General features: G+C 49.0%; 4 protein-coding genes across 6 annotated transcripts; 3 read left to right on the top strand and 1 right to left on the bottom strand.

Annotated features, from left to right (window-relative positions):
- Window positions 1-12,956: 12,956 nt before the first annotated feature.
- LOC102447528 (peroxidasin homolog) lies at window positions 12,957-99,081 on the top strand. 2 transcript variants are annotated; one of them, XM_075901031.2, is made up of 23 exons: window positions 12,966-13,389; window positions 33,217-33,288; window positions 51,843-51,914; window positions 52,850-52,921; window positions 56,999-57,070; window positions 59,694-59,765; window positions 63,155-63,324; window positions 69,142-69,259; window positions 71,700-71,869; window positions 72,797-73,069; window positions 73,216-73,332; window positions 74,713-74,871; window positions 75,609-75,721; window positions 82,536-82,692; window positions 84,340-84,448; window positions 85,198-85,355; window positions 86,657-88,160; window positions 88,834-88,968; window positions 91,165-91,373; window positions 91,892-92,006; window positions 93,374-93,467; window positions 94,000-94,116; window positions 95,048-99,081. In XM_075901031.2, exons 1-22 carry the CDS (start codon window positions 13,226-13,228, stop codon window positions 94,093-94,095), a joined length of 4,221 nt encoding a protein of 1,406 aa, XP_075757146.2. In that variant the 5' UTR covers window positions 12,966-13,225; the 3' UTR covers window positions 94,096-94,116; window positions 95,048-99,081. The 2 variants fall into 2 exon arrangements, with proteins under 2 accessions (XP_075757145.2, XP_075757146.2); XM_075901030.2 differs by lacking the exon at window positions 95,048-99,081 and having other exon boundaries at window positions 12,957-13,389; window positions 93,893-94,023.
- A 1,299-nt stretch (window positions 99,082-100,380) lies between these two features.
- On the top strand, window positions 100,381-124,479 carry SRMS (src-related kinase lacking C-terminal regulatory tyrosine and N-terminal myristylation sites). Of its 2 annotated transcripts, XM_075901032.2 has the most exons (9): window positions 100,381-101,059; window positions 102,209-102,481; window positions 112,047-112,168; window positions 114,179-114,345; window positions 116,419-116,560; window positions 117,819-117,977; window positions 120,203-120,384; window positions 121,366-121,522; window positions 122,410-124,479. In XM_075901032.2, exons 1-9 carry the CDS (start codon window positions 100,917-100,919, stop codon window positions 122,601-122,603), a joined length of 1,539 nt encoding a protein of 512 aa, XP_075757147.2. In that variant the 5' UTR covers window positions 100,381-100,916; the 3' UTR covers window positions 122,604-124,479. The 2 variants fall into 2 exon arrangements, with proteins under 2 accessions (XP_075757147.2, XP_006132549.1); XM_006132487.5 differs by lacking the exon at window positions 100,381-101,059 and having other exon boundaries at window positions 101,079-102,481.
- Window positions 124,480-127,719: 3,240 nt separating this feature from the next.
- On the top strand, window positions 127,720-149,401 carry PTK6 (protein tyrosine kinase 6). The gene is made up of 8 exons (XM_006132488.5): window positions 127,720-128,656; window positions 129,618-129,739; window positions 133,367-133,530; window positions 142,340-142,493; window positions 143,458-143,619; window positions 145,778-145,959; window positions 147,372-147,525; window positions 148,923-149,401. The coding sequence occupies exons 1-8, from the start codon at window positions 128,358-128,360 to the stop codon at window positions 149,108-149,110; spliced, it is 1,425 nt and encodes a 474-aa protein (XP_006132550.4). The 5' UTR covers window positions 127,720-128,357; the 3' UTR covers window positions 149,111-149,401.
- A 25,796-nt stretch (window positions 149,402-175,197) lies between these two features.
- Window positions 175,198-186,927, bottom strand: PPDPF (pancreatic progenitor cell differentiation and proliferation factor). Its single transcript, XM_006132489.4, has 5 exons — window positions 186,760-186,927; window positions 179,051-179,140; window positions 176,820-176,897; window positions 176,382-176,478; window positions 175,198-175,587 (listed from the first exon to the last, which is right to left on the bottom strand). Exons 2-5 carry the CDS (start codon window positions 179,103-179,105, stop codon window positions 175,473-175,475), a joined length of 345 nt encoding a protein of 114 aa, XP_006132551.1. The 5' UTR covers window positions 179,106-179,140; window positions 186,760-186,927; the 3' UTR covers window positions 175,198-175,472.
- Window positions 186,928-213,939: the final 27,012 nt, after the last annotated feature.

The following is a 213,939-nucleotide window of genomic DNA, read 5'->3' as shown; positions in this document are numbered from 1 at the left end:
AGTCACTAATGGAATAGTGGAAGGAGGATGCATGCGGGGGGGGGGGGGGGCGGGCGAGCAGGATTGACCCTCCCCCTGCCAAGGATCCCTTAACCCATTCATTTACTACTTGGCTTGTACTGGCCATGCTGGCATGGAGTGAGCATGCTTAGGAACACTGCTGAAGCCAGCTGCCCTCATTCCCTCCCTCACCACCATGGGCAGGCATTAGTCGCCAGAGTTAACTGGCAAGCCGGTTCCCTTAGCTAGATCTTTAAAATGGGAACTTAATAGTTGCCATTCAGGTCTTCTGTCTCACTAGTGCTGTGAATAGTCCATTTCACCTTCAGCTGTAATTGGAAGCAAATCTTAATACAGCCAGGGAAGAGAGAATCCCAGTCAGTATTCTTCATTGGCAATAGATGTATTTGTTGACTCTTGTCCTACAATATGGTGATAGATAGATTAGGGGTGTTTGCTAATTGCTTATTTGAATAGTCAATTCGCCGCATGAATTCTTAGTGGTTAGTCGACTATTCTATAGTCCCCGGGGATGGGGTAGCACATAGTACAATCCAGCCCCACTCCCGAGGGGCCCTCTGCCACCATGCGCTGCTGCCGCTCTGTCAGAGGCAGCAGCGTGGGGTGCCAGGCGGGAGCCGGTCTGCGAGGGAGCCAGTTTAAAAACCAGCTTCCCTCGCGGACCTGCTGTCTGCTGCCCCACAATGCTGCCTCTGATTCAGGGGTGGGGGAAGCTGCCCCAAAGCAGCCTCTGTCAGTGCCGCAGACAGAGGCTGCTTTGCAGCAGCAGCCCCACACCTGATAGAGGCAGTAGCGTGGGGGTGGGGGACAGGCAGCACCATGGAGCCAGTGCTCAAAGGGAACTGGCTTTTAAGCCGTCTCTCCCTAGCATCAGCTCCTGCTCCCCTCCTCTTCCCCCCATTCCCCTCCCACCTCTGCTGCCTCTGATACAGAGCTAGCAAGGGAATGGGGAGAAATGCGAGTAGTTGACTAAATTAACCTAGGCTTATTGGTTAATCGACTAGTTGACTACTTGTTCACATCCTTAGTATAGATTTTCATTTGTATTACCTCTAGGTTAGTCTAGACGAATGTGTGTATGGTGCTAACTCATCTGTCTCCCAATTCGAACAGTAGAATAATATATTAACATACAACTAAACCCTTCCATTTCCATTCACTGCTTCCTACAAATACTTTTACCGCTTTGAGAGGGGATGAATATGCCACATTTTATCTAGGGAGAATTATTTGTGTATTTATTATTATTTGGGTCACGGAATTCAATTAAAAAAGAAAGTTGTACTGTTGTAAAAGACTGTCGTTAGCAAGCCGCGTTTATGACAAGCACCTGCTGGTTTCAAGTAACTTGTATTTGCTACGTAGCCTACTCTGTGTGTGTTAACTTTAAAACTAGCTATCCGTAAGAGTATTGCATTTACAATACATCCCAAATTTACATTTGATCAAAGCCCATGAGAAATATTCCAAAGGGTGTTGGAGGGAAGTCTTTGACAACTTGCAACTTTAGCGCTCTTCTTTATTATGTAATGTTGTTATCCAGATAAAATGAAAGCTAGACTCCACTCAAGGGCTATGTCTATGCTCGCAGCTTCTTGCGTCAGAAGTATGCAAATGAGGCTAAGTGTGAGTATTGCTGAGCCTCATTTGCATACCTAATGAGCCGCCATTTTGCAGAAGAGGCTCTTGCACCAGGAGGAGCTGTCTCCACTGCCCCTTCTTGCACAAGAAAACCCCTCTTACGCAATGCCGATTATTTTCAAGAATAACGGCATTGCGCAGAAAGGGGCAGTGTAGACAGCTCCTTCTGGCTCAAGAACCTCTTCTGCAAAAATGGTGGCTGGTTATGTATGCAAATGAGGCTCGGCGATATTCCACGCTTAGCCTCATTTGCCTGCTTCAGACGCAAGAAGCCATGAGTGTAGACATAGCCAAGGTGTTTTTAGTAAGGAGGGGGTTTTGTTCCCTTCTGTTGAGTGAAATAGTCTCTTGTTTAAAAATGCTCTCCCCCCGCCCCCAAAAAAACTGTAGTGGATGACAGTTGGTTGTCTGTGTATTTGTGGATATTTATCTGCACATAATGTCCAGAAAATGTTTCTTTTTGTGGTATCAGAGGGGTAGCTGTGTTAGTCTGAATCTGCAAAAGCGATGAGGAGTCCTGTGGCACCTTATAGTTATTGGAGCATAAGCTTTTGTGGGCAAAGACGCATGTAGTGGAAATTCCAGATGCATGTAGTGGAAATTCCAGAGGCAGGTATTAATATACAGTCATAAGGAAAGAGTACCAATCGAGAGTAAGGCTAGAGATAACGAGGTCAATTCAGTGAGGGAGCATGAGGCCCACTTCTAGCAGCTGATGTGGAGGTGTGAACACCAAGAGAAAAGCCAAAACCGCTTTTGTAGTTGGCTAGCCATTCACAGTCTTTGTTTAATCCTAAACTGATGGTGTCAGATTTGCAGATGAACTGTAGCTCAGCAGTTTCTCTTTGAAGTCTGTTCTTGAAGTGTTTTTGTTGCAGGATGGCTACCTTTAAATCTGCTATTGTATGTCCAGGGAGATTGAAGTATTCTCTTACAGGTTTTTGTATATTACCATTCCTGATAGCTAATTTGTGTCCATTTATTCTTTTACGTAGGGATTGTCCAGTTTGGCCGATGTGTATAGCAGAGGGGCATTGCTGGCACATGATGGTGTATTTTACATTGGTAGATGTGCAGGTGAATGAACCCGTGATGGTGTGGCTGATCTGGTTAGGTCCTGTGATGGTGTCGCTGGTGTAGATATGTGGGCAGAGTTGGCCCCGAGGTTTGTTACAGGGATTGGTTCCTGAGTTAGACTTACTGTGGTGCGGTGTATAGTTGCTGGTGAGAATTTGCTTTAGGTTGGTGGGCGAGGACTGGCCTGCCTCCCAAGGCCTGTGAAAGTGAGAGAACATTGTCCAGGATGGATTGTAGATCACTGATGATCAGGGCTTGACAAACGGCGATGCGTTGGACAGGTTTTAGCTGAGGTATGTAGGTAATGGCCAGTGGTGGTCTGTTGGTTTCTTCGTTGGGCTTGTCTTATAGTTGGAGGCTTCTGGGTACATGCTGGGCTCTGTTAATCTGTTTCCTCACTTCCTCAGACAGGTATTGTAGTTTCAAGAATGCTTGGTGAAGATCTTGTTGGTGTTTGTCTCTGTCTGAGGGGTTGGAGCAGATGCAGTTGTATGTGAGTGCTTGGCTGTAGACAATGGATCGTGTGGTGTTTCCGGGATGGAAGCTGGAGGCATGAAGGTAGACATAGCAGTCGGTAGGTTTTCGGTATAGGGTGGTGTTTGTGACCATCACTTATTTGCACCGTAGTGTCCAGGAAGTGGATCTCTTATGTAGACTGGTCCAGGCTGAGTTTGATGGTGGTGTGGAAATTGTTGAAATCTCGGTTGAATTCTTCCAAAGCCTCCTTACCATGGGTCCAGATGATGATGTCATCAATGTAGTGTAAGAAGAGAAGGAGCACTAGTGGACGAGAGCTGAGGAAGCGTTGTTCCAGGTCAGCCATAAAAATGTTGGCATATTGTGGGGCCATGCGAGTGCCCATAGCGGTGCAACTGGTTTGGAGGTATATATTGTCACCAAATCTGAAATAGTTGTGTGTGAGGATAAAGTCACAGAGCTCAGCCACCAGTTGTGCTGTGGCATCATCAGGGATACTGTTCCATCTATTCCATCTATGTGTGGGATGTTGGTGTAGAGAACCTCTACATCCATGGTGGCTAGGATGGTGTTTCCTGGAAGATCACCAATGCATTGTAGTTTTCGCAGGACATCAGTGGTGTCTGGGAGATAGCTGGGAGTGCTGGTGGCGTAGGGTCTCAGTAGAGAGTCCACATATCCAGACAGTCCTGCAGTGAGAGTGCCAATGCCCGAGATGATGGGGCGTCCAGGATTTCCAGGTTTATGGATCTTGGGTAGTAGATAGAATAACCCCGGTCGGGGCTCTCAGGGTGTGTTTGTGTAGATTTGTTCCTGTGCTTGTATAGGGAATGTCTTGAGCAGATGGTGCAGTTTCTTAGTTTATTCCTCAGTAGGATCAGCGGATAGTGGCCTGTAGAATGTAGTATTGGAGAGTTGTCTGGCAGCCTCCTTTTGGTAGTCAGACCTGTTCATGATGACAACAGCACCTCCTTTATTAGCTACTTTGATTATAATGTCAATTGTTTCTGAGGGTGTGGATGGCATTATGTTCCACACGGCTGAGGTTATGAGGCAAACGATACAGTTTTTCCACAATTTCTGCCTGTGCATGTCGGCGGAAGCATTCTATGTATAGGTCCAGTCTGTCATTTCGACCCTCAGGAGAAGTCCATGTGGAGTAGTTCTTCTTGTGCTGTCGGTGGGAGGGTATCTGTGTGTCAGTGCCCTGTTTAGTGTTGTGTTGAAAGTATTCCTTGAGTCAGAGACAGCAAAAGTAGGCTTCCAGATCACCGCAGAACTGTATCATGTCTGTGGAGGTGATGGCGAAAAAGAGAGTCCCCTGAGATAGGACAGACTCTTCTGCCGGGCTGAGTGTGTAGTTGGATAGATTGATGATATTGTGGGTGAGTTAAGCGTACCACTATTGTGGCCTCATGTGGCAGGTAGAAGTTTAGACAGCTTACTGTCTTTTTTCCTCTGTAGAAAGGTGAAGTGTGTAATGTAAATCTCCCATTTTGATACTAAGGCTCGTCTGAGCTAAGGTCAGAATGCTTTAGGCTCACCCTTAGACTTTTTATTTCCTTTGAGACATTGCGGAAACCCCTTAATATAATTTGAACATACTTTTTGTGGCTTCAATTCTTGTCCTATGGTACCGGATCATTAAATACATGAGAGGGGAGGGGCCTTTTTCCAAGGGCTCGGTATGACTTACTGTTTTGTCTGTGATATGAGTTACAGTGTACCCTTTAAATGAACATTAATAATAGTATGTCTGCATGCCGTGGATTTACATGAGCCAGTGTTGCAGTAATTATAGTTATGAGAACTAAATGCACATGCACAGTAGCTGCTCCCTTAAAAGGCTTTTTATAACTCTGCGTAGAGGATTATATATACTGAGGCTAGTTCACATTTTCAGACTGATAGGACTGTAAACATTTGTAATTAACAAAAAGAAGTCTTTTATCTAAGCGAAGGAAGGGGGTTGAATTCTCTCAAAATAAGACCTCTGTGAAAACTTGATCTTCGTGAAATTATTGGGTGCTAATATAATAAATAATAGTTGACAAACAAAAGGGTAATGTTGTTGTTCTTAAACTTGCTTCCCTCTTCAGATTTTGATTTTATTGTGTTAAAACAGGAGTAAGCTATTGTCATATCTTGACAGTGAGATGAGCCTAGCTTTCTTTGTTTAAAGATGCTACTCCCTTTATTGATATAAAAACACACAGATGGATTGCTTTTGTATTCTCAAAGTTCTTGTTTTTGCATTCCGTATTCTTTCTGAGACAGTATAGAATTATACAGTGACTTATAATCACAAGAGGAAGGCTTAATAATGCTTGATTTCTTCTTGTCATGCCACCAGAATAATATTCATTGTTTACAAGAAGTAATAATAATAGAAAATAATAATTTGGAAACAGGTCGTTACTGCAGAATGTACTTAACACAGACTAGTAGATGCCAAATGTTATTTTTCCCCATAACCTCTCCTACTTTGCTCTTTGTAGATCAAATCATTTTATGAATTACCTATCAGTTTTTGACATTTACATAATTTTTCCATTGTTTTGATTCCCCCTTATAATTTTATTTAAAAAAGCAAAAGATATTTTATGGCTAATTAGCAGGTAACATTTTTATGCAATGAATATTGCTTATGAAAGTAATTTCATGGTTGGGTACATACAGTAACAATCGTACATTGAGTCAAGACTATGAAGGGGAGCTCAGAGAGACATGAAAGGCTGCATTTTTTGTTCAGGTATATTGTGGCTTATATTGCTTGTACATTTAGGACCTTATTCTGCAAACACAGTCAATAAGAGACAAGGACACGTGAGTAGAATGATTGCAATATTTTAGGCATTTTCAGGATCAACCTCTACTATCTCCCCCCCCCCCCTCATTTTATGTGTACTAGATGTCCTCTGGTCTGGTAATTGGATATCCAACTGCCCAGTTATCCTGTTCTGCTAGCAAAAGTGGTGATTCAGAACCTGCATTCTTGGAATTGAATTTCCAAAAGGTGAGTGAAAAGGTGTCCACACTACTTCTAGAGGTCTTTTGTTTTGTTTTGTTGTGTTTGGGTGTGTCTAGACTACAGGGTTTTGTCGACAAAAGTGGACTTTTGTCGACAAAACTATACCTGTGTCTACACTGTCGCTGAGTTCTGTCGACATAATGTCGACAGAACTCCGCAGTTTTGTCGACGGCTGTAAACCTCATTTTACGAGGAATAATGCCTTTTGTCGACAGTTCTGTCGACAGAAGGCTTTATTGCATCTACACCGTCCTTTGCATCTACACTGTCATGTCGACAAAGCGGCTTGCTTTGTCGACAGAACTGGATGTAGTCTAGACGCTCTTTGTCGACAGAAGCTTTGTCGACAGTATCTGTCGACAAAACTTCTGTTGACAAAAGCCTGTAGTCTAGACGTACCCTTTGTGTGGAGCATGCAGAAGCCAGTGTTTGCGTGCCCTTTGTCAGTAGATCTTTGCAATTGTCATCCATTCAGATTGTTCCAATGCGAAGTTTAACGTCTTGTGGGAGAAGAGAGAGTCCTCAGTCTAAACACAGTAAAGTGTGTGTATGTGTGTGTAATATATGTATATTTATATCACTGATGTCAAAATCTTGTTTTATGGAAGAGGGATGGGGTTTGGACATCATTGACATGAAGTACAAGTATGTGCATTAACTCTCTCCTGCCACTCCCAACAGCTGTTATATTTCAAACCTTATTTTCAGGACTGCACATTTCTTTTGAATATCATTTGATGCTGATGGGTAAACAGGTACATTACATACATAAACAAAATGGAGCTATGATAACCAGTGTTCTCCCATAATAAAGACCTCTACAGCAACCTGTTTTCCAAACAGAAAAGACAAAATGAGTAGGAGACATTAATTTCAAACATCAGCTTCTGTTTCAATGGAAGGCTGACTTTTTTTTTAAGGAAGTGCATGAATTGCATCTTCTTACTCAGAACTATTTGTATAGTCATTGTTATATCTGCTGACTTTATTAATGGTCTGGCTCCGCAACTGGATAGACTGGTACATTTGCGTATTATCCATTGCAGGATCAGGGCCCAAAATATGTTGTCACCCCAGCCAAGAGAAGCTATAGGAAATTATACCGACTTTTACTCTGACTTTCACATTAGCAATGGAATTAATTAAACTTGCAATGTCTTTGATAGATATGAGAGCCAGGAAAATTGTTCATAAGTCATCTGGAAAAAGCAGTAGTGACTTGGCAAAGTTTGCAGATGATCCCAAATTACTTAAGAGAGTTAATGCCAAAATTCACTTGAAGAGGTACAAAGAGAGCTCACAAAACTGAGTGATTGGTCAATAAACTGGCAGATAAATGTCAGTGTTGATAAATGGAAATTAATGCCCGGAAAACATTATCCCAACTATACCAACAAAGTGACTGGGTCTAAATAAGCTGTTACCATTCATGAAAGAGATCTGGGATCCATCTTGGGTATTTGACAAGCTGGTCTCAATGTACAGTGGCAGTCAAAAAAGCTAACAATGTTAGGAACCATTAGGAAAGGGGTAGATCATAAAATAGAAAATAGCATAATGCCACTTTATAAATTCACGGTATGCCCTCGCCTTGAAGACGGCATGCAGTTCCGGTTGGCCCATCTCAAAAAGAGATGTTAGAATTGGAGAAGGTACAGAGAAGAGCAACAGAAATGATTAGGGGTGTGGAACAACTTCCATATGAGGGGAGATTTAAAGGACTAGGACTGTTCATCTTAGAAGAGATGACCGAACCGGGGTAAGGGTTTTGGATAGAGATAAAATTCTGAATGGTGTGGAGAAAGCAGAGTAGGAGAAAGCAGGTCTTTTACCCCTTCTTGTAACTCAAGAACCAGGGGTTGCACAAAGGGTGCATCTACACTGCAGGGGTTAACTCGAAATAAGCTATGCAAATTGAGCTATGTCAATTGTGTAACTTATTTTGAAATTGGGAGAGTCTGCACAGCACTCATTTTGGAATAGAGCACTCTTCCTCCGACTTGCCTTACTCCTCGCACAATGAGAGATACAGGAGTCGGAGTAAGTAGTCCTCCAGCTTGACGTTATTTCAACATTATTTTGACTTAACTGCTGGCTGTGTAGTCGCGGACTATGTTAGTTTGAAATAAAGTTGCTCTGTAGATGTACCCAAAGAAATTAATAATCAGCTGGATTAAAACAAACATAAGGAAGACGCACTTCATAAAATGCAGTCAACTTGTAGAACTAATTAATAGGGGATGTTGTGAAGGCCAAAAGCATAAATGGGTTTGGAAAGAATTGGGTAAGTTCATGGCGGATAGGTCCATTAATGGCTATTGGCCATAGTGTTCATGACTGCAACCCGAAGCTCTGGGTGGCCCTAAACTCGTGACTGCCAGAAGTGGGGACTGTACAACGAAGAATTAATCACTCAATAATTGCCTGTTCTGTCCATTCCCTCTGAAGCATGTGGTGCTGGCCACTGTCCGATGACAGGATGGCTAGATGGGACCACTGGTCAGACTGGGTCAAAACATTCTTTTTTTCTCATTAAAAAAAATCCAGTTCGGTTCCAATCTCAGAACTGATGGTTAGAAAAACATACAGGGCGTCCCTGCTGTAGGTCGCCCCGGTATGCATCTGTTCTGCTCGAAAGTCGTTGATGCTTATAGGAACTGATGCGTGATAAGTTCTCCCATTCCCCGCTCTTCTGTTGCACACACACAAAAAATCAATTTGCGCTAATGGAAATCAGCCACAGGAAAAAAATGTCCTTGCTTTAAGTTGTTTCGCAATAAGTCCAAGTGTTTTGGAACGAATCTTGGACTTAGAGCGAGGATGGCCTGTGTTGCATTAACAAACTGAACAAACTTGATCTGGAAGACACAAATGGGGGACATTTCAGGGCCTTTTTACAGTAATTTTTCAGAGCCGAACTTCACCTAAATTGGTTATAATGCTCCAACAGATTTCAGCTGGATTGGAAAGAGTAGAGGTGTGGTGCCATCACTGAGAGCCAGAAGGATACATGCCGGTCAGGGCTGCGAAATGTCAATCCAAAGCTTGTGGCCCTAGTTCAAGACTACTCGACTTTGGAAAGCCCGGGGGCCACAATGATATTCACAGCACATGCCGAGGGCTGCAATTTAATTGTGGTTGCATATACATGCAAATAGCTTCTTTCACACTGATGGGCATGAATACAAAGATTAAGCCTTAAGCCACGGTGCCGGACCTAAACATGGCTGCCCACAAGGCTAAGTAGCCATCACTTCCCACAAGGCCACAGCGTTTCCGGCACCACCTCCCTGGGGGCTAGAAATGCCAACACCCTGTACCAATCTGTTCCAGCCCGCCCGTCCGCTTGCGTCTTTCAGTGCTCACCCCGTCTGGGTGACGCCTGGCTGTTGTGAAGCGTGTTCCCAGTGGAGGCCGTGTTCAAAGGATCCCACCCGTGGTCCATATGTTGAGCCCCATGTAAACCCAAACCGCCCCGTGAGCCGCAAACAAATGGGCTGCATGTTGAGTAGCCCTGCCCTAGTTTATAAATTCCCATAGAGGAAGGCACTGAATTGTATTAATTTAAAGTCGAACCTCAAGCTGACATTCATCTGAGGCTGCCTGCCCTGTCTATGCCAGCTGCTTGAATTACAAGAAAGCTTCAGGGGGGTAGCCAAGTTAGGCTGTGACTGGAAAAACTTTAAAAAAAAACAACCAATAGTTTAGCAGCACCTTAAAGACTAACATGGGTGTTATTTGGCTTTTCACAGTGGCTGTGTCTAGACTGGCCAGTTTTTCCAGAAAATCATCCGCTTTTCCAGAAAAACTTCCCAGCTGTCTACACTGGCCACTTGAATTTCTGAAAAAGCACTGACAATCTCATGTAAGATTGTCAGTGTTCTTGTGGAAATACGATGCTGCTCCCGTTTGGGCAAAAGTCTTTTTGCGCAAAACTTTTGCGCAAAAGGGCCAGTGTAGACAGCACAGATTTGTTTTCCGCAAAAAAGCCCCGATCGCGAAAATGGTGATCGGGGTTTTTTTGTGGAAAAGCGCGTCTAGATTGGCACGGACGCTTTTCCGCAAAAAGTGCTTTTGAGGAAAAGCGTCCGTGCCAATCTAGACGCTCTGTTCCAAAAATGCTTTTAACGGAAAACTTTTCTGTTAAAAGCATTTCCGGAAAATCATGCCAGTCTAGACGTAGTCTCTATGTAATCACAGGGGGAATTTCCAAAAGCTTCCAAGGGGTAGCTGAGTTAGTCTGTAACTGGAAAAACTTCATCATCATCATCATCATCAACTAGTCTAGCAGCACCTTAAAGACTAACAAAGCATGTTGATGGTACCATGAGCTTTCGTGGGTACAACCCATTTCTAGTCTTTAAGCTGCTGCTAGACTAGTTGTTATTTAAGAGGGCTTTTGTTGGCCACTAGAGGTCACTCTGTTCATAGAGTCTACAGAGAAAATGTGGAAGTCTTCCAGCAAATTAGCCTCGTTTTCAAACTAGTGCCAATGTAAACGGACAGAAAATTGCTCAAGGGTGAGATGAGAAACCTGGTGTATAATGTCTCCTTTTTCTGGCTGGGAAGTGAATAACTTTTTACCGTCCACTATAAAATTACCACCCCAAAGCTTCAAGTGATCAGATATGATGCAGCAGCCACCAACTATTATTGAACCGTTAGTTCATTGTGGCTCTCCAAAAAGAATTACAAAGAGGGTATATGTGTGTGTGGGGGGGGGGGAGGGATTGGTTTTGGTACAATATTCTGGAATGTATTGTCTAAACCCTGGTTTGCAAGGTCATTAAGAATGGGAAAATGGCTTTTTTTAAAAAAAGCAAGCCAGCAAAAAACTCAAAACTTTAAATGCTCAGATAATAAAAATGGCTTGGGGACAGAGGAAACCACAGAAAGTGAGGAAATGCAGGATGAAGGCTAAAACTCCATTAACTCATTCTGGCATGCTTACAATCTGTAATACCTATGGCTGTAGCCTAATGTTGAAATAATCTGTTATGGGTGGAACTCCGTCCTCAGTTCCTAGGTTCCTGGGTTTTGACGGTTTAAATCCGACTTTTGTTAATTAGACTGTTGTCATTGTAATTGTATTTTACAGTTTACAAGAGAGAGAAAATTACTGACTTAAAAAGAGCTTCGAGTTGATCCCACAGAAGCCTGAAAATTTGCCATGTGCAGTGGTCCTGTAATAGCCCTACCCACTAATGAACTTTCATGCTTTATACACATATTAAAATGGCACATCACTTTTAAAAATAATTATTAAACTTCCAGACCGTAAGGGTTTTTTTTTAAATTAAAAGGCAAGATGTCCAGTATGAAGAACCGTTAAGTCTTCCCTTCACTTCTGAATTTTCTCATACATTGCAAAACATGGGTGGAGGTGGGTTGAATTTCCATAATTTGGATAATTAGTTTCACTATTTTCAGTCCTTGGTTCATATTGTGTATATATATACAGTAAATAAAAGGCAATTTTAAATGCCTTCTCCATAGTCCTGGATATTTTTCTACAATGTAGGCCAAGGCAGACCATCCACAAAGCCTTTTTATTCGTTGATCAAATTAATCCATATTGCAACAATCAAAATCCTTGCAATAAGAGATGGGACTTACTAGTTGGGTCATCTAGTCCATTTCACTCCCGTCTGTGCTGGATTGTTCGTTATACAGGTTGAAACTGTCTAGTCCAGCACACTCTGATCCAGCAACATCCAAGGTCCCGCAGGATTTTAATTAGCCAGATGTCCCCTTATCATGGGTGTAGCCAAGTTTCCCGTGGTCCTGTAAAGTTTGTTTACCACCACCAGTCCTGGTTATCTGTCTTTTGTGCTGTTGTTTAACTCTAAATGACCCTAAATGTCTTCTAAGAACCCAGCAAGCAGTGGAAATGTTCAGGGCTGGATTAAGGCGGGGGGGCTAGCCGGGCAGCTGCCCGGGGTGCCAACCTATGGGGGGCGCCTGATGGCAGATGCATGGAGCACCGTGCACCCGGCCACATGGCACCCCTTAGAGCTGCAATCAGGCACCAAACGCCCGATCACAGCTGTAAGGTGCACAGCACGCCGGGGGGCCGGGCCACACATGCGCTGTGCGCCTGGGGGCAGAGCCGCGTATGCGTCACACGCCCACTGCCCGGGGCGCAGGAATAGCTCGAGCTGGCCCTGGAAGTGTTGGTAATGCTGGTAGACAATCTAGACCTCCTATGATTTGGCAAATTCTCAGGTTTGGCACCAGTCAGGTCTCAAGGATGCTGAACTAGAGAGGTTCAACCTGTGGTACTGTTTACCTACCAGTGATTTATCTCAATTAGGCACTAATTATAAGGAACAAACCCACCCCTGTCTTTAGCTAAGTATTGATGACTTAGTTTGCTCTTTGCCTCATCATATGAGATTAGGGACCCGTTGCGATGCATTTATGGTGCTGGGGCTACATTTTTTTTTTTAGCTCAGTCAGAGCTAGTGCAGCCTCCTCCAAGTGGAATTTACATCTCCATCTTGAGGAGAGTAAGATTACGAAGGGATATTCCCCAAGGTCGGGTAGAATTAGTTAAACCCAACCTGCCTGAGTCCTTGGCCAGTGCTTTAACCACCAAGCCATTTTTTCTTTGGCCTCGACACAGCTGACTTTTCCAATGTCAATGGACTGTTGTTTGTACTCTTAAGCAAATGTAGAAATGTGCCAGAGAGAAACGTGAGGAGTTAATTTACTATTCCAGCTGGGAGCCAAGGCGGGAATAGGTCATAATCAATTGAAAGTGGCTATGTACAAATGTCTTAAATGAGAGTGGGGGAGCAGTTTGATCTCAAACAATGGACATTATTGCAGAGGGGGTGGGAGGTTACACTGTCAAACTGCCTTAATTTAATGGAAAACACATGCTGATGAGTCCCCTCCTCCTGGACCTCAAGGCTGGGAAACTTTTGCCAGCTCCCTGCAGTTCAGAATCAGGGAAAGTACACTCCAGCAAACACAATGCTGGTCAAAGCTGCAGTTGTACACCGCTTCTTTCTTTTTCTCCTCTTGCCCGGTTTCGCCTGCTCCTGTCCTAGCCGCTGCCTGTGTTTTAGGACTACAGTACGATGCATGCATCTGATGCTGGAAAACATCCCTGAAGTTCCACCCCAGACAAACATACTGTAAGTAGCAGATTTCATTTTGCATGCATGATCCATCTTTGAGGAGAGAAAAGAAAACCTTTGGTTTCTACACCTTGCTTTTCCTGCAGGAATGCCTGTATTGCAAAAAGCCGTACATCTTCAGAGACTCTCTTGCTTAGCCTCAGTTAATAATGTTTAATGGTCACCTAGGGGAAACTAACGAGCAAATAAGATCACAAAAAAGGATGATTTTTCAGTCTCCAAAGTTGAAAGGAAGATGATAGATCAACTTTTTTTTACTGGAGAGAAAGCTTTGGGCAAACAGGAGGCGTGGGGCACACTGGGTGTTCTACTTTTCTGTATGCAAAGAGGTTGTGTCTTTATTTTTGTTTTGGTTCTTGCCTATAAATGCAACTCCATTCCTGTATCTACTCTCTTTCCTTTAGTTTCTCACTTTCCAGACTCAAATGGGGGAGGGGAGAGGAGAGGAAGTGAAAGTTTATTTGGGGTGCCAAATAATAATGGCAAACCTTATGCATTCTTAAAAATTGCTGGTTTGTTGGTACTTTTTTTTAAGGGGGTGGGGACTACAGTGGGCAAGACTATTTTGTTGGCTGTGTCTATTTCAATGGAAGATCAGAGTAACAAAAGGAGGGGGTGCACAGAGCATTTTGAGGCCAATCTGGGGCTTCTAAAGAACTTTTGGTAATAGACGTGGGAGAGCAAACTTCCTATGCTTTTAAGGAATGGTAAATTCTAAAACTCCAGAATGGCTTGAAGGCATATCTGGCCACAGCAGATAATGATTTCTTAGTCTGGAGAATTGGGTAGTATCAAAAGTGGACAGGAAATTGTTAAAGGTGTATGTTTTGTTCTCAGTTCGGTTGCTGTTGATTGTGGAACTTGTTCAAAATTAACTACCCGAGGATTAACTACCATGTGACCAAATTCTGATCTCACCTAGGGTGTCGATCTTAGTTGTTTCACTCTAAAATTTCCCTCTGTTAAAAGTGTAGCCTTACTATTGGCAACAATGCATGACTGTGCAGACGGTATGTCACTGGCATTTAAATCGCAATGGCATATTCTTGTTCTGAGAGCGGCTTAACAACACAGGGGGCCACATGCAAGCAGTTCCCATGCCAGCTCTGCCTGGTGCCACGGGTACTTTGTGCATGTCTAAAAGTTTAGAAAATCTAGTTATTTGGTTTGTGACAGGTAAAGGTAAGACGCTACCCAGAGCTGAACAGGGTTATGCAGGGTTGGGCTCAGATGTCAAATTAAATAAGAGCCATCCCTTCTTGATATAAATCCCTGGACCAGGTTTTAATATTTCCAGACACTTTCTGTGGCTCAGTCTAACGTGGTCCAAATTAAAAGCTGAACTCATACTGATAAATCTTTATGGAACACCCGAGCCAAGTTAAATAGTCTGTTATTCATAGGTCACGGCAAAGATATACAAATAAAAATACACCAGGTCTCTAGCTGTCCTGAGGATCTTATAGTCTCATTGAAATAAATTGTGCTGCAAAGCGGCTTTCTGTTTGATCCATTATAAAAGTGTTTAGTCATTCATATGCTGTTTAAAAGTTGCCAGCTATCAAAAGGTGCTTCTTGAAAACCCCCAGCTGTTCCAGATTTTTATGATGCCATCATACATCTTCCTCCTGGGAAAAGGCATTCTGCATCGGTGTGAGCCTCCAGAGACGTGGCCAAATGAATAGCCAGATCACGGGGCTCCTATCTGGAATAAAAAAAGATGGAATTACGATCCTAGCTCATCTGAGTCACAGTGTGATATGGGCGGAACGTACTGGTATGAGACACAAATACAAACATCCAGATCCTGGGCCCCAGTTCTGTCTGTGCCTCTATAAAATCGAAAGCAGCTGCACGTCTTCAGGTGGGTATTCCTCTGGTGGGTGGAGTGATAGATGGTGCAGATCCAATGTAGCTGGCCCAGTTCCACTCTCCCTCCAGCACCCAGGCTGCGTCTAGACTGGCATGATTTTCCAGAAATGCTTTTAACGGAAAAGTTTTCCGTTAAAAGAATTTTCGGAACAGAGCGTCTAGTTTGGCATGGACACTTTTCCGTAAAAGCACTTTTTGCGGAAAAGCGTCCATGCCAATCTAGACGCACTTTTCCGCAAAAAAGCCCTGATCGCTATTTTCGCGATCGGGGTTTTTTGCAGAAAACAAATCTGAGCTGTCTACACTGGCCCTTTTGCGCAAAAGGACTTTTGCCCGAATGGGAGCAGCATAGTATTTCCGCAAGAACACTGACAATCTTACGTGAGATCGTCAGTGCTTTTGCAGAAATTCAAGCGGCCAGTGTAGACAGCTGGCAAGTTTTTCTGGAAAAGTGAATGCTCTCCTCCGAGAGCATGGCCCTGGGGGGGTGGGGGGGCCTTTAGCCAGCAGGTGTAACTTAGAGCAGCCCTTAGCCTGATCTAGGTGGTCCCAGGACTGGTTTAGAACCATCCCCACAGTTAATTCACTGCTCCTGGCTCCTTTTGGTTCTCATCCCCTGCAGCTGGGTGCAGAGGAGGAGCTGGCCTAGGATCTGGTTTTAGCAATGGAATATTTATCCTTGGTAATGAAGTTGGGAGGATGGAACATGATGGCAGTAATGGCTACATGTGTACTGATAAGTAAGCTATAAAAATGGATGACGGATAACTGCAAATGTACTTTGGCTGTCGTTCATCCCGCTGAAGCAGGGCTAGCTAGATGTGATTTGTTGGTTACCACTGGGACGAAGGCAGCTCTTTTAGCCAACAACCCAAAGAAGGCAACAGCTGGGAAACATACACTCTGAAAATTTCAATAGGCCTTTAACCTTCTGAGCCATTTGCTTTATAGCATGACATTTCCAACCGTAAACTATGAAACATGTTGGTATGAGGAAGAGGCCAAGTAGGAAGAATTTCCCTGTAGCTAGAAGCGAATGGATTCCAGTCACATTATTCATGGATTATTCTCCTTTTTGTTCGATGTAGATCTGATTCGGAGTTGTGTTCTCACTAAACTTAATTCAGGCTACAAGAAAAAAACATGCAGCATCTGTGACCTGAACTCATTGCTGGCTAACTCAGTCAGTCCATCTCCTTTTACGTAACGGGGCACTCATGACGTGTTTTCTGCAGCTGTCCAAGCTGACGCATTTTGCCTTCCCTCCCTGATTTGCAGCATGCTGTGTCAGCTGCTGATCTTCTCCCCAGAGGTGGCTGCCCGTTAGTGGTGACTGGTGTACGTGTGTAGTTTGGGAGACCCTTTGGAGTCATGGGCGATCAACGTTCGGATATAGAACTTCAGTGCGCTGGCCTCAAGAAATCATATTGAGCAAAAGCGTTCTTGTTGGAAGGGCTGCTCCCTTCACGTTGCTTCTACCCTCCAGCTCAAAATTTCTACTGCATGGGTGGATGGGGGAGAAGGTGGGGGAACTGAGCAGTAATTCCCTCTCTGTGTTCAACATATATGTCTACACACACACTGGCTGTCCCGAGTGTAATCTCTTTCCAATTAATCCTCTTTATTCAGGCTATGTAAATAATCTCCGGAACTAAACTCTTTGGTGTTGGCCAGAATTTTTTCTCTGAAAACCTCAGTTTACAAGAAGGAAAATGGGCATAATTATTCAATAATCACCGTTTTTCCCTCTTTGGGGAGCGTGCCTGCATCCTTCATGCAAGATAGAAAATCTCATGGTGACTTAGACCCCAAAATGCCTTTCCTAAGGACAGTGGTTACAACCATGGACAGATTCTAACTAGAGCCCTCATATTCTTTCTGATTAACGGTCCTCCTTGTCCCTGCAGTTTCAGCAGAATCTTTCTGTCCTGGACTGAAGCATAGAATTTTTGTGGGCTGTTGAAACAGCTGCTGCATTTTCTCAAAGAGGTGGCTGTGCTACAGTAATGGGTGGACAGGGGGGGAGAGCGAGCGAAGTAACTCCATCTTTTCTAAACAAGTACCTCTATTTGTTTGTGTGTGCACATGCCGAGGCTTGAAACAAGCTGGAACAGATGCAACTAGTAAATCAATATAAAGGCAAAAACAGCAAAGGAGTTCTGTTGGGACTAACAGAAGACTGGAAAAGGGCAAAAATAGTGCCCATCTATAAAAAGGAAAATAAGAACAATCCAGGAAACTACAGACCAGTTAGTTTAACTTCTGTGCCAGGGAAGATAATAGAGCAAGTAATTAAGGAAATCATCTGCAAACACTTGGAAGGTGGTAAGGTGATAGGGAACAGCCAGCATGGGTTTGTAAAGAATAAATCATGTCAAACCAATCTGATAGCTTTCTTTGGTAGGATAATGAGTCTTATGGATAAGGGAGAAGTGGTGGATGTCATATACCTAGACTTTAGTAAGGCATTTGATACGGTCTCGCATGATATTCTTATCAATAAACTAGGCAAATACAACTTAGATGGGGTTACTATAAGGTGGGTGCATAATGGCTGGATAACCATACTCAGAGGCTGTGTCTACATTGGCACCCTTTTCCGGAAAAGGGATGCTGAGACCAGTCGGAATTGCAAATGCCACGGCGGATTTAAATATCCCTCGCGGCATTTGCATGAACATGTCTGCCACTTTTTTCCAGCTCGGGGCTTTGCCGGAGAAAAGCGCCAGTCTAGACGGGATCTTTCGGAAAATAAAGCCTTTTCCAGAAGATCCCTTATTCCTCTTAAAATCAGGAATAAGGGATCTTCTGGAAAAGGCTTTATTTTCTGAAAGATCCTGTCTAGACTGGCGCTTTTCTCCGGCAAAGCCCCGAGCTGGAAAAAAGTGGCAGCCATGTTCATGCAAATGCCGCAGGGGATATTTAAATCCCCCGCAGCATTTGCAATTCCGACTGGTCTCATTAGCATCCCTTTTCCGGAAAAGGGTGCCAATGTAGACACAGCCAGAGAGTAGTTATTAATGGTTCTCAATCCTGCTGGAAAGGTATAACAAGTGGGGTTCCTCAGGGGTCTGTTTTGGGACCGGCTCTATTCAATATCTTCATCAACTATTTAGATATTGGCATAGAAAGTACACTTATTAAATTTGTAGATGATACCAAGCTGGGAGGGGTTGCAACTGCTTTGGAGGATAGGGTCATAATTCAAAATGATTTGGACAAATTGGAGAAATGGTCTGAGGTAAACAGGATGAAGTTTAATAAAGACAAATGCAAAATGCCACACTTAGGAAGGAACAATCAGTTTCATACATACAGAATGGGAAGTGACTGTCTAGGATGGAGTATGGAAGAAAGGGATCTAGGGGATATAGTAGACTATGAGCTAAATATGTCAACAGTGTGATGCTGTTGCAAAAAAAGCAAACATAATTCTAGGATGCATTAACAGGTGTGTTGTGAGCAAGACATGAGAAGTCATTCTTCCGCTCTACTCTGCGCTGGTTAGGCCTCAATTGTAGTATTGTGTCAAATTCTGGGCACCGAATTTCAAGAAAGATGTGGAGAAATTGGAGAGGGTCCAGAGAAGAGCAACAAGAATGTTTAAAGGTCTAGAGAACATGACCTATGAAGGAAGGTTGAAAGAATTGGGTTTGTTTAGTTTGGAAAAGAGAAGATTGAAGGGGGACATGATAGCAGTTTTCAATTATCTGAATGGTGTCACAAGGAGGAGGGAGAAAACTTGTTCATTCTGACCTCTGAGGATAGAACAAGAAGCAATGGGCTTAAACTGCAGCAAGAGAGGTTTAGGTTGGATGTTAGGAAAAAGTTCTTAACTGTGAGAGTGGTTAAACACTGGAATAAATTGCCCAGGGAGGCTGTGGAATCTCCATCTGTGGAGATATTTAAGAGTAGGTTAGATAATGTCTATCAGGGATGGTCTAGACAGTACTGGGTCCTGCCATGAGGGCAGGAGACTGGACTCGATGACCTCTCGAGGTCCCTTCCAGTCCTAGTATTCTATGATTCTATGTTTTATTAGGGCATAAGTTTTCATGGATTAAACCCAGTTCATCAGATGAAAAGGAGTGGAAGCTACAGAAGCAGGGGTCTGTATAAAGAAGAAGTTGCTTGTGGTTATGAAACTAATCAAGTCAGGGTGGAAGTGGGTCGGTCACACAGCATTTGGTGGGGAGATGTGAATATACAGAGAGGGGAAATGACCTTTGTAATGCGTTAACCAGTTGAGATCCTTATTCATTCTTAAGTTGATTGTGTAGAATTTTCAAATGAACACCAGTTCAGCTGTCTCTGTGTGTAACTAGTTTTTTATATTCTTTTGTAGAGTATCCTTCTTATGCCCTAATAAATCTGTTAGTCTCTAAGGGTACGTCTTCACAGCACAGTTATTTCAAAATGTTTTATGTGGCTACAATTCAGAGCTCGATGCAGGCAATTTCATCTGCTGTCCCTAGAGACAGGCCAGAACTGTAACCCCCAAATCTGATCACACTGACGGGCTCTGGCAATTTCAAATGTGGGTCTACGCCTCGTTCTTCAGCCATGTCTCGACTTACCACATTATGGGGCGGTATCACTCGATTAGGTCTGACATGCTCTAAATCACGTCAGAGCCCTGATCTAATTCCCATCAGCAAAAACCCAACTGAAGTTGTTGTGCTGTAGCGATGTAGCATGTTTCACAGCTCAATAGCACGTCTGCTAATTAAAAGGCACTGGAAAATGTAGGCTTCTTCCTACCCACATCTTCTGAGTGTTCCTGAGTAGTGGCCTCCACTCTTAAATACTCCTATAATGTCAAGTGTATCCTGTGATGCTAGAAAAAAAAAAGTGTTTCCAGGAGACAGGTTTCTGTTCAAATAGCTGGATCCTTAAATGGTGTAAATTAATCTGGTCCATTGACATCAATGGATCAGACTGAATCACACCATCTAAAGATCCAGCTATTTGAATCCTGTCTCCTGGAAATACAGCTTAAAATCTGGGCCCTGATGCATATGGCATCCTAAGAAAAAGCTCCATACTGGAGATTTTTCTAGTAACAGTGTTCACACCAGACTAACACGGCGGTGAATAGCTTTGTAGTTCTCTCGGGAAGGGTAGGGGGAATAGTGCTATGGTAACACTATGCTTTTATGCAGGCTCATTATAAATCACTGAAGTATGATGTAATTAAAAACATCAAATTGTCTTTATTCAGATGAAGACAAGAGCCCTTCCTTTATCCAATGCTAGCTCTCTCGCATTGCTTTCAGGGGCATTGGCCATGATGGGATGCGGAAGACAAAGGCAAGCCAAAGTGTTAGTGGTAGGAAAGGAAAGTGAAAATACATTCTTAGTTGCTGCCTAACTTGTTCGTAGAAATTCTGTGTGCTCAGGGTTCGTTTGTACCAGGTTAATGGGATGTGCATGGAATGTGATTGTTTCCTATCCACCGGAAAGGGAGGGGTGTGATGGCAGAGAGGGTTGTACTCACACATGACCACAAGAGGGCAGCAAGCACAGGGACAGGAATGACAACGGCGGGGGGGAGCACCCCAGTGAGCAGTCTCTGGCCAGCAGCACCTGCCACCCGGCTTGCCTTGGGGAGCAGCTGCCAGCCACGGCATGGCCCCTGCTGCCCTGGGCTGGTTCTGGGGAGCACCGATGGCCCCCCTGCTCCCAGGCTGGTGTTACAGAAATAAAATCTGCTATATATGTGAGAGGGTTTGTCTGTGAGTGAGTGAGTGAGTCTGCCTGCTCATCTGTTTGTTCCAGAACTTCTGCTAAACAGTAAGAGCTAGGGCCGCCAAATTCAGTAGGCAGCTTCCTCTCATCATATCTTAAAGCAAAGTTGGGGTTTGGTTGTGCCAGGACAACAGGATGTGCCTGGAATGCGATTGTTTCTCATACCATGGAAAGGGAGGGTTTTGCTAGCAGGGACAGTTATACTGTATAATGACCACAGGAGGGCAGCAAGCAGCGTGGGGCAGCTATAATCCCCTTGGGGCAGCAGGGGGCAGGGGTAGAGAAAGGAACAGCTATCTACTATATATTTGAAAGAGTTTGTCTGTGTGTCCATGTGTCTTTTCCCCCCAGCCGGGGGACATGCACCCCTCTACCGGCTGTGCCCACAGCCATGGAGAGGTGCTTCACACCTGGCCCCAAGCTGCTGCGGTGAGAGAGGGCTGGGGTTCCCTGGTGCAGCCTGCATACTGAATTCCCCCACCTCCATCCTTGAGCAATGATGTAAATGAAGCCTGGACATTTTCATTTTATTCCCCCCCCCCTCCCAAAACAACTCCAAAAAACAAAATTAAGTTAAGGACCTGAGCCACGCCAGGTAAATCTTCTAGTTAAAAATATTTCCCCTTGTCTCACAGGCCTGGTCTACACAACAAAGTTGCACCTGCCTAACTTCCCTCTTGTTTTGTTTTGTTAACAAATTGAGAGAAACTGGTGCAAGCCCCAGCATGGACACTTAAGGTACGTCTAGACAGTGGGGCTATTTCAGGATACCAGAAATATTTTTCGAAATAACAGGTGCGCTATTTCAGCATCCCTGTAACTCGTGTTCCACAAGGATTAAGGGATGTGTCGAAATAGCGCGTTATTTTGAAATACAATCGAAATGCAGGGCGCAACAAATGGCGGCGAAATCCACTCACCAGCCCCCGCACTGCGCATGTGCCAGATCTGCACTGTGCATGCACGCACCACCAGTGAACAGGGCGATCGGCTGAAATCTACTTGCCACGGGTGAGTAGATAAACAAATTTGTCGAATAAGATTATTTTGAGTTTAGAGCACCATATAGATGCCGCCTTATTTTGATGGGAAGGCCTTACTCTGGTTTGGCATAATCAGATTCCCAGCTGATTTAAACTAAACCGCATGAATCCCATTTGAAGCCAAACTGAGCACCCATTTTACTAAACAGGTTAGCATTTACAGCATTAGCTAACCCAGAGTAACGCAGCCAGGCCTTGGCTCCCTAGGGTGTCGCTGCAGCTGTGCACAGGAGAGCCGGCTCGAGCGTAGCCAGCTGGAATCCAGCTGAGAGCGCGCAGCCTGTAGCGTGGGTTAGCATGCCAGCTATGTCCCCAAGAGTCATGCGAGGCTTGTTCCACCTGCGCTAGGCTGTCTCCACTGACACCATCGCGCAAGCGAGCAGGACTCAGGCTGGCTGTGCTTGCTGTTCACCCTGCAGCGGCAGCCTTGTGTTACCCTTGGAGAAGCAGAACTAGCAGACTCTTGTTTGGGGGATGAGGCAATAAGCCGCGTTTAATGTCAAGGCAGAATGCGTTGCTGCAGAGCTGGCTGGCAGGGGGAAAGCTGTGAGCTTAGTCTCAGCGACCAAAATGTGCTTGTTAGTTTAAGGCAGGGCTGCTCCACTTTGGACACCCTCGGGGGCCACAGGGATACTCACAGCACATGCCAAGGGCTGCAACTTAAGCGTGGTTGCATATACATGCAAATATATGCAAATAGCTTCTTTCACACTGACGGGAATGAATACAAAGATTAAGGCAAGACGACACGACACGCAGGCCCCATTTAAGTCGGTTCTGCTGATATTCCTAAAATGCAATCGTGACCCAATTTCCACCCATATCACAGCACTTTTAACGAGCAATGAGAAGTCCAGGAAAGTAACTACTAAAACTCATAGCAACAGACGATCAATATATTGACTCCTTTTTTGTTTTGGCTCCCTCACAGGCCGCCTGTTGAGTAGCCCTGCGTAAACCCAAACCACAACACAGGTCCCAAACAGATGGATTGGTGGCCCACGGGCTGCATGTTGCCTCGCCCTGGTTTAAGGAAATGCTATATTTTCAATGAGAGGTCTCTGGGGATGGGGAAGGAGGGGAGGATGAAGTTCCGGAGAAGGGCGAAAAGCAGACTTGTGCATCTGCAGGCCAGGAATTTCCCAGACAAGTCTCGCATCTCGTTCCTTTGCCAGCTACCGGTGGGCTCTGAGACTATGCGCACTTGAATGGATCCAGAACCCATAAAAGCAGTTTATGGGGCCGTGCTTGGGATTTATGGGGCTCCATGCCGTCCTAGTAAACTGGTGCCCCTAGGCCGGATGGCAGCCTGGAGGTGGTTTTTTTAAAGATGTGGTTCAATAATCTTCAGCAGCACACTCATGAAAGAATATTTCAAATTTTAAACTCAGGTCCTGTGGACTAACATTGTAAATTCAGACGCTGACAGCATATACCTGGGGGGATGGCAAATGCCTCTTCGGTGGCTTCATTATCCCTGGAGTGGCTCTTTCACAGGGTCAGGGTTCTGCTCATACGCTGGCAGGCGTTGTCACTTTGAACGCCTGATCCTCTCCGGAGGAAGCAGGGCCACTGAACAGAGATAGGAAGAAGCGGATGGGTGGACTTTAAGACCCAGTGGCATCCCAAAATTTCAGGTGCGTATTCTGCATATGGATCAGGGTGGCCCTGACAGTTTAGGAGAAGTAGAAGAGGAAGAGAAATCGGTAGGAGGTAGAGGTAGGAGAGTGCTCGTTTAGACTGCAAGGGATCATAGAACACTAGGACTGGAAGGGCTCTTGAGAGGTCATCAAGTCCAGTCCCCTGCCCTCACAGCAGGACCAAGCATGATCTTGATCATCCCTGATAGATGTCTGTCCAACCTGCTCTTAAATATCTCCAGTGAAGGAGATTGCACAACCTCCCTAGGCAATTTATTCCAGGGTTTAACCACCCTGACAGGAAGTTTTTCCTAATGTCCAACTTAAACCTCCCTTGCTGCAATTTAAGCCCATTGCTTCCTGTTCTAACATTCTAAGAACAATTTTTCTCCCTCCTCCTTGTAATGTTCTTTTAGATACTTGAAAACAGCGACCATGTCCCCTCTCAGTCTTCTCTTTTCTAAACTAAACAAGCCCAGTTCTTTCAGCCTTCCTTCATAGCTCATGTTCTCTAGACCTTTCATCATTCTTGTTGCTCTTCTCTGGACCTTCTCCCATTTCTGCACATCTTTCCTGAAATGTTGTGCCCAGAACTGGACACAATACTCCAAGTGAGGCCTAATCAGCACAGAGTAGAGCAGAAGCATGACTTCCCGTGTCTTGCTCACAACACTCCTGTTAATGCCTCCCAGAATTATGTTTGCTTTTTTTGCAACAGTATGACGCTGTTGAGTCATTTGTAGCTTGTGGTCCTCTATGACCCCCTAGATCAATGTTTTTCAATGAGTGGTACGAGTATCCTGAAGGGTACTCAAGAGAAGTCTGGGGGTTACGTCAGTACAACTGAAATTCGGCGAAAACTGAATTTTTGTTTTAAGTTTTACAGCGCTTTATTATTTTTGTACTTTTTACACCCAAAAATTTCATCGCCTGCCCAGCTACGATTAAGTTGTTTAAACAAATGTGATGCAACGGTAGAAAAAAAATGTGTGTGTCTGAAAACTATAGGTACTGGGGTACTTTTTTTTAAAGGGGTATTTTATAAAAAAAAAAAAAAAAAAAAAGTTGAGAAATGCCCTAGGTCATGCCTCCTTGTCTGTCTGTACATCTCTTGGCACGCTGCAGCATTATACACATCATAATAATATAGACATGGGCACATTGTGGAGAGAGAAGCCAGGCTGCTGTTTTCAAAGGTGCCTACGGGAATGAAGTGCCCACCTCTCACTGAATCTGGGAGTTGAAGACCCAATTCACTGCCCCTCCTTTGAAAACCCCAGCTCAGCCAAAGACGAGTCCGGGATTGGTAAGAATCCCAGCACTCCAGTCACATGGGAATAGGTGGCTTGGTTGCCAGAGGTCTTTTGCCTGGCAACTAATGGGAGCTGCTTTGCACCAGAACTCTCATGCTTACTTTGCAACGGCAGTAAATGGGGCAAATAGAGCCTCTCTGTGATTCTCTGGTGACTGGGGCCTGGTCGAGGAACCATGTTCGGAATGCAAGGGTTCTGTTCCTGATGCAGTCGCATTCTTGCTGGATTGCGCCGGTGGAGTTGGGAGCTTTGACAGTAGGGAAAACCCCCAGCAAAAGAATGCAGCTTTGCATTGGGAGTCCTACACAATAAGCATGTACCCTCCCGTGCTGCTGTTTCCATAGCATCATTTTCTGAGTGGACCAACACTTTAACCTTGCCAAAAAAAAAAGAGTCCTAGAGAAACAGAGGCTGCATTTATGGGGTTGTAGTTTCTAGCTGCATTTTCTGTGCTTTTGCATTTATTTTTTGTTCAGGAGGAGCTGTGTGTGTGTGTGTGTGTGTGTGTGTGTGTGTGTGTGTGTGTGTGTGTGTGTGTGTGTGTGTATACACTCAGCTGCTGGGGCATGAAACATAACAGAAGAAGGAGGTGTCACTAAATGAAATGAATAAGTTGCAGGTTTAAAACAAACAAAAGGAAGTTTTTCTTCACACAGCACGCAGTCAATCTGTGGAACTCCTTGCCAGAGGATCTTGTGAAGGTCAGGACTTCAACAGTATTCAAAAAAAGAATTAGATACATTCATGGAGGTTTGGTCCATTCATAGTTGTTAGCCAGGATGGGTAGGAATGGTGTCCCTAGACTCTGTCTGTCAGAGGCTGGGAATGGATGACAGGGGAGGGATCAGTTGATGATTACCTGTACTGTTCACTCCCTCTGGGGCATCTGGCATTGGCCACTGTCCAAAAGACAGGATCCTGGGCTAGATGGACCTTTGGTCTGACCTGGTATGGCCGTTCTTATGTTCTTATGAAAGATTTTAGTCTTTTCTGTTCACCAATACAGACTGATTTTCACCTCCAGTCTGTGGCCCTTTTACTCTTTACTACCTGCTTCCTATTTGGTTGCAACATGCTCACAACAAGCTCCGTCCCAGCCCTTTTACCTTTCTTTCATTCCTTTCCGTTACAGTTCCCATTACCTGTAGCCAGCTGCCTGTATTAATGGCACAGTTCTTTACAGCCCGCCAGGCTGCGCGGGGGGTTGCGTGTCTGGGTTAGAATGTACAATTCAAACATGCATTTCTTCAGTTCTTTTCACGTCCAGTCTTCCATCGTATGCTGTTAACAACACAGCAGAGAATGGCATATGAGTTGCCACGTCACTTTTTCCATACTTGATTGTGTGCAGCTTTATAGTTGTTGCCCTTCCCCTGAAAAATGAGCATGTCACTCGTTCTCCATCTCATCCAGTTTCCTGTTATCAGGATAGTAGAGCGTACATGGAATCTCGCACCAACCATCTAAGGTCAGTGAACTTGCCTTTCGGACAACACAATCATGAATCATTAAAGCACGTCAGGAGAGGCGGTCAAAAAGAGCAAAACAGCTTTGTGATACAATTTGATACTTCAGAGTCGTTTCCATTTTGCAGGGTTTGCAATGGGCCTCTTCTTAGTTTGTCTTTACATTTGTGGAATATTTATGGAACAAATGCAGCATTTTCAATTTTCATGTTTCCTTTCTCCCCTTCTCTTGCTTCCTTTCTCAGTCTCTCCCCCTTTTGGCACACGTTGCAGTACAATGAATTATGATCAGAGTTTGGAGGGGAAGGAGAAGCCGGTTTCCCCCCGCCCCCTCACCACCACCTTTTTCCCTTTAACTTTTCCAAAATTGGAGACATTTTGAAAATTTACGGAGTGCAAAAATAAATTAATTAAAGAAAGTGGGAGGATGGGGCCCTTTGCTGTCCTCTAATTTATAGCATTAAGAGGCAAAAAAGGGGGGGTGGGCAATAATGGGAAATGTTAGGAAACTTCAGTTTTAAACCAAACATTGTTTTGTTGTTTCAAAACTTCCTCTTAAAAGTTTAGTTTAAAAAAAAAACTTTGCCTGTGGCAGGAGGAGGGGGCAATCATTTTTTATTACAGGAAAATTTCAACCAGACTCTACAGTCAGTTGGGGAAACATCAACACCCATAGTAAACATCCAAACATCATAACGTGCACCCATGTTCACAAACGTCTCTGCTCCCACATCAAAGTCTCTTGCCATTTCGCTCTGGAATGCACGCGAATCAATCACAGAATCGTAGAACACTGGAACTGGAAGGAACATGGATGGGTCATTTAGTGCAGTCTCCTAGCCTCACAGCAGGACCAAACGTGGTCTAGATCATCCCTGATAGGTGTATGTCTAACCTGCTCCTCAATATCTCCAGTGATGGAGACTCCACAGTCTCCCTAGGCAATTTATTCCAGCGTTTAACCACCCTGACTGGAAGCTTTTCTTAATCTCCATCCCAGGGGTCCCAAACTCCTGGCCCACAGGCCATCCCTGGCCCTACGCAATCTGGTTTGGGACTCCCAGCGGGCCATGGAGAGTGAGGGGGCTGCCATTACAGGCCTCCAAACCCCACCCTTTCCCCCTATCACCCCACCCTCTGCCCCGCATGGTACCCTGTCTGAGGACGTGGCTTCAGGGATCACTTAGGGGGCACTGGTGTGATACAGCAACAGAGGCTGTGTCACCTTCCCCTCACCCGCACTCCCTGTGGTGACAGGAATCATGGGGAAGCAGAGTGCAGTGGCGTCAGTGCACTTGACCCATGTGCCTCCACCACATGAGCTAAAAACCAGCTGGCTCTCAGCTAAGGCGGTAGAGCAGACTTTGCTCTCCCTTGTCAGAGTTCCAGTACCTCTGGATTACACTATCCTCAGAGGTCAAGGAGAACAAGTTTTCTTCCTCTTCCTTGTAAGAACCTTTTAGGTACTTGCAAGCGGTTACCATGTCCCCTCTCCATCTTCACAACCCCAGTTCTTTCAAGCTTCCCTCGTAGGGCATGCTTTCCAGACCTTTAACTATCTTGTGTAGCTCTTCGTTGGACCGTCTCCAATTTAATCCGCACCATTCCTGAAATGTGGTGCCTAGCACTGGACACCGTTATCCAGTCAAGGCCTAATGAGCACAGAGTAGAGCGGAAGAATGACTTCTCATGTCTTGCTCACAAAACTCCTGTTAAACATCCCTCTGGGGATGCAGTGCTTTTTTTTTGCAACAGTGTCACGCTGTTGACTTATACCTAAGTTGTGGTCCACTATGACCCCTAAATCCCTTTCTGCAGTACTCCTTCCTAGACAATTGCTTCCCATTCTGTATGTGTGAAACGGATTTTGTTTTCTTCCTAATGGAGTACTTTGCATTTGTCCTTACTGAATTTCATCCTATTTACCTCAAACCATTTTTCAAGTTTGTTCAGATCATTTTGAATTATTCCCTTATTTGCCAAAGCACTTGCAACCCCTCCCAGCTTAGTCTCCTCTGCAAACTTTATAAGCATAATCTCTATGTCATTATCTAAACCGTGGATGAAGATATTGAACAGAACGGGTTCCAAAACTGATCCCTGCAGAGCCCCACTAGTTATGCCCTTCCAGCATGACTGAATCATTGATAACTGCTGTCTTGGAATGGTTATCCAACTGGTTATGCACCCACCGGATGGTAGTCCCATCTAGGTTGTAGTTATCCAGGTTATAAGGTCATGTGAGACTATATCAAATACTTTACTATTACCAGCTCTACTGCTTGCCCCTTAGCCACAAAGCCCTGGTCTACACTAGGGAGTTATTTTGAAAAAACTCCCTTTATTTCAAAATAACAAGCAGAGCATTCACACCCCCAAGACAGTTATTTTGAAATAATGAGCTGGTCATTTTGAAAAAATAACTCCTGCTTTGCATGAGGAATAACACTTATTTCAAAACAGTTATTTCGAAATAGCATAGTGTGGGCGCACCTCTGCTGCTATTTTGAAATAACTACTCCCCAGAAGTTTCAGAGGGATAGCCGGGTTAGTCTGCAACAGGAAAAACTTTAAAACAGCAAATAGTCTGGTAGCACTTTAAGGACTAACAAAAAATGTAGATGGTACCATGACTCCCCAGAGACATTCAAAGTAATTATTCCCCAGTGCTTCCTGGGGCTCTAAGTTGAGGTAGCGCGTCCACATTACGGGAGCCTGCTTTGGGCTAATTTTGAGGCTTCCCTGTAATGTGGACGCACTATTTTGAAATAAGTTATTTTGAAATAATTTCCTAGTGTAGACATGCCAAAGAAAGCTGTCAGGTTGGTTTGACACAATTTGTTCTTGACAAATCCATGCTAACTGTTACTTATCACCTTATTATCTTCCAGATGTTTCCAAATGGATTCCTTAATTATTTGCTCCAATATCTTCCCTAGCACAGATGTTAATAGCTGACTGGTCTGTAGTTTCCTGGGTTGTCCTTATTTCCCTTTTCATAGATGGGCACTAGATTTGCCCTTTTTAAGTCTTCTGGAATCTCTCCTGTCTTCCATGACTTTTCAAAGATTTAGAGGGGTAGCCGAGTTAGTCTATAACTGGAAAAACTTAAAAAACAACAAAGAAGTGAGTTTTGCCCACAAAAGCTCATGATACCATCTACATGTTTTCTTAGGGTATGTCTACGCTACAGCATTATTTCGAAATATCTAATTTTGAAATAACGCATCTACACACAAAATGCATTTCAAAATAGCTTTTTGCTATTTCGAAATAGCACATCCACACTGATTGGACACTGAATTGCATTTAAGGCCAGCCAGAACTGGTTCCAGCAGGGCATCAGGTCAGAAGTTACTTTGTGGCCAGGGCAGCCAGCAGGGCACCCTGGGAAGGGCTGGAGGCTCCCTATTTTGCAATAAGCATCTACACAGCCCTGATTTTGAAATAGCAATTTCAAAATTGGCGCTATTCCTCGTGGAATGAGGTTTACCATTTTCAAAATAAGCCCTCCGCTATTTCGAATTTATTTCGAAATAGCAGTTGGCTTGTGTAGACTCTAGGAAAGTTATTTCGAAATAACGGCTGTTATTTTAGACATACCCTTAGTCTTTTTGTTAGACTATTCATTGTTTTTAAGTTTTTCAAAGATGATAGCTAAAAGCTCAGATACCTCCTCGATCAGTTCCTCGAGTACTTAGGATGCATTTTACCCCACCCTGGTGACTTGAAGACAACTAACTTGTCTAAGTAAATTTTAACATTCTTTTCCTATTTTAACTTCTGAACCTACCTAATTTTGTCCAGCATTCATTATGCTAGGCATCCAATCACCACCAACCTTCTTCATAAAAACCCAAACAAAGCCATTAAGCCGCTCTGCCATTTCCACATTTTCTGTTATTGGTTTTTCCCTCTTTATTGAGTAATGGTTAAGCTAGAGTGGTCTCTTGCAATAGTGCCTATCTTTTCAAAGCAGGGGAATAATTTGCTCTTACTCCCTGAATAATGTCCCTTTGAAAAACTGACAACTGTCTTCAGTTGTTTTTCCTCTTAGTCTTGCTTCCCATGGGACTTTACCTATCAATACCCTGAGTTTGCAAAAGTCTGCCTTCTTGAAATCCATCATCTTTATTTTGCTGTTCTCCCTCCTACCATTTCTTAGAAACATACCTTCTACTTTCAAATTCTCAAACAATTCCTCTCTATTTGTTAAAATCAACTCTAGAACAGCCTCCTTCCAGTGGCTTTCTCCACTCTCTGAAATTAAAAAAAAGGTCTCCAATACATTCCAAATTCAATGCAACTTTTATTTATAAAGCAACTGGAGTGTTTCCATAATTTATTATTCAAATAGAATAAAATCAAAATCTTCACCTTCATCTGCTTCAGACAGAAAGTTAAAAAAACCCTGCCAATTTCACATAGTGTAAACAAATCTTTAAGACCTTCCTTTTTGCAACAGTAAAAAAAAAATTGCTATAGTACATTGTATAATGAAGGGAGAATTGTTTCTTCTTGTTTACTTAGCTCTTACTCTGCATTTGTGATTGCTTATTAGATAATAATGTCTTAGAGTCCAAGTCAGTGCAGGTACAGAGAGAGCCCTTGAAGTTTGCCGGAACAGACTTTGACACCTGTAAATGAAAAGGCACTAACAGAAAATGCAGAATGGGAGAAGACTCTGAGTCCTGCAGCATTTTGGAGCAAATTTGAAACGCTGACTATATAAGGCTATTGAGCAGGATTTGGCTATTTTAGGGCCAAAATTTTGAGTGTGAGCTTTTGTAAAAGTGTCCATAAACTCTGTGGGTACCTGCATACAGCAGCATGTGCAGCTCCATTTCAGGCAGTGTAACTCACATACATCCTGGCTGTGGTTGGCTGCCCCATGGAGTGGAACGTAGACCACTTACAGAAACAGAAGAATAAGTGTGCTCTGCAGCCTTAGCTAAGAGGCTCACTTTTAGCTCACGGCTAATGCACTAAGCTTCAGAGGGCCCAGGTTCAATTCCGCCTCTTGGCATTACATTTGCAAAGAAAGTTCATGCACCAATGCAGACATCTACATGCCTATATAGGATTTCATGTGTGTGCCTCTGTGCACCTGCAGCTGGAAACTGGGCCTCAATGCCCATTTGGAAATACTGAATCCTTGTTATCGGTCTATAAAAATACAGACCTACCTGCATTCTGGCTACTAAGTAGGGATGTCAAATATCGGTTAACTGAATAGTCAGTTAACCTCATGAATTCTTATCAGTTACTCAACTGTGCTAATGGCATATAGGGTATATTAGGAAATGCATTGCCAGCAGATCCAGAGAAGTGACTATTCACCTTTATTCGACACTGGAGTATTGCATCCACTTCTGAGCCCCCCACTATAGAAAGGATGTGGATGCATTCGAGAGGGTCTAGTGGAGGGCAACCAAATGATGAGGGGGCTGGAGCACATGACCTATGAGGAGAGGCTGAGGGATTTGGGTTTGTTTAGTCTGCAGAAGAGAAGAGCGAGGGGGGATTTGAGAGCAGCCTTCAACTTCCTGAAGGGAGGTTCCAAAGAGGATGGAGAGAGGCTGTTCTCAGTGGTGACAGAGGGCAGAACAAGGAGCAATGGTCTCAAGTTACAGTGGGGGAGGTCTAGGTTGGATATTAGGAAAAACTATTTCCCAAGGAGGGTGGGGAAGCACTGGGATGGGTTCCCTAGGGAGGGGGTGGAATCTCCATCCCTAGAGGTGTTTAAGTCCTGGCTTGACAAAGCCCTGACTGGGATGATTGAGTTGGGGTTCTCCTGCTTTGAGCAGGGGGTTGGACTCGATGACTCCTGAGGTCTCTTCCAGCCCTAGGATTCTAAGTTTTGTGCATGCAAGTTTGGTAATTGTGAAACATTATCCACTCACGATCAATCACAAGAATTGTCTTGCAACCCAGTGCAATGGATCACCCGATTCCTTTCAAAAAGTGGCAACCATGTGTCCGTTTCTAAAGAAATGAAGGTGGAACTCCTCAATCTGGAGTATTGTGTCCAGTTCTGGGCCCCCCACTATAGAAAGGATGTGGATGCATTGGAGAGGGTCCAGCGGAGAGCAATCAAAATGATGAGGGGGCTGGAACATATGACCTACACGGAGAGACTGAGGGAGCTGGGTCTGTTTAGACTGCAGAAGAGTGAGGGGGGATTTGATAGCAGCCTTCAACTTCCTGAAGGGAGGTTCCAAGAAGCTGGAGAAAGGCTGTTCTCAGTAGTGACAGATGGCAGAACAAGGAACAATGGTCTCAAGTTGTGGTGGGAGAGGTCTAGGTTGGATATTAGGAAAAATGTATTTCACTAGGAGATTGGTGAAGCACTGGAATGGGTTACCTAGGGATGTAGTGGAGTCTCCATCCCTAGAGATTTTTAAGTCTCGGCATGACAAAGCCCTGGCTGGGTTGATTTAGTTGGGATCGGTCCTGCCTAAGGCAGGGGGCTGGACTTGATGACCTTCTAAGGTCTCTTCCAGTTCTATGATTCTGTGAATCTAGGGCCATGCACTGGATGCTGGTTGGCTAAGACTGTCTCAGCAAACAGCAGTAGCCACCCTATCATCCCAGAAAGGATTCTTCAGCTGGCATAATTTGCCAAGCTCCTTTCAGCCTGAAGCTTCTGAGGTCTAAAGCACCAGGAGAGCGGATGAGGTTTGTTGCTCATAGATAATCTCGCTCTCAGATGTGCACTGACTGATACTCGTCTTCCTTTCAGGGACTTACGCTTCAATCACATCCAAGAGATTCAGCCTGGAGCCTTCAGGAGACTGAAGAACCTCAACACACTGTAAGTGGTCCCCATTTTAAAAGGCGCCCCGTTGTAGTGTGGGTCATGGTACAGAGAATGGAAGGGATTAGAAACATGAGACCCTTTGGGTTTGGCAATGTGGTACTCGCTCATAGAAATCAAAGGATGTATTGGACACTGCAGCTAACGATTCCAGCATGTGCCTTCGTGGCTTGTTTTCCTCCTACCCCCATGAACCAAGACAACGACATAATACCAAAAATGAATAACTTAGTACAGGCAGTCCCCGGGTTACGTACAAGATAGGGACTGTAGGTTTGTTCTTAAGTTGAATCTGTATGTAAGTCAGAACTGGCGTCCAGATTCAGCAGCACCCAAGCTGCTCTGCCCCAGGCGTTCTGATTCAGCCGCTGCTGAAACTGACCAGCAGTGGCTGAATCAGGACGCCTGGGGCAGAGCAGCTGGGGCGCTGCCGGTTGGTCCTGTAGCGCCGCTCTGGGCTGTCAGCTGCCCGCATGTTCCGCCACTTTGCTCCCCGTCCTTCTGGTCTGCAGACCAGGAGGACGGGGAGCAAAGCAGAGCAAAGCGACGGAACACGCAGGCAGCGGACAGCCCAGACACGTCTCGGCTGTCCACTGCCCGCATGCTCTGCCGCTTTGCTTCCTCTCCCTGGTCTGCTGGAGACCAGGGAGAGGGCCCCGTTCATAACTGCGGATCCGACATAAGTCGGATCCGCGTAACTCGAGGACTGCCTGTATGAATATAAAGATGCAGCCCTGCCTATTGGTGGAGGTGATTGTGATGGGCACCAGAACCATAGTTCAGTGCCAACGAGGTAGGCGTCAGTCTCTGGGCTGGTGGGGGGGGGCTTAGCTATATAATGGATTAAAGAAGTTTGTGCTAGAGTATGCACCATAAGTCTAACTGCTGTCTGAATGCATTGGCCTCCCCCTCTAATGGCTTAGCGAAGATACCAGCCCTTTGGGTTCATTCATCTGTGCCCAGAGCAGCGAAATTCTCTGCATAAAATCCCCCCCCCCACACACACACACACTCCAACCCAGGCAGCATTTCTTGCCATTTTCAGTAAAACCTGCAGTGCAATGACTTCCCTTTGAGCAAGGAAACTGTTTTTTTCTTGTGATGAGTCCTGCCAGCTGCATGGATGCTAACAACCTGTCGAGCGTAGAGGTGCCCCTAAGGGCAGTGTTGGCCTTGGATGACCCAGGAGCAGAGGAACAGAGCAGTGGTTTGAAGCTATATTTTTTCCCTTGCCCATCTCAGCCACACAACTCTAAACTAAGACACCCCCCGCCTGTACCCCTTTTGGGGAGTTACCCTCTGGTTACTGTTCTGCAACCCCAGTGTGAAACAAAGAAGCAATACCCCCATGCTCTCTTTGCCTTTATGAGCTGCCATAAAGCAAGTGGTTTCAACCAAACATCTGGGCTGTGTCTAGACTGGCCAGTTTTTCCGGAAAATCAGCCGCTTTTCCGGAAAAACTTGCCAGCTGTCTACACTGGCCGCTGGAATTTCCACAAGAACACTGACTTCCTACTGTCTGAAATCAGTGCTTCTTGCGGAAATACTATGCTGCTCCCGTTCGGGCAAAAGTTCTTTTGCGCAAAAGCGCCAGTGTAGACAGCTGAAAACTTTTTTGCACAAAAGCACGTCTAGATTGGCACGGATGCTTTTCCGCAAAAAGTGCTTTTGCGGAAAAGCGTCCATGCCAATCTAGATGCTCTTTTCCGTTAAAAACTTTTCCGTTAAAAGCATTTGTGGAAAATCATGCCAGTCTAGATGTAGCCCTGGTGCAACTCTAGCATCCCCCTTTGTTCCTCCTAGTGCCAGTGGGAATTCAAACAGACCACCAGCCCTTCACTATGTTTTTATCTTGGGGAAGGGATAGCTCGGTGGTTTGAGCATTGGCCTGCTAAACCCAGGATTGTGAGTTCAATCCTTGAGGGGGCTGTTTAGGGATCTGGGGCAAATCTGCCAGGGATGGTACTTAGTTCTGCCATGAGGGCAGGGGACTAGACTGGACTGGACTTGATGATCTCCAAGGTCCTTTCCAGTTCTATGAGATAGGTGTATCTCCATACAACAGCATTCCCTGTAAGTTGAGCACTTGGGTAGCTGCCCAGGAGAGATTCAAATACTGCCCCAGGTGATGAGCAGAGCACCCACAGGCAGCAGCATGTGGTTCTGCTGGTGGTGCACATCTGCTTGTGCCTCGGTGCACATAGTAAAATTTATTCTGTAAATGGTTGGACACAGTTTGAGAGCACAGTGCCTCTGAGCCAGAATAGCCCTGTCCAGTGAGTAGGAATAACCTCAGTGTAGTTTGGGGGAGGGGAGGCTAGGCTTTATTGTAACTACACATGTTTTGCATTGGCGAGATCTCTGGTTCCTATTAATATCTGACCTTTTGTACTTGAAGCCTCATTCTGGGGCTTGCTAGTTTATAACATCCAGGAACGGGGACTCCATCTTCTTTGGCCTTTGACAATGCCCTTTGGGGGTTTTTTAGAACCCCAGCAAGACGTGCTACTGATCCACTAACCACCCCCCTTGTAGGAAGCAATGCAAGCCTTTGTTGTAGTTGTAATGAATACCAGGAGGGAAGCTCCAAGGGCATTTCTCAGAGTGACTTTGGAGCCAGGTTTTTGTGTTCCTGGACCTAACCTTAGAAAGAAAACCCCAATCAGTGTCCCAGACCTGTCTCTAGCAAACCCTCGTGCCATGGTTCTCAAATGTGGCCACCAGGGACTTTTCTTGCATCCACAGCCTCTCCCCCAAGGAGCAAAGCATGGTCCCTGCCCTACGGCTTCCAGCCAGGGTTGGGCCCTATGCCCTTCGGAAGCCATAAGCGAGGGGCAGTGGGGCTCAGGCTTTTGATTTCAACCCTTCGGCAGGCAGGGTATAGAGCCCAGCCACAGGGCTTCAGCCCTGGACTCACTGCCCCCATCGCCCTAGTCCCTGCTGCCACTCCCAGCCCCTAACCCCGCTGCTCCCAATCCACATCCCCATCCAGGGCCATACCTGGAGGGGAGTGCAGGGCCTGGGGAACTCCCCCCCCCCCCCCATGTATGGGGGTCAGGACAAACCCCCCACCACAGTCTCTGGCCCAGCCTTGCCTCTGCTCCATCCCACCCACACTCCACCTCTTACCCCAAGCCTGGTTCCTTCCCACCCCTGCTCCACCCACTTGCTTCCTCCCCCCAGGAACACAAGCTGGGGGATTATGGGGCCTGACACAGGACAGAAGACGATACACAAAAAGTGGAAAAAGATACGCAAATTGCGGTTTGTAATTTGCGTATCTTTTTCCCAATAGAACTCTGCAGTCTAGACAGCCTGGGTCAGATTAACGGTCGATCTAGCCCAGTACCCTGTCTTCCAACAGTGGCCAATGCCATGTGCCCCAAAGGGAGTGAACAGAACAGGTAAACATCAAGGCTACGTCTACGCTGCAGGCTTCCTGTGCAAGAACTGTTTTGTGCAACAGCTCTTGCATAAGAGCGAGTCCACGCTGCCATGTGCTTTTGCGCAAGAGCGTCCATGGCAGCGTGAATGCTCTCTTGCTCAAGAAAGCTCTGATGGCCATTTTAGCTGTAGAGGTTTCTTGCACAAGAAACCCTTGTTGCCCATCCACACTGCCTTCTTCCGCAAGAGCTCTCATTCCTCATGGGGAGAGGAATAACTTTTGCGCCAGAAGCCTTCTGTTCCGACACTCTACTGTATATTTACTTGTGCAAGAACGCGCGTGCAGTGTAGACGCTCTGCAAGCTTTTTGAGCAGGAACAATTGTTCTTGCACAAAAAGCCTGCAGTGTAGACGTAGCCCAAGTGATCCCTCTCCTGTCACCCATTTCCAGCTTCTGACAGAGGCTAGGGACACCGTTCCTGCCCGTCCTAATAGCCATGGATGGACCTATCCTCCATGAATTTATCTAGTTCTTTTTTTAACCCTGTTAAAATCCTGGTCTTCACAACATCCTCTGGCAAGGAGTTCCACAGGTTGACTGTGCACTGCATGAAGAGCAACGTCCTTTTCTTTGTTTTAAACCTGCTACCTATTAATTTCATTTGGTGTCCCCTAGTTCCTATGTTATGAGAACAAGCAAATAAAGTCCTAGCCACTGGACCACAGAACTCAGTTCACTAGGGGGTGACATGGATTTCAGTGGAGCCAAGGTTTCACTCTTAATCTCTCTCTGCCTCAATACCTAGCTTGAAAAAAAGGGATAATCTGGCTTCCTTTCTCCCATCCTTCGTCTTGGCTATACATACGCTAAACTTTTGGCACCAACATCTGCACCGCAGTTAGCACAATGGGGCCCCGATCTTGGTTGGAGTCTGTAGGCACTGCTGTACAAATGCAAAGTAATCATGGGAGGAATAACAACTGACAGTGTGCCCAGTTGCTCCGTGCAAAGCAAGAGAATTCCTTCATTCTTGTCCCAGTTCCTCTGCAATGTATTGTCTCGAGGCCGCTTTCACTGAATTGAGCCATCATGTTTCTACCTTCGCATCAGATCTCCTGTTACGTAGCCCAGCCAAGAGGCCTGCTGTACCTGGGATGAGGGAGATCCTGGCACAATAAGACGGCATTACATAGTTGTGTGTTTGCCTCCCTCAGAAAAACAAGAGCTGCTTGCCACATGCTTCCCCCTTTGTGGCGCAGGGTGAGCTCGGATGTTTGGATTTAGCACGATGCAATAATGAAATGTTTATAGATCCTAGGGCCCTTATCCAAAGCCTCATGAGGCCAATGGATAGACTCTTGTTTACCAAAGTGGGTTCAGACCGGGCTCCTAGACTAGCCATATATCGTGGGTGAGTGGAAAGGGCATAGGAGCGCCTTGTATATGGAGCAGGAGTAGCTCTGACTGCACAGGGAGAGGGAAGGGGCCGTACGGGTGCCATGTGGCTATTGTTCCTAAGGGGAGCTGGGCCGCAGTAGGTCACTCAGGCCTCTGGGCCCTTCCTAGTCCTGGTTGGGTGGATCAATGGTGTGAATGTCAGGGCTGGAGGAAGACAGCGTTGTTCTCCACAGCCAAAAGCAGTGCAAGGTCATGTCCCACCTCTGTAGACCTGACTTCTGACCTGCACTGGTCCCATCCATTGCCTGGAGCTAGCTCTACAAGTTCTGCCTGAGGATCTGTGAGGGGGCACTGGCTACTTGTGAGATCCTCCCCAAGAGGTCTCAATGCTGGACTGTTCTTCAGAGCAGCTAGAAGCCTCAATATCTGGGCTTTGGAGAGACACCTAATGAAATGTCAGTCCTTGAATCATAGGTTTTGACCAGGAGCTGCTTGTCACCATGAGCAGACCCCACTCCAGCCCGCGTGTCCACATCCTGAATCTAGTTAGATGGGACAACCTTGTTAATACACCAAGGCTGCGTCTAGACTGGCAAGTTTTTCCGCAAAAGCAAGTGCTTTTGCGGAAAAACTTGCCAGCTATCTACACTGGCCGCTTGAATTTGCGGAAGAACACTGACGATCTCATGTAAGATTGTCAGTGTTCTTCTGCAAATACTATGCTGCTCCCGTTCGGGAAAAAACCCTCTTGCACAAATGTATTTGCACAAGAGGGCCAGTGTAGACAGCTAAAAACTGTTTTGTGCGAAAAAGCCCCCATGGCGAAAATGGCGATTGGGGTTTTCTTGCGCAAAACCGCGTCTAGATTGGCACGGACGCTTTTCTGCAAAAAGTGCTTTTGTGCAAAAGCGTCCGTGCCAATCTAGATGCTCTTTTCAGCAAATGCTTTTAACGGAAACATTTTTCCGTTAAAAGCATTTGTGGAAAATCATGCCAGTCTAGAGGTAGCCCAATTGTATTTCCTTTATCTCTGCTGCTCACATGCCGACTCCCCATAGGCAGCAATTTGCACCCTCCCTCATAGAATCCTAGAACACTAGAACTGGGAGGGCCCTTGAGAGGTCATCAAGTCCAGTCCCCTGCCCTCATGGCAGGACCAAGCACTGTCTAGACCCTGACAGATGTCTGTGCAACCTCCTCTCGGATATGTCCAGTGATAGAGATTCTACAACCTCCTTTGGCAACTTATTCCTGGTCCAAAACGCTTATAGCCTGGCAAAAGACAACTGCTGGTGACAGCAAACAGGTGTGGGAAGGACAAGGTGGCAGAGGGGCCATTATGACTAGAGTAATAAATGTGATCTCGGGAGGTTTATGGGGGACATGTGCTTTGCTGCAATAACTTGTCCAGATGGGCTGGGAAGGGAGTTTTGCAAGCCACTCCTCAGCGTGGGAATTGTGGGGACCGTGGTAAAATAAGTCAGCGGCTTCACCACAGCAGGAAGAGTTCTCAGGAAGATACGGTTGTAGCCCCGTGTCATCCCTGGTCCTGCAGGCACAGGCTGTGCAAAGCCGACACAGTCAGTCCGCTGTGCGTTTGACCCTAGCAGCAGAGCGGATACAGGTTGAGTCCAATGGCCTGGAAGGGAACTTGTGTTGTAGATGACTCTGTTGTTCCAGCACATTCTACAGTTCAGCAACTCCGTCTGTTCTGCTCGCAGGCCAGCTAAAACTGTGAACCTCCAGGCCTCGCTATAGGGCATCCTCTCTCCCCACCTTCTTTCCCAGCTTTACACTGACATTGTAACTGAGTGTATCCTCCTGGAAGCCAGAGACTCATCATGCTAGCTAGCAGTCAGGCAGCATGTGGCAGGTGCTCATTGGCTGAGGTACGGATGTTACCTAGCACCTTGCAGAAGGTCTAACACAATGTGCTTGCAGATATGTTTTCCACACTGCTGAAACTCAGCTACATCTGTGCTGGTGGCGGGCTGCTGTGATAGCAGGCCAGCAATGGAGCAATTAAAAGGACAGGAAACAAAGAGGCAGGGTCTATCCAATTCAAGTGACTTGTAAATTAAGAAACAATGAATAGTCCTGACGCTCCTTAGGGTGCATCTACACAGCACCCGGAACTCGAAATAAGAAACACAATTTGCACTGCAGAAATTGTGTATCTTATTTCGATTCCAATTCGAAATAGGTTACTTTGAAATTTGGCGTGTCTACACAGTGCCAAATTTTGAAGTAACGTGCTATTTCGAGACATCCCTTAGCCCTTGTGGAATGAGGGTTACAGGGATGCCGAAATAGTGCACCCATTATTTTGAAAAATATTTCGAAATAACAGGCAGCTTGTTAAGACTAAGGCTAGCTATTTTGGGATCACTCCAGAATCCCAAAATAGCCAGGCAGTGTAGACATACCCTTAAAGACTAATAAAAATATATGTATTTTGTATCCTGAGCTTTTATGGGCAAAACCCACTTCCTGAAATAAGAATAAAGCTCAGGATACAAAATATACATATTTTTGTTAGTCTGTAAGGTGCCACAGGACTACTCATTTTTTAAAGTTGCCGACTAACACGGCAACCCCTCTGAGACTTACAAATTAAGATGGGGGAACTATAATTGCTGAAGTTTATTACTTGTTTAGAACATCAGCACCCATATTCCTAATCTTGCAAATAACAGCCAAGAGCAATCAGGAGAAAAGGCCAATGTAGATCTCTATGGTGGATCTGTGTCAATCTAGATGTGGTGAGAAGTGAGGCCTTAAGGCCTTAATGCCAGATCCAGGGACCTTAGACAGGTGTACATCTTCTCACAAACCCATGCAGACGCAACCCTGTGGCGATGCCTCAGTCTAGCACCGATAAGTTCCCTGTTCTTTCAGCCCTGGAGCTGTCCTGAGTAAAGCTGAAGAAAGCTCGTTCATTCCAAATTAGGTCATGGTTTTGCGATGTGGACAGATGTTTGGCAGGAAGCAAAATGAGACAGCCAGGCGACTTTCAGAGGGGAAATCTGCAGGCCAGCAGGCCTAACACATTGGAATTGCGCACCTCACCTTTATTTTACTAGGCTTGCATGTAGATGTGTTCCACCTGCCTGACTAGGGACTCATGAAAGGTACAAGAGCTCTGCTGTCCCACTCCCTGATTCTTTGAGTTTGTGTAAGGCTCCAATCAATGGCACTGTGTGGCCCAGACCAGATGGAGAGATGGTCCTCTTATTATGTTGATTGGTTGCAGCCTCTCATCTACTTCCTACCGAGAAAAGGTTGGTTAGTGGCGGGGAAAACGTGCTTTCCAAGTACATTAGTGAGAAAATATCAGGCATGAATTGAAAGTGCTGCTGGGTGGTCTCCCACATTTTCCTGGGCTTTGTGAAAGAAGCTAACAATCTCCCTAGGCTCTGTGTGACTGCGTACGTATGTACAGGCACCCGGGGGTTGTATGGGGGTGCCCACAGAACTGGTTCCTAGAGTTGGGCAAAGCTACTGTAACTTGAAAGAAAGGTGAACAAGCCCTGGAGCTGCGCATGCAAGTTTCTCTCTAGGACAACCTCAGCCTCCAGGCAGCACAAGGGGGGAAAGGACTCAGAGGGGAAAAATAAATCCAGGCCAGCAGCAAATTCAATGACTTGCTGAGAAAGGAGCCTATTCATGTTTCAACTTCTAGCAGGGCCTCATCTGTCTATCCAATCGTTTGGAACAAGTTACAAGCTAAAAAAGGGCCTTGATTTTACCTGGCTGAAGTGCCTCCTGGGATAAATATGTCTTGAATCCAACGGCTGATGTTTAGGTTATGCACATAATACGGGAGCATAGTGTATCATGTCCCCCTCTAGTGGCTGGTCCACCGGAGAGATTTAAGAGTCTATTTTTGCTACAGAAGACAGGTGATATTCCTTTAGTTCAAGTAGTAGAGCTCCCGTAGGGGTCTGCTGATCCTAGACTACATTACACTACAGCTAGGATTGATGCTCTGAGATCAATGCATCGGCGGTCAATTTAGCAGGTCTAGTGCAGACCCATCAAATCAGCTGCAGATCGCTCTCCAGTCGACCCCAAGTCCTCTATCCCTGGCAAAAAGAATAAATCAACAGGAGAATTTCTCCCATCAACCCACCGTGGTGTAGGTCCCACAGTAATTCACACTAAGGTACGTTAATTTCAGCTACATTATTCATGGAACTAACATTACATACCTTAGATTGACCAGTGATAGTGTAGACCTACCAGCAGGTTCAGAGTCTGCTGCAGGTGCTGAGCAGTGACTGACTTTGCAGACTGACAAGACCCTTTTACCAAACAACCCCTGACATGGCGGCTTTCCCAACAAGCTGCAACAGCCAGACTTTCCTCTGGTTGCAACAGAATTTCCTAGTTTTATATAATATGCCAGTTGGAAACACACTTCTTAAAACAAACAAAACAGCCCACTACCACTCTACAAAAATGCACATATAGTCCTGCTTTCAGGGCTTCTGTGAAATCCCTCCCTTCCTGAATAACCCAAGGAAAAATCAGTGTTGGATGGTTAGCAGATCAGAGCTCTGTTACCTAGGGATTGTTACAAAAATGAGGGTAGTCTACACTGCCGTAGTAAGTCAACCCGAGTTATGCAACTTCAGCTACGTGAATAGTGTAGCTGTGTCTTAACGATATACAGCAACATTTAACGGGAGGTTTCCAGGAAAGCATTTAAGCACATGCTTCACTCCAATTGAAGTTCCGTGCTGGGGCTTTAAGCAGGAAAAATGGCATACCTGCCACAAAATCAAAGGTTAGTAACTAGGTTGTTGATTCAAATATTGTGTCCTAGGACTGTGGAATAAGAATTCTGGGGGAGGCTTTTATAGGCACACAGGGCTGTGAAAACTAATGGAAACTGGGTGATTAACTCCTGTTTCTGCCTTTGATAATCTTTCCCTTTGAGACATCAGAGTATTTTGGGGTTGCCACCATTCCAAACTGGTATGCCCGGGCCTGGTGTTTAACCATAATTCGTCCCACTCTAGGACTAGCCCGACAGCAAAGCAGAGTGAGGATATCTTTTAAAGGGTGATGTTAAACGAGGACTAGGTGCAATCTTTCATATAAAACTTTTTAGGGCGGAGGGCAGACTGCAGATTTGGTAACTCCGAAACATTTCATGTATTTGTGTCCGTTTCACTGAAATGTTTCATCTGGAAAAAATGTGGACTGAAAATTGCAAAAAGAATTGAAGAGAGTTCTAACGTTTTTGAAACGGAACATTTTGACTTTTCAGATTATTTCAACGCATCATTTTCCTTCAATCCTCTTTTTTTTTTTAATTAAAAATGTAAAAGGGTCAGAATCCAAACAAATTGCTTTCGTTTTGGTTGAATTGAAACATTTCATTCAACCCGACATACAAGAAATGGATCTCCTGTTTGATTTTTTTTTCTCAGAATTGGTGAACTGAAAAATCAAGGATTTGCCCAGTTCTAATTGTAACATTCTGTGGTGGCGGCCACATTGCAACATGTGACTGGGAAGGGGAGATGGGGCGCCTTGATGTTTTGGGGGGTTGTCATTTATTTAGGTTCCTGCAGTGAAACTGAAAGAAGCTGTGGACTTTACTGAGGGTTTGTTACAGGCCAAAGTTTTGCCCTGGGCATCTTTGTGCGCTTTGAAGTCACAAAGAAAATGACTTTGAAAAAATCCTCCCCCTCTAAGATTTGTTCTGGATTTTTATTTCTTGTGTTTGAGGCAAACTTCTCAAAGCTGGGAGAAACAGTCAGGGCCCTTAGAGGCAATGGGAGCTGGAGAATTAAATGCTGTTCACCCCTCCCTTCCACCGTCAAAAAAATACATAAAAACAGCCTTCCTGGAGCCTGGCAGAGAAATGGCAGCAGATAGGGTGGCGAGAGCTCTGCTCTTCGTCTTTTTCCAGACAGGGTGGCTGTGGAATATCTGAGCTGACATTTGTAAACCTTCCCTACTAAGGAAACCTTTGTACTCTGAATAGAACAGAGCATGAGGCAAGGAGGTGACTTTGAAACGGCTGTGAGCGGAGCATACTGCAAACATACTGAGGGTCTCTTGGGGCTTCTGAACAGCCTGGGTTGGGGTAAGATTTCCCTGCTGGCTCCAGCCCCTTGCTTTCTTTCCCTGAAGCAGGGGGGTTGATAAATCGCAGTGCTTCAAAAGAAACCAATCCGAGTTAGACTAGTCAAAGTCTGCACACCCAGATAGCTTCCTAGAGAGGGGTTTTGACCCCCTCGAGGTTCCCAGTACGGTCCTGCAGCGGCAATGGAAAATGATCCTGAGTTTTCCACCTGGGTGAGTTTTTAGGTCCATGGGCTGCCTGTCCCACTCCCGGCTGGTCTGATCCCTGCTGCATGGCCCACGCTGCTTGTTAATGAACTTGGGTACAAACAGAACCATTCAAACTCAGGAGCCCTGCCTTGTGGTTATGACTGGCTCCTCCTTAATGCAGTTTTCCAGGGCCAATGTCAGCAGCAGGGAGAGAGGGACTGCAGGTCCAACCCACCCGTGCTAGCCTTTCGCCGCCCCTCTGGGACTGCATCGCAGCTACGCTAAAAGTGATGAGAGTTTGAGCCTGGATTAGCTCGGAGGCTCCAGAATAGCTCGCTCATATTTGTCCCCTTCCCGCCTGGAGAAGCCACAACGTGCCCCATCCAGATGCCTCTGAAACCAAAGGGTTGGGCTTCTTCACACAGACCTGCATTGGCTCTACTGTTCTCCCTCCCGCTCTTGCCACCCGCCCCTCCCCAGCCAGCTGGCACGCCGCCCCTGTGGGGTGTGTGGCCGACTCACAGCTGCAGCTCCTCCCTCTGGCCAAGGCAGCCCCAGCTGCTAGACAGATGCTGTGCCGGGACTTCCTGCACACTCAGGCCTCCTCAGTGCTCTGCCTGCCTCTCCAAAAAGGCTCTTGGAAAAGCCTTGTGCCCTTTGGATATGAGGCCCTAAGCCCAAGCCTCCTCATCCTGCGGGTTACTATGGTTACGACTGGACAGCCTCAGGAGAGACCAGAAGTGGCATCCTAGCTAGGTCTGCAGCCCCAGGCTGAGGTGCAATGGCAAGGAAGCTGAAGGGAGGCCATAGAGAGGGGTATTAGAGCAATTCCAACAGGCCATATCCCTAGGGATGCCCAGCCCCACCAACAGGGGGGTCAAAAGGGGCAATCGCCCAGGGGACTGGTGATTCAAAGGGGCACAGGGCTCCTAGCCACCACACTGGCTCCTGGTGGCACTGAGGGCTGGCTGCCCCAGCTCCGCCCCTTTCACTCAGGGCTCCGCTCCTTCCAGGAGCGTAATGCCAGCCCCCTGCAGAGGCTGTCAGCCCTCCTGGGTTTCTCTTCACTTGGGGGTTAGCCCACGTGATCAGCCCCCCAGGTCTGAGCCACTTGAGTTAGCCTAGCCCAGGTGCGAGCAGCCGCCCTGCAAGGCACTACCCAAGTTATTGTGTCCTCCTAGGTGCTGCGCTCATTTGTGGGTGTATCCGGGATCTCCAGGCACAGGCATGTCCCAGGGTTCTTTGCATTGCAAAGGAACTGAGCTCTGCATCTGTCCCAATGACAGGACAAGAAGCAATGGGCTTAAACTGCAGCAATAGGCTGGACATTAGGAAAAACTTCCTACCTGTCGGGGTGGTGAAACACTGGAATAAGTTGCCTAGGGCGGTTGTGGAATCTCCATCACTGGAGATATTGAAGAGCAGGTTGGATAGACATCTAGCGGGGATGATCTAGATGGTGCTTGGTCCTGCTGTGAGGGCAGGGGACTGGACTCGATGATCTCTCGGGGTCCCTTCCAGTTCTTGTGTCCTATGAGTCTATGAAATGGGTGAGCACTTGCCTGTTCTTCTAGGTGCCTGTGGGTCTGGGGGAAGGCACTGGAGGATGATCAGCACTTGAGAGGTTTAGCCTGCACCTCACTGTGAAGTCGGTGGGTGACTAGCCATAGTGAAAGCAGTCCTGGGGTCTAACCCACGCCCTGGCCAGGCCTCCAGGCCCATATTGAAAGCACCTCCAAACATGCATGAGCACTCTGAGCGTCCCTTCATAGCACTCGATTCTGTGAGCAGCTCCTGTCTCGGACAAAAGCTCGTGTCTCAGGCTCTCTTCCTATTCCAATGGGAATTCCATGCTCCGCTCCTATTGACAGTCGGTGGAAATTGGGTGTCTTAGTCAAAGCCACAATCTCCCTCTGTGTTCTCAGTGCCCCAGCCATCTAGCTAACCTTTGCTGCTAGGCTTCTGGTCCATTCAATTAACTAATTGTGATGCGCCAGACATGCCACTCTCCACCCATTAATCCCAGCCCGCGGGTGTGTGCCAGTTCTGCCGTGCTTTACTGTCTAAGGTTACACTCAGTGAGCTAACCCTCCCTGCTCTCCTAGTTCATATTAGAGCGGCATGCTCTGAGCTCTCAATGAGAAATCAAAAACAGGGGCGTGTCATGTGCTCCAGTACGGTTGGTCCTGTCATCTCTCCGTGATATGGCCAGAGGGATAAGCATCTATCAGGGATGGTCTAGGACTGGCCTTGATGACTTGAAGACCTCTGGACTTGAAAACCCTTGTACGCCCATAACTTGAATATTGTGTACAGATGCGGTCACCTCATCTCAAAAAAGATATATTGGCATTGGAAAAGGTTCAGAGAAGGACAACAACAATGATTAGAGGTTTGGAATGGGTCCCATATGAAGAGAGATTAAAAAGACTTGGACTTTTCATCTTAGAAAAGAGGAGACTAAGGGTGGATGTGATAGAGGTCTATAAAATCATGACTGGTGTGGAAAAAGTGAATAAGGAAAAGTGAGTTACTTATTCCCATAATATAAGAACTAGGGGTCACCAAATGAAATTAATAGGCTGCAGGCTTTGAAACAAACAAAAGGAAGTTTTTCTTCACTCAGTGCACAGTCAACCTGTGGAACTCCTTGCCAGAGGATGTTTTGAAGACTAGGACTTTGACAGGGTTCAAAAAAAGAGCTAGACAGATTCATGTAGGTTAGGTTCATCAATGGCTATTAGCTAGGATGGGTAGGAATGGTGTCCCTGTTTGTCTGGAGATGGGTGACAGGAGAAGGATCACACAAGGATTGCCTGTTGTGTTCCCTCCCTCTGGAGTGTCTGGTATTGCACGTTGTGGGCAGACAGGATACAGGGCTGGATGGACCTTTGGTCTGACCCAGAATGGTCGTTCTTATGTGATGTTCTCTCGAGGTGCCTTACAGTTCTAGGGTTCTGTTCTATGACGCACTTCCCCCTGGGATGCGAGATGACTCAGGTTGTGTTTAGCTGTTTCCCATTAAGGAGCCACAAGGTTGGCAGCAAAATCTTACATCATGGAATGCCATTGCCAATGCAGCTTTATTCCTGGGAGTTGGGGAGGGGGAGAAAACATAATTCACAGTTTCATCCACAAAATACAATCAATTCCTTGGGAGTTCCTGGGAGGGGAAATCACCATAGTCAGCCGGAGACCTACCGCAGCATGAGGTCACAAGAGGCCACAGGACCCTCCGTGGTAGTTTGGAGATGAACAAGTCCCAAGCATTTAGGAGGCCCGGAGGAAAGTCTCTCTTTGCACATTGGAGAGCTTCACGTCCCTGCTTTGGCGTCTGTGGATCCTGTTTGTAAAGTCTGTGTCACAGCCCTGGCTGAGTCTCTCCTAGACGATGGTCCCCAGCTGGTTGTATTGGACTCAACCTTGAGATCTCCCTGTTTTCAACACAACTGGGTCTGAGCAGTGACCAGACACTGTCTCTAGTTCTAGCCTCTCTGGCACATTCCTGGGGTGTAAACTTCCTGTCTGGCTCTCCTCCCTGGGAAGTGGGGCCATCGGTCCAAAGGCCTTTTGGCCCCAAACCACGGCTGAGTGGTCCAAGCTGTGCATGAAGCGGATGTGCGCTCTCCCCTGGGTTCACACCGTGGACACTCTGTATGATAGGCTAACGCACTGGAGACTGTGTGACAGCCTTACTTGCACAGTAGCAGGCATTTGGGGGTGGGGCATGGACTCCACTGCTTTAAAATAAGCATTTGCCAGAGAAATACGATTCCAGCATGTTTCCCAGGGAGGTGGCATGGTCCAGAGCCAGGCAAGGCATCAGGCATTACGGGTTCTATTCCCGGTTCTGTCGATGGCACCCAGTTTGACTTTGGTGCACCCCCTTTGTGCCTCAGTTTCCCCCATCTGAAAAATGGGGCGATGTTCTTTGTCTTTCCTTGGAAAAAGGCTTTGACACAAAGCACGAGATAAAAGCAAACCGCTATTATGGAGAGCTCTGTGGCCTTCCTTCGGATATCAGAATAAGAGGTGCTTGGGAGATGGGTTAGAGAGGAACAGGCAGGCTCTGTCTTGAATTACCTAGCTACTTGTGGTACTTCATAGTGCTGTTCCTGTAATCAAAGGATGCTGGTCTACTGAGAATTGATTACCTCAATCCCCAGAATGTTTCTTTCTCGTCTACATTCCAGACCCTTTTATCAGCAAGAGGGAATTTTTGGCTGCACATTGAAATAACATTTATATGCAGTTGTAACTTCTCCAACTTTCTCACAAGTACTGTTCTGGGGCTGAGGCCGTTCTGCGGTGATGCTTTTTATATCATTATTTTACATTGATTTCCCCCTTCCACTATGCCCACAGCTGACTTGTTGTAAAGGAGAGGGGGTAAAAAAGAATTAAAAAGGCAAGTAATAGTGAATGTAAGCCCAGGGCTTGCTGAATGGGAAGAGAGAAGTACCCCCATGAAATCCAGATACTCTCTTTTCCCATCATGGAATAGCAATTATATTGGAAATTCTACAAAACAGAAAGAAAAGAATCATTGCACATAACTTTTCAGCTGTGCTGGGCAACTGGGAGCAAAGTTTTAGGTGCAAGTGTAAAGTACATGTGATTGTTAATAATCGTGTTAACAGAGACAGGTCTGATTGGGTGTGGAGCCTTGTGCACCCAAACCAATTTTCCAGGAATAGGACCTATGACACTAAAGATACAATTGAGATATTTTGGGCAGATCGTTAGCTGGTGCAAACTGGTATCACCCCACTCAGGATCTGGCCCTTTCTCAATAAGGTATCAAAGAAACAAATGCACTTTCCCATACGTTTTATTTCCTTTCCACACAGGGTCACTGGGACACACCATGTTAATTCCTTTCCCTTTATCCAATCCTGTCTCCTCCAGCACATTTGCTCACATGTTCATCTGCAGGCTTTGGCTTCAGCTTGTTCCTACGAGATTGCTGCTCCTAAGGAAATAGGTGGGAGTTTGGGAGTTTTGTCATTGTGTTCAGTGGGGATCCAGATCTTGCAAGTTGTTCTGCCAGGACAGGTTCCCACAGGGGTCTGTCCATAGGGAACAACGTGTAGAATCGGGATCTAAAATCTTGGCAGGATCCTGAGTCACTGTCCTGTCTACTGCTTTCCATGAAAGTATCTTTCTTGGTTAGGAGGTCCACTGCCTCGCAGCATGCTGGCCTGCTTAAGCCATGTCTGTACTGTGGTGGTTGATCATCCAGAGTTTGATTTAGCATGTCTAGTTAAGACCTTCTAAATCAAACTCAGTGCACACATCCATCAGTACTCCTGTTCTTGTGAGGAGTAAGGGAAGCCAATGGGAGTGTTTGCTCCCATCAGCCTCTTGCTGTGAGGGTGGCAGGGAAATGCAAATCAAAAGTACGTTGACTCCAGCTATGTTAATTATGTAGCTGAAGTTGGGTAGCTTGACTCGACCTGCCCCTTTAGTGTAGACCTGGCCTTAGAAACCACAGCATCCTGTGGATCTGAAATTAACAAAACCAAACCAAAAATCCTGGCATTTCACCACCTGGGTTGTGTTTTCAGTGTAATGTGTAACCAACTAAGGACCAATAGAATGGTTGTTGTTTTTGTTCCCTGTCTCTAATGAGCTTGGGTCAGCATTGGCTACTCAAAAGATTATCTACTTTATAAATTGTCTGCAACCCCCCCCCCAAAAAAAAAACCCTGAGTACATTCCAGGACTCATTGGAAGTGTCAGTTGGGGTCAGGCCCCTCTGTGTGTTAGGGAGGCCGGTGGCAGGTGTTAGCTATTTCTGCTTCTAATTGCTTTTTAAGCTCTCCGCGGATTTGGGGGCATTAAGCAATGAGGTGAGAGGCACACAAAGCCATTGGTGCTGTGTGTAGAGTTTGTCTTTACAGAGGGGCCTGTTTTGCTTGGATTGCGGGAAAGGACGGGTTCAGCAGAGCCAGCCCAAGAGCTGTCTGGCTGAAACGGGGCAGGCTGAGATTGGAAAGAGCAGCCGTGTTTGGAACTAGAGGACTCCACTGTGAACTCAGCTGCTGAAACCGTTCCAACTCCAAACACGTTATTACATCCGTGTCTAGAGACCGCAACCGAGATCCAGGCCCCATTCGTGCGAGGGCTGTATAAACCACTGCAGGAGACAGCCCCTCCCCCCAGCTGCCCTAGGGGTTACCTGGCAGCCTGCATGAAATGACCTGTGGATGGCAGTCGCATTGGACAGCTGTCCACCTCCCTAGCAATGACCTCACAGCTGGGGCCTGCTGGCAACCTGCCTGGCATTCTCTGAACGGAAGCCAAAGCGTGAATAGCCGTTGGGGCCCACCGGAGCTGATCCCCCCTGCTGGCAGGGAAAGGCGGGGAAGCTGCACAGCTGTTGGCCTGTGCTGTACTTATTCTGGGGGTCAATAGACAATGTTATTTGCTTGGGCTGCATGGACGCCTCGGGCCAGTACTCCGGAGTTCAATCACCAGGGAAGGTAATCGCTCTGTACATAGGAGCTGGCTGGCTGTTGCAGCAGGGTAGGCTGGCCGGAGGATTTCACAGCGCTCTGCATCCTGGTGGGGAAAAGCAGGCTGTGCCGTGGAGCCCATGTGCACTGACTAGGGATGTTAAGTCCCATGTAATGGGTTAAACCCCATTGGGCCAGCAGGGAGAAGGAGCGGAGAAAGAGACAGCTATATCTTTCAGAGAGTTTGCCTATCTGTCTGTGTGTGTGTCTGTCCCACACGGGGGGACATATACTCCTCCCCCAGCTACGCCTGCAAGATCACCCAGTGGTCCCCAACGCAGTGCCCACAGGTGCCATGGCACCCGCCGGGGCATTTATGTGTGCCCACTGAAACATCTGGGCTGGCCCCGCCCCCAGTGCATGGCACATGCGTGGTGCCGGTCCCGGGCACGTGGCGCATGGGCGGCCCCTGCCCCGGGCATGCGGCACATGCGCAGTGTTGGCCCTGGGCTCGGAGCGTGGGCGGCCCCCACCCCCGGGCATGTGGCGCACACGTGGCCCCACCCCCAGAAGCGCAGTGTGTGAGTGGCCCCGCCCCCGGATGCCCGGCACGTGAGCGGCCCCACCCCTGGGCACCCGGCAGCCACGAAAGGTTGGGGACCACTGACCCAGAGAGAAGCACTTCTCACCTGCCCGAAGCTGCAGCAATGAAAAAGGGCTGGGTTAGTGCTCTCTCCTCAGGCCAGCCTGCCTCCTGACCCCCTCAGCCCCAGCCCCAGCCTGGAGCAATGATTCAAATGAAACAAACCAAAATGTGTTTGCATTAAGGACCTGAGCAACACCGGGTAAATCTCCTAGTGCAGGTATAACTACGTTCTACTCCAGACCGGGCCTTAGTTACTACATTTTACAGCTCCGACTTTTCAACAGGTGTCTGTGCTACAGTCTGATATTTTGCAAGTCTCAGGTATATTGCATCAACACGTGTGTGATTTTTTTTTCCCCCTTCTGGTTTCGAACAGGCTGCTGAACAATAACTTGATCAAACAAATCGCAAGAAGGTCCTTTGAAGCTCTGCCGAACTTGAAATATCTGTGAGTTGGCACCTCTACATCCTATCAAATCAAATAGCGTCTGTAGCCCTGCCGGTCTAGGGCAGGCGTTATGTGGCCAGATCGTCTCGATGGCATTGACCTAAGTATGTCGCAGTGAATATCAAATGAGACCCCTCCAGCTGGGTCTAAATTGGTGGTTGTTTTTGTCCTGTTTTGAAGACAGCAATGTTGCATTAGCCTAAGGAGCATGGCGGAAAGGGATCTAGGGGTCATAGTGGACCACAAGTTGAATATGAGCCAACAGTGTGATGCTGTTGCAAAAAAAGCAAATATGATTCTAGGTTGTATCAACAGGTGTGTTGTAAGCAAAACTCGTGAAGTCATTCTGCCTCTCTACTCTGCACTAGTTAGGCCTCAGCTGGAGTACTGTGTCCAGTTCTGGGCGCCACATTTCAAGAAAGATGTGGAGAAATTGGAAAGGGTACAGAGAAGAGCGACAAGAATGATTAAAGGTCTAGAGAACATGACCTATGAAGCCAGGCTTCATGAACTGGGCTTGTTTAGTTTGGAAAAAAGAAGATTAAGGGGGGACATGATAGCAGTTTTCAAATATCTAAAAGGGTGTCACAAGGAGGAAGGAGAAAATTTGTTCCTCTTGGTTTCTGAGGACAGGACAAGGAGTAATGGGCTTAAAGTGCAGCAGGGGAGGTTTAGATTGGACATTAGGAAAAAATTCCTAACTGTCAGGGTGGTCAAATATTGGAATAAATTGCCAAGGGAGGTGGTGGAATCTCCCTCTCTGGAGATATTTAAGAACAGGTTAGATAGACATCTGTCAGGGATGGTGTAGACGGAGCTTGGTCCTGCCTTGAGGGCGGGGGGCTGGACTTGATGACCTCTCGAGGTCCCTTCCAGTCCTATTATTCTATGATTCTATGATTCTAATGCTGTTCCTGTCTCTGCTCTCCCCAAAGCTACCTGTACAAAAATGAAATTCAGACTATCCAGCAACATGCCTTCAAGGGGCTTCATTCTCTGGAACAGCTGTAAGTATGAAAGAACTCCGGTGCTTTAGAAGGGCCCAGTGCGCCGCCTCTGTTCCCTGGGGCTTTGTGACACCAGGATGGGATGGTCCTTCCACTCTGCCTGGTCAGTGCTGGGCCCGGTCCTCACTTTTGGTTGTCCCATGACTCCAAGGGATGTTCCAGCAGCTGGAGGTTCCAGGAGCATAGGAAGGCCCCAGCCATATTTCCCTTTTCCTCCTTTTCCCTGGGCAGTTTCCTCGTGCTGGGAAGTGATCAGGGGAGTATGGGAGCCACTAGACAATCTTTATCCTGAGCGGAGCAGGCCTGCTGGCTTTGCACCACCGGAGCAGGGCCTCCTGTTTGGCCCTTTGTTTCAATGTTGAGCATAGGCTCCGTTTTTCTTTATTCCAATCCAGTTTGCTGGCAAGGCCTCTGCTAGGGCAGGTAGGGGAAAGGAGATAGTTGCCATGGTTCCAACAGGGCCCTTTAAATCCCCACCGGAGCCCCACATGACATGGTCTAGGTGATGCTGAGGGCAGGGTGGGGGAGGCACGGAGTGGTCTAAACAGTGCTGATGGCTGGTTGACCCTGGCCCCACCCCTTCCAGCTGAGGCCCCGCCCCTTTCAGGGGACCCAAAGCCAAGACCCCCTCCCCCTCCCCGCCCCATTTCCCATGGCCGGGCGAACTCTGTTGCCAGCCCTGGTTGCTGGAGGCAAATGGATGAAGTGAACAGCCAGCTAGGAAGGTTGTGCAGTTTTAGCAAATGTCAATACTATGCCGTTGGCGTGCATTAAATCTGCGGCTGACATCCAACTGTGGGGAAAATTATTGAGGAACCTAACCCTGGAAAAACCTTCCTACCAAGTCTCCTGGTATTCCCCGGGATGAAGGGAGCCTACACTCTACCTGTCCAGCAGCTGGATCTCATACCAATGATGTGTCAGCATTCTGTTCCATAGCTACTTTGCACTGTCAGAGCAATTTCACTTTCCGACTGTCAGCACTTTGTGGTATAAGAAAATCAAGGGGTAAGTCTTCTATAGCATCCTCACAGGCTGGGGGTGGCACTGTGCACGCACATTGAGGCATTCATGAGAAGTCCCTGATGTGGATGTGGATTTGCCCAGCCACAGTGAGGGTAGAGGGCAGAATAGAAACTATTTGAATATGCTGGAAGATGCAGCCAACGGTGAGTCCTTTCTTCCTGGTGCATCATCACCAACCACAAAGGTTCTGGAGCTGGAATATAACTGGCTACTTAGCTGTACGAGAAAACAGACTCCAACTTGTTCTCTGCCACTCAGACCATAGTATGTGTATCCACTACATTTTCCTTATCAGTGAGCTCAGCAGAAGGGTCGAGAAGAATCCTGCACACACTATAACAAAGGGGCCCTTTCTACAGACACACTGCAGGCCACAACCACATTTTCACACTGAACAAACCAGATTTGGTGTCAGAGGAATAAAATCCCCCCATCCCTGAAACGGGATTTCTCCGAGCCAATTGGCCTTGCTCAAATCCATCCCACCAGCTAACCCTCACGTACAACTAAAACCTGTTGGATGGGCAGTACCAGCTGCTTTCCTCCAGCCCGAGAGGAAAGAAAGCACGCAGCTGAGACATATGAAAATACACAAGTCCTCCGTGACAGGCAATCGAATCTAAGTCACGGTGGTTTGATCTCTTGCGGAAGGCCAACCGTCTATCATTCCATTAGGAACGGAACAGCTGTGTGTTGGCTTACACAATCATTCCTTCAACCAGTTGGATGCAACTGGTAGAACATGGACTAGTAGAGCTATCAGGGTCACCACTGGAGATATACACCTGGACCTCCATAATCCAGGTGTCCCTGATCTGGGAACACCTCTGGTTCAGACTCTGGCAGGAGGAAGTGTCCTGCTGCCCCCCAGCTGGGGAAATGGCAGCACAGTGAAGCACTGGTCTGAAGGGATGCTGCCTGGGAGTGGTGGGGTGTGTGTCAGTAAGCACCCCACTCCTACCCCCTCATTCCCAGACCTCCCACTCCCATCCCCCTCTCACACTCTCCTTCCCTGACTCTCCCCCAGCACCCTCCATGGTCTGAAAACTTCCTTAATCCAGCACACCTATTTCCCAGGGTTGCCGGATTAAAGAGGTTCATGTAAGGGAAGGAAGCTACTCTGCCCCGTAGATATTTAGGTATGTCTGCTTATCGTTTCAGAGCAGTGCCAAAGGTACCGCTCGACCCCTGTGGCAGGCGGGGCTTGGACTTTTAGTGGTGCCAAGAAATAAGCCCAGAATGAATATGTTATGGAAGAGCTGATTTGCTCCTATTTAGCCCAGAGCAAATTGCTCCTGCTCCATCCAACCATCTCCATTAGGGAAAGACCTTCCTCAGTGACACTTGAGGCCGGGTGGTCCCTACTTCTGCCAGTTTGACAGGTTTAAACCAGCTTCAGTAGTGGATTCTGTGTACCTTGAGGTCTTTCAGCCATGACTGGAGGCCTTCAGTAGCTCAGCCACAGGTGAGGGGTCCGTGACAGGAGCGGATAAGGGAGAGTCTCCGGCCTACCACGTGCAGGAGGTCAGACTAGGGGATCACGTTAATCCTTTCCGGCCTCAAAGTCTATGAGACAGCTGTGCTGACTGTGGTGGGGTGCATAAACCCCTCGCTTTGGGCTGGAGTAGCTGCAAGGCATGCTGGGAATAGAGGAAGAGTTAAAAAAGTGGAAGTGCCACCCAGTAGGAGGCAGCAAAGGAAGACGAGCAGGCTGTTAAGCTTCCCAGCTCTCCAGAAGCTGCGTGATAGCGAGTGGAACCTCTGCCCTCGCAAGCGGGGAGCACGGATCCCCCTGAGCTAAAAGGGGGACGAGACTGTGTCCTGTAACTTGCGCTGGAGGCCCCCCCCCCCATCCAGGGCCCCTTCGAGGAACGAGGCCGATATCCTGGCTACCCCTGCCCCCAGCTTTTCTTTTGTCTTTGACTTTTTTGTTTAACTTCTTTTGGGGTTGTTGGCTCGTTTTACCTGAGCTCTCCCAAAGGGGAGAAATAGCCAGAGAGTTTCAGCGGGAGGGCTAAGCGCCCACTGCCATAAAACCAGCCTTTTCCTAGGCAGGCCGGACGTAGGCGAGCGCACTTTCCAAGTAACATCCCTAGGGGGCGCTCTGATGACCACAGATCCTTGACCCTGACCTTGTGTCTTTGGTGTGTTGGGGGGAGGGGTCCCTGTGTTACGCTACTTCTCTCCTTCCCTCTGCTTCCAAAGGAGCCACCCCTTAAGATTCCAGGGAATTCTGGAGGGAGCAGGATGAAGGTGGGTGATCCCGTTGCAGCCACTAGCTCTGAAGAATGAAAAGCTTAGTCCAGGTTAATAGGGACTCCTTGTGAAATGATGGTACAGTCAGTTGTAGGTGGAGGTGTTTCTAGGACTAAGGGGATCATAAGAACGGCCATACCGGGTCAGACCAAATGTCCATCTAGCTCAGTATCCTGTCTTTTAACAGTGGCCAATGCCAGGTGCCCCAGAGGGAGTGAACAGAACAGGGAATCATCAAGTGATCCCTGTCATCCATTCCCAGCTTCTGACAAACAGAGGCTAGGGACACCATTCCTACTCATCCTGGCCAATAACCTTTAATGGATCTATCCTCCGTGAATTTATCTAGTTCTGTTTTGAACCCTGTTAAAATCCTGGTCTTCACCACATCCTCTGGCAAGGAGTTCCACAGGTTGACTGTGCGCTGCATGAAGAAAAGCTCCCTTTTCTTTGTTTTAAACCTGCTACCTATTCATTTCATTTTGGTGACCCCCTAGTGCTTTGAAAGAGAGCTTTGAAAGTCTGGCCTGTGGGTTTTTTCCTATCAATAAACCGGAAGAGTTTACAGCTGGCAAATGTTTCTTGGAAGGGATAGCGAGGGCTTGGTTTCCCACTCTGGGCTGTGAATTGCAGCTGCCAATGTGATGCCTGTCTTCTGGAAATCTGCACTGGACTGTGCATTGGCTTATTGACCGGGGGACATGTGTCTAGAACATCTCTCCAGCTGTGAGCTGTTGTCCAGTCTCGCAAGTCAGGTTTTATAACACCATCCTTTGTGCTTTTCTTTTGTGCCAGTTACCTTCATTTCAACCACCTGGAAACCTTGGGGCCGGAAACCTTTAGTGACCTGCCCAAACTGGAAAGACTGTAAGTAAAAAGGAAAGGGGACATCCTTACTCTTGACTTCTTATCTGGTGGCCCATTGGAAGAGACTCCATCTTGGGTGATGGGCAGGAAGGTTTCTGGAACTTTAGTTTCAGGATCAGATTTCTTCTGCTTCATTGCCATGGAGCAAAGCCCGTCCTCTAAAATTAAGGGAGACCTGGAAATGAGTTTTCTCAGATCACGAGACTTTAGGTACTTGCAAAGCAGAAAGGTTGGTGAACATGAGGGGCTTTTCCCAGGATGCATTCTGTGCATCCTGACCTACGTGATCAAGGCTGGATTATGAAAGGGGACTTAGGGGCTGCAGCCCCAGGCTAAAGGGGACCCCCTGCCACTAAAGTCATGGCATATTGTGACGGGGGGAGAGGGGAAGCGACTCTGCATGCTGCCTTTCCCCTTCTCTGCACTATGGTTGGAGCCATGTGTGTTCCTTCTAATGGCACTCACCTGCAGGCTCCACCCCTGCCGCTCCCATTGGCTAGGAATCGCAGCCAATGGACGCAGTAGGAGGCGGTGGATGCAAAGGCAGGGCCACACAGAGCCACCTGTTCCCTCCCCCAGGGTCTGTGCCTGGTAAGCGCTCCAATCCCCTGCCCCCTCCCACACCCTTGCTCCCACCCAGACCCTGCATCGGAATCCCCACACTGATCCTGCACCCTATATCCTGCCCTACCCTGCACCCTCACCTCCAGCATGCTCCTGCACCCTAACTTCTGCCCAGACCCTCACCACCACCTTGTTCCTGAATCCTACATCTCATCCAGACCCCACACACCCCCTCCCACATTCTACCTCCTGGCCAGACCATATCCTCAGTCAACTCCTGACCCTACTTCCCACCTAGATGCTGTACTCCATGCATTCCTGCACCCTACATGCCACACAGACCCTACACCCTCACCTCTCTCCCCGGCAGCCCCCTCCTGAACATTGTGAACATTGAACCCTTCGTATATGGCCCCACCCCAGAGCCAAGGGGGGCCCACAAAATCAACTAGTCCCAACTCCCCAGAAGCATTAATCCAGCCTTGCTCTTGGGCAGTTTCCATGAGAAAATCTAGTCAGAGAAACAGATAACAAGAAAAATGTGTGTAGTGCCCTAGAATGGCTAAAGCTTTTTTGTCCTGCTCTCCAGTATTGCGTAAAGGAACAGCATCGCAGCCAAAACACAGTCAAGTGGATGTTCACACGCCACATTTAGTTCAACAAGCCCTCTCGGCATTGGCATACAACGTGCTTTATGTCCACTAGAAAGGAGCCCTGGGAAGGAGCCAGGATTCAAACATCCCCGACTTGAGGATAATCAGGACTCAGATCAAGACGTTCTAGTTGATTCTTAAAAAACAAAAACCCTGGATCTAAAGTGCAGGGAATTTAAAACTGTGAATGTAAGCTTCAGATCCAAATTGTGAGGCCTGGCTGAACTCCAGGGTACCCACGCCCACGACTCACATGCTTGCCTGCCTGTGTTTTCCTTTCTTGTTCCATTGTTTAATAGTGTTTGTCAATTTTCCTTTGCTCGGAAGCTTGGCTGTGGCTGCAGACCCCTCCCCCTCTAGTAAACATAAACTAAGAACGTAAGAACGGCCATATTGGGTCAGACCAAAGGTCCATCTAGCCCAGTATCCTGTCTGCCGACAGTGGCCAATACCAGATGCCCCAGAGGGAGGGAACACAACCTCCCCTGTCACCCATTTCCAGACAAACAGAGGCTAGGAACACCATTCCTGCCTATTCTGGATAATATCCATTGATGGATCTAACCTCCATGAATCTATCTAGCTCATTTTTTAACCATGTGAAAGTCCTAGCCTTCACCACATCCTCTGGCAAGGAGTTCCACAGGTTGACTGTGCACGGAGTGAAGAAAAACTTCCTTTTATTTGTTTTAAATGATTCCACCTTGCTTCCCGCTCAGTCATACCAGTGTAAGTAACTTCCTGTTCTTCTGAGAAGAACATGTCAAATATGTCTCCAAACTTGGAGTGGAGAGTTTTGCTTTGGTTTTATCTAGTGATAGGCTAAGGTGCTGGAGATGGATCTGTACTAGATTTAGGATGGGTTTTAGGTCACATTGATTCTAAAATCAGATGTGGGTTTGGTTTTTTGAGGTCACTGGGCTAACGTAAGAAGTTCTCATGAAATGTCTGCCTCCTTGAGTTGACACCTTATCCGTATGGCTGCTCTTGCAAAATTTCAGCCGCATCTGAATCCATGCACCTAACAGATCCCATCTGGTTTTGGATCTCACCCAGAACCAAATTTCTAGGGTTAGATCCAAACCTATATATTCAACTCTTCCTCTCAGCAGAATTTGAAGTGGTTTTGATTTAAGAATCTGATTTGGGGGCTTCTTTATTTCAAATCCTGAGTCACCATTTCCAGCATTTGATGTCCCATATTGCTTTGTGTTCACTAGTAAATTACCACTATCCCAATAGCTCCTAGAGAGTATCAAACTATCATGCACACACAAATTCTGCCTATCGGCAAGGTTCTGGTGAGCAATCTTAACATTTAAACTAAGTCTCAGCTCAGGATGTTGTTATCTATATCATGTAGAACTCTATATAACACTTTGGCACTCTTCATATCCCCATGGCAGATTCTTGCACAACAACAAAATTTCCAGAATTCAGCCAGGAACTTTCTTTCAACTGGAATCCCTCAAACGGCTGTAAGTAGACACCGTACCTGCTAAGAAGAATGGTTTTGTTTTTTATCATGTGGCTAGGACTTAGAGGCCAGTCTGACTGGGTACAAATTCCAATTAATGTAGCTCTGGGGCAACAGTTTTGTCTGTTGGTAGCCAGACACGAGGGAAGACTTAACCATTTAGTGCAGGGGGTGGGATCATCTGGATTCTACATATGGCCCACGTGCAGGGTTGACAGAATCTGCTGGTTTCTGTCCACGTAGGTTTTTTCCTTCCGGTATTTCTAATGTGCCACATACATAAAGCCAGAGCCCATGAAGGGAGGTGCGTGCTGAGTGCACACAACATTGTGAGAGCCAGGCACTCCCTTTGCAGCCAGTCAAAGTGCTGCTACGGTTCAATCAGCACAGCCTGCAAATTCTAGGTACGCAGGCGCAATTAGCAAAACTGCCCTATCCCAGGAGGCTGGTTACAACCATTGAGTGGCTGACTGAGATAAAGAAGGGCCACTCATGCAGCCCAATCACTAGCCTCGGTTGCCCAGTGCTGGGTTAGTGAGATCTTCACTTTGGTGACTGAATTTGCTCTTGGACCTTCTGCACAATGATGCAGCTGAGGGGTTTCTCTTAGGCTGTGTCTAGACTACATGCCTCTGTCGGCAGAGGCATGTAGATTAGGGTTGTAGGCAAAGGCAAATGAAGCCGCGATTTAAATGATCGCGGCTTCATTTACATTTACATGGCTGCCGCGCTGAGCCGACAAACAGCTGATCAGCTGTTTGTCGGCTCGCCACTAGTCTGGACGTTCCCCCTGTCGACATCAAAGCCCTTTGTTGGCGGCCCCGTTATTCCTCGTGGAATGAGGTTTACCGGGGCTGCCGACAAAGGGCTTTGATGTCGACAGGGGGAACGTCCAGACTAGCGGTGAGCCGACAAACAGCTGATCAGCTGTTTGTCGGCTCAGCACGGCAGCCATGTAAATGTAAATGAAGCCACAATCATTTAAATCGCGGCTTCATTTACCTTTGCTGAACTAACAAATCTACATGCCTCTGCCGACAGAGGCATGTAGTGTAGACGTACCCTTAGGGTTCCGCTCTGGGAAATGCTCAGCCCCATTCACTCCCGAAGCATGGCTGAGCCCTTAGAACCTCATCCAAAGCCCAATGAAGTCAATGAAATGAATCTGCTTGTTAGCCATCCTGGATTCCTTTTGACCAGCATATGGAACCCACGCACCTAGACTATGGCTACTCTGCCATTTTTTGGCGGAAGAGGATATGTAAATGGTGCTCTCGTTTGCATATCATCTTCCGATTCTTTTTGCAGACGAGAAAAAAACAAACTCTTTTTCGCAAGATCCCTTATTCCTCCAAAATCGAGGTTTACAGGATCTTGCAAAAAAGGGTTTTTTTCCAACATCTGTCCCCATCTAATCTAAAAACAAATTTTGAAATCACAAAATTCTAAATGAAACAAAATTTCCATCATCTGCATAGCTCTAGGAGAAATATCAATTTTTTTTTTCATGGAGTGAGAAGTTTGGACAAATTTAGATTTGAAAATGCCCAAATGAAATATGTGGGTATTTCCAGTCAAAATGAAACGCTTCAACTTTCATTTTCATAGAATCATAGAATGCTATGACTGGAAGGGACCTTGAGAGGTCATCGAGTCCAGTCCCCTGCCCTCACAGTAGGACCAAGTACTGTCTAGACCATCCCTGATAGACATTTATCTAACATGCTCTTAAATATCTCCAGAGATGGAGATTGCACAACCTCCCTGGCCAATTTATTCCAGTGTTTAACCACCCTGACAGTTAGGAACTTTTTCCTAATGTCCAACCTAAACCTCCCCTGCTGCAGTTTAAGCCCATTGCTTCTTGTTCTATTCTCAGAGGCCAAGATGAACAAGTTTTCTCCCTCCTCCTCATGACAACTTTTTAGATACCTGAAAACTGCTATCATGTCTCCCCTCAAACTTCTCTTTTCTAAACTAAACAAACCCAGTTCTTTCAGCCTTCCTTCATAGGCCATGTTCTCTAGACCTTTAATCATTCTTGTTGCTCTTCTCTGGGCCCTCTCCAATTTCTCCACATCTTTCTTGAAATGTGATGCCCAGAACTGGACACAATACTCCAGTTGAGGCCTAACCAGTGCAGAGTAGAGTGGAAGAATGACTTGTCGTGTCTTACTCACAACACACTTGTTAATGCCTCCCAGAATCATGTTTGCTTTTTTTGCAACAGTGTCACGCTGTTGACTCGCATTTAGCTTGTGGTCCAAGATCTCTTTCTGCTGTACTCCTTCCTAGACAGTCAGTTTCAGAGTTTGTTTGTTGAATATTTTGTTTGTTGAATATTTTGTTTCAGGTCACTTCAACATTAAAGTGTATTTCCCGAGGGTTGTACATTGCCTCCTGGGACCTGTAGTTTAATTTGCTTGATGAACCAACCAAGGATGTTAAGAGGCAGGTAATTGGGTAATCATGTAGTTGATACAATTTGTATCAACCACGCAATTAGTCGATAAGGGAAGGAGCTCAGAAGGAGCTACCCCTGCTGCAGATCTGCAGTTTAAATGTAGTAAGAGCCAGGTGCACAATCAGCCCGGATCCTGCTACATTTAAACTGCCAAGCTGCTGCAGGGGTAGCTCCTGGACCCAGCGTGAGCTAGGACTGAGCCGGGCTTGCTCAGTCCTGGCTCACACTAGGTCCAGCAGCCCCTGTCCGTGGGGAGGGAGTTCCTGTGGAGAGCTGGGATCCCCCATGAACAGGGGCTGCTGCAGAGCAGCCTGAGTTTGAGGCCAGCCCAGGCCACCGCGGACAGGGACTGCTGCAAGAACAGCCTCCCCTACTCCCCACACTGCTGCCTTTGATCGAGGGAGCAGCATGAGGGAGGGCAATCTGCACGGCGGTGACGGTGCTGGGGGGAGCCAGCTTTAAAGCCATCTTCCCCCACCACTGGCTCCTGCTTCCCCCTCCTCTTGCTGCCTCTGATATAGAGGCAGCAAGGGGGCGGGGAATGCGAGTAGTCGACTTGACTACCCAATAAGCCTAGTCTTATTGGGTAGTCAATTAACTGATTACTCTTTTACATCCCTAGACCCTACCTCCCCTATGGGTCAAGCACCCTAGCTGGACTACATCTCCCATGATGCACCACACTATTTGGTTAGAGGGGACACTGGTTTGCATCATGGGAGATGGAGTCTGGTCAGGGAGCCCAGCCCATAGGACAGAGTCCTGGTGTCCTTTCTGAGGAAGGGAGCAGAAGCGCTGATCACTTGAGGGCCAGATTTCCAAAAGAGTTGAGCACTCAACAGCTGCCATTTTAGGTGCTCATTGCATAGGAGCTTTCTATGCTGAGAACGTCTGAAAATAACTTTTCTTTGATCTCTGTCTCGTAGACGGCTGGACTCCAATGCCTTGCTCTGTGACTGTGACTTGATGTGGCTGGCCGAACTGCTGAAGAAATACTCCGAACAGGGCAATATTCAGACAGCCGCCACCTGTGAGAACCCAAGGGAACTGCAGGGCCGGTCCGTCACCAGCTTGACCACCCAAGAATTTAATTGTGGTGAGCATGTTGATATTGTTGATATTGTTAGTGTGATTCACCTAGGGAATCTCAGAGGGTATAAACCAGTAAAGGACTTCACCCAACCACTCCCCCCTTATGGCCCTGCTTTGCATCCCCTTCCACTACTGAAACAAGAGGTGACTAATCACCTACGTGATCAACGTAATGCCCTGGGAGTTGATAGCACATCTAGAATTTACACCCAAGATCCTTCTGGCTCCGACTTCTTTTCTCAAGCCCTTAACAACACTGCCTATTTCGGTGAATTTTCAGCACCCGTGCTGCAAGCAGGAAGACAGAGGCTAGGTCTGTCCACTTCTCAGGTGATTAGACTGTACTCTTGAACTAAAAGAGCGCTTCTACCACAGTCGGTTTTTAAGGCCGTCAGCGGAGGCTTCCATAATCTTAGCGGAATACTCTGTCATAGGTGCCGTACCAACGAAGTTATTCGATTTATAGCATGATTGCTCCATCAGGGCCCATCTCTTTCACTGTAATGATAGGTCCCGATTCAGCAATTTGTTTACGGACGTGGGCAGGCCTAGTGGTTTAAATGGGATTCCTCATGGGCTTAAAATTAGACACAAGCTCATGTATCTTGCTGAATCAGGGTCACAGACTCCAACGCCTGTGCTTAAATTCCTCCCTATTCAGCAAAACAAGCACTGCCATGTGTTTAACTCCCCTTGAATCAGCTGTAAGCAGGTGCTTAACTTTAAGCCCATACTTATGTGCGTTGCTGAATAGGGGGTCACAGCAGCTAAGCCCATTTTGTAATGTGAATGGTAAGGCCTAGGCTATTGTACCCATATTTTCAGGCATTGGGTCAGAATAGGCTGGACATGGCTGGGGGTTTGGGGGCACGTTATTCATTTTTAGGTTTGGTCTCGGGCTTTAACCTGTAGATCTCTGGCACATCTATGTTAGGTTATTATACACCAACTTATACAAATGCCAGGCAGTTGTAAGAGCTGAATTAGCCTACGGTTTTCCCAGAGTTCTGTTCACCCAGGCTAAGCTACATCCCACAATAGCCCGCAATAGTGCCACCCAGTGTTCGGCATAAGCAGATAGGAAATTTGTCCAAATCAAGAGATGTTCATTCTATGACTTAGTACAAGCTGGGAAGGTACCTTCATGGACCGATTCCTGGAATGCTAGCGTCCAAACCAAAAATAAGGAGTTTTATAGCTTATTAAATCATCCAAAAAATGTTCCTAGCTGAAATGTGAAACTGTGGGACCACATCTTCTCCTTAAGGTGAATGTAACTCTGCTGCATGAGACAGCTTCCTGGAGACCTCTCTAGTCTGGCACTCTTGGAATCTGGCGGGTGTTAAACCAGAGAATTGGCTGAACCATGGAAGGTCAATATGGTCTAGCAGTGTTACCAACACTTCCACTGCTTACTAGGCTCTTACAAGACATTTAGGGGTCAATTCGAGCTAAATAACAGCACAGAACTCTAAGGCTACATCTACACGGCAGAGTTTTTGCGCAAAAATGGCCTTTTTTGCGCAAAAACTCGCGGCGCGTCCACACCTCAAGCATGTTTTTGCACAAGAAAATATGCAGTGAATCAACAGAACAGAGGGAGTTTTGCAGTATAGTGGTAGAAATGTAGTCGTGTTAGTCTGGTGCAGCTGAAACAAAAAACAGGACTGTGTAGCACTTTAAAGACTAACAAAATGGTTTATTAGGTGATGAGCTTTCATGGGCCAGACCCACTTCCTCAGATCAAATAGTGGAAGAAAATTGTCACAACCATATATACCAAAGGATACAATGAAAAAAATTGAACACATATGAAAAGGACAAGTCACATTTCAGAACAGAAGGGGGATGGAGGGGGAGGAAAGGGGGGGAGGTAAATGTCTGTGAGCTAATGATATTAGAGGTGATAATTGGGGAAGCTATCTTTGTAATGGGTAAGATAATTCACGTCTTTATTCAAATTTGCGTGTAAAGTGTCGAATTTAAGCATGAATGACAGTTCAGAGGATTCTCTTTGAAGTGAAGTCTTTAAAGGTCTTTGAAGCAGGATGCAGGTAATCAAGTTGTTGAGACAATGTCCTTTCTGGTTGAAATGGCAAGAAACTGTTTTTTCTTTGTGATCCTGTCTGATATCTGTTTTGTGGGCATTGATCCTTTGGCAAAGTGTCTGAGACGTTTGTCCGATGTACATAGCAGATGGACACTTTCGGCACATAATAGCATAAATTACATTTCTGGATGCGCAGGAATATGTGTTCTTGATCTTATAACTCACTTGGTTGGGTCCAATAATGGTATCAGCAGAGTGAATATGTGGGCAAAGCTGGCAATGGGGTTTGTTGCAAGGGAAGGTACCAGGATTGGTATTAGTGTGGTATGTCCTGTGGTTGTTGGTAAGAATCATCTTGAGGTTAGGTGGTTGTCTATAGGAGACTATGGGTCTGTCTCCCAGAGCCTCTCGGAGTTTAGTATCCTGTTCCAGTATAGGCTGTAGTTTATTGATAATGTGTAGGACAGGTTTAAGCTGGGGGCTGTAGGTGATGACAAGTGGTGTTCTATTGTTGGTTTTCTTGGGTCTGTCTTGAAGTAGTTGGTTTCTAGATATTTGTCTGGCTCTTTCAATTATGCTACATCGATGACATCTTTATGATCTGGACACATGGCCAAGAAACACTGGAGACATTCCACAGAGATTTTAACAATCTACACCCCACCATCAATCTCAGCCTGGACCATTCTACACGAGACATCCATTTCCTGGACACGACAGTACAAATCAGCAATGGAAAATTAGACACCACTCTCTACAGAAAACCCACTGACTCATACAGTTACTTACATGCCTCCAGCTCCCATCAGAACACACCATACGATCCATCGTCTATAGCCAAGCCCTTCGATACAACCGCATCTGCTCTAATCCCACTAACAGAGACCAGAAACTTCAGGATCTCTACCAAGCATTTATAAACCTCAATTACCCATCCAGAGAAATAAAAAAGCAAATTGAAAGAGCCCAATTATCACCTCTAATATCATTAGCTCGCAGACATTTACCTCCCCTCCTTCCTCCCCTCTCCATCCCTCTTCTGTTCTGAAATTTGATTTGTCCTTTTCATAAGTGTTCATTTTTTTTAATTGTATCCTTTGGTATACATGGTTGTGACAATTTTATTCCACTATTTGATCTGAGGAAGTGGGTCTGGCCCACGAAAGCTCATCACATATTAAACCATCTTATTAGTCTTTAAAGTGCTACACAGTCCTGTTCTTTTGCAGTATAGGTACTCTTCTTTCTATGAGGAGTTATTGCACAAAAAGGTGTGTGTGGATGGGCAGCAGGGGGTTTTGTGCAAAACCAGCTTATTGAAACAAGCATAGGTGCTTGGTGGCCATTCTGTTAATGGCAATCAAAGTTTTCTTGCATGTGAGCGTCTATGCAGTCTGGACGCTCTCTTGCGCAAAAGGGCATCACTTTTCCGATGCGCTTTTGCAGTGTGGACATGCTCTTGCTCAAGTTTTTTGAAGAAGATCTCTTCTGCAAAAAGCTTCTTGTGCAAGAAGCCTCAGTGTACATGTAGCTTGAGAGTCAGGACTGGGGACTGTAAACAAACTTTATTGGACCGGCAGTCTGGCTAACTAAAATCATGCCAGACCATGGATGTTTCTGGACCGGAGAGTGCCGGATGAGAGAGATTCAACCTTTAGTATCATATATAGAATCTTGTTCCTGTACAGTAACTTGTCACTTAATATTGTAATTACGTTCCTGAAAAATAGTACTTTAAGCGAAACAATGTTAAGTGAATCTAATTTCCCCATAAGAATTAATATACATAGGGATGGTTAGGTTCCAGGGAAATTGTTTTCAGGAGACAAAAGGTAGTATATGCATATACAGTATGGCTACATCTACACTGGCACCCTTTTCCGGAAATGCTTAAAAAGGAACAGTTTTCCATTATAAGTATTTCCGGGAAAAGCGCGTCTACATTGGCAGGATGCTTTTATGGAAAAGCCCTTTTTCCAGAAAAGCATCCATGGCCAATCTAGACACGCTTTTCCGCAAAAAAGCCCCGATCGTCATTTTCGCGATCGGGGCTTTTTTGCGGAAAACACCATTGTGCTGTCTACACTGGCCCTTTTCCAGAACAGTTTTCCGGAAAAGGACTTTTGCCTGAACGGGAGCAGCATAGTTTTTCCGGAAAAGCACTGATGATTTTACAGTAGATCGTCAGTGCTTTTCCGGAAATTCAAAGGGCCAGTGTAGACAGCTGGCAAGTTATTCCAGAAAAGCAGCTGATTTTCCGGAATAAGTGGCCAGTGTAGACACAGCCTATACGTTTTAAACAATTTAATGCTGTACACAGAGATGATGCTTGGAAAACTTGTATAAGGTGTTGGAGTTAGAGGATGGAATATTTCCCAGGAAAGGTCTTGCTACTATCTGATGCACTAAAACTTGGCTGAACCCTCGAAAGTTAATATGTTCTTAATGTAACCTCACATACAAGAGGCCTGTTACGCAGGGATGGGAGGCAGGAAACATAATAGACAGGGCAGTGGCTGCAAACACTTCCGTGCAGAAACTGAACATGATGATGAACCTACGATCAGTTTCACACATACAGAATGGGAAGCGACTGTCTAGGAAGGAGTACAGCAGAAAAGGATCTAGGGGTTATAGTGGACCACAAGCTAAATATGAGTCAGCAGTGTGATGCTGTTGCAAAAAAAGCAAATATGATTCTGGGATGCATTAAGAGTTGTGCTGTGTGCAAGACACGAGAAGTCATTCTTCCGCTCTACTCTGCGCTGATTAGGCCACAGATGGAGTATTGTGTCCAGTTCTGGGTACCGCATTTCAAGAAAGATGTGGAGAAATTGGAGAGGGTCCAGAGAAGAGCAACAGGAATGATTAAAAGTCTAGAGAACATGACCTATGAAGGAAGGCTGAAAGAATTGGGTTTGTTTAGTTTAGAAAAGAGAAGATTGAGGGAGGACATGATAGCAGTGTTCAGGTATCTAAAAGGGTGTCATAAGGAGGAGGGAGAAAACTTGTTCATCTTGGCCTCTGAGGATAGAACAAGAAGCAATGGGCTTAAATTGCAGTAAGGGAGGTTTAGGTTCCTAACTGTCAGGGTGGTCAAACACTGGAATAAATTGCCCAGGGAGGTTGTGGAATCTCCACCTGTGGAGATATTTAAGAGTAGGTTAGATAAATGTCTGTCAGGGGTGGTCTAGTCAGTACTTGGTCCTGCCATGAGGGCAGGGGACTGGACTCGATGACCTCTCAAGGTACCTTCCAGTCCTAGTATTCTATGATTCTACACGGGAGTGTACCGCTCTTTTCTCCAAATAGTGCCAAAGGTGGCAGGGGGGAGACAAAGAGACCTTGTGCATTTGAGAGGGAGAGAGAGAGACATGCATTACTGAAATACAGCTGCCGAGCCACATACCTTACAGGGAACTTAGGGGAGCTGATGAGGGTTTGGGGCTGGTTCCAAACCCCCACACGAACAGGCTGCTTTTCCAGAAAATCTTGCACATAGTGGACAAAGCAGGCAAACAAGTGACATTATAAGAGAACATTTGCACATTTGAAATGAGCAAATGCTCTACTAGATAAGCAACATAACAAAACAACGCCAACTGGAACAACATTACGTGAGGAGTTACTGTGCTGTGGTCTTACTGGCTATTAGCAATAAATCTGCCTGATACTGGTTATGATACTGCATAACGTACCAAAGGGTGGGCAAACCACTAACGGTGCAATTTATCAACGCTAGAATGGGTTTTGTTAACTGGTGTTTTTCAGAGAGGCCTCGCATAACCACTGAGCCCCATGATGCTGACGTCAAGTTGGGAAACACTGTTTATTTCACCTGCAGGGCAGAAGGAAACCCAAAGCCGGAGATCATCTGGCTGCACAACAAGTAAGTCACGCACATAGGCCCCGGAGGAATTTCTGCTTCCATTGAGCTGCAAACTCCTCAGTTACTGCCTTTGACAGGGCTGGGCAAGATACGGCCCGCGGGCTGGGTTTGGCCCGCCTAACAATTCGATTTGCTCTGCAGACGGCATCTGATCGCTTACTCTTTATGTCCAGCCGCCACAGAATTTCCAGGAAGTGGCTCAGGCAACGGACTCCTGGCTCCCAATTATGAGGCTATCCCAGCAGCGGCAAAAGCTGCGAGCCCTTTAAATTGCCACAGCGGCTCCAGAAGGTTGCCAGGCAACGGGGTAGCAGCAGGGCCGGGAACCGCGAGCCCTTCGCTGCTTTTTTAATTCAAAGCATCCTGGCCAGGTAATGCTGGGGAGAAACTAGCCCCCCGCTCCACCTCTTCCACCCAAAGCCCCGCCCCTTCTGGGGGGCCCCAGAGCCAGCCCCTGACCATGTACCAAAATTCATGAAGTGGCCCCCCTGCGAAAAGTATTGCCCAGCCTGGCCTGTAATTACAGGAGTCACATCACACAAATTAGAAGTACATGTGTCAGTCATTGTATTGACCTTCAGTTTAGTAGCACGCTCCAATAACCCTGTCATTAAAGCGCTCCCTTCGTCTCCACGTGAAATGGTTCCCCAGGATTTCTACTTGCCTGTAAATGTACTCTGTAGGCTGAAAGAAGTTGTCTTTGAAGACATTTTATTAGCCTTTTGAACGGCTTGGAGACGCCAAGTTTGTGATTTATTAACTGCTAAAGCGGTGCCTCCTTTATTCTGATTTGCCCATGGAAAGGGGGACAGCACTTCAACGGGGAATTGTAGACCTCCAGTGCGGTACGGAGGTGGCAATAGAAAGTGGCAGGGAAGGGGTTAACATGCTGTCTTCCCTGGTGATCCTAGGGGCTGAAAATCCAGACACCAAAGTGGTTTGGGCTGGAGCAGCCGTCCAATCGTGCACATGAGAGGATTCCTCGGTTTGATGGGAATGTGGGAGGGTGAATAGGACACTCTTAAAAATAAAACCCAAATGACGAATGTTGGCTTCCCTGCTGACAACCGGCAGGCAGAGTTTCACTCCAGTGCAAATGTCTGCGGCTGAGTTATATCCCTCTGGAAAGGGTGTTTTGGGATGGAAATGCTGGCAGACTTCCACCGATAGCAGCGTGAATGGATCACACTGATTTATGTTCGCCGCACTGGAAACCACTATTACTGGGCAGGAACATTGGACAAGGGGAAATCATAAATAATCATCAAGCATGTTCTTCGGCCAGGTGGAACCATCTCCGGTGCGGAGAGAGAAATTTCCTCTCCTTCTGCAGCCTTCCAAAGTTCCATCCTGCTAGACAAATGATGTCCAATGGAGTGACCTTCTAACACTGGCCGGTCCTGCAGAAATAAACTGGGCTTCACATACAGCTTTAGGGCCAAATTCATCACAGCTACTGCTTGCATAACTTGGTGCCATTTTGTATGTGCTTTCACTCCATACAAGTACCCCTGGTCTTACATTAAATGTCTTCAAAAACAAAGTTAATAGGACAGCTGAATGCAACTTTAGCAAAGTGCTATTTTAATGTATTTTTTAAACTTTAAACTATGTGTAAAATATTTTTCTATAAACATTTTCACTTGTTCTTTATATCTCAAGAGCCTCTCTACATTTTCTCCACATTTTGAAATGTCAATGAATGTTGTGTTTATTTCATGTTTTGAAACAAGGAACATTTTCAGCCAAGTACAATATTCACAAAATGTTTTCCATGTCTTTGAGCAGCATTGAATACCATAAAACCAGTCATGTCTCCCCAAGCAAACAGAGTTTCTGATGGGATTGCTACTAAGGGTTAGATGTTATTCTAATTGCCTGGTATGCTGCATGTTTAAAGTTTCAAGGACAGTGCTGTCTGCAGAGACAAGAAACAATTTAATAGTTACATTAGGGCAGTCTAACAGGGGAGACTTTTCTTTTGTTCTTTCTTCCTTTATAGTTCTATTTGCCTATAATAAAAGTTCCTATGACTAAAAGTATCTGTGTATAATGGGGTAGAGAAGCAGTGCTAAAAATTGTTTAGATGGTTTTATGGGATCCATTGATATATCTTCTTGCAGTATATTATTCGGCTGCAGGACATATTTGTATTTTGAGTCCAAGATAGGTGTGTGGTCCTTGGTGAACAAGGGAAAGAAAGCTGGAACTCAAGCTAAGAGGAAATTTGAACGTTTTCTGCCTGTATAATATGAGAGTTAGTGGGGAAAAAATACTTGGTCTCAATTATGGAGAGCTATAAAATAACTTGAAAAGGCACAAACAATGTTGTACCAGCAATAAATAAACAGTTTGATGATGATGAATATAGGGGGAAATGGTAGTATTTTAACTCTGTCCCTGCCAACTCAGCATCTTTGTGCCTGGCTCTGCTTTTCAGTAATGAAATTGACATGAACGACGATGGGCGCCTTAACTTGCTGCAGGATGGGACCCTGATGATCCAAAACACCAAAGAATCGGACAAAGGCATCTACCAGTGCATGGCCAAGAACATAGCTGGAGAGGTCAAGACACAAGAAGTAGTTCTGCGCTACTTTGGCACGCCATGTAATCAAGTCTTAAATACTTCTCAACAGTGCAGATTATGGAAGGGAGTCAGTCAGATTAAACTCTTCTTTATTTTTATGCTCTTTGGCAAGTGTCTCCACGTGCCCGGCGCTTTGGAGGTTCCTAGCCAGCTGGGAGGGGTGTTATGGAGCGAAGGGAGAGATGTAACTGGTACAGCCACCATTGTGTGAATCCATCTGCCATCCCAAACCCCTAAGAAAATGAACACAGCACAGCTGAAGGCTTCTGCAACTCTGTTAGCAGCTCGGGACAGGTTCTGCTCCTGCGCCAAACCCTTCAGAAAGAAGGAGCTCCTCTTTGTAACTCTAACGCAGCACTCGGGAGTGGAGCTTGTTTCCTGAAATTGTTTAGGAATTAGACTTTTCCCTGAGGACTCGGCATGCGGACTGGAGGAGGGAAGGGAGTCAAAGATGGTTAATAGGTGTCAGGATTGCAGGCCCACAAGTATGTCCGGAAAGGAAGGAGAGGACAAACAGTCCAGTAAAAAGGATCTGCACAATCCTGGGGCTTTCTGCAGGAATAGGCAGGACCACGGGAGCAGAAGATGCGTAGGTTCAGAGTAAGCCAGCGTAGGTGAAGGATTTTTGGGGCCACCTTTATGGCCAGGGGTGACCAGAGCAAAGGAGCCCAGGAAAAGGGCGAGTGGAGAGCAATATCTCCACAGAGGAGAGGTAGAAGAGGCTCTGTCATCTTACTGGTTTTGGAGGACATGGAAGGGCTGGGTGGAGGGTTGCCTGCTGAGGAAGTGGGCTCTGACCTCCTTTGAAATGCATTCTGGGTAAAGCCCCCCTTTTCAGTGACAGATTTGATCTAACATCCCGGGGAAGCTTGATTTGCCCCAATCTGGAGAGGTCAGGGCAGGAGGGAGGAGCAGGCTTGGGTCTGAGATGTGTCCCTTCCTTCCAGCCAAGCCCAGCTTTGTGATCCAGCCCCAGAACACAGAAGTGCTGGTCGGGGGAAGCGTCACCTTGGAGTGTGGGGTGTCCGGGCACCCACCCCCGCATGTCGTCTGGACTCTGGGCACAGGCTCGCCACTACCGGGCGATTCCCGCTTCGCCATCACCAGCTCAGGCGGGCTGTACATCCAGAACGTCACCTTCCTGGACCAGGGCCAGTACAACTGCAAGGCCAGCAACTCCGAAGGCTCCATCCAGGCCACGGCAAACATTCTAGTGCAAGGTGAGGGACGCGGCGACGTTCACGGGTGCTACGCTCGCCACCGCTGGTCAGGCAGCTAGGCCCAGGGCACGGGGCCCTGAGCCGCTCTCTGTGGCTGTTCCTGTGTGGCTGTGCTGGGGGTTTTCCCTACTGTCTTCTCCCCTCAGATACTCCCAGGTTCCTGCTCGTTCCCAGGGACCAGATTGTGACAGAGGGGCAGAGCGTGGATTTCTCCTGCACTGCTGAAGGCCACCCGGCACCCGTCATCGCCTGGACAAGGGCAGGTACTCCCCCCCGTGGTACCTTCTCCTCTCAATACCCACCCGGCCTGGGCGCGGCTGCTGGGCTATGGCTCGGCGGCACAGGGGGAGTTATCACCTCACGGAGCTGAAGATGTGTTGCCCTTGTGAGACAGCGGATCCAGCAGCCCCCTGCGGGCTGGTGGTTGGCTTGAGGCTGAGGGGGGCGTGTAACACGTGACCATTCCCACCCCTTACCGCAGCACGGTGCAACCCTAAGAAATGTTCATAAGACCCCGTGAAATGCTCAGCTTCTGAGTCACCCTCCCAGCTGCTTCCGTGGCGGCGTTACCACGTCCCTCCAGTGATTGCACGACTGGTGGCCGTGGCACAGTCCTGTGGTCTCTGGGAGGGACCTGGAGGAGTCTGGCGGGAAGGGGAGGGGCTGATCTGAGAGTGCTGGGCATCTACGGCCGTCCCTGAAAACTCTTCCTTAGGGGTCGAAAGAGGCCAGGTGGCTTCCGTATCCTGTAAATGCCAGCGAGGTCGGTTGCTTCCACTTCATTGAGTTTCCTTCGTTTTTGTGCTGGCGTGGGGGCCATTGACCCACAGAAAAATCAGTCAGGGGCTGCACACAAGGGAGAAGCAAAAACGAAACAAAAAACCTCCCTGACATGGGGGCCTTGCTGAGAAGCAAAACGACCCTCCCCACATTCCCCTCCCACACCAGAGCCTAGGGGGGCCCAGGCTAGTAGATTTTGTGTGCTCCAGCCCCATGGGGGGCAGCGGGGGATGGAGCACCAGCACGGACCCCCCAATGCTGTGGGGGAGCCCCAAGCCGCAGGAGCTGGATCCAGACAAGCCAGGCCACATCTGACTCCCAGGCCTTACATTTAGTGGGGGGTGAGTGGCTTCTGTCGAAGGCGGTTGTGCCAGGCATCCTGAGGGGGAGGGCAGGAGACACCAGATAGAAGCCGCTTTGCCTCAGCAGTAGTTTGAACTACGACAGCTGTCTCACCAAACTCTCCCACGATGATTGTGGGGCGTCCAGCGCCTCTCTTGGCAAGTTGTTCCAAAGGTTAACAGAAGGTGCGCAAAAAACCGCCAGGAGAAAGGGGACGGGGGGGGGGGGGGGGGGGGGGAGCCTGGTCCATGCGCCGAATAACAACGGACTGCACAGAAAGGGGTTGGATTCAGACTGAGCCCGTAATAATCCGTACGGCAAATTGGGGGTCATGCTAAGATAGGAGCAGCAGTTCTTGTCCTTGGCTGGAAAGAGGAGGCTGGTGCTTCAGGGCATCAGTACCAGGGACAGGGCTTTACAGAGTGGGCACGGGCAGACTGCAGACACCCTCACCACCGCCCGCAGGGAAGGGGGTCGTAACAGAGTGCGTCACTAAGAAATCACCCGGCTCTCGCCATCAGGGGGGCCGTTGCCCGTCGACCGGAGGCAAAGCGTCCTCTCCAGCGGCACCCTGCGCATCGTGAGGGTTGCCCTGCACGATCAAGGCCAGTATGAATGTCATGCCATCAGTGCCTTCGGCGTGAAGAGCTTCCCAGTGCAGCTGTGGGTGACCCCTCGAGGTACGCCTGTGCGGGCAATGGACGGAGAGCTTCCGCTTTGCAGGCTGGTGGCGTTTTCCGTGCTCTGGTGCCTATGCCACTGACGGCTGGATTTCTCTTTGCCGTGGGAGCTGAGAGAACCACCGGGAGGGTGTGCAGTGCTCGGGCAGTGATTTAAAGGGCTCAGAGCTCCAGTTGCCACTGCTGCTGCAGTAGCAGCCGGGAACCTCCACGTAACTGTCCTTGCTCCTGCTCCTCTCCCTCCCACTGGGACTGATCCCTGGTGACCCTCGGGGAAGGAGGGGGGGATGAAACTGACTAGAATGCCATGAGAAACTGACCAGCTTCTGTTAATTCGCAGATGCACAGGGCTTAAGGACCGAGTTTAAGGCATAACACGGATCAGAGAACCTCAGTCGGTAATTTCTGCAGCGAGCCCATAATTACTGCTTGAGCCAGAGCAGCTCTTTGGCAAGAAATCCGGTCTTGATTTAAAACCTCCAAGTGATGGAGAAATCCACCGTGTAATTGTCCAAGCTGCGAGAAATACAACAGCTGCAGAAGCTGAAAAGTGACATTTAAATAAGAGAGGGCGGTTAGTAGTAGAGGCCAGAAAAACGGGTGATGTTTTCACTTGACAATGACCCTTTATGTGTTCTTTGAGACACTGGGGATATGTTACTGACTGATACCTCTCAGAGGGGCTCCGACCCAAGACGGTTCTTGTGTTTATTCCTCTGTTTCTTCACACTACACAGTGATCCCTGTGTTTCTTCACCCCCCACAAGACGTGGTAGCAGAGACTGGGCAAGATGTCATGATCACCTGTGCGGCCCAAGGAGATCCGCGACCCACCGTCACCTGGGCCAAAGTAAGAGAATATTCAGTTCCTGCAGTATCCCAAATGCAAGTTTTTCTACAAAGGAAGTTCACAAGCCACCGAGAGGGAGAGGGGAAGGGGGAAGGAGGGGAGGAGAGGGAGGGAAAAGGGAGAGGGGGAGGGAGGGGGAGGGGGAGGGGAAGGGAAGATGGAGAAGGATTGGCCTTCATATGTAAATTTGACAGTTTCCCTTGGCCTAAACAGACTTGAACTGGATGGCCCATTATAAAACCAGCTTTCCTTACATTCAACACCCCATTCACATCAGAAGCTAAGTAGGGGACACTTCCACCCCACTATATTAGCCTCATTAGCACCGGCACTCCAACTGACAGGTACTTTTTTTCGCTCCCTCTCTCTTCTTATTCTGAGGGTCCCCCTCTTTTTCTCCACTCTAGCTCATCTCATCTGACAAAGAGGGGTTTGCCCACGAAAGCTAACGATAATATGTACATATTTTTGTTAGCCTCTAAGGTGCCGCAGGACTATTTGTTTTTAAAGTTACAGACTAACACGGTTCCCCCTTCTGAGACCCCAGTTATAATCATGACCAAGCAATGTTCCTGTTGCTGTGTCATTACTGCAGCAGAGTGAGTAATGGAATTTTTGGTTCAGTGACAGAGTCCAAATACCTGGGGGAAAAATCCAACACAATTCTTGTTGTTTTTTTGTGTTAAAAAAAAAAAGAAAAATTTGCACGTGGGTAGAAAAGAAACATTTCCAATATTAATTTGAATCAACGTTTTGAAACTCAACGTTAAATCAGAATGATCTTTTCAAAATAACGAGTAGTCCTGTGGCAACTTAAGGCACGTCTACGCAGTAGGGCTTAACTCTCAGTAAGCTATGCAAACTGAGCTACGTCAATTGCATATCTTATTTTGAAATAGCTTATTTCAAAATAGGGAGCGTCTACTCAGCACTTATTTTGAAATAGAGCGCTCTTCCTCCAACTTTCCTTATTCCTCGTACAATGAGGCTGTGTCTACACTGGCAAATTTTTCCAGAAAATCATCTGATTTTCCGGAAAAACTTGCCAGCTGTCTACACTGGCCGCTTGAATTTCCGGAAAAGCACTGACGATCTAATGTAAAATCATCAGTGCTTTTCCGGAAAAACTATGCTGCTCCTGTTCGGGCAAAAGTCTTTTTCCGAAAGACTTTTGCCCGAAAGGGCCAGTGTAGACAGTTCTGTAGAAAATGGCGATCGGGGCTGTTTTGTGGAAAAGCGTGTCTAGATTGGCCACAGACGCTTTTCCGCAAAAAGTGCTTTTCCGGAAAAGCGTCCTGCCAATCTAGACGCGCTTTTCCGAAAATGCTTTTAACGGAAAACTTTTCCGTTAAAAGCATTTCCGGAAAATCATGCCAGTGTAGATGTAGCCCCCGGGTTACAGGAGTTGGAGGAAGAAATCCTCCAGCTTGAGAGTATTGTGACACTATTTCAAAATAACTGTCTGCTAGTTATTTCAAAATAATGTTGCAGTGTAGATGTATCCCTAGAGACTAACCAACATATATATATAGAGAGAGAGAGTTAGTTAGTCAGTCTCTGAAGGTGTGTCTAGACTACAGGGTTTTTTTTGAAAAAAGTGGCCTTTTTCCAAAAAACTTCCCCTGCATCTAGACTGCTGCCGTGTTCTTTTGAAAGTAAATTGAAAGAATGCGGCAGTGTTTTTGACCGTGGAAAACCTCGTTTTATGAGGAAGAACGCCTTTTTTCGAAAGTGCTCTTTTGAAAAAAGGTGCTATGTAATGCAAACTGTGTCTTTTCAAAACAGAGCATTCAGACTGCCTGGGTGCTCTTTTTCGAAAAAGCAGCTTGCTTGTTTGAAAGTACTGGTTGTAGTCTAGATGCTCTTTTTCGAAAGAGGCTTTTTCGAAAGTACCTTTTGAAAAAGCCTCTTTCAAAACAGGCTTGCAGTCTAGATGTAGCTTGAGAGGGTGTCTACACAGCACTTTTACCTCGAAATAAGCTATGAAATTTACGCTATAAAAATTACATAGCTTATTTCGATGTTATTTTGAAATAGCATCTACACAGTGCCAAATTTCAAAATAAGGCACTATTCTGAAATATCGCTTAATCCTTGTGCATCGAGGTGTACAGGGACATCAGAATAGCGAGCCCGTTATATTTTGATATTCAGAGAAGGGCAACTAAAATGATGAGGGGTTTGGAACAGGTCCCATATGAGGAGAGATTGAAGAGACTGGGACTTTTCATCTTGGAAAAGAGGAGACTAAGGGGGGATATGATAGAGGTCTATAAAATCATGGTGGTGAGGAGAAAGTGAATAAGGAAAAGTTATTTACTTGTTCCCATAAAATAAGAACTAGGGGCCACCAAATGAAACTAATGGTCAGCAGGTTTAAAACAAATAAAAGGAAGTTCTTTTTCACACAGTGCATAGTCTATCTGTGGAACTCCTTGCCTGAGGAGGTTGTGAAGGCTAGGACTATTACAGGGTTTAAAAGAGAACTAGATAAATTCATGGAGGTTAAGTCCATAAATGGCTATTAGCCAGGATGGGTAAGGAATGGTGTCCATAGCCTCTGTTTGTCAGAGGGTGGAGATGGATGGCAGGAGAGAGATCGCTTGATCATTACCTGTTCAATTCACTCCCTCTGGGACACCTGGTGCTGGCCACTGCCGGCAGACAGGGTACTGGGCTGGATGGACCTTTGGTCTGACCCAGTACGGCTGTTCTTATGTTCTTATAATAGCTATTTTGGGATACTAGAGGTATCCCATATAGCCTAAGGAGCCACAGGGCTACTCTGTTTTTTAAAGTTACAGACTAACACTGCTACCCCTCTGAGGTTTTTCAAAATGTTTTTTTCCCCAAATAAACCATTTCATCACCTCTCAATTTTTGGTTTTCTGTGTTATTTTCCAAAATACTTCACCAAATCTGACTGGAATTTCTGAATAATTTCAGTGCCCACATTTACTGTTAACCCAGCCATTTTCAATCACCTCTAATCATTACCTAATGCTGTCATGGTTTTCAACAAGCTTGCATAGTAAATACGGGAGAAGATGCATTTAATAGAAAGCAACAAAATTCTGAACACGTTTTCTCAATTGGATTCTTAGGTGTCAACAAATAGTCAAGCCTTTTGCAACATGGGTTGCTCTTTCCACATTACCAGCCTTCATGTAACTTATTTAAGGCTTTCAAACATGTTATTCACTTGTGTTCCTCCCAAGGATGGGATAATTTAGTACATTACAAATAGTCTTTGGCTACGTCTAGATTGCAACCCTTTTCTGTAAAAGGGATGCAAATTACACGTATCACAATTGCTAATGAAGCGGGGATTTAAATCTCCCCCGCTTCATTAGTATAAAAATGGCTGCCGCTTTTTTTTCGGCACGGAGCTTAAAATGAGGGATAAGGGATCTTTCGCGAAAAAGCTTTATTTTCTGCAAGATCCGCGTCTAGACTGACGCTTTTTTCCACCAAAGCTCCGTGCCGAAAAAAAGCGGCAGCCATTTTTATGCTAATGAAGCGGGGGAGATTTAAATCCCCGCTTCATTAGCAATTGCGATACGTCTAATTTGCATCCCTTTTACGGAAAAGGGATGCAATCTAGATGTAGACTTTGTGTTTGGTTGGAGTGGGATGCATTGCTAGTACATTAGAATTCGCTTTGGCTCTGGGTCTGAGATGGTACAATCATGCTATCAAGGCAATGCTACAGAGAGAGGTTAGTGTCTATTATCAGTGAAAAAGAGGTTCCATTTTCATTGGATTGGGAGCTCCCTCAGATACCGATTTTTCCTTCGCCTCAGCCTTTCTACAGTGCACACGGGGGCCTCTGCTGTTATACCACTAACAGTCACTCACCTGATTTTATCCTGGACGTGAACAACAACAAAAAAACACACAAGAGGAAGCACTTAACACTCAGTAACCTGAAAATGGAATTTTAGCGGCACATTCTTTAGCATCTGCTGGGCTGCAGTGAATCCTGAAAGGAGGAGGAACGAAGAGATAGCAGTTCAAATAGGAACTGAAACTGTGCTGTTGTTATTGTATGACTATTGTTTTCTTGCTGTTTATTACTTGTCTTATGATAGGACTTGGGGACCACAGTCAAGGTTAGTGCCCATTATGCCAGGCGCTGTACAGAATTCTACAGGCCTGACTTCTCGTTTAGCGTGTGTCTGCATATGGCGCTATTCACAAGCAGCTGTTTCTGAAAAACTCCATGGGTGGGCACTATGACTCTGGAATAGAGGCTCCTTGTTCCTGTTTAGCTTAATGTCCATTGACTTGAGTGCAGTGAGTGCAGAGTTACACCAGCGTAAATGAACGAATCCGGTCTTTCCTATCCTTCACTTCAGCTGGAAAGACAAGACAAGACGCCCCAATACAAGAAGGGCTGCTCCCATTTTCATGATGTTGTTGCTAGTGTCACAATATTTGATGTTTTGCTTCTTTGTAAAAAACTGTCGGATTGGCTGATGAACAGCACTCTACCTAAACTTTGTGTTTAGTAGTAGTAGTAGTAGTGGTATGAATTATTACCACCCAAAGCCACCACTCCTGGAGTCAAGCAAGTGCGTGAGACTCTGAGTGCTCCTTTATTTTAAAACAAGACGTGGTTAGCCTTTATGGTTGGAGAGAACAGCATGAAAATGTGGTCTGAAAACTCGGAAGGCAAAGAACAAAAATCCCAAATGTTATTTATGTTAGCTCTCCAGATTCTATACCAGTCTTATGCTTTCTGGGGGCCCGATTCAAGATTTGTGAATATTTGGAGCTCTTCAGACTGGGTTTGGCGGACCCACCCAAGGCCACAATGGTCCGAGAGCTTATGCGAGAGCCTGTCCCACCAGAGAGTCACAAAAGCTTCTCATTCCTCAGCTGACCCAAACTCACTGCAGCAGAACGATCCCCACTTCCTGCTCCTACGCTGGCACAGAATCGGGAGGCAAACGTATTGAGGGAAACCTGTGGATTGTAAGAGCAGTGATACTGGGTCAGATCAAAGGGTCAGCTAGTCCTGCGTCCTGTCGTTTGACAGTGGCCAATGCCAGATGCTTTGGTGGGAATGAACAAAACGGCCATTATCCATCCCATCACCCAGTGAGGTGGAAGGACACCCAGAGCATAGAGCAGTGGGACCAACAGACTTGCTCGACAAGGTGGGAGGAGGGTGTCAGCTCTGCGCCCCAGAAGGGGCGGGGCCTCAGTTAGAAGGGGCGGGGCTCCACGGTAATGGCAACAGCAATCGGGAGCCCTGGACCTTCTGAATCACCAGGCGGTTGCCCATTTCCTGACCCTATTGGCAGGCCTGGCATGAGGTTGCATCCCCGACCATCTTAGCTAATAACCCTTGATGGAACTGTCCTCCCTGAACGTATTTAATTCTTGTTTGAACCCAGTTTTTGCCTTCACAACACCCCTGGCTAGGATTGCCCCAGATTTACTATGCGCTGTTCTCCAATGGGATTACTTTGCATTGGTCAGCACTGACTTCCATCTGTCTTTTTCTTGCCTACTCATGCTGTTTCATAAGACCCCTCCTTGTAGTCAGCATTGTCCTTAACTACCTTGAGTCATTTTGTATCCTCTACAAACTTTGCCTCCATATGTTAAAGCAGGGGTGGGGAGGCTGGTGTGTCGGAGGCTGCTGAACCACAGCATAATGAGTCGGGGGCCTCACACAGGTGAGAAGCAAGCCTCAGGGGCTGGATCCAGGCAAGTTAGGGGCCGCATCTGGCCCCTGGACCTGAGGTTTCCCACTCCTGCGTTAAAGAGCACTGATCCCAGTACAGATCCCCTGGGGACTGACAACTTATTCCTCCCCTGTGTTTTCTAGTCTCTATTCTCGATCCAGCAGAGGGCCTCTTCTCTTACCGCATGATGCTTATGGGCCTATGGGGTGGGACCTTGTCAAAGGCTTTCTTAAAATCCATCTGCACTAGCTCCACTTCATCACCTTTTCCCGCATGCATACGGATCCCTCAAACAATGCTAATAGATCAGGGAGGCATGACTTCCCTTAACAAAAGCCACCTTGACCTTTTACCAACATATCATGTTCATCTATGTCTCTGAGAATTCGGTTCTTTGCCACAGTGTCTATCAATTTCCCTGGTGCTGAAGTGAGGCCTGTAATTGCCAGGATCGCCTCTGGAACCTTTTTTAAAAAAATCTGCATGACATTCTAGTCATAGAATCATAGAGCACTAGAACTGAAAGGGACTGAGAGGGCATCAAGTCCAGTCCCCTGCCCTCACAGCAGGACCAAGCACCATCTAGACCATCCCTGATAGATGCCTGTCTAATCTGCTCTTAAATATCTCCAGTGTTGCAGATTTCACAACCTTCCTAGGCAATTTATTCCAGTGTTTAATGCCCCTGACACTTAGGAAGTTTTTCCTAATGTCCAACCTAAACCTCCCTTGCTGCAATTTAATTACCTTCCTGTAGCAATTAGCTGCCTTCTAGTCATCTGGTACCCAAACTGATTTAGCAATAGGTTACATACCACAGTTAGCAGTTTTGCAAGTCCCTCCAAAACTATATCATGTGTGTTTGGGGGCAGAGGCAGGTGGGAAGCCGGACAAGAGTATAACTAGCCAAAAGAATTGCTAGGGGGCAGGTTGACGGGTGAGAAGAACTGGTGTTCCTTTTGCTTTCGGGTGCTTTTTCTATATTGCACAGAGTTCTCCTGACATCTGCTGGCCATGTTGATCAAAGACCGCTCTGTGTGTGTGTGTTCTGGATAGAACAGAGCCTAGCCAGAGGGCTTCTCGCTGAAACGCCTTCCTGTCTTTTGATCGTGCCACAGGAAGGCATTCAGATCACAGAAAGTGGCAAGTTCCATGTAAGTCAAGACGGGACCCTTTCCATTCGAGACCTGGGAGTGGCGGACCAGGGCAGATACGAGTGTAGAGCCAGGAATACCTTTGGATTCACATCCAGCACTATGCAGCTGACCATCACCGGTACAGTGACCCTTGGTTTTACCTCGGCAATGTTCTCTCTTTCTCTTGCTCTACGTCCATATTTCCCATGAGGAGGCCTGTCATATTAGAGAACAATTGTGTCCCTCCTTTAGCTTTCTTATGAGAAAGTCAGTCTGACACACGGGGCTTGCAATGGGAAGGAGGATTCAAACAGCTCTGCCAATTTGATGATGGGTTTTCAAATGCATGTCTCCAGCCTTAACTCACTGGGGGAAGGGAAGCCTTAACCCACTATTCCCCCCCCCCCCCCACGCCTGCTTCCTGAATAAGAAGGGAGGAGAATCAGAGCTTGTAACAAGTAGCAGCTAGGCAGGAGACATTCATCTGTCAATCAGACCACAGGTCAAGCACCACCCTGGTACCACTTGGAGGGAAGGAAAGAATCGGGGACGGGGGTGGGAATTGGAAGACACAAAAGCTGATGCCCTAATAAATCTATTAGTTTCCAAGGTGCCACAGGACTCCTTGTTGTTTTGGCAGATACAGACTAACACAGCTACTCCTCTGAGACCAGGTCTACTTTAGACTTGGAAGCTCAGCTTAAGGTACGCGACTCCAGCTACAAATTCTACATAGCTGGAGTTGGTGCTGTCCCTACCGTGGGAGGCTGACAGGAGCAAACACTCCCATCAGTTTTCCTTACTCCTTGCAAGAGCAGGAGTACAGGCTGCTAGTGGGAGCGCCCTCTGAGTTTGATTTAGCGAGTCTTAACTAGACTCTCTAAATCGCACTCTGTAAGATTGATTGTGGAAGTGGCGATCTTCCACTGCGTGAAGACAAGGCCTGAGGATAATGTGTGTGATTTGTTGGTGGTTTGTAGCTTGTCCGGTCAAGAGCACATTACATGTCAGTTCCCAATGTCGCTATCCAAATTTGGGCTGGGTTGGTGACTTTTGATGTGATGTGCTGTCCCCAAATGTTGTGTATGGTTCTGAGAGGGGGATGCAACACAGGGCATGTCTGACTCTGCAGGGCATCAGGAGTGCTTCCATCTAGCTAGTGCGGCTAAGCACAGCAGTGAGGCTGTGGCCGCATGGGCTAGTTATTTACACACATACCCAGGGTCCCAGGCAGGCTTGTAGACGGGGAACAAGCCTGTGCCTCTGCCCATGCTGCTGCTTCACTGCTGGGTTTGAGCAAGCTAACTGGATTAAAGCTAGCTCAGGTATGTCTACATGGGATACAATCACAACTCCCGATTACAGTGTAGACGTACCCTTTCAGAATCAGGTTTCTGAAGCGCATCCTTAGCAGCTCATGTTAAAAAAACTCATTTTTTCCAAGAACATGCCTGTTTAATACGTTCTTTAGAAGATCTGTAAACATGAAATCAGAGCAACTACAGTTGAAGTACCTTCTGATTAACTGTATGCAAGTGAATGTTCACATGCCAAAATCTTGGGGTGCTCCCGTAAGTCTAAGAGGGCAAGCTGTCATCCTTCTGTGTGGTCTTTTATATACCATGATTATATGGCAGTGATTTCAGTTCATAACTATCCTGCAAACTGACACACAAAGCTACCCAAAGTTGTCTACAAAGGCACCTGGCAGAGGAGTTCTAAACAAAGTAAAACAAAGTAAAACGAAGTCATTTAATTTCCTCATTCTCTCTTGATTCCTTGACAGCCACGGATGTAGGTCGGAGTGGTGACACCTTTGTAGCCTCATCGATACAAGAAGCCATCAGCAGTGTTGACCATGCTATCAATTCAACGCGCACTGAGCTGTTTAGCAAGTAAGCCTGCTCGGGGATGAGGTCTGAGATGCAAAAGCAGTTTGAGATCAGAAACATATTGGGTGGAGATGCTGAAAAGGCGTGCATTATTCTTCGTTGCTTTGATCCTATCTCAGGTTTCTGGTGACCCATGCTAGTAAACGTAGCTCAGTAGCAGAGTAAAAATTTATACCAGGAAGACCAGGGAATTGTCTTTCAAAGGAACCTCATCTTTCAAGTCTGTTGAGACTGAGCCAAGTCTTTTTGTAGGAGACAACACAACTGTACAAGGGATGGGATTGCAATCTTGAGTCAGAACATGCAAGGATTTAGAGATCTGCAGTCAGCATATAAAAGCAGATTTTGATCAGTAGAGCAGGCCAAAAAGTGGCTTTAGAGTAAATGGAAATTTCATTTTAATTGAACATTTTAGGGGTTTGTAGGAAAACCAAAAATTGTGGGCCTTAAATGAAAATGTGATGGCGTTCAGGTGCCAAAACCTCAAATATTTTATGTTTTCAGGTGTGGGGGGGAGGTAATTATGCAAATGTTCATCAATCTTGGGGGGGATGGAGGTGGAATTCTTCCCTGATCAGCCCTAACAAGCAGAGAAGTTGGATCACTAACACAAACTACTTGTTGTGGTACCTCTGCTGAATAGGTCTAGACTGTGACGCATGGTGCCTGAAATATCTTGTGAACATCAGAGAAATATTAATTTCTGTAATCAAGTGTCATTTGTAGCCCATTTTTTTAATTTTCTGAAACAGACGACCCAAAACTCCCAATGACTTGCTGGCACTCTTCCGTTACCCCCGAGACCCTTACACCATTGAAACAGCACGGGCTGGTGAGATCTTTGAAAGGACGTTGCAGCTGATCCAAGACCATGTCCAGCAGGGATTGATCGTGGACATGAATGGTACAGGTATGAGAACTAATTTCTGATCTGAAAGTGGACCATCAGGAAATTCACAGGTGTTAATAAACGATGACACCACAGGAGAAAGGTGGGAAGTCAGAACATTGCATGAAAAGTCCAAACCCTGAAGTGTCAGTAAGTGGAAAAACAAATGGTCCAGGATCCAACACCAGTGTTTAACTCTGCCCCTTACCCTGACCATCTTCTTCCATTCAGCTTTCAACTACAGCATATAATGCCCCGCAGAGTGTGGAAACATGGCCAGAAGTTAAGTCCTAGGCTCACTTGCCCACTCTACTACAGACTTCTTGCATGACCTACAGCAACTCAGGTCTGGTCTACGTTTCGTATTTAGATCAACCAACCACATGTCTCAGGACTCTGAAAAAAATCACCCTCTTCCGAGATGTAACTAAGCTGACCTAAGTTCTGGAGTAGACCTGGGAAGGTGAATGGAAGAATTCTTTCATCACCGTCACTATTGCCGATGAAGGTGGTGGATTTACTACAGGTTGAACCTCTCTAGTCCGACTCCTGTAGGACCTGAGAATTTGCTGGACCACAGGATTGTCTAGCAGCATTGCCAACACTTCCACAGAGCACTGGGCTCTTACAACACATTTCAGGGTCAATTCGAGCTAAATAACAACCCAGGACACTGAGAGCCAGGACTGGTGGCTGTAAACAAACTTTATGGGACCGCGGGAAACTTGGACACAACCATGATAGGTGGACATCTGGATGTTGCCAGACCAGAGAGTGCCGGACTAGAGAAATTCAACCTGTACGGCGATGGAAAAACCCTTTCCGTTGAGTTCGACTGCAGCGGAGTAGCTGCTGTGATACTGGTGTTCCTCATATAGTGTGGACACGGCTCCGGTCTGACTCTGCCTCAGTTCCTCACTTGTCAAGTGGGGATAGTGCTGTCCCACTCCACAGATTATGGAGGGCTCAGAGGGCAGCTGCATAATTACAATACGGACTTAACAACAAACCAAACATGCTAATTAGAGCCTGGGAACCAGGCCCACCCTCATGGCATGGCCCAGTCACCACCACATCTCACATTATCCTTTGTCATGTTCATCAAACCCTGCCTCCATCCAACACTCCATGCTGGGGCCATTCACACACTATTCACCTTCCCACAATCCCTCACAGACCCTGCACCTCACCTGCAGGCCAGCTATCAAACTGGCCTTGTCCACCCTGAGAATACTGATGATGGACCCCAAGTAGCCCGGGTGTAAGGTGGCAGGGGCGTGTGTCTACAGTGGCCCTGCACTAATGTATGGCTTCCCTCTCAGGCTACCGTTACAACGACCTGGTCTCCCCTCGGTACCTGAACGTGATCGCCAACCTGTCCGGCTGCTCTGCCCACCGCCGCACTCCCAACTGCTCCGACATCTGTTTTCACAAGCAGTACAGGACCCACGATGGCTCCTGCAACAATCTCCAACACCCCATGTGGGGGGCGTCCCTCACGGCCTTCCAGCGCCTCCTCAAACCAGCCTACCAGAATGGCTTTAACCTGCCCCGGGGCTTTTCCTTGGCGGAAGACTCTAGGGAGCTGCCCCTGCCGCTGCCTCGTCTTGTCTCTACAGCCATGATAGGGACAGAAACCATCACCCCCGACGACCAGTTCACACACATGCTCATGCAGTGGGGCCAGTTTCTGGACCACGACCTGGACCAGACGGTGGCCGCCATCAGCATGTCGCGGTTCTCGGATGGGGCCCCCTGCAGTGAAGTGTGTACCAACGACCCGCCGTGCTTCTCGGTCGTGATCCCGGAGAACGACCCCCGGGTGAAAAACGGACGCTGCATGTTCTTCGTCCGCTCCAGCCCTGTGTGCGGCAGCGGGATGACCTCCCTGCTGATGAACTCTGTCTACGCCAGGGAGCAGATCAACCACCTGACCTCGTACATCGACGCCTCTAACGTCTATGGCAGCTCAGAGCAGGAGTCTCGGGAGCTGAGGAACTTGAGCAGCCAGAGGGGGCTGCTGAAACAAGGGCAGGTGGTGCCCAGCTCGGGAAAACACCTGCTCCCATTTGCAGTGGGGCCACCCACCGAGTGCATGAGGGACGAGAACGAGAGCCCTGTGCCATGCTTCCTGGCAGGCGATCACCGTGCCAATGAGCAGCTAGGCCTCACGGCCATGCACACCCTCTGGTTCCGGGAGCACAACCGCCTTGCCACCGAGCTGCGGGCCCTGAATCCCCACTGGGATGGGGACACGCTCTACCACGAGGCGCGCAAAATTGTGGGCGCCCAGATGCAGCACATCACCTACACACACTGGCTCCCCAAGGTCCTCGGAGAAGCCGGCATGAAGGTGCTGGGGGAGTACAAAGGCTACGATCCCAATGTCAACGCCGGAATCCTCAATGCCTTCGCCACGGCGGCCTTCCGGTTCGGACACACGCTGATAAACCCCATCCTGTATCGGCTGAACGAAACTTTCCAGCCCATACGCCAAGGCCACGTCCCCCTCCACAAGGCTTTCTTCTCCCCTTTCCGGATCACCCAGGAAGGTGGAATCGACCCCCTCCTCCGTGGTCTGTTCGGGGTCCCTGGGAAAATGCGGGTCCCCTCTGAGCTCCTGAACATGGAGCTCACAGAAAAGCTTTTCTCCATGGCACACTCGGTCTCGCTGGATCTGGCAGCCATCAACATCCAGAGGGGGAGGGACCATGGCATCCCGCCCTACAATGACTTCAGGGTCTTCTGCAATCTCACGTCTGCCCAGGAGTTTGAAGACCTCAGGAATGAGATCCAAAACCTGGAGATCAGGGAAAAGCTCAGGAGGTACTGTGGCTTGGACCATGCTATCAGTTTACCGATAATATTAACCTCCCCTTGCACCTGTCAACTGATCTGCTGTGCTGTGGTGGGATTCGGAAACCAGGGTGAGGGCCACGGTATAATAACTAAACTAAGTGAGCCATCCTTTACTTCCCATACCCATACTTGGTATGTCACTCTTTGGGCATCAACCTGAATCCCTGGTAGCTATTTGCTAAGGCCACGTCTCCACTTGATCAGTCTTCTGGTGTTTGATTTAGTGGATCTAGTAAGGACTTGCTAAATCAAATGCTAAACCAAATGCTAAGGGGTGCACCCACTCGGCACCTCCTCCTCACGAGGAGTAAAGGAAGCCAACAGGAGCATTGGCTCCCATCGACCTCCCACTGTGAAGACGGCTTGGCTTAAGGTATGTCGACTCCAACTACGTTGTTTACGTTGCGTACCTTAAGTCGACCTTCCAGTCTAGTATAGACCTGGCCTAAGACTAAACTGCCTGCTGTCTATCTTGATTACTACTCCTTATTGCTGAGTTAGACCTTCCCGTCTGTCGTCTAGGTGGCTCACAATAGCTACGGTCCAAATGTTGTCCTCAATGGGTTCCTTGCACAGGACGGCAGCTGAGATTGCTCTCCATCCTTTGACAGTCTTTCCCTTTTTGCCTCTCACTGTGCAGTTTGTACGGGACTACCAAAAACATTGACTTGTTTCCAGCCCTGATGGTGGAAGATCTTGTCCCCGGGACCAGAGTTGGACCAACCCTGATGTGCCTGTTAGCAACGCAGTTCCGCAGACTCCGAGATGGGGATAGGTAGCATCAACTCCAATCAAACCAGAGCCCCCCATATGCACTTTGGGGAGATCACTCCTCCTGGGGAGGGACATGAAAGGGCAATTCCTGATTTCCGTGGGGTGCAAGGGAACTGTGATGGTTCCTTGGGAAGGGGAATCAGAAGGAAGGTCAGGCTCAGTTCTCTTCCCTGCTGCATATTGGCTCAGTGACAATACAGGCATTGTACTAACTAGGGGTATGTCTAGACTGCATCCCTCTGTCGGCAGAGGGATGCAGATTAGGCAGGTCAACATTGCAAATGAGGCAGGGATATAAATATCCCGTACCTAATTTGCATAACAATGGCCGCTACGTTTTGCCGACTCAGCACTTTGTCAGCAAAAAGTGGCAGTCTAGAGGGGGATCTGTCAAGAAAGAAAGCCTTTTTCGACAGATCCCTTATGCCTCCTACAAGGAGGTTTACAGGATCTGTCGAAAAAGGCTTTCTTTCTCGACAGATCCCCTTCTAGACTGCCGCTTTTTGCCGACAAAGTGCTGAGTCGGCAAAACGCAGTGGCTGTTTTTATGCAAATTAGGTGTGGGATATTTAAATCCCTGCTTCATTTGCAATGTCGACCTGCCTAATCTGCATCCTGCTGCCGACAGAGTCTAGACATACCCTAGGGCAGTGCAGGCATGGCATTCTGCTCTTAGTTAAAGATTCATTCACTTGGGGCTTCTTTGGTACTTTCCAGGTTTTTAAGTGGTATCACCTGCTGTCTCTGACATGGGAATGCTGGAAAAGTCAGGGTGTAGGGGCAGGGCTGGGAGCCTAATTCTGGGTGGATTGGTGCATGGGATGTCCGTAGTGCCAGAGAGCCCTCTGGGTACCTGCAGAAAGAATGCAGGCAGGAGGCGTGGGAGCCAGGGGCTTCGCCATGCTAACCCGCAACGCTAGAGCTATGCAGTTCTGAGCTTGCCGTGGGAGGAACAGATTTTTCTAGTCATCCCATAGGGGCTGTGTCCAGACTCAGGGGTTTTTTCGGGAAAAGTAGCCTTTTCCCGAAAAAACTTCCCCTGCGTCCAGACTCAAGCCGCGTTCTTTCGAAATTATTTCGAAAGAACGCGGCTTTTCTTTTGATGGCGGTAAACCTCGTTTCACGAGGAAGAACGCCTTCTTTCGAAAGTTCCTCTTTCGAAAGAAGGCGTTCTTCAATGTAAATAGGGCTTCCTCGAAAGAGAGCATCCAGACTCGCTGGGTGCTCTCTTTCGAAAAAGCGGATTGCTCTTTCGAAAGATCCGCCTGCAGTCTAGACGCGATCTTTCGAAAGAGGCTCTTTCGAAAGATGCTTTCGAAAGAGCCTCTTTCGAAAGAAGCCTGCAGTCTAGACATAGCCAGGGAGGGGGAGGGTGGGACTGGAGGAGCTGCCCTTTAGAGCCCGTGAGACTTTCAGACTTCTTGAATACTGCATGCAGATGGGATCGCCTCATCTCACAAAAGCACTGGAAGAAGTTCCAAAAAGGGAAACAAAAATGATGAGGGGGTTGGAAACAGCTGCTTTATGAAGAGAGTTTACAAAGACTGGGACTTTTCAGCTAGAAAAGAGGAGACTAAGGGGGGATAGGATAGAGGTCTATGAAATCATGAGTGGTGTGCAGAGAGTGAAGAAGAAAAATTGATTTACTTGTTTCCATAACATAAGAACGAGGGGTCACCAAATGAAATTAATAGGTTGCAGATTTAAAACAAACAAAAGGAAGTTTTTCTTCACACAGAGCACAGTCAATCTGTGGAACTCCTTGCCAGAGGATGTTGTGAAGACCTGGACTTTAACAGGGGTTTAAAAAGAACTAGATAAATTAATGGAGGATAGGTGCATCAAAGGCTACTAGCAAGGAAGGGTAGGGTAGTGTCCCTAGCCTCTGTTTGTAGAGGCTGGAAATGGATGAGCAGAGAGGGATCACTTGATGATTCCCTGTTTTGTTCATTCCCTCTGGCACACCTGGCGTTGGCCACCGTCGGAAGACAGGACACTGGCTACATGGACCTTTGGTCTGACCCAGTCTGGCCGTTCTTATGTTCTTAAACTCAAGTCCACTTAAGTCACAAACTAATCTCAAGTCCTGAAATGCAGATACATGTGCCCTACCCATTGCACAGCCCTGCCTTGCCTTTCCTCACCTGCCCTACTGCTTGTTCGCCTTGGTGATTCTGTGTGTCACAATCCCACGTAGGTTCTGGTATGGGAATCCCGGAGTCTTCACCTCGGCCCAGGTGACTCAGATAAGGCAGACGTCGCTGGCTCGCATCATCTGCGACAACAGCGACCATGTCCAACAGCTCCAGAGGGATGTGTTCCGGGTGGCACCCTACCCCCAGGGCATGGTCAGCTGCGAGGAGATCCCGGCGGTCGATCTTCGCATGTGGCAGGACTGCTGTGAAGGTGGGCACAGAGCCGCGGTAGTGCCAGTCAGCACACGGGTTCAGGCTGGGATGAATCCCTGTTACGCGGTCTCTCTCTGAGGCCAAAAGCTCCCGTTGGCTTCCCTTACTCCTCTCAAATGGAGGAGTACCGGACGCTGGTGCCCTCGGCAGGCCCGCCTCCCTCCAGCATGTCAGAGGAAGGAGGGGCCATGGTCCGCCACACTCCACGACCTCACTCCTCCTCTGACATGGGGGGGGCTGCACTTCTAAGTGGCAGTGGGGAGGGGGGGAAGAGTCGGGGTGCCGAGCTGGCTCCCTGATGCTCTCACCCCGTATTGCATGGGGCTCCAGCTGTGGAGAGGTTCCAACTCCATGCACTTGGGCAGCGGAACACCCCAACTCAGAGCTGCTTGATGGAACTGGGAGAGCTGCATAGATGATGATGGTTGAGGCTAGGGGGGTGAGGGAGAATTCAAGCCAAAATGGCCGGGCTTGCAGACTGAGCATCCCTCCAAACTCTCCTTTCCCTTCCTCCAGACTGCAGAACACGGGGGCAGTTCAATGCTCTTTCTCAGCGATTCCGGAGCAAGAGATCTCCCGGCTTCAGCTACCCAGAAGAAAACCCTTCTAAGAACAACCCGGCTGCACCAAGGTGCGGTACCTCTTCCACTTTCCCCTTCCCTTTGTCTAGTGTCAGGAAGGTTTTAATTTTCTGAGAATCCACACATGTGACCATCTGAAATCTGCCAGCCCGAGCTGAGGACTAGACTGCAAAAATATTTGCAAAATGAAATATATCAAACTAAAAGACTTATCTGGTGTTGCCCATGGCTGGCCTGGAGCCCCATGGGTGATGGCTGCTCCTTAGGGGCACCCCAGGATGGTGGGGGCTGTGCTGCAGCCAGTGGTTCCTCCCTGCAGTTGGCACATCTGCTGCCTCCTTGTGGTCATTCATCAGTATAACAGTCCCTGCTCTCACTCCCCTCCCTTTGTGTTTGATGTGAAACAATCACATTCTACGCATGTCCCCTTGTCCTGGCCCAACCAACCCCTGACCTTGCTTTAAGTTAGGATACGAGGAAGCTGCCTACCAAACATGATGGTCCTCGCTGTTACTATTTAGGAGGAATTCTTGAACAAACAGACTCAAAGGCAGATGGACACACAGACCAATGCATAAACTCTCTCAAGCATATAGTCCATTCTACATGGCTGTATAAACGGGTGTGTGGAGAGTGCTGGATTTCTGCCCTGATGAGAGCTAGGGTGCTGTTTCAGAAACAATGATCGTGCACAAATACTAATTCGGAGGCTCATCCAAAGTCCATTGGGAATCTTTCCGTTAATTTTAATGGGTATTGGATCCGGGTCTTGTATTATTGACAGTAAATATGCAGGTGTTTTGTGCTGCTCCTTTCCTGTGAAGTGTCATCGCTGGTGAGAGCAGAGTGACAACAAGAGATAATGAGCATTGTAGGGGCAGATTTTCAAAAGCTCACAGGTCTAAGGACCAGCCAGGAAAAAAAATCTGCTGTTGCACATCTAATCAGTCCGTGGATTCACCACAGTGGGTTTGCACGCTCAGTCATGGTAAGTGACCGTGCAAATTAGGCAAAGCTACACGGACATTTCACCAGTGACTCTTGGCTCACGAACCATTGAGAATCAGACATCTGCTTTAGAAAAGCAGGAATATTAAACCCAGAGCCTGACCGCACAGCCTGGGTCACACTTTTCTGGAGAGATCCCCGCAAAACTGTTCCGCATCCAAGGAATGCGTTTGCTCTTCCTTTTGCAGAAGAGCAAACGTGCTCTTTTAGAAGCCCCGTGTTCCTCGTTCCACAAGGAGTCAGGGGGCTTCCTAAACCAGGGGGGTTGTCCGACATTTGGTCCAGTCTAGATGGGAAAAGAATCGGAAAAAGATGTAGTCTAGCCGTACCCTTAGATACCCATGTAGTGCGGAAACTCAAGAGCGCATGTTGTCACAACAGCCTTTGTGTTCTGTGCCCTTGCTTCCAGAAACGAAGAGCCTTCCCACAGCCGTTCTTCCCAGGAAGGCCTGGAGTCCTTTGTGGCCCACCTGGAAAAAACCGTCTTGTCCCTACGGAAACAGGTAGGACTTCATATTGTACCAAGGCTCTTCCCCGACCCACGTGTGAACAGCATGGAAGTGCACTATATAAAGCTGTGAAGTGTGGTGGGTGTGGCTTTTTCCCTCCCTCAGATGTGGGAACGACCATCTGGGCAGGGGGGGAAGGTAGCTACAGGAGCTTGAGGGCAGCAGGAGGCAGGGGAGGGCAAAGCAGGGCTGGTAGGAGATTCTTGCTGCCGGGGGTTCACGTTTCTCAGATTCCAACCTAGAGCCCAGAGGTCCACCCTCACCTCTCGCAGGAGACTGCCCAGCCTTCTGAAGCACCCCAGAATAGTACTCACTCGTAGTGTCCCTCTGCTTCCGCCGAGGCCCAGGCAGGCAGAGGCCTGGACACATTGCCCTCGGGAATGGGACTGAAACATTAACCAGCCTCCTTCTAATCTCAGGGTGCCCTTAAGCGTGGGGAGTGCAGGCTGCAGAGTTTTGGGTGGGGAGAGGAGCTCCGAGCATTCCCCGCCTGGCAGCTGGGGCTGTGTTTGTCCTGCTGTCCCAGGTGAGCGCCCTGGAAGGCCAGCTGCGGTGGCAGCAGAGACGCGTGGGCGAATACAGATGGGGGAAGAAGACTGGAGAGACGCGGAGAAAAAGATGACCAGCCTTCTGCTAACGCGAGGTCAGAGCATGGCTGCTGGAGAAGGTGCAGGGGAGCCCAGATAGACAAACACCAGACTCTATTATTTCTGTGATTGTAGCACCTCGGAGCTCTACACCGTGGTAGATGCTCTACAAAGAGAATGAAAAGACACAAAGAACTTACACCCTACGTACTGCATGGGGGTTGAATTCACCAGCATCCTCCGGGATGCCCCCCAATCTCACAGTCCCAAGGGATCTCTAGAAGGCCTTGGGGGGATCTCAGAGCCAGATAGACAGAGAGATTTGTAGAGGCGGGTCCCCCTGTAACAAAGTCAGAGCGGGAGATTGGTGTTAGCCGGTGCACTAGTGTTCCTTCTCGTGTTAGCGGCCCTGGTAGCTACTTTTGCTCTCCCGTGTGTGCCCTCCACCCCGTCCCCTGTGTCCATGAGTGGGGGTGGCTGGTGGGCCCCCTTAGCAGCCGTTTGCCTGGGGAAAGCACCATGGCAATTCTCACACCCTTGAAGGAGACAAATAACGACCAGGCTGGCCGTGTGCCCCGTTTAAGAGGGGCACCTGCAGCCCATCCAAACCCTGATGTATGGAACACAAACAGGGACCCCCTACGCTGTGCTGCCAGTCCGGTACCCTAGGGCCAAGGGGACACAGGTTTCCCACCCACCCGGGAGCTCTCCTCTGCCAGGGGTCTGTGTTTGGGAAGGGTGAGGGTTAAACCAGGCTCCAGGTCCTGGAACAGCTGTGGTAGAGGACTGAAGGGGGAGCTGATACTTTAGAAGGTTCTGGAGCCTCTTTGCTTTGTTTGACAGGAGCTGGCAAGTTGTCGGTTGCACTGCGATAACAGCCAGAGGCTCCAGCCCCTTGGTGCCAGCTGCTGTACAAACCTGGAACAAAGAGATGAGCCCTGCCCCGAGGTGCTTACGATCCACCTAGTCTCTTTCCCTCCTCCCTAGGTTATTTCAGGTGATCTACACTTGACACTGCTCCCCTCCTAGCTGCTCTGCTCCACTCCAAGAGGGCCCCGACATGCCGGCCAATTAACAACGTTTCCCCCCCCCCACACACTGTGATGCCTCCTGTACTACTCCACCCCCGGCCAGCTGTGCTTCTGCTGGTTCCTGACTCTCCGCAGAGAGAGCTCCTGAACCTGAACTCTCCGTAGAGCTCCTGAACCATCTCCGCCCCCAAAGGTGTCCCTCCCAGCCTGCGAGCCTCTGCGCTGCCCTGCGTTCAGCCAGCAGACCGTCTGGCCGCCGCGTGCTCCTCGGAGGCTGCTTCCCACCCGCGGAGCCCACGCTCGGAAAGCAGGGCTGAGTTAAAACTGCTCCCATGTCTTCCTGCTCGGCGCTGTCCCTTCCACGGCGGATCCCCCATCGCAACGCATTGCCCAGCCCACCTGGGTCAGCAAGGGGTTGGAAAACCTGATCTCCCATTTCAATTAAAAAAAACCTCTTGTTCTGTAACGGAACAAATGCGTTTCAGGGACTGTGAAGCTGCGGCTGGCATAGCCTGCAATTCACATAAGAAACAAGTGAGAAGAAACCCCCCCATCCGCTGGGAATATTCCTCCCCTGCGGGATACGGAGTCGGAGGTCACAAGCATTGTCTTCGCTCCACCCGGCGCCCCCCAACCTTCCACCGCTGCACGTTGGACCCAAGTCTGTGTTTCCATTCATCTCCCAAGGCTTTTGGCTGGAAGATGCATTGACAGCGGCCATGTAACGGGACCTGACGCACAACCTTGGAGCATTAAACATCACATCCCTCTAGTTAACAGCCAGGAGGGGCTGTGCTGGGTGGGGAATGCTCGGTGCTGTATTTGATGCATTCACAAATGCAAAGTGTGGCGTGTATTTATTATTCCTAGGTGCTCCGCAGCTGAGCAAGAAATACGTAACCGGCTTTTGGAGCCTACTTTGGAGGTGCTTTTCCATGGTGCTATAATTTATACCCATGTGATTCCAGGACAGCCCAAAACTTGCAACACTCACGGGCAAATAGCTTTTGCTACGAACATCCTCGAGTCCTTCCTTGTTATCTCTGTTCTTTTTATCGTCCCTTTCTCCTTCTCTTTCTCGCCCTTGTATCCTCCCCCTTCCTGCGGTACAAGGCTCATAAACATTTACAGATATGCATATTCTTTTCTCTTCTTTTTAGGCCTGTTCTTGAACAGGGGAAGGGACCCAAAACAGATGTGATGTCCCTTTTAGGACTTGGAAGTTGTTCGAAAATCAAATAATGCTTGAACAGGGGACGGGAGTTTAATGAGAGAGTTTATCAGCTGTTCCTTGGTCTGACAAGGTGGGCAAAGCAAGGTTTTTTGTGGGCCCAGAAGTTGGCCAGATAAAAGACATTGCTCCACACACCTTGTCTCACTAATGTCCTGGGACCAACACGGTGACAGCGAGCCTTCATACATAGTTCTGTAGGCTTTTGAACGTGGAAGTGGGGCGGGGAGAGGCGGCTCTAAGTGGCCTTTTGACTTCTCCTACACTGGTAGAAATGAAGAATCTGGAGCAAATCCTCAGCTGCAGTAAATCGGCTACTGTCGCCTTTTGATTTAGGCCATCTGAGGAGCTGGCGCCATGGGACTGGACAGAGGTCAGAGGGAATCCCGTACTCCCTCTCTTTTTCAGCCAACAACAGCTGCACGCAGCCGTTCTTGAAAGCAGACAGGGAGACATGTGCTGAGGCCGACTGCTTCAGCTAAAATGCCTAAAGAAGCAGAGCGATGGTGGATTTTCTGCCTGATGCACATTGTTAAGGAGATTGGGGGTGGAGGAGAGCATAGGGAGGACATCAGAGTTGATGGAGGAATTTTATGCATATTCCATGGGATCATGTGGCATGTGTCCCTTTGCCCTATAGGTTGGAACCTCTTCCTTCCCTCCTGTCCCTTTGATTCCTGCTTTTCTGCTAGAAGAAAGAAAAGTGCCACTTGGTGAAACTCAAAAAATCTTTTCTCCGGGCTCTGGTGCTCATGAAGAGAACGTGTGCAGAGCAGTTTCTCAGGCCACGTTTACCCTGCAGCCGAAGCTCTGCTTGTGACATGCAGTTCCAGCTATGTAACAAACGTAGCTGGAGTCAACGTACCTTAAGCTGAGCTTTGGCGCTGGCCTCACAGTGGAAGGTCAATGGAATAATGCTCTTGTTGACTTCCCTGGCTCCGTGCGAGGAGTAGGAGTTCCGGAATTGACAAGGGCGCCCTCGGCGTTCGCTTGAGCGGGTCTTTACTAGACCCGCTCAATCGAATGCTGACATATCGATTGCTGAATCCTAATCTTCTCCAGAGGCCAGTCATGGCTTCAGGCCAAAGTAAGGCACATTTGCTGTGCTGTCTGGTAGGTAGGGGAGCAGCTGGTGTACATCCGTGGTTACATACCAACCAGTTCCCCCTTCCCCACAATTCCTATGCAGCAGCCTGGAATGACCCATCATGGAGCACAGCTCCACGGTAGATGGGGAGTGGACTCATGTTAGGTAGCACTTGTGGTGCTCAGAGTCTGTGCGGTGGGCCCAGATGTCCCTAAAATCTGATTGTTTGGAGGCAGAGAGTTTGGGCTTGCTCAGAATCTTGGACAGCATCCCTGAGCCATGTAATGTGCTCACCTTGCTTTGCTACCCCGAGGGGTTTGCCTCAGTGGCGCTTCCTGGGCTCTGACAGCTGCCCTCTGGGGTGGCTGCGAAACAGGAGTTGCCTCTGGATGTTTCACAGGAAACCACAGTGTGATCTCCCCATGCGTCACCTCGAGACCTTGTGCTCCTCACACAAAGTGAATTTACCCACCAGATGAACTCCTGGGTGGATTTTGGCCCTCGACATCCATGAAGTTACAACGTGTGTGTGTGTGTGTGTGTGTGTGTGTGTGTGTGTGTGTGTGTGTGTGTGTGTGTGTGTGTGTGTTCAGTGCTCATGCTTCTGAGCTTGTGTTCTCAGGAGGCCAATCACACTGGACTCTGATCCCTGCCCATGTCACTCAGGAACCTGTGCGCCTCCCTTCCTCCCCTCCCCCGCTTTGAGCAGCCTTGTGGACTCTGGAACCACGGTCCATACAGTTGAAGGCCAGAAGGCGCTGTTGTGATTATGGGTCTGGCCTCCTGACCTGCCCCAGTGCGATAGAACATCCAGCGTGCAAGTCACCACCTGGCTGCTGCAGAATAAAGGGGGGGGTAGGGTGTCAAGGTGTTTGCCAAATTCCTTTCCCCCCAACCCTCCTAAATTGCACAAGGCTCCAAGCAGCCCCTCTGAAAGGCTGGTGCTATAGACCACACCCTCAACAGCTGCCAATCCTCATCGCTCCACTGACTAAGGCGCTAGCCCTGGGCTTTTTGCCGCTCATGTTTGTAAGTCAGTGAGTGGAGGGTGATTTGCAACCTTAGGGAGTGGAGCCGGATAGGCAATAAAACAGCAGTGGTTTACCAGGGGTTAGCCCCTGCTGGGCCATTTCTGCCCAGCACCTCCACACGTACGGGAGATCGCAGCTCCCATTGGCTGGGAATGGCGATCCGGGGCCAATGGGAGCAGTGTTCTCCCCTAGCAGTGGAGGCACAGTAAATACTAGCCCTGGCAGACCGGATCTGCCCACAGGCCGGTATTTGCCCAGCACTGGATTGGAGGATTGGCTACCCAAGGGGTGTGAAGTTTAAGGAATGTGCCTTTATAATATATCCAGGTAAGTAGACGGCTCTCGTGACCACAGTATCTAAATGGTTCCTGTGAGTCAAAAGACGCAAAACCTTGGCAGATCCAATTCCTACAGCCTAACTCCAGTGGAAAGAAAAATTGAGATCTAGACAAAAGAGAGCGGTTTTCAGTTACATTTATAACAATCTGAATTTTGTTGAAGTGACCTTAAGCTGACCACCTACATGGTCTAGTTTTGCCACTTAATTGAACATTACCGCTTAGGCTCTCCGGATTAGTCATCTAGGGTATGTCTAGACTACATGCCTCTGTCACCAGAGGCATATAAATTAGACATACCGACATAGTCAATGAAGCCGGGATTTAAATATCCCGGGCTTCATTAAAATAAAAATGGCCACCGCGCTGTGCCGGCTCAGCTGATCATCGGCACAGTGCGGCAGTCAAGACGCGGATCGGTCGACAGGAAATGCCTTTGTCAACCGCTCCCTTATGTCTCGTGAAACGAGGTTTACAGGAGCGGCCAACAAAGGCGTTCCCTGTCGATCGATCTGCATCTTGACTGCCACGCTTTGCTGACGATCAGCTGAGCCGGCACAGCGCGGTGGCCGTTTTTATTTTAATGAAGCCAGGGGTATTTAAATCCCGGCGTCATTGACTATGTCGGAATGTCTAATCTACATGCCTCTGGTAACAGAGGCATGTAGTCTAGACATACCCTTAAAGTTTACCATGTAGGTGTTGTGAGCCTCTGAAGTAGCTGAGACCATTTCGATGGCAGTGTTATTCAGTGAACCTCTGTTCAGACCAATACAAGAGATCTCTTCCTCGCTGTCTTTTCTAACTTACTTCTTTCACATAAACAGCTGGCCTCCTAAAAACAAATGAGAGTCAGCAATGGAATTCCAGAGACAATTATAACTAGGCTGCAATTCAATTTTTATTTTTTATAACTTCTATGGATAATATCGCTGTCTATTTTTAATTTTTTTTTCTGATTATCAATTTAAATCATCACAATTGTGGGAAATTGGGGGGGGCGGGCAATAATTATTTATGACAATAGACGTCGATATTCAAACAGTTCAAGCTGTGTCACCATTAAAACCCAAGATTGACATCACATGTCGCACTGTACAAAGTAAATATCTTTCAAGCAAACTCTATGTTCTCAAGCAGTGTTTTTCTTACATTACCAGCCAGTGAATTTCAGCTCTCAATGGAAATCTTTTCCGTTGCTTTGTGTGTGCGCGGTGCAATTGACGTCTCCTAATATTGATCAGTCCCATCCCTCTGCCTGGAGACCTGCAGGGTCAGGGCACAAACAGGCTGGAAATAGTCGTTGTTCCTGCTTCCCCCTCCCCCCCATGCAGAACCTCGCTGAGGGGAGAAGTTTCCCCTGGCCAGTGCTGGGTGGGGCTGTGGTACATGCAGGGCCCCGGGCCACAGGACTTGAGCATTGCCAGGAGCCAGCCTGGCCATCAGCAGCAGGGGAAGGAAGGAGCCAGCCAGCCAGGCTGTGGGTGAGCGGAATGATCCGACCAGGGGCTGGGTCTCTGCACAGCGCTGGGAGCAGGGCACCCTGCTGGGAGGGGTATGGAGGAGCAGCAGGGGTGGAGGGTGAAGGGGCACAGGAGGGAGAGGACAGTGAGAGGGGAAGCAGGGAAAGGGCCAATGGGTGGGCAGCAGAGGTGACAGGTAACCAGCCACCAGTGGCTGGAAACGGGGTGGGGTGGGGTGGGAGGAAGCCTGCTAGCAGACAGTGGGCATGCAGCAGGGACTGCACTGATGGGCCAGCAGGGGGTGCAGCTGTCCCTGCACACTACAGCTGTGCTTAACCACCAGCCTTGCACACTCACCCCCTTCCTCAGCCACTGGGGACACACACACACACACACACACACACTCCCCGCTGGTGGGTGGGCGGGCGGGTGACTGGTGAGCAAGAAGCCAGCCAGCAGTAGGATCCACCAAAACTGGGGGAAGGAAGGAGGCAGAAAATACAGGACAATGAACCCATTTTTTAAAAGCAGGGACACCGGCAGGAACCAGAGGGGCTTAAGGACGAGACCGTCCCTTTCAAAACAGGACTGTGGGTCACCCTGCATAGCAAACCTGAGGCCACGTAAACAGTAAATTCCAGACAAGACATGCAATAAAAGTCTCCCTTTTATTTCATGGCCTGCTTTATACAGCTCATGTCCACAAAGGAGCTCCAGGATTGTTGTTGTTTTAAGAGCAAGGCAGTTGCAACGGAGGGGCTTCAAGGCAGGACTTCGAGGAAGGACCAGATGCCAGATCCCCGCCGAGGAGGAGGGCTGTAAGTGGCAAAAAAAAATTTAAAAAATTATGAGGCAAAAATACACACCTGTGTGAGCTGAAAACCTCCTCCTCTTCCATTCTCTCACTGGCTGCGTCTAGTAGGGTTGCCAGGTGTCCGGTATTGACCCGGAAAGTCTGGGATTTTCGCCTCCTGTCCAGTAAAAAAATTCAGAAAATGCCAGACATCTAAAATGTCCGGTATTTTCTGATTTTTTCCCGGCCAGGAGGTGAAAATCCCGGGTGCTTACCTGGTTCCGCAGGGGAGCTGTCTAGCCTGGAGCAGGAAGACAGGATGGTGGGTAGCCACCAGTAGCCTGTTAGGGCCAAAAAGTCTAAAAAGCATACTGGGTTTTAAAAAAATAATAATTTTTTTTGCTTAATAACTCTCGGGTCCTTTTTTTTTTTTCTCAACAACTTTAGACTCTCCCCCTTTTTTTTTCTCAACAGAATTTTTTCCCTGGTGGGTTTTTTTTGGGGGAGGCGGGGGGTATTCGGTATTTTTGGTTAAACCATCTGGCAACCCTAGTCTCTAGAATTTTTTTTTAACTCTAGCACATATGGGGAGATTATTTTTGTGTAAGATCCTGCACAAAATACAGATTATTTAACTGAGAGGTGCCACTTGCATGTACGAATCCTCTCTAGATCCCAGAGATTTCTGCTTGCCAGTAACCTGGACATAGCAGAACATAATTTGGGCTAATTTCTAGTTCAAAAGGCGTCCTTGCTGCTTCATGTGTAAACAGAGTGGAGTAATGCAGCAAACTCCAGCTGTGGTTGTCAGGCCAGATGTGTGTGCGGGTCAGAGGCTCTGGCTCCAGGCAGCAACGAGTTACACCTGATAAGCTAGTTTCACTTTGAGGACTAGGAAGTGCTCCGCTGAAGACAGCCCAGGCGCGAGTTCCAGCACGGAGCTGGCATCCCACGCCCTGGAGCACTGAGTCGAGCGGAGGATGTGCAGGGCTCCGGACTAACGCCATGGGCCTGCAAGCCCCTGCTGTGGCGGGGAGAAATTCTGTGGCCTAGCCACCCCAGGCGTGGAGGCAGCTTCCTTTGGGGCAGGGATGGAACAGCTCGTCCGGAAGCGCTTCAGCTTCTTCACCTCCTTCTGGAACAAACTCTGGCCAAACCCTGTTTCTGCTGACAGCTCCTCGCTGGGGTATTTTGACCCGGATCCTGTGGCCCTGCGGCCAGACCTAGAGCCGGTGCCTGACTCCCCCAGCGCCTCTCTCTTCAGTGCCCTGTACGATTTCCGAGCCAGGAGTGCCGAGGAGCTGAGCGTCAGCCGGGGAGACAAAGTCTGTGTCCTCAAAGAAGAGGGGGACTACGTCTTAGCCAAGAGGCTTTCGGGGGAACCAGCCCTGGGCTACATCCCTGCCAGTTACATAGTGAAGATCAGCGAGGAAACCTCCCACCAGCCGTAAGTATCTGCATCCCAGACCTTTTCTGGGGTGGGGGTGGGGATGGACTTTTGGACATGAAGCGCAAAGGGAGGGGGATCTCCTTCAAACTAGCTCTCAAGCACCAGTGCTATAGAGTGAGCTAAGGCCCCGCACAAACTAGGCACCGAGAGCTTTCCTCACCGGCAGGGGCAAAGAACAACAGCTGGGCCTGCGTTCAGGCTGCCCCCAATCAGCTGGCTTGGTTGCGTCTCTTGTCTCTCTTGTATTTGTACTTTGCTTTGGTATCATCAGCAGTCAGGGCCCAGGTCAGAGCTCGGTTATTGCACAAGGCACAGTTCCGGGCCAGGGCAGAGAGACGGCTGCTTTTTGTACAGCCCCTAGCACAACGCGAGCCTGCTCCAAGCCGGGGGCTCCTAGGTGCTCCAGTAACCTGGCTTGTGGCTACCAAAGGCCTGTAACACACCGGTCCCCTCCTGGGGCAGCTGTGTGGGTTAGCCAGTGAGTTTTTGAACGGAAACAATTGTACAGGGATAATTTCAATGTGGACACGTTGATCCCCAGGGAGCGTTGATCCCCCACCTCCTCCCTGTTGAGAATGCACTGTCCCCGTGTGCATCGCCTTTCCAGCGGTGTAGCTGCCGTTCACACTAGCAGGGTCCCAGAGGCTGGATGGAAGCAGCGCCGCGTCTGTGTTCAGACAAAGCTTTGTGCTGCATCAGGCCCCCAAACTGCTGCTCGTCCTCCTCTCCCAGGCCAGGGGGAGGCTGGGGGGCTGAGGCTACGGAGTCAGCTGTCGCAAGCTTTGCAGAGCTCAGCTGCTGGGCTGCACCCCCTGATCCCTACCAGACAAACCCCCTGGTTCAGCACAATCACGGGTCAGTGGAGTTCTCCCGCTCAGGCACTGGCATAATGGGATGCACCTTCAGCCACTCAAGCGCCAACCACAGCAATCTACTCCTGCGACGCCCCCTCCTCCCTTTGATGATTTTCATTTTAGACCATTAACCCCTCTCTGCTCGGCGGAGAGAATTTGCCGTGCGAGGAGGCGGGGTTTCTTTCCCCACGCCGAACAATCCAGTTCCAACATGCTGTGTGAAGCACGCCTGGGACACTTCCGCTCTCCCCGGAGCAGGCCCATGAGTCAGAGGGTGTCATTAGCCTGTTACACGCCTGCTGGAAGCAAGCTCGTGAAAACTCCTACTCACGTTTCAATTCAGGTTTCTCCTCCGGTCCTTTTTAGCCTATTCCACTGACCTCTGCACTCTCGATTCTCACCCTGATTATGGACTAGACGGGGCAGAATGTGGGTGACAGGCGGAATCTCCATCCACATGCGCCAACACCGACTGGCACACACCACAGTCAGTTCTCAGCGGGAAAGCATGTTGCGTTAGGAAATAAATGGGCTTCCATCCTATTTCCCCATGAGATGCAGTGGACCTGGCACCAGAATAGCCATTTTCCAGCACTGATGTCCTACTGTGACTTGATCACACTGAGAGAGAAGTTTGAGGGCTAAACTGAACAAAAAAATGGATTTCGGGGCCAGAGATCCATAAAAACGAAAAAAAAATTGTGCAGGTCGAAGGGAGCGAAAATTTCCAAATAAACTGCTTTGCTGTTTTTGAAAAACTTTTCCCTATTTTTTTTTTAATTTGGCCAAAACTGTTTGCCAGATTCAAGCTGAAAGGGTTGGTCATCCCAAAACTGCATTGGTCGCTGATTTTAGTATTTGCCAAAAAAGAAACAAAATCGCCCAGCTCTCCATCCAAACCCCAGTGCCAACGGCAGGGTGGGTGTTGTACCAATAGCCATCAACACACTGATGGCTGTCACATGCCGGAGGCATGACATGTGTGTAGTCCTAACACTGAATAGTGCTGGGTCAGTCTCTTACCAGGACACCTGTGTCTCACACCTTTTCTTGCTTTTCTTGCTAGTGGCATCAAACCCCCAGTTAGATCAGGAGGGACACAGTTTGGTGCGGGTGTGTGTGTAGAGCACACATCTGCAGTCCAACTTAGCTATTACCATTGGCAATGCAGCAGGACAGTAGAAGGAAGGTCCAGTCAAACCTTCACTGACAAATTCATCATGGGCCCAATGAAGAGAGTAGCTGAGTTAGAATAATTGCTGGAGAGGCGTGAAAGTCACAAGGAGGAAATTGATCAGGAGCCTGTGATGTATTCGTGACTCCTCTGATGCAATGCATTCCTCACTTTCATGCCTCCCCAGTTCCTAGCCCCTTCCTTTAATCGTTTGCTACGATGGCTGCAGACTATGCCGGCAAGCATCTGCGTGGCAGACAGAAATGAATGGGGCGTTGCCGTTCGCATCAGGGTCCTGATTTCTGAAAAGCGGCTTCTGGTTTCGTTACGGCCCAGTATCACGAGTGCAGTTCTGCAGGCGCAAAGAAACCCATCTCCTTGAGTCACCTGCCCGCACCCACAGGCTGGCAGGGAGAGTGGAAATTTCAGACGCAGGAGCCAAGCTCGCTGCAATCCAAAGGCAAAACGCACTGGCACCTCTGTGGCAGAGGCGCTGGGATGACACTGACCATGTTTTTGGAACTCCCGCCTGTATTTCCAGGTATTCTCAAACACACCTGCAATTGTTTGCACCCATCACCTGCCCCGACTTATCCCGGGATGCATGCTTGATGGCTGAGCGGAGGCCGAGATACCAGTCAAGGACAAGGCCAAAGGTTCTTTGCAGCCACAGTCATTTTATTTTCAGAAATTGCAGCAATGAAGTGTTTTGTGGCTTGCCACCCTAACGTGTGATCAGCCTGGCTCCCTTATGCTAGGGTGTGCACCTGCAAAACGGCATGACATAGCCCCTCTCTGGAGTTTGCAAGCTAAGGGGTTCTCTTCGCTTGCCGCTGCCGCAATCGATCTTCCAGAGTTTGATTTAGCACGTCTAGTCAAGACCCACTAAATTGAACTCAGAGGGCATTCTCATAGTTGGCCAGTATTCTACTCCTGTGAGAAGTAAGGGAAGCCAATGGGAGCATTTGCTTCTATTGGCCTCCCGCTGTGGGGACAGTAAAGAAAATCGAATCGAGATTAACGTCGCTGGAGTTGTGTATCTTGATTCGACCTTCCTCTTTAGTGTAGACCTGGGCTAAATAAACACAAAATACAAATTGCAGGAGGGGAAACTGAAGGGAAGTGGCTAGCCCAAGTGGTGGAGTCAGGAATTGGGCAGATGGACACCGTAGCTTTTAGCCCACGTCGCCTGCTACGTTGGAAAATAAATGTTAAAGAGGCTTTTCCAAGAGGCGTCACTGTGGAATGGACACACAAATCTGGTTGTAAGGGCAACTGTACATTGGGTTTTTTCCCAGCTAGTATGTGGCCAGGATTCCCCAAGCTGGCTAGAACAGTGTTTCTCAACCTTTTTTTTTTTTTTTTTTTTTTTTTTTTATAAAATACCCCTTTACAAAAATTATAAGTACCCTCCGTACCTACAGTTTTCAGACACAATTTTTTTCTACCATTGCAACACATTTGTTGAAACAACTTCATCGTCGCTAGGAGGGCAATGAAATTTCTGGGTGTAAAAAATACAAAAATAATAAAATGCTGTAAAACTTAAAACAAAAATTCAATTTTCTCCAAATTTCAGTTGTCTTGACATACCCCCCAGACTTCTCTCGAGTCCCCCTAAGGGTACTTGTCCCACTGGTTGAGAAACACTGGGCTAGAATACTGAGGGCGAGCTTATGGCCTGTGGGCGGGCACGGGAAACCTTTCCCGAAGGGGTAACCTCTGGCAGGGCTGCAGACGCCTGCATGCACCATACGCCTTCCTATGCACTTCTGATTCTGCTCCCAATGCAGGCCAGGGTGTTGATGGTACCAGTTGGCCGCATCCTGGGATTTAATTGTTCAGCTCCATGGGTGCTTGAATCTTGCCCCGGCAAAGGAAGTGGAAGGGCCCCCTAGAATTTTCACACCAGGTGAAGAGATGGGGGAGGGGCTAGGCTACTGCGCTGGGAGGAAGCCGATTTCCTCGGCGAGTTTACTGCGAGCGAGCGTGTTGCAGGGAGCGACAGTCAGCGCCTGCCACAGACACACCCCGGGAGAGCTTGTGTGGGAAGCAAATCCTCCCTTTCCAGCTCCCTGCTGGGCAATGACACCGGTCCCCGCCCCCAGGACAGGCCTGACCTGTCTGCCTCTCCCAACAAGAACAAACAAGCACGAGACAAACAAGAACCGGACCGACTCGCTGTGGCCACTGCCAAGTCTGTGAAGCTGTTGGGCGGATCCAGTCACTGGCAAATGCAGTTTCCGGGGCGCTATTCACCCAGCAGCCTTGGGAGCCTCTCCTGGGGTGGGAATTTGTGGGGACCCGGACAGACCCGTTCAAACTGCTTAGCCGGTTCTGGTGTGTGAGAGGGACTCTGAGCTAAGCCTGGGACAGGCAGTTGGGGTGCCAGAGGGAGTTCTAGGTGCAGGCTCTGGGAGGATATTTGGATAGAGGTGCTCGGGGCTAAGACAGGGACTTGGGGGGCAGGAGGGGGATCATGACTGGGGTAGGAGTTCAGGATGTTGGCTCCAGCTAGGCACTGTTCAACTCCGGTGGCTCCTGGGTGGTGGTGCAGTGGAGCTAAGGGAGGTTCACCCTTGTCCTGGCCCTGCACCACTCCCAAAAGCATCCAGAAAACTCTGTTCCAAGTCCTATTGTGTCCCTTCTCTGTTCTGTGGAGATAGGCTATTGGGTGGGAGAGGGGGCACCTTGACATCAGCACCTCTCATCTCCCTCCCCGTCCTGCACAGCAAGCAGGAGGCTCCTGAGGGGACAGCTCCAAAGCAAAGGGCAGGAGATGCACAGCAGTGGAGGGAGGAGCAGCTGACATGCCAGCCCTTGATAGCCTCTTGGCCAAACCTGTCAGGATCACCTTTCAGAGGCTCAAAGATCTACCAGTAGATCCCAATCTACTGGTTGGTGACCACTGTCCTAATGGTTTTAAAAAGGGATATGCACAAATTATAGGCCTAGAGGGAATGGAGGGGGAGGACAGAGCTGGGATCCTATTTGCATCCATGAGAATTCCTGAGTGGGAGTTTCTTAGGAACAGTGCGGTTTAGGGGAGTCCCTATATTGTCAGCTTTTAGGGGCAGGGCTCAGTGTTCCCTCTAAGCTGAGTGCTTGGGCGACCACCCAGGAGAAATCAAATGCCACCCAGCTGATTAGCAGAGCTCCTGCAGCTGGAAGCAGCTGGCAGCATGTGTTTCTATGGGTGGTGCACGTCCGCACATGCCTTGGTGCACAGAACAAAATTTATTCTGCACACGTATAGAGAAAATGAGAGGGGAAACGCACAGGGACTGTCTCTTTCTGGGGTGTTCCAGCTGGTAGCACAAGGGGGGGGGGGACTGCTTCACAATTAGACATCCTAGGTCCTACGTTACTACAAAGAAGTGATATAATAATTAGAAGAGTGGTGAGACACGCATATAATAGGGCCCCTCGTCCCCTGCAGCCTTACGCACACGGCATGGCCGCTTGGGCATTTGTGCATGGACATTTTAGTCCCCCCCTCTCCCCTCCCCAGTGTTACGGTGGAATAATCCTGACTGGAGACAAGGCTGGCTCAGGGCAGGGACTGTGCAAAACAGCCCTTGGGTGCTGCCTGGAGAGCCTGCAACATTGATTTATTCCAGGGCCAGTTGCGATGGGCTGTGTCTCGTACAAAGAGCTTCCCAGCGCCCTGCCCAGACTGCGCCTGGTAGCTCAGCCCTTAAAGGCCCTGTCTCCAATCACACGCTTTGCCTGAGCTGCCTAGAGCTAGTCCAACCCGAGGCCTCCTTTGCTCAGAGACTGACGGCAATAGGGCCAAGCACAGGAGAGATCGCGAAGGCAGGGAAGAAAGACCAGCAGCTCCCTTTCCAATCTGTATCAGACCCGGGGTGTTCTGGAGGTGAAGGGCAAATCCGGGCCCTAGTTTAGATGCTCTTCTAGTCTTTCCTGCGTCCTTGACGGCTGCATAAAGATCCCCCAGGCTGGTGCCCTTAGTAGCGTCAAGTGCTTGTAATCAGACAGAATCTAAAGCGCGGCTCCCATCTGGGGCAAAGTCCCCGGCTCTCCTTTACTCCCCTCCAATCACAACGTGTGAGGGAAACAGTTCAAAGCTGCCGTGCGGTGGCAGCCGATAACGAAAGGCCCAGGTGAACCCGAGCGAATCCATCCACAGCCGCTGGGCCCAAAGGTTCACGGTGACCCCAGAGCGGGCCCTTGTTTGCGGGGTGCTGCCCTCTCTGAACTGGGCAGCAGCTGGTCAGCGGCTCCTTCGGCAGCTGCACAAACACCGCAAGTGCTCAGCGCAGGTCCCATGGGCTGGAACCCAGCAACCAGCTTCTCTGCCGTGCCGGCGCAGCTGGGCAGGGGCGTGGGCGCAGCATAGGGTGATCTGGCTAGGGAGGGAACGTCCCATTCTATTGGTTAACCAGTTCAATATTATATTTAACCAATTAACTGATTAAAAAGGGCGGGATGGGCTGGGAGGCCTCCCTGCTGCTAGCCATGTGCAGCAGGCCTTTCATGGGGCTGAAGCAGTACCCTCCCCCCAGCGGGCAGGAAGCTACTCCAGCCCCCATGGGGTTAACCTTTCACATCCCTAGAACTGGCATCCTGATCTGCCCAGCCCTGCCACTGAGGGACAGAAGCAGTTTCTGGCCAACCCTTAGCTGTGGCACCCGGAACTGGGGTTTCTGCTCCCTTTTTGCCACATGCGTGAGAAAGCACACAGATGCTGCAGAGAGCAAGGCATGAATGCCCATCTCCCTTTGTAACGTGGCTAATGTCCAAGGGGAAGTCGTGTGGGCGACGTTAGAAAAGGACCCGGGTGTCTGATGGTGGTTTGTCCAAGGAGCGACATTCTAAACTAAGGCACAGAAAGTACATAGAATCATAGAATCATACAACACTAGCACTGGAAGGGACCTCAAGAGATCATCAAGTCCAGTCCCCTGCCCTCACGGCAGGACCAAGCACCATCAGGACTATCCCTGATAGATGTCTGTCTAACCTGCTCTTCAATATCTCCAGAGATGGAGATGCCACAACCTCCCTAGGCAATTTATTCCAGTGTTTCACCACCCTGACACTGAGGTAGTTTTTCCTAATGTCCAACCTAAACCTCCCTTGCTGCAATGTAAGCCCATTGCTTCCTGTCCTGTCATCTGAAGCCCGAGAGCACAATTTTCCTTTCTCCTCCTTGTATCCTTTTAGATACTTGAAAACTGCTATCGTATCCCTTCTCAGTCTTCTCTTTTCGAAGTGAAACAAGCCCGATTCTTTCAGTCTTCCCTCATAGCGCATGTTCTATACCTTTAATCATTTTTGTTGCTCTTCTCTGGACCTTTTCCAGTTTTTTCCACATCTTTCTTGAAATGCGGTGCCCGGAACGGGACACAATACTCCAACTGAGGCCTAATCAGTGCAGAGTGGAGCGGAAGAATGACTTCTCGTGTCTTGCTCACCACACGTCTGTTATTGCCTCCCAGAATCATATTTTTGTTAAAGTATCACACTATTGACTCATATTTAGCTTGAGGCCCACAATGACCCATAAATCTCTTCTGCAGTATCCTTCCTAGATAGTTGCTTCCCATTCTGTATGGGTGTGTCTAAACTACATGGCTCCATCGATGGAGCCATGTAGATTAGGCTGATCAGCAAAGGGACATGAAGCCGCGATTAAAATAATCGCGGCATCATTTAAATTTAAATGGCTGCTACGCTGAGCCGACAAACAGCTGATCAGCTGTTTGTCGGCTCAGCGTGCTAGTCTGGACGCTACCGTGCTGACCTGAAAGCCCTTTATCGACCTCCCCGTTATGCCTCGTAGGATGAGGTTTACCGGGGAGGTCGATAAAGGGCTTTCATGTCAGCAGGGGAGTGTCCAGACTGCCCCGATCTGCCGACAAACAGCTGATCGGCAGAGCGGGGCAGCCATTTAAATTTAAATGAAGCCGCGATTATTTAAATTGTGGCTTCATTTCCCTTTGCCAAACAAACCAATCTACACGGCTCCGTCGACAGAGCCATGTAGTTTAGACGTACCCTATGTGTGAAACTGATTGCTCCTCCCTAAGTGGTGTACTTTGCATTTGTCCTTATTAAACTTCATCCTATTTACATCAAAGGGCAGTTCATTCAGTCCTGAGTAACACGTCTCCATAAGCTAGTAAACTGTGCAGCTTATTTTTACATGCGCAGCTGTAACACCGAAAGGCAGAATCGAACCTGGGGTCTCTGGTGCCACTACTGCATGAGCTAGAAGCCAGTTGCCTGGTAGAAGAGGCTGTAGAGCAGACTCATGAGTCTCTCTGTAAGTGGCCTCGGTGTCCTTAGATGGGACAGTGCTACACCCAGCAAGCGTGTGGGCTACACATCTGAATTAGAGCTTACTGAGGTGAAAGCCACCTCCAAGGGCAGCTACTCAAATACTGGGGTGCATGCCCTGCACACGTGCATCCCGTGTCCGGGTGTCTACTGGGCTAACAAGGGCTGGGTTACAGATGAAAAGTGCTTTTCCAAACAAAGAGGATGGTTGGTTGGACGCCGCACCTCGCCCCACGGCCGTGCTCACGTGAGCAAACACAGGTACGCATACATAGAACCCGCTGAACGCCATTCCTAAGCAACGCCACATCACAGAGCCTCCGCAACCCCCAAGGACATGAGAAATGTGCAAATTAAACCTGCCTGCGCATGAGAGAGAGTCACTTTCCCCTCTTCACAAACAGGGGGACTCCATTCCCTGCAATTCTCCCATTCCCTGCCTGGCGCATGGAAAAATAGGCCTCGGCCTGCACATTAACAGCACATCCAGGTTTCCCCATTTCTCTTCTGTGCGCTCTGCTCACCCCACGAGTCTTTTCTCATCTAGCTTAGGAGGTGGCGCAGATGGTGCCCGTTGCTTCTGTATCCCGCCTCCTTCTGCATAAAACAGAGTAGCCCCCAAAGTCCCTTTGGGGTCCTTGGGGTCCACTCCTCAGCTGGTGTCAATCTGCATAGCTCTGTGGAGGTCAGTGCAGTGCTGCCGACGGACCCCAGCAGTGGGTTTGCCCCCTGGTGCAAGAAATGGTTAAACCAGGGTGGGGAACATTTTTTGGATCAGGGGTCACTGACACACCGAAAAAAATCAGTCGGGGGCTGCCCACAAGTGAAAAGCAACAACACCCAAAACAAACCCGCACGGACATGGCCTCCAGCTGAGGAGAAAGACACTTCTCACGTTCCCCTCGCACACCTGCACCTGGGGGGGGCCAGGTTATTAGAGTCTGTGTGCTCCATCCCCACAGGCTGGTGTCAAGGAGGGGACTGGAGAGCCAGCATGGGCTCCCTAAAGCTGGGAGGAGCCCTGAATCTCAGGGGCTGGATCCACATCAGGCCCCCAGGCCTTAGGTTCCCCACCCTGGGGCTAGACTTCTCCAAAGTGCACTGCCCATTTCGGTGCGTTATTGGGCCTTACTTGGAAACATTTCGTCTCCATGCCTCCAGGAGCCAGCGGGCTGTGAGGGTCTGTCCGGGAGGCTCTGTGGCTCTGATCGGTCCTTTGTTTGTCTTGCAGCTGGTACTTCAGCGGAGTCAGTCGCAACGAGGCCCAGTATCTCCTACTCTCGCCTCCCAATCAGCACGGCTCCTTCCTCATTCGGGACAGCGAGAGTAACCGGGGGGAGTATTCTCTGTCAGGTAATCCCGAGCTCTTGGTGGTGTCCGGCCCTGCTGCGCGGCCTCTCTTGTTGACTCCTTTCTGCCCTCTCATCGCCAGTGGGGCTCAAAGCTGCCCAGAAGCAGGGGAGGCACATCTGGGGGGGAAGGGAAGTCAGATGGTTGTAAGGCACCTTGTCACCTGCCTCCACCCTGGGGTTGGCCAGGGGCCAAATCAACCCGGGCACAATTGAGAGCCGCCTCAAAGCGCTTCTTGGCAAGGTCAGTTTTACATTCCTGTCTCTCTCCACAGCCCTTCCCTGGGCTGTGCTGGGCTCCCGGGTAAAAGCAGGGAAAGGAAAGACATGAACATGTGCCACATGTGCGTGGGAGAAGCCCTGGGGCGAAGGAACCTGCGGCGTGAGGAGCTCGGGTCACCACTGTGCAGCAGAGAGCGGGGGAATGTGGTTAAAGCTTTTCACAGCCTCCTGTTCAGATGCATGGCAAGGCCATTGAGCGCCCTCTGTGCAAATATTGATCACCGAGCCACTGTGGGAAAGGAAAGTACATTGCTCTCATTCCAGAGCAGGAAAGCCATAAGCAATTTTCAGCCATTTAAAGGCAGCTTTGTAGCCCTTATTTTCCTGTGGACTATTAAACTAAAAATCCACACTTGACACTATCAGGGCCTGATAGGGATGCAAATTAGTCGGTTTTATGGCCCGAGAAGCCCATTTTAATTGCTCGGCCTGACCTTTGGCACGTCACAAGGTGAAGGGCCTCACCCAGAAATTCCTGCGTCATGCTCCCAGCTGCTGTTTGCACACTGGCCTGTCCGCCACAGTGGTATTCAGCCTTGATTTAAAGACTTTGAGCGACTGGTGAAGGCGCCGTGTCCCTGGGTAAATTACTCCAACCACTAATTGCTAAAAATGTACCTCTCCTGTCTGAATTTGTCTAGCTCTAGCTTCCAACCATTGGGTCTCGTTGGGCCTTTGTCTGCTAGAGAAAGAGCTTCCTGGTATCAAATCCCTGCCATATGTTAGTATTGATGGACCACTAGAAGATTTACTCGGGTCCTTAACTCCAGGCATCATTTGACTCAAGTGCTCTGGGTGGGGCAAGAGGTGAGGGGGTCAGGACGCAGGCTGCCCTGGGGGAGAGAGGACTAACCCAGCCCTCTCTCACCGCAGCAGCATGGGGCCAGGTGAGAAGCACCTCTCCATGGTCACTGCAGCTCCAGTGGGGAGCATGTCCCCCGGCTGAGGCAGGTCCAGATTCGTCTGTCCCCTGTGCTCCCCAGCCAGAGTAAGGAATGCAGCAAACGGGGCATTTTCCCCTTTCTCCCTGACAAAGGGGAACAGCCGGCAATGTTCCTGTATGAATTGGGGGGGCTGCCCCCTCTTCACCCTCCCTAAAAGGCACCTGGAGGGTGGGAGGCTCAGGGCTGGGCCAGTCCCCAGCCAGCCCCTCTCACTTGCCTGCTGATTCTGTCTCTTCTCTGTCTGGTTTTATGAAACGCAATCCCATTCCAGGCACATCCCCTTGTCCTGGCCCAACCACCCCCTGACCTTGCTTTACATTATAAGAGGAAGCCACTTACCAAATTTGGTGGCCCTAGGTCTTACCCTTTAGGTCAGTGATTTTCAAACTGTGGGTCGCAACCCAGGACTGGGTCATGGGATGTCGGGCACTGGGTCTCGTGGCTGCAGGGGAAGCAGGGGAGCAGCGGAGCAGCGAGGGTGCTAAGGCAGCTACCTGCCTGTCCTGGCACCGCAGACTGTGCTGCACACCAGAAGCAGCCAGCAGCAGGCCTGGCTCCTAGGTGTGTGGGGGGTGGAGGAGAGCACACAGGGTTCCCCACACAGCCCCTGCCCCGAGCACCAGCTCCGCACTCCCATTGGTTGGGAACCTGCTGCTGGCTGGATGTTAGTGTTTGTTATTTCACTGATGTAAATCAGAGCAGAACTGAGCCCAGAGCCAGCAATACTCAAGGGTCACCTGGGCGACTCAACTTCCCTTTCAATGATTCATTGGTCTTTTCCCTTGCAGTCCGCAACCATGCGAAAGTCAGCCATTTCCGCATCTGCAAGGAGCCCGACGGAGGGATGTACATCCAAAAGGGACAAGCTTTCCCCAACATGCAGGAGCTGCTCACCTTTTACACAGTAAACTGGAAAGTCGTACAGTGCCCCTTGTTACAGCCCTGCATTCCTAAGGTCTGTGTATGCATCACTCATGCCTCCTAGTTTCTTTCCCTCTTACCCTCATCTTTACCCTGGTGCTCATCATTAGGGGTGCCAGGTGTCCGGTATTGACCAGGACAGTCTAGTATTTTTGCCTCCTGTCTGGTAAAAAAAATCAGAAAATACCGGACACCTAAAATGTCTGGTATTTTCTGGTTTTTCCCTGCCAGGAGGCGGAAATACCAGACACCTGGCAACCCTACAACACACTTGGCAACTGGGCCCAGCCCCTGGCCTCCTGACACCCTCCCCACCTCCGGATCCCCTGCTTACCTGGTTCCGCAGGGAAACTGCATTCTGGCTTGATCAAGAAAACAAAATGGCCGCCGGCAAAAAGCCTAAAGACCAAGGGGAAGCAATGCCTTCCCTGGGTCTTAGTGCTCAACCTCTCCGCTGGTCCTATCCCTATCTGACTCTGCAAGCACTGAAAGGGCCATGCTGATTTATTTCTTTGTTTATTTTGCCCAACAACTTTGGTCTCTCCCTTTCCCTCCCCCCGCAACAGAATTTTTTCCAGAGTTTTTTTGGGAGGAGAGCAGGGGTTGGTCAGTATTTTTGGTTAAACTATCTAGCAACCCTACTCACCACTGAGTTGTGGGCCTCAGCCATTTTCTTTCTTCTTCATCTCACAAGAGACTCTGTTATTTTATTTTAGTCTTGGAACTTGTTCTGTGGTTGTGAGAGGGGGGAGGAAGGGATATGCTAGGGGAGATGTCGGACATTAGGAGAGAGGCATTCTGACAGATGACTGAATTTTTTTCAATTTTTTGTTGCACCAAAACAAAAATTAAACAGAAATCTAAAAATTCCCCAGTGGGAGAAATGGGGCCAGAATGGTGGGGGAGGAAGGGGCAGAGGGGAACAGTTTCCTGCTGTCAAAAAAAATTGCTTCAGTGAATAAATATTGAACAAACAGAAAATGAAAACTGTTTTGTTCAGTGTTTCTTTCACGGAAATGTGTCAATATTAATGGTTTGAGGCGCTCAGGGTTCACACTATATTCACTGAAAAGGTTGTGCACTTTTCAAATAGCTGCTCTCTTCTCTGTCCAGCAGCCTCTTTGCTTTCAGGCTCTGCGGTGTTAATTATAAGATTAAGGAGTCTCTCTTGTTCTGGGGCTTTTACTTGGTTTTGATTTTCTCAAGCAGAATGGCCTAGGGCTTTCTCAAAGAAGCACTCCACATTGGAGGCTAGCTTTTAAGATCATTGATGCTAATTGGAGTGAAAACCCATTTGAAAAGTAAGAATTTCCCATGGAGCAGAAATTCCAAGTTTCAACCAGTTCTACTGAGAAGTTTAATTTGCGGGGGACAGAGACCATTTTCCTAGACCGTCATTAAGCACCCTCTTACATACAAACCAGTATGAATGGTGCCAGTGGAATGGGAGCGCCCAGTGATCGGAGCGGCTGCTTCCCACCCTTTCCCGCCTCTCCTCTGTCTTCACACTTCCTGTGAGACCCAACTACCTCCGGAGAGAGTCCAGAGCCCTCAGGATCCCTTGAGGTTTCGTATTCCTGGTCTGAAAATAGTGGCAGACTCCTGCAGTCTCAAAGTTCTGGTCTCAGGGGCTCGCAAACGTGCCCAGGGCTTTCCAAAGGCAGCAGCTGTTGCCAAGGATTCTGGGACACGTCTGAAGGTCAGAAGTGCGCACAGACCTGAGAAGAACAGGAGTGCCTTAAGGCCCAGTGGTTTAGAATTCCTGGGGCTCTGGACTCTTTAAATTACTGACGGAGCCCCAGGCAGTGCAGTCCGGGCAGTGCTGAGGGCTGGTTGGGGGAGGTGTAGCTCTCTCTCTCTCTCTCACACACACACGCACACGCACACATGCACATTGCCCAGGGCCCAGCAAAGTCTGTCAGCCCCGGAGGAGAATCAGAATGAAGAGGTGCTGTATGGGATTGGCCTGGTGGCAAGGGACCGTGCTGACTTGGGTTGCTTTCTCAGCCAATGCCCTGCTCAGCCCTGGTTCATAAAGCCGGCTCTACCTGACTAGCTGGACGGCGCAGGCCTAAAATGAAATGTTCTTTGTATCTGTTCAATACAGGCACCTCCAGTGAGAGATTCCTGGGAACGGCCCCGGTCAGAATTCATCCTGGGGAGGAAGCTGGGGGAAGGATATTTCGGAGAGGTGTGGGAAGGACTGTGGAAGAACATGGTGCCGGTTGCCATCAAAGTCATCAAACAAGGTGTGTGGACGTGAAGGGAACATTAACCACGCCCCATCTTGTCTCTTTGATTCACTGCCCCCTCGATTACCCAACCTCCCATGTAAACAAGCAGAGTGAATCCATTAGCGCTAGATAGAACTTCCTGCCTGGCTTAGCCAGTTCAGTAGGCTCCTTGCCTACAAGGGAGCTGGGTGCAAAAGCATTCACACGTCTGCATACACCCATTCAAAATCCGGCCTGGTCTAAGCAGAGAACCATGGGAGGCGGGTATACTAGGCAGGGGGAGGCATTGCCTTTCTAAACCACCAGCCTGGCCCCACCCAGACTCCGCCCCCAGAATGCCTACTGTAGGCGTTCTGGGGGCAGAGTGTTGCTGCCACCGAGGGCCCGCCCTCCCTGTTCTCCGGGGGTTAGGGAGGCTGGGGTCACACGCCATTCTCCCTCCCTGGTGCTCCATTGCCGGGGAGGTTCGGACCACTCGCTGCCCCACCTCACCGTGATGGGGGCAGGGTCTGGGCAAAGGGGTGGGGCTGGGAGCAAGGTTAGGATTTGCCTCCCTTAGCCCTCCCTTCAGCCACCGCCCATGCGGAGGACTTTACAAAATGGCTCCCCCATCAGCCTGGAGGCCTCATGGTGAGTAGAATAGGGAGTATCAACCTTCTTGTACCCCTTTCAGGCATCTGATTTGTCTTGCGTCCCCCCAAGTTTCCCCTCATATAAAGGCGACCGGCTTACAAAAATCAGACATAGAAATACAAAAGTCTCACAGCGCACTGTCCCTGAAACATTGTGGACTTTCTCATTTTCACCACATAATTATCAATTCGATCAACTGGAACATAAATATTGTTTGCGTTTCGGTGTATAGTATACAGAGCAGTGTAAACAAGGCGTTGTCTGTAGGAAATTCTATTTTGTACTGACTTCACTAGGGCTTTTTATGTAGCCTGCTGTAAAACTAAATAAATATCTCGATGAGTTGATGTAGACCCTGGAAGAGCCCTGTGTACCCCCGGGGTCGGGTTTACCCCTGGTGGAAGACCCTGCTGCAGTCAGCGGCTACCTGAAAAGTATCACCTAAGCCCTAACAAGGACCACCTCAGTACACGTTCTTGTTAATGAGCAGTGAGGGAATGGGGTGCAAGAGCCAAGGGTGAGGGTGGAAAGCCCAGAAAGTGAGCCTTAGCAGCCTCGTGGAGAAGCCAGGCTAGGAATGGCAGGGATGAACGTAGCGAGAAAGTTACTCACCCCGGAAATGTCTCGGTTTCCTCAACAGCCGACATGAAGGCGGAAGATTTCACCAAAGAGATTCAGAACCTGAAGCGGCTGAAGCACGAGAGGCTGATCCAGCTCCATGCCGTCTGCTCGGTGGGCGAGCCCCTGTACATCGTCACGGAACTCATGAGGAAAGGCAACCTGCAGAGCTACCTCAGCAGTCAGTACCACCCTGCCCTTGTTGCTTAGCACCCCGCGGGGCCGCGCCTAGGCCTCGCCCCACACTTGGGTGGTAGCCGCTTTCAGGACTGGAGTCTCGGAGCACTTGAGAGCGCCTCAAATGGGTGGGGAGGCCCAACAGGGGGGCCTCAATGAAAACAGCAACCACACACTAAGGCTATGTCTATACTGCGCTGTTTTGCGCAAGAAATATGCAAATGAGGTAACGCATGGAATATCGCCGTGCCTCATTTGAATAATTAACGAGTGGCCACTTTTTGCACAAGAGGCTTTTGCGCAAAAAGGAGCCTTCTACCCGGCTCCTTTTTGTGCAAAAACCCCCCTCTTGCTCAAGAGCCATTCTTTCACATTTTTTCAGGAAGAACGACTCTTGCGCAAGAGGGGTTTTTGCACAAAAAGGAGCTGTGTAGAAGGCTCCTTTTTGCACAAAAGCCTCTTGCGCAAAAAGTGGCCACTCGTTAATTATGCAAATGAGGCACAGCGATATTCCACGCTTCACCTCATTTGCATATTTCTTGCGCAAAACAGCGCAGTATAGACATAGCCTAAGGTCAAAAGAGGCAGGCCACTTAGTTCTGCTCTCAGTTACTCAGTGGAGCAGTTCCATGCTTACCCCAGGGTAAGCGAAAGCCAAATTTGGCCCCGGGACCTGCTATGCAGTGCAATTCACCATCAATCGACCAGGGACAATTCGCCATTTTAAATGTTAAACCTATTATAGAAGCCCTGGCCCCTACCACCTATAACAGGCCTCATCGCAGAAAAGCAGCCGTCGTTCTGAGCACGCGGATCTGAACATCTACACAGAGTGTTTGGTGCTGGTATAACTAGCTTGGTTGGGGTGATTGCTTTGCTGAGCTATTTATACCAGGGCAGTACCTTGTGTGGACTATCGCATTAAAATGCGGCCTTATTTCAGTACAGTTTATTCCCCTTCCTTTATGGAGGTGGTACTGCCCAAACTATACCAGGGTAGTGAAAGCGGAGCTGTTTGTGTGTGTACACCAGGTATAGGCTTCCTCAAAGCTCACGCAGGTTTGAATGCCTGGCATCGCTTGGTGCCCTAAGCAGAGTTGCCATGGCAAATTGAGGCCTGGTCTATACTTGACCAGCCAGAGAAGCCTAAAGTACCCAACTCCAGCTACACAAAATGCGTAGCTGGATTCGGCTTAACTTAAGCCGAGTCGCCACGGTGTCCACACTGCAGGAGGCTGATGGGAGCATGAGCTCCCGCTGCCTTCCCTTACTCCTCACAGAAGGAGATGTTCTGGATGCCAGCTGGGGCTGCCCTCAGCGTTCGATTTAGAGGGTCTACATTAGACCTGTTAAATCGAACGCTAGAAGATCGACCTCCAGCGGGTCGATCTTCTCCGTAGTGTAGACATGCCCTGAGACATTCGCACTGTGCAAATGGCTGAACGGTTAGTGCTGCTCCGTTGTGCAGAGACTCCAAAGGGGGCTGTGTCATGCAAGAACTGGGAGAGTGAGTTTTCACCTCTCCTGTCTGCTCAGTCACCACCTCTGTTGGAAGCAAAAGACCGAAACTTATCCCTGGGGCATTGGCGTGTGAAACTGTGAAAAGGGCAAGTCTCTGGCCGCCATCTTGATGAGTCAGCCTGAAACATCCCAAAGAACATGCCTATGGAATTTACGTCTCTGGTTCTTTTCTTTCACTTTCCTTCCACCCAGGAAATAGTTGTTAGGGAGCCAAGTCTCCCAGCTGGGACCTGTTTTTTCCTCGGCAACATCCTCCATTGATGAATGTGATCTACTTTTGGGTTCCGGAGCCAGCAGGGCTTTTCTAACCAAGTTGCAGCCAGTCCCTTGTAGGATGGGCTCTGAAACACAATTCCCAGTTGCGAGTTAGGCTGCGTGGTGCATTCTCTTAACCGTGAACTCCTTCTGAAGACCAGCTTCCTCGCTGTTCAGAGCTCACAGGGGCCCGAGCCGGCCAAGCACTGAAACACGTGCTTAACGCTATAGGCAGGGACCCCTTAGTTCCAAGTTAAGCGTGTACTTTGCAGAAACGGGGGCCACGTAATGGAGGCTGCACCCAGTCATGCCACGGGGGTTTATTTCGTCAGTTCCTAGCAGGTCTCTGTCCCGACGAGACTGTGCTGAGTCCACAACAGGCTTTTGTGAGGGTTTTACTGGATCAGCCTAAACCAGAGAGTGATTTTGGTCCCTTGCTTGCTGGGTTAACAGGTCTGGAAGGAAAGGCTCTGCGCACACTCCACCTGATCAGCATTGCTTGCCAGGTGGCCGATGGGATGACCTACCTTGAAGAACAGCACATCGTCCACAGGGACTTGGCAGCTCGGAACATACTGGTGGGAGACAACCTCACCTGCAAAATCGCCGATTTTGGACTCGCCAGGCTCCTCAAGGTCGGTCTGCTGGAAGCTATGGGTCCTTTTATGTCCACGTTTCCTGTCTCCAAGGGACGGCTACTTCCAAAGGGCCAGTTCACGCTGGAACCTCTAGCCCCACCCTTGAGGCTTTTACAAGGTGATGCCGTTCTACCAGCTGGTTAGACCTAGAGACAGCTGATTCACCGGCTGGGGAGGTTCCCTTTGGGTAATACAGAACAGTCAACCCCACCTCTTCCCAAACACTGATTCGCCTCCCTGCACTCTCAGTCCAGACCTGAGTTGAAGATGAGAACCTAGCACCAGGAAATCCAGGCTGACAATGTGCAGAGCTACCACTAGACCACGGCTGGGCAAGATGTGGCCCTGGGGCTAGATCCAGCCCACCTAACACTTTGATCCAGCCTGCAGACTGCATCTGGCCACTTTCAATGTATGTCCTGCTGAATTTCCAGGCGGCAGCTCAGGCAGCAGGCTCCTATTTAAATGGCTCATGGGTCTAACCTGGCAGGGGCAGGAGCTGTGATCCCTTTAAATAGCAACAGCAACCCCAAACGGCTGCCAGGCAACGCGGTAACAGCAGGGTCAGGATCTGCGAGCCCTTTGACTGAGCTTTTAATTCAAAGCTTCCAGCTCCAGACAAGTCTAGAGGGAAGCTAGTCCCTAGCCCCGCCTCTTCTGTCCCAGGCTCCGCCCCTTCTGGGGGTGGAGCCGGCCCCTGACCACATCCCAAAATTCATTAAGTGGCCCCTCTGTGAAAATGATTGCCCACCCCTGCGCTAGAGCGAGGTCTCCAAACAAGGTCTCCAGCTACAGTGCATGTGGCAGGATACAACTTGCCTGGAGCTCTGCCAAATCTGTGTTGGAATTAAAATGAGGGACCAGCTGAGGTTACTTGAGATAACAGTCTAGGCCTCTCCTGCTCCCATGCCTTTGACAGGGAGGGATTGTGTTTGTTATTTCCCTTCTGCTCATAGCCCATCTCCTGCTGCCTTTTAGGACGATATTTATTCCACCAGTGGCAGCACCAAAATCCCCGTGAAGTGGACAGCCCCGGAAGTAGCAAACTACCACACCTACTCGCTGAAGTCCGATGTTTGGTCCTACGGGATCCTACTCTATGAAGTCTTCACCTACGGGCAGACCCCATATGAAGGTATGGCGCCCACATCTTCCCTCTCCCCTTTGTCCGGCGAGGCTGCCTTCCGAGGGATACAGCGCCACGCTCTTCCAGAGCACGTCCTTCAGGGTGCTTTGACACACAGAAAGCCCCCATGGCCAGGACGCTTGGCGCCCAGGTTAAACTGATTCTGGCTCGCATTGCAGGGCTAAGTGTAGACACGCAGGTTGGAGCCTAGACTATGCAACCTGGCAAAGGTGGGGGAGAGACTCATAGAACTGACCTGAGCCCTAACAGCTGTCCAACTATTGTGAGCCCTCAACCCACTGACAAAGCCTCCCCCTCCCCGAGACTCGGTGCTGTGGGTTGGTTGGTTTCATTGCAGTGCAGAGCCACCCTCACTGTGCGCCCCTTACTCAAGGCTGCTGTCCTCTAGCTCCCCACCTCACTGATGTTCCAGCCCTTTACATCGTTGCCGGAGCCCCATGCAGTGCACTCTGGGAAGCACAGAGCGCTGCCTGGGGGGAGGCGTGCACTCTCCCAGCAGCACTAAGGGCTGCCCAGCCCAAGCCCCCGCCCCTTATGCCTGAAGCCCCACCCCTTCTGGGGCACGGAGCAGCCCCCACCTCCACCCCGCCTCGCCCAGGGGCCCAGAGAGGCAGTCGGCCCCACTGCTGCCAGCCCATTGCATGGAGCAGCTACGGCACAGGCCTGAACCAGATAGTTGCTACTCATGGGAGGTGCACTTGCTGAAGGACTGAACAGCGAAGGAGAAGCCATTCCATATGGGCCGTCTCTCAGGCTGGCTAGACCCCTCACACTCACCCTGAGCCATTTGGGGGATAAACTCCATGACAGGATGGTGAATAGAGATTCCAAAATGACTCAAGAAGGTCATTGGAGCCTCTTTGGTTTTCTTACAGGAATGACGAACCAAGAAACCATCCAGCAAATCAGCATGGGCTACCGCCTCCCCCGGCCAAGCACATGCCCTCCGGAGATCTACTGCATCATGCTGGAGTGCTGGAAGGGCAACGCCGAGGAACGACCCGCCTTTATCGTGCTGCGAGAGAAACTCTGCTCTCTGTACAGACGGCTGCACAGTTCTCTCTCCTGACGGAAAGGGCATAATAGCCAACACCCGCCCCTATTACTTTGGGCTTTGGTTCTCACTCCCGCCCAGTGTTGCAGCATGGCCGGGGGCCTCCACCCCATTGGCTGACTCATAGAGGCCTGAGCCCAGACGGCTTTCTTGTGTGGCACGTGTCGGGTGAAAATACACAAGGCTTTCCTCTGGGGAGACACGGGAAACCAGGTTCCACTGTGGAGAAGGTGAGCCTCCCAGCTATGGTGTGACCGTGCCCCTGTCACACGGCAGGCCTCACCACCAAGGCGCCTCCTGCTGGTCACTCAGGGAATTAGCATTTTTGGGGCTGGAGCGCCCCCTTCTGGCTGGTGTCTCACCTGCTGTTACTGTTATTCGCCACCACTCCATGTCAGGGCCCATGGCTCTCTCAGATGGTGACGCCTTCCTACTGGGGTACTGCCCTACCACAGTGCCCCCACACTCTGGAGTCCTCCCCCTCTGGGGACTCTCAATCCCCCTATGCCCACCTTGCCTCAGTGACTCACTGCTAGTCTTCATCTAGCCCCTGCCTCAGGGCAAACTGCAGTCTGAAATGGCCACTCATCATTGGCAAGGGGTTGTGGACCTGCTGCTTTTGTGTATCCTGGTTGCCTTCCCTGCAGTCTGGGAGCTTGCCTGACCAGAGTTTCCCCAGCTCTGCCTGACTTTCCCCAGTGAGGCTCTAAATCAAGAAGCCTCTAGCTTCCCTAGCAACCAGGTCTCTCCTACTCCACAGCTGGAGCAATAGGGTCTCTGAGTCTTCCCCTCCAGGAGTTTGTATTTATACTGCCCTCAGTTAAATTGGCTCCTATCAGATACAGCTGCTGTCTCCACAGTTCCAACGTTCCTCCTGGGCTGGGTTTTAACACCTTTAAGGGCCAGTGCTGGGCAGATGCCCCATCACATCACATCACAAGAGGACTCATCCTGGTCGATGGGGTCCAGCAAAGCGGTCAGCATGGGCACAAGAAGTTCTGAATTTAAACAGCATGGCAGGGTTTCACCTGCTGCATTGAACGTGAAGTTTCCCCTTTTCGTTGTTGGAGTGAGTGAGTGGTTGACATGGACTTATTCGTGGTGTGTGTCTGATGGATCCCTCAATCCATGAATGTAATAAACCCACCCAGTTTCCACAGTGCAGGCGGAGCAAGTAGTGCTTCAGTGTCCTCACCAAGGGCAGTGTCTAAGTTAGCCGTGTTGTGGTCAACACATCTTTATCTTGCTGTGAATCCCTGGTTCCTCTTTGGAGAGATCCATGCACCCCCCATTTGGGGCTCAGACTTCTCCCACTCTGCCTTGAACTGCAAGTTACCACCCCTCCTTTCTGCCACAAATTGGAGGGAGGGAGCTATAATAGTGTTCCTGTAACCATCATCCTTCCTCACCATTATTTATGCCTCATCTGTCTGCCATAGGCCTCTGCAGCACAGACGCCTGGTTTCTTGGTGTCCCCCAACTATGAAACAATAAACCATCATGAGCATCCCTAAGTTGTAGGCTAGGAGAAACTTAAAAAACAGCACATAGTCTGGTAGCACTTTAAAGACTGACAAAACATGTAGATGGTATCATGAGTTTTCGTGGGCGCAGCCCACTTCTTCAGATGTGAGAGGTGAAGGAGAGCTAAGCGGGATCACCCTGTCTTTTAGCGCCACGCAGTGGCAGCCAGAAGTACTGCATTCCTTTTATTTGTCAATTGCAAATGTCGATGTTCTAATTGTACATTTTCCGCCTCTTTAAATACGAGCATTTTAACCAGAGTTCTCTGTATTTCTCATCAAAGTATCTGTGAAGCTTTCGGTTGGTTCCCAGGAGGATCTAGGAAAGGGTCCTCTTAAAAAATAAAAACCGATGTGTCTATCCATTTCTTATCGTACTTCCTACCTTTCTTATGCATTGGGATAGTTTGCAATTGTGGCCTTAATGAAAAATGACCAACTGTCCTGAACTTTTTTTTCCCTTACACTTTCTTCCCATGGGACCATACGTACCAATTTGCCTCCTTGAAGTCCATCAGCCTGCTGTTGTCCTTCCTACCATTGCTCAAAAACTCTTATCAGCTTCCTGATCACTTTCATCCAGCCCTCAATGTCTCAGCCAGCTCCTCCCTGTTTGAAACAATCAAATGTAGAACAGCCTCTTCCCTGATTGCTTCTTCCGCCCTTCGTAATAAAAAGTATCCGGTGCATTCCAAGAACTTAGTGGCTAATTGGTGGTCCCTCCCACATTTTCTTCCCAACAAATGTCTGAGTGGCTTAAGTCCCCCATCACAACCTAATGTGCGTTGGGTGGTTTGGTTAGTTGTTCACCTCTGCTTCCTGGTTAGGTGGTCTATAACAGGCACTTTTCATGACATCATTCTTGTTTACAACCCATTTAGCCTTACTGAGTGACTTTCAACAGGTCTGCCTCCCGCTTTTATCTTGATCCCAGTCGGAATGATAGGAAGTGTGGTAAGAGCCCACCGTGGCTTACCTAGGAGACTGTCAGAAACGTGAAACTCAAAATATAGTCATACAACAAGCGGAAACCAGGTCAAATTATGCAGGATGAGTTAAAAAAAAACACCAGCACATAGGGATAAAATTTAAAAGGCCACAGCACAAAATAAGCTGGATATATAAAGGGTAACAAGAAAACATTTTACAAGTGAATTAGAAGCAAGAGGAGGACTAATGACAAAGTAGGGCCATTACTCAATGAAGAGGAAAAAGCAATAACAGAAAACGCGGCAAAAGCCAAAGCATTAAATGCCTTTTTGGTTTCAGTTTTCACCAAAAAATAAGCAGTGTTCAGACAACTCACAGTGAATAGCAATGTAAATGGGGGAAGATCCAAGGCTAAAATAGGGAAAGAACACATTAAGAACTACTTAGGCAAGTTAGAGGCAATGTTCCCTCTAATCTTTTCCATCTCTGTACAGATTTTTCCATCTAAGTGCAGAATAAATTTTGTTATATGCACCAAGGCTTGCATAAATGTGCACCACAGGAGAAACACAAATGAGCTGGGGGTGCTCTGCTAATCAGCTGGGTGGCACTGGATTCTCTCCTGAGTGGTTGTGCAAGTGTACAGCTTACAGGGAACACTTGCTGAAGAAATTGCTGAGCCATTAGTGATTATCTGTGGGAACGCGTGGAGGACAGGAAAGCTCCCAGAGCACTGGCAAAGGGCGAATATAAAACCTAGCTATAAAAAGAGGACTACAGGCAATCCAGGAATTATAGACCAGTTAGTTTAGCTTTGGTTCCCAGGAAGTTAATGGTCGTAACATTAAACTTCGTAAGCACACAGAAGATAATAAGGTGAGAGGAACAGTCAGCATAGAGTTGTCAAGAGCAAACCAATCCAATAGCCTTCAATGGCAGGGTAAGAAACCTTATGAATAGGGGGAAGCAGTAGATGTGCTATAGCTCAACTTGATGTATAACAACAGTAACCGTGTAAATGATCAAAATTCTGTTGGTTACATGTTTGCTTGGGGACCTAGGAGTACAGAAGGATGCTGGAGGGGTACCCCTGTGCCCAGGAAACTGCTGCTGGCCCCAAACCTGAGGCTCTGCCACCAGTGGGCAACCCAGTGCGCATAGGGTCCCAGCTGTCGCCGGCCCTGCACCTAAGGCATCCCAGCATACGTGCAGGCTCCCAGCTGCTGGCTCTACTCCTGGGGTCCTGGCTGCCAGCCCCGTGTCTGAGGCTCTGCTGCCACCCAGGACACTGTGTGCAGAGTTACGGCCCAGGATGCTGGGCAGCAGCAGAGCGCCAGGTGCGATAGCAGCAGAGACCCTGGTATGGGGCCATCAGCCAGGACCCCAGGAGTAGGGCAGCTGCACTGGATCTGGCCCACAGCCTGAAGGGACCTTGCCACAGCTCCGGCAGCCCATGGGAACACAAGGGTTGCTGGGTAGCAGCAGAGTCTGGGCATGAGGCAGCAGCCAGGAAGGAGAAGCCCCGGGAACGGCGTCGGCAGGCATGACCCGAGGCAGAATTTAATCTTTAACGGAAACTAGCGCGCATCAGGTGATCGGTTAACCAGTTAAATTCTTACATCCCTAAGTGGGCTACTGTTTTGCATGACCTACGACTAAGCAAACCAAGGAAATACAGCCTTGATAAGCCTACTGCGAGGTGGGTGCACAACTGGTTGGCATGATCATACTCAAAGACTAGTTATCAATGGTTCACAGTCCGGTGGGAAGGCCTTATGAAGTGGCCAGTCCCACAGGAGTCTGTCTGGGGTCTGGTTTTAGTCAATATTTTCATACATGATTTGGATAACGACAATTAGAGTATGTATGTACAGTTTGTAGCTGATGCCACGCTGGGAGGCATAGCAAGCAATCTCCTTGGAGGTCAAGATTAGAATTTTAAAAAATTACTCCTCGTGCCTCAGTTGCCCTTCATGCTACCACGTCCCACAGTTTGAGATCTGCAGGTGAAAAGCCCTGTATGGTCTCTGTCCAGCACCCCTCAAATCCAACAGGAAGTGTTCCACAGACTTCAATCTGGCCCCATAAGAGTGACAGGTTAGGGGGACCCCATCCAAGAGGGGTGCACATACAGCAAAATGGCTCTTATGGGGCAGCTATTACATATGGCACATAACCGGGTAAGCCAACATCCTCCTGGGCCTCTGTTTTGGGGCATGAGAAAGCCACTGACCACGCCTCCTTGCCCCAAAACCAAGGCCTGGGTACTGCCTTACACCCTTTGGGTCATACATAATAAACCGCCTTTCTAACTTGCGTGAAATCCTTCCTCGGACTTAAGAATTGACGCTAAGCCTCTCAAATTCTGCTTTGTTCCCTTTTCCCTTCCCCTCTGCCTCTTTTCCCATTTTCTCTCACCTCCCCGTCCTCCTTTTTTACCCCCTTCACTCTCGTCTTTCTCTATAAATTCCTCTCCCTCTCTTCCAGGATATCATAGGCAGGGGAAGGCACAGCCTTCCCAAACCATCAGCCTGGCCCCACCCACACTCCGCCCCCAGAACGCCCACTGTAGGCATACTGGGGATGGAGTGTTACTGCCCCCACCTCCCACCATGCCCATGCTCCAGGACTGGGGAGGTTGGGGCCATACACCTTCCACCCTCCCCGTGGTGCTGGGGAGGGGTTGGGCTGCATGCTGCCCCATGATCCTGTGGTGGAAGGGACCGGGCCTGGGCAGAAGAGGCGGGGCTGGGCTTGCTTGTTTCCCCCAGCCCTACCTTCACCCACCGCTCATGCTCTCTTCTCTCCTAGCACCTCTGACCCCCTTTTCTCCCTCTCCTATGTAGCAATCTACAGCTGGGTGACATTCACTAAGGGAGTGTGATTGTGACCTAGCTAGTTCAGGGCCCAACAGAGAGCACGGCAGCCACCCAAATAATACCCCATGTTCCTGCTGGGCTTCCCAAGGCCAAGAGGAAGTCTGTCCTACCATAGTTTGCTGCTAGGGTGTGAGCTCTGGACTTTAGCTCCAGGCAGCCAAGCTTGCTCAACAGGGCAGGTGCCTTGGGCCCACCTGAGACCTGGGAGTCACACACTTGGCTTCCTTCTGCCCTTTTATTGCCAACAGAGGCGTGGCAGAAGGGCAGGGCAGTAATTGAGCTATCGAGTGCAGAGGGCGTTATTGCAAAGCCGCGTCTGACCTGCCTCTAGTCAGCTGATTTGGCAGAGTTGCACAAACACCTTCGGAAGGCAGCAGGAGACGCATTTCCCAGGGCGGCTCGGCAGGGCTCCATAAAGAGCTCATGGCTGGAAGGCGATGAGAACCTCGTTGGCGTTGGCTCTTGGGAGACCGAGCGCCTGCCCTAACGCCGCGCCTCCGTCGCTCGGCAGCATGAATTCCAGGCTTGCAGCCCCACCTCTTTACACCAGCCTCTGGGACTTCGAGGCCAGGACACCAACAGAAATCAGTTTCTGGGCAGGAGAGCTTTTCCAGGTCACCCGGTGTGAAGGAGAATGGTGGTGGGCCAAGAAAGTCGATGGCTCACACAAGGTCCTGGCCGAAGGCTACGTGCCTTCCAATTACTTAGCTGAGCGGGAGACAATGGAAGCCGAACCGTAAGTAAAACCCTGCCGGGGTCGGCGACCTCACCCCCGTTTCATGCTGGAAGAGAAGTGGGATTTGGGTCTCTCAGCCACATGGCAGTTTAGCTGAGCCAAGCAGGTTGGTGTTTGCCTTGGCACCTGCTTCATATAAAGGGGCTTGGGTCTGTATGGGAACCTACAGCCCTTTTAGGAAGGTCTGGGTTGCAATGAAACACCCAGGCTGTTAGCCAGGGCAGCTGTGTAATACCCCCCAGGGGCCAGGCTAGAGAGAACTTATGGCTGACACCCATGTGCCCCCCATAGTCAGCAGAGCCGACAGCCTCCCTGGGCAAGGTGGGGGGGGGGGCAGCGCTGCACTCCTGGGAGGGGCGGGGCTAAAAAGAGAAGGGGTGGGGCTGAAGGCTGCCAAGTCCTTAGCACTGCCCAGACCACACCATGCAGCACTTCAGCAGCGATTTAAAGGGCCCAGAGGAACTGCCTCTTTTGCTCCCTCTGTCCCGTTGCTGGTCCTGCCTGCAGTGGATGACGCAGATGGCCTCTGGAAGGGAAGCAGGAAGGGCTGGATATGTAGGGCCCAGATCTCCGGCATGCGCTGGCTACCTTTGAGCCATACCAGTGACACGGAGCTGCCTTGGGGTGAAACTTCCTGGCCTAAATCTATGTCCAGGGCGTTGGGGTCTGGGTACTCCCCAAAGACAATACAGCGACCTCACAAGGAATCATAGATGCTGAAAGAGACCGGACCTCCCTTAGCGCGAGGAGCATGTTGATAGAGCGGGAGCAGAGTCCTGTTCACTGAAGCAAGTTCTTGGTGGTTGGAGGTGCAGACCAGTGATACTGCGAAGACTCTCATTGGCCCCCGAGTTAGAGTAGAGCTAGGTAGGCTGGTGCAGATCTCTCTCCCTCCCCCACCATGCGTGCAGACATAGAAAGACTCCATCTCAAGACAAGTTTGTTTTCTCTCCTCTTCCAGCTGGTTTTTTGGGCAGATCTCACGTTCCGAGAGCCTACGCAGGCTGCTGTCAGGAGAGAACAAGACAGGGTCCTTTCTAATCCGCATCAGTGAGAAAAAAGAAGCTGCATATGTGCTTTCAGGTAAGTCTATTTCTCTCCCTTTTTCTCGCCCGCTCTGTAACAAAACACCAGTCTTAGACATCTGAATATGAGATTTCAGTTTCTGGATTATTTAGTAACTTCACAGGAGCCAGCTATACTAAAGAGAGACACAGTCCCTTTTTTTGAATTGGCTAAACTGGAAGAGCTCTCCCTTTAAAGCACCCTGGCATTCGGTGGCATGTCTTGGTTGCTTTTTAAATTCCTTTTTTTTTTTTTTTTTTTTTTTTTAAGGAAGGTTTTTTTCTTCTTTCCTTGTTGCTATTGATAAGGCCTTTTCCCTGCAGTAGAGAAACTGATTAGCTAGTTACTCTGGGGAAGTGGTGAAACTGACCCTAAACAAACTTTGTCATGATGAAAATACACCAGTGCCTCTTCCAGCCATTTCTTTCCTGTACAGTGATCTTGATAGGTACGAACCTTTTGGAAAGAAGCATGCTTGGCTGGGTAGGGTGTCTCTTTTAAAAAAACACAGGTGACCACTCTTCCTTGCATGGTACAGAAATCACATGGTATAGATTCAACCTCAAGCCAAATACACAGGGACAGCTTGGAATTACAATACATATGCACATTCAATTCAATTACTAATGGACTTAATCAAGATATGGGGTGGTGGACCCTTTATCACTGAAGGTGCTGACAGCTTTCTGAATGCTGTCCTTCCTGCTTTAGCAATCTATCCACTGACTCGGATCTTTATCTACTCAGGGTTAGCACCCTTTCTCCTGATACTTTATGTATAGAGGTAGGGGGGTGGGCAACAGAGCATCTTTCTCCCCCCCTTCCCTTCTCCTATTTATTTCGAGTTTTCTTATCCCCTAGTCATAACTCCCGTCATCTGAAGAAGTGGGCTGTGCCCACGAAAACTCATGATACCATCTACATGTTTTGTTAGTCTATAAAGTGCTACCAGACCATTTGCTTGCTGTTTTGTTCAACCTAGATCAAACACAGTGACAGTTTTTCCTTTGAGCCAGCTAATTGAGATCCAGACATTGAAACCTCATCTCCCACAGAACGACGGCTAGACGTAGTGATTCCAAACATCTCCGTTACAAGCGGACAACAGTAAAATTTGCAGCATGAAGTTCCAATGATTAATCTGCAGCTGCTGCACAAAGCCGTAGGACAATACCTACCAGGAAACAGAGAAAAAATAGCTCCGATGTTTGCCAGTAATGGGTGATTTAAGTTAAGGTCAGGGCCTTAAATGTAAACATGTATTTAAACCCAAGAAAACCAGTTTCAGCTGAAACCGGGGCTTGTGAGTTCCAGGGAGATGTGTTGGAGGGCATGTGTCTAACACAGGTGTACACTGGGTCAATGTGCAGCCAGGAACAAGGATTAGAAACACAAGATAAGAGGACACTGGATTAGTCTTTGGAAGTGGTTGAAAGGAACCGACATACTAACATTTCTGAATGCATTGCTAGTCATCACAAATGCACGTTCTCGTCAGATGCATATTTGGTTTATTTCAGATCCCGGAAGAGGGGCTGGAACAATTTGTATAGTGAGAGTACTGAGAGCCATTAAACCGAACTGTAAACCGTGTATCTGGTGGAACCCCCTTCAAGCCAGGGGGTGCTGTAGCATTTACCACACCTCTAATTTCAGCACCAATGGTTCACGGAGTGCGCAAGAGGTTTTATAGACACTTTATGGTAGACACATCCTCTGTCTCCAGGGTTACAAACATGATTACATTAAGGGCTTTATTGTGACAGCTTCCTTCGCCCCCCTCTCACCCCCCGCTTTATGAAATTGATATGTGGCTACAAATATGCATAACAAAATATATTAGACAAAATATTTCACGTAACCTATCAATTTTAATGTCACAATCTGCTGGGAGTTGTATATCTTATGTTGGTGTTTGTACCACACTTGTGTGTAAAGTTAGAGATATTTGGTAGGGCATGCTTTATGGTTTTAAATGTGCAACTGAAAGCCAGCAAGGGTGTTTCCCTCAATGTCTGAGTGATCACCTGTAAGCAGCCTCTTTTGTCCAAGCAGTGGTTGATCTTAGGAAGACATGTGACCACCCCAACTGGTAGGGTCTGACCATGGAATTTTCCATGGAAGGGGAGAATGTGAAACAAAGAAATCCTGCCCAAAAGGAAAGCTATTTAAGATGCAAAGTTTTCAGGCTCTTTATTTTTGGACCGGCATGAGACTCCCAAGAGAATGAACCAGATACCCCAGGGGAAAAGGTCTTCTCTGACTTGGAGGTTTAGCTGAAATAAGAACAATTTTAGGGTACGTTTGTACTGAACTTTTACTGTATTAGAACTCGTCAGGCATCTTCGGTTATTTTGAATTTGTAATTCACTTTGCTCTGCCTGTTTTCACTTGCAACCACTTAAATCAGTGGTTCTTAACCTCTTTGGCACTGTTACCCCTTAAGGTTAACCAACAAACCAAAATTACCCCTCCTTTTTAAAAAGGCACTAGACAAAAAGAAAATTCCGATTAATCATTTTTATTGTATTTTATTTTCTCGTACATTATGCTGAACAAAATTGAACACCTATTGTATTTTAAACTTATTACCCCTCGAAATATGCCAAGTTACCCTTCGAGGGGTAATTACTCCCAGATTAAGAACCCCTGACTTACATCCTGTTGTTTGTACTTAATGAAATCACTTTTATTTCCATAAGCTCCAATAATTGTTACCTGGAGGAGCAATCAGCGTGTACCTTTCCTCTTTCATTGTTAAAGAGGGCTTATCTGAATGATATATTTGGGGTTCTGATCCCATTTGGGGAGTGGGTTTCCTGGAAGCTTGGCCCAAAACTGCGTTCTCCTCAGACCTGAAGAGGTTCAATATCTGTATTGATCTTTGCGGGAGCAGTGATCTCATCTCTGTGCCTTGGCTGGGAAAGACCAGGAGATCTGGCCCAGCAGGACTGGGTGGTGAGAAGCCCCAGAAGAAGGAGGCAAGTTCCAGGCTATTTCTACACAGTAGCATTATTTCGAAATGACTTGATCTGCGTTTACACCGCAAGCAGTTCTTTTGACATAATGTTGATATACTGTCAAGCTGGAGGACTGCTTACTCCAACTCCTGTCACCCTCATTTTACAAGGAGTAAGGGAAGTCTAAGGAAGAGTGCTCTCTCTCAGATTTTCTGCTGTGCAGACAGCACCAAAAGCCGAATTAAGCGATTTCGACTTAAGCGATGCAATGGACATAGCTTGAGTTGCATAGCCCTGCTGTGTAGACGTACCCTCAGTGGCTTTGTCAGCACACCGGGAAGCACTCCCAAAGTGATCTTTTGTGACCGCACCCCATCACACTTCTTTTCAAAGCACCCGCCATTCGGGAGTCAATGAGAGGGACAGATTGTTCCCCCCCAGACCTAAGTGAAAGCAAGCTGGTGATTGTACTTAAAAATCACCCCCTTTGATTCTGAAGCTGATGCGCAGGAGGTAGGCAGACCTGGTACAAATCCATACCTGTCTGTCACCTGCGGAGGTGTGTGGGGAATGACTTACTGCCTTCTGGCATCATGTCAGTTCCTGGAATGGGAAGGAAGCCACATATTTAGTAACTGCTTTGCATGGTGGGTGCCTTCTGTCTCTTTCTTCCTTGACTTCACAGTTCGGGATGACTCAATTGTGAGGCACTACAAGATCTGGAGGAACGCCCAGGGGCAGCTCTACATGAACGCTGCGCTCTCCTTTCCGGATCTGCTCAGCCTCGTGGAGCATTACAAAGCAAAGAACCTCTCCCACGGCCTCAAGATGACAGTCCCCTGCTGGAAGGTAAACCTGAGCCAGCCAAGAACTGCGGGGTTGATGCTTGTGGTGGGATTGTTCGCGGGTGTGTGAGTCAGGAGATGGCTGGGCAAGCTTGAGGTCTTCTGGCATGAAGGCTTGGAGGTCAGAAGGGCTCAAGAGAGGGATGACTGGGTGAAATTCTATGTCCTGTGTTATGAGAAGGTCCGATGGGCTAAATCGTTGGGTGAAGTTCTCTGGTTTGTGCTGTACAGGATTGCTTAAAATCTATCAGTTAGACCAGGAGACTTGAAATGAGAAGCGAGAGAAGCCTCCATCTTTGGGGCACAACGTGAAACCTACCTGTGCCTCAGTTTCCCAATCTGTAACACAAAGGCTATGTCTACACTCGCGGCTTCTTGTGCAAGAACATCTTGCGCAAGAAAACGTCCACACTGCCATGTGCGAGCTGTGCTTTTGCGCAAGAGCGCCCATGGCAGTGTGGACGCTTTCTTGTGCAAGAAAGCTCTGGTGGCCATTTTAGCCATAGGGCTTTCTTGCAGAAGAAATCCCTGCTGAGCATCCACACTGCCCTCTTGCGCAAGAGGGCTTACCCCTGTCAAAAAAGAGCATAGCTCTTGCGCAAGGAGCCTTCTCTTACCACGCCGTACTGTAAATTTACTTGCGCAAGAGCGGGCGGGCAGTGTGGACGCTCTGCAGATTCTTGCACAAGAACGGCTGTACTTGTGCAAGAAGCCGCGAGTATAGACATAGCCAAAGAGAATAAAACCCGCCTTGGGGACATCAGCAAGGAGCAGATGTCATATAAGCACAGAGGGGCAGATGTTAAAGGCATTTAAGTGCCTGGAGAGACAGATAAGCACATAGTAGCATTTTCAAGAGTTGTTCAATGGGTGAACCTCCCAACTGTCATTGAAATCAATAGACATTAGATCTGTTTTGGCATTTATCTGCATCTTCAGGGGCCTAAAAACCGTTGCCAATCTGGCCCCAAGTATTCTTATTGCCAGGTGATGCATGAGTTGACACACTTATACCGTGGCAAAAGATACTGTGGTCTAGATAATACTTGGTCCTGCTGTGAAGGCAGGGGGTTGGACTAGATGACCTCTCCTGGACCCTTCCAGTGCTACGATTCTGTGATTCTGGGACTTCAGTCAGAGGTTACAGGCCTGTGGCAGGAGTTTGTAGGTGAGATTCTGTGGCCTGCCATGTGCAGGAAGTCAGAATAGAAGGTCACAATGTTCCCATTGGACCTTAACGTCAGAGAGTCCATAAGGAACTGGATAACATGCCTGGTCATGATGGAATCCAGGAGCTCAATTTGATTTAGCTCAGCAAAGAGACGGTTAAGAAGTGTCTGGATAACACCCTGTAAGACTCTGCATGGGGAACAGAACTTTGACAACATTTTCAGACTGAGGTCTTCTCACAAGAGCCATTGGCTGGATGTTGAAGCTCGACAAATTCAGACTGTAAACAAAACATCTTTTTTTTTTTAACGGTGGAACACTTTACCACAGGCTGGGGTGGAGTCTCCATCATCGGCCATTTTAAATTCCAGATTGGGGTGGTTTTCTAAACCAATATGCTCTTGTTCAAACAGAAATAAATTCAGGGAAATCCCATGGCCTGTCATATCCAGGAGATCATGCTTGTTAATCACAATGCTTCCTTCTGGCCTTATCAATCTGTGAATGAGTAAACAAATCAGCCACTGACACAGAAATGCAGACTTCCTGCCAATCGAACACTGCCATCTAGTGACTGCATGTATATGATAGACTCCTGGAAGAACTCTGCATCACTGTGTGCACGCAGCATTAGTGTCCTTTGCAGATTTCTTTGCTTCCCAACAGAAAAATGGGGAAGCAAAGAAAACTGTGGGGAACACAAGCCCCTTTCCAGGCAGCCTGGGGATGTCTCTTCAAACACCTGGAGCAACTGGTGAGATATAAATCACTGTCAGGCAGGCAGGGCTGGTCATGTATGTGACTGAGTGAGTGAGAGAGACTCTGTCCCTTTTGCTCAATATTGGGGCACATCCAGCATTGTGTGGAGAGAGGCCCAAGGCATGCTGTACCCCCTCAAGCAGAGCACAGAATGCAGTTGCCTGCCTGCTTAGTTGTTAATACTCCGATTGTCGTTATTATGTTGTTGCCATTCTTAATTTCCCCAAGATCATAAAACAGGTGTAAATGTTTTAAGCTCTTTCACATTTCCACAGTGGTGTACAGGAGCCTTATTGTACATGACACAGAGGGGCACCTCAGCTGGGAAGATCTATGTGTTTTCTTGCTTTTGTCCTCTGCCCAAGTGGCACGATGGAGTTTGATTAGACCTCCAGTCTCATTTTACATACCTATTTTAAAAAGAATTTGAGGGCAAATAGGATATTTACCAAGCAGTCAATAAAATGTCAGGACAGTCCAAACCAAGCACTTCCCCAAGTAGCCAGCCAGGTCCAGATGAAGTTCCTAAAGGGCAAAGGAATAGTCGTCTTTGTGCATGACATGACTGACCTTCGCATCCTGTGCTGCAAATGGCTACACCAGCTTCTCGTGCTCGAGAATTCTCTACCCAGCTGCAGGCAGAGGGGGACAAATTATTTTGTGCACCCTGCAAGGTTGTTCTCAAATCACGGTCCATGGTGTGTAATTTGTTGTTCATTTTGCCTCAAAAAAAAACCCAACCCCCCCACAAACTGAAGGAAGATACAGCTCAAGAGGAAGACAGAAACAAGAATGCTGAAAAACAAAACACAGATGGAGAAAGAACATGTGCGGGTGAGTGGAACTATAAGAAAATGTTATGATACAGAAAAAAAAGTAGCTTAGAAGTGCTATAGTGAAGGGGTCTCTTCACTTGCTTGGAGATCTTGAATAGACAGCTGTTTTTAAAAGTTTTTTTTTAAAGATATGACTAAGGTCTGGTTTTTGTTGCTAATACACTCTACACTACATCACTTTTGCACTTTCACGTGTTGTTTTACCAATAATTATAATTTAATAAGGCACTTTCATTATTGTGTGTGAGCCTCCTTGATTAGAGGCATAAGCCGAATCATTAAATAGTACAATCGACATGTAATCATGATTGTTTACTATATTACAAATCTAAATTACAATTGAGGCATCCAGAACTAAATATAGCAAAATGCAGGACAATGTAGCACTTTAAAGACTAACAAGATGGTTTATTAGATGATGAGCTTTCGTGGGCCAGACCCACTTCCTCAGATCAAATAGTGGAAGAAAATAGTCACAACCATATATACCAAAGGATACAATTTAAAAAAAATGAACACATATGAAAAGGACAAATCACATTTCAGAACAGGAGGGGGATGTGGGGAGGGGGGGAAGGAAGGAAGGTAAGTGTCTGTGAATTGATGATATTAGAGGTGGGGAGAGTGGGATGTTTGTGAATTAATGGTATTAGAGGTGATAATTGGGGAAGCTATCTTGGTAATGGGTAAGATAGTTTGAGTGTTTGTTCATTCCTTTTTGGAGAGTGTCGAATTTTAACATGAATGACAGTTCAGAGGATTCCCTTTCAAGTGCAGATGTAAAAGGTCTTTGTAGCAGAATGCAGGTGGTTAAGTCATTGAGAGAGTGTCCTTTCTGGTTAAAATGGCAAGAAACTGTTTTTTCTTTGTGATCTTGTCTGATATCTGTTTTGTGGGCATTAATCCTTTGGCAAAGTGTCTGAGATGTTTGTCCAATGTACATAGCAGACGGACACTTTCGGCACATGATAGCATAGATTATATTTCTGGATGCGCAGGAATATGTGTTCTTGATCATATAACTCACTTGGTTAGGTCCAATAATGGTATCAGCAGAATGAATATGTGGACAAAGCTGGCAACGGGGTTTGTTGCAAGGGAAGGTACCAGGGTTGGTATTAGTGTGGTATGTCCTGTGGTTGTTGGTAAGAATCATCTTGAGGTTAGGTGGTTGTCTATAAGGCTATGTCTAGACTGCAAGCCTCTTTCGAAAGATACTTTCGAAAGAGCCTCTTTCGAAAGAGAGCGTCTAGACTGCACGTTGAACTTTCGAAAAAGCGGCTTGCTTTTTCGAAAGAAAGCATCCAGTGAGTCTGGATTCTCTCTTTCGAAGAAGCCCTATTTACATTCAAGAACGCCTTCTTTCGAAAGAGGAACTTTCGAAAGAAGGCGTTCTTCCTCGTAAATTGAGGTTTACCGCCATCGAAAGAAAAGCCGCGTTCTTTCGATTTAATTTCGAAAGAACGCGGCTGCAGTCTAGACGCAGGTGAGGTTTTTCGAAAAAAGGCTACTTTTTTCGAAAAAACCCCTGAGTCTGGACACAGCCTAGGAGACTATGGGTCTGTCTCCCAGAGCCTCTTGGAGTATGGTATCCTGTTCCAGTATAGGCTGTAGTTTATTGATAATGTGTTGGACAGGTTTAAGTTGGGGGTTGTAGGTGATGACAAGTGGTGTTCTATTGTTGGTTTTCTTGTATCATCAATTCACAGACACTTATCTTCCTTCCTCCCCCCCACCCCCCGCCTGCATCCCCCTCCTGTTCTGAAATGTGATTTGTCCTTTTCATATGTGTTCATTTTTTTTAAATTGTATCCTTTGGTATATATGGTTGTGACTATTTTCTTCCACTATTTGATCTGAAGAAGTGGGTCTGGCCCACGAAAGCTCATCATCTAATAAACCATCTTGTTAGTCTTTAAAGTGCTACATTGTCCCGCATTTTGCTTCAGCTACCCCAGACTAACACGGCTACATTTCTATCACTAGAACTAAATATATTGTGGATGAATGTACTGATCTATGATTGAAGATGTTACCTAGATAGTAAACATTGGTGCTCACTCAAGACTTATTTAACTTGTCTACTTGCAGATGTGTACAACCTGAGTGAAGACATTAACAGATGCTCACTGTCCCTTGTTAAAGACTGACCCCACACTTGAGAGAGAATTTTTTGACAGCAAGAAAGGGAATGGTGGTGCAATTCCTAGTAGGACACAAAAGACTGAAACCTGAAGTGTGCCTCAAAAAAAAAAAAGGAAAATGTCAAACTGAAGCTTGAAGACAAGAAAATTGCTGTTATCTTGGATGAACGCTGTGATGATGAGGCAAGGTCATTTCTGAGTGTGCTGTTCAAACCCTTAGAACCTGCATGCTAACTCTTTTTTTGGTGGATATGGTCTTGTGAGATGCTGTTAACCAGTCAACTGTTTCACAGGCAGTAGTCAATGCAGGGCATGAGTCCCAGGCGGATTATGGAAATGTTCTAATCATTGATATTGCCAATGTTAGTTTCATGAAAAAGGCTTTTGATTCTGCATTTTCTACACTGTTTCCAAATTCTGTGCCTCTCCCGTGTTTAGCACGTATTGTTAATTTAACTGGTGAATCATTCAGAAAGCCTTTTTAGCAGGTTGATACATATGTAAGGTGCTCCAAAACCATATTCTATCACTGAGGGAGTGGGAAAGTGATGTACCTCCATTTCATGAACCAGAAACGGAGTCTTCAGGAGTCTTCAGATGCAAAAGCATCCGTGCCTTCTAGCCCAGGTAGAACAGCTGGTTCCATGATGTTCGGTGTCACTCTAAGAACTTTCAGTTCTACCAGTTGAACCTCTCTAGTCCAGCAATCTCTGGTCTGGCAACATCCGTGGTCCGGCATGATTTTAGTGAGCCAGATGTCCACTTATCATGGGCGTGGCCAAATTTCCAACAGTCCCATAAAGTTTGTTTACAGCCACCAGTCCTGGCTCTCAGGTTATATCTACGCTGCCAGTTTTTTCGGCAGAAGATATGCAAATCACACTCATTTGCATATCTTCTACCAATCCTTTTTGCGGAAGAGGTTTGGCTGCTAAAAAGCCCCATGTAGACAGAACCATTTATCAGTAAAACCTCCTTTTTCGCCAGATTGTGTCAACCTCGGTTTGAGAAATAAGGGATCTTCCGAAAAAGGGCTTTTTTCCGACAAATGGCCCCGTCTACATGGGGCTTTTTATCAGCAAAACCTCTTCCACAAAAACAATCAGCAGAAGATATGCAAATGAGAGCACACTTTGCATATCTTCTGTCCAAAAAATCCTGGAAGTGTAGACATAGTCTCAGTGCTGTGTGCTGTTGTTTAGCTCTAATTTACTCCTAAATGTCTTCTAAGAGCCCAGCAAGCAGTGGATGTGTTGGTAATGCTGCTAGACAATATTGACCTTCTGTCCAGAAAAATCTTTGGTTCAGCACCTGTAAGATCCTGAGGATGCTGGACAAGAGAGGTTCAATCTGTACGAAAAGTTCTTCAATGAAGAGTGCAAAAGCAGCTGTGTAACTTTGCCAACCAATCAGGAAAAGCTCAATGGCTCAACTCAAGATGCACGATTAAAAGTACAGATCACTTTTCTAGCACAAAAAAACCACGTTCTCAGTTTAAATCTGGCATTGGAGAGCAGGAAGACTTCACTTGCTGGAAGAACAGCAGATATATTTCACTTTACATCTGGAGCTCCCTTCAGAACGTACCTCAGAGCTTTTCAAAGTTGGGGAGGCAAAAAAACTTATCTGCTGTTGAAAGACTTGCCCTTCCAGATTTGTTTAAAGAGACAGTCCATGAAGCATCTGAAAAGCTTGAAGAAACAGTTGTCATTTGGACAACAAGGTCTGAATTTTCTGAAGGTTTGTAGGTTATGACTTGCAAGAACACTGTATTTTCTAGCAATAGCTGTTTTTTCTGAGGTATCTGAAATGGAACTAAAACAGTACAGGGAAAAGATGGTGGTTGAAGCAATTCTAAGGGGATCCTGTTTTGTAGACATCCAAGTGTTTCAGCTTTTGGTGAAAGAGGATTCCAAATATAGTCAAATTGGCCTTGAATTGCACACATAGGGTATGTCTAGACTACATGCCTCTGCCGACAGAGGCATGTAAATTAGACATACCGACATAGTCAATGAAGCGGGGATTTAAATATCTCCCACTTCATTAAAATAAAATGGCTGCCACATTGTGCTGGCTCAGCTGATTGTCAGCTCAACGCGGCAGTCAAGACGTGGATTGGTCGACAAGGAAAGCCTTTGTCGACCAATCCCTTATGCCTCGTGAAACGAGGTTTACAGGATCAGTTGACAAAGGTTTTCCTTGTCGAACGATCCGCATCTTGACTGCTGCGTTGCGCCTACAATCAGCTGAGCCGGCACAACACAGTGGCCATTTTTATTTTAATGAAGCAGGGGATATTTAAATCCCCACTTCATTGACTATGCCGGTATGTCTAATTTACATGCCTCTGCTGGCAGAGTCATGTAGTCTAGACATACCCATACTGTCTCAAACTCTGCAAAGAAAGGTTTTCACTGTACAAGTTGATCCTTTCTGCAAGAAGGAATTCACTAAGTGAGAAAAACTGGAAGGTGGTTTGTTCTTTGTACTATAATTTAAATAAAAATACTGGATTGTATTAAAATGCAGGATAATGATCAGCAAAAATTAATGACTTTCATGTGTGAAAGTTTGAACAATTAAAAGTGAGATTGTACTTTAATTTGCTGTTTGGTGTTGTGAAAAGTAATTTCAATGAAAAACCAGAATTATAACTGGAAAGCAGGGTATTGGCTACCAAGCATTTGTAACTTAACTTTCATCTGTTTAGGACATGCCGGGTCATTTTTGTGACTTTTTTCTATATTGTGGTTTAAATAAATTACTACAATAATTGAAACTGACATGATTATGTTGCATTATTTTGACAAATTAAATATGCATAATGTACAGATTTTTTAATTTGGCATAATTCATGTAATTTTTGGATGCAGAATTCCCCCAGGAGTAAAATTATACTACAGATTGAACTTCTCTAGTCTTGCACCCCAAGGACCTGACTGGTGCCAAATCAGAGAATTTGCTGAACCACAGGAGGTCAATATGGTCTAGAAGTTTTACCAGCACTTCCATTGCGTACTGGACTCTTAGAAGACAATTAGTGATAAATTAGAGCTAATTGACATCACAGAGCACTGAGAACCAGGACTGGTGGCTGTAAACAAACTTTATGGGACCACGGGAAACTTGGCCACACCCCTGCTAAGTGGACATCTGGCTCACTAAAATCATGCTGGACGATGGATGTTGCCAGACCAGAGTACTGGACTAGAGAGGTTCAACCTGTAGTTCTTTCAAAGTTGTATGTACAGTCATTGCCCATACTGTAAGATCAACAGCTGTAGAAATTAAATTTGCTTGGAAAAATTGATCCGTGGAGTAAATATTGAAATTGGAGGAGTGACCTTCAGAATGATGCTGGCAAATGTAATGCATAAACATGTCAAGAAATGCCGAAGGAGATGGAAGACGCAAGTTATTAAGAAGCATCTCAGACTGGCAGGTAGCATAGGATTATATTGCAAAAGAGAAAGTAAAGAAAGAGAAAAGGTGACGTTTTGTAAGCAGAGAAAAATGTGTGTTGCCCTGCCCCAGATGGTCTAATTGTCTACGTGCTTAATGGTTTCCCTCATTGCGGTCTGCACACATCTCCATGGTATCTGAACTCCCCCGTGGTAATGACATACTGGAGGGGCACTTAGCTTGGAACATCGTGCTGCTACAGAGTGGGGTAGAGCAAATATAACAGTCTTCTTCTAGATGCATAATCACCTTGATCAATTGGTCCATCAGCCCTTCCAGAGAGAGTACCAATCACAGCACATCATTTGTGTTGTTCTAGCCTGTCCTTTGGCCACCCGTGGGCCAGGCTACTGATGGCAGACATATATCTCCATTAATTCCCTGGTGGACTCTCTCAGGCAGAAGCATTGTAAAGCTGTTTTGTTATTGTTTAATCTAGCAAGAACAAGAGCCTCTGCCTCACTGGGATGATTGGGAAATACCCAGAGAAGAATTCAGTCTGGTCAAGAAGCTTGGAGCTGGATACTTTGGAGAGGTCTATGAAGGATACTGGAAGAACAAGGTCAAAGTTGCCATTAAAACAATTCCCAAAGGTGAGAGTTTGTATTCTGGAAGAATGCTTGGGCTCTTTATCTAAAGAGTGGAGCAATGGCGTGTCTTCTTTCTGCTGCTTCATCCTCCCCCACTATCTAGCAAGTCTCAACCACTGGCCAAACCAAAACTCTACCCTTTCCAGGATAATGAGAGTCCAAAGTAACAACAAACTGCAGTTCCAACCAAAATCCAACACTTCATCTCTCAGTCCAGTGGTTCTCACACAGTCCTCTCCCGGAAAACAAACATATTCCTCCCACCGTTCCCACGGTGCTTCATTGGCCTTTTCCCTAGATCTTTTTTCAGATTACTTCCCCCAGCCCATCCTAGCCTCCTTCCCTGATTTCTCTGGCCTATCATTTCAAGAATGCCTTTGAGAACTACGACTCCCAGAAGGCCTTGCTGCCTGGATAGGGTTGTGTCACTGTAGACGTGCCTTTCACTCTGTGGTAGAGTGTCATCCATGGGCAGGAGGTATCATAGGCAGGGGAAGGCCATGCCTTCCCAAGCTGCCTCACTTGGTCCCACCCATGCTCCACAGGAGTCTCCCAGTCTCCCTCCCCCAGCTGTCCATCCTCCCAACACTGGGGCAACACTGGCCATGCTGGTAGCTCAGCTGAGGGGGAGTGGGGCTTTTTGGTTAAGAGTCCAGCCAGCAGGCACAGGGAGGCTGGGGCTGTGCCGTCTGGTTCTCCTCTCTGGCACAGGGGGAGGCTGGGCCATGCTGCCCACTGGAACTCTGGGGCCGTGGGAGGTTGCTGCTACACTGCCTACCAGCTCCCCAGAGCTCCTGATCGGGGGGCAAGATTCAGTGGCCCCATTGTGGGGGGAGGGGCTTGGCATAGAGCAACATTGGCCACAACATGAGACTCTTGGGCTTGCAAGAGGCAATTCAATGTAAAGAACTCCATTCAAGCACCTCATTCCTTTCCGTTTCCTTTTTTTTACCTGGGTCCTTTGCAGCTGACCTGACGTTCCAGGCCACTTTCAAGAATGAAACCCAGGTAATGAAGAATCTCAGGCACAAGCACATCCTCTCGCTCTACGCCATCTCTTCTATTGGAGACCCTGTCTACATCATCACGGAGCTCATGCCCAAAGGAAACCTGCTGGACTTTCTCCGAGGTAAGGCAGGGGAGTGGTGCTCCCAGGTGATTTCAAGCCATGGTGATTGGGAAAAGAGGTTTGATCTTCAGGCCACTCACTCTCTTCCTCCATGACTTACAGCGATGATACTAGCTTAGGTAAAAGAGGGGCACTAGAAGATATATCCTAAAAATTAGAGGATGATTTCCAGGAATGAGCTTTCTTTGGAACAAGTATGGCTGGTCTAGTATTAGGTGAAGCCAATGCAGTTGTAGTACTTCAGATAGTAGGTGTCTCATGTAGAGCACCCAACAATTGAGGCCTCCAGAATAATAGGTGCATATTTTTGAAAATGGTGGTCCAGGCTCTTAGGAACTATGTTGAACCAAAATGTTCTGGGATTGAGCAGGTGGAAAGTGACCCAGCGTACAATTTTTTGAAACCACCTGAGGGTATATCTCCACCCAGCAGGGCAAAAGTTGAATTAAGCTAAGCAACTTCAGCTACATCAAGTGCATAGCTGAAGTCGAAATAGCGTAACTCGGCTTGTGGTGCTGTCTACACAGCAGGAAGTCAAAAGAAGAGTGCTCTTCCTTCGACTTCCTTTACTCCTCATGAAATAAGGGTGACAGGAATAGGAGTAAGAAGTCCTCCAGCTCAACGTTATTTCAAAATAAAGGTTTGCTGGGTGAACGCGAACTTTGTTATTTCAAAATAACATCAGTTATTCCAAAATAACGCCGCTGTGTAGATGTATCCTGAGTGTCTTAAGAAACTGTGTCTCTCACTGGATTCCTAGGGTACGTCTAGACTACATGGCTCCATCGACGGAGCCATGTAAAATAGTTTAGTTGGCATAGTCAATGAAACAGGGATTTAAATAATCCCCGCTTCATTAAAATAAAAATGGCTGCCACGCTGTGCTAACAATCAGCTGATCCAGCTCAGTGCAGCAGTCTAGACGTGGTGCAGTCAACAAGGGAAGCCTTTGTCAACCGCTCCGGTCAACCTCATTTCACAAGGCATACCGGAGAGGTCGACAAAGACTTTCCTTGTCGACCGCGCCGTGTCTAGATTGCTGTGCTGTGCTGGATCAACTGATTGTCGGCACAGCGCGGCAGCCATGTTTATTTTAATGAAGCAGGGATTATTTAAATCCCTGCTTCAATTACTATGCCTAGTAAACTATTTTACATGGCTCCATCGACGGAGCTATGTAAGTCTAGACATACCCCCAAGGTCCAGATTTTCAAAGGGTATTTTAGGTCCCCCTGCTAGATCCATGGGAGTTAGATACCGCTGAGGATTTGCACCTAAGTTGCTTTTTTACAGGAATTTAGGCTCTTAAGTGATTTTGTTGCTTTTGAAAATTTTAACCCAAGACAGTTGTAGCAGGGAGATACTAAACCCAAGTCAGTGAATACCTTACACTTTTCAGTGCTAGATATAATGAATTATGGGGGAAAGTCAGAGGCACAATTTAATGCGTGCTATCCATCTGTCATTGGCTTTAACAACAGAGGGCCTTGTATTGACCGATTAAGTTCAGTGATGCCCATCTACTTTTGTCATCCAAGGAAGATTTATACTGAGATGTATTGTATCAGGGTAGGATGTGTTTCCAGAGATTTTTTAATAGCCCCAATCTTTGGATATTATGTTAGGAGAAAAAATGGTTAAAATTAACATGCTAAGGAAAAAAACATGGTAAAATGCGCAGATATTTTTTTTTTCTATATATTTCCTACTGGGTTTGGTTTTTTTTTCAAAGCTGGAAATTTTGTCTAAATTTCAAAATTTTAAAAATGTCAAGTTAAAATCTCTGGATATTGGGTAAATGTATGCCTTTAGATTTTCTTTCTTTCTTTCCTTCTTTCTTTCACTTGCCAAATACAAACCCAAACCTATTTTATCAGATGATGGAAGAGGTATGAGATAGATACTGTGCTAGCTCTAGAAGTCTTTGGAACTTTTTGACTGAAATGACATTTAACGCATGAGCTGTAATTTTGGGAGTAGAGCTTCATGTTCTTATCCCTGTGTGATTTTCACATGGGCTTCTATGACTGGCAAAAGACAACGGTGTGCCTTCCACCATCCAAACCTCTTTTCCTTGCTTTGGTCCGCGTGGTCATTGGATCTAGAGAATACGCTTGATCTTAGCCTTTCATAGGGTCTTTTGTTCACTTCTGATCAGGGCCGGAAGGGGAGAATCTGCAACTGACCGACCTGGTGGACATGGCATCCCAGGTGGCTGATGGGATGTGCTACTTAGAGTCCCAGAATTTTGTTCACCGAGATTTAGCTGCAAGAAATATTCTTGTTGGAGAAAACAACATCTGCAAAGTGGGGGACTTTGGGCTGGCCAGGCTTATCAAGGTACTGTAAACCAGTTCTGGGCTGATTATGGTTGGAGTGGAAGGGGGAAGAAAGGAAATAGTGGGACCCAGATGAATCCCTCAGTAGGCATCTAATAATATAACTGAGGCCACTAATGGTTAATAAGACTACATCTATACTGCACCTCTCTTCTGCAGAATCTTATGCAAATGAAGCATGGATTAGCATATTGCCATGCTTCATTTGCAGAATTAATTAGATGCCAGTTTTGCACAAGAGGCCTTTGCACAAAAAAGAGCTGTGTAGACGGCTCCTTTTGCACAAAAAAAACCCCTCTTGCGCAAGAGCCATTCTTCCTCATTTTTTCAGGAAGAACGGCTCTTGCGCAAGAGGGGAGTTTTGCACAAAAATGAGCCATCTACACAGCTCCTTTTTGCACAAAAGCAGTCCCTAATTAATTATGCAAATGCGCATGGCAATATATTAATCTGCACTTCATTTGCATATGCTTTTGCAGAAGAGAGGTGCAGTATAGACATAGCAACAGATTAATAAACAGGGCTCGACAAATAATGTAATCTACTCACCCGTGGCGAGTAGATTACAACCCGGAAGAGCCAGCACAGAGCGATCTGCTCATGCGCAGAGCACAGAACCGTGCGAAACCGCGCAGCTGGCAAGCGGGGCTCACCGCCATTTGGCGAGCCCTTGATAATGAGCCATATCCTGCTGATGATTACCCCCAGACAGCCTGCACATGGATTTCCTCCATGGTGCTCTGAGTAATGTTCAAATGTGGCTAACTTTGAGTGCACAAATTAATGGACCACCAGGGCATCTGCAAGGGAATTCTCTCAGGGCCTGATTCTGCAATCAGTCTCATGCAGGGAATAATTCCATTCAACTCCGGAGGAGACAAGAGGGGAGGAAGGATTGTAGAACAAGGCTAGCAGAAATGGATCCAATGATCCGTCAATAGTCCACAGCAGATGCTTCTCACTCCAAGACAACATCAATGATGAATGCACTAACGATCCCTTAGGGCCAAATCCCTGTGGTTGCAGAAGGCCTGGGAGCTGCAGAAGCAGTGAGGTTTGGCTGGATAAAAGTTGAGGGGTAGGATATGGAGACAATATGGGATGTGGAGCCCTGCCTGTCCTGTAGGAGAAGGCCAGAGGTGGAGTCTCCTGCAGGTGGGGGGAGAGGGGGAGCATGGGGGAGTCATGGAATACTGCTACTGCACAGAGTTTCACCGCATGACGGGAGGGAGATTCCTCTCTCTCTTTCTGCTTTGCCCAGTTTTTCCGACAGGTCTTTGGACAGCAACAAGCAAGTCTCACCCCTGTAACATCCCCGTTTTGTTTCCTTCTCTTCAAACCCCCTGGCACTGATTTTTAACACCCGGAGGCTGTCTCGACCTCTCCTTTTAATCACAAATGTTGTGTTTGCAGAATGACGTGTACTTGTCTGACGCCTACAACATCCCCTATAAGTGGACAGCCCCCGAGGCCATTTCCCAGGGACGCTATTCCATCAAGTCCGATGTTTGGTCTTTTGGGGTCCTGCTATATGAAATTAGCACCTATGGGCAGGTTCCATACCCAGGTACTGTGCCTTACGCCAGTGATATTCAAACGAGGGGTCGCGACCCAGTACTGGGTGGTGGGATGTCGGGCGCTGGGTCTCGGTGCTGCAGGGGGATCCGGTGACCAGTGGGGGCACTAAGGCAGCTCCCTGCCTGTTCTGGCACCGCAGACTGTGCTGTGCCCTAGAAGTGGCTGGCAACAGGCCCAGCTCCTAGGTGGGGGGTAGGGGAGAGCGCACAGGCCCCTGCCCCAAGCACTAGCTCTGCCCTTCCATTGGCTGGGAACCTGCTGTTGGCTACTTCTGGGGCACAGTATGGTCTGTGGTGCCAGGAGAGGCAGGAAGCTGCCTTAGCACCCCCACTGCACTGTTGAAAGGGAGCCACTCAAGGTAAGCCCCTCCTGCCCCAGCCCTGACCCCCCTCCCCAAAATCCAGAGCCCCCTTCTACACTCCAAATCTCTCCTCCTTAGCCCTCTACTGAAGCCCAAACTCTGGTCACATGATGTTGGGTCACAGGCATCAACAGTTTTTCCTTCAACTGGGTCATAGGAAAAAAAGTTTGAAAACCCCTGTCTTATGCTATGTGCAACTCCTCACCATTTAGTTTCATTTCAGGGGTTATCAGTGGGAAAGAACCTGCTTTGTGTTTGGTTTGGAGCCAAGGCTGAGGCCTCAGCAATAAGCCATGGTGATTAGAGATGGGCAAAAAACAGATCTTTTTAATTTACTGGTGATTAGATAGATAGATAGATAGATAGATAGATAGATAGATAGATAGATAGATAGATAGATAGATAGATAGATAGATAGATGTTTTGACTTTGAGCATTTTGGAAAAGTTTATCTTGAGAGAATTAAAAATTGAAATTTTAAAACAGAAAGTCACTTCAAATGGGAAGCTCAATAAATTTCATTTGTGGTTTTCTAAAGTGAAACATTTTGAGCTGGAGTATTTTTCAAAAGTTGTTTTCCACCAGAAATCATTTAGTGAAATTGACATGAATGCACACATTTCTGGGTTACCAAAGCTGCATGCTTCACTGAAAATAAATGTCAAAAAATTTCACCCAGCTCTCATGGTGTCAGGACATATGTTACATGCATCAAAGTCTAGGAAGCATTTTTCTTCAGATTGTATCCCTAGTATAAAGCAGATTAAAGGCTCCTGTCTGCCTTCAGTTACTCCAGTGTATTTCCCACTCACTTCCATAACTCACTTCCATAACTCAGGGCAGAATTGAGCATGGCAATGTACATTCCAGACACTTTCCCAAATACACATAAAGATGCTTCAAGAAGGAATCATGGTACTTACCCCCAAAGATATTGGATTCCTGTTCCCATTCTGGCTACACTTGGAGTAGTGAAGATTCGCTGCATTTGTGCTTCTAACACACTTTTTCTCCCTTCATTGCAGGTATGAGTAACGGTGAAGTTTGCCAAAAAGTCCAAACAGGTTTCCAGATGTCCTGCCCGCCAAAGTGCCCATCCACGCTTTACAAAATCATGAGCAAGTGCTGGCACCTCAGTCCAGATCAGAGGCCAGATTTCCAGAACATTAGAGGGAAACTCCAAAGTTTCATGTACTATGAGAACCCAGAATGACAACTGCACCAGGAGCCATCCTATTCTTGTTTCTTTTCACCTCTTACATTTCTGTTATAAAGACCTCTAGGATATGAAACCAATTGCTCTCTGGACTCTGAAACAAACAGCCTGGGATATCTGCAGGCTTTTCCTGGATCATTTTCTGCAGAATAGGGATGCCGATGTACTAAGGATGCATGCGTAAAGAACAGCTGTTTCCAGAGATGATAACTCTGTTTCAAAAGCAACGACTCATGTCAGTTATCAATCATTTCACACACACACCAATCTGAAGACACACAAGCAAAACCGTGCTGGTCTGATTTTCTCCTAATAAATGACAATAGATTCCTTCTGTCCGCCTTGCACGTTCATTTCAAGACTTCCTGCTGACCAGACAGTTATATAATTAGGCCTGCTCCATAGACGTGATGGCACTCTGCAGTAGTGTGCATGCAATTCTGTACCACACATTGGGTGCAATCCAGGCCACATTTTTAGAATGATGCACATTGGCCTCAAATCTATGATGTTCCCTTTCTACCCCTCCTTTTTTATTTGTTCCACCCCACTTTATGCAATGTTATCGTAACAGTCCCTGTATGTTAACTATCTCCAATCACCAAATGTCTAGGTAAATGTTTGGGTGAAAAACTTCCAAGCATGATACTCAAACTGTGGGGAACCAACAGAAGGAAAGTTCCTCATCCACCAGGCATGCCCAGAGGTTGTCACCATGAGCATCTCAGTGGGGCCTGTGCCTAATTCCATGTGTAGACTATGGAAAGGAGAATGCACGGTCAAGGGGGAAGATGCTGGGTGTTGCTACACCCCAAATGGGGAAGAATCAGGACTGGACTCTCTAGGGCTAACTAAATGATATTCAGAGGCGCTGGAAAGGATCGAAGCCCTGATGCCCCAGGGCATAACCTCACCTCTCATTAGGGATGGTGAGGAGGAAAGATTTCCCCCAGAGGCTGAGTATCCCAAGACTGCCTGTTGCAGGGTACCTTACACTGAGATAGCTGGTGACTGCTGCTGTCAGACACCGAAGACTGGGCCAGGCGACCCTTGGGCCTGGTTTAATCTGGCTGCTCCCACGTTCCTAGGTTCCTGTGGAAGGCCAATGGGGAAAATATCAGCTCATCCTTAAACACAAAGCAATCTAGGTGGCTTCTGGGAGGAGCCGCTAGGCGTGAAGGGAGAAATCGCTCCAAAGCCAGCGCCCACAGGGAGGGAATGGGTGGCACATCTAGTCCCCCCCCCAGAGCGAGGAAGAGACACCACCTGTGTACGGGCATGTTGCTTAATGCCCACTTGGCTGCTATGGTGACCAGTGGGAGATAAGACCCTATGCAGAAAAAGAAGGGAAATCAGAGTGCAGAAAACTCACAAATGAAATCAATAGGCAGCAGGTTTAAAACAAAAGGAAGTTTTTCTTCACTCAGCGCAGTCAACCTGTGGAACTCCTTGCCAGAGGAGGTGGTGAAAACTTTAACAGGGTTCAAAAAAGAGTTACATAGATTCATGGAGGTTAGGTCCATGAATGGCTATTAGCCAGGATGGATAAGAGTGGTGTCCCTAGCCTGTTTCTCTGAAGGTGGGTGATAGGGGAGGGATCACGTGAGGATTACTTGTTGTGTTCCGTCTCTCTGGGGCATGTGGTACAGGCCACTGTCGACAGACAAGATACTGGGCTAGATGGACCTTTGGTCTGATCTAGTATGGCCGTTCTTAAATCTTTCTGTCACCAGGTGGTGTTCAAAACCCAGACAGCTGCAACCTGCACTAGACAAAGCATGTCTCTGAGTGCGGAGCTGTGGCTGGCTGGCTCAGGAACAAAGAAACTTGTCTGCACAATTGCTGCCATGAAAAGACAACCGTGGCCGGTCAGCTTGTTGGCAGTGGCATTAATGCTGTTCTGGTTTAATACAAACAATATGTGTGTTGCCTGGCTGGTGCTTTCTGGAGGCCGGGCACCCGAATGCAACCAAGCTCCCCCTGCAGACGTGATGTGGAAGAGTAAGGTCAGGAGAGGTCTCTCTCTACCCAGAGCAAGGGCTGCTGGCGAGCGTCCCGCTCAGGTCTTTGCACACCAGCCAACCCAGAACAGGGGGGCCGTTAACAGGGGGATGGCTACATGAAACATGCGAACTTGCACTGTGCTACCTGCTGTGGGCATGTCTGGCTGATCCTTGTTTTCCATTCATTGCCAACGCTGCATTGCCCACCCTGCGCATTCAAAAACCAGCCCCTCCGTCCCCTCCAATCATGGGACTGGCTCAAAAATCATGAGCTCTTCTGACGGAGGTACCAGAACTGGGAAGAGCCTGTCAGGCTTTCGCTTTTGAAGAGCTGCCGGCGTGAAATGCTGCCTGGGTGCATCAGGGAGCGTTTTTTATCCTGTGGTTTTGGCAGGGAAAGGAGCCCTGCTCCCTCCCCCACTCCTGCCCCGGCCCTTCCACCTGTGCCGTTGGCGGGCTGAGGAGTGACATTAAACGAATTTGGCAGAGCAGCCGCCTCCTCTGCCAGCCAAGGCCCTGAAACCTTTTTCCACCATGATCCAGCCCCCTTAGCCTCTGCTCTTGCAGGCCCTGACCCCCCCCAACCAGGGTGGAAGCTGAAGTCAGGCCTGGGTAAAAGCCATCGGGGAGCAACTGTGAATAGCTGCAACCTCATCACTTGCCCTGGGCAGGATTCGGGGGGAGACAAGGGGCGTAGGCCGGGGGCTGCACTTGGCCCCCCACCCCTGAAGGTGGAAGGACCCTGGGTTGCCAACTTCCTAATCACACAAAACAAAACATCCTTGCCCCTCTGCCCCACTCAGGCCAGGCCCCTTCTGTGAGGCTGTGCCCCGCATGCCCTCCCCCTTCCTTCAGTCGCTTGCATCCCCACCCTCACTCATTTTCCCCAGGCTGGGGCAGCGGGTGCAGAAGGGGGTGAGGCCTCTGGCTTGGGAATGCAGGCACCGCGGTGGGTCCAGAAATGAGGGGCTGAGGATGCAGGAAGAGGCTGTGGGCTGAGGCAGGAGGTTCGGGTGTGGAAGGGGGGAGGGCTGTAACTGGGGGTGCCAGTTCTGTGAGGGGGGATAGGGATAAGGGGCTTTGGGTGCAGAAGCGCGGTCGGGGCTGGGGGAGAGGATTGGGGAGTAGGAGGGAGCGTGGCTCCCACCCTGGGCTTCTGGCAACCCTCCAGCCACCAGACTGTCAAAGCAGCCCAAACACTCGGGCTGGGCGTCTCAGGGAGTGTTTCGGTGACAAACAGTGGGACTGGAAATTCCGTCACCGTAACCGAGCGTTCGTATATTTTGTTTAAAGGTCTGCTTGAAGCTAGTAGAGGCAGAGAGGTCAAGGTTAGCCCTCCCGACACACACACACACACACACAGAGTCATCTTGTGTCTCACCCGCCCGCACAGCCCGCACACCCCTTCCCTACACACACACACACACACACACACAGTCTAGTGTCTGCCTTGTGTCTCACCCGCCAGCACACCCCTCCCCTACACACACACACACACACACACACACACACACACACACAGAGTCATCTTGTGTCTCACCCGCCCGCACCGCCCGCACACCCCTCCCCTACACACACACACACACACAGTCTAGTGTCTGCCTTGTGTCTCACCCGCCAGCACCGCCCGCACACCCCTCCCCTACACACACACACACACAGACACACACACACACACACACACACACACACAGAGTCATCTAGTGTCTGCCTTGTGTCTCACCCGCCAGCACACCCCCTCCCCTACACACACACACAGAGTCATCTAGTGTCTGCCTTGTGTCTCACCCGCCAGCACACCCGTCCCCTACACACACACACACACACACACACACACACACAGAGTCATCTTGTGTCTCACCCGCCAGCACCGCCCGCACACCCCTCCCCTACACACACACACACACACACAGCGTCAGCTTGTGTCTCACCCGCCAGCACCGCCCCCCACACCCCTCCCCTACACACACACACACACACACACACACACACACAGAGTCTAGTGTCTGCCTTGTGTCTCACCCGCCCGCACACCCAGCCCAGCGTCACCGTCGCCTCCCGCTCGCTTCATGTGTGCGCCAGAGAGAAACAGAGCGTGAGACCCGGCCTGAGCCTTGCAGCCGTCCCCTAACGTCTCCTTGGGACCTGTGGACACGCCGTTTTCCTAACCATTGCTAGGGCTGCTCCTGTTCCCATAGCAACCTTTCCAGAGCACGCGCGGTGTCATATCACAAGCTCAGAGCCAAGGCTGCGGCCAAGTTGTCCTGAAGGGACCGCTATGTCCAGGGCGGGGTTGTTTTAACGCTGCGGTTGGCAGACGGAGGGGACGCGCTGCAGCTGCTGAAGAGCTGCCGGCGTGAAATGCGGCCTGGGTGCATCGGGGAGCGTTTTTTATCTTGTGGTTTTGGCAAGGAAAGGAGCCCTGCTCCCTCCCGCACTCCTGCCCCGGCCCTTCCACCTGTGCCGTTGGCGGGCTGAGGAGCGATATTAAACGAGTTTGGCAGAGCGGCCGCCTCCTCTGCCAGCCAAGGCCCCCGAATCCTTTTATGCTCACTGCGTTTAGTGGCAGCCGATGAAGTGCAGCGTCAGCAGCGACGGGGGCCCTCTCGAGCAACTGGGTTTTAATGCGGCTCCGTAAACGTACCCCTCCAGGCACAAAGAACGCAGGCCGGGTGTCCAGGGTGGAGGGGAACCTTCCCGGGAAGCAGTGACTCTGAGAAAGACTCTGGGGAAGGAAGATAATCAGCTGAACAAACTCCCACTCAAGGCTGTGGCCATAAAAGCCAACACGACCCTGGGGGGCACACACAGAGGGAACCCTGAACAGGAGAGGCGAGGGTGTTGGGAATAATTTTGGGGGTGTTCTACGGCCTTTGTTATGCAGGAGGTCTGGCGAGATGCTCACAACAGTCCCTGCTGGCCTTGCAATCCATGAAGCCCTGACTCATTAACCCGTGGCCCAGAAACGGGCTGCATGTTTGTGGGGGCTTGGCCAGCCGTTCAGCTTTCAAACCCAAACTAGTCCAGCAGGGAGACCGACAGATTTGGCAGGCCCTGGGCAAGGTGTGTGGGTGGGGGCAGGCAGTTCTGTGCTCCTGGAAGGGGCATAGCTGGGGGTCTGGTCCTCGCTCCGCCCACTAAACCGTTTCCAGCACCCAAAATGTATCTATACAATCTTTAAAAGAATCAATTCCACGAAGGCCGCTTCAAACATCTGAGCCTCGCCCGCAGCCTTCAGCACTGCAGCCTTTGGCTAGGCCGTGGACACCGAGGCCGGAAACGGATCAGAAACCAAGAATGAATCTGACTCCTCCACACTCACCCTCCCGGATCGGGAACGAACAAAGAGGGCACCAGCGGGAAACTCTCTGGTGTGTCAGTAGGGCGGTGAACACATTCTAAACGTTTGGGGACAGATTCAGCAGCAAGCTGCAAGATCCAGTTGGACTGGGCTTTGGGTGGATCTTTCAGCTAAAAGGAGGGACCCAGAAATCAAGCCAGCCATGTAAAGCAAAGATCCCCAGCCACAGCCTGTGATGCAACCCAGCTCCTTCCAAACTGAAACTCACAAGCATCCTGCCAGGGTCAGATCAGGCTGAATTGCAGATCCTCCCCCTCCACTGTCCCAAACAGAGCCCAGACTGTTCTCCCATAGCAAGTGCCCTCTGCCCCATCATTCACAGTAAACAGGTGCCCTGTCTTCACTTTCCCTTCTTACAGGCCCCACCTGGGCCTCTGGCCAGACTGCTCCAGCTGACCCCTGTCCCCATCCATGAGCAGACAGTGGAACTGGAAAAGATTTGGAGAAGGGCAGGAACCTGGCACTCGGGGTCTAGAGAGGATCTCAGGAACTAACTGTTTAAATCCTTGTTATCAATGAACTGGACAAAAATATGGAATCCCTGCTGGTTCCGTGTGTGGGTGTCAAAATTCAAGCCGAATAGAAAACAAGGCTGAGGCCAGGGCAGTGACATAGAGCAAGCTGGGCCCCTTGGGAGGCTGGGCCCACGTGAACAAAACAGGTTTTCACAGAGCCAAATGCAGGGTCCTACCCTAGCCCCAAAGCCTGAAGGCCACACCCCGGGGTGGGGGGTGGGGTGGAACTGTCCCCGGGCAAGCAGGGTCATGCTGGGCAAGCCGCTCAAGAGGAGCCCTCTTAGACTCATAGCTTGAGCAGTCATGTCTGCTAGAGGATCACAGCTAGAGGATCTCTGCATCTTGGGGTCTTCGAAGTATTTGAAGGCTTCAATATCTGAGATATAGGTGAGAGGATTATTCTAGGAGGGGTGGGTGAGATTTTGTGGCCTGCACTGTGCAGGGGGTCAGACTAGATGATCATAATGGTCCCTTCTGACCTTGGAGTCTATGAGTCTATGTCTAGCAGTCAGAACAGAAGCAGTCAGACACATGGGTCAGAACTGGGGTGAGGAGTCCAAGAGCAAGCCAAAAGGCAGGCGGGGCGTCGGACACTGTCCTATGTGTCTTGCACAGGTACTTGATACTGCACAAAACTGAGTATGGCACATTTCTCCTTTGAATGACCAAAGCTGACAGTGCAGTCGGTGAAGGGGTTCATTTATACTGAGAGCCTCAGGTGTAGCTGAATTCTGTTTATACATCTCCGGAGATGAGAGGCATAGATTGCTCTGTGTCACCTTTTCCCCAATTTAAATCAGCACAATTTAGAGCAATCTTGGGCTGCTCTAACTTGCATGTGCAGTAACAGTCCCCATTGGAAGACTCCACCACCAAGGGCTCAAAAGAGCATTGCAGGTTCCAGCCACCCCACCCTCCTTCCTTTCAATATGTCCCCAAACAGAGAGGTCCAGGAGAGGTCCTAGCTATATTCCCCTACGTAAAGGGAATCCCCAGATCGCTGACTAGGATCTGGTTCAAAGTGCTGGCCTGGTGCACTGAAATTCATCAGGTGACAGTGCATCAGAGCCGTCTTAAGGGGTGCCCCATTGCTTTATTGTTTACTGATTTATTGTTTCCCCCTTAATCTAGGACTGGTGCTGGCAAAAATTGTATCAAATAATTTAAAACATTGAACCTAAAGCTTTGGACAAGTTTTTACTCTGACCCAACCTGGCTACTTCAGTCAAGTGTCCAACAAATAACTGATTGGGGGAGGGGAAATCATGTAACAAGCTCAGATCCTGGTCAGAAATCCAGTTCTTTTTGGGGCCAGATGGAAGAACAAACACACAAAGCCTCACTTGAAACTTACCCTGTGTCACTAGCATGCCTGCTGTTAGGATCTGGTTCCAGCTGGCTCTTTTTTCCACCCCTCCAGTGCCAACATGGCCATGCCATGACCCAGCAGCTGCTATGTGTGGTCATTAATGGGCGTCTTGCTCCGCTGTTCATTGCCGTCAATTCGGTTGTCATTTCTCAACGTCCGAGTCATGTAAAAACTCAAGAAAAAATAGCGTAAGACCCAGGCTGATAGAACAGCTGCTCACCTCTTTGCCTCTACCGCCCCAGTTCAAAAACACAGTGCAGCAGAATAACACATGGCAAATGCAAAGGGTTCGTAGTCACTAACCCAAAGGTTTGATTAGACAGCCATGCTGCCCGGAAGAGCAGCAGTGGTGGAAAGAGAGAAATTAATCCAGCACTCTAGAAACACCCACCTCGGCCCATTTTCCATTCAGCTGAAAGGTTCGCCCACAGAGCCAGTTATTGAACCAACCTGAGATCTCTTACTCAGCTCCTGGCTTTTACTTCCTTTCAATGGCTTAGTGAGTTAAACAAATCATCTCCTGCTTTCTGCCTTCAGAAAGGCTCGGGTATAAGGTGGAGCTGAACCCTAACATCTTGGCTCAGTATTTATTTAGTCCTTCCTCAGCCAAATCTTCCAAGGGATTTCAGAATTTGGGCCAATAATAATACCAGTGCCTAGTGACTACACAGACTCTTTCCATCTGCATAGTGCTACCCACATATGAATTAATTACTTAGGTCAAAACAGCAACAACTGAGAGACAAGCAAGGAGTGAAACAAAGTCTCTGGCATCAGTGATTTGCTTGGGTGATTTATATGCATAATTTGCAAGACTCTCATGTATTACTATTTTAGGCTCTGTGTCTGCCTCCACTTGAAAATCACAGGGATTTTCCCATTGAAAGCAATGACTGCAAAATCCAATCCCTTGTCATCCAACGAGGAGCCCTACGGTTCCTTAGCGACTAAGTGATCTATTAGGGATTAAGCTTGCATGGGTGAAACCCACTTCCTCAGCTGTACTGGTGTGGAGGTACAGAGGCAGGGGTATCTACAAGGACAACAAAAGAAAGAGGGTACTTGTATAAATGAGGCTATTCAGGTCAGGATGGAAGCAGCTCATTCACAGCAGTTGATGTGGAAATGTGGCTATTAAGAGGCGACGTTGCCTTTGTAATGTGTTAACCAATTAAGACCTTATTCAATCCTGAATTGATAATGTTGAATTTGCAGATGAGTTCCAAGTTTTGCTGTCTCCCTTTGTAGCCAGGTTTTGAAATGCTTCCACAGAAGGATGGCTGCTTTCACATCCATTACTGACTGTCCAGGGAGGTTAAAGGGTTCCCCTTGAGGTGGATGTGTGTTACCACTCATGATGCCTGATTTATGTGCATTGATCCCTGGCAATCCAGATGGTCCCAAGCTCCCAGGGTGCTGGGTTACCTAGGGAAGAGGTGGACTCTCCATCCCTAGAGGTTTTTAAGTCCCAGCTTGACAAAGCCCTGGCTGGGATGTTTTAGTTGGAGTTGCTCCTGCTTTGGGCAGGGGGATCGACTTGATGATCTCTTGAGGTTTCTTCCAGCCTTAGAAATCTATGACTCTGCTGGTTAGTGAGAGAAGCTGACTCTCTGTCTGCTCCCAGGGTGAGGTGTGAACCAGCCTGTGAATGTCAAAGACAACACAAGACCACGAGGTCCCCAAAACTGCAGGGCCCTAAACCTCTCACCTGCAGCATGTGTTCCTAAGGGTAACCCTTCCAGCTGCCCTCTTTGAAAACAAAGGGGCAGTTGCTGCTTCCGTTCGAGAGATGCAAAGGGGACACTGGTCACACCCCACATGCAGGTGACACACCTGGGGGTGGTCTCCAGGGGTGGCTGGGACTCCAGTGTTTCCTGTTAAGACTTCAGAGCATCATTAGTGCCAACCTCAGAGGATACTGCACCACCTTCAGCCGGTAGGGAGTGCTGCATGAGAGGTGGGATGGGAAAGAACCGGAAGGGCTATTTGGAAACAACCGGTGATCTGCCTGTAAGATTGCTGAGGAACAAGCTAGATTAGTGTTTCCCGTTGTCTAAGACCTGTATTCAACTGCCCAGAGCTGTAAGTTTTCAGGGATTTCACTGTTGCAGATCAGAAGAGCAGATCACCTGCTCAAAGGTAGATCTTAGCCTCTTGTTTAGGTTGTCCTGGATTTGTCTTATCTACCCTGACAGACACAATGCTTCTGGGGATCACAAGGAGTCCTGTAGTACATCTAAGAGCAGAGGTCGGCAAGACCTGGTCAGTGGGCGGGATGCTACCCGCCAAGCCTTTCAATCCGGCCTGCAGCCTGCCCCATCAGGACTCTCGGCACGGAGCAGCTCCACACCGCTCAAAGCGCCTGGTTCTGTCATGTGGCTCTCTGTACCACGCACTGGGAAGGGGGGAGGCTTTCTCTTAGCCAGAAACTAGTCAATGGGAGCTGAGAGATTGTGCTGGGGGCGGGGGCAGTGTGTGAAGTCTCCCCACAGTGTACGGCGTAGAGCCACAAGGAACAGCCAGCTGCTTTGAACGGTCTGAGGCTGCTGCCAGGCAGGGTTCCCTGCCTGAGTTTCCTGCTGGGCTGCTGGCTGGGAATACCTAGGTGAGCACCTCCTAGCCAGAGCCTGCCTCTGCCATCCTCCCTGCCACACTCCAACTCCTTGCCCCAGGACACCACCCTAACCCTCTGTATTCCACCGCCCCAGGTCACAACTCCCTCCCAGACCCTGCACCCCTCCTCCAGGCCAGAATCCTCTCCTGCACCCATACCTCTCCCATACCTTGCACCCCAAGCTCCTGCTGCAGTACAACCCCCTCCTTCACCCAAACTCTCTCTCAGACCCCACACCCTCTTCTGCATCTCAGTCCTCAGCTCCATTCTGCACCCAACCTCTGTCCCAGACTCCGCACCCCCTTGTAGTAAGATGAGACATAAACCCATAGGCTGTGTCTACACTGGGCCACTTATTCCAGAAAATCAGCCGCTTTTCCGGAATAAGCTGCGAGCTGTCTACACTGGCCCCTTGAATTTCCGGAAAAGCAACGATGCTCTACTGTACAAAATCAGCCGCTATTCCGGAAACCCTACGCTGTTCCCGCTCGGGCATAAGTCCTTATTCCGGAAAAGCTTTTCCGGAAAAGGGCCGGTGTAGACAGCTTTTCCGGAAAAGCAGAAGAAACGGAAAAAAGCGGTTTGGACGCCGGGAGACCCTGTAGGAGCCTGGACTTCCTGCTAACCTGAGCTCCTACAGAGCTCGGAGGCTGCTGGGCGCCCGTGGCAGGAGCCTGCCGGAGAGCGTGCAGCTTGAGCTCTAGCACGTGCTGCTGTGCTGCCCAACAGCCACCTCTGAGCCCAGCATGGCAGCTCCGGGTGGTGAGCCACCTGCACCCGCAGGGGAGGAAGCCCCCATCCGGAAACGCCAGGCCCCATCCTGGACCCCCAGGGAGCTGGAGACCCTCCTGGACCTGTGGCAGGAGGAGGAAGGTCTCCACGACCTGCAGTCCCGCCGCCGCAATGCAGACTTGTACACGCGGCTGGCGCAGAACCTGGCGCAGCAGGGACACCCCGGCCGCAACTGCGAGCAGGTGCGGGCCAAAGTAAAAGAGCTGCGGCTGGGGTATGTGCGGGCCACCGACGGAAGGGGGGCAGGACCCGATGCCTGCCCCTATTACAACCGGCTCCATGCTTTTCTGGGCCAGCCAGCCCCGGAAGCCCCAGCTGTCCCTGTAGACACCTGCCAGTGCCCCCCATCAACCATCCCACCGAGCCAGGGGAGGGAGAAGACAGAGCCAGCGCGTCTGGTGGTGAGGAGGCCAGCGTTGCCACCGCCCAGCAGGCCCCCTCCAGCAGCTCCTCTGAGGCCGAGGCCGGGGAGGAACCCACTGGTGAGTTTGTGCAGTTTGCACTCCCAACAGGCGGGGGGCGGAGGGCTGGGAGGGGGGGGCAGGTGCCCGGAGGGAGGAGGGGGAGAGCATGTCACTCAGGCCACGTGAGCTGCACGCTGCGTAGCATGAGGCAGCAAGCAGCACGTGCAGCCTGGTGACCGAGCGGCACGTGACCACGGCAGGCAGCTGCAGGGCATGCCTGGGACCATGCTGCTCACACACATTCAGCGGGACCAGGGGGAAGGGTGGATGCCGGCTGGAACTGGCCAGGGCCCCAGGGACTCAGCCCAGAGCCCGCAGCTCCGCCAAGGGTGCAGCACGGAGAACGGCACACTGTCCCATGCCTCGCTGTGAGGCACAGCCAGCTGCTCTTGGGTACACCGCAGCGTCACGGTCCTGTGACTGTGGACCCCCACCGAGCCCCTCGCCAGCTCCCGGTGCCTTGGCTGCCTCCCCGAGGGAAGTCCCCACTGTGGCCACACCTGTCCCTGGGCTACCGGGCTTGCGGGAGGGATAGTGGGAGGAGGAAGGGCCCCTGAGTTGTGCTGCAAGGATGGGACATCCCCCTCCCCAGTCACTCTTCTGGTTCCGTCCAGGAGATATCCCACGCGAGGGGATCTGAGAGCCCAGACCGCCTCTGCCAGATGTGCTCCCAGGCACTGCGTGGGGATGCATTTCGCTCCCTGTCCACCAGTGATTAGCCCAAAGCTTTTCACAGTCTCCACCGGCAGGGAGTTCCACAAGTGAACGCAGCACAAGCACCCTCCCGCTCTCCACGGGGCCAGGATACAGACCGGTGCTTACAGTACTGGAGGGGGGACCCTACTCCAGGGGCAGTCCTCCTTGCAAACATACAACACGGGGGCAGGAGGGGAACCGAGTGGGCCCAAGCCACACAACTGTGGGGTCACCTGGGCTCAGGGGTGGAGGGCATGCGGTGTGGGGACAGTAGACGGCCTGCCTGACTGACCCATCCTTTCTTCTCTTCCCTGCAGCGGGACCCAGCACCAGACCCTCCACTGCGGCAGCAGCGGCACCCCCAGCAGGCCAACCCCGGAGGCACAGGCTCCGGCAGAGGGACCAGCTGCTTCGCTGGCACGTCAACGCCGTGGAGGCAATCCAGGCCTCCATCGCGGAGCGGGTGCAGGGGGACCTGCAGTGGCGGCAGGACGGCTGGGCTGCCTTCCTGGACGAATGCCGAGGGATGCGCGCCACAATGGACATGCTGACGGCACATATTGTGCATGCCATTCACTATGGCATGGGCGGAGCCCAGGCCCCCGCCATCCCTCCCGTAACACAGCTCATGCCCCCTCCCATCCCAGCTCCTGCCCCTGTTCCTGCCCCTCCTCCTATCCCAGCTCCTGCCCCTGTTCCTGCCCCTCCTCCTATCCCAGCTCCTGCCCCTGTTCCTGCCCCTCCTCCTATCCCAGCTCCTGCCCCTGTTCCTGCCCCTCCTCCTATCCCAGCTCCTGCCTCTGCCCCTGCCCCTGGCCACCTCCGCGTGCAGTCTGCCCCGACGCGATCTGCCAGCGTGGGCAGGCTGGCCCCCGGAGGAGTGCTCGCAGGGGCCGCCCGTCCCAGTAACTGCCCCCCCTTCCTGTCCCAGTTGAAGGTCTCCCCCCCCTTCCTGTCCCAGTTGAAGGTCTCCCCCCCCCCCCTGTAAATAAACAGTTCTCTATTTTGCTGTTCATTCCTGTGTTGGGTATTGTGTAACTCTAGGTAGTGTACGAAATGATGTGAGATGCCAAGTAGCCACTTAAATTTAACATGGTGGCAAACTGTGGAGAACGAAATCTGTACTCTATTCACTGGGGGGGCCCTTCGTAAGTGGCCAGTGGTTTGTGGCGCAGAAATAAATGCTGACACTTTTCAGTAAAATGTAAACCACAAACTATATTTACATAGATCACAAACTAGCAAGAACGGTTACAAGATGCACACAACAGATAATTAAACATAGTCTAGGCGCAGGGAGGACGATTGTGGTGTTGCTGGCCACCTCGATCCTTTGGTCCTTCCGGGCCTCAGGAGAGGAACAGCCAGGAGATCCCTCGACGGAAGATGACTGGAATCAGGTACGCTGACTTCAGCCTTCCGCATGAACCCCGCATCCTCGTGGCTAACCCCTAGCCTAAACTAAAAAGAAAAACCCTAACTAAGCCCGACGCACCCGACGAACAGACTCGATGACGGCCGACATGCATTGACCCGATGCTTTATAATTGGGGGGGAGGTAAGGGGAGGGGGTGGGGAAGGGTAGGGGACGGGCGGGAGTAGTCTGGGGAGACCCAGATGACCCTACTACGGGGCTTGGGCAAACATGTCCACCGGGCCTCTCTGATGCGCATCGCATCCTGGCGCGCCTGGCGGACGGCAGCTGTGTCGGGCTGTTCCAAGGTCTGTGCCTCGGCTGCCATCCATGCAGGGAGGAAGGCCTCCCCACTGCGCTCCACAATGTTGTGGAGCACGCAGCACGCGGCCAGGACCTCTGTTGCATTCTGCTCACCCATCTTGAAACAGGTGAGCAAGCAACGGAAGCGGGCCTTTAAACGTCCGAAGGCCAGCTCCACTGAGTTTCGGGCCCGGTTGAGGCGGTCATTGAACCGGGCCCGGTTCTGGTCCGGCTGCCCCGTGTAGGGCCGCATTAGCCAGGGCATCAGGGGGTAGGCCGCGTCCCCGATGACGCAGATGGGCATAGGCACATCCCCGACAGTCAAGTCCCGCCGGGGGAAGTAGGTGCCCGCCTCCAACCAACGATACAGTCCAGAGTTCCGGAGGATGCGGGCGTCGTGTGCCCAGCCGGACCAGCCCCCATAAATGTCCACGAAGTGACCCTGATGGTCCACAAGGGCCTGCAGAACGATGGAGCAGTACCCTTTTCGGTTCATGAAATGGCCCGCTCGATGCTCCGAGGCACGGATGGGGATGTGGGTGGCGTCCAGGGCTCCCCCGCAGTTGGGGAACCCGAGGGCAGCGAAGCCGGCCATGGTATCATCCACGTCGCGCAGGCGGATGATTTGCGGGAGCAGGACGTCGTTGATGGCGTTGACGACCTGCAGAAGGGTGCAGAGAAACACAAGGGAACACATCACATATGGCAGGGTGAGTGTGCGCTCCCTTGGCCCCCCCCCTTGATTCCCTCTGTCCTCACACACACACACACACACACACACCAGGGTCCCCCTCGCCGCACGCCTCCCCCACCGGGCCTGTGCAAGGGAGGGGCAGCCCAAACCCCTGGGCGACCCAGCCGGGAGTCTTGGCTGTCCCTGGGCCTAGAGTGCAGCTCCCTCCCCCCATCCCACTCCCCCTGGGACTTACCTTCACGACGATCACTCTGACGGTTGATCTTCCCACCCCGAACAGCTGGGCCACCAAGCGGGAGCTGTCCGGTGTGGCCAGCTTCCAGAGAGCGATGGCGACCCTCTTCTTCACGGGGATGGGTGCCCGCAGCAGGGTGGTGGCTCTCTGCAGCGCGGGGGTGAGCCAGGTGCACAGCTGCAGGAAGGTCCGCTTTCTCTTTCAGAAATTCTGGATCCACTGGTGGTCGTCCCATCGTCCGAGGACCACCCGGTCCCACCAGTCGGTGCTGCTGTCCAAACTCCAGACGGGCCGGTCTACTGTCGGGTGCTGATGCCACACGGTTGCCAGGGCCTCCCTGGTGAGGGAGTCCAAGGCGATCTCTGCCTCCTGGTCCATGAACAGCATGGCACCGGCCTGCAGCAGGAGCCACAGCCACCTGTACAGCCCCAACAGGGGCCCGACCAGGCACATGGCCACCCGTGGCTCCATAGCAGACAGAGCAGGGCAGAAAAAAAAACTCAGGCAAAAGCAGTTGGGGGCCAAAGGGTGGTGTCCCCAAAAGTCAGAGGGCAACCACAGACCCTGCGAAGGGTGTCAGTCCCTGGCAGAGGCCCCAAGGCACGGGAGCAGGAGACCAACAGCTGCCCGGCGAGACCCCTTTAACCACGTGTCTGAACGGCGCTCTGGCCCCGCCCCTGGAAAGGTCTGGTGGCCTTTACCCTCTTCAAAATGGCTCCGGGCTTCTGCTTTTCCGGAAAAGCGCGCCACCAATGTAGACGCGCTTTTCCGGAAAAGCGCTTCGTTACGACGATAACTCCGGGGCCAATGTAGACGCTCCTTTTCCGGAAAAACCGAAAACGGAATAGTATTCTGTTTTAAGCATTTCCGGGAAAAGGTGCCAGTGTAGACGTAGCCATAGGGTAAAGGCCTGATCTGAGGTCTGAGACCTAGCGAACAATGGACAATACATGGCTAAAGAAAAGTTGAGATAAACAACTTGGTTTAACTAGGCATAAAACAAGCTGAGACAGTACAACCCCAGGTGGAGAGCAGTAACTGGGAGCTTATCATGAGCTGTAAACACACAGCTGTAAACACACAGCTACTCCCCATAAATACCAACTCAGGGTCAGGAAAAGGGGTCTAAGATAAACAACCTGATAGATGTTTACTTCCCACGAATACTAACTCTGGTTCAAGAAAAGGTCGAGGTTGATACATCGTGATGGATGGAGATGGTCTCATCAGATCATGAAGCACAAGAGGGTGACATCAGAGGGTGACAACCTCATACATCAGCATTAATGGGTTTGTACCTGTCTATAAGGTGGTGTCTTGGGGTACAGTTTGTAAATGGTCTAGGGGGGCAATGGAAGTGGTTCGTTGTTTTGAGCCATTTCATTGTTACAGGGTACAAATGTGCAGTGGTTCAGTAGAGACTATGGACAACTATTACTGTACTTCGCTTAACAATAAACCTAGCCTGGCACCTTCGATCCTCATCTGATTTGTGGTCTTTGGCGGCTCTCTTGGAGTCTGTTGTGGAGACCAAGTGCACTAGTCTACACGGCCCCCATCCCTGAGCGCACATGCAAACAGCCTTATGGTCGTCATCGATGAGACAGAGATGTGTGAGGACATCGCAACAGTGAATCCTGACCTCGCTAACAGTATTGCTGAACAGCTGCCTGAATAACAACACCCCTCTCTAGAAAAGTGCAGCCCTTGACCATTGACCGAAAGCGTGGAGCCCCTCCCCGCATCAAAAATTATTGCCCACCCCTAAGAGCAATACTCTGTGTTAATTCGGAAATGTATTCAGAGCTACAGAGTTCAAAGTTGCTTTAGAAAGGCGGGCAAGCCTTATTATCCAGATTGTAGTACAGTTTGGGGACTAGCACCGGCCCTAAGGTAAATGGAGTTTGGGGCCCCTGATCTAAGCCGTCCAAAAGAATTCTATAATTCTCTGCAAGACTTTAAAGACTTTCAGAATAATTTCTATTAAACGCTATGGCTGTGTCTACATTGGCACCCTTTTCCGGAAAAGGGATGCTAATGAGACACTTCGGAATTGCAAATGCCGTGGGGGATTTAAATATCCCCCGCGGCATTTGCATGAACATGGCTGCCACTTTTTTCCGGCTTGGGGTTTTCCTGGAGAAAAGCGCCAGTCTAGACAGGATCTTGCAGAAAATAAGCCCTTTTCCGGAAGATCCCTTATTCCTACTTGAACACTGACCATCTTACATGAGATCGTTGGTGCTTTTGCGGAAATTCAAGCGGCCAGTGTAGACAGCTGGCAAGTTTTTCCAGAAAAGTGGCTGATTTTCCAGAAAAACTGGCCAGTCTAGACACAGCCCAGGTGTCTTAGTGTTACCAGGCTAAAAACAGCAGTGGAAAAACACTGCCTTAGCCACATGGCCAGCCTTCCCCTCCACTAAGCAAAAGCAATGTGGAGTTTTTCGTGCTGACAAACGACATCATCTCAACGGGTTAGAATGCTTTCAAGATGCTGCTGTGCCTTAACCGAAACATTTCCTGGAGATGGCTCAATTTCAGCCACGTTTCTGATGGGAAGGGGTCTGAGGCTCTGGGGCAGGTTCTGTGGGCGCGTCTGACCAGAGAGAGCAAGAATCCGACTGGAACAGCCGACCTTTCTGATCCCAAAACAGACGTGTCTACAACAATCTGTTTTGCAAAAATGGCAGAATGGTTGTATTTTCATTCCAATGAGGAATAAAATCAAGTTTTGAAACCTGGAAAGTTCTTGCAAAACAGGAGCAGCTCTGCGGGCTATTTTGGCTTCTTGTCCAGGAAAACTTATTTCATCAGTGACAGTTTGAAGAGGCCCAAAATCAATGTAGATAAATAACCAAGAGAGGAAAGATTGCCTGCAGATTGCATCAGGGTTTGACTGTGCATAAGCAAAGCCTCTGAGCACAGTCTCAGAAGCACCTCCTGTCCCCTTTACTAAAGCAAGCAAATCAGCGCTGACAAACTCAGTATCCATGCTGTAACTGGATCCCTGCAAGCCCACTGTTCCCTCATGCCCGCTTCTGCACAGCTGCTGCTCAGCTGTCATCTGGGAGGTTTCCCAGCAGCCCTCGCACCCCTGCTCCCCTGGCTAGATAGCAGAGATAGATGAAGGACGCATGTGCCCCAAGGAAGCCGTCTGCTCCAGGGGAAAAGTGGGATAAAGGTTAACCAAGCAAGCTGGAGAGAGGGGTCAGACCACGTTACATGCTGTTTGCATTTCTCTCTGCATCCGGAATCTGGATTGTCCCTAGGAAGATTTGGGGGTGGGAGGGGTCTTTTCTCTATTGCTACAGGAACCGGATAAACCTTCCTCCAGCAACATCAACAGGTGGTGACTTTCTTACGGCCACTTCGGTGATAAGCAAGGAAACTCTGCAGACCGGCTCTTCCCTTGGGCGGCCGCAAAGCCGCTCGAAGCCAACGGAAGCCTTGCCCAGTGGGAGGGATGAAAGCAGATGTCGCCATTCTAGAGAGGGATGCAAAATCCCATTTAATTGGCTAACCGGTTAATGATGATGTTTCACCAGTTAAAGGGCAGGTGAGTAGAAAGGCTGCTCCGTGGCAGCACCTGTGGCAGGCCTCGCAGGGCTGGAGCAGCCCCCTGCCCCACCAGTGAACCAGGACTGGCAAGCCTCCTCCGTTCAGAGCGATGCTTACCGGTTAACCTTTCACATCCCTATTCCAGCCCCTCCCTGAAAGGGGGAAAGACTTTGGTGCGTGTGTTTCAACAAGATGCCTATAGCCTCGCTCATCATGTCCACAGATTTCCCTGCTTCCCTTTGCCACGGCGGAGGACAGACCTAGCCTTTAGTCCAGGGGTGGGCAATAATTTTTTCACGGGGACCCCTTCATGAATTTTAGTAGTGGTTACAGGATGGCTCCAGGCCCTGCAGGAAAAGGTGGGGTCTCAGGCTGAAGCAGCAGTCCCCTCTATGCACAGCATGCCCCGGTAGGGAAAGGAGACTTTGCATGCTCCTCTGTCCCCGGATCTCGAGTGGCCTGGGGGTGGGGGAGGAGGAGGACAGCTGCAGGCCACATCAACTGGCTCGGCAGGCCGAATCCAGCCCATAGAGGCTGTTTTGCCCACCCCTGGTTTAGGAGAAGTTCTTGAACAAGTCTCACAGATGCACATATCTAAAATGTACAGTAAGACAGCATCTAGAGCCCCAACCCTGTTAAGTGCAGTACAGTCATATTACAATAAATAGTTTCCACCTCAGAGTTTATTGTCTAAACATAGACAAAAGGGCTGCCTGTCTACACTGGCCGGGTGTTCTTGCGCAAGTAAACTGACGCTCTAATTTATGAAATCAGGGCTTCTTGCGCCAGTACTCTGACACTCCCGCTCAGGAATAAGCCATTTTGCGCAACTGTTCTTGTGCAAGAGGCCAGTGTAGACAGGCAACATGAATTTCTTGCACAAGAAAGCCCTATGGTTAAAATGGCCATCGGAGCTTTCTTGCGCAAGAGAGCGTCTACACTGGCATGGATGCTCTTGCGCAAAAGCACATGCCAGTGTAGACGCTCTCTTGCACAACTACTTTAATGCAAGAACTCTTGCACTAAAGAGTTTTTGCGCAAGATCATGCCAGTGTAGATGTAGCCAAGGTGTACGGGAAATAGGAGCACAGAGAGAAGTGACTTAACATGGACACATCCCAGAATAGTGATAAAGAAGGGAACTGAACACAGGTCTACTTCATCTTGATCAAGGACTCGGGCCACTGGACCATGCTGCCTCTTAAGTACTAAGAGACTTTTCCACACAATAATAGACATCACTAATAGACACAATAATAGTCTATCAGGGATGGTTTAGACAGTATTTGGTCCTGCCACGAGGGCAGGGGACTGGACTCGATGACCTCTCGAGGTCCCTTCCAGTCCTAGTATTCTATGATCGCTATCCGGATAGTTCAAATCAGATTTGAGACTCAGGCTTGCTTTGGCCTCCACGGAGAGACGTGAAAAGGCCAGAAGCAAATCCCCAGTGCCTCTGGGCAGGCCCCAGGGAAAGAACATGCATGGTGTCTGGTTTCAAAGCTCAGTAATCACGTGTGGGTTTCACTTCATGGAGCCCTGTCCGCAGGGCAGCAAAAGCAAGACGGGCCAAGGTTCCGACGGGTAAAACAGCTGTAGAAATTCATACTTCACTCCATGGCCATGGCACGGGGCCCTGGGAAAATAAACACAGGGAAACACCTACAACCACATTTACCCCAGTTGAGATTAGGCACCCTAGCCAATCGGGGCGTTGTCCGCATCAGTTCTTATAACTGAGAGCCACATTTGCAATGCTGGCTTCAATTCAGGCACCCTGTGCGTGTCATTTTCACACCGGGCAGGGCGTGGCCTCTGCAAGGTTATTCATTGCACCGTCTGCCAGCCACTCCTAGAAGACTTAGTCAGCTTCTGCAAGCTGCTCAGCACCTTCAGCTTCCAGTTCTGGACCTAGGAAAAAGCTGAACAGCTGCAATGGGAGCTGCAAGGGGTTGGCTCCTTGCAGGATCAGGCCCTTAGTGCTGGGCTTGGGCAGCAGGGAGCATAAAACGACGGTGGCGTGCATCAGCTACTTCCTAGGGCTAAAGGGAAGATTTTCTCCTGCAGATGGTTTAAGGCCCTGTACAGTCACTGCTACCTCCTCCCCCAATGCTGAACACGGGTAACTGGTTTGATAGGCTTGGTTTCAACCCAAACTGAAGAGAGAGTAAATTCTGAATGATATTTAATACGTTAGGCGCAGCTAAAAGTGCTAGGGCTGCCAGATGGTTTCACAAAAAATACCGACCTCCCCACCATCAAAAAAAAAGCTGGGAAAAAATTCTGTTGAGGAAAAAAAAAAAAGGTATCAGGACCGGGAAAAACATTTTGGATGTCCGGTATTTTCTGAATTTTTTTACTGGACAGAAGGCGCAAATACCAGACACCTGGCAACCCTAAAAAGTGCCGCCTTCCATGACCCTAGCAGTCTCTGCAAGGAATTTAGAGCATAACCCAAACTCTTGCTGACTGGTGGGGGGAGAGAGAAAGGGTACGTCTACACTTGCTCCCTATCTCCAGATAGGGATGCAAATGTAGTGTACCGAAATTGCTAATGGAGCGCGAGATTTAAATATCCTGCGCTTAATTAGCATAATCGCGTCCGGTCACCATTTTGAAATTACATTATTGTGAAATAAAACGCCCCATGTAGCAGTGTTATTTCCAGAGAAGGGTTGTCTCTTGAAATAACGCTGCTACACAGGGCGTTTTATTTCGCAATAACGAGATTTCAAAATGGCGGCCGGATGCAATTATGTTAATTAAGCACGGGATATTTAAATCCCACGCTTCATTAGCAATTTCGGTACACTACATTTGCATTCCTATCTCCAGATAGGGCCTGGCAGCTCTTAATACACTTAAAAATCAGAAGCGCAGTGGAGGGATCCGGCCCAAGCGGAGACAGCTGATTCCCGGCTCGCACCAGGTCCCCCCTGCTGTGCTTCAGCCTGTTAAATGTATTAAGAGCTGCCAGGCTCTTAATACGTTTAAAAGGCAGAGCCACAGTGTGGTTAGCTCCCAAGGCCAGGCTGCAGCTCCCCCACTTACTAATTGATAGAAAATCCATCCACTAGTCAATTAAACTAAATTTAACACCTCTACCCCTGATTGCCTTCCATTTTGTGACGCACAGAAACTAGCATGGTCCTCTCTGCCTAGCCCAACAGGATATTGATGTATTGATCTATGGGCACATCTAAACTACATTCCTCTTTCGAAAAAGGAAGGTAAATTAGGCAAATTGAAAGTGCAAATGAAGTGCAGATTTAAATATGCTGTTTCATTTGCTTATTCGCCTCGAGTACTTTTTTCGAAAAAGGGTTTTTCGAAAGTGAAAGTGCATTCTAGACATGGCTCTTTCGGAAAAAAAACCTTTCGAAAGAACCCGTACTCCTCATTTTTTCAGGAGTACGGGTTCTTTCGAAAAAGGGTTTTTTTCCCCCGAAAGAACCATGTCTAGACTTTACTTTCACTTTCGAAAAACTCTTTCGAAAAAGCGCTTGGATGTGAATATGCAAATAAAGCACAGGATATTTAAATCCGTGCTTCATTTGCGCTTTCGATTTGCCTAATTTATCTTCCTCTTTCGAAAGAGGAATGTAGTTTAGAGACAACCATGCTAGTTTCTGTGCGTCCTCTTTTGAAAAAGAAACGTAGTCTAGACATAGCCTAAGTCACTAACTTTCAATGGAGCCTATTCACAATAGAGGCTCTGACTCAGTGTGTACGTACAGTTCCATTTCAACATTTGTTTCTAATCAAGAGCTTCATGTCCTCCCACAAAGAGCAGGAGCTCCTTGCCACAAACAAGCCTGGATAGTAAAATAGGAGAATAAACCCTGTTGATTATGTTCTCTTCCAATTTTACGCATTTCTTTGAGCTCTCAGCCTTTCTGTAACTGAGTACCCATGGGGTTGTCTAGGCTTAGCCACAATAAAAGCCCCCCCCCCCAATAGTTAAAAATGCAAAAGCAAAAAATCAGGCCCGGATCAGTTACAAGACAGAGAAGTGTCGATCTTACATTTGGACTGGATCTTGCTAACCTGTATCTAATTAAGGAAAGATTTGTGTGTCCCAAAACAGCAACAGTGATAAAAGAACAAATACTGATTAACTGTTCTTGGAGTGCCATGGATTACACAACCGTTCCAGTGCAAAACAAGCCCTTTTGGACACCTTACCACATGTTATGAATCAATACTCCTCTGCGGTCATACACAAGCTATGCAAAGGGCTGACGGCTGGTTCCTTATTTTTTCTGTTTGCTGACTGTAGTTGGGATTTCGGCTTCTAGTCACTCATTTTGCACTAGTCCCAAAGAGCCTGCTGGGTGTACAGACTAAAGCAAGCCTGCCTCGCAGAACTGTCTGATCAGTGCCTTGTGAAACCACTTCCAGAAACACTTCCTTAAATGTGAACCTCCATGCTACAGACGCCGGCATGAGTCACCGATGAGTGTGTTTGTTTATAACATACACTTGGCTGTGACTGAAGATCAGTTAAGCCAGTCACCGCATCAGGGGCTCACTAGCCCAAGGCTTACAGCCCTAATGTTGCTTTTGAGGGCCTGTCTACACTACCACAGACTGTCAGCCTAAGTTTCCTCGATTCGGGACGCAAATAACCTCGTGGAAGGCAACGTACTTGGGTCCACTGACTGCAGGGTATCCGCAGCAGGACAACCATCGATGCTCTCCCATCAATTCGGCTTACTCGTCTCATTTTGGGGGAGCCTTAGAGTCAACGGAAGGGCTTGATTTAGACCAGCGGTCACCAACCAGTTGATGGGGATCTACCGGTAGATCTTGGAGTCTCTGACGGGGGATCCTGACTGGTTTGGCCAAGAGGCTGTCAAGTGCTGGCACCTCAGCTGCCCTTCTCCCCACTGCTGAGCATCTCCTGCTCTTTGCCTTGGAGCTGCCTCCCCTCCATCCCTGGGAGCCTCCTGCTTGCTGGGCGGGGGAGGGGGGGTGCTGATATCAAGGTGCCCCCTCTCCCATCCTGTATCCTATCTCCACTGAGCAGAGAGGAGGCACAACAGGACGTGGGAGGGAGTTTGTTGGCTGCTTTTGAGCGGTGCAGGGCCAGGGCTAGGCCTGCCTTAGCCCCATCACCCCGAAACCACTTGAGGGAAGATTCGGAGCCCACATCCTGAAACCCTAGCCATCATGAACCCCTCCTGCATCCCAAGTCTCTGCCCTAGCCCCACACACCCCTGCATCTAAACCCCCTCCAGCATCCCAGTGGCCTGCCCCAAGCTCAGCTCAGAGCCCTTTCTGCACTCCAAATCCCTTAACCCAAGATCAGAGCCAGCACCCCACTCTGCTGCCCTTGCTTGGTGAAAGTGAGGGAGGATGGGGTGAACAGGGGCAGGGCCTCGGAGAAGGGGCACAAGGAAGCAGGGCAAGGGTATTGGGGTTTGAGGTAGATCTTGGATTGCATGTAAATTCAAGAAGTGATCTCATGCGTAAAAGGGTTGGCGACCACTGATTTAGACAATAAATTGACCCCTGGTGGATCAATTGCTGCCTGTCAGTCCAGCCCATGGCGAAGATGGAGAAATGCTTGTGTGGAGTAAGTCTGTTGAGCACAAGCCTCCTCCACATCTACAGGTGGGACCTTCCTGGTCTGACACCCTTGGGACTTGAGCAGTTCCAAACAAGTTTGCCGGGCCAGGGAAGGTCTAAGCTCCCCTGCTGGCTGTTGGCCTGGCTCCCGGCTACAGCACCGCTACCTCCCACCCTGTCTGTTTTGTTCCCCATCATGCCAGCCCCAGCCTCTGAACTTGGCCAGCCAGAGCAATCTGGTCCAGCAATATCTGTGGCCCTTCCAGTGTGTCAGTAAGCCTTCATAGCTCACAATGCCTTCCTGTTGTGAGAAAGCCCTGACTTTCCTCTGCAAGCTCTATTAGAGCTGGACTATTTTGCCACCCAGGCTACATCTATGCTGCAGCGCTGTTTCGAGCCATCCTGTGTCTTAACAGCAAGCCCATTCATTTCAAAATATAACTGGCTTGCTATTCTGACATCCCTGTAAACCTCATTCCACAAGGAGCAAGGGATGGTTCAGAATAGTGAGTTTTCAAAATTTGGCACTGGGTAGACCATGCCAAGTTACAAAATAAGCTATGCAATTGGCATAGCTCAAATTGCTTAATTCATTTTGAGCTACAGGGGCAGTGTAGACACACCTCAATGGACCTGCATAAACCTGATCAAACCAGTGTATCTCATCTGCAGGCGAGCTTGTCTGACCCACATACATGCAGACAATCGATCAGGCATGTCACACAGGAATAGTGACATTAGCGGGCTAAGAGGAACAGACCAAGGTCTTTGAATCAGACTGCTTCATGGGTTTCCAACAGGGGGAATGGATAAAAAAAATTGAGCCAGTAAGGCCATGCCATGAAAGGACCACATTGCTGTAACACCCAGCCCCCCCTTCCCCCTCCCCTCTAGATAGAAATAATGTACTACAAAATTAGGAGCTACTTGTTGTTCTGTGAGAAAAAAAACCTGCTCAAGTAAGAGCAACTTCTTGCTCCGGCCAGCTGGAATCCTTTTCTAAAACCCAACTTCGATATTTTGAACAGCTGCCCTGCTTAAGACACAACAGCCACGGCAGTGGTTTGAGAGTTTGCTACAAACATTTCGAAAGCAACAAAAGAGGTTTACAGGGATGTCAGAATATGCACCAAGCACTTTGGTGCCAGGGCTTTTTTTAAACCAAACACACGATCTGTACTTCAGAGGTGTGCTAACGTTTCTCCCTGGAGCAGCAAGTGACATGTACAGCTGCTGATTGAACAAGCATTTTGTGCAGATAGGCACCATTGTGTGTCTGGAAAATAGTAACTAAAAGAAAAAGGCCATGACATGCATTGGGCTGTATTTTCTTAGCTATGACACATGCAGCCTGTTCAGTAGCTTTTCATTGCATTGCAGCCTATATTGGTCTTCATTTTAATTGCTGTAGAACGTTCACCTAGATCTTCCTGTAGCTGCATTAAGACCTGGGCTGCTTCACTTCCAGACTTGCAGGAGAGTCTCAAATGGCAGACACAGATAACCAAAGGCTTGCTCTATGCTAGAACAGGCAGGTCGGCTTAAGGTACTCCATCCAGCTAAGCAAAATGCATAGCTGGATTCGGCAGTAAGCCAAACCACCATGGTTCTACTCTGCAGGCCAAAGGAAGCTCATGCACCTGTCAGCTTCCCTCACTGATGACAGGACACCACCAGGAGCTGCCCTCAGCGTTCAATTTTGGGGGTCTGCACTAGACCTGCTCAATCAAATGCTAGAAGATTGATCTGCAGAGGGTTGAGCTCTGTATGTTACATCTACACTAAGTCGAATTTTAGGACAGGGCTTGCAGAGAATAGGCTACTGCTAGAACCAAATCAGGAATTTCTGTTCTTTGCCTCGTCACAGACGAGGAAGGAAAAAGCGTAATTCCCTCAATAGAGTGAAGTGGCCTTGAAAAGTGACGAGAGTATATTATGCTACCCCGAACCCCGATAGCAGGGCCTTCATCCCACCTCCGCCTTGTGCAAGGTGAGGGACGTTTTCCCCAGTACACCTGGGGGTGGGAATAAAGAACAACCCAGTGAGACAGCTGGCCACTATGGGAGGTAGCCAAGGGGCACCATAGCCTTGATCGAGCATGTTCACCATTCCAGGGAAAAGGTTTGAGCCGAAACCGGAGCTGTGGTTTGTCAAGCACACTGTCACTTTGTGAGCAGCCGTGGTTCTCCTTATCCCCAAGATTGAAGAGAAACTGACTTAGGGTGAAATCCATTTTGCATGAAGCCCCTAACCCATATGAGACACACTCCCAGGCATGGTGCTAGCAACTAGGGATGCAACTGGTTAACCGTAACCCATACAGGTGAGACTTACCGAACAGAGGCTGGTGCACACCCCCGCCCCTCCCAAACTTTAACTGGTTAACTATTAAACAGGATTTTACATCTCAACTAGCAACCACTCCTCCAAGACAGGCTAGTAACTTCCTGCAGAGAGCAGGAAGCTCCCAGGAGAGACTCAAAACCACACAGCATTTAAAAGGCTGCTTAAGTTTATTGGTTTCCATTGAAGAAGTAAACAAAAGCGTTACCAAGGCTGGATGGAAAGAACGCAGTCAAGTTAATGAAACGGTACAAAGGCAGTGTAGAAACTTTTTTGTTGTTTTTTGTTTTTTTAAAAACCTACGTCTAAATACTTAAGGCAGCCTGTCTACTCTACGGGGAGGGGGAGTGGAAAATGGGCTCTGACGCCTAGCGTTTGGATCAGAAGCAGCAGCCAGGCGGGCAGCAGGAAGACGCGCCGGCCTGTTCACGCAGATGGCCCAGCATTCGGTTTGCTAGGTTCACTGGCGTGGCGCTTCCTCATCACTTCCTGAGCCAGGCCACAAGTGATCATGCCGTGGGCCACCTGGAAAGTTCCTGAACTGAAAGACAAGAGGGCGAGGCACAGGATGAATGGCAACACCACACACACACACACACACACACACACACACACACACACACACACACACACTCTCTCTCTCTCTGACAGCAGCTGGTGCAATTGCAGCTCCCTGCTGTCATTACAGCTCATTGTTTACGCTCCAGCAGTGACCCCAGGACAGACTTTTAGGGAGATTCTTAGTCCAGAAGCTCTCAGACCCAACCATCACTGATGTTCCCTCCAATCTTTTCCCATCCATGTGCAGAATAAATTTTGTTGTGTACACCACGGCATGTTTGAATGTGCACCATAAGGAACACCACAAGCCTAACTGTGGGTGCTTTGCTAGTCAGTGGGGTGACATTAGACTCTCTCTCTCCAAGCTCACAGGGAACACTGGCTACCACAGATCAGGCAGCACTGCCTGGCCAAATGAGCAATTCGGCAGCAGGACGGTGGCCGGCCCACAGTCCATGTTTTGCCCTCCCCTGTCCTAGAGCCTCCTCTTATTAACGAGTGACAATGCTATTGGCTCTCCAAGGAAAATTAGGTTAGTGAGTCCTTTTGCCTCTATTAGCTCTTAGCTTATGGGTGGGTTATTCAGCTTCCCATACCACCTGGAAAGTCTTCGACATGCCGGGCAGCATGCACTCAAGCAGAAGTCTTTATTACAAGTTCCTCCACAGTGCAGCCCTCCCTGCCCATCTCCACTGCCATCTTCAAAGCTACCCTTAAGCATCGGAGTTTCACTCCATTCCCAGGCTCTGCATGAGCAGCAGCAAGACCACTTACTTCTCTGGGGACTCCGACACAGTTGTCATGACTGGATGGGTTGGCTTGCCAAAGAAGAAGCTCGCCCACCAGTGGCCAGGGTCAGACTTGGGAAGACCTGAAAAGCGAAGACACACATGAAATGACAGCTGGGTATGGTAGCTTGAGGAGGTGATGTAGCAGAACCCAGTAGTTCCCTGATTAGTTTATGCATTGTGCACCATCTCGTCCTATGGGATTTTTTTCTGCCACTGAACAGTCTGTATTATCGATGGATAATGCCCTTCGCTAGCACAGAGAAGGTGTTTGAAGCGACACCACCTCAGAAGAGCTGCGGAGAAGGTAGCGTGTCACGTTACCATTAGGGAGACTGTGCAAGAGCGTTTTGGCCACATGTGTTACCCCCCCCCTCCCGGGAGGGGGCTGGCCTAAGGACCAGGCTGTAGAAGAGGTGCTTACCCGGATGGTGGGGGATGACCTCCCCAGAGTATTCAGCACTTCCGCAGGAGCTGTTGCTGGAAGTGGAACCCAGACGCCCTGTGAATGAGATTGCATCGCATCAGACCTCCCCGCCAATATTGGATCATCTGCCACAGCCAATATCCTCACAGTAGTTACTACCTGGCTTGCCGTTACAGAAACCATCTGCTAGGCTACTGTTTTAGGCCCAGATGTGCATTCCTGTACCAGCTGATTCCTGCTCCGCTGGTACGTGCCCCAACATTTAATGACATCCACTCCAGACAGCAAGCGTCAGGGAATGTCAGAAGAAGGATGGGCGAGTGCCATCTCACCCGTGGGGATACAAAGAACCTCAAACAGCCGTCCATGAAAGCTTGGTAGTTACAAGCAGCAGCAGGTTAACACCACTGCTTGGAGCACTAGTGGTCAAGTCCAACTAAACCATCTAGAAAATATTAGTGAGTCATCTCAAAGTGGACACAAGCAGCCAAGTTTAACCCACACACAATTGCTTGCAGACAAAACTACAGCGGAAGGCTTGTGTAGGAGTCTAAGTCAGGGAAGTTTGGGGGAAGGGCAGGTTTTGGTTTGATGCACAGTGGGGAGGGTAAGCCAGAATTCTATACCTAAAACTCAGGATGAATCAACTCAGTGGCTTGGAGCTGTCAAAAACGTTGCCCTCGAGCACTGCGGTTAGGTTGGCCTAACCCCTGGCCGAGACAGAGCTAGGCCAACGGATGGATTCTTCCATCCCCCATCTACTGCCTCTTGGCAAGGCATTACCCAAATGGATGGGTAAAGCTTTCCACCAATGCAAGAGTGCCTACCCTACAGCAGCTGTGTAGCACAGGCATCCTTGTATGGCAGGGGCTTGCCTGAGGGTGAATCACAATCCATGCCAGTTGGCCAAAAGCTGTTGGTCTCCAGCAACTCCTATCCAAATGCCCAAGGTGCTTCATGAGAATTCCCCCTGCCACCCTGCATCTAACAGGTGTGTGGGGAAAAGACCACAAACCCAATCCTCAGTAGGTGCTATTTGGTGAAGCTTAATCAACAGCAGAAGATGTGCCCTGTACTATCAGCTCGTGTGGCCACAAGATGCCTGTATCTTTTCTATTTAATTTGCCTTTAGCAGAAGTAGTTCTTCTACATCGTGTCAGGCCCTGCCTATACTAGAATGAAGGATTGAGGCTCCACAGATCAATCTTCTGGCGTTTGATTTAGCAGGCCTAGTAAGGACCCACTAAATCAAATGAGGAGGGAGCCCCCAGTCAACTCCCAAATGCCTTGTGGTTGTGAGGAGTAAGAGAAGTTGACAGGAGAGTTTCTACAATACATGTAGCTGGAGTTGTGCATCTTGCATAGATTTTTCTCCACCAGTATAAACCTGGCCTTAGCTAGTACCCTTCTCCTTCCCCCACCCCCATTTCAAGGTAATTAACCCTTAAGCCTCCAATGGAAAAAAATCATTGTTCCTTTGTATGGCAGCTCGTATGGCTGAGTACAGAGGATGCCTGTCCAATGAAGCGAGTGTGGGTTATCTCCCTGCTGATTAGTAAATAGGACTCGCCCCCATTCTTGGCTCTTAGTCTCCTGTTTCAACAAAAATACCGCCACGTCAGGCATTTGTTTTGCGTGCATAAGAACGGGTCTTTGTTTAAACAAAGCCTAGCCCTGGGATGGATGAAATGTCAGAAATTCCATGGCCAGCAGCGGACATTTCTAAATTAACCCCCACTTTGGGTGTTGTAAGGGGTTCTGCGGGTGCTGCTTTGAAAGGAACAATCGAGAGAAACAGTACATTGGTACTGAGCAAGGCCACGGACGCTGATGGCTTTGGCATGGGCACAAACAAGAATCAATTCTATAGGAAGCACAGATCTGTCAAGCTGGGATTTTCCAGAGGCATCTAACGGCGTTGGGAGCCCAGGCCCTACTGAAATGCAGCGAGGGATGGGCTTTCAACTCCTTTGGCCTCCTGGGAAATGCAAGTTAGAGGGGCCTATACATGCACTGTGGGGAGAAAGCCAGTTTGGCTGTTTGAGCAGTCCTGCGTGGGCACTACCATCTTCGACTAAGGTAAGGGCAGAGTTCAGTGACCGAGCTAAATCATGCCACGGAAAGAGGTCTGAACAAGACAGGTCTATTCCCCACCCAGCCACATCTGTAACGCGGTCGAATGGGGGCCCGGTGGAGGCGCTCACAAAGAGCCACGTAGCCGTTCTTACTTCTGTAGTAGTCATGGGTTGCCACAAGTGAGCCGCTGGATGGGATTGCTGCCATGGTACTTGGTCTTGGTTCTTGTGCCGATATAAACCCTGCAAGACAAAAGCAGCGAGCCTTCAGATTATGGGCAAGTGGAGAACCACATCCCACAGGGAGCAACCAAAAGTGGCATAAGACTCAAAGTATCTTCAATTACCATCATCATGAAGCCTAAGTCACGGGACAACGTGCAAACAAGGGAGAGAAGATATGCGACAAGACATCATCCCTGAGGATCCTCGAGAGCGCCTCACGCTATTTCAGTAACAGACTTTCATAGTAACAATACCTAATGTGCAGGAAGGATTTGAATACGTTTAGTTTGCAACCTGAGAGCATGCTAGTTGGAATTCATTATTGAGGAGGTTCTATGTTCTTGGTCTTCAGACTGTATTAAGGGGAATTGTTCTCCTCTGCATGCAGTACTACCATCCATGGACTAATACTTTAGTGGTGCAAAGTACTGTCTTAAAGGAAGCCAGTCACCAAGTTACAGGAGGACATCACGAGCAGATCTTGTGCATGCAAAAATGAGTCCATCTTGGCTAGTACATTTTACCATTTCCCTGAAGGTATTTCATGTAGCTGCAATGTAACCACCTTGTAATTTACATGAAGTCAGGAGTTATTCAAATTTGGAAAAATACTGTAGAATAGTCAGATCCAGTTTAAGCTAATTCTTTTGTCGTGTATATATTTGTTGATTCAATTGAGTTTTACTGACTGCATCCCCAAGGAAGTTAACTCACAAGACTGCTCATATTACATAGTGATCACAAACCACACACACATGCTAACCACATCCCCAAACAAAGCCATGACCCCTTGCTAACAAAGTAGTGTTAACACCACAAGACAGGTTGATAGCAACAATGGTGTCATGATCCCTTTGCTTTTCCCTCCCTACACTTGGTATATTAGTTGAATGAGCCCACAAACACTAGACATCCACTACCTCACTTCTCGCAAATCACAATTCAACGCCACTGCTCTAATAGCAGACACTTGCAGACTGCAAAGTTGATTGCTTAACAAAACCAAGAAACCAGAAAACAAAAAACAAACAAAATCAAAGCTTAACATGAGGAAGTTACCCTGCACTCAATATCCTTGAACAGAAAGAGGCCAAGTCCATGGATAAGTTACTTAATTGTTCTCAACCCTATAACTGAGTAGTTCTCAACCCAATAAATGAGTAGCTAGAACTTTCCAATAATCAAGTGCTACAGTACATTTAACATGGAAACAATCTACAAGAGCAAGCTAGTCACATCTCTAGAGCACTCGCCAACAGGGATGTTAAAAAAGCAGGTAACAGACCGCTGAAAATTTCAGCAGTTACAACATGTACCTGTAGCATGGGGCAGCAGCCAGCTTTCCGGGAGCCACTGCACATCAGGAGCTGGCTTAAGCCAACTCTCAGTGTGCACCAGCTGCTGCTGCTAATACAGAGCCAGCAGTGCCAGGTGACAGCTCCTTGGGAGCAGGCCAGGAGCCTGTGTGTAACCATTAACAGTAACCAATAAGCACAGGCTTATCTTTAAAAGTGTAAACAGTTATCCAGTTACACCTCTACCCACCAACAAGACAAGTTTCATACCCCATACTGCACGCTCCATCTATTCTGTAGGTCAGTCTCATCAGCCGAGTACATGTGTTTACAAACACTTGCGGAAAGGCAGGAAAAACGGCTCACATCACTCCTTTCCTTCCAAAAAAGCAATACGTACAGCTTACGGCGGGTTGAGGATACCGCCAGCTTGGGGACTTGGTTCAGTTCCCAACTACCAGACTTCCTGGATAACCTCGGGTGTGTCACTGTGCCTCTAAGCCTCGCCTGTAAAATGGGGGTAGCATTTCCTTTGTCATATTTATTCACATTGCGCCCTCTCTAACAGGGACATGTACAGCACCCAGCATAATGGGTTCCCCACCCCTCCCCTGTGCTGTGACCTACAGGTGCTATGGAATATTAAAAAATAATAATTGTGCAGGGCTCTGTTTCTTCTGCGCTCTTATCCCATGTGCACTGCCAGGCTACAACTAGAATCATTTAAAAAAAAAAAAAAAAAAAAAACACACACATGCTCCTGTACTGCAACTCCTCAGTGCTCTGCATGGTCTTTGAAGCACCCAGCTAAGAGACGTTCACTCCCTCCCATCAAGGCAACAGCACACTAGTGTAAATGGCACCTCTCCGAACCCATTTTCAGCATTAGCCAGAAGACCAGGGTATAAAATATTAAGTAACAGTCTAGTTCTACAGGCACCTACTCTGGACAAGTGTCAGCAATGCTGACATCACATACTTCTGCTGGCCTGCAAAGTAAGGAGTGGCTAGCTAGGGAAAAAAAGGGAGGGGTTTTTTCAGTGCTCCAGCCAACACTACCAAAATTTAGATTGAGATAGAAAAGTTAAACCCCAAGACGCTGGATAGCCGTCAGAACTACCTGAAGGTGCTGAATGGTACAAAGAAAAGAAAGCTGCCATCTGAAGTGACTAATAGGGTGGCAGGCAACCTTTCCTTCCTCACATTGTCCTTTCCAAAGTGCCCATCCGGCTAACTGGGTCATGGCAGCCGTGCTACTTGTAAGCCACAGCCCATCTGCTTAATGGAGAGTTTGTGCACAGGCATATTACACCCCCTTCTTCACACCTAATCTAGCTTCAGTCTGCTTGCAGGCAGACTTCAAGGTTCCCCCTACACCCACTCTTCCAATTTGCCACCATGACTGCTAAGAGGGTCCTGCACCGTGGAATCCCCTTCTGTCTGGGCGAGCCAGAGGCAGACTGCTAGTCTTCCAAGCAGAGTACAAGACTCGACTTCCTCTGGTCATTCAGTCGATTAGCTAAGGAAACCAAACCAGAGAAGTGCCACCAGGAAGCTGCTCTAGACAATTAACACACAGGGATAGAAGCCAGAACCCGCAGCACGACCTGTGGGAAACATCCCACCAGGTGGATTGCAGCAAGATTGCTACTTGTCAGGCAGTTGCTCTATCAGGTACAGGACACAAGGTCTGTTTGAATGGGATACGTCCAGACACCATCATCCCCTGCTGCTGCAGATTACGGGGCATGCATAGTAGCGGGAGGCAACTCAGCACAATGTGATCATGCAGAACACAGAGGAGGGGCAAGCAGACAGGAGGAGCAAGTTATGATCTAGGAAGCAGGACAATAAACAGCTCCAGGACAAACTCCACCCCCTTTATAGCACAGCTTCAGGAACACCAGTGACAAGGTCAATCCAACTATTCCCAACCAAGGAGGCTCTCTAGAGCCCATCCCGTGTCAATGGAGAGAAGAATGGTTAAAGGGGCAGGGCTTTAATTTGAAAGTTCGACAACAAAAGCAAGAGATTCTATAATATGGAGCTTCCATTTCAGTCATGTTAGCAGCAAGAGGGAACTTGACCAAATACAGCTCTGAGAGTTCTACGTCCCTCCTCTTACATAGCACAGGCTGAACCTCTCTAGTGCAGCACCCTGGGGATCTGACTAGGGCTGAACCAGAGAATTTGTTGGACCACAGGAGGTCAATCGGGTCCAGCAGCATTGCCAACACTTCTACTGCTTACTGGACTCGGAGAATTCATTTAGGGGTCAATTAGAGCTGCACAGCACAGAGCATTGGGAGCCAGGACCAGTGGCTGTAAACAAACTTGATTGAACTGCAGGAAACTAATGTAAAATCCCATTTCATCGGTTAAACATGCTGGTTAACTGTTTAAACAGGGGTGGGTGGTAGGCGACTCCAGCTGGGCACCCTGCCCACTGAGGCTGCTTTGGGGGGGGGGGGGGAGGACCCCCCACACCCAAAGGGCCCAGCTGTGCTGGAGCAGCCCCTACCCATGTTGAGTAGGAAGCTGCTCCAGCTCAACCTGACTACCAGTTAACAGGTAACCATCACCCGTTGGTGATGTTCAAGGATTAACCATTGATATCCCAATAGAAAACTTGGTCACACTCAGGATAAGCTGACATCTAGCTTACTTATATCATGATGAATCACAGACGTTACTGGACCGGAATGCCAGACTAGAAAGGTTCAACCTATACCCTTTAGTTTATCCTCAATACTCCTGTGAAAAGGGGATGTGTTACCCCCTATTTATTTACAGCTAGGGAACTGAAGCACAGACTATGTGACTTGCCCAGGGTTGCACAGGAAGTCTGTGGCAGAACTGAAGATGGCTCTCCAAGTCCTAGGCTAGTGCTCTCTCCCAGCACTTTAGATGCTAAAAGGGGCTGCACATTTATGTAGCCAAGGAACTGCTTGATCAGTATGGGGGTAAGAGGAAACAACTTTTCACATTTTTCAGCATTTACTTACCACAAGTGGAAAAAGTGTACAGAGATTTATTTTTTTTTGGCGAAATTGAAAAGGGGCAAGTGACCAGAACATCAGTTGCCAATGAAGGATGTAACATCAAATAAAGTTCGTTTCCTAGTCTGTGTTTAATAGATCCCATGGAAAAAAAAAAAATCTCATCCCAATTCCAGCCAGATACATGTCACTCCATGTGCCACATTATATGGAGGAAGGCAGAGGGTCTCCAAGTCAGTTTGAAAGAAAGAAAACAGATTTGTACTTGGCTTGGCTGCTAAAACCTTATCGAGTAAAGCAAATGTTCCTTTTAAGTTTTTCTGCCCATGTGCAGAATAAATGGTTGTGCACCAAGGTATGTGCAAATGTGCACCACCAGTAGACACACATTCTGTTGGGTGTTGCCAGCTGTGGGGGCTCTGCTAATGAGGTGGGTGGCATCTGAAACTCTCCCACATGGCCACCCAGCTTACAGGGAACACTGTTCAGAAGTTTGAGTGTGGTTTCACACCAATTTATTTCTCAGGAAGGCATTTCTGCCTCAGTAGAACTCCGTGCTTAAAACTCGACTGTAATAGTCTAGTACAAAGGCTCTTCAACTGAGATTCAGGGACTACCAGTGGTTTGCAAACTCCCTCCATTTAGGTAGATCAGGGCTCACTTCCTCTAAGGTGCCTGCCTGGGTGGCCACACACAAGGGGATGAAGGGCCACTCACGGAATTAGTGGCTCACAGGCAATGTGGCACTAGCTAGGTGCCTGGATCCTGAATATGCCCATGTAAGGTATAGTGGTAATGCACATATAAGGTGTAGGGGAACAGGGAGTAGGTCGGACAAGACGGGGGGGAGGGAAGAGGGGGAGAGAATTTGATGCACAGGACTGTGGCAGCCAGAGAGGCGACTTCCCCCCAGTTCCAGGAGTGGCTGCCAAGAAAAGACTGCCCCCCCCCCGCCTTCCCTGTAGCCAGGGGTGGAAACAGAAACCCCCTACTGATACTATCAAGAGTGGTGTGCTTTTATTTGTACAAAAAAAAATGTTTATTAAGTTTTATCCACAGCACTTTACAATTGGTGAAGGATCACTGAGTAGTTCAATGAGCCCCTCAGCAATTTTCAAGTGGCCCATGGGAGAAAACAAGTTTGACAGCCACTACTCTAGTATTAAAAAGGCAGCCTCTGGTTTTAGTACTTCCCAAAGTCCATCAGCTTGATGCTCTATCCATTTGTTCTAAGATATTTTTAGGACAATGTGTGCACCAAAACAGTTAAAAGGGATTTCCAGGACTAGCTTTTAGAACAATACATGGAAGTAATAGTAACGTTATCAGCATTCAAGCATGTTGCTGCATTAAAGAAGTTCAGAATTGATCCCATTCATCTATCTGGTGTATCCAGTGTTCTTTTACTTGAAGTACCAGACTATGGAGTGTAAGTGCTTTGATCACAGAATGGAAGTGAAAACCGATGAAGAATGACTGAACTGCCTCTGAAATTGTTTGATGAAGAGGTAACCGCTAGATAGGAACCAGCATGGCAAATAAAATTCTATTCCCCTTCCCATCTGTGGGTCTAGCAAACTTGCTTGTGTTGTAACAGATTTATTTCTGTGCTCAAGGAAATCTCATGCAAACCAACGTACCTGGTCCATCCAGTATAAGATTTGTCAAAAAATGAGCTTGGAAATGCAACTGTAAGCAGTGCTGTTGGCACTACCAAGGCAGCTGGTTCATCTATTTAAGCGTTCACTGCCTGGAAGAACTAATGTTTGCCTGAAATCTGGTTCATACCAGTTTGATCAGACTCCACTTAACTCGTGGCCTTTTCCTTCATCCACAGCCTGTTTGAGGTGGGAATACAATTAATGCAGAAGAAAGAACAGCAAGAGAGCTTGCACATTTCTTAGGTGGACTAGAAAAAAAATTAGACTGCATCTATTCATGGGGGGTGGCTTTAATATTTTTAGAAGGCTACGTGGGCTGTGGGGGGTAGGGGAGCGACGATGGTTATGTAAACGGAAGGAAAAACATTATTAAAACGGACTGTTCGACTTACAGCTGGGGAGGAAAGGGGCAGGTCTTTTGTCTCTTTTAGAGAAATCTTCACTTGCCTGCAGCTGGGGGTGGGGAACTCTGCTAGAGCAGAGAAGCTGAAAAAACCGGACTGAACTGGCTCGCAGCAAGCTAGAGGGAGCCCTATCCCATCCCCCTCGCTTAGTTTCCGAGTGTTGTATGTACTGTACTTCGCGGGCGTGATCTTGCCTCCACCAACTCGCTCGCTCGGCACGTTTCTCAAGTCATGGGGGGGAGGAGAAGGGAAGTGAAAAAAGGGCTGCTCAGTCTCCCATCCTGGGTCAACACAAGTCACAAAAAAGCCGTGCTCGGAGCAGAGGCGCCATGCCACCCGCAGCTCTGCGATCGGCATGGATCAGCTGCGGTGACAATGCCCTAGCAAAACCCCACCGGCTGGGGTTAAAGAGTCCTTAGACGCGTGTGGAAAGGCAGGACCAGACAAAGACCGCTCAGCAGAGCGGACCCAACACAGGGGAGCGTCGTTTCCGGAAAGCACACAGTTGCCAAAATCTTGAACGAACTCAAACGCAGTTCTCCTGGGGTCTCCGCAGTTCGGACCGGCTAGTGCCAGCCCAGGCGGGCCGTGGAACGTCGGGACACGGCCGTGGAACGTCGGGACACGGCCGTGGAACGTCGGGACACGGCCGTGGAACGTCGGGACACGGCCGTGGAACGTCGGGACACTGGTCCTACCCACTGGTCAAACTCCATCCATGTCACTTACAATGGGACTAAGCCACCGACAGTCCATTCCACGCCTGTTTCAGGGAAACCCCGTTTGTCCTGCTTCTCGGTCTCTTAAAAACTTCACCCACCTCTATTTGCCCCCTTCTTAGGCAGGGTGTGTGTGTGGGGGGGGGGGGACAATCCTGCGACAGTTTCACCGTGGGGGGGAGAGGGGGAAAGATCCGTGTGTCTCGGTACACGGCCAAACAAACGAAGGAGGAGCTCCCTTTCCAGATGAAAGAGAAACACTTTTAAAAAAAGGCTTTACAAGGGAAATCTATCTGGTGCTAGACTGTCCCCGCACAAGCCAGACCTGGCAGCGGAGGAAACACAGCAAGCAGCCCTTTTGTCAAATCAACACAACGCTCGGTTTTACAACGCTGCAGGCGCGCACACACACACACGTGTGAGTTACAGGGCCCCCCACACCCGGCCGCCCTCTTGGAGGCATCCCCGGCTCAGCTCCCCACCAGTTGCTCAAAGTTTCCCTTTCGCGCAGCCATTCTCTGAAGCCCCAGCTAATGCGGGAGAAGAGTCGTTGTTTTACCTTGTTTCTTTTCAGCACTGCTCCCAGCACCCTCACGGCTTGAGATCACAGGTGGCGAGGCTCAGGGGAGTAAACGCTAGGCCACAGGGCCCATTTGCAAAGGAGATACCGGGAGTACACTCCACGTCCACAAAACACAGCCAAGGTCTAAGGGATTTCAGAGGCGGCGCAGCGCGGGTTTATATAGGCTGGAGTGCAAGGCGCGTCACAGCTCGTGGAAACGCTGGGGACGCCTCCAATGGGAGGGGAGAAAGGAGGGAGGTCCCCACCCCTAACATAGGGGGCAAGGGCTCTCTGGACTCAGCTCCACTGGTTATTGTGCAAACTGTCCTGTGTTGTTATTTGGTGTCGTCTGCATCATTGACCCCGAATTCGCACATTCAGCACGTGAAACATGATTCGGAGGGGGTCAGCTTGCAAGTCAAAACCTACCTCCTCCTCCTGTTGGGGGTGGAAACAGGCAACGTTTTGCAAACAGCCCAGCCCCTTACAGACCATTCTAATCATTATTCAATTAATAGGGCAAAATCATCCCCATGCAATTCTGCTCAAGTGAAGGGTGTTCCACGCTGACATGAATCTGGTTTATTAATGTAACTTAGACCTCAATTTCCCCTTTCTGCTAGCTTCATTTTGCACTAATTTGTTTGCACAGATGAGTGTAAAACCAGAACAAAACCACTTATAGGTTAATGTGAAAGACTACACACATTTCCTTCCCCCCTCCCCAGGAAATTTTTTAGCAGGCTGGCCAGCAGCCTGGCTCAGTCCTGGCTTGCAATGTGTCCGAACCTACCCCTGCTGTGACTCTGCATTTAAAATGTATTAAGAGCCGTGGGGGCAGGCAGCCTGGCTCAGTTCCGGCTCATGCTGGGTCCGGGAGCTCAGACCCCACCCCCTAGACAGGCGCTGCTGCCTCTTTATCAGAAGCAGCAGCTCAGGGCAACCAGCTGCTGGTCAGCAAGGGGAGCTGTTTTTTAAACTGGCTCCCCTTGCAGACCAACTACCACCTGGCACCTTGAGGCAGAGGGCTTCTCAGAAGTGAGGCCGGAGCACACTGGCTGCCAGCCCTGCCCCTAAAAACTATAGGCTAGTAAACTAACAGATAAGATTTAATGAGGTTACTTGACTATTCAATTAACCGATATTTAACATTCTAGTATCCAAGATGTGGGAGTACCATGGATTCATATGGAGGCATTAAGATATTCTCTGTCTTATTCTCTAACCTTTTTATAATGATTCCTAACATTCTATTTGCTTTTTTGACTGCTGCTGCACACTAAGTAGGTATTTTCAGAAAACTATCCACACTGACTCCAAGAGCTCTCTCTTGAGTGGTACTCACATAGTTAAGTTATGAATGTTTTTCTGTGTTTGCAGGATCAAGTTCATGTGCCATCCAACACAAATGCAATTCCATGCTATGACATAGATCAACACAGTGAAGCAATTGCTTATTTCAAGTAAGATCCTGCAGTTCTCCCAGAATATCCCTATTCAGTGGGGGTTATGGAAAGACAGCAGGATATGAATCCCATCAGCTGTTTGTTACTAAAGTCAAGGAAGCCTCAGAGTTTAGGTATAATTTTTTTTCCCCAGTTTAGTGTTGTTAACTAGGGGTACAGAACTGCTTATGGCCCAGTACAGGAAGTTCCTGAGCTTAAAAAAAAGCAAAGAACATTTGTTTTCTGGCAATTTAAACTCCCTTTGAAACAAAGATTCCATCCATCATAATAGCAGAATCTGGGTAAATTCAAGCACAAATTGTGTTTATGGGCCTAGATTTTGTGCTCCTCTCTTCATGGGCTCACCTGTGTGGCTCTAACTGCAAGATCAGTAACAAGAGAAGCAAACCTCTCACTTCCTCATCTCTCCATATGCAGCAAACTAATGATTTTTAAAGGACACTTTATTTTTAAGCAAAACTCCCCACTGAAATCAGTGGGAAGTAATGCCTAGAAAGCAATGACAATACATGCATTTGGATCTTTTTCATATTTTTAGTTCATTGTCCGGCAGAATTGCAAGGGATTAGGAAAAGGAAAGTCCTGAATTCTACCCCAGGCTCTGCCTCTGACTTACTCAGGGGCCTCAGGCAAGTTACTTTACCCCTTAATGTGCCTCAATTTACCCATCTATTAAATGTGGCTAATAATACTGACCTACCTTCCAAGGATGTTGTGCGGGTGTGATGGCGAGTTGGGGGTTTCCTGATCCTGCACCCCCATAGCAGCCAGAACAGTCTCCACCAGCCAGTAGAGTAGAGAGGGATTTATTGATTTTCCAGAATACAGCATAGTCCATAGTGATGTGTCTACCGGGGGCAGGGCCAGGATGGCTCAAGGCCCTAGGATTAGGATCCATCACCCCTAGCCCCCAGTTTAGCCTGTTCTCTCCAGGCTTCCCAGACAGCAACTGACCCTCCCCCGCTCTCAAGTCCTTTGTCCCTCTCTTCCCTTAACTGGTATAACCGGTTTTGCTACCATCCTGGCAGCTGCAGGATACCCCGTGCTGGGCCGTGCTTACAGATAGCCAACAGTGGTGGGTCCCTTACAGCCCAAGCATAGTAACCAACAAGGTACTGACTCTACACCACAGAGGGATACTTAAATACTGTAAGGCTATGTCTACACTGGCATGATTTTCTGGAAATGCTTTTAACGGAAAAGTTTTCCGTTAAAAGCATTTTCGGAAAAGCGCGTCTAGATTGGCAGGACACTTTTCCGCAAAAGCACTTTGTGCGGAAAACCGTCCGTGGCCAATCTAGACGCAGTTTTCCACAAAAAAGTCCCAATCGCCATTTTCGCGATCAGGGCTTTTTTGAGGAAAATAAATCTCTGCTGTCTACACTGGCCCTTTTGCGCAAAAGTTTTTTGGAAAAAGACTTTTGCCCGAACAGGAGCAGCATAGTATTTCCGCAAAAGCAGTGACAATCTTACATGAGATCGTCAGTGCTTTTGCGGAAATTCAAGCGGCCAGTGTAGACAGTTGGCAAGTTTTTCCGGAAAAAGTGGCCAGTCTAGACACAGCCTATACTTTGAATACAGAAATGCTAAACAAATGACTGTTTACATAATCCTTTGGTACCTTTCAATGCACATCTATTGTTAGCCAGTTTTGTTTTGTTTTCCTGCATCACATATGCATGTGGGTGTGTTATTATAGGGTTCTTCATAAGCATTTGATTAGTATTATTTATATAGCTTTGACACATTTTAAAAATAACACCTGGACTGTTTAAATGTATGCACTGTATCCTTCAGTGTGTTGCAAGAGAATTATATGTCTCCCGATGAAGTAAAGAGAATTAGCAAATATATAAAAGAATAAGATATATACATGCAAAAGTAGGAATAAGAGCCTCCGGAAAAGGGCGCTTTTTCCGGAGGATCGGGGCCAGTGTAGACGCTCTTTTCCGGCTTTTTTAAAAGCCGGAAAAAAGCGGCGGACATTTTTATTTAAATGCCGCGGGGGATATTTAAATCCCCCGCCCATTTCCCTACTACGACTGGTGAAATTTACATGCCCCTTCCGGAAAAGGGGCCAGTGTAGACGTAGCCGCTAAGTTTTGTATTTCCCAGCCATTTTGTCTTAGTAAAGCCAAGAGTATGTCCCAAGTCCCTCTTCAAATCTGTCCTGATATACACCCTGTGTCCCTTCTAATTATGCCTAATGATACCTTTATATAGCACCTTCCCTACAGAATTGCTTTATATATTTCAGTGTGTGTGTGTGTGTGTGTGTGTGTGTGTGTGTGTGTGTGTGTGTGTGTGTGTGTGTGTGTGTGAGTGAGAGAGAGAGGGAGCTAAGACACATTCAACACATTTTAAAGGATCAGCAGCTAGTTAAATGAATTGTGCTGTGGTTAAGCTAATCACTCTGTCATGGCAATTTGGGATGAATCAAGGCTCCACAGCATGTTGATTCAGGAAGGATCAGGTCTCCGCCCTAAGTCAGTTAACACCTGCACTGTAATATGTATGTTTACCAAAAGGAAAAAGAGTTAAGGTGGAATATGTCTTGATACGGCGTCTTCTCAAACCATATGCTTACACACAAGCAAATATATCTAGGTCAGATAGCAGAATACTACATGAGCAGAGCATGCAGTGCATTTAGGCCAGTGCTGTGCTGGGCGTACAATCCAAGTCAGTGGCTATAAAAAGAGAGGGTTGCCTGGTGTTACATTGCTTCACTCTCAGGAAGAGTCATGAAAGGTGAAATTGACACAGCAAAGGAGCCATAGGAGGCCTTGATGCAGTGGGACTGCCATGGTTTTGCTGCTTGTTGGGGAGTTCTGGTAAGCAGAGGAGCTCCGCATGCTTGCATACAGTAGAGCAGGGTAGGTGGGATAAAGAGGACTCAGAGGCTGGTTGGGGGAGAGATACGCGAGGGCCAGAGGATCCTGTTTCATTACCCTACTGCAGTGGCTCTCAAACGTTTTGGCCCACGACCCACCCTGTTCAACGCAGACCTTTCTGCAGACCACCAGCCAATCACCAATGATGATAAAATGGGTGCAGAAGCAGGCTAAGGGAGGTTGCATGAGGGGAGGTCAGGGTGGCATGGAGGGAGCAGGGTGGGGGTGCTGGGTTTGGGCAGGAGAGGAACGGGTCGCTAACCTGGCTCTGTGTGCCCCGCTGCTCCCATTGGCCAACATTCCGGCTAATGGGAGCAGCAAGGAAAGTCTCCAGGCGAGCAGTTTCCATGCAGAGCCGCTCCGCCTCCCGCCACGAGCTGGATCTGGCCCGCAAGGCTCCCTCTCCCCCAGATAGAAGCTGGCACAGGTGCTTCTATCTCGTGGGGAGGAGGCTATGGGGCTGGAGCACCAGTGTAGGCTCCCTGCTGTGGAGGGGAGGGAGGGGAGCCCCAAGCCCACGGCCCACTTGCAAGATGGTCGTGGAATACTAGTGGTCCATGGACCGCACTTTGAGAACCACTGCCCTACTCGGAGAATTGTAGCTCCTTCCTGAGGTGGGGCTTCAGTAGCCTCAATAGAGAGCTAGTGGAATTGTGGTCGAAAACCCCAAACAGTCCCCAGCACCAGGTCTACATACATACATATGCTGGCTGACTGCGTTGGGGGTGGGAAAGGGGCATTTTCCTTTTATCTAAGCATGAAACTCAGCAGGAATGGAAGTCCAGAATTGGCTGGGTTTTCTCTCCGATTCCCATCTAGTATGAGCCTCTTATTTTCCTACAGCTGTTTTTCTTTAACACAGTGCTTTTCCCGCAGGCGGATTCCATGTTGGGTGTGGAAGGCAATACTGAATTTGGCAGCTGGTTTTTGTCTTCACTCAGCACTGAGATCATTCAGGATCATTTCAGGCAATGTAATGTACTGGGCAAAAACATCAGGAATGTATATAACCAACAGGACAGAGCTGACTGGAGCAGCTGGCACCTCGCCTCTTTCAGAGTCACCCGGACATGGAGGAGCACATTAATAAAGCTCTAGGTTCTAAAGGAACACCATTTGTTACCCTCCCCACTCAAAATACAGTGCACCATTCCCTTTACCTCTAACTTCCTAGAGCCCTCCCAATGGCTAGATTTCCTCTTCTGAATTTTACCTTTACTCTCTGGCATCATACCTGGTTATTTGCCAAACAGGAAAATTACATCTCAAGAGACACACACGGCCACTGAGCTGTGTGCGGGCTTGCGAACAGAGTCACTCTTCGCTTCTCTGATGATTAGCTTGCAGGAGAACTCAGGGAATCATTTTGATTGGGCTCCGGCTGCTGCAGAGGGGAGATCAGAAAAGCACCAGACTTTGTTTTTGTGTAGGGTCTACAAGAACTATAACTGCTGGTTTTTTATGTTTGTAACCCCCAAGGAGATTAGCGAGATTCCTGGGGCTCTGTCTGCAGGCAGTTCAGGGAGAGGCACACTGACCCTGGTAGCGAGGGGGAACCAAGGCAAACTCAGAGTCTGCCCGGCAACCAATAGGGAGTGAGATGCCTCTCCCGGGGAGTTCAGGAGAGGGGAGAAGCCATTTTTTGGAGGAATCTGGAGCTAGCCAAGGCAAGGGCAGGGCTGGCTGTGTGGGGAGCTGGTAAGCCCCAGGCCTGCATGCAGGGTTCCCCGTGAGAACTGGCCTCTAGGGACCCGATAACAAGATCCCACCACTGGGCTTTTCCTTTCTCCACTCCTGATTCCCAGTTTGTAGAGTTTGCTGGGAAACTTCCCCAGCCAGGCTGAGTTAGCCCCCAGCTCCCTCTGTGAGTCCAGTCGCCACATGGTCAGCTCTGCTCTGTGGCTAGTTCAGGGCTGCTTCCTGCTGCGTGTGTGTCTGGGTGCCGGGCTAGGAGACTACAGTTTGGATTTTAGTACAGTTGTGTAATCTGCCCCTTGAGCCCTGCACCCCTTTGTGGTGAGGGGAAATCCTGGGACGGAAGCAGCTGGATTCCTGCCTGAATACGATCCCTGCCAGCAGAGATCAGCCCCCTGCAGGGATTGAGGAGTCCAGAGTCATCTCTGAACTGGAGGATGATTCATGGAGTTTGTGAGTCTTTTAGTTAGACAGGGAATTTGTTTTGGGGACCCCCCTACTCCCTGAACTGTGTCCTCAAGCCAGGGAGTAAGGGTTTGGGGATTTTATAACCTGCTGCATATTAAACCTGTGGAGGGATTTACCACCTTCTCCCCCTAGTGAGTCCTTTGGGCTGTACTGAACCCAGTCAGCCACACTGCTAAACCACTGCAGAGAAGAATTTTGCGGTCATAAGTCATTAAGGGTCCCAACAAAGTACACGTACCAACAGGACACGAATCCTACATTTGCTACATAAAGTCACGGGACTGGGGCAAGTCACAGATATTAGCAGCGTGGGCATCGGTGAACCTAAAAATAGTGCTTTGCCCTGTTATGTTCTATTTGTCTCCTGTTTAATATAATTATTGTGTTGAACATATTGGCTGTGTCTACACTGGCAAGTTTTTCCGGAAAATCATCTGATTTTCCAGAAAAACTTGCCAGCTGTCTACACTGGCCGCTTGAATTTCCGGAAAAGCACTGACGATCTAATGTAAAATCATCAATGCTTTTCCGGAAAAACTATGCTGCCCCCATTGGGGCAAAAGTCTTTTTCCGAAAGACTTTTGCCCGAAAGGGCCAGTGTAGACAGCACAGTTCTGTTTTCCGCAAAAAAGCCCCGATCGCGAAAATGGCGATCGGGGCTTTTTTGCGGAAAAGCGCGTCTAGATTGGCCACGGACGCTTTTCCGCAAAAAGTGCTTTTCCGGAAAAGCGTCCTGCCAATCTAGACGCGCTTTTCCGAAAATGCTTTTAACGGAAAACTTTTCCGTTAAAAGCATTTTCGGAAATTCATGCCAGTGTAGACATAGCCATTGTATGTGTTTGTGTTATTTCCTGGAAGTCTCCAACTATCTGGCAAGTAAGCGGGGATTACCCTGGGGTTAGAATTTTCCTCCCAAGCTACCCTGGTGACCCTGCCAGGAAGGAGTGAGGGGGCTGGAGGCACCGCCAAATGAATTAATAGGGAAAAATAAAGAGGATACACCCTGCTGAGTGGGTGGCAGGATCCAGAAGAACCCAGACCTGTCCATTAAAAGCCATAAGCAGATTGGCATTAAAGAAGGTAACCGGGTGGAGAGGGGGCGCTACATGTTGGAGGGAGTTGTTGGTTAAAGTCACAATTAAAAAAAAAAAACAGGGCTGGATACTAGCCACAGGCAGCAGGTGGAGAAAACTTTTGGCCAAAGGAAACTTCCCACTGGCCTAAATCTGGTAAAGCATGGGTTCCCAAATGGAGGGAGATGGGAGCACATGAAGAAATTCCAGGGGGGGGGTGAGGCAACCCAGCCCCCCCATCAATCCACCCCCAAGTTTTGCTGCTATTTTTGTTTTTCGGCCCTGGTCAGTTCCTTTTCTTTTTGCTCCGCAAGTTTTGCTGTTATGGGGGGAGGGTTTTTCCAAAATCGAAAAGGGGGCTTGATGCTGAAAAGCTTGGGAACCACTGAAAGTGTGCTTCTGTGTCAACCAAACCCCTCCCGGCCCTGGGACATATTGGAGGAAGGAAAGGTCAGTGCCCTGATTTCCTACACTGATCATTTATTGGACTACGGTCTTATCTAGATTATACACCCGTGGCATATGTTAGAGCAGCCTCGAGGCCAGGGGTGGGCAAGAATTTTCGAAGGGGGAGCCACTTAACGAATTTGTCGTGGGGCAGTTCCACCCCCAGAAGGGGCGGGGCCTGGCGCCTGGGGAGGAAGAGGCGGGGCCTGGTGCCTGGGGAGGAAGAGGCAGGACGGGGCACGAGCCTCCTCCCAGACTTGTCTGAGGCTGGAGGCTTTGAATCAAAAACAAAGCAAAGGGTTCATGGCTCCCAGCCCCGCCACTTTTGCGTCGCCTGGCAGCTGCCCCGTGTAGCTGTGGCTATTTAAAAGGCTCACGGCCCTAAACCCTACCAGAATAACGCTGCAACTGGGTGCCAGGAACCATTTAAATAGGATCCTGCTGCCTGAGCCACCCCCTGGAATTTCGGTGGCATGGGCAGATGCACTTCGCGGTCCGGATCCAAGTGTTAGGAGGGATGGATCCAGCACCTGGGCCACATCTTGCCCTGCCCTGCCCTAGGCTGCTCTAACACAGGGACAGGGGACAGGCTGGTCCGCAGGATCAGAGAGCTAGAGGCAGCTCCCTAACTTTCTCTTCACTTGTGTACCCTGCGCAGATCTCAGGTGCAGGGGAAAATCCGGCCCGTAATATTTAGAAACTGGTGATGACTTCTGATCAGTGCGTGGCCCACCAAACCAGAGAGAATTCCATCAATGGGTGGGGTAAGACTTTCCTCCCGTGTCGGGGACAGCAAGGTGAGTTTGCAGTGATGTCTCCACTCACATCAGCATGACAGTGCAGCTGCCCGCACCTTCCTTTGTAAGACAGAATATACACGGCTACCATATCCTATGGTTTGTGTGACTCACATACACATGCGAATGAAAACAGCTGCTTTCATCTGCTACGTTCCAGGCACATACGAAGCGCATCTGAAAATCTCTCTTCCTTACAAAACAATGTTGCCAACTCCTCGTGGGTCTAGGAACAGAACACAAGAGTGGCCAGACTGGCTCAGATTAATGGTCCATTTAGCCCAGGTTCCTGTCTTCCAACAGTGGCCAATGCTGGCTACTTCAGAGAGAATGAACAGAACAGGTGAGCTTCCAGGGATCCATCCCCTGTTGCTTTTCTTAAAGCCTCGGCTCCTAGAGTCACGCGTGTACGTGAGAATCTCTACGTTCATTAAAACCAACCACAAGAAAACGAAGGTTCCACTCCTCCAGGTTGCAAAGAAAAGCTTCTAAGGGGTCGCCATGTTAGTCTGTAACTGGAAAAACTTAAAAAACAACGAGTATTCCTGCGGCACCTTAGAGACTAACAAAATATACAGAGCATCATGAATTTTTGTGGGCACAACCCACTTCAGATGACAAATATAGAGCAAGAGGCACAGAGGGTCAAATATCAAGCAGAAAAAGAGGAGAGCGGGAGAGGAGAGAAAAACTGTCAATTAAAGTGTCCCTGCTAAACGAGGCTAATAGAGTGGACTGTAAGACAAGCTTGAAAACATGCCCAAAGCGCATCCTTAGAAGCCTTAAGTCAAAGAGAAAGAACCGCAAATGTATCTCTTTGATCTCATGATTTGAAAGCCACTCTTGCAATTTTTGAATGCTTGGTGTTGGCAGTGCTGAAAGTATCTTTTCTTTCTGCATGGGCGCTGGAAATCGTGGGGCTTTTTCATACGCGCTGATGGCGTTTTATCAGCCTGTTGTAGATGCTGAGTTCTGAAAAGGAAACCATAGCCCTGTACCTGCACATCATTCCTTCGGGGAGACAGTGCAGTATGATAGTGAAATACCGTGGATGTGTTGCATTGTCTCTTTCATCATATGGAAAAAAACACCTCCCGCTCCCCAGTGAAGGCACGTAGGGAGTGCCACTAAAGAAGCCAGCTTTTTCCCAACTGCTCATGCACTTAAGAGCTGAGCTTATACAAAGCATCTGTGCAAAAGAGCCATGAACTTTTCATTAGGAGCTGCTTTAGCCTATGTCTGCAGCCAACACAGTGCCTTCGGAGACTTGCTGCGCACAATTATATGGAGCCCCAGTTTGGGTCCTGTTGGTGACTAAGCCCCGGTTTGCACCCCAATAATGGAGGCCTCAAAACGTTGCTCAAACTGTGTAGCAACAAAGGAAGAGACATTTTCCCCTGAATTCCAGGATATTTATGCCAGCTTGACCAGCAAACATGTAAGGACAGACTGTCCACGGCCATTGTGCCAGTGCACAAGGGGAAGAACACACAGGAGGCTTTTTACCTACACGTCCCCATGTTCCCAGGGCAGTGGTTCTAAAAGTGTGGTCTGCAGACCACTAGTGGTCCACGACCATCTTGCAGGTGGGCCGTGGGCTTGAGGCCCTCCCCCCCCCACCACAGCAGGGAGCATAGTTGAAGTGCCAGAGCTGGCTTCCTACTGCAGGGGGAGGTGGGGTGAGCCTCGCGGGGGACTCGGCTTGCAGGGAAAGGAGGTGGCTCTGCACACTACCGCTCCCCCTCCCCAGCAGAGGGAACTGGCACCTGGAGGCTTTCCCCTGTGCTCCCGTTGGCCAGAATCACAACTAACGGAAGCAGCCGGGGCAGGGGGGTAGCACCTGGGAGCGGCAAGAGGCACAAAGCCAGGTAAGCGCCTAGACCCTGCACCCCAATCCCCCTCATGTACCCCCTTCCCACCAAGAATCCACACCCCACCCTGCTCCTGCACCCTCCCTTCCACCCAGACCCCCCCAGCCCACTCCTGCATCCTCCCTTCCATCCAGGAACCCCCCCAGCCCACTCCTGTACTCTCCCTTCTACCCAGACCCCCCGCTAGCCCGCTCCTGCACCCTCCCTTCCATCCAGGAACCCCCCCAGCCCACTCCTGCACCCTCCCTTCTACCCAGACCCCCCGCTAGCCCGCTCCTGCACCCTCCCTTCTACCCAGACCCCCCCAGCATGCTCCTGCACCCTCCCTTCTACCCAGACCCCCCACTAGCCCGCTCCTGCACCCTCCCTTCTACCCAGACCCCCCCAGCCCGCTCCTGCACCCTTCCTTCTACCCAGACCCCCCGCTAGCCCGCTCCTGCACCCTCCCTTCTACCCAGACCCCCCCAGCATGCTCCTGCACCCTCCCTTCTACCCAGACCCCCCCCAGCCCGCTCCTGCACCCTCCCTTCTACCCAGACCCCCCCAGCCCGCTCCTGCACCCTCCCTTCTACCCAGACCCCCCCCAGCCTGCTCCTGCACCCTCCCTTCTACTCAGACCCTCCCAGCCTGCTCCTGCACCCTCCCTTCCACCCAGACCCCCCGCCCGCTCCTGCACCCTCCCTTCCACCCAGACCCCCCGCTAGCCCGCTCCTGCACCCTCCCTTCTACCCAGACCTCCCCAGCCCGCTCCTGCACCCTCCCTTCCACCCAGACCCCCCCCCCAGCCTGCTCCTGCACCTTCCCTTACACCCAGATCCCCCCCCCCCAGCCACTCCTGCACCCAAGCTCCAGGCCAGACTCCTACCTCGAGCTCGCTCCTGTGTACAGGGAGATTTAGGCAAATCCAGTAATGTACCTGAACGACTGTTGCTTACTGCTTAAACTTTAGCAACCCAGCTAACGGGCCCAAATTAAACCTAGACTGCAACTTCTGCATGGCCAGAGTCAGGAAAAAAAAAAGGGAGTTTGGGTGCCACAGAGAGGGCAGCTTGACCCCGCGTCCTTCCTGAGGCCTAAATCTCTAGAGAAATCACTGAGCTATACATTTAGAAAAACAGGAAGTTTGTCTAAATGCCCTAAGACATGTATCTGTCAGGGCCCCCCGCATGGAGTCTCTGAAGAAAAAAAATGCATCTGGTAAGAGTGATAAGAAGAAAACCTCTTGCCTATCCTTTTAAAAGTGCTTGCCTAACAAGTTTTTGAGTGACATGTTAAAATTAATGGAGATTGCCTATCTCCTAGAACTGAAAGGGACCTTGGAAGGTCATTGAGTCTAGTCCCCTTCCTTCACAGCAGGACTAAGTACCATCCCTGACAAATTTTTGCCCCAAATCCCTAAATGGCCTCCACAAGGATTGAACTCACAACCCTGGGTTTAGCAAGTTAATGTGCAAACCACTGAGCTATCCCTGCCCCTTAGTGTAATACTATAGGATAAATATTATAATACTAATGGATTAATAGGGAAGGAATGTTTGAGTTAGGGGAACAATTTTGGGGAACACTTGGAGGGATGCCTCAAGGACTCCTCACATCTGGATGCATCTTCGTCCCCACCGGCAGACGGAAGACTGGCCATCGGAAGCCTGCCCAGTGTCACTCGAGAGCCACACACAACTTCCGTAACTATCGAGGGTGCGGGTGTTTTACTACCTTGTTGCGGACGTGTGTTAAGTGCTTGAGACTAAGTAAAGTTTAACTTTAAGTGAAAGCACTCTTGTGTTGTCCTCTTTGTACCATCCATCTATTGGTCGGACGACTGTCTCCCCTGAATTATTTCCTGACACCACCTCGCAGAGAGTAAAAGTTACCGAGAGGTTTGGGTTGAAAGTTCCGCGAGTAACACCTGAACCCAACCTCCCAGCCAGACTCCCACCTCCAGCTTGTTCCTGAACCCAACCTCCCGGCCAGATCCCCATCCTGAGCCCACTCCTGCACCCAACCTCCTGAACAGACCCTGCACTCCCTCTCTCTCCTGCTCCCGTTTTGTCATTGTGGGTGGTTGGCTGGTGGTCCGTGGAAAGTTCTGCCTTGAGCGGGTAGGCCATGGGCCCAAACGTTTGAGACCCACTGTCCTAGAGCAAGGGCCAGGGATAATTGCACTACGGTCTCCGGAGAACGCAGGGAGTGTCCCTGGACAGGCAAGTTCTCCAAGGGGATGGACAGGGGGATGTAAAGCCATCACCCCACCTATGCTCACTGTTGCAAACCCAAAACATTCAACAATCACAGGTCAAGCCCCCACCATCATGAAAGCAGGTTAAAAATCACAAGACTTTACACCCTCCTTGCCAACATATCGATTCTTTGTGTTTTCCTTCGGTTTCTGAGCCCTTGAAAAGCATTTGGGCCACATTTTCAAGGGTTGCTCTGCAACCACAAGAGCTAGAAACTTAAAATTTCTTCTATAACCCCTCCTCCCCCCCCCCCCCCACACACAACGGAAATAGAGCAAGCTGAGAGTCCCATTAGAATCGATTGTGCCCAACACTTTAAGTAACACATTCAATATTTTCTGCATGTACTTCATTTTCTGCACGGACCCACAGGGGGAGGGGGAGAGCCATTGCCCTGAAAGAGGCACCAGGACTTTTGGGGAAGGACAGTGCTCCTCTGAGGGACTTATCTTTTCCTGAGCTGATGCAGGGCAGTGTGGATTTCAGGGCCCTAGCCTATGAGGCACTTTGAGCATTTCCTGTGGTTAGGACTATAATAGAGTTTAAAGAGAAGCTAGATAATTTCATGGAGGTTAGGTCCATAAAAGGCTATTAGCTAGGGGATGAAATGGTGTCCTTGGCCTCTGTTTGTCAGAGGCTGGAGAGAGATGGCAGGAGACAAATCGTTTGATCGGTCCACCCTCTCTGGGGCACCTGGTGCTGGCCACTGTCGGCAGACAGGATACTGGGCTAGATGGACCTTTGGTCTGACCCAGTACGGCTGTTCTTATGTACTTTTGTTCCTAGGACTGCCTTTTACGGGAGCTCAGAGGATGCTGGAATAGTGTCAGCTTTTTGCTGGCAAAGGCTAGGGAGAGCATGGGCCATGCCAGGGGCCTATAACCCCGGCAACAGCCACACAAGGACCGGGGATGCATGCAGCTCATTTCAGGATGTTGCCCTGTATCCAGGAACCCCCGTGCTCTATGCAGAGCCTCTTAGTTCTAACGAGGTGATAGGATGAAAGGAAATGAACCCTGTGGGGTCCATTTGCAGCCAGCTCTCTGCCCAGCTCGTCCTGGTACAGGTGTAAAATGGAGTGTGTGTGTACGGGGGTGGGGAGTGGAGGACAGCGGCCATACAGCACCTGCTGCTGGCTCTGCACCTGGCACCAAGGCTGGGGATGTCCCTCACGGCCGAGGCAGCGTGTATGTGCACCCTGCTGGCCCAAGCTCTGTCTAGCCCTGCAGTTTTCAAACCTTTTCCCCATAAACCCCGTGGACGAAAATTGCCAGTGTCCATGACCCAACATAATTCTATCTTTTGACTAGAGCATGGGCTCTGGGCAGGGGGCAGGAAGATGGGGGCTAGGATGCAGGAGGGGACTCCAGGTTGGGAGCTGGCAGGAGGGGGTTGGTGCTCATGCATGGACTTACTTCCAGCAGCTCCTGGTCAGTGGCACAGTGGGGGTGCTAAGGTGGCCTCCTGCCTCTCCCGGCACCGCGGACCACGCTGTGCCCTGGAAGCGGCCAGCAGCAGGTCTGGCTCCCAGCTCTGCATGCGGCTCTCACGCACAGGCACAGACACCCCCCAGCTCCCATTGGCCAAGAATTGGCCAATGGGAGTGTGGAGCCAGTGCTCAGGGTGGGGGCAGTGCACGGAGCCCTGTGGCCCCCCTGCCTAGGACCCAGGCCTGCAACTGGACATTTCCGGGATGCAGCGTGGTCTGCAGTGCCAGGACAGGCAGGAAACCTGCCTTAGCGCCGCCCCCCTCCCCACCACTCGTCACTGGGTCACCCTCCAGCCAGGCAAGCCAGGGCCTGGCATTGAGCAACCCAGTGCTGGGCAGTGACCCAGCCTTTGAAAACCACTGGTCTGGCCCCAAGACGTGGCCTGCAGGTTTTATCACTCAGCATAGGGCTGCTAAAGAAACGATTGCTTTTCAGGAGATCACCCCCCGGTGGAGCAGGAGTGGAATATTCCACACAGAGACCAACAACCACCTGGCTCCCTCTCCCCACCCAAGCCAGGCTCCCAGCGAATCAGAGAGCTGCAGAGCGGAGGCTACGGCATAACCTGCCAGTGCAGGGAATTCATCGTCAGGGTGCGTCTACACTTGCAGAACACAACTTTTGTTATTCACGGGTGTTTCACACACACACACACACACACGACAACGTTTTGCAAGTGCTCGTTCCAAACGCAGCTTTGTCGGCAGGAGAGGCGCTCGGGGGGTCTCCCCTATGCTGACTAGTAGTGGCGGGGCTGGGTCGACATAGCCTTCTCTAAAAGCTGCGCCGTGTAGACATACCCTCGGTTGCTCTGCTAAAGCCATCAGGCTGGGTGCTGCACTCAATGGGACCAAGTGAACCCAAGGGGCCCAAACAGGGCGGTAGCCAATGAGTGAACGTAGGGCTGGGGGAGGCAAGCCCCTCCAGTCCAGCCCTTTCTGCACAAGGCCCCACCCCCCATGGGAGCCAAGCCTCCCCCCCCACACACGCAGGTGCAAGCCTTCAGCCCCTCACGGAAGCCTCCCCAGCCCTGGGGCACCACAGGGAGGGCAAGTGGAGCACGACCCAAGACTCGCCCCCCCCCAGAGCATGGGGGGAGGAGGGGTGCAGCCCCAGCGTCTGCAGCCTCAGCGTGGGGGAATGGCAACACTCCGCCCCCAGAACACCTACTGCTTTAGTAAGGCTCCCAGTGGGTCTGGGCGGGGCCATCCCCAGCCATTTGGGAAGGCATTGTCTTCCCCCCCGCCGATTCTACTCGCCACCCATGGGCCCAAGTCTGGCAGCTTTACACACTCTGACTAGTATTTTTGTGGGGAAGGGCAGCAGGCAGCCTCCAATGACCACCCTTCATTGAGTCTACTCCAGAGAGCTAGAGTTTGCCCCTCTTCCTCACATGAAGTGGGCCCGTACTTGGAGTGCAGAAGCCACGGCATTTCTGTTTCTCTGGGGCGGAAGGCCGGCAGGGACAATCTTCCACTGCCGTGTCTGGCGTGGGCTGGGGAAGTGAAGAGCGTGGGGATTCTTAAAGGCGCTTTTTGCTCAACAAGTTTGGTCTCCTGCCCTTTTATTGTTGTTGTTTTTGTTGTTTTGTTGGGTTTTTTTGCCCATGTTCACGATTTTTGGTGAAATCATCTGGCAAGCCTAATTGTCAGTGAAACATCCGATGAAGGAAAAGCTCTAAGCTAAATAGCGTAGCCCCCAATTCCTTCAACTAGGCAGAGGGGTTAGTCCGCAGGGGAGAAGGATCATCCTATTATAATTTAACTATTGTGGGAGAGTCTTGTGAAGAGGACACAGAGGTTGAAGAGAGTAGGGGTATCAGGCCTCGTGGGGTCAAACCTAGAGACCATCCAAATGCCTGCTAGAAGGAACTGGAATGGTTTGATGATGGTAGTTGAGAAACAAAAACAATGGTGCCGAGTTAAGTCACGTTTCAGGTAAACACCCACCGTTTGCAGCAGGGAAAAACTATCTGGGGCAGATCTTCAGCTGGTCAGAGGTGGGGCTCCACCGAGAATGGAGCTCAGCCAATTCATACCAGCTGTGGATCTACCCCTAAGTCTCTGAAATCTCCCACAGAGTAGCTTACGGACAGGCTCAAATGTCTATCCGGTGCAGCTCACAGTAGGGAGCTACTGCCACCTAGGGATAAGAATGAGTCCTTCTCAAATGCCATTCTAGCTCTATTCCTTAGAGCCTTTTCCGGAGGATCTCTTATTCCTACTTTCAAGTAGGCTTTATTTTCCGGAGAATCACGTCTAGACTGGCGCTTTTCTCCGGCTTATCTCCAAGCCGGAAAAAAGCGGCAGCCATGTTAATGCAAATACCGTGGGGGATATTTAAATCCCCCGCGGATTTGCCTATTCCAAAGTGCTACATTAGCATCCCTTTTCCGGAAGGGATGTCAGTGTAGACACAGCCATGATGTGCCCAGCCAGAGTTCTTTTAACTCAGTACCCATGGGTTGATACACAAAGCCATTCCCTGGTGCTCACGTATGTGCAGAACTGCCAAATGAAATCTGATGCAGCTTCCTGACAGCACCGGGCATTCATCATCATATAAACAATCCAGCCCCATAGATGTGCAACATGCTGCAAACGGCGTTAAAGCAGTATTGCACAGATCTACATTGGGAATCAAGAGGGGATGTGCCTCTACCCTCTTCTGAGTGCCTGATGAGAGTTCTCTGAGCAGCTTCCGTTGACGTATTACGTGCACAGCTCCCCTGTGCTCCAGGAAAGACAGCATGCCCCTCAATAAATGAATTTTCACCTCTGTTATTCTCTTCTCCCCCAGTTAAAAAGATTGCATTAGATATAGACACGTCTGCATTGGCTGCCTCTTGGTTTCACACTGTGGCCCATTGCACTGTGCAGCTTTATTCTGTACAGCCTCTTTCAGATCAAGTGAATCTCAAAGACTTTTGGGAGGCTAAGGAATCAAGCAGTAATATATTAATAGAAAGGGAAGCAAGAAATTAAGGAGACAAGCATTAGGTTTTCAGAGATCTGAATATAGGTGAAGAGTTACTGTGTTTTGCTTTGGGGAGTCTGCTCTGAATGGCAGAGGCTGCCGAAGAGAAGGTCCTTACTCACAACTCTGTGGGTGCCATCTGATAATCTAGCTGGTGCTAGATGAGCGAACTGAGAGGGGTAGAGAGGAAGACAGAGGCAAGCTCCATTAGGTGGGCTTTAGTGAGGTTAGATGGGCAATTTTGGATTGCACCTGGAAATGATTGGGGAGACAAGGGAGTTATTTCAAGACAGGAGTATTATGGTTATATTTAGGGGGCTATGATGGTCATATGGTCAATTGCACGTTCAGGGGTACATCAGGGAGCCATCTGTCAAACTCAGAACGGTCACTGTGCAGTTTTGACCATCTTACTTGTACACCATCCACTCCGCATTATTTCCCCTGGGAATTAGTTTAACATCCCAAACTCTTGCCTTAAAAAAATCAACCTGCTACTAAAAAGGAAGGAGTTTCTCTCCCCCTCTCCCCCCCCAACCCGGCCATGTGAATCTTCTCTTTTCCCCTCCCCATTCACTGGGAAAAAATATACTGGTCTGAGCTCTAAGATGGGCAATATTCAGTCGACGCCCATGTCATTTTAATACCTGATGTCAGATGGCTCTCCAGGCTCTGGATTTTTACACCAGAGGGAAGGGAAGATTCCCAAACAGACCCAGCAGCATTTCCTTCTAGGCCTCAAAGGGCCCAAGCGATTTAAAAATGGGACATTTTAATCTCTTAAAAAGCTATTTTCGATCATTGCTATCGGTGTTTCACATCACTGATTGTAATTTCTCCCTCCCTCTTGGCTGACTTTGCAGGGAGAGACTAAGAGAAATACTTTCCCTAAGAGCACATATTTCTGTAAAGCACGTGGTATGCGTACGCAATGGCACGAGCTGGTATAAAGCTGTAATAACTGCTCACCAGAGGGCAGCTCTCTACTGCGGCCATCACAAACTCATGTCAATAAAGTCTTTATTAGGGATGTGAAGGTTAATCGGTTAGCCAGTAAGCTAACCGGTTCTAGTTAACCGTTACCCAGTGGGGGCTGGAGCAGCTTCCGGCCTGTTGTAGGCAGGGGGCTGCTCCAGCCCCTTGAGGAGCCACCATGGACAGAGGCTGCTTTGGTCGTCCAGGGGTACAAGCGGAGCAGCCCCTGTCTACAAGATGCCCAGGCCTGCCACGGGCTAGGCTGGAGCAGCCCCTACCTGTGGGGGCAGATGGAGGGGCAATTAAGCAATTAAGCAATTCAATGGGATTTCACATCCCTAGCCTTTAGGTCCCGCCACGCCATCATGTGCTCCCAGCTTCTTCATCCTATTGGCCAGATTCCCTGTGGAGACACAAAGGTCCCAGGAAGGAAGTGAAAAAGCCAACTGAGAATTGCCCCAGTATGCGGGGTGGGGGTATGTCTACACTACAAAGTTAGTTCGAACTAACGGACGTTAGTTCGAACTAACTTTAATAGGTGCTACACTAGCGCTCCGCTAGTTCGAATTTGAATCGAACTAGGGGAGCGCTTAGTTCGAACTAGGTAAACCTCATTTTACGAGGACTAACGCCTAGTTCGAACTAGCTAGTTCGAACTAAGGGCTGTGTAGCCCTTTAGTTCGAACTAGTGGGAGGCTAGCCCTTCCCAGGTTCCCCCTGGTGGCCTCTCTGGGCACAACCAGGAAAACTCTTCTCCTCTCCCCCAGCCCCGGGCCCTTAAAGGGGTAGACTCTGGCCAGACGGCACTGGAGTCAGCCAGCCCTGCCAGGAGTCTCTGCCCCGAACCAGTGGCCCCACCATGAGCCAGGCAGCCAGTGGGAGTGACATGTCCCCTGCCCAGTCCCCCAGCACCCAGGGGCCAGCCAGGGGCCGTAGACGGCGCGCGGCCTCCTGGACTAGTGCGGAGGTCATGGACCTCATTGAGGTTTGGGGGCAGGCCCCCAACGTCCATGATCTCCGCACTAGGAGGAGGAATGCGGCCGTCTATGGGCGCATAGCAGCCGCCATGGCCACCAGGGGACACAGGCGCACCCAGGAGCAGGTGCGCATTAAAATTAAAAAGCTGCGCCAGGCGTACGCCAGGGCCACCAGGGGTGGCGCCACAGCAGGGGCTGCCACCTGCCCCTACTTCTCTGCCCTCAACCGACTCTTGGGGGGCAGGGCGGTCCGTGCCAGCCTGGGGGACAGCGAGCCGGGACTGGAGGGCCCTGACCCGGGCACACCGGAGGGGCCACCGCAGGATGTCCCAGCACCGGAGTTGGCAGGGTCGTCCAGGGAGACCGTACCGGGTAAGTAGTTTGAATTAAGTAGTTCGGGGGGGGAGGTGGCAGGGAGACCAGAGACCGCGCGCGTGGGCCATGCCTTCCACGGATCACGCAGACACCTGTACACGTGCGAGCACGTGCCATGCCACCCTTGGGCAGGTGGCTCCAGCTGCGTGACACCCAGGGGCCATTGCCCAATAGGCACATGCTTGTGCAAAGAGACGTGACATGCTCCCGACCCCGGGGCAGGACCCAGCAGGATGATTTCCCTTCACATGTCCCCTCTACACGGAGGCAGGGGACATCTCCCCTTTCCCCCCACCGCCCCGGCCACACTATACATGGCACAGGGACATGGGTGCGGTCTTGGGGCAGCTTCCAGTCCCGGGGAGAGCCAGACATCCTGACCATGGCCTCTGTACAAGCACAGCGGCTGTGACGGTGCAGGACATGGTCACCCTCACGTTGCGGAGTTGGGGAGGGGGCTGGGCATCATCCTCTGCGTCCCCAGGGAGAACTGACCCCTTCTCTTCTTTCTCTACAGCTGCACCAGCTGCTCGTGCAGGGCGCACCACCCCGCCTGGGACATGCTCCCGCACCCGCGGCCTGCTCCGGACTGCCAGCACGGAGCAGGAATACTGGGACCAGCACCTTGGGGCCCTGCAAGCCGTGCACCGCACACTACGGTCATGGATGCAGGAAGACCTGCAGGTCCGCCACGAGCTGCTGTCTGAGGTCCGAGGGCTGAGCACCAACCTGCAGCTCCTGCTGCAGAGCATGGTGCCCCGTGCTGATCCTGCACCAGCTGTCCCCCCAACTGCTGTCCCTCCTCCCACTCCTGCTCCCCCTCCCACCTCTCCCTCCTCAACCCCCACAACCTCTTCCTCAATGTCCACACCCCCCACCTCAACCTCCGCACCCTCCACCCCATCGCCCCGGGGACGCCGAGGCCCCCTCCCTCGCTGTACTGGGAGGCGGTCGGCCCGGCGAGACCCCCACCCCTGATCCTTCAGTTTCCCCACCCCCTCCTTTCCCTTGCTTCCCCCTTTCAGCTCCCTCCTCCCAGTTTTCCCCCTCCCCTCTCCCAGCCTCTCTCTTCCCCTCTCCCACCTCCTTTTCCCAGTTTCCCCGAGTTTTGTTAAATAAACAGAGTTTCTATTTTTGAACACATGTGTCCTTTATTTTGTACATCAATAAGAAGGGGGGCTAGGGAAGGGTAAGTGGAAGGAGGTGAGGGAGGAATGGGGCACGAGCCCCCGATGGGGAGGACTGGGCTGGCTCTGCGGGTTCTGGGGGTGGAAGCTCTCCTGCAGCCCCCCGATTGTCCCCTCTCCCCAGATGGCAGCATGCGGCAAGTGCAGCCGGTCTGATGGCCGAGTGGTGTGATGTGCCCAGTGTGGGTACTTCGGGCACTCCAAGCCAGGACTGGTTTGTAAGCGGGGCACCCCTGAGAACTGTCTGTCCGGGGTGGGGGTCGGGACCCTTTAAGCGCAGCCCTCGGCTAGCCTGAGACAGCATCTCCACGCTCTAAGTCCTCCTCTGATGCCCTGCCAGCACTGCTTCCGGCCATCCTTAAGCCCTGTTCAGAGTCCACTCAATGTGGACTTGCTAGTTCGAATTAGCAAAACGCTAGTTCGAACTAGTTTTTAGTTCTAGATGCGTTAGTTCGAACTAGCTTAGTTCGAATTAACTAATTCGAACTAAGTTAGTTCGAACTAGCGCTGTAGTGTAGACGTACCCTGGGAGGGAAGGGGGCGGCTATTGGCCATCACAGAGCTGGAAGACCTATCTCCTAAGTAATGTTCCCTCTAATCTGTTCCATCCCTGGGCGGATTAAATTTTGTTACGTGCACCAAGGGGCATGTGTGAATCCACACCCCAAGGAGAAACAAAGCCTAGCTATGGGCGTTTTGCTATTCAGCTGGGCGGCACTGGAATCTCTCCTGAGCAAAAAGCACCCAGCTTACAGGGAACACTGCTCCTGAACCACGACCATCCCTGCAGCTCCAGCATAGCAAGCCTGTATCTGGAACATGCTATGCTCTGGTTCTGGGGACTGTTGCTGGCCAACCCCAGGCTGCGCCACCTCCATGGCAGTCCTATGCAGTCCAGATTTGGACTGAGAATCGGGGACTTGGCTCCCTGACAGCCCCCGTTCCCTGCTCTGCTGAATTTGGGCCTCTCAGTTGATCTGTGGATTGCTACACGGACATTGTACTTCTCCTCCATAGGGTCTTTAGCAGACCGAAGCAGGATTAACGAGGTCACCCAAGCAGATGCTGGCATCTTTAGGGGGGTTTTCCCCAGCCTCGGCCCTCCTCCGCCTATGCCTGCAGATTTCACTCTCCAGGTTTCAGGCAGCGCTGTCCTGACAGCGTTCTCATGGGATCTTTCCCTCCCCCTCACACCCTTCGTCTCTGACTTGTGGATTTAATTCCAGCAGGAGCCCTCCAATCTTAGCCATCCCTCAGTGGAAGATGGTTAGCCCTCCTGCTGAGCCGGATGTGGAGAATTATAGGCCTTCCTCGTAAGCACAGCTCAGTTCTCTGCTGCCTCAAATCCTTCAGGGGCTGCACAGGTGAATTCTCTGCCCAGATGCTGCTCTGCTTGTCATATACACCACGCTCTATGTCTAGGCAGCCAAAGAAGAGCCGTCCTCTCTGCAGGCCGCGGTCACAAAGGAAAGGAGACGGGCAGGTGGAATTTAAACAAGGAAAGCGCCCCCCTCCCCAGCATGTTGGAGCTGTAGGTTGGTGATCTGCACCTCCCCACGGTCAATAAGAGCAAGTGATGTACAATGGGGCCCATCCCTGGATGTTAGCAGTTGGTGCTGATGCTCACTGTTGATGCTGCACGGCATCGCTATGGCAACCAGACAGTGCTGCTCTCTCTGCTCGCGGGGAGGCTGGATTGAAGTCCCGTGGTACCCTCATTGTCTCGGGTGGGCTGCTGGCCTCATTGCCCAAAGGGCCTTTGCTTGCTGGGAGCTTGGGAGTGCTGTATATTGCTAGCAGCTCATGAGAACAGATCAGGCATGACCCGCCCCGCCATGTGTCTCCGAGGGGTGGTAACTTGCTGTCTAAAGCCAGGATTTTCCCCCTTCCTTCTGGGAGAGGGGGTGGAGTAGACTCAGACTCAGAGGCTGAAACTCAGGGGGCGGAGGGTGCAGCAGCAAGAATGGCTTCCATCAGATAACAGCTTTATAGTTTGGTTCAGTGGCTAACCCGCCCCCCCCCCCCCCGGCCACTCACTCACAAATTGTTCCGGCCCCCTTTGCCCAGGCTCCCGCTAGGCTGCTGCAGCTGGCAAACAGTAAATTAAAGAGCCAATAAGTCTCTGCTGGAAAAGGTGCTTCAAGGAAGCCAGGGATCCGTCTCCAAATGACCCTCCTCTGTTTCTTGCACCTTGCGCTCCAGGAGCACGGAAGAGTGCTGCCTGCATACAGATGAGCAGCCAAACCAGGACATCTCCATCCTGAAACCGCCTAGCAGGCATGCCATGATCTGCCCATCTATCCTCTGAGCCTTTGCACTGCTTTGCTGCTAACGCTTGGAGAATTCAGGGATGGAAAAGGGTTAGAAAGATCTGCCCATGCTCCCAAAGGCTTCCATTCTCCTGGGATGATCCAGGACCAATTGACTTGTGCCTCTCTTCCCCAAGAGGATGCATTGAGTCAAGGCACTGAATTGCATCACCCTCACTTGCGTTTTCAACCACCAGCTCTTGCTGCAGTGAGTGAGGGCGGTGAATGCCCTTCCCTCCCTAGGAACCTTTATTTTTAACAACTCCAAATGCTAAGCCCTCGAAACGCTACCTTTCCCCCCCAGGTGCGAGCTTAAATGGTGAACGGATTATTCAAGCGACCCAGCTTCCATGGGAAGAAGAGCAAACAATCCCCAGAAACGTACTGGCTGCCTGGAGCATCCAACTTGTTATTAGAAAATGGAAGTTATTAGAATGAAAAGGTCATTACTTATACATACGCACAGAGACAACCTCACCGGCAGCCAACCGGAGAGCGGCAGTCGCAGCCAGGGGTCTCAAGACAGTTCACAATAAAGTTTAATTATAGCTGGATCTGCCTGCAGCATACCTTGTCCCATAAGAGCAGAAGCATTGCTTGGAGACAGGAGGAGATGAAATTCTTTCTTCACCCTCTTCTGCTCCCCTGAGGGTACAGCTAGACTACAAGTTTTTGTCGGAAAAAGGTACGCAAAATGCGCTCCGCATTTTGCGTACCTTTTTCCGATTCTTTTTTTGGGAAAAGGCTTTTCTGACATTTGGCCTGGCTAGATTGGGCCAAATTTCAGAAAACTCCCTCTTTCGGAAGCCCCCCTTCTTTCTTGTAGAACAAGGAATACAGGGGCTTCCGAAAGACCGTGTTTGCTGTTCTGGAAAAAAAAGCGGAAGAGCAAATGTGTTTCCCTGGATGCGGTGGAGTTGGTATCTCGAAACTCCCCGCAATCTAGCCATACCCTGAGTGAGGCAAGGAAAACAGCCCCCCAGGACTGGGAATACATGAGTGACAGAGCATACTGCAAATCATCTGGTGGCATTTTACGTCTGCCTTATCCCAGATGATTAAACCTGCCCGCTGTGCATACCCCAACCCTTCTCTCTGTCTCCTCCCCCCCTATCCTTGGTGTCACTTCTCTTCTGCCCTTAAGGGCCAGGTTATGGTCAGCTCCTTCCCTGTTGAATAAAGAGGCAGGGGACCCCTGGACTTTCTGCTCCTGCAGCCACTAGCCTCTCCAAAAAGGCCAGAGGACATAGGGCCATGCCCTTGTTTCCACTCAGCATCATCAGCAGAGCTGGTAGGTTATGGAAGTTAGCCTGAGCTACACAGTGCTATGATGTTGCATAACAGCTGCACTGCCTTGAGTTCTCTTTGGGGTGGGACTGCTCTACAGCACCCTCTACAGGCATAAACGAAATACAGGACTATGTAGCACTTTAAAGACTAACAAGATGGTTTATTAGATGATGAGCTTTCGTGGGCCAGACCCACTTCCTCAGATCAAATAGTGGAAGAAAATAGTCACAACCATATATACCAAAGGATACAATTTTTAAAAAATGAACACATATGAAGAGGACAAATCAAATTTCAGAACAAAAGGGGGATGCAGGGACGGGGAAAGGGGGGGGGGGAATGAGTGATGGTCCATGCTCGGGAACTGGCCTCTGGGCTCATGTTCCAGCTAGACCAGGGCTATTCAACACGTGGCCCGTTTGTGACCCACTGTGCAGTTTAGGTTTACGCGGGACTCAACATGCGGCCCACGGGTAGGAGCCAAAACAAAAAAGGAGTCAATATAATGGTTTTCTGTTGCTATACATTTTAGTAGCTAAATTCCTGGGCTGTCATTGCTCATTACAAGTGCTGTGATATGAGTGGAAATCAGGTAACTATTGCATTTTATTAATATCAGCAGAACTGACTCAAATGGGGCCGGTGTGTTGTGCAGTCTTGCCTTAATCTTTGTATTCATGCCCGTCAGAGTGAAAAAAGCTATTTGCATATATATATGCATATCTATGCAACCACACTTAAGTTGTGGCCCTTGGCATGTGCTGTGAGTATCACTGTGGCCCCCAGGGCTGCCAAAGTTGAGTAGCCCTGAGCTAGACTGTTCCCTAGTGCACGCTTCCCAAATTGATCTGTTTGGGAAAAGAAATATTCCCCTTTCTTGCATCTCAGCAAGAGTGTTAATCCTTTCAGGCCTTCTTGGGCGAAGGGTTCTACCCTTTGAGATGGATGGCGCCTCCAGGACATCAGAGGCACGTTCATCAGCACTGAAGCAGAGCAATCCTTAGCCCGTTGTTGGGCACTGAAAGTGGGTGTATTGTTGACTGTACTGGCAGGGGACCCATTCCCACTAATGTCACCTCTGCAGAGCCCCACGGTCAGGGCCAAAGTTGGTAACGTCTTATACTCCCCTCTGGGGGAAGGAGATCAGACCTCCCAAGTCTATGTGGCCCGTGTCTGGCCCAGAAAGGTTGGAAGCCCTAATGCGCCTTCACTTAACAGAGATGAACCTTTAGTTCCTACAGGAAAGTTCTTTGTCTTTGGAACCAGCAGTCCAGAGTCCTGCCCCCAATGACACAGGCTTAAAACAAAAGGAAGTATTTCTTCACATAACGTACAGTCAACCTGTGGAACTCCTTGCCAGAGGATGTTGTGAAGATCAGGACTTTAACCAGGTTGAAAAAAGAGCTAGATAAATACATGGAGAATAGGTCCATTAATGCTATTAGCCAGGATGGGCAGGGATGGTGTCCCTAGCCTCTGTTTGTCAGAAGTTAGCAATGGATGACAGGAGATGGATCACTTTGTGATTACCTATTCTGTTCATTCCCTCTGGGGCACCTGGCATTGGCCACTGTCAGACGACAGAAGGATATTGGGCTAGATGGACCTTGGTCTGACCCAGCATGGCCATTCTTATATAGTTTTGATTGTGACTGTGATATCTGTTGCCGGTAACCCAGGGATCTGCAACAAGTATAAAGAGTTAAGGGGAGCTGTAAAGAACTGTCAGGGGACCCCACTTGCAATGCACAATAGCAAACTTTATTTACCCTACACTACAGGAACTATGCTGTATATTCTCCCGTGCCATATACTGGCTCTGAATCTCCCCAGTCACTATCTGGGACTTATATAGGGCAAGTTGTTGTTTTTTAAACTTTTCATTGAGACAAAGTTACAATGCAACGTGTAACTTACTACTTGGTCTATTACTAATTCAGGATCAAGTGAATATTCAAAGAACCTGGCTAATGATTCTGACTTGATGTCCAGGAAGCCCTCCTCTTCTGACTATACTTAAAAAAGGATGACTACATTTCTAAATAGCTGTCTTCTTTTTGGTGCTTCTCATGGGCGTGCACTTGTGTGAACACTTTTCCATTACAAGCAGAGTCCATATTTTACTATGCCACATTTCCGTAGAAGTCAGACAATGTGCCATTCAAAGTCTTTCTGCTATCAGTAAAAAAACAAATATATTTGTTGTTCAGTTTAAAATGTAGATCCTTTACTGGACCATTAATTAAGCCAGTCAGGGGATCTCTAGGACACTGGCATTTTGTTGTAAGACAAATCTCTTTAATAATGTATACCAATTTTTTGTCTGAGCTGTATAAATTGAAAATACGTATCTTCTTTCCCATGTAGAAGCCCACTCATCCAGGCCAATTTTGGTCTCCAAATCCCTGTACCCTCTTTTCATCTGGTTTGTTTTTGGATCAACATCTTTGTCAGTCAAAGTTGTGTATGTTTTTGAAATTCGGCGCCTATTCTACCTGGCTCCTGGATCAGCTCCTGAAACTTGGTTAAAGATTTAGAGCAGGGCTGCAGAACCTTTTTTGGGTTGGGGGCCGCTGACCCACTGAAAAAGTCAGTCAGGAGTTGCACACAAGTGAGAAGCAAAAATAAATAAATACACAAACCCCAAACC

Source organism: Pelodiscus sinensis, chromosome 17, assembly GCF_052426305.1.
Source record: "Pelodiscus sinensis isolate ZL-2025 chromosome 17, ASM5242630v1, whole genome shotgun sequence".
NCBI lineage: Eukaryota > Metazoa > Chordata > Testudines > Trionychidae > Pelodiscus > Pelodiscus sinensis.
This window is presented reverse-complemented; position numbering and strand designations above follow the sequence as displayed.

Bases quoted from the DNA above. Each gene is read 5' to 3' on its own strand.
- SRMS (XM_075901032.2), top strand. From the start codon at position 100,917: ATGGCCTGCTTTATACAGCTCATGTCCACAAAGGAGCTCCAGGATTGT. The intron at 112,169-114,178 runs GTAATCCCGAGC...TTTCCCTTGCAG, and splicing joins GGGGGAGTATTCTCTGTCAG to TCCGCAACCATGCGAAAGTC. The intron at 117,978-120,202 runs GTCAGTACCACC...CTGGGTTAACAG, and splicing joins CCTGCAGAGCTACCTCAGCA to GTCTGGAAGGAAAGGCTCTG.
- PTK6 (XM_006132488.5), top strand. From the start codon at position 128,358: ATGAGAACCTCGTTGGCGTTGGCTCTTGGGAGACCGAGCGCCTGCCCT. The intron at 142,494-143,457 runs GTGAGAGTTTGT...GGTCCTTTGCAG, and splicing joins CATTAAAACAATTCCCAAAG to CTGACCTGACGTTCCAGGCC. The intron at 147,526-148,922 runs GTACTGTGCCTT...CCTTCATTGCAG, and splicing joins TGGGCAGGTTCCATACCCAG to GTATGAGTAACGGTGAAGTT.
- LOC102447528 (XM_075901030.2), top strand. From the start codon at position 13,226: ATGCTGGTCAAAGCTGCAGTTGTACACCGCTTCTTTCTTTTTCTCCTC. The intron at 69,260-71,699 runs GTAAGTCACGCA...TCTGCTTTTCAG, and splicing joins ATCATCTGGCTGCACAACAA to TAATGAAATTGACATGAACG. The intron at 75,722-82,535 runs GTAAGAGAATAT...ATCGTGCCACAG, and splicing joins CCACCGTCACCTGGGCCAAA to GAAGGCATTCAGATCACAGA.
- PPDPF (XM_006132489.4), bottom strand. From the start codon at position 179,105: ATGGCAGCAATCCCATCCAGCGGCTCACTTGTGGCAACCCATGACTAC. The intron at 176,898-179,050 runs GTAAGAACGGCT...TCTCATTCACAG, and splicing joins AACCCATGACTACTACAGAA to GGCGTCTGGGTTCCACTTCC. The intron at 175,588-176,381 runs GTAAGTGGTCTT...CTTGTCTTTCAG, and splicing joins GTGTCGGAGTCCCCAGAGAA to TTCAGGAACTTTCCAGGTGG.